The sequence below is a fragment of the Monodelphis domestica genome, chromosome 1, assembly GCF_027887165.1.
Source record: "Monodelphis domestica isolate mMonDom1 chromosome 1, mMonDom1.pri, whole genome shotgun sequence".
Taxonomy (NCBI): Eukaryota; Metazoa; Chordata; class Mammalia; order Didelphimorphia; family Didelphidae; genus Monodelphis; species Monodelphis domestica.
In genome coordinates this window covers 717,845,070-718,133,427 of record NC_077227.1, presented here as the reverse complement: position 1 = coordinate 718,133,427, position 288,358 = coordinate 717,845,070, and the positions used below count along the sequence as shown (strand labels likewise).

The 288,358-nt window shown below is 41.2% G+C and overlaps 5 protein-coding genes and 2 long non-coding RNA genes across 10 annotated transcripts; 3 read left to right on the top strand and 4 right to left on the bottom strand.

Annotated features, from left to right (window-relative positions):
* Positions 1-1,901: 1,901 nt before the first annotated feature.
* Positions 1,902-3,260, bottom strand: LOC103103210 (eppin). Its single transcript, XM_007477760.1, has 3 exons — positions 3,227-3,260; positions 2,573-2,713; positions 1,902-2,092 (listed from the first exon to the last, which is right to left on the bottom strand). The coding sequence occupies exons 1-3, from the start codon at positions 3,258-3,260 to the stop codon at positions 1,902-1,904; spliced, it is 366 nt and encodes a 121-aa protein (XP_007477822.1).
* A 7,896-nt stretch (positions 3,261-11,156) lies between these two features.
* Positions 11,157-14,375, bottom strand: LOC103103022 (WAP four-disulfide core domain protein 8). The gene is made up of 2 exons (XM_007477759.2): positions 13,055-14,375; positions 11,157-11,290 (listed from the first exon to the last, which is right to left on the bottom strand). Exons 1-2 carry the CDS (start codon positions 13,209-13,211, stop codon positions 11,157-11,159), a joined length of 291 nt encoding a protein of 96 aa, XP_007477821.2. The 5' UTR covers positions 13,212-14,375.
* A 79,336-nt stretch (positions 14,376-93,711) lies between these two features.
* Positions 93,712-118,691, top strand: ADGRG5 (adhesion G protein-coupled receptor G5). 2 transcript variants are annotated; one of them, XM_007477561.3, is made up of 14 exons: positions 93,712-94,078; positions 102,705-102,773; positions 105,754-105,898; positions 106,253-106,349; positions 109,298-109,445; positions 110,585-110,698; positions 111,282-111,398; positions 112,431-112,473; positions 113,836-113,945; positions 114,091-114,212; positions 114,826-115,085; positions 116,507-116,624; positions 116,742-117,016; positions 117,789-118,691. In XM_007477561.3, the coding sequence occupies exons 3-14, from the start codon at positions 105,778-105,780 to the stop codon at positions 118,013-118,015; spliced, it is 1,752 nt and encodes a 583-aa protein (XP_007477623.1). In that variant the 5' UTR covers positions 93,712-94,078; positions 102,705-102,773; positions 105,754-105,777; the 3' UTR covers positions 118,016-118,691. The 2 variants fall into 2 exon arrangements, with proteins under 2 accessions (XP_007477623.1, XP_016283571.2); XM_016428085.2 differs by lacking the exons at positions 93,712-94,078; positions 102,705-102,773 and having other exon boundaries at positions 105,582-105,898.
* A 40,703-nt stretch (positions 118,692-159,394) lies between these two features.
* Positions 159,395-251,973, top strand: ADGRG1 (adhesion G protein-coupled receptor G1). 3 transcript variants are annotated; one of them, XM_056811976.1, is made up of 15 exons: positions 180,051-180,331; positions 202,322-202,400; positions 229,920-230,015; positions 230,862-231,290; positions 232,100-232,235; positions 234,340-234,481; positions 236,013-236,144; positions 236,805-236,921; positions 237,503-237,548; positions 239,208-239,311; positions 239,418-239,536; positions 240,773-241,041; positions 242,752-242,860; positions 243,275-243,543; positions 245,180-251,973. In XM_056811976.1, exons 2-15 carry the CDS (start codon positions 202,337-202,339, stop codon positions 245,305-245,307), a joined length of 2,160 nt encoding a protein of 719 aa, XP_056667954.1. In that variant the 5' UTR covers positions 180,051-180,331; positions 202,322-202,336; the 3' UTR covers positions 245,308-251,973. The 3 variants fall into 3 exon arrangements, with proteins under 3 accessions (XP_007477622.2, XP_056667954.1, XP_007477621.2); XM_007477560.3 differs by lacking the exons at positions 180,051-180,331; positions 202,322-202,400 and adding an exon at positions 159,395-159,552; XM_007477559.3 differs by lacking the exon at positions 202,322-202,400.
* LOC130456417 (uncharacterized) lies at positions 183,965-186,864 on the bottom strand. Its single transcript, XR_008915238.1, has 2 exons — positions 186,632-186,864; positions 183,965-184,152 (listed from the first exon to the last, which is right to left on the bottom strand). It is a non-coding gene; the product is annotated as an uncharacterized LOC130456417 (long non-coding RNA).
* LOC103101704 (uncharacterized) lies at positions 196,181-209,047 on the bottom strand. The gene is made up of 3 exons (XR_001626341.2): positions 205,919-209,047; positions 196,899-197,439; positions 196,181-196,474 (listed from the first exon to the last, which is right to left on the bottom strand). It is a non-coding gene; the product is annotated as an uncharacterized LOC103101704 (long non-coding RNA).
* Positions 251,974-252,135: 162 nt separating the features above from the next.
* ADGRG3 (adhesion G protein-coupled receptor G3) lies at positions 252,136-280,239 on the top strand. The gene is made up of 12 exons (XM_001376500.5): positions 252,136-252,796; positions 256,710-256,863; positions 261,012-261,153; positions 262,328-262,474; positions 269,446-269,568; positions 271,049-271,082; positions 271,213-271,307; positions 271,489-271,598; positions 274,819-275,099; positions 275,241-275,334; positions 278,928-279,202; positions 279,656-280,239. The coding sequence occupies exons 1-12, from the start codon at positions 252,697-252,699 to the stop codon at positions 279,763-279,765; spliced, it is 1,665 nt and encodes a 554-aa protein (XP_001376537.4). The 5' UTR covers positions 252,136-252,696; the 3' UTR covers positions 279,766-280,239.
* Positions 280,240-288,358: the final 8,119 nt, after the last annotated feature.

Here is a 288,358-nt window from a genome sequence, read left to right as displayed (position 1 = left end):
TGACATATCTTGCTCCCGTTTTCCTTCCGAGTCCCTTGTTGGTTAGTTGTCACAAACTGTTTTCAGGTCCATCTTCTACCTCTCCATTACCTTTGGTATGACACTCATTTCCTTTTTAATTTATTCACTAAAAACTCTTTTTTGTCTTAAGATTAATATTGTGTATTGGCTCCGAGGCAGAAGAATGGTAAGGTCTAGGCAATGGAGGCAAAGTGACCCAGACAAAATTAGGAGCACCACTCCAGTGTCCAAGAGGAAAGAGCACTATATTGGGAATCAGAGGACTTGGGTTCAAATCTTGCCTCACAGCTTGTTACCTATATGACCTTGAGAAGGATAGACACCTGATAGAGGAATTTGTTTTGCTTGTCCCCAGAAGGCAAAACCAGAAGTAGTGAATGTTAGCCATGGAAAGACTGGATTTTAGGAAATGTTTCCCAACAATTAGAGCTGCCCAGATGGAGAATGGGCCACCTGGAGGAGAGGTGGCTTCCCCTTCTCATCCTTACTATAGGTCTTCAATGCTGATGTGGTCATCTGACTCCCTAAGTACTCTAAGAACTGTCATCTGCCCTTCTGTTACACTCTAAAGAACACGATAAAGACTTTTTTGTCTGCCTTGCATGTATGTTGCCTTCCTGTTAGAATGTGAACTCCTTAAGATAAGAAACTGTCTTGCTTTTGAATTTGTATGTCCAGCCCTTGATATATTATAAGTACTTAAATACCTTTCCATTCTTTTGAAGTAAAGGCCAAATGACCATTTCCCCAGTATGTTATAAAGCAAATTCTTCAACAGCGATGGATTAGACTAAGTGGCTTAGTCTAGGCTGTTAAGAGATTTTTTTGAAGCCTAATTTTTCTCAATATCATCTTCCCAGTGCTTGAAATCCATTCTGGAACATCTCCTCCCTTTGAGATAACATTACTTTTCTAATTCCAGTTCCCTGTCTGAGATCAAGGGAGTTTTTAACCTGAGGTCCACAGATATTCCATTTCTTCCAAGGAGCCCATGCATGGATTAGAAGACCGGTGGGATTTGATGGGAAAAAACTACATCATTATTTTCACTGATCTTTAACTAAAACTGAGAAATTCCTTGACTCATATATTCACTAAACCTTCCAAAGGATTATATTCTGCACTCTTTGTCTAGAAGGAAGCTAAGCAAGTAGAGTCAGACCCAGGAAACCTATCTTCCATGTATCCCATTACTTGATCCAGTTTGAATAAATGCTTATTGACTATCTGATGGATTGACCTGGACAAAGTTGGGAGAGCCATTTCATGACAGGTGATCTCAATATTTTAATGTACGGAAGAGAAAGACCAAATCTCAAAGGTCCCCACTGGGGTGAAGATGGGAGCAGGGATCAAGGGAAAAGTAGAATGGTTTGGGTTGGGGGTGTGTGGTTTTGAGGTGACTAGATGAAGAGCTCAAGCTTCTCAAAACTTCCTAATGTCCAAGGATAGATAACTGGTTCATTGCTTCTTTTCAATAACCTGGAAAATAGGTGGTGATGTGAGTTACAATGGAACAATCTAGCCCAGTCCAGACCTGAATCTGATTCCCTCTCCACCCTGCCCTCTACCAAGGAACAAGGGTCTCATATTCCTGGGATCTGGGAGTTGGATGCCTTAAATTGCACTTCATTATGAGAATTAGCAAGTGGGGATGGGGGACATCAAGGCCATAATATAAAGACAAGGGGATGGTTTCATGCTCTTATGAAGATAAAAGGGATAACCCAGCTGCCTCCTCCCCAGTTCCACAAGGATATAGGGAGTATGGGTATTTGAGTTGTGCCTAGACTTGAAATGAAATCAGTACCTACATTCCCATACTTTTGGACCTCTATCACCCCCCCCCCCCAGCATCAATGACAAGAATTGGGGTAGGGTTAGAAGGATCCCATGACCTCACGTGATGCTTTGCACAATGTCTTGCAAATTTTCTGGGACTGAAAGTTGTTGTTGTTTCCAAAACAGCCACCATAGGTGAATTTTTGGCAGGTCTTAGTCGTGGAATTGTACCACCAGCGGTACAAGGACATCTCACAGGAGCCTTTCTCCATAGGCAATTTACACATGGCTGAAGGGAAATTATACCCCCCCCCCAAGGAAATGACTAATGGAGTCCAGGTTCCAGTGGTCTACATTACTTCCCATCACTCATTGCTCTTCCTGGATATCCTACATGGGGAAAGAGACCTGGACCTAGGTGTTCAATGACCTAGCTACTAGTCTTGTCTCCCCCTTCACTTCCTGTACATCATTTATCAAGTCCTTCAGCCTCTATAACTGAGCCCAGAGAGTTGAAGTTACATGCTCGATATCACACAGCAAAGAATTGAGACTGGGACCCAAGTATGCCGTTTCTTAGTTCAGGGATCTTTCCATGATACCCAAAGCTTTGGAATGGATCAAATGTAACTGTTAAATTGAGATCCTAGATAAAAACTGGGCTAGCCCACCCCCTATGAAGGCCAGGTGGCCATAAATATGAGGGGACTGTTGGGACTGTAAGCAGAAAGCTAGGGAGTCTGGGTAGGCACTTGAATGAGCTCTGTACCTTTGGTACCTCCATAGGCGTTATAGCACTTCTTCCCACAGCCAAGCATGCAGCATTTCTCATTATCTTCACAGTCAGTATCTTCAGAGCATAAGTTATTCTCCTTGAAGATACATACAAACCTTTTGTCAGGGCACTTCTCTGGGGAAGAGATTGTGAAAATCAATTACTTTCCCTCCCATGGATAGTCATCGAGTGGGCATGGATATGTGTGTGTTGGGATCCAGTTCCATTGGCTTGGTATGAGTGGGGGAACCTGCTATTTGGGGAAATGAGCATATATGTATGTGCGTATGCATGCACACCTAGCTCTCTGTATGAGACAGAGAGCCATGCTGGCGTCCCATAGCCTCTGGCTGCCATATTCTTTAACTTCTGCAGTGGTTCTGCCAGAGATTAGGGGAGGGCTCAGGAACTGTTATGGATTCTGGGACACAGATTTATCCACATGCTCAAGGAATATTGATGAAGCTCTTATTTTGTGTTAAACACAATATTCTGCTCAATGGTGAGGGAGACACAAAGTTCAATTGGTCCACACCCTGTGACTTTGCCTGGGTCACCACTGGTCTCTCATTAAGACATAGGAGACATAGGCACATCAGTGGGGGCTTCTGAGCTATGGTTTTGAATGGATACAGTCTCGAAGAATACCATGATCATAAGATGGGTTCTCTGAGGACTCCATGTGTAAGAGTAGGGTGCCCCAGGGACTACAGTAAGAGTTACTCAGCTTGGGACCTCCCCCCCCCCCAGTTCTCTGGGTAAACTTTTACATACTTTTGAGTTCTTGTAGCTTTGTATGGCATTTGTGAATTGACTTTTATCCCTTTATAAATAAATCCTTTACAAATCATACCTGATATAGACGGGAAAGGATAGATTAAATGCTGGGGGCTTGGAGTCACTCAGGGTGACGAGATTTGGAGGCTCAAGGCTTGTAGGTGATGAGAAACTGATGGAATATTGAGCTTCAAAAGACTTAGAGGCAGGTGGGATCATAGATTAGAGAACAGAGTGACTGTAGGGATCATCTAGTTCAACCTTTTCATTTTAGATAAGATTAAAATGAGAACTTGAGAAATGAAGAGACTTGTCCAAGGTCACACAGACAAGTAAGCAGCAAAACTGGGATTCAAATCCCAATATTCTGGCTCCAAATCCACAATACCATCCTGTAGATGAGGCAGGTGGCTCAGTGGATAGTGTGCTGGCCAAGGAATTAGGAAGACTTGAGTTCAGATCCAGCTGTAGACACTTATTCGCTGTGTGACCCTGGGCAAGTCACTTAACCCTGCTTGCCTCAGTTTCCTCATCTATAAAATTAGTCGGAGAAGGAAATGGCAAAGCATTCTAGTATTTTTGCCAAGAAAACCCTAAATGGGGTTATGAAGAGTCAGATACAACTGAAAAGTAACTGAACAGCAAAGATCTGGTAGATCCCTCCTCAGCTCCCAAACTTTCATTATCTACCTATTACTTCCATAGCAGGAAGTGCAAGGTTGTTTGCCCAGAAGTCAAGGGTCCCCTATCCCTTTGAGCTAGTGTCACTCCACCATTCCATAGTGCTCTTCTATGTAAATGTCTGGCTCCTAGTAGGTGCTTAGTCATGGCTGGATGACTGACTTCACAATCCAATCAAAGTAGATTACTACTGGTCTTCATTTCCCCAAGTCAGAACATATCTTCTGTTCTCCTCCCTCTGTGCCTTTTCTCTGGCTGTTTCTTATGCCTAGAATGCCCTGCTTCATCTTATTCTCCTGTTGAATTATTATCCCTCCTTCTCTAGAGACCAGCTCAAATGCCACCTCCTTCAGGAAGTCTTCCTGGGACTTCACACAGCACTTTACCCCTTTCTACAGGGCCCGACTCATAGCAAGTACTTAATGTATATTTGTTGACTTGATTCCCTAGAATATCTATCATGTATTATTAAGATATATAATCATGTGCCATTGCAAAATGACGAACAAATTTTGCAGCTCAACCCCTTAAAGAGAGCTCCATAGGAGCAGAGACCATGCCTTATCTAAAGCTTGTATCTCACCCAGCACCTAGGACAGTGCTCTGTAAGCAGTTGGCAAATGACAAATACTTGCTAAATTAAAGTCAATTGGATCAAGAGGAAGTAAGGAGCTAGGTTTTCCTACCCACCCATTTTTGATTTATGCCTCAGGAGCCCTCAATGTAGTCAGGGACTAGAAATGGATACTCCTCAGCTTCTTGAATGCATAATGGACATTTAAATTCAAAGGAAAACTTTCTGAGTCTCCCTCCCCTCTTCCCTTTTGACTGTGGGCCCTGATAAATCATGGGAGGGCAGTTACATCAAATTCCCCAGTTCTGATTACCCTGGGGACCTACTCTTATGGCAGATGGAGACCTTAACAAGGCAGTATGGCTTATTAGATGGAAAGCTTGCCTACAAATCCAAGAAGATTTGAGTTCAAGTCCAATTTCTGACACATACTATATAACCCTGAATAAGTCACTTAACCTCTCAGTCAGTGGTCTAGACAGCTTTATAAAACCAAGTTGCAGAAAAAGGAGCTAATTTGCACTGATAGACAGTTTCCTACCATGGGAGTTCCCTATACTAACAAAGTCCTAGGTATCTATTTCTACAGAGAAGGTTAACTTGATCTCCTGATGGGAAAACATAGTAATCCACAGTCCTAGGGTTGCTAACTAACTCTGACCCCTCATTCCCATTCACTCAGGGAATGAGACAGAAGAGCTGAACTACTCTTAGAAATGGAATGGAGTCAAGGAAATACTACCCTTCACCACTTTACACTCCCCACCCTTGACCTCTCTCCCTCTCTCCCACTCCTGCTTCTTCTTGACCAGGACTAAGGACAGGTATCCCTGCAGCTCCTCTTACACTTACTTCTCTTGAAGGTGCCTTGGGTGATCAGTATCAGAAGAAAGAAAATACCGAGGAACCTCATGGAGCTGAGGGCTCAGAGGTCTGAGCTGTGGGTCTGCTCCTCAGGTGATGTGCCCTCTTTAAGTTGGATCTTCTGACTGCCTGCTTATTAAGGCAGATAGATGGTCCTAGAATCTGGAGCCTGGCCAGCACCATTCAAAGGCCTCTAATTTCTCTAAGTACACCAAGTACCCATGGGTGTCATGGGGCCCCCGTACTAGGCTGGAACCCACAGCACCTTTCTCATTTCACATTTCCCCTGGTTAAGGTTTTGTCCCCATTTAAAATGGGAGGGGGAATTTCATCTTGTCTTTTAAAAATATGTTTTATTGTTGCCTTTTGTCTTTAAAAAATTATTCCTTTTTTAATTCAAAGATATTTTATTTTCCCAATTACATGCAATAACAATTTTCCACATGCATTTTCCAAAATTATAAGATCCATATTGTCTTCCTCCTTCCCTTCCCTTCCCTTCCCTTCCCCTCTCTCAGAAATAGTAAATAGTTTTATCTGGATTATGCATGTATTATCATGCAAAACATACTTCAATATTGGTCATTGTTGTACCAAACTCCCAAAATAAGACTATAAATAAATTAATGTGAAAGATAGTATGCTTTGATCTGCATCTGAGTCCAACAGTTCTTTCTGTGGAGGTGGATAGCATTCTTTGTCAAAAGTCCTTCAGAATTATCTTGGATATTGTTGAGAGTAGCAAAGTCTGGCACAGTTGATTGTTGTACAATATTGCTGTTACTGTGTACAATGTTCTTCCGGTTCTGTTTATTTTGCTCTGCATCAGTTCATATAGGTCTTTTTCATATACCCATTTGTTTGTCTCTCCATTTATCTGTCTGTCCACCTGTCTCTTTCTATATCCATCTATTATCCATCTATCTGACTGTCCATCAGCTTATCTGTCTGTTTGTCGGTCTGTCTCTCCACCTGCCTGTCTGAGAAACAGAAATCTAATAGAACTCGTTCTTCCTGCAACTTTGCCCCACTCTTCCTAATTCTATGTTGAGGAACTGAGCAGAATTGGTCTAAATTCTCTTCTAATATCCAAAGTCTGTAATCACATATTCCCAAGTCTTTGCTCCAAACTAAACATTCTCAGTTCTTCTAAATTGCCCTGTCACATGGCATGATTGCCAGTCCTTTTACCAGCCTAGTTACTCTTCTCTGAATGTGACTATCATTGATTGTCATTCCCAAATATCACACCCTGAAATAAGTACCACACTCTAGGCTGGGGTATTCCCAACCCCTCCTTCAATCTGAGCATTAACCCTCTCACATATTGTCAGGGGTAGGGGTTGTTTGCTTTTTTGACTGTCATCTCCCACCATTACAGTTTTTATTCATCTATCTATCTATCTATCTATCTATCTATCTGTCTGTCTGTCTGTCTGTCTGTCTGTCTGTCTATCTATCCATCCATCCATCTATCTATCTATCTATCTATCTATCTATCTATCTATCTATCTATCTATCTATCTATCTATCTGTCTGTCTGTCTGTCTGTCTATCGATCTATCTATCTATCTATCTATCTATCTATCTATCTATCTATCTATCTATCTATCTGTCTGTCTGTCTGTCCGTCCATCCATCCATCCATCCATCCACTCATTTATCCATCTATCTACCAATTCATCTATGATCAGTTTTTAAATGCAGAAACCACTTACAAATCCATCTTTTTGCTAATCAACACTGAAGCTCTGACCTCTCCTAGTTCTTACCTGGGTCAGTTTGTCCCTCCTTATAGGTGTGTACTTCTCTTCCTTGCCTAGGAGCTCACCCTATTGATGTCAGACTTAAGCAGACATCTGACTGGCTTTAGTTCTGCAATCCAGCAACTGCAGGAGCAGAGATTATAAGTTATATGACACCACACCCAGTTTTAAAAGTATCTTACATTTTTTTAAGTTAGATTAAAAAAAAACCCAAGATGAGGTGAAATAAGGAAACATTACTAGGAATTTTAAAAAGGTCTAGGAAGAACTCCCCTTCTGATACCGGTCTTCTTTCTAGAGCCAGTAACTGCTTGTCCAAAGTTCTCTAATGAGATCTCCTTTCAACACTCTCTTTAGGCAGCTGATGGCACAGTGGATAGAGTGCTGGACCTGGAGTCAGGAAGACTAGAGTTCAAGTCCAACCTCAGACACTTTCTAGCTGTGTGACTCTGGGCAAGTTACTTTAAATTCTATTGGTCTGTTTCCTCAACTGCAAAATGGGGTTAATAATAGAACCTATCTTTGAGGATTATTGTGAGGATCAAAAGAGATAACATTTGTGAAAAAGCAGTCAGCACAGTGCCTGGCACACGGTAGAGGATTTTTATTGCTCAGTGGTTCATTCATATCTTCCTCTTCATGACCCCATGGACAATAGCTATCTAAGGGATTTTCTTGTTAAGGATATTGAAGGGATTTGCCATCTCCTTCTCCAGTGGATTCTTTAGTCAGGCAATCAGAGATTAAGTAATTTGCCCAGGAATACAGAGCTGGGAAGCATCTGAGGCCAGATCTGAATTGAAATTCTCCCAACTACAGGCCACTGTGCCACGTAGCTGCACTCCCAAGGTTCTTTCTAACTCCAAACTTAAGGCTGATAAAATATAGAGGATAATTCTCATACTGCCTTACTGAGAGGGCTCCTATGAGGGCAAACTTCGTAAAAACTGAAAAAACGAAATAAGTGTGAGTTATTATTATCATCTTTCTCTCTGCAAACTCCAAATTGATGTTCTCTTTCCCATCTTTTTTTCTCTCTCTCAATCATTTCATAGATATTACACAATTATTGTTCCAAAGGAATTTATAGTCCTCAGGGAGATAAGAAACCAACTCAGAAAGCTATAATGTCTAATATTAGGGATAAGGATTGGATTCATGATTTTAATAGTTTAGAGAACTCCTGGATGAAAAAGCTTCCTCTACCAATGCAAATTGTTAACTTCTCTGCAATTTACAATCTGAGAGAGTTAGCTAGAGCAGAGGAGTCAAGAGTCACAACTCTTCCAATTTCAACCTGTTTCAAATTAAAATAGAATTGGCAATTTTCTTTAAATTAATTAATTTTAAACATTAATTTATATTAACATTAAAACAAAAAATATATAAACATTAAAAAAGCCGTAATTTCTAAATGCTCTCCCTCCTGCCCCTCTTCCATTCATTGAGAAGGCAAACAATATGATGTCAATTATACATGTGACATGAGAAACATTTCCAAATTGGCCATGTTAAAAAAATAAACAAATAAGAAAAGCAAGAAACATAAAGAAAATTCTTTAGAAAAAGTATGCTTCAATCTGCACTCAGAATTCATCAGTTATTCCTCTGGAAATGGACAGTATTTTTCATCATGGGTCCTTTAGAATTATCTTGGATCAATGTCTTTATAAGAGTAGCTAAGTCTTTCACATTTGATCATCTTTACAATGTTGCTATTACTGTGTACCATGTTCTTCTGACTCTGCTCACTTCACTGTGGATCAATTCATACAACTCTTCTCAGGCTTTTCTGAAACCACCTTGCTCATTATTTCTTATAGCACAATAGTATTCTATCATAGTATATACCACAATAATCTGTTCCCCAATTGATGGACATCACCTCAATTTAATTGAAAAAATATTCAACAAAAATACAACAAAACATAATGTTTATTTGTGATTTTCTGAGTTAATATGTGGCCTGGAGGGACTCTTATGTATGGTTTAGTGGCCCCCATTTCTTTTTGGGTTTGGCATTACTGGCCCAGAGCAGTGAGACCTGCCTAGGCTCATAGAGCTAATATGTGCCAAAGACAGGACCCGAACCCATGTCTTACCAACACCAAAGTCAGGTTTTTGTTCACAATGCCATGGGGCCTGTCATCTAAATTTCATGGTGAATATGTGATGGAAGGCAAAGAAAGTGAGGAGCTAAGGAAAACCATTAGCCTCCAAGGGGAAGAGGGAAGACCTCATGAAGGAGAGAGCTTCTGAGTTGGAAGTTGGAGGAAAAATATAATTTTAACAGAGAAGAAAAGGGAAAACATTCCAGTTGAAGGGGAAATAGAATAAGGGAACTGAAGGAGAAGAACAGGGGACAGAGAAGATTCCATAATCTATGGAAGATAGCAGTAGGAGATATGCCTGGGAAGGAATGGTGTTATCTTGTAAGTTAGACCCTTCCCAGGAACTGACAAGGATTCCTTGTTCTTCATGACTGAAGGTTATTTCTTGTTTGGGTCTTTTTCGGTTAAAAGTTCATCCAACACAGGGCAGTAGTAAAATCCATCATGTCAGTTGGTTTCTAAGGACTTGCGTAAAGTCTCTGACTCTAAATTAAATTAATGAGACAACATATGCAAATGAGAATATGTAAAACCTTGGAAAACTTGAAAACATTATAGAAGAGTTAAATAACATCATCACCATAATTATTACTATGTACTTCCCATATGATCTTGGACAAGTTAATAAATAAATAAATTTTAATAAAATGTATTAATAAACACTTTCTTTCTGTCTTAGTTACAACTCTAAGACAGAAGGGCAAGGGCTAGGCAAATAAAGTTAAGTGACTTTCCCAGGGATCCCACAGCTAGGAAGTGTCTGAGGACAGATTTGAACCTAGGTCCTTCCAACTCCAGGTCTGGCTCTCTCTCCACTATGCCACATAGATGCTCCAGGCAAGTTATTTAAACTCTCCGGGCCTCAGTTTCCTTATTTGTAAAATATGGTGATTATCTCCAAAGACAGATTAATCTCTGGACAAGAGGTTCTTAACCTGGAGTCCGTGAATTATTTTTTAAAAAGATTTTGATAGAGAGTGAGGCCTAGAGACAAGGAGGCCATCAGTTTAAATCTGGCCTCAGACACCTCCTAGCTGTGTATGACCCTGGGCAAATAACTTAACCCCAAATGCCTAGCCCTTACCACCCTTCTATCTTGGAACCAATATCTAGAACTGATTCTGAGATGGAAGGTCAGGGTCTAAAATTTTTTTGACAATTACATTTCAATATGATTGGTTTCCTTTGTAATCTTATATGTTCTAACATGTAAAACCCAGGGGAATTGTGTGTTGGCTATGGGAAGGTTGGAGAAGGGGAAGAAAGAAAATGTATCATGTCACCATGGAAACATTTTCTTAATCAATAAAATAAAACTAATATTGAAAAAAATAAAATGAAAAAAAGAAACACTCAAAGGTAAGTCCCATTATATTGGACAAGATGATCAGGGGGTCCATAACACAAAATAGATGAAGAACCCCTGTCCCACATGCCAAGATTCAGGAACTACCTAGTAATGGGGCTCTCAGCAATATCTCGAGGTCCAGGGGTTTTCTGTGAGGAATTGATTCATTTCCCTGGACCCTTGGTGGAGAATGTGATTAATGAACAGCAGTTCTCCTAGCCCAACCTAGCTTATGATATGGATTCTGTTGACCATGAGATCTGGACTTTTTCATCTAGAAAAGAATTAGTCTCTTCTTTCTTTCCTCTGAGCTGGACTCTGTTCACCATCCCCAAGTCCTTTCCTTTGCTCCCCATCTGAGAGCTTATAGTTAGGTAAGCAGTTAGGAAGAGAACTTGGCATTATTCCCAGCACTCCTTCCTCTTCTTCCTCCCACCCTCCCCAACCCCACCCATTACTAACTTTTAGTGCAGAGCAAGCCACAATTAGAACAGCACTTTTCATCCTTTGGACAGTCTTCATCATTCTGACATTTTGGCAGGGTAATTGTCGGACAAGAGAGTGGCCGGGCTGGGCAGTTCCAGTGCTTAACTATAGAAACACAAGAAAGCAGCAACTCCATGACCTAGATCTGGTCTTAACTAGTGTTCAGGCACCCGTCTCACATGAATTGGGCTATTTGGACCAATAGCTGATGAACTAGTACAGAGTCAGATGGCCAAGTTTTTCCTCTTTTCTTTTTCCTTTCTTTTCACCCTCTTAGGGAATCACCAGGTAGAACAACTCTGGACCCAGAGCTGCCGTTGTTCAGTTGTTTCAATTATCTCTGACTCTTTGTGATCGCATTTGGAGTTTTCTTGAGTGATTAGTCATTTCCTTTTCTAGGTCATTTTACAAATGAGGAAACTGAGGGAAACAGGGTGAAGTAACTTGCCCGGGATTACATGGTTAGTAAGGGTCTGAGGCAAGATTGGAATTCAGCTTTTCCTGACTCCAGGCTTGGTGCTCTATCCACTGTGTCACCTATCTGCTCCCCTTTAGTAAGCTAAAATGTTCATAGACTATAGTGTCCTTTAGTACACTAAAGTGTCCTCTAATAAATCTGTCACAAGAACTTAATTTCCTCACATTATCAATCCTTTTGGGTAATGTATTTATAGAATATTGGAGTTATAGGAACCTTAGAGCACAGAACACAGAAGGTTAGGACTGGAAAGAAGCTGAGCCTAGAGAACAAGAATGTTAGAGCTGGAAAGGAGTTTAGCCTAGAGAACACAATGTGAGAGCTATAGGAGGCCATGAAATTGAGAATGGTAAATTGCACGTGTGTACACATTCCTTAAGTTTTAGTTCATGAGCCCACATTGAGTGAATTTACCTTTTTTTAAGCCCTTACCTTCCACTTAGAATCAATATTGTATATTGGTTCCAAGGCAGAAGAATGATAAAAACTAGTCAAAGCTTTTTTTTTTTTTGCCCAGGGTCACACAGCTAGGAAGTATTTAAGGTCAGATTTGAACCCAGGACCTGGGTTTTCTCTCAATCCAGTGAACTACCTAGCTGCCCCCTGAATTTACCTTTAATAGTCAGCCAATTGACATAATTATCTTCAAAGAAAGACATTTACTATAATGTATGTATATATAATACGTATATATATAATGTAAAGGCAATAACTATAATGACATCACAGAAATAATAACAATAAAATACTCCCCTCATAAATCTGGGGCATAGTCTCCCACAAATACACACAGTATCAGTGGGGAGGATGGGCACATGTGCACCAGTAAAAAAACCACACAGTTAGGGGATGCATGTAACAAGATGATTCAGGTCTCTGATGGGGCACGATCTTGATTTCAATCCTGCCTCTTCTTTTGTCCCCACTGGGTGTGGTGTCTCTGTTAAAAAAGTTTCCCTGCTCATCTGTATTGTCCTGCTCCCTTCTGCCACTCAATTTTTGATGGCCAAGATGAATTCTTTCTTGAATCCATGCTTGGCTCTCTTTTCTGCTGCCAGGGGTCACCCTGACTTTTCATTAATCCTGAAGGAATTAGAGGGTGGCCAGTCATTGTTTCCAAAAGTCTGGCTACTCCCCTGTTTTTGGCCTTTTAAAGCAAAGAGAGACAATTCTCTAAAAGTCAGAGATCCCAAGGAATCCTCAGTGTCCTCATTTGTAAAATGAGACAGTTGGACTATTTGTTTCCCTTTGGCTCTAAGATTAAATGCTGTTTCTAACTCCCTTGAATAGCTAGAGATCTTTGCTCAGGGCCATCCCAGGTGTCCAAAATCTTTTGTTCTGGCCATGGGTCTGGCCAGCTTTAAGGAACAAACCTCACCCTCTGACCTCACCTTTCCAGGGTGTGGTACACACAAAGCCACACTTAAAATCACAGCATTTGAGTTTCCCAGGACACTCCAGGTCATTATGACAGTTGTTTAAACAGTTTCTAAAGCCTTTGAATGGGAAGAATGGACAATATCCATCTTTGACTGAAAGAGAAGACATAGACAGCCTATTATATATGGTCACCTCTGTTTCCCACCAAAATTTATTCTGCCAAAATAATATCCCTCCTTCCTTCAAATTATGGCCCAAATCCTTCTCTAGGACACCCAAACCTTTTGATTTTTGATCTTGTAATCACTCTTTTATCCTTTTGCTAAACTGATAGGCATTATTTTATTGACTATAGAAGGCTGTATCTTCCATGTCCTTGGCACTCTGCTTCTCATTGTGACCAAAATTAGGCTCTGAATACAGTTAGCTAACTAAATGTACTGGACAGCTAAGTGGTATAGTGGATAGAGTGCTGGGCCTTTAGTCAGGATGACCTGAATTGAAAAATGGCCTCAGAAGACCATGGACAAGTTGCTTTACCTTGTTTGCCTCAGTTTCCTCATCTTAAAAAATTTTTAAACCCTTACCTTCCATCTTAGAATCAGTACTATGTATTGGTTCCAAGAAAAAAGAGTGGTAAGGTCTAGGCAAAGGGGGTTAAATGACTTGCCCAGGGTTACACTGCTAGGAAGTGTCTGAGACCAGATTTGAACCCAGGATCTCCCGTCTCTAGGCCTGGCTCTCAATTCACTGAGCCACCCAGCTGTCCCTATTTTCCTCATCTTTAAAATGATTTTGGGTTTTCTTTCCTGAAATGGCAAACCATTCCAGGAAAGAAAACCCAAAATGAGGTCATGAAGAGTAGGTCACAACTGAAATGATTCAACAACAACTTAAAGTCAGCAATAACCTGTCCTTCCTTCTCCCTCCCATTTATTGGCCCAATCTGGTCTCTTATCTCCTCTAATCCTATATTGCTGGTTGACTCTTCCTTCCTGGCCCTGCCTTTTCCACTGGAGGGAAGGAATGCTTTGAGATGGAGCAGTAATGACCTTCTCAGGGAGGAGGAATGGCCTGAGGACATCAGTGTCTGAAGAGGAGTCAAAACAGCACAGTGAGTCCCAGATTCTAGGCCACTTATAAACTGGATGACCTCAGTCAAATAATGTTTTTTGATTTGGTCCTCAGTTTTCCTCTTCCATAAAGGAATCCGATTAGATATATCTAGGTGTTAAATAGATTTCAGTAACTGCTAACCTAAATTTAGCATTTCCTTAAATAATGAATTGGTTGTTGTCCTTTGTCCTGAAGAGGACCAAAAAATGACATTGGTACATCAGGGACAATGCATAGTGTGTCTGACTATGAATTAAAACAACATTATTTCAAGAAGTTCATAGGCTTTTTCAGACCACCAAGGAGACCAGATTGGGCCAGTAGATGGGAGGGAGAAGGAAGGACAGGCTATTGCCTCTACCAAGTTGTTGTTACCTCATTTAGGGTTTTCTTGGCAAAGATCCTGGAGTGGCTTACCATTTCCTTGTCCAGCTCATTTTAAGAATCACTGAATCAGATGATCTCTATGGATCCTTCCTCCATTCCCATGCTTAGCCCATAATCCCCAAGTGTACCACAGTTAGCATCTTACCACTGTTTCCACAGACCTTCTCACAGGATTCCTTGCTGAGAAAATTGTTGGTATTCCCCTTACAACCCCCAAAGAAGAATGGGTTACAAGAACGTTTCTTCAGGCTGTAGTGCCAGCGTAAATCAAACTGTTCACAGGGGCCCACTTCTGGTAACAGCTGACATATATCTGGATGGAGAGTAGAAAAGGAAGGAGAAAAGGATGGGAACAGATTCTTTCCTTTGACATCCCTGCTGTAACTAGGAATCAGGATACTGAGCTCTGCTGCTCCCTACTCCTATGGTCTCACATAAGTCTCTTTCCCTTTCCAGGTCTCCCTCCATATGAACTAAAGTCTAATGTAAACTTGTAGGCTTATATTTGTTGTCTCCAGCGGACAGGGAGATTGGATGGAATAATAGAAGACCTTTGAAATGGAACTGAAAATATCCAGCAAATAGAAGAAGGTATTCCAATAATCCATTTAGAGTTGGAAGAGACTTTAAGAGTCAGCTAGTTAAATGCTCTCATTTTGGAGATGAAGTTGATAATTAGAAGCCAACATGATACAAAGGAATCTAGTACATTTTCAGAGGTGAATAGAACAATAATAAGAATAATGGCAACAGTAATAACTGCTTATGTTATTAAGACAGTATCCATATATATCACATTCATTTAAAGCAAACAACCCTGTGAGATGAGCAAAATGGTATTATTATTTTAATTTGATGGAAGAGGAAATTCAGAGAGGAAACAATCTCAGAAAGATTAAGAATCTTGCCTGAAGGTATAGTTGGTGGCCCACTGGATAGAGAGCCAGGCCTGGAGAAAGGACATTCTAGGTTGTGGTCTCGAGCACTTCCTAGCTGAGTGACTCTGGACAAATCACTTAACCCCAATTGTCTAGCTCTTCTGCCTTGGATCTGATAATTAGTATTGATTCTAAATTAGGAAGTAAGGATTTTTTTTTAAAAGGAGCAACATTAGTATCAGTTCCAAGTCAAAAAAGCAGTAAGGGCTAGGCAGCTGGGGTTAGTTGATTTTCCCAGGGTCACACAGTTAGAATGTATCTAAAGCCATCTTTGAACCCAGGACCTCCATCTTCAGACCTGGCTCTATATCCAGAGTCACCTAGTTGCCCCCTTTGCAGTCTTATTTTAAACAAAGTTAATTAAGAAAGATAGTAGGAAGGCAACCTTGCCATAGACTCTTCTGAGTGTTAGTTTTTGCATCAGAAGGATCAGAGCGTAGAAAAAGAAGATTTCAAATCTCTTTTCCATCTCTAGCAGGTAGATAATTTTTGGTTTTTGCTTTGATTCTAAATATTGATTTCCACTAGCCAGTTAATGTCCATTATTCATTGCAGAATATAGATACATACTTTATACTCATGTATAATAAATACATATGTGGGCAGCTAGGTGGTCCAGTGGTCCAGAGCTCTGGCCCTGGAGTCAAGAGGACCTGAACTCAAATTTGTCCTCAGACATTAACTAGCTATGGGACATTGGGCAAGTCACTTATCCTTGTTTGCCTCAACTTCCTCATCTGTAAAATGAGTTGGAGAAGGAAACGGCAAACCATTCTAGTATCTTTGCCAAGAAAAGTCCAAATGGGGTCATGAAGAGCCAGACATGTCTGAAATAATTAAACAGTAATAATAACATACATAAATGGATTTGTTAGTGTTACATCCATGCTGTAGATAATTTTATTGCTCTTGTCTCCCCTCATTAGAATGCAGGATCATTGTGAGGAGGATTCCTTTCACTCTTGGTATTCTCAGCACATAGCACAGTGCTTGACACATTGGTGCTGAATAATTGTTGATTGAGGAGTTACCTGCACCAGGAAACTGCAATTACTAATCGATAAGCCAATAGATAAGCACTTAATAATTATTTACTATGTGCCAGAGACTTAGAGATAATCTAGTAACAGACCCCCCTCATTTTCTGTATGGAGGACCTGAGACCTTGTCCAAGGTAGCCCAGCTAGTGAGCGGCAATCATTGCTCAAAGACAGATTGCCTCTCCATTTACCTTTTAGGAACAGGCATATACCAAGGTGTTGAAGGTTAGAAAAAGTACAAAGCATTCCCCGCACTAGGGGTCCACTCTCCTGCAAATGGAGAATTGAGCTTTATAGTATATATGGCAAAGGAAATGATAGATTTCTTTTTTTTTCCACTCCAAGTTACTATGGTAACATATATTATAGCCCTGACATCTCAGACATTTTGCTGACCCATATGGCCAGAAGGTTTGCCAACTATTCAGAATAAGGAGTCTGAAAAGGACAGTTGTTTTAACCCTCACTTACTCAGCACCATCAGACTTTCTCCCATCAGCTGTGTACAGAGCCTCCATGGATTGAAGGAAGGAGGAGGGAACATCTCTTACTCTGGAGGTAGGAAACCTAGAAACCTGGCTTGCCAACTGGACTTCCATGACTCCAGAAGAGAGTGAAGCTATTTTTTGCAGCTCTGCTTCACTTAAATCCAATTCACAAGAAAGTCAAGACATCACTTTATGACATCACTGGTCCACTTTGAAAACAAGGCAATAGGGAGCAGTGAGGTGGCCCAGTAGATTAAGAGCCAGGCCTAGAGATGAGAGGTCCTAGGATCAAATTTGGCCTCAGACACTTCTTGGTTTTGTGACCTTGGACAAGTCACTTAACCACCATTGCCTAGCCTTTACCACTTTTCTGCCTTGGAACCAGTATACAGTATTAGAACCAGTATACAGTATTGATTCTTTGTTAGAAGGTAAGGGTTTTTTAAAAAAGAAAAGAAAGGAAAGGAAAAGAAAAGAAAAGAAAGCAAAAGAAAAAAGAAAATCAAGCAACAACAACAATAGAAAACCTAGAATGGGCCCTGGTGAGGACTTTGTCTTTACCTTCAAATAGATCTATGCATTTCTTCCCACAGTTGTAAAAGCAGCACTTCATAGAATCCTTGCAGTTTAAATCGAAGTTGCATTGGTTGGCTTCCTTATACAGACATGTGATATTTTGTTGTGGACATGTTCCTAGCTTTTCTCTGGTTCCTTGAATTAACCAAGATTAGATTAGGTAGAGAAAATTAGATGATTAAGAAAATGGCCAGGATTAGAACTGGAAAAGATCTTTGAAAGGGCAGTGTGATATAGTGGAGTAATTGCTGAATTTGGGCTCAAAGGATCTGAGTTCCAATTCAGACTTTGCCATTTACTAGTTGTGTGATGTTGGGGGAAATCCGTTTATCTATCACTTATAAAATGAAAGGGTTGAATAATGACCTCTAAGGTACCTTCAAGTTATAAATTCATGGTCTTGTGAACACAGAATGTCAGAACTAGAAAGAATCTTAGAACATGAAATTGTTAGGACTAGAAGGAATCCCTAAATAGGAGATATAGGGAATGAATACTGGAATTGTAGGTGGGGAAGCACAATCTCCCTGCCCTACTCTGACATCTAATTGGATCCTGGGGTGTTTTGAGGAACTTTGTTTCTTTCATCGATATCAGTCCGTCACAAGTGGGATAGAGGAGTAAGCCTGGGTATAGGGAATGGGTGGAGAAAAAAAGAGCATTAGACAGTCAATTCCTTAGGTCAGGGACTCTTTTTGTACTCCTAGCATTTAGCAGACTTCCTAGGACCTAGTCAGCATTTAATAAATGTTGACTGATTGAGGTGCTTCAGCCCAAACTGGAATTCTTGCCCTTGTAAAAGGACCACTTGTATAAGGACCAACGAGTGCAACCAAGAACAATGATGTCAACCCTTCATAGTCCCAGACTCAGGCTGTCAGATCCCCCTGGTCTGGACTAAGCAGAATTGGAGGAAAGGTCCCTTGAAAACATAACAACAATAACAACCCATATTTCTATTGTAATAAGCATTCACAAAGCACTTTTCTTCTGATATCTTGGCAAAGTCAGTACAGGAAGTTCTATTCCCATTTTACAGATGAGAAAATTGAGATTCATAGAAATTAATTGTGTTAGCACACATTATAGTGTTAGTAAAAGTCAAAGCTGGCAAATAATCCATTTTTGCTGAACCCCAAATCAGTGTTTTCCTTATTGAGAGTAAGACCTCTCACCTCTGATGAAAAATATTCCCTTCTCTTCATGTTGCTTAGGGACTTCTGTTCCAGACTTCCTTGCCTCAAGCTGAATTAGCAACTTAATGCTAAGTTGGGAAAGTGGACTCCAAGCCAAGAAGCCAAAGCATAAGGTGGTAAATAGAACCTTGTTCTGGGAACCAGGACACCTGAGTTTTGGTCCCTGTTGGGCTCCTCACTGGCCAGTTTGAGTAAGTCATGATCTAGCTAAGAAAGTCAGTTTTCTTCTCTGTTAAAATGATTGAGCTGGGGGTAGTTGGATGGCTCAGCAGATTGAGAGCCAGGCCTAGAGATGGAAGGTCCTAAGCTCAAATCTGGCCTCAGACACTTCCCCCAGTGCAAATGCAAGGAGGTGAAAGATGGGATACCCATATGGTGGGAAAACCTGCTTTCATGTTTTAACCCCATAATGACCACCATCAGGGCTTCTTAGGCACTAAAGGGCAGCTCATTGGCAAATCAGATTGAGTACTGGGCCTGGAGTCAGGCAGAACTGAGTTCAAATATTGCCTCAGACACTAATTGCGTGACCCTTAGCCCCTGTTTGCCCCAGTTTCTAAAATGGGAATAATAACAGCACCTACCTCCCATGGTTTCTATGAGATATTTGTAAAGCACTCAATCTAGTGCCTGGTACATAATAGGAGCTATATAAATGTTTATTCTCTTCTCTTGCCATTCCCCCTTTAGAGGCATAGAATACAACTGTCCAAATCGTCTCTCTGGATGTTAGGTCACACCATATTGGCAGTAGGAAAGTACTATGTATTCTAACTCTCCCTGGCATGAGTAGTTTTTTTGTCTCAAATGTCTCACCATGCTGCCTCCTCTAATTTTCATCAGATGAAATTCCACCCAGCTCTGATTCTGATTCTAGGTGTCAAACTCAAGTCTTCTAGTTTCTTGATTAAGCAGTAACAACCATTCCTCTCAGAACTTAGTGCTTTTGTCCCTAATATACTTGTCATTTATATAGTTTACATTTCTCTTGGTTGGTGTCATCCCCTTCATGGGTTGTGACCATCTACCTGGGCTGTGGCCATTTACTTTGTCTACTAGCAAGCACTCATCCTACAGTCCTTACCCACAGGCCAGTTCTCAACTTACACCCAATGTGATTTGTTCCTGTGAAATGGCATCAGGGCAGAAATGGAGGTGAGTATTGTCTTCCATGCACTTACTTCCGTGTTTCAAAACGATAAAACCATGGGTCAATTCCAAGGAGAGACTGGAGATCAGGAAGATGGGGATGGCAGTCTTCCAAATCCATGTCCAGCAGGGGCTGAGGATAAAGCAGAGGGGTCAGAGTTAGGAAGAGGCTCAAGCATGCCCGAGACTGTGAAAATGTCCCAGTGGAGAGAATAGTATATGAATGTGACTTAATGAGGGCAGGTGGTGACTGTCTGTTAGGGGCAAACTGCTACAGTGGAAAGAGAAAAGAATCTAGAGTTAGAGGTGCTGGTTGCTACTTGCGACTTTTGTGACATTGGGAAAGTCACTTAACTAACTCTGGGACTTGCTTCTGACCTGTAAAATGAGCTGATCTTTAAGGTCCCTGACAGCTCTAATGTTCTCTGATCCTATGAAAAATCAGACTAATAGTTTTGAGGGACAGAAATCCTGGAAGCTTGGTGAGAGGGGCACCAGGTGTGACTAGAAAAGAATGAGTTCTAAGTGGTGACAGGGAGAGGAGGCATAAAGACTGAAGCATCTGGCCATGGTGCTGAACCAGGCTCTGTATTTTTTGTGGGGACAATAAGACTGGAAGATGTGGTGGTCTAACTCCATTACTTTCAGAATAAAATATCAGTGACTCAGCCTGACATTCAAAGCCCTTGATTGTGTGGCCTTCACCCACCTTTCTAGAATGATTCCCCATTAGTACCCATCACAAATCCAACATTTCAGCCATGCTATTGACCTAATTCTTCTGCCTTCCAACCTTATTCATTAGTGTAAGTCTTCTTCCTTGACCAAAATGCACTTCTTCCTCATCTCTTCCACAAGAAATTTATGTGCTGTCAGTGACTCCACCTGACAGTCAAAACCCTTGATCAAGTAGTCTTGTCTTACCTTTCTAACCTAATTTCCCATTAGTCCCCATAATGAATCTAATATTTCAGTGATTCTGCTAAACATATGTCCTGTCAGAAAGTAAGCTTTGGGGGAAGGTAGGTGACTCAGTAGATTGACAGTCAGGCCTAGACATAGGAGCACCTGGGTTCAAATCTGGCTTCAGACACTTCCTAGCTGTGTGACCCTGGGCAAGTCACTCAACCCCCACTGCCACTCTTCTGTCTTAGAACTCAATTTTAAGACACAAGTAAGGGTTTTTTTTAAAGGAAGTATGCTTCTTTTTTTTGTTTTTTTAAAATATATTTTATTTGATCATTTCCAAGCATTATTCGTTAAAGACATAGATCATTTTCTTTTCCTCCCCCCCACCCCCCATAGCCGACGCGTAAGTCCACTGGGCATTAGATGTTTTCTTGATTTGAACCCATTGCTTTGTTGATAGTATTTGCATTAGAGTGTTCATTTAGAGTCTATCCTCTGTCATGTCCCCTCAACCTCTGTATTCAGGCAGTTGCTTTTTCTCGGTGTTTCCACTCCCATAGTTTATCCTTTGCTTATGAATGGTGTTTTTTTCTCCTGGATCCCTGCAAGTTGTTCAGGGACATTACACCGCCACTAATGGAGAAGTCCATTATGTTCGATTATACCACAGTGTATTAGTCTCTGTGTACAATGTTCTCCTGGTTCTGCTCCTCTCGCTCTGCATCACTTCCTGGAGGTTGTTCCAGTCTCCATGGAACTTCTCCACTTTATTATTCCTTTTAGCACAATAGTACTCCATCACCAACATATACCACAATTTGCTCAGCCATTCCCCAATTGATGGGCATCCCCTCGTTTTCCAGTTTTGGGCCACCACAAAGAGCGCAGCTATGAATATTTTTGTACAAGTCTTTGTGTCCATTATCTCTTTGGGGTACAGACCCAGCAGTGCTATGGCTGGGTCAAAGGGTAGATATTCTTTTGTCGCCCTTTGGGCATAGTTCCAAATTGCCCTCCAGAATGGTTGGATCAGTTCACAACTCCACCAGCAATGAATTAATGTCCCTACTTTGCCACATCCCCTCCAGCATTCATTACTTTCCTTTGCTGTTATGTTAGCCAATCTGCTAGGTGTGAGGTGATACCTCAGAGTTGTTTTGATTTGCATCTCTCTGATTATAAGAGATGTAGAACACTTCTTCATGTGCTTGTTAATAGTTTTGATTTCTTTATCTGAGAACTGCCTATCCATTTCCCTTGCCCATTTATCAATTGGAGAATGGCTTGATTTTTTGTACAATTGATTTAGCTCATTATAAATATGAGTAATTAAACCTTTGTCAGAGGTTTCTATGAAGATTTTTTCCCAATTTGTTGTTTCCCTTCTGATTTTAGTTATATTGGTTTTGTTTGTACAAAAGCTTTTTAGTTTGATGTAGTCAAAATTATTTATTTTACATTTTGTGATTCTTTCTATATCTTGCTTGGTTTTAAAGCTTTTCCCCTCCCAAAGGTCTGACATGTATACTATTCTGTGTTTACCCAATTTACTTATGGTTTCCTTCTTTATGTTTAAGTCACTTTGAATTTTGAATTTATCTTGGTGTAGGGTGTGAGGTGTTGATCTATTCCTAGTCTCTCCCACACTGTCTTCCAATTTTCCCAGCAGTTTTTATCGAATAGTGGATTTTTGTCCCAAAAGCTGGGATCTTTGGGTTTATCGTATACTGTCTTGCTGAGGTCGCTTTCCCCCAGTCTATTCCACTGATCTTCCTTTCTGTTTCTTAGCCAGTACCAAATTGTTTTGATGACTGCTGCTTTGTAATATAGTTTAAGGTCAGGGACTGCAAGGCCCCCATCATATGTGTTTTTTTTCATTATTTCCCTGGATATCCTTGATCTTTTGTTCTTCCAAATGAACTTTGATATGGTTTTTTCTAAATCAGTGAAGAAGTATTTTGGTAGTTCAATGGGTATGGCACTAAATAGATAAATAAGTTTGGGTAGGATGGTCATTTTTATTATATTGGCTCGTCCTATCCATGAGCAGTTAATGTTTTTCCATTTGTTCAAGTCTAGTTTTAGTTGTGTGGCGAGTGTTTTGTAGTTGTGTTCATATAGTTCCTGTGTTTGTCTTGGGAGATAGATTCCTAGGTATTTTATTTTGTCTAAGGTGATTTTGAATGGGATTTCTCTTTCTAGTTCTTGCTGCTGAGCTGTGTTGGAGATATATAGAAAAGCTGATGATTTATGTGGGTTTATTTTGTATCCTGCAACTTTGCTAAAGTTGTTGATTATTTCAATTAGCTTTTTGGTTGAATCTCTAGGATTCTTTAAGTAGACCATCATGTCATCCGCAAAGAGTGATAACTTGGTCTCCTCCTTGCCTATTTTGATGCCTTCAATTTCTTTATCTTCTCTAATTGCTACTGCTAGTGTTTCTAGTACAATGTCAAATAGTAGAGGTGATAATGGGCATCCTTGTTTCACTCCTGATCTTATTGGGAATGCATCTAGTTTATCCCCATTGCAGATGATATTAGCTGTTGGTTTTAGATATATACTATTTATTATTTTTAGGAATGACCCTTCTATTCCTATGCTTTCTAGTGTTTTTAATAGGAATGGGTGTTGTATTTTATCAAAGGCTTTTTCTGCATCTATTGAGATAATCATGTGGTTCTTGCTAGTTTGCTTGTTGATGTGGTCAATTATGTGGATGGTTTTCCTAATGTTGAACCAGCCCTGCATCCCTGGTATAAATCCTACTTGATCATGGTGAATGATCCTTCTGATCACTTGCTGGAGTCTTTTTGCTAGTATCCTATTTAAGATTTTTGCATCTATATTCATTAGGGAGATTGGCCTATAGTTTTCTTTCTCTGTTTTTGACCTGCCTGGTTTTGGAATCAGTACCATGTTTGTGTCGTAAAAGGAGTTTGGTAGAACTCCCTCTTTGCTTATTATGTCAAATAGTTTGTATAGTATTGGGATTAACTGTTCTCTGAATGTTTGATAGAATTCACAGGTGAATCCATCAGGCCCTGGGGATTTTTTCTTAGGAAGTTCTTTGATGGCTTGATGGATTTCAATTTCTGATATGGGATTATTTAAGAATTCTATTTCCTCTTCTGTTAGTCTAGGCAGTTTGTATTTTTGTATATATTCATCCATTTCTCCTAAGTTGGTGTATTTATTGCCATATAATTGGGCAAAGTAATTTCTAATGATTGCCTTAATTTCCTCCTCATTGGAGGTGCTGTCCCCCTTTTCATCTTTAATGCTGTGAATTTGCTTTTCTTCCTTCCTTTTTTTAATTAGATTGACCAGTACTTTGTCTATTTTGTTTGTTTTTTCAAAGTACCAGCTTCTTGTCTTATTTATTAAATCAATAGTTCTATCACTTTCGATTTTATTAATTTCTCCCTTAATTTTTAGGATTTCTAATTTGGTTTTCTGCTGGGGGTTTTTAATTTGATCGCTTTCGAGTTTTTTCAATTGCATTTCTAATTGATTGATCTCTGTTCTCCCTTGTTTGTTAATATAAGCTTTCAGGGATATGACTTTGCCTCTGATTACCGCTTTGGCTGCATCCCAAAAGGTTTGAAAGGATGTTTCGCCATTGTCATTTTCCTTGATGAAATTATTAATTGTTTCTATGATTTCTTCTTTAACTAAATGGTTTTGGAGTATCATATTGTTTAATTTCCAATTGGTTTTAGATTTGGTTTTCCATGTACCATTACTAATCATTATTTTTATTGCCTTGTGATCTGAGAAGGCTGCATTCATTATTTCTGCTTTTTTGCATTTGTGTGCTATGTTTCTGTGACCTAATGTATGGTCAATTTTTGTGAATGTGCCATGTGGTGCTGAGAAGAAGGTGTATTCCTTTTTATCCCTATTTATTTTTCTCCATATGTCTATTAATTCTAATTTTTCTAAGATTTCATTCACTTCTTTTACCTCTTTCTTATTTATTTTTTGATTTGATTTATCTAAATTTGATAATGGTTGGTTTAAGTCTCCCACTAGTATGGTTTTATTGTCTATTTCTTCCTTCAATTCTCCTAGTTTCTCCATTAGAAATTTGGGTGCTATATTATTTGGTGCATACATGTTGATTAATGATATTTCCTCGTTGTCTAGAGTCCCTTTTAACAAAATATAATTACCTTCCCTATCCCTTTTGATCAGGTCTATTTTTGCATTGGCTTTATCAGATATCATGATTACCACTCCTGCCTTCTTTCTATCAGTTGAGGCCCAGAAGGTCTTACTCCATCCTTTAATTCTGACCTTGTGGGTGTCAACCCGCCTCATGTGTGTTTCTTGAAGACAACATATGGTAGGGTTTTGGATTCTAATCCATTCTGCTATTCGTCTACGTTTTATGGGTGAGTTCATCCCATTCACATTCAAAGTTATGATTGTCATTTGTGGACTCCCTGGCATTTTGATTGCCTTCCCTAATTCTAACCTTTTCTTCTTCAGCTCTACCTTTTAGTCCAGTGATTTACTTTGAATCAGTCCCCCTTGTCCCCTCCCTTGATGTTTCCCTTTTTAGTCCCTCCCTTTTTCTTCCCTCCCCCTCCCCCCTCTCTTTCCCTCCCTTTTTGTTCTCCCTCTCCCTTCTCCTTACCCTTGTTGGGTAAGATAGAATTCAAGATCCCAATGGATCTGGATGTTTTTCCCTCTCAGAGTTGATTTCCCTGAGATTGAGGTTTAAGTAACCCCCCCCTCTCTTCCTCTCCTTCTTATAGGAGTTTTCTTCCCCTCCCCTTCCCATGTGAATCTTTGTGTGAGATACATTATTCTATTTGGTCTTTCTTTACCCCCTATTTATACATTACATTTTCCCCACATGTTAGTATACATGGATTGATATAAATGTAGTCCTTATAGAAGAGAGTTTGAGTAAAAGAAGAAGATAACATTTTTCCCCTTTCCTTAATATTTACCTTTTCAGGTATTCCTTGCTCTTTGATTTTCGGTATCAAACTTTCCACAGAGCTCTGGTCTTTTCTTTGCAAAAAGTTGGAAGTCTTCTATTTTGCTGAATGCCCATACTTTCCCTTGGAAATATATAGTCAGTTTTGCTGGGTAGCTGATTCTTGGTTGGAGACCCAGCTCTCTTGCCTTTCTGAAGATCATGTTCCATGCCTTACGATCATTCAGAGTAGAACTTGCAAGGTCTTGTGTGACCCTGATTGGCATTCCTTTATATCTAAATTGTCTTTTTCTGGCTTCCTGTAGGATTTTTTCTTTTGTTTGATAGCTTTGGAATTTGGCAATTACATTCCTGGGAGTTGTCTTTTGGGGGTTTAGTGTAGAAGGTGTTCTGTGAGCTCTGTCAGTGGCTGTATTGCCCCCTTGTTCTAGAATCTCTGGGCAATTTTCTTTGATTATATCTTGTATCACCATGTCCAGTTTGGTGTTTATTTCTGGCTTTTCTGGGAGTCCAATTATTCTTAAATTTTCTCTTCTCCCTCTATTTTCCAGATCTATCACCTTGTCAGTGAGATATTTTATGTTCTCTTCTAATTTCTTGGTGTTTTGGCTTTGCTTTATTAGTTCTTGCTTTAAAGCCTGGTTTTCTTTTACAGTTTGGTCAAACTGGTTTTGTAGATGCGTGAATTTCTTTTGCATTATTTCCCACTTTTCCTCCCAGAGGGCTTCCATCTTTTTGGTCATTTCTGATTCAAATTCTTCATGGGTTTGTGGAGAGTTTCTATTTCCTTTGGAAGATTTTGGAGAATTTTCTTGTATATCTTCTTCTATCTGCTCTGTATTTTGTATTTTGGCTCCATAGAATGTGTCCAAAGTCGCCCCTTTCTTCTTATTTTTCTTGGTATTTTGGGGCTTCTGTGCTTCTGTGGAGTTTGTCATCTCTGAATGTGGAGGATTAGCTTTTCTTATCTCTGTCTGGTGTTCAGAGGCTTTAGTCCTGGGCAGATGTTGGTTCTATGAGCTTTCCCTGGGTTAAACTGAATATGCCTCACTGGAACTGGAATGGAAGGGTCGGACCACGAGGCCACACTCTCCCCCCCCCTCCCCGCTCGCTTTCCGGAAGTTGCCTTCGGAGTTGCTGGCCGTGAGGCTGTTTCGTCGGCCTGCGGGGGGGGATGGGCTGCAGCTTCCCCAAGCTCCGAGGGCAAGGACTTTCACTGAGACTTGGATAGCAGGATCCAGCCCGTGAGGCTGTCTTGCCTGCCCTGAGGGTTGCTGTTGTTTTGACCAGCTCTCTGCAGCGGAAGCCCCAGGCAGTAACTTTCACCCGGACTCGGGTAGAAGGCCCTGAGGGTTGTTGTTCCGAGGACCCTGCTCTCTGAGCCCGGCCGGGCTGCGGCTTCCGGGAGCCTTGGACTCTGCGCTCCTACCCCTGAGGTCCGAGTGATCTCGGGTTCTGGCTTTTGAGGGGAGCCGTACCTTTTGAACCGGGTCCAGGTCCAGGAGGAGGGTTCCCAAGGTCTGTGCTGTTGATCGTTTTGAATTTCGGTGCCTTAGGAGCTTATAGTTTGAGATCGGTCGGGAAGGGTTTTCCGGAGATCTGAACTTTAGCTTTCTCTAAGCCGCCATCTTAACCGGAAGTCCAAAGGAAGTATGCTTCTTAAGGGTAAGGACTGACTTTCTTTTTTGCTTGTGTCTCCAGTATTATCACTTAGGCCATACCTGGTACATAGTAGGTGCTTGGTAAATGATTGTTACTTGCCTGTGAACCCTCATTTTACAGAGGAGAAAACTAATTACCAGAGAATTTCAGTGATTTGCCTAGTATCAGGCAATTAGTAAAGGATCAGATCTGAATTTTAAACCCAGGTCCACCTGCTCCAGATATAGCATTCTAGGTACTGGTCCACATTCTTTCATCCCCAAGAGCCCCATTCCAACTGGTGGCAATGGGAGAAATTAATCTATTAATAAATAGGTATACATAGGTATATGCCTACTATGTGTCAGGCTCCCTGCCAGGTGCTGGGGATAAAAAGACAATGGAGAAATAGTCCCTGCCTTCAGGGAGCTTATAGTCAAGCCAGGGACATTAATGTACAAATACATACACATACATATGTAGACACAAACTAGATACAAGGTCAATTGTGTGTGTGGGAGGGGAATTGTCACTAACAACTGGGGAGATCAGGAAAGAATATATACAGAAGGTGGCACTTCAACTGAGTCTTGAAGAAAACTCTAAATTCTAAGAGGATGAGAAATACCTCGAAGCATCTGTGGGGATCATCCAGAAAAGGATGAGGAGCCCTAGATGTGGGGTCAAAGAACTTGCTGGCTCCTAGATCTAGGCAACCTCATTTTGACTTCTATGGTTTATAGTTCACTTTTATAAGATGAGGAGGTTATACAGAATGAACTCAAGGTCCCCTGAAGCATTCAAGGTCCCCTGAAGCATTAATTCCTAACGTCCTAATGGGAGGCAGAGGCAGGTGGAACTTGATCTGGCAAATTGCCCTCCTTTTTGGACTGCTTCCCTCTCTGAAATGCTCTTCCCACCTCCTTCACTCAACAGCCTACACTGAGCTCCAAGTCCAGACAGCTTGGCAGATCACAAACACTCACCAGGAACAGGCTGATCTTGAGGGTCTACCCACAGTATTCTTGGGAAGTGAGGGCCCCCAGAACCATGATGGCAAAGATATCATAGATAGCTTAGAGCAGAAAGGAATCTTAAGGACTTTCTAGTCCAACCCTAAGCTGAGAGAAAGGGGAAATAATTTGACTAAAGCTATGTAGCTGGCATCTTTCCTAGTTAACTTTGTTAATTAAGGAAAATTAAAGAAGCATTTATTAAACATCATCTATGTGCCAGGAACTGTGCTAGACACTTTATAAATATCACATTATTTGATTCTCACAATGACTCTGGGAAGTAGAATCTATTATTATCCCCATTTTCTAATTGAAGAAACTGAGGCAGATAAAGGTTACATGACTTGCCGAGGGTTATGCAGCTACTAAAGAGTCTCAGATCAGATTTGACCTCAGATCCTCATGATTTCAGACCTGATGCTCTATCCTATTTACTTTACTATAAAGGTTCTTAACTATTTTTTGTGTGTTCTGGACCCCTTTGGTAGGCTGATGAATATACACACTATGGGTAGCTTCATACTTTGCTGGGTAGGGTAGGGGGCTAAGGCAGATGTTCCTTAGAAGTCTAAAGCATATTCTGTGGCTAACAAACCTAATCTGAGATCTTCTTTCCTCTGCTGGCTCAGGTTGCCATTATGGTCCTACTCATACTTGGCTAGGTCTTCTTGGCAGCCCCAGAGCAGTGACCATTAATTTTCTTTTTCTGGAATATAGAATACCAGAAAGGATCTGGTATTGTCTTTATACCACAAAGCAAAGTGTTTGAGTTGAAATAAAATATAGGATATCATATAGTCCAACTCTCTCATTTTATGCCTGGGGAAACTGAGATCTAGGAAGGCAAAGAGATTTGTCAAAGGTCACACAAAGAGTATATATAAGAGGTAAGGTATGAACTCATGTCCTTTGACCCTTACCTTCCATCTTAGAATCAACACTATTTGTTGGTTCTAAGGCAGAAGAGCATAAGGGCTAGGCAATGGGGATTAAGTGACTTGTCCAGGGTCACACAACTAGGAAGTGTCTGAGGCTAGATTTGGACATAGGACTTCTCATCTCTGGATTTTGCTCTCTATCCCCTGAGCCACCCCACTGCCCCCTGAATCCATATCTTTTGACCCCAGAGTTATTTGACACAGTGGATAGAGCATCAGGTTTGAAGTCAGGAAATCTTGAGTTCACATCCATTCACTAGCTATGTGACCTTGGGCAAGTCACTTCACCTGTCAGTCTCAGTTTAATTAATTGATTAATTGCACTTCTCTTTCAGAGCTATAAAGATGAAATGAGATATTCGTGAAGCACTTGGCACAATGTCTGACACATAGTGGGTATTAATAAATGCTTAAAAAGAAGAATTCTGTGAGTGCCATGTGGCTCAGTGGCTAGAGTGCCAAGCTTGGAGATGGGAGGTCCTGGGCTCAAATCTGGTCTCAGATACTTTCTTAGCTGTGATCCTGGGCAAGTCACTTAATCCCCATTGCCTACTCATTACCACATCTCTACCTTGGAATCAATATTTCTAAGACAGAAGGTAAGTGTTTAAAAATAAAGACTTACTGGCACAGAAGATAGAGACTCAGATTTGGCATTAGGAAGACCTGCCTCTACCACCCTGGCTGTGGGGTGCAAGTCCCATGTGAACAAGTCAATCTCTCTCTTTCTCATTTTCTGCCTCTCTAAAATAAGGGAGGTTGAACTAGATAACCCATAAAGTCTCTTCCAGCTCTAAATCTATTTCTCCCAGCTCAGTTCAAGCACCACTAACTTCCCTTTAGTTCTTCAGATAATTCCTCAAGACTCCTAACTATTGACAGGTTGTCAATTTGCATTAGGAGAAGAAAACTCCACACTGGGAATTCCCTATTTCATTGAAATCACAGATCTAGACCTGTCACCCCCACACACAAATAATAAGAAAAATACCTCAAGATTCTTTATTTTCTTTGGCTTATATATATTCCCTCTATCAATACAGATGGTGTGTTCTCTATATCTTAGTTCAACCAGTATTTATTGGGCACCCACTATGTGGCAGGCACTGTGCTAGGACTGGTGCTACAAATCCAATGAGTGAAACCATCCCTAGGGGAAGATAATATGTTAGAGGATTTTTAAGAATTGCTGTTCCCTTCTCCTCCCCTTGTCCCCCAGTGAAGAGTTTGTGGAATATTTTCTGGCTAGTCATTTGGCAAGGAGTCTTCCTCTTAGCTAGGATGGTCCTTTGGAGAGTCTCTGAGCCCACCCTAGAACACCTTTCCAATTGAGTCTCACACTCCACAGCCTTCAAGAAGCAGAAGGATAACAGTGACAATAACCTTTATGTATGATTACAAAGTTTATTGCTTTATCATCCTAGGTTCTGGGTTCTAGGTCCTGATATCACAGAGACAGCTGACATTCTAGAATTATGAGATCCCATCTAGCTCTCAGTATTCTTTCTTCTCTGTTCTAAGGTCCCTTACAATGGTATGATTTGATGACTAGTTAATTGGTTCTATTCCTTACCTCTTTGCTCTGTTTTCCCAGATGCCGTCAGTCACTGTATGAAATAGCCAGAGAAACATTGGAGAGAAGAGTCAGGTCTGGAGGTGATCTGAGAGCTGAGGTCCAAATCACAATCCCTGGTCACTGAGTCTTGGGCTCTGCAGTACAAAGGAACTGACTTCCAGGTGACTTCACCAACTTTCCATTCCTCAAGCTGAACACTTTGCTTCTATGGCAGCAAACTCACTGTCTGTTCCTAATCAAACTGTGCCAACCCTTCTACCTGAGCCACTGGACAGGGCAACAGTGAAGGGGCCAGACTGCATTCAGCCCTGACTTCAATAACAAAAGTCTTAGCATTTTTCACACATTTTAGAAATGGTAACATTTTAGTATGAACTGGCTTATTCAAAACTCTTTGAATACAGCCTTTCCAGAGCAGGTCATCTTTTTTTTAAACCCTCGCCTTCTATTTTAGAATCAATACTATATATTGGTTCTAAAGCAGAAGAACAGTAAGGGGTAGGCAATGGGGTTAAATGACTTGCCCAGGATCACACAGTTAGGAAGTGTTTGAGGTCAGATTTGAACCCAGGACCTCCCATCTTTTGGCCTGGCTCTCAATTCATGGAGCCGACTAGCTGCCCTCAGCAGGTCTTTTAAAGCAAGGAAGTAAATGGTTGATTGAGGTCAATGCTGGGTTAATTTAATAAGAAATCATACTTTTATTTTTAAAAATTTAATTAATTAATTAATTTAGAATATTTTCCCATGGTTTTGTGATTCATGTTCTTTCCCTCCCTTCCTGCCACCCCCTCCTGTAGCTAACACACAATTCCACTGGGTTTTACATGTGTCATTGATCAAGCTTCATTTTCATACCATTGATATTTGCACCAGGGTGATCATTTAGAGTCTACATCCCTAATCATATCTCCATCAACCCATGTGATCAAGCAGCTGTTTTTCAAGAAGTCATGCTTTTAGAAAAAATCAAAATCAAAACCAAGAAGCAATGTGTACTCAGGCCAACTATCCATATGGGGGAACCTCCTTGTGATTTGTACCCTTAGGGAGAGTGTATAGAATAGGGGAGGTACAATGTTTAACCACGTTAGTCGCTTGCCCTCTCTCCCCCTCAGCTGGAAAAGGAAAGGGTCTCACTAAAGCCCCTATTCAGGCTTCCACTAAAATTAGCCATAGTCTTGGATATATCACTGCCTTTTTGGGGCCCCTTTTAAAGGGACACAATCATGTCCCTTCAAAGAAGTGTTATATGGTTCAGATGGGGCGTTACTGGTCAACTCAGTGGTAGGATAGGAAGATGAGGGTGAAGTGTGAGCACTTTTTATTAAGGGAGGAGTGTCGTAGATCAGGGAAAAAGAGGGGGAAATGATAGCAGTTCATATCTCCACTGCATTGTAAGAACCCATCCTGTGAAATAAATAGGACGATTGCAGGCAAGAAGAAGAAGAAACAAGCCCAGAGAGGGATTGGTCCAGAGTCACCCAGCTGGGTAGTGTTATAGCCAAGAGGAGGACATTCAAGATGGAGGAGAAACTTTTAAGTCAAGGTGATCCTGCCTCTCAGCCAACCTCCAAACTGTAAACCATGTGCTTAGGTCATAGCTCTTTGGCATGGTCCTCTGGGATGGTCACTGAACATGCTGCTGTTTAGAGATAAAGTTATTGATGCTGCCCCTGTAGCCACTACAGAAAAAGCACTGCTTAGGTTCAGGCAGAAACCCAGGCCCAAGAGTAGCAGGCACAGAATTGAAGAGAAAATGGGGTTCCGAAGGTGGACCCACAGTGGCAGAATAGAGGCTTGAACTTCTCTCAGAATCTTCTCCAACCAACCTTAAAATAACACTTTGAAATGAAAACCAGAGTGACACAACATCAGTTATAGTCTCATCAGATTTACTAACTAGTGGCAGGTTTCAATGTTCTAAACTTTGAGGTATGCAATGTTGTCAGGGCTGTTAGACATTGTAAATTGATTCAATAGCAAACATTAGATATATTTCCATAAACTCAAGTTTAAAAAATCATACCTAAAACTAACAAACAGAAAAAATTAAAAAGAAGATAATTTTTCAAACCCTATTAAACAATGTAATTGTTAAACATATTTATTTATTTTTAACCTTAAAAATTTTTTTATTTTTAATTTTTCCCCATGGTTACATGATTTTTGTTGCTTCCCTCTAAACATATGTATTAAAAAATAAAAAATTGATTACTTAAAGTTAAATCTATTATATGTCTAACATGTTCCTGATTCTCAATATGCATATACATAAATTTGTCCCTTCGTCAAAGCTTGGCATAGATTTTAATACCAACTATGGCAAAGTCTGAAAAGGACAAAAATTCTAAGAATTAAAAAGGTCTATTTTGGGACAATTGCTAACAAACCTGTGCCCTGTAGCCAAGAGAGATTCCACTCTGTATCATCAGCTGTCACATGGGTCTCTAATGCAATTTCCTGAGTGTCATTCAAAATTCCTTGAAGCTCATGGACATTGATAACAATTTCATCTGATCTATTTATGTAAAAAGAACAAGACTCAATAAAAGCACAGGCACCCCCAGAGGTGACCATAAGCATATCAAGGGCATGGCTGCCTTTGCCAAGGAATCAGTCACCTCCTGGAAGAAGGATATAACCTTAGAAGTTTGGGAGATGGCTTGAATTGTCTCCTGAACCAATTTTTGAACCTCAGCAGAAATTTTCCGAATAGAATCTATTACTGTCATCATCATAAAAGTATTCATAGCAGCCCAGAAAAATCTCAGGAAATGGCTACTGAATCAGGTCTAGATCTCTTACTCTGTATATACCGCCATGTTGCCAGAATCCTAGCTGTGGACTTGTATACCTGGCCAATAAAATGATTATGCACCAACACTGGTGCATAGGGATAACATAGGGATGACATAGGTCAAACCACAGGTGCCATATCACTCTTGGGGAAGGGTAAGCTGAAGAGTTACAAATATAGATTTTCCCAGGAATCACCAAACCCCATGGAAAATGTGTCTTCAACTTTGATGAGGTAGTATCACTTGCAAAGGATATTTATTTATGTAACCTCTCCTTTATGCTATTGAGTTTCTTCTTGGCACAGATAAATGTAGTTGGGAAAGGAAGAGTGAGGTTGCACTTCACATTATCTCCCATATATCTGCTACTTACTGGTCCATTACCTCTTTTAATACATAAGTCAAATGTGGGTAAAGGGTTCCCATATATGTGAAAATTACCTTAGAAGACATTTTAAAATCAACCAAGATTTATAAATCTATTATTTTTTCAATGATTACATATAGATTATTGCCAATACTGCTGATTTCCACCTATGCCTTACTGCCTAGCAGACATTGATGTTCAATATCCCTGTCTATAGAGAAAGACCTAATTTTAAGTATAGCCTCAGACATTGACTAACTTTGTGATCCCGGGAAAGTCACTTTACTCTCTTTGCCTCAGTTTCCTCATCTGTAAAATGAGATGGAGAAGGAAATGGCAAACCATCCTAGTATCTACCAAAAACAAACAAAAAACCCCAACCCAAATGGGGTCATAGTCAAACATGATTGAAACAACTGAGCAACAAGAAGAGTATATACTTATACAGAGAGTGTGTCCCCCCAGATATAACATGGGGGTGACTTGTGTGACTCAAGGGGAGGCAGACTAGACATCTCTAGCCTCTTCTTCTCCTAACCTTCTCAAGAGGAGACTTTATTTTCTCCCAGGAGGGAAAACAGAAGGGCAAAGGCAAGAGGCCACTCTTCTCTTCTCAGAGAAAGGAATTACCAGGCTAAAATTATATCTATCTGCTCCCTTAAATAGTATTTGGTCTAGGGGATTTGATCATGTGCAAACCAACTTCTGATTTATGTTCTTTATTGTGGAGAAATAGACCCCAAACTTTATATCCAAGGCTTGACCCCCTTTCCTCAAAATATCAGTTCCACAGTGCTACAAAGACACCTAGCACTGAGCCAAGAAAATCCCTCTCTCCAAATTGGTAGCAAAACTGAAATCACAGAGAATATATACCACAGGGGATATATACCAATCACAGAAGAATATATACTGAACAATATGGGGTGAAGGAGTTCTCCCACTGGGAGCAATATAACTCAGGTCAGTCAGGTCTCAGTATGGAACCCACCAGTCTCTTCTCTGAGCTCTTATTACCCAATCTCTCCTTAGAAGGGGTTCCCAGGTTGCATAGGCACCATCCATCAGATAGATCTGTAATCAGTTCAAGAAGATCCTTTCCCAATGTTCTAAATCACTATTGATTAGAAAAATAAAATGAAAATTAAAACAACTCTGAAGAGCCATCTCAGACCTAGCAGATTGGCTAATATGAAAGCAAAGGAAAGTGACAACTGTTGGAGGGAATGTGAGAAAATTGGGGCACTAATGCATTGTTGGTTGAGTTATAAACTGATCCAACCATTCTGGAGAGTAATTTGGATCTATGACCAAAGGACTATAAAAATCATGCATACCCTTTGCCCCAGCAATACCACTACTAGGTCTGTATCACAAAGAGATCTTTTTAAGGGAAAAGGACCTATTTGTACAAAAATGTTTGTAGCATCTCCTTTTGTGGTGGCAAAGAATTAGAAATTGAGGGTATGCCCATCAGTTGGGGAATCGCTAACCAAGTAGTGGTAGATGATTTTTACTGAAGTAATGATGAGAAGTACAATTTCAGAAAAACCTGGAAAGACTTACATGAACTGATGCAAAGTAAAGTGTGCAGAGCTAGGAGAGCACTGTACACTGTAATAGCAATATTGTATGATGAAGAATTGTGAATAACTTAGATATTCTCAGCAATACAATGATCCAAGACAATTCTAAAGGACTTTGAAGGTGTCTTGTGGTGATTGTCCACCTCCAGAGAAAGAACTGATGAGATCTTAATGCAAATCGAAGCAGATTGTTTTTTCTACTTTATTTTCTTCATTTTTAAAAATATGAATCTTTTCCCACAACATAACCAACATGGAAATATGTTTTGCTTGATTACTCATGTATAATATAGATTATAGATTATCTGCTACTATTATGTTCAGGCACTGAAAATTGCTAACTACTTCAGAGAGGGGAAGAAGAGGAAGAGAGGGAGAGAATTTGGGAACTCAAATTTTAGAAGACAAATGTTGAAAATTCTTTTTATGTGTAATTAAGAAAAAACTACACACACATATAAAAATATATGAAAAAAGTATGCACTTGGTATCTTCTATAAACATGTACAGGAGGGCTCTGTCATGTCCTGAAAACAATGTTGAGAGTTGTTGGGAAGGAAAATGGAGGGCATTGAAAGGATGGACAAAACCAGGAATATGGTTCCTCTCTTATGTTTCATGATCAAGATCTTAAAACACCAGCTTGCCTATGGGCTGATTTGACAAGGTAAGGGGAAGTCCTGTAGGAGTGGAGGAGAGTTACAGAGCCAGATCCTTCTCAAAGAGTCAAATTAAGGCTATGTTAGAAGGATCTGGGGTGGGGGTGGGGTAGCTAGGTGGTTCAGTGGATAGAGAGCCATGCCTGGAGTCAGAAGAATCTGGGTTCAAATATGACCCCCAACACTTCCCAGCTATGTGACCCTGGACAAGTCACTAAACCCTAACTGCCAAGCCTCTTTCTGCTTTGGAATTGATATTTAGTATCAATTTGAAATCAGAAGGTATTGGTTAAAAAAATAAAAAAGGACTTGGGGACAGAGTTTAGAGATGGAAGGGAATATAGAGGCATCTAGTCTAATCCCCAAATTTTGTAGAAAAGTAAGACGAAGCCCAGAAACTAGACTAATTCTCTTTGCCCTCCTATAGTTACCTCCCATCTTCTTCTTCCACCACTGTACCCTCAGCCCCTAGGGCTACTGGCTCCACCCAAATCCAAACTTCCAATTCCTCCTTCAAGTCACTCTTCTCCAGCATTTGGGAGTAGCTGGATCAAATCTGAGCAGTGTAGACCTCAGGCATCAGGAACCAAGAAATGTAGAAGAAAAAGATAAAGGATATATTGAAAAAATGTATAGGAGAGTAAAAAAAGATGCAGTTGTTACAGGGCCTGACATATAATAGTAGGCATTATGGAAGAACTTGTTCTTTCCCCTTTCCTTCCACATTCACCACCTCAGTGTCATTATATGCCCTCAAATTCTATTATCAGTCAGTTGTCCAGTTTTATAATTTTTATCCCTATAATATCTCTTTTTTTTTCTTTTTTAAACATTATTTTATTTGGTCATTTCCAAACATTATTCATTGGACACAAAGATCATTTTCTTTCCCTCCCCCCCCCACCTCTCCCATAGCCAACGCATGGTTCCACTGGGTATCACATGTGTTCTTGATTTGAACCCATTTCCATGTTGTTGGTATTTGCATTAGAGTGTTCATTTAGAGTCTCTCCTCAGTCATATCCTCTCTACCCCTGTAGTCAAGCAGCTGCTTTTCATCAGTGTTTTTACTCCCAGTTTATCCTCTGCTTGTGGATAGTATTTTTTAGATCCCTGCAGATTGTTCAGGGACATTGCATTGACCCTAATGGAGAAGTCCATCACCTTCGATTATACCACAGTGTATCAGTCTCTGTGTATAATGTTTTTGTGGTTCTGCTCCTCTCGCTCTGCATCACTTCCTGGAGGTTGTTCCAGTCTCCATGGAATTCCTCTACTTTATTATTCCTTTTAGCACAATAGTATTCCATCACCAACATATACCACAATTTGTTCAGCCATTCTCCAACTGATGGGCATCCCCTCGTTTTCCAATTTTTGGCCACCACAAAGAGTGCAGCTATGAATATTCTTGTACAAGTCTTTTTCCTTATTATCTCTTTGGGGTACAAGCCCAGCAGTGCTATGGCTGGGTCAAAGGGCAGACAGTCTTTTATCGCCCTTTGGGCATAGTTCCAAATTGCCCTCCAGAATGGTTGGATCAATTCACAACTCCACCAGCAATGAATTAATGTCCCTACTTTGCCACATCCCCTCCAGCATTCATTACTTTCCATAGCTGTTATGTTAGTCAATCTGTGAGGTGTGAGGTGGTCCTACCGAGTTGTTTTGATTTGCATCTCTCTGATTATAAGAGATGTAGAACACCCCTATAATATCTCTTATCCTGTTCTTTTTTCTATATACACAGTCACCCCCTCAGAGTTCAAATCCTCATCATTTCTTATAGTCTACTTTCTCTGCCTCCACTCTTTCTCCTTTCTGGTCCATTCTCCATAGTTGCCAAATTGATATTCATTAAACACGGATCATGGGGGCAGCTGGGTAGCTCAGTGGATTGACAGCCAGGCCTAAAGATGGGAGGTCCTAGGTTCAGATCTGGCCTCAGACACTTCCCAGATGTATGACCCTGGGCAAGTCATTTAACCCCCATTGCCTAGTCCTTACCAGTATTCTGCCTTGGAACTAATACACAGTATTGACTCCAAGGTGGAAGGTAAGGGTTTAAAAAAATCACTGATCATAGTAATCTCCTGACCAAGAAGGTCCCTACTGTCTCTAGAATAACATATGTAGGTATATAAAATGTTGGGCTTGAAGTTAGGAAGCCTCATCTTTTCTTTTTAATTGAAAAAATTAATTTAATTAATTAAAATATTTTTCCATGGTTACAAGATTCATGTTCTTTCCCTCCCCTCCTCTCACCCCTCTCCCATAGCCACTGGGTTTTACATGTATCTTTGATCAAGACCTATTTCCATATTATTGATAATTGCACTAGGTTGATTATTTAAAAGACTCATCTTCTTTTGTTCAAACTGGACCTCACACATTAGCAATGTTACCCTGGGCAAGTCATTTAACCCTTTTACCTCAGTTTCCCCATTTGTAAAATGGTCTAGAGAAGGAAATGGCAAACCAGTCTAGTACCTTTGCCAAGTGTGTGAATTTAACATTAATCTCTACCCCTCTGTCCTTTCTAAAAATGAAGTTTTGAAAATCCATTTTTGTCTCATGACCCCCAACCCTTTGATTGGACTGAGAACTTGAGGTTCAAGGCTTATCATGTAAGTCACTATTAGGTGACAGGGAAAAAAAAACTTAGAAAAAAAGGCAAGAGAAGGAGTTCAGACTCCTGCTTCATGTTGTCAAATTGTTTGGATTCAAATTCTTTAGAGATTATGTATTAATATATAATTATTTGTTAGATAGTTAGAGTAGGTTGGAGAGAGAGAAAAGGCATATAATCACAGGGCTGATAGCCATGTATTTGCTGCTTATCTTATGTTTCTATTAGATGGCCAAGAGCATGACCTGCTCTTGATCCCTAACTTATAAAATCCAGTGACATCACTCCTTCTGGTTGGACGTATCTGACCCTAGTTTGAGTCAGAGGCTGATCTTCCAGATGCCAGTCATGTGAGATAAGATGCAAGTGTTTTCTGGAATGCTGGGAAGTCAGAGGCTTCTCCTTATACATAAGTCTCCCTGTGGCATCTAGGGAGAGGTCTAAGGTGGAAACTCAAAACAGTTTCTAACCTAATTATTTTTCTTCTTTTGGGGGTTTCAGTTTGAAAATGGGAAATACTTGGAGTAAGAATACTGTCCTAACTGGAGTTCCTGTACATAAATGGATTATCTCTTGGTAAAATGATTTATTGCCAATAGAGGCAGGAATGACTAGAAAAGAATCCATTAGTCTTTTTAAGAAGTGGTTTAAGATCATAGCTACCTGAACCGGGGAACTCTTTTGGCCCATTTGGGATCTTTTTCCTTTAAGTTATTAAAGGAGTTAAAATTAGCTATTGTAAATAAAACCCCCCAAAGAATTAGATTGCTGGCACATTTGGGCCATGATCCTTGATGAATCTATCAAGTTTCAACCAAGGAGCCAAATTTTTAGCCAGTTTTCCACTGCTTTTTCATATCCTTCTCATCTGGCCTCTCTGCCATTGTTTGAGCCTGTTCTCTGTTCCCTCTTTTCGAGAACCCTCCCCAAAGTTTCCTTTGTCCCTCCCTCTCCTATACATTCTTTTTCTACTCCTGACTCCCCATTCTCTCCTCCATCCCTTCACTCTGCTCCTTCCTCAACTTCCCCACCCACTCTCTGCACTCCACCTCATCCAAAGCCTCCTTCTCATCATTTTCTCTACTCAGTCTCCACATGGACTTGATAGTGGAAAATGATGACTTCCCCAAGGGTATATTTCCTCTGTGGAAAGTTGCTGCACAAGATCGTAAAGGCAATGTGGTGACAGTAAGAAGTCATGTCTGTCCCATTTTCCCCTCATATCTCAAAATGTGGATAATAGACATGCCCAGCTTTGATTTCAAGCTCCTGATTGTTCTCAGAAGATTTGAGATCTTTAATCTAAACTGGGGTGATATAATGAATCTAATGCAAACCTTACTTACTAAGGGAAAAAGACAGTCAATTTTTGACGCCACTAATAATTCTCAAAATGAAGATGGAAAATAATAGCCACTATAGGACTCATAATGAAACCTCAATAATCCCAAGGATGATGTGAGATTACATGAAGCCTGGGAGGCACTGCTGAAGGGAATAAGGGACTCTTCTCCTCACCTAGAAAAATGGAAAAAATTTGAATATTTTACTCAGGAAGAACATGAGTACCCCAACCAGTTCTATGGTCAAGTATGTATAGTAGCTAAAAGATATGCATATTTAGATCCCCATAAGCCCACGGATGCCCATATCATATGGTGCCATTTTGTAAACACTCCTCCTCAAAAATAAAAGAACATTTTTCACAAGTATTGTCTGGACTGAGCTAATATGAATATAAAACAGTTGAAGGGGATAGCTGTATATGTTTTTGAAGGGTATGAGAGAGAGAAAAAGGGAAAAGCTAAAAAGGAAAATTTGGAAAAAATTTAACAGGACAGGGAAATAGAGACATCTATCTTGGGTCCTATTTTAATATCTGCAGTTGAGGAACTCATAGTTCTTAAAAAGAAGTTTCTAAGACTCTGACCCAAATAACAGATAAGGTCAATACATTGTTATTTTTGTGGCAGGTCAGGTCATGCAGTGATAAACTGTAGGAGAAAGAATCAGGAGCTTAGAAATAAAAACTGGAATAATAATAGAGATTCCAACAGGGTTCTTACTTCTCATGGTACCACCTGTCACTCAAGGGAACTGTAGTCAGTGAGGGGGACACTACAGGCATCGAGCCTCCCACAGGGGATGGGGTATTGGAGGTGGGACAATATTGGTGGAATAATGAATGGGGCACAACTTTCGTATTCAACCCACAGCACAGAGTTCCCAGGATAAAGTGTTCTGCCTTGTCTGAGGCTTGGGTTTATTTTATACCCTCATGGTCACATACAGTTTCATTCTCAACATACATGTTTCCATAGATCCTAACAACAGACGTGAAGTCTAAGGAGATAGTGAACAAAAACACTGTTGCTAAGTGCAGGTTCAGAGGGTAGGATCAACATGGCCCAGTTTTAGGTTGGGGAATTCTGAGCACAGATTTGCCAGAAGTGTCATGCCTAAAAAAGAGGGTCCTATCTAAGTGGGTACATAAGAATCTTTAGGTTTAATTTTGTAAGTGGAATCTCCTGGTGATATTCTGGGAGGACAGGGTGGGATATCTGTATTAACTCTGCAAGCATGTTGTTCTCATCTATTTTTCCTGGGGCTAAGAATAATAATCATAGAAATTCCAATAATAAGGGGATATTAATAAGAAAAGTCACTCAGGGAGGCTGAATCGATGTCTCATCTTTCCTGGGGGGGCTGCTTTTCAGGCCCCAGTTTCCACATATGACCATGTCAAACATAGTGATCTTTGATGGCTCCTGGCAGGACACCAAAGGAATAACCAGAGGAATCATGATTTATGATGGTGCAAGGGAGGAGAAGGTACCTTGGAGTTTGAGGGTGATGACTACTCCTTTCTAGACCCCAATGTTGTTGTTTTTTATTTTTAAATAGTTTTCCATGGTTACATGATTCATATTGTCTCTGACCCCTCTTTCCTTCCTTTCGAAAGTCCAACCGAGCAGTTTCTCGAAGCCAAGGGTTGTTTTACTGTCTAAGTGTGTTGGTTTAGACAAATAATGATGAAATGGGAGGCAACTCAGTGCTCAGACCTTTATGCTCAGGCATCACCAAGCTGTTCTGTCTGGTTCAGGGTTCCTGTTTATTATATAGTTCAGTGAGTACATGCTTTTCTGGCACACAGTCATTTTTCAACATACATCATCTTCTACAGATAATTGGATATGTCACACATTAACAAATTGCTTAATCATCATATACCATGTTGCTACAACAGAAAAATTACATGATAGAGATAAATGACATAGGCAGGGTAGCCAGGGGGTCAGTTCCCCCTGACTCATGGAATGACCAGCTAAGAGAATCATTGTTGTCTTTGATCAGCTTTCACAATCAATCACAATTGCTTAGGAGATGAGTAGCAGAACATTTCATATCTGGGTACAAGTTTAAAGGGTAACTTAAGGTAGACCAGAATCATGAATTTTCCTCAATTTCCAAGTTATATTTTTCTTGTGTTGCATCAAAGCATTTTAATGATATTGCCTGGTTATTGTCCACAAACAGATTCAGTGGACTGTGTCAGTAGCTTGTGCTTTAGAGGAGTGATTGATGTGATGCTTATGTATTTGGTTAACAATGGGTATGGGGCAACTAAGTGTACGTCTTCTGAGAGAGAGAAAGGAGAGGGTAGTGGGTAATGATCTTTAGGTTTAAATTCTGTGAATATGACCTTTGGGATATTATTCTAGGGGGATAAAAGTGGGCATATGTATAAATCCTGTGAATGTTTGCTCTCATATTACTTCTTCTGTAACTGGGTAGAGAACAACAATCTAGTCAATAGAAAGGGAAGTTAGTGGGAGAAGTCACACAGAGGGGGTTCAGTGTATGCCTCATCTTTCCAGAAGGTTGCCTTGCAACTCTGGCACTCACGTGTGACTTTGTCAGGCAGCATGGTCTTGATGACTCCTGGCACCTTCCTCCCTCCAAGAGCTGATAAGCAATTGCACTGGGTTATACATGCATTATCACTTGATACCTATTTCCATATTACTCATTTTTGTAATGGAGTCATCTATTAAAACCCAAACTTCAAATTATATACCCATATAAACAAGTGATAAATCATATGCTTTTCTTCTGCATTTCTACTCTCACAGTTCTTTCACTTGATGAGGATAGCATTCTTTCTCATAAATCCCTCAGGGTTGTCTTGGATCATTGCATTGCTATTAGTAGCAAAGTCCATTACATTGGATTGTTCTACAATGTTTCACTTTCTGTGTACAATGTTCTCTTGATTCTGCTAATTTCACTCTGCATCAGTTCATGGAGGTCTTTCCAGTTCACATATAAATCCTCCAGTTCATCATTCCTTACAGCACAATAGTATTCCAACACCATCATATACTACAATTTGTTTATCCATTCCCCAGACAAGGGCCATCCCCTCATTTTCCAATTTTTTTCCACCACAAAGAGTGTGGTTATGAATATTTTTGTACAACCCTTTTTAATTATCTCCTTGCAGTACAAACCTAGTAGTGGTATAGCTGGATCAAAGGGCATGCATTATTTTAAAGCCCTTTGGACATAAATCCAAATTGTCTTCCAGAATGGTTGGATGGATTTACAACTCCACCAGCAATGTATTAGTGTCCCAATTTTGCATCTTCCCTCCAACATTTTTAATTTTCCTTTGCTGTCATATTGGCCAATCTGTGAGGTGTGAGGTGGTCCTACAGAGTTGTTTTGATTTGCATTTCTCTAACCAGGAGGGATTTAAACCACTTTTTCATGTGATTATTGAAAGTTTGTCTGAAAACTGTTCATGTCCCTTAACCATTTTAGACCCCAATATTTTTATGCCAATTATTCCCATCTGCTCCCTTCCCCCTAGTAAAGAGCTTAAGGTTGTAGACATTTATTATGACTGTCTCCTGGATACTGGGGCTTCCAGTTTGGTATTAGTGAACAAACCTAATTCTGAATGTGCTTCCATTGGTTCTTCAAATGTGGTCAGTGTCAAGGAAGCCTCAAAATGTTTGTAAGCTACTATTTGCCTTGTGTCCATGGAGCCTCTTAGTAGAACCTTCATTCCTCCCAATGCCTGGCTTCTCTATGAATCTATTAGGGACATATCTCATATGTATACCTCCAGGGCCAGAATATTATGATCTTCAGTTGACTCTTTGTCCCTACAATTGCTTGAGGATTCTCTGACTTTATTCCCAGTCCTTCTCCTTCCTGACAGTCAGGAGATAGTAACCTTTCCCTTTGAAATTGCAGCAGATAGCCTTGAATCTCTCTGAGCCTCATCCTCTTGAGCTGCAGGTCTGCCAATAATGTCAGCTGTTCCTGTTCATATTAAGACAAAAGGTGGCTCTTCACTGTCTGTTTCTTGGTACTCTCTAAGCAAGGCATCTGTTGAAGGCATATCCCTAATAATTGATTCATTAACTAAGCAAGAGGTAATAATTTTATGTAACTCTGAATATGATTCACCAATTCTCCCAGAAAATCAGTTCTGGATGGGAAGTCTGTTTATTGGTTTCTACAAGATCTCTGTGCAGTTAATTCACATGTTATGCCTAGGTATCCAGTATTTCCAAATTCTGTGACCATCATCTCAATCTCTGGTGAAGTTACATATTTTACAGTCACAGATCTTTGTTATGCATTTTTTCCATTCCTATACATGTAAATTAGAGGAAAATATTCACTTTTACCTGGAAAGGTTTCTAGTGAACATGGATTCAATTTGTCTTTGGTTTTGCTTTTATTTTTTTCCCCTTATCTTTCTGTGATTAGAAATTTTATAGTTAAACCTAATTTAGCTTATTCTATTTTAAAAAAATTCTATCCTCATTTGGTACACAGAATTAAGCTATATCACATTTTATTCTTTTGTCATTTTAATGACTGAACTAAGGATAATTTTATTATTCAAATCCATAGCCAAATAGTATATATTATATATGTATATACTGTGCTAAGGTGTTCCCAGACCCAAGTTTAAATCATGGTCCTGTCACCAATTTGCTGTGACCCTGGGTAAACTGTGCACTATCTGCCTCACCAGGCTGTTGGAAGGATCAAGTAGAAAAATCACTAGGAAAGTGCCTTTCAGAAGCTTTTTTTGGGGTAGCAAAGAACAGGAAACACAGAAGATATTCATTGCCAGGGGAAAATGGTTAAATAAACTGTGCTTCATGAATATAATAGGATAATGCTGTTAGGAAGACCCAAGTTTAAATCCAGCCTCAGACACTTATTAGCTGTGTGATCCTGGGCAAGTCATTTCACCCAAGTTTCTTCATCTATAAAATGGGGATAATAATAGCAACTATCTCTCAGGGTTGTTGTGAGGATAAAATGAGTTAATATTCATAAAGTGCCTAGCACAGTGCCCCTGCCCTCCCTATCCCCTAATCTTTATGATGTCCCTGAATATCCCTGATGGCAGCCTCACCAGGTCTGCCCTCTAGATAGCAACTGCTCTGTTCCCCCTCTCACTAACTCCAAAGTCCAATCTGGTCTTAGATTAGGCACCTTGACTATAACTAGCTCATAACTTGGAAATGATAGATACTCAATAAATGGAGGAAGAAGGATAGAGGAGAAGGAGGAAGAGGAGAAAGAAGAGATGAAGTAGAAGAAATGAAGAGAAAAGGAGAAAGAGAAAGGAGAAGATGGTAGAAAGTAAGAAAAAGAAAAGGAGAAGAAATTAAGGAAGAAAGTGAAAGAATGAAAAGGGAGCAAGAGGAGATGGAGAAGGAAGAGGAGGAAAGGGAAGAGGGGAGAAAAAAGAATAGGAGATAAAGGAGAAGAAAGGGCAGGGAGATGGAGAAGGGAGAGAAGAAGAGAGAATAAAGAGAAGAGGAGATGGGAATAGGAGACAGAGAAAAGAAGTTTTGGGGGGGAGAGACTAGGAGGATGAGAAGAGCAAAGAAGCAATAAAAGGAGAAAGGAGAAGGGAGAAGGAGACAGTTTCCATAGTGGGCATAACCCTCCCCCTGCCCTCATAAAAAGAGGAGAAGAAGAAAAAGAGTAGGAAAAGGGGAGAGAGAAGAAAAGATGGAGCAGGAGGTGAAGGGATTATGATATTGATGATAATGATGATGACAATGATATGTTGATGATGATGTTGATGATGATACCATAGATATAATTAAACTGCCTAGATTTGGATTGGTACAACTGTCTCTGATGAAGTAAATTAGTTGCCCTTGGGGAAGATTGTACCTCTAATTCACCAGGCATAGATGGTGTAGTCTAGGCATTTGAGCAGCATTAGATCTGATATATACTTCAAAACAGAACATTAACCCTGGAAGGGATCTTTGAATTCTCCAGGACCAATCACTCCTTTTAAAGAGGAAAAAACGGGCCCTGGGCAGATGAGGTCATAAGTGAGGATGAGACTTCTTGTCTCCTGTGTCTTTTGTCTGCTTTATGCTCTGCTGAGCCAACCTGGGGCTAGGAAGGGTACATAAAATTAATTAGTAACACTGTCCAGTATCATCTTTTTAAGGACATGGTAGAGGTTGGGAGGCTGAGCAGTGACTATCCTACCTGTCCACAGGTAAGATGGGATACCTCCAGGCTTTTGCTCCTGCCTTCCCAGTATGGGTGACCTAGAGCAGAAGGTTGTTGGGTACACTCTATCTTCTCAAAGCAACTAGTCCCTTCCAGTATTTTGACTCTTGCCTTCCAGCCTCAGCATGGAGACCAGCAGTCTCTTTTCTGGCCACTTTGATCCTCAGCTTCATCCTGGAAGGGGCCTCTATGCTGAACAGACAAGTGAAAGGTAGGTCAACACAAGGAGCATTCAGGTGCTCCTTGAAAGAATCACCTTCTCTCTACTTTCCAGAGTCCCTTCTTCTCTTTCTGTTCTCCTGCCATTCCCCAGAAGCTCCCAGTTTTCCTGAACTAGAATCTTTTTGTGGCCAAAAGCTAGTTGCTTATGGAGACTGGGGCTGAGATGGGTAGGAAGAGGTAGGGAAGAAGTAGGGAGGGTGGGGCTTTGGGAACACAAGCACATCCCTGGTATGAGTTTTCCAATTCAATAAACATCCATTAAAATAACCACTATATGCATAGCACTGTGCTAGGCACATGGGGGGGGGGGGAGTTCAGTGACACAAAAGTGAAAATGTCAGCAGTAAAATGCAGATACTCAAAGCTGTGTCTGAAGAGGCTCTCCCTAGTACATACTGTGGAGCTCCTTCCCTCCATAAATATCCTACTCAGTTAACATTTCCCTGGGGCTGAATCACCCACCATAATTCCTTCATTGTAAATCATAAAGCCCCAATCAGGTGGCTTCATCATTGGGGGTCCTCTATCTACTGATGCCATTTTATAGTAGACAGTTGTGCCATGAGGCGCTATGACCAACAACATAAAAATAGAATCCTCTAGTTGCCAGCAGTTAGTGTGATGAGTCTCTTAGAGCTTATTTCCAGTGCTTAGCACAGTTCTTGGCAGGTGAGTGTTCACTGGCTAACTTATTTAGTTAGAAAGGCCTGCAGATAATGACAGGAAAGCAGCTTGTCACTGGTAGAATCCACCAAGGCTTGTCCTCCACTGGCATAAACATCCTTCATCTTGTTTAATTTTTGTCTTTTAAAGTCCAACTCCAGTGGCCCCTCTTACAGGATCCCACTAGTTCGTAGTGTCTTTTTTCCACTATGGATCTCATGTGGTACCTTGTACTTACTCAACATATAACTGTAACCCAAATCCCAAAGGCCATCATCAGTATGGGATTCAATGGCGGACAGCAATGCCCCCTGTCAGTATGAGGAGCAGGACTGATGAGAATGAGAGAGAAGAAAGATTCGGTCTCTTTATACTTCTCTTTGATCACACATGAGTTCCACCTTCAAGAGAGAAGATGAACAATATCATTCCACTTCAGGTTTCTGAAGGGTGAAAAAGACACTGGGAGGAAGAGGACACAACAGCAGTCTCCATGACGTCCTCATCCCAGTTTGCTGTGACTTCAGGGAATTTCCCTTTTGAATGAGATTTGGGACTGTCTCTTCTTGTCTGAGCTAAGTTAACTCACCTCCAAGGAGAGAGCTCCTTCCCTTTGTATTGTCTGGTTTATATTTTCAGACATACTCTCTGAATTTTGTTCTGCCATCAACTTGGATAAATAGGTTTCTTTCCTACTGTTTGCTGGTGTGTTGATTGTGGAACTGATATTTGATGGGACAGGATCAAGCTCTGGAAATTAAGATTAGGAAACATTCCTCATTAAGAAACAGGGACTGAAAGTTTAACTTGACTCTAAAAATTATATCTCCTAAGCTCATGATATTTAAGGAAGAAGGTAAAATTCTGGCCCAATATCTCTTCTCCCTGAAGAGAGCAACATCATGCTCTCCTTCCTTACCACCAACTGGGAAGATCAGTCCAAGAGTCCTTGGAATGACAGCACTCCCAAGATAACGAGTCTTGTTTCTAACTTGGCTCCTGCAAATACCATCTTGGAGAGAAACATTGTGGGGAGATAATGCCTGGCACCAGCTTCTGCTGGGGCTATTGTCACAACTACTGAAGGCCCAGAAAAGAAAACGTTGCCAACCAAGATCCTTGGTACTGTCAAACCTCAGAAAGTGGTGAGTTTATCAATGGAAAAGACTTAAAAACCACACATAACAATCTTCCTTGTTGCCATACTCTAACAATTATTTTGTTTTCCATCTGATTTGCAGCTGAAACCTGTATATGTAGTCTCCACCATTAAAATATAAGCTTCTCAAGGACAGAAACATTCTGCTGTTTCTATTTGTATTCCTAGAATGTCGGATAGTATTTTGTTCATAATAAGAACTCAATAGATTCATTTCATTCATTCATTCATCCATTCATTCTTTTCCTAGCTGCAATCTCATTCTGTCCTCTCAAGAACCCTGGAAAGCTTCCTGGGCAGTGACCATAATTCCCTGCTCTGGGGGTGAAGAGATGGTCAATTGGTACTTCAAAGTCATAGAACTAGTAAGAGGCTCCTTCATTTGACTTCCTTTGATTATGTGGCCCCTTCAGGACCTGCTATAGGGTTCTAGATGGAATTAATGCTAAATGTAAATTTATTGATTAAATGAAATGAGAGTAAATTTTATTGCTCTTATCTAAATTTTATCTACATTATAAATTTCTTATCTAAAATTTTTATCTCTAACCAGCTCAGAACTTAGAGTTTGGCAGATAGTATGCATTTAAGAAATATTAGTTGAATTGAATTAAGAATACAAAGTATTCCCTAGGTCTCCATGAAGGATTGTAACTAAGGTAGAATTATATTATTACTCTCACTAACATTTTCTCCAAGAACCTACCAAGGCCATCGCTAAGGCCACTCTTTTGGTGGGAAGGCTGCTACCTAGAAGGTTACTTCACTAGGTTAATAGATCAGTACTGAACACAATCACATGGGGCAGAGTATGATGCCCTGTTGGCATCTGGCTCAGAACAAATGCTTAATAAATATTTATTTATTCATTGGGAAGGGAAGGCTAATGTCCGTGGATGGCAATAAAGAGTCACCTCAAAAAGGAATAATTGATTACTCCATAAGGGATAACCTTCATTGGGTTAAGTTGGGTCAAACTTTCTAGCCTGGATGCCCTTAAGTGCTGAGGTGAAATTTACTTGAGGATATTTCTGGGCAGGAAAAATGAACTGGGAAGATTGCTGTCCTAGCAAATTGCTGGACTAGATTAATGTCTTGTATTGTCTATATTATCTGTCTGATCAATGATCACTTGTACCATCTTGGCTAGCCACCCTGCCTAAGTTCCTGAGCAGTCCTGGTTTTGTCTGATATAAAACTCCAGTAATCAGGATAGACATCTATCCCCAGTGATAGAAACATGACATAAATCTCAATGCTGCCTTGAATGATCAGCAATCATTTTGAAATCTTCAGGTTCTGATAAGTATGGTTCTTGGTCAAATCTACTTCCCATATGGGATCTGTTAGTCTACCCCTCCAAGAGATATCTCCTGGCCAACTGGAAGAAAAGTCATTAAAAAAAACCATAAACTGTTTAAAAGCTGGGTTTGACTTTGTGAAAATATCTAGACTAGATTAACTTTTGTTAGTTTGTTTTTAAATCCTTACTTTTCATCTGAGAAACAATACTAAATATTGGTCCCAAGGCAAAAGAAAAGTAAGGACTAGGCAATGGGGGTCAAGTGACTTGCCCAGGCTCAAATAACCAGAAAGTGTCTGAGGTCAGATTTGAACCCAAGACCTCCTATCTCCAGGCCTGGCTGTCTATATACTGAGTCAGCCATTGGCTTAAATTCTAACACTAGATATCCTTGACTATGGGGAGGATATTTTGAAAATGAAACAATCTCTTATCTTTAAGATTAAGCTTCATACCTAAATCAGCTCTCCCAAGTGTCTGTAATTACTGCAACTCTGATGATAAACTTACCTTCCCGAAAAATAAGAACTTATTCTCAAATTTTAATTGAACATCAATTGGGGAGTTTTAAATGGTAAGAAATAAGAAAAATTCGGAAACTTCTTGCTGCTTTCAAAAGGATGTGGTCTCATCTTTCTGGTCCTAGTTCCATCCAAGTTGGGAATAGTTGGGAGAGCAAAAATGAAACATCCGGAAAAGAACTTTTCCATTTGTAGAAATTAACTGAAATAAGCCTATTTATGAAACATTAAATATTGATGAAATGTGGTTTGAATGCTATTATTCATGCTAAAACATCCTAATGGGTTTGGGGAGGGCAAGGGGGACCTTTTCTTTTTTTTTCCCAGGTGAATGTGAGAAAATGTTCAGTTTTAAACAAAACAGATCCAATCTCTAATGAATCCAAGGAGAATTTAGGAGAAATTCTCATAGAGGATTCTCTGGAGGAAAGAGAGGAAAAATGGTTAATTTAATTTTAAAGACTTCAAAGTGTTATTTATTTTCTAACTGGAGACATTTCCCACCTTGTTGATTCTGAAGTTGGCTATGATGCCCTATGAATAAAGTGGGACTTTATTGCCTGATTGGCTATTCTACGAAGTAGCTATGACTTTTACCTGAAATTAAACAGTTCAGAGAGTTTTCCCTTGGTATATCTATTGTAGGTCAGTCTGTGACTTTAGGCTTAGACCTGAAGAATTTTGATTTTGTTGCAAGTGTCCTTTTTTTCATAGCACATTTCTCTGACCGTGGCAGGAGAACTGCAAATGTTTCATAATGGATCTTTTTCTTATAATAAGCAAGTACCTCTCACCTCCTATAATGGAGTAAAAGTACATAAGACCCCATTGCTTTGATTTTACTGTTCTGAACTTGTGACTTTTACTTGTCTCAACTTCTTAATCTAGGTAACCAGGATGAATCAGTTCTTAGATGTGCTATTTCCTTGCTCATTGGTTTAATAGTTATATATTCATGTATAAGATTAGATCCATATAGTATCACATCTTTTCTGAATTTTATATATATATATATATATATGTATATATATATATATATATATATATATATAAAACACATATCCTCCAAGGAGGGATAGGATAAAGATGCAATATTAAAAAGATGTAAAAGTTTTGCTTTTTAACGAAGTAGTAAATTTCACTTTGGAGAAAGGAGCAATATTTGACTGCTTCCACTTGAGAAATAGGATACAGGCAAATGATTGGCTTTCAAATATTTCATGGGTAAAGTATTATTCTTAAAGGACTTATGATAGCTGTAATTGTAGTAGTAGCCTTAGAACTTTTGTTGTTATGCCACTGAAAACAATGACAAAAGGCCAAAGAATGATGATAATGCTAAAATACATAATGGTATTTGTCTGGTTCCAAAATGAATAATAATGCTGAAGAAAGGAGAAAACTACTTAAGAGTACTTAAGAGATATGAAAGCTCAACTTATAACAGGGGAGAGGAGGAGGGATCAAGGGAAAGGGAGGAGAATGAAAGAAGTTGGTTAAAGGTAGGAAAAGGACAGGAACAAATGAGCAGGAAAAAGAAAGAAGGAATAGAGAAGGGATTCCTAATATTTTGGGGTCATGACCCATTCAGTGACAGTCTAGGGAAGTCTATGGTTGGACCTCTTCTGAGAATCGTATTTTAAATATCTTTTATTAAATATTTATTAAATTTTTTTACATTCTTTTCTTTTCAAAATTTGAAGGCCAGATTTTTCTCCCTCTCACTGCTCCCCCACCCACTGAAAAGGTAAGTAATATAGTATCAATTATTCATGCGAAAGTATACAAAATGTGTTTCCATATTCGCCATAGTTTTTTTTTTTTAATCAAGAAAAATAAAATGGACAAATTGTACTTCATTTAGGCTTAGGCCTGAAGAGTTTTGATTTTGTTTCACTCAATTCATTAATTCTCTGGAGGTGAATGGCATTTTTTTCATGATGAATTCTTTGCAATCATTTTGGATCATTGTATCAATCAGGGTAGCCAAGTTTTTCATAGTTGATTATCATTACAACATTATTATTACTGTGCACAATGATCAGAATTACATTTTTTTTAAACCCTTACCTTCCGTCTTGGAGTCAATATTGTGTATTGGCTCCAAGGCAGAAGAGTGGTAAGGGTAGGCAATAGGGGTCAAGTGACTTGCCCAGGGTCACATAGCTAGGAAGTGGCTGAGGCCGGATTTGAACCTAGGACCTCCCGTCTCTAGGCCTGGCTCTCAATCCACTGAGCTACTCAGCTGCCCCCCAGAATTACATTTTAAAAGCAAAAAAAAAAAACAATCCTAACACACAGGGTTATAAAAGACATCAAAGGTTAATTAAAATAAAGATGTATTTTTTTCTCATCCAAGATCATGGACCCCTTGAAATCAATTCGCTTGGGGGAGTAGTGGTGGCTCTCAAATTAAGAACTTATAGAGTAGATAGAGAGGAAAGAAAGAGAAAAGGAATGGGGGGTATGATAAACAGTGGGGGAAAACAGGAAGGGAGGAAGATAAATTAGGAGAAAAGGATGATAAAGATAAAGATAAAGATAAAAAAGGAGAAAGGATGGAATACAAGGACTTAGAAGAGGGAAGAATGGAAATAAAAGCAGAGGTGGAAGAGGTGGAACAGAAGATCTGTAGGAAGCTATAGGATAATCTTGGGTGGGTAAAGAGCTGGTTAACCAGAAATGATGAAAGCTAGGTTTCCTGGCTCAATTTAAGGACTAAGAGCTGCAGAGGTACAAATAGTAGTTGGAAAAACTAGTCAAGCCGGTGGAATAAAGGCACAGGTAAGGTCTCATAGAACTCTACATAAGAAGCAAAGAAGCCCAGATTGTTGGGTTCTGGAACAGAGGATAAATTTGGATTCAGGGTTAGAGTGCCCTAGGTTTGGACCAGTCAGGGACACTGGATATAGTAGAAGGGGAAGTTCTTGTATGGTGTGCTAAATTTTTATAAAGACTCTAACACAGAAGGCTACACAGCAAGTCATATATTAGTAGAATCGGTTTTTGGTCTTATATATCTGTTCTTCCATCCCTGGATAGTGGTGCTAAATTTAATTGTGGTTGGACTTGAAAATTGAAATTTGTGGTGGTCACCAGGGATTTAAAATTCTAAGTCCCAAAATAAATCACTAAAGTAAAATGTAAATTTATGGTAGTTTATTTACAATAGAGAGAAGATATTAAGGAATGAGAGAGAGAGAGAGAGGGAGAGAGAGAGAGAGAGAGAGAGAGAGAGAGAGAGAGAGAGAGAGAGAGAGAGAGAGAGAGAGAGAGAGAGAGAGAGAGAGAACTCCAACTTCCTCTGAGCCAGGTAGAAATTCTAAGTCCCTAAAGGGAAAAGAATCTCAAGACTCAGTTATTCACACCTCCAGAAAGGCGGGGTCACTAAGTCAGCCTTTCACTCACCAACAGTGACCATCTAAAAGGAAAGCAGTATGAGGTCTCCTGCACAAGCTCCTCCAGGGTCCAGTTCCACAGCCAAGTCCAAGTGTCTGTCTTCCAGTCTCTCCTCAAGTTGCGGTCTTCTAGTCTCTCCTCCAAGTGATTCTTCTTCACTTCAAACTTGAGAGACTGATCCTCCAGTCCAACTCCAAGTCAGAGTCTATCTCCTATATCTCTTGTGATCCTCTATTTAAAGATCTTTTTCTCTTGTGTCACCTCCCCTAAATTTCACATCTACCAGTCACAGAAGATGCTCCTCTCCAGGACTGTCCACTCATTCAAACGTGGGTCACAGACCTCCCACTCAATGCATGAAATCAGTGTTCACACCTTTTTGTGGTTAGTTATACCTTTTGTGGTTAGTTAACACCTTTTTTGGTTAGTTCACCTTTTGTAGTTAGTTAACACCTTTTTGTAGTTAAAATGGGTAGATCTACTTCAAATACTGAGTTGCCACCTTTTGGGGATTAAAATCTAAAAATAGAGTGTGGATTATAATTCAATCTTCCCAATAAAGGAAGAGCTAATTATCTTCATTGTTACAATCAGGAGATAGCTAAATCCAATCTTCACAGTGGGTATTTTCATGTAAGCCTATAGGCCTTCATACTCTATATTGAAACAGAGGAACACTGGGAGAACTTTAAGGTGTATGATTCTGGATCACTTGATATAACTGCTAGCCTCCCTCAGATTAAATGCATCCTCTGTCTCTCCTGCCTCCCTATTGATAGGAAGCCACTCACCCTTGGTGGTGTCCAAGCCAACTCTTCCCTATATCCATAGAATGCAGAAATGTGAACAGTATAGTCTTATTGAATCCTTTCTATTTCCTGCTCACCTTTTTATGTTTCTCTTGAATCTAGTATTTGAAAATCATATTTTATATTCAACTTTGGTCTTTTCATCAGGAATGCTTGAAAGTCCTCTCATTAAATATCTGTTTTTTCCTCTGAAGGATTATACTAAGTTTAGATGATTTTTTAAAATGTAATTCTAGTTCCTTTGCCTTCTGTAATATCATATTCTAACCCCCCAGTCCTTTAATGTGAAAGCTGCCAAATCTTGTGTAATCCTGGTTACAGATTCATGATATTCGAATAGTTTCTTTCTGGCTATTTTCAGTATTTCCTCCTTGGTCTTAGAGCTCTGGAATTTGGCTATAATATTCCTGGAAGTTTTCATTTTAGAATCTTTCAGAAGGTGATAGATTTTTTTAAATTTCTATTTTGCCCTTTTGTTCAAGAATATCAGGGCAGTTTTTCTTGAAAATTTCTTGCATCATGATATCTGGACTCTTTTTTTGAGCTTGGCTTTTAGGTAGTCCAATATTTCTTAAATTAGCTTCCTTCGATCTGTTTTCCAGGTCAGTTGTTTTTCCAATGAGACATTTCACCTTTTCTTCTTTTTTTGTTCTTTTAATTTTGTCTTATTGTTTCTCCATGTCTGATGAAGTCATTAATTTACACTTGTCCAATTCTAATTTTTGAGGAATTATTTTTGTTTTGTTGAGCTTTTGTACCTCCTTTTCCATTTGACTAACTCTACTATTTATTGTTATTTTCTTCAGTGAAGTTTTGCATATCTTTTTTATACATTTGTGCTTCCTTTACCAAGCTTTTGACTCTTTTTTTCATGATTTTCTTGCATTCCTCTCATTTTCCAATTTTTCTTCTGCCTCTTATTTGATTTCTAAAATCCTTTTTGAACCATCTGGGAGTTTTTTGGGACTGTAACCATTTTATATTTTCCTCTGAGATTTTACATGTAGCTGTCTTGACATTTTTGTCTTCTGATTTTGTGATTTGATCCCCCTTGTCCCTATAGTAATTTTATATAGTGAAATGGTTTTTTTTGGGGGGAGGTTGCACATTTTCTAGTCTATTTTGTGATTTTTTACTTTTATGCTAAATTTGGGTTCTGTCCTTGGGGCAGAAGGAGTGTTGTCCCAAGCTTCTTGGCCTGGAGACTTGGGATCTGGCAGTGTGCGGGGCTCTATTTGGGGCTCTGTGGGCATTGGTACCAGCAGGGCTGTGCTAGAGACCATGTTGGCCTTCTGACCTATGGGCCTGCACCAGGGGCCTGTGTGCAGGGCACAGAAGCTTTGCTACTATCTTGTTGGGATGAGGCCTGCTACTGACTTGTCTAAATGCTGCCTATACTGGACTGTACTCTCCTCTTTCCTCAGCAAAGCTAAGATATTTAATGAGAGGGACAGTTCTCTTTTATAGCTTTTGAGGGTATAGAACAAAGAATAGGACTTTGTAGATTAGGAGCAAATAACGATTGGTTAAGAGAACTCAATATAATGAATGGAAAAATCAATTGATTGGTCACAGATCTGAGCCATGGGGAACAAAATGATTGACTGGGATTTGGGAATGAAGGGCTAGCAACAACTCCCTTCATCCTTCCTGTGACTAAGCTATATTCACTGTTTGAGTCCACATACAAGGTTAGAAGGAACAGAACAAACTTCTTTGGATAAAAAATCAGACATCCTTGAAGCATAACTTCATGGTATAGATACTAGACCAGACTCTCTAGTGTCCATCTGTATCCTTCAAGAATAACAGATTTCCTTGAGGTGAGATTAGAACAGTGACTAGCAGGCGAACTAAATTTCTAAATTTAACTCATTTCAGGACAGCTGAATTTCTGAGCTAAGTTCAGAGACAGAGAGCCACAATTTAGGGCAGTTATAGGACAAAACCAATTAATTAAATAGGACAAACTCAAAAAAGATACAGAATCAATCTGTTTATTTCAGGAGTCCTTAATCCAGGATCCATGAAGTTTGTTTTTTAAACAATATTTTGAAAATTGTATTTCAATAGAATTTGTTTCCTTTTTAATCCAGTATATTTTATTTTATGCATTTAAAAATATGATTCTGAGAGCAACCCATAAACTTTACCTGACTATCACCAAAAGGATTCAGGACATAAAAAAAGGTTAGGAACCTCTGGACCAGAGAAGAGAGAACAGGATTTAGAGTCAGAGGACCTGGAATTTAATCTTAACTCAGTTATTTATTAGCTGTTTGTCTTAGGACAAGCCACTTGTCCTCTCTCAGCCCATTTGTTCTCAAATGCAAAATCAGTGAGGTTGAACTAGAGGGTCTCTAAGGTGTGCTCTACAATCCAGTACTTCCCCCACCCTGCTTCCATTCCATGCCCATCCCTTTGATTCTCCTCTTGAAGGGCTAATTGTTTTTTTTTTGACAAGGGAAGGACAGAAGATGTTTGTTCATAAAATATTGTTCCCCAGGTAGGAGGCTCAGTTCTCACAAGTCCCAAAGGCTTCATTGCCATTCGTCTAGAGACATCAAAAGGCTCTTGAGTCCTTAGGGGATATGACTCATGGATCAATAACAAGGAGTCCAGCCAGTGTGTCAATTGAAGGTTCCTCGTGGCTGGGTGCCCAGACACTGGTTGTCCTGCCAAGAACATTGTTTTGAAGGTTACTGAATGATCCATTGGGAAGCTTGAAGTTTAGGGGCTGGGAAGGGAGTAGTCCTAATCATTAGGTCTAACCATAATCCTGGATTGAACTCACTTTCAGTCTAATCTTTAATTTCTTGGAGAATCAAAGGATTGGAATTTAGGAGGGGGTCTTTGAGAGCATCTTGCTCAATCCCCTCATTTTGCAGATGAGAGAACAGTCATGGAGAAGGGAAATGACTTGCCTAGAGTTACACAGAGTTACAAGCTGAGCTGGGAACCAAACACAGGACTTATGCTTCCAGACTTAATGATCCTACCATGATCTTATACTACCTGAGGTCTACCCTCATCTTCTCTAGGCCCAGGGCTCTAGAAAGATAAAATGGAGGAAGAGAGGGGAAGAGGCATCATATAGTCCTCAGTTTGACACAAGTGGAAATCCTAGATTGCCTTTGGAAAGAACCATAGGGGAAAGAGGGCTGGAGGGAGACAGAGAGCCCAGGGTCTATTCATAGCTATACTACCAAGGCCTGGATGCCCTGCCCTCCAAGAAACTTTGTGCATAAACTCCTTTGGCTCCCTATTGCCTCCAGAAACACATATAAAATATTTTATTTGGTATTTAAGTACCTCCACAAACTTCCTTGATTTTGAGCATTCTACTTTCCTTCTCCTCCACATACCCAACAATCTAGTGACATTGGCCTTTTTTTGCTGTCACTTCTGGGACATTCTATTTCCCAAATAGGAGAACCCAACAGAATCCATTCTATGGTAACCCACCCAATTCAGAAGGAACTCAAAGAAACCATGAGACAGGAATAAAGAGGAAGAGCATTTCAGGCATGAGGGACAATCGTTGAAAATGCAGAGCTGGGATGCCACATTCAAGGAACCAAAAAAGGGATACAGTATTGCTAGATTATGCAGAATGGGGGGAAGTATAAGGAGATAGGAAATGGTCATGTTGTGGAAAATTTTAAAATACAAAATGGATTAATATTTGATTCTGAAGGTAATGAAGGGAACCATTGTAATTTATTGAATAAGGTGGTGAACTGGTCAAACACATTCTATAAGATCATTTTGGCAACTTGGTGGAGAATGGATTGGAGTGGGGAGAGATTTGCAGCAGGCAGACCAATCAGAATATAATCCAGGTTGAGGTGGCAGCAATGGCAGAAAAGACCCTTTCTGGGCCTTTTCCGCTATTTTTTTCTGTCCCTCACCCCCAATATGCATACTCCAGTCCACCCTTGGATGCCCAGGGAGATTATAAGCCATACTTTTAGGGCAAGTAGAGTTCCTCCTATTCTTTCAAGGTCTTAAAATTCTTCCCTAGAGAACTTTAAATGAATGAATTTAAGGTAATGGATTGATGTTCATCCTCATCTTCTCTTCACCCAGGATGAAACATACTACAGGCCCTCTTTCTCCCCAGATAGAACAGAGGCAGTGCCTTACAACCCAGCTAAACCCATGTGCCCCACCAATTCCATGCCTATGTTGTTCTATTCTTATACTTGTCTTCCTCCTCCAGGCAAGTCCCTTCTCTTCTCCAGTAAGCTTAAGCTTATCAATCAACACACTATGCACACCATTCTATATATTCCTCCATACCCTTCTTTTACAAAAAAAAAAACCAAGCTAACAAATATTTATTATGTGCTTACTGTAGGCATGAGAACCAGATGTTCTGGGGAGGGAGCAGGAACTAGAGAGTGGTGTCCTGAAAACCTAAAGAGAAGAAAATATCAGTAGCCTCAAAGATTGCCAAGAACTAGAGGTAGAGGAAGATGACAAATGAGAAAAGGTCATTCAATTTGGCAATTAAGAGATCATTGATAACTTTGGAGAGAATAGTTTTAGTGGAATGATAAGGTCTGAACCTTGATTGTAAAAGGTGAAGAAGAAAGTGAGAGGTGAAAAAGTGGAGACACATTATAGATGGCCTTTTTGAGTTTAGCTACAGAGGGTGGAAGAGATAGATATAGGATAATAGTGGGGATGATTGGATCATGTGAAGGTTTTTTGAGGATGTGAGAGACATGGGCATGTTTGTAGGCAGTAGGGAAGGAGCCAGTAGACAGGTAAAGGCTGAGAATAAGTGATGTAGTGGGAAATGACAGAGGGGGCAATCTGTTGGAGGAGACAAAATGAAATGGGATAACTTGAGCATGTAGAAAGGTTAGCTTTCAAGAGGAGTAAGGACACCTCTTCAAATAAGACACAGAGGAAGTAAGTAGAGAAAGAAGGCAGATGAAAGATATGAGATTAATGTAGACTGGCAGTGGGCAGTAAAGGGTAGTAATAGGAACAGGAACCTTATACTCTGAAATCTTGAATTTCTCACAAGTAAAACTAGTTAATCATCAACTGCAACATCTGGAGTTTCAGATTAATCAAAATGAATTGTAGATTGTTCAGTTCTTTAGTCTGTGTACCAGTTCAGTAATGTTCTATGCTAAGCATCAGCTTTGTACCCATTCTGTTTTATTAATTGCTTATATTGTTCTTAGAAATAATATATAATGGTCCTCCAATGTACCATATCCTTCCCCATGTTCACAGCCTGGAAGGGCATCAAGGCCTCTTCCTGACAAATAATGACAAGATGGACAATGGAAGAATGTGGATTAATAGATGTTGGAAAGCTAGAGGTAAGGGTGGCATCATGGTGAGGAGATGGCTAGAAGGGGAATGGAAACCTGCTTCAGGACAAGATGAGGCAAAAGCTCACCTATCAGAGCTTTGCTTGTTGGGGTAGATTCCAGGGTTCTGGACCTAAATTGTGGAGTGGAGGAATAAACATTAGGATCTAGAATATCACAGGTAATTACATTTTACAGCATAGAAATGACTTTCCAGATTGGAAGAGAAGTCAGAACAAAGAAAGGAGAATTTCAACGACAGAAGGGAATACATAGTGCAATTTGACCAAGTCAACAAGCACTTCTAATCTCTGGAATAAAAAAAAAAAATCCTTGACTTGATTAACCTCAAATGTGTGGTATATTTGCATTTAGAATACCCAGGGAATTGGAGAGACAGAGATTCTAGGGCCAGAATAGTGACAGCTATAGAGAGACCTATAGTGAACTTGATCCCAATGGGTTATGGGTATCAGGTTCTCATGACCTGATCTCATGGTGACTGCAAGGGTCATGCAACCTCTGACCCAAGGTTGCCTGAAACAATTGGGAAGAGATCATGAGATGTGATTGAGAAGGCTGTTACTGAGCTTATATCAGTCATCACCGCCCTGACCTTGGTGTTTTCTCTACCTAAAAAACCTCAGACAGCTTCTAGAACAACCCAATGCATGAAACTTCCCCAGACTGAGGCACGATACAATGGAACAGAAGTAAGCATGAGAGAAAGCCACTTGTGTAGCGACATGTCATGTTTCTTTACTAACAAAGTCAGTTCTTTTGCTCTTTCTCCTGTCAAGACAATCAATGCTATAGACTGAGGTAGGGGCTCAAGTCCTTCCAACTCTTGACTATTACTTACAGGCAGTCTAATAAACAAAAGATGATTACTTCATTAGGACAACTGACAAAACCTATTATCTTTTTTCCCTCCTCCCTCTCCCCCCATCTAGCTAACCATTTTCTGGCTATGCTAATACTGGGAATCTAAGAAAATTGAGTAGAAAGAAATACATAAGAGTTGTGGTAGACCAAAATCTCCAGGTGGGATATATAGCTGAAAAATTCAGTTTCTTACTTGGGGTCTCCTTCTTGTACAGATGGGGTGGGTGGGAAGGTCCACAGATAAAAGCATTATGGGAAGAGAGAACATCAATTATATCATTAGATTCTATTCTGTGACTTAATTACCTACATCTCTAGTCCTGCTCACTGAGCCATAAGGCCAGGGCATGGCTGGACAAATTGTTCCTGTACTTACTGCCCCAATCCTCTTCTGTTCTCTGGAGCTATCTCATTCCCTTCATTCCCCCTGGGCCAGGACAGGACCTTCATGAAGCAGAGTGATGATCTGTGTCTGTTCCCCCTGATGTACAAGGTGTCCATCTAGACAGTGCTGTACTTTCAGGAATTTGGTCTGAGCACAGGATCATTTTGTTCTGCTTACTTGAGTTAAGGAAACTGCTTTGGAAGAGAGAGGCCATTATGTTGATTTTTTTTCTTAACTATGCTTACTGGTTAGAAATAAGAAGTGAATTAATGGTAAATAATTCAGAGAAAGGAAGAAAGGAAGAAAGGAAGAAAGAAAGAAAGAAAGAAAGAAAGAAAGAAAGAAAGAAAGAAAGAAAGAAAGAAAGAAAGAAAGAAAGAAAGAAAGAAAGAAAGAAAGAAAGAAAGAAAGAAAGAAAGAAAGGAAGAAAGAAAGAAAGAAAGAAAGAAAGAAAGAAAGAAAGAAAGAAAGAAAGAAAGAAAGAAAGAAAGAAAGAAAGAAAAAAGGAGAAAGGATGGAAGGAAGGAAGGAAGGAAGAAAGAAAGGAGGGAAGGAAGGAAGGAGGGAAGAAAGAAAAAGAAAGGATGAAAGGAAGGAAGGAGGGAGAAAAGAAAGAAATAAAAAAGAAAGGATGGAAGGAAGGAAGGGGGAGGAAAGAAAGAAAGGATGGAAGGAAGGAAGGAGGGAAGAAAGGAAGAAAGAAAGAAGAAAGAAAGAAAAAAGAAAGGAGGGAAGGAAGGAAGAAAGGAAAAAGGAAGGAAGAGGGAGATCAGCAAAATAATTTCAGAAATGAACAAACAAGGAGATTTTGTTATTGCTTTGTTAAATTTAATGTACATTTTATTTTATTTAACATTATTGTATTTGGTCATTTTCAAGCATTATTCATTGGAGACAAAGATCATTTTCTCCCCCTTCTGATCACTTGCTGAAGTCTTTTTGCTAGTATCCTATTTAAGATTTTTGCATCTATATTCATTAGGGAGATTGGTCTATAATTTTCTTTTTCTGTTTTTGGCCTGCCTGGCTTTGGAATCAATACCATGTTTGTGTCATAAAAGGAATTTGTAGAACTCCCTCTTTGCTTATTATGTCAAATAGTTTGTATAGTATTGGGATTAGCTGTTCTTTGAATGTCTGATAGAATTCCCTTGTGAATCCATCTGGCCCTGGGGATTTTTTCATAGGAAGTTCTTTGATGGTCTGTTGGATTTTCTTTTCTGATAAGGGATTATTTAAGAAATCTATTTTTTCTTCTGTTAGTCTAGGTAATTTATATTTTTGTATATATTCATCCATATCACCTAGGTTGGTATATTTATTGCCATATAGTTGGGCAAAGTAGTTTTTAATGATTGCCTTAATTTCCTCTTCATTGGAGGTGAGGTCCCCCTTTTCATCCTTGATGCTGTTAATTTGCCTTTCTTCTTTCCTTTTTTAAATTAGATTGACCAGTACTTTGTCTATTTTGTCTGTTTTTTCAAAGTACCAGCTTCTAGTCTTGTTTATTAGGACAATAGTTCTATCACTTTTGATTTTATTAATTTCTCCCTTAATTTTTAGGATCTCTAGTTTGGTTTTCTTCTGGGGGGGTTTAATTTGTTTGCTTTCAAGTTTTTTGATTTGCATTTCCAATTCATTGACCTCTGCCCTCCCTAATTTGTTAATATATGCACTCAAGGATATGAATTTTCTTCTGAGTACTGCTTTGGCTGCATCCCAAAAGGTTTGAAAGGATGTCTCACCATTGTCATTTTCCTCGATGAAATTATTAATTGTTTCTATGATTTCTTCTCTAACTAACTGATTTTGGAGCATCATATTATTTAATTTCCAATTAATTTTTGATTTGGCTCTCCATGTACCCTTATTGATCAATATTATTATTGCCCTATGATCTGAAAAGGTTGCATTTTTTATTTCTGCTTTTCTGCATTTGAATGCCATGTTTCTGTGACCTAGTGTATGGTCAATCTTTGTGAATGTGCCATGTGGTGCTGAGAAGAAGGTGTATTCCTTTTTGTTCCTATTTATTTTTCTCCATATGTCTATTAACTCTAATTTTTCTAAGATTTCATTCACTTCTTTTACCTCTTTCTTATTTATTTTTTGGTTTGATTTATCTAAATTTGATAGTGGTTGGTTCAAGTCTCCCACTAATATGGTTTTACTGTCTATTTCCTCCTTCAATTCTCCTAGTTTCTCCATTAGAAATTTGGATGCTATACCATTTGGTGTATACATGTTGATTAGTGATAATTCTTCATTGTCTATACTCCCTTTAAACAGAATATATTTACCTTCCCTATCCATTTTGATCAGGTCTATTTGTGCTTTGGCTTTGTCAGATATCATGATTGCAACTCCTGCCTTCTTTCTATCAGTTGATGCCCTAAAGGTCTTACTCCATCCTTTAATTCTAACCTTGTGAGTATCAACCCACCTCATATGTGTTTCTCAAAGGTAACATATGGTAGGGTTTTGGGTTCTAATCCAATCTGCTATTTGTCTACATTTTAAGGGTGAGTTCATCCCATTCACGTTCAATGCTATGATTTTCACTTGTGGATTCCCTGGCATTTTGATATCTTCCCCTAATTCTGACCTTTCTTCTTTAGCTATATAACCTTTTGAACCAGTGATTTACTTTAGGTCAGTCCCCCAGTCCCCTCCCTTGTTATGCTTCCCTTTCTAGCCCCTCCCTTTTTATGTTCCCTTCCCCTCCCCCCTCTCCTCCCTCCCTTTTTATACTCCCTCCCTCCTCCCCCTCCTTAATTTTCCTTTCTCTCTTACCCTGTTGGATAAGATAGAATTCAGGATCCCAATGGATCTCAATGTTTTTCCCTCTCAGAGTTGATTTCACTGAGAGTAAGGTTTAAGTAATACCACTTCATACTCTCTTCCTCTCCTTCTCATATGAGAGTTCTTCCCCTCCCCTTCTCATGTATATCTTTGTGTGGGAAAGATTATTGTATTTAGTTCCCCCCCATTTCTTGAAGTAAATCTTAGTATCATCAATGATTCCCCCCTCCCTTTTTCTTTCTTTGCCCCCCCTTTCACCAAATCTTCTTGATGCCCCAATCTTTCCCAATACATGATTCTTCTAACTACTCTTATGATGCATACAATTTTTGAGACTTATACAATACATTTTCCCCACATATTAATATATATAATTTGATATAAATGTGGTCCTTATAGAAGAGAGTTTGGCTTAAAGAAAAAGATAAGATTTTTCTCCTTTTCCCTTTCTTTCATATTTACCTTTTCATGTTTCTCTTGCTTTCTGTGATTGGATATCAAAATTTCCACTAAGTTCTGGTCTTTTCTTAGCAAATACTTTGAAATCTTCTATTTTGTTGAATGCCCATACTTTCCCCTGGAAGTATATTGTCAGTTTTTATGGGTAGTTGATTCTTGGTTGGAGACCCAGCTCTCTTGCCTTCCTAAATATCATGTTCCATGCTTTGCAGTCTCTTAGTGTGTTAGCTGCTAAGTCATGTGTGATCCTTATGGGGGCCCCTCTATATCTGAAGCTCATCTTCTTGGCTTCTTGTAGGATTTTCTCCTTAGCTTGGAAGCTCTTGAATTTGGCAATTACATTCCTGGGGGTTGTCTTTTGGGGATTTAGTATGGAGGATGTTCTATGAACCCTTTCTATTTCTATTTTGCCCCCTTGCTCCAGAATATGTGGGCAATTTTCTTAATCTCCTGTAGTATAGCATAGAAGTTTTTGTTTATCTCTGGTTTTTCAGACAGACCAATGATTCTCAGGTTGTCTCTCCTTCCTCTGTTTTCCTGGTATGTCACCTTGTCAGTGAGATATTTTATGTTTTCTTCTAATTCATTAATTTTTTAGCTTTGATTTATTAATTCTTGCTGTTTTGTAAGCTCACTGACTTCCAGTTGCTTATTTCTGGTCTTTAGGGACTGGATTTGTTTTTCAGCTTGTTCTACCCTTTTGTTAGAGACTTCCAGCTCTTTCTCCAACTGTGAAGTCTTGTCTATCAGACTTCTGATCTCTTTCTCCCATTTTTCTTTCCAGAAGGTTTCCATCTTTTGGATAAGCTCCAATTTGAGTTCTTCCAGAGCTTGTGGATAATTTCCATTTCGGGGGACATGTTTGATTTTGTTTGGATTTCATCCTCTTTCTCTTCTTTTCCTTGGGTACTCCCACCATAAAAGTTTTCAGTAGTCACTTTTTTCCCTTTCTTCTTGGAGGCTTGATTTTGGGCCATGTGAGCCATCTTTTTGGTGGTTATTTTTCCCTTTCCTTTTTGGTCCGATGTCTGGGTGATATGAGTGGGTTTTCTGTGGATTTAGGTTGCCTCAGACTAGTTCTTCCCAGCCTCTGAAGTTTGTTAGCATGCCCAAACCTGTGCTCAGCGTGCTCACCCCCGTGCTCTGTGATCTCTTCTCACCTGTGCACAGGAATCTCCCTTAAAACCTCTCTGAGGGGTGGATCTCTGGTATTCCCTGTCAGCTTCCAGGGAGCCTGGCTTGCCCCCCCCCCACTACAGCGAGGGGCAATGCTTTGGCCTTAGGCAGTTTCTACAGACTCTTGAACTCCTCAGTATTCACAGTCCACAGGGGCCCCAACATCTATGCACAGGGTTCTCCCATGAAACCACCCTGAGAGGTCATTTCCTAGCAGTCTCTAGATCCCAAGGACCCTGGTGTGCCCCCCTCCCACCAGACAGAGATGCTCCTTACTCACTCGCTGTCCTGGTGAGTGCTCTGATCCCCTACTCTGGTTCAGTGAGGGAGGTGTGGGGGGGAAGGGTGGCTCAGTTCATGTTTTTGTGCAAGCTTTTCCTCCTTCTTATAGTGTGGCAATGTTCAAACCCCCATGTACCTTCATTTCTGTGGGGTACTGGAGATTCCCTTCGTTCTTCCAAAGATGATTTTTATGCTCTTTTGAGGTAGTCTATTTCGTTTGGTGCTGGGGAGAGGAAGCGATTCGCGTCTAGATTGCAGCCATGTTTACCCAGAAGTCCTTAATGTACAGTTTAAAAATAAAATTTTAAATTATGTTTTGGAGAGACTTCTGGGCAAGCATGGCGGCCAGCTAAATGTGGCTTACTCACTCTTCCTGACATACACCGACATATACCAATAAGGATCACCCCCAAAAGACCTTAAGAACCTTTATCAGAGGAGTGGAGGAGTTGTAGAGTGGGGCGCAGCGAAGGTGCATGGGATTGAGGCTTTACCAGCCTATAAGAGGGGAAAAGGGCTTGCACACAAATGAGTGCATCCACCTTCCCCCACCCCCACTCATAGGGCCAGAGCCAGGGCCAGCGCACGCTGAGACAAATGGGCAAGGGGCACCTCTGAAGCAAGGAGAGGGCACTTCTGTGCCCTTGAGTGCTAACTTGGACAGCAGGGGGACCCCCCCTGAAGGCAGCTAGTCAGAAAAACTCAAGATGTGAGAGTGCAGAACTCAGGTGCCCAGTGCCAGCATGCCCGCTGGAGCCAGGGACTGAGACAGGAGTCCCTCTGAATTGAACAGGGAATGTTTTTTGGGTCCTTGGGAACTGAATAGGTCTTCAGGGGACCCACCCCTAAAAGTAGCTAAACTGGAAAACCAGCTGGTCAAGAGAGAGCAGACACTGAGTGCCCCCTGGAGAAAGGTACAGAGAAAAGTTGCAAAGGACTGAGGAAAACTTAGAGCCTGCTCGTTAACTCAATACACAAAAAAACCTGCTCAGCAGACTCTGATTTCTGACTAAAGAGGGAACTGAAAACATCCAGAAAAAATGGCTAACTGTGCACAGGAGCCTCAAAATCCCACCAGGAGATCAAAAAAGAAAGTTGTCACCCTCGAAAATTTTTATGGAGGAAAAACTCAGGCTACAGAAGAAATACTGAACGAAACTCAAACAAAGGTAAAACCGAAAAAAATGAGAATTGTCTACAAGCCCTGGAAGAGTCTCAAATGGAGCTTATCATCAGAAAGATGAAAGCCATCTGGAAAGAGAAGTGGGAAATGATTCAAAAAGAAAACCGACAAATTATATTAGAGAACCAAAAAATTACAACTGAATGCTGTAAACCTTAAAATTTCTTAGACTTATGAATGTTGGAAATTTCACCATTGGGAAATTTCATACTTGGAAAAAATTTCCTACTGATAGTAAGAACTCTATTGGAATGTGAAACCCCTTGGCATGGGAGGATCCTCTCCTCCCTACTTAAGACTATTTTAGGACAGAAACCTTTTGCTGAACAATGGAAAGGGCTTTGACCTATGCTTAAGCATAGAACAGGAAGTTCTTTGAGTCATGATTGATTTTAGAATTGATACAATAGAGATACTTGGAATGACAGAACCAGGTCTTGGAAAATACAATCTCCACCCCACTTAGAGTAACAGGATTTAGGGAGGGCTGCAGCAAGATCAAGATTTAATTATTTGAGAATATGACCTTCAACAGACATGTGCAAAGCCACAGACCTCTGGGCGGTCCTGGGTTAAACTAGAGCCACCATTGGCACAGGGGAGACATGGACAGTGATTGGTAGATGTGAGAACTGAGGGGAGAGCTCCTGGAGAGGTCTTGAAGGAGGCTGTGGAAGGAGAACTCAGGAGAAGTCAGGAGGAGAATTCTCTGGGAAATTTCTTGAAAGGAGGCTCTCTTGAAGGTGGAGCCTGAGGTTGGCATGAGAAGCCTTACCTAGAGAGATCTTGGGTGAGTGATAAAACCAACTGACTGATTTATTCATTTTTATTCCTTTCTTACTTTCTCTCTTTTTCTATTGATTAATCAGTGTATTATAAATTAAATTTCTCTATAAAACCCAGTTGGCTTGGGCATATTCATAAATTGGGAATATATTCCCTGGTGACCATCTTATATTTATATAAAACCAAGACACAGTAGAAACATATTTCAGCGGTCATAATTGTTATATATTTCCCTTGCTCCCAAAACATTTTAATTATCACAATGCCAAAAGATTAAAGCAGAAAACCAAGCCTTAAGGACCAGAATTGAGCAACTGGAAACCAACGATCTTGCAAAACAGCAAGAATTAATAAAGCAAAGTTAAAAAAAATTAATGAATTAGAAGAAAACAAAATATCTCACTGACAAGGTGACAAACTGGGAAGACAGAGGAAGGAGAGGCAATTTGAGAATCATTGGTCTTCCTAGAAAACCAGAGATTAACAAAAATCTCAATGCCATACTACAAGAAATCATCGAAGAGAATTGCCCTGATATTCTCAAACAAGGGGGCAAAATAGAAATAGAAAGGGTTCATAGAACACCCTCCATACTAAATCCCCAAAAGACAACCCCCAGGAATGTAACCGCCAAATTCAAGAGCTCCTAAGCTAAGGAAAAAATCTTAGAAGAAGCTAAAAAGAGGAACTTTAGATACAGAGGAGCACCAGTAAGAATTACACAAGACCTAGCAGTGAACATGCAAAGAGACTACAAAGCCTGGAACACGATATTCAGAAAGACAAGAGAACTGGGTCTTCAACCAAGAATCAGCTACACATCAAAACTGACTATATACTTCCAGGGGGAAGCATGGGCATTCAACAAAATAGAAGATTTCCAAGTATTTGCAAAGACCAGAATTCAGTGGAAAGTTTGACATCCAAACACAAGGATCAAGAGAAACCTGAAAAGGTAAATATGAAAGAAAGGGAAAAGGAGAAAGTGTTAAAGTGTTTTTTTCTTCTTTTATTCAAACTCTCTTCTATAAGGGCTATAATTAGATCAAATTATATATACTAACATATGGGGGAAATGTTATGTGTAACTTTCAAAAATTGTATGCCATAATAGAGTAACCAGAAGAATCATTCATAGGGAAAGATCAGGGCATTAACATGATTAGGAGGGGGAAGAAAAGATAAAGGGAGGGGGGGAATCAATGAGGGTACTAAGATATACTTGAAGAAATAGAAATAAATTAAATAGAATAATCTTTGTCACACAAAGATACACATGGGAAGGAGAGGGGAAGAATTCTCTTATAAGAAGGAGAGTGCGAAGTGGTATTACCTAAACCTTACTCTCAGTGAAATCAACTCTCAGAGGGAAGAGCATCTAGATCCATTGGGATCCTGAATTCTATCTTATCCAACAGGGTAAGAGAGAAAGGAAAATTAAGGAGGGGGAGGAGGGAGGAAGTATGAAAAGGGAGGGAAGGAGAGGGGGAGGGGAAGGGAACATAAAAAGGGAGGGGCTAGAAAGGGAAGCATAACAAGGGAGGGGACTAGGGGGGCTGGCCTAAAGTAAATCACTGGTTTAAAAGGTTATAGTGAAAGGAGAAAGGTCAGAAGTAAGGGAGGATATCAAAAGGCCAGGGAATCCACAAGTGACAATCATAACATTGAACGTGAATGGGATCAACTCACCCATAAAACACAGACAAATAGCAGAATGGATTAGAATCAAAAACCTTACCATATGTTGTCTTCAAGAAACACACATGAGGCAGGTAGATACTCACAAGATCAGAATTAAAGGTTGGAGTAAGACCTATTGGGCCTCCACTGACAGAAAGAAGGCAGGAGCAGCAATCATGATATCTGATAAAGCCAAAGCAAAAATGGACCTGATTAAAAGGGATAGGGAAGGTAAATACATCCTGATAAAAGGGAGTGTAGACAATGAGGAAATTTCACTAATCAACAAGTATGCACCAAATGGTATAGCACCAAAATATCCAATGGAGAAACTATTAGAATTGAAGGAGGAAATAGATAATAAAACTATACTAGTGAGAGATCTGAACAAACCACTATCAAATTTAGATAAATCAAATAAAAATAAATAAAAAATGTAAAAGAATTCAATGAAATCTTAGAAAAATTAGAGTTAATAGATATATGGAGAAAAATAAATAGGGATAAAAAGGAATACTCCTTTTCAGCACCACATGGCACATTCACAAAAATTAACCATACACTAGGTCATAAAAACATGGCATACAAATGCAGAAAAGCAGAATTAATTAATGCAACCTTTTCAGATCATAAGGCAATAAAAATAATGATCAGTAAGGGTACATGGAGAGCCAAATCAAAAATTAATTGGAAACTAAACAATATGATACTCCAAAATTGTTTAGTTAGAGAAGAAATCATAGAAACAATTAATAATTTCATCGAGGAAAATGACAATGGTGAGACATCCTTTCAAACCTTTTGGGATGCAGCCAAAGCAGTACTCAGAGGAAAATTCATGTCCCTGAGTGCATATATTAACAAACTAGGGAGGGCATAGATCAATGAATTGGAAATGCAAATCAAAAAACTTGAAAGCAAAGAAATTAAAACCCCCCAGAAGAAAACCAAATTAGAAATCCTAAAAATTAAGGGAGAAATTAATAAAATTGAAAGTGATAGAACTATTGAACTAATAAATAAGACAAGAAGCTGGTACTTTGAAAAAACAAACAAAATAGACAAAGTACTGGTTAATCTAATTTAAAAAAGGAGAGAAGAAAAGCAAATTAACAGTATCATAGATGAAAAGGGGGACCATATCTCCAATGAAGAGGAAATTAAGGCAATCATTATAAACTTCTTTGCCCAATTATATGACAATAAATATGCCAATCTAGGCTATATGGACGAATACTTACAAAAATACAAATTGCCTAGACTAACAGAGGAAGAAATAGAATTCGTAAATAATCCCATATCAGAAAAAGAAATCCAACAGGCCATCAAAGAACTCCCTAAGAGAAAATCCCCAGGGCCAGATGGATTCACAAGTGAATTCTATCAAACATTCAAAGAACAGCTAATCCTAATACTATACAAACTATTTGACATAATAAGCAAAGAGGGAGTTCTACCAAATTCCTTTTATGACACAAACATGGTACTGATTCCAAAGCCAGGCAGGTCAAAAATGGAGAAATAAAACTATAGACCAATCTCCCTAATGAACATAGATGGAAAAATCTTGAACAGGATACTAGCAAAAAGACTTCAGCAAATGATCAGGAGGGTCATTCACTATGACCAAGTAGGATTTATACCAGGAATGCAGGGATGGTTCAATATTAGGAAAACCATTCACATAATTGACCATATCAACAAGGAAGCCAACAAAAATCACATGATTAACTCAATAGATGCAGAAAAAACCTTTGATAACATACAACACCCATTCCTATTAAAAACACTAGAAAGCATAGGAATAGAAGGGTCTTTCCTAAAAATAATAAACAGTATATATCTAAAACCATCAGCTAACATCATCTGCAATGGGGATAAACTAGATGCATTCCCAATAAGATCAGAAGTGAAACAAGGATGCCCATTATTACCTCTATTATCTAACATTGTACTAGAAACACTAGCAGTAGCAATTAGAGAAGAAAAAGAAATTGAAGGCATTAAAATTGGCAATGGGGAGACCAAGTTATCACTCTTTCCAGATGATATGATGGTCTAATTAAAGAATCCTAGAGAATCAACCAAAAAGCTAGTCGAAATAATCAACAACTTAAGCAAAGTTGCAGGATACAAAATAAACCCGCATAAGTCATCAGCATTTCTATATATTTCCAACACAGCTCAGTAGTAAGAATTAGAAAGAGAAATCCCATTCAAAATCACCTTAGACAAAATAAAATACTTAGGAATCTATCTCCTGAGACAAACACAGGAACTATATGAACACAACTACAAAACACTTTCCACACAATTAAAACTAGATCTAAACAATTGGAAAACATTGATTGCTCATGGGTGGGATGAGCTAACATAATAAAAATGACCATCCTACCCAAACTTATCTATCTATTTAGTGCCATACCCATTGAAATTCCAATTTTTTTGCTGAATTAGAAAAAACCATAACAAATTTCATTTGTAAGAACAAAGGATCAAGGATATCCAGGGAAATAATGAAAAAAAAAATACAAAGGAAGGTGGCCTTGCAGTCCCAGATCTCAAAGTATATTATAAAGCAGTGGTCATCAAAACAATTTGATACTGGCTAAGACACAGAAAGGATGATCAGTAGAATAGACTTGGGCTAAGTGACCTCAGCAAGACAGTCTATGACAAACCCGAAGACCCCAGCTTTTGGGACAAAAATCCACTAATTGACAAAAACTGCTGGGAAAACTGGAAGACAGTGTGGGAGAGATTAGGTTTGGATCAACATCTCACACCCTACACCAAGATAAACTCAGAATGGGTGAATGATTTGAACATAAAGAAGGAAACTATGAGTAAACTAGGTGAACATAGAATAGTATACTTGTCAGACTTGTGGGAAGGGAAAGATTTTAAAACCAAGAAAGACATAGAAAGAGTCACGAAATGTAAAATAAACAATTTTGGTTAGATCAAGTTAAAAAGTTTCTGTACAAACAAAACCAATGTAACGAAAATTAGAAGGGAACCAAAAAATTGGGTAATAGTCTTCATAACAAAAACCTCTGACAAAGGTGTAATTACTCAATTTTATAAAGAGCTAAATCAATTGTACAAAAAATCAAGCCATTCTCCAATTGATAAATGGGCAAGGGACATGGATAGGCAGTTTTCAGCCAAAGAAATCTAAACTATTAATAAGCACATGAAGAAGTGTTCTAAATCTCTTATAATCAGAGAGATGCAAATCAAAACAACTCTGAGGTATCACCTCACACCTAGCAGATTGGCTAACATGACAGCAAAGGAAAGTAATGAATGTTGGAGGGGATGTGGCAAAGTTGGTAGATTAATTCATTGCTGGTGGAGTTGTGAATTGATCCAGCCATTCTGGAGGGCTATTTGGAACTATGCCCAAAGGGCGATAAAAGATGGTCTGCTCTTTGATCCAGCCATAGCGCTGCTGGGTTTGTACCCCAAAGAGATAAGGAAAAAGACTTGTACAAGAATATTCATAGCTGCGCTCTTTGTGGTGGCACAAAGTTGGAAAATGAGGGGATGCCCTTCAATTGGGGAATGGCTGAACAAATTGTGGTATATGTTGGTGATGGAATACTATTGTGCTCAAAGGAATAATAAAGTGGAGGAATTCCATGGAGACTGGAACAACCTCCAGGAAGTGATGCAGAGTGAAAGGAGCAGAGCCAGGAGAACATTGTACACAGAGACTGATACACTGTGGTACAATCGAACGTAATGGACTTCTTCTTTAGGGAAAATGCAGTGTCCCTGAACAATCCACAGGGATCAAGGAGAAAAAAACACTACCCTCAAGCAGAGGACAAATAGTGGGAGTAAAAACACCAAGGAAAGGCAACAGCTTGACTACAGGGGTGGAGAGGATATAATTGAGGAGAGACTCTAAATGAACACCTTAATGAAAATACCAACAACATGGAAAAGAGTTCAAACCAAAGACACATGTGATACCCAGAGGAAGCACACTTTACCATTGGGAGGGGTGGGGGTGGGGAAAGAAAATGATCTTTGTTTCTAATGAATAATGTTTGAAAATGACCAAATAAAATAATGTTTAAAAGGAAAAAAATAAATTATGTTTTGGCAACAATTTTTGGTTATATATACAATTCTCTGTTTTATTCCTGAGCAACTAGATAGAGCAATGCTTAGAGTAAGACCTAAGTTCATATCCTGACTCAGTCATATATTAGTTGTGTAGCTTTGGACAGGTCTCTCAGCCTCAGTTTCCTCATCTATAAAATGGGGATCATAATAGCACCTATTTCACAGGGTCCTTGTAAGGATCAAATAACATGCTATCTAAAGTGCTTTGTAAACCTGAAAGTGCTCTATAAATGCTGAGGGTATACAAACACCTCTTTGTGTTTGTTAGTGATTCTTTAGTTCAGAATCAGATGTTAAGAAGTGGTTGCCATATCAGTTAAGGTAGGAAGAGACTTTCACTGGGAATCAGGTAGCTTCAATTCGGCTCTTGGCTTTGTCCCTTGATCTCTGACTAGCCACTTTCTTCTGTCTTGGTTTTAGTTTACCACCTACATAAGAGGAGAGTTTAGCCAGAAGTTCTCAGATCCCCTCCAGCTCTGTCCTTCTCTCTCTTTTTTTATACTAAGATCATTGGTCTTTGAAAACAAAGGACTGAAAACCAACAATTTTAAGGTTCTTCAAGATTTCCCATTCTGCCTGGCTCTACTAAGGCGAGTGACCTGGAACAAGTCACATACCCTCTCTTGGCTGTCTCCTCATCTGGAAAATGAGGAGGTTGGATTAGATGACTTCTACAATCCATTTAAGCTTGAAATCGAATGATTCTAGGACCATCTTCCTCCTACTTAGTTTCCTACACTACCAAATAAAGCCATTTTAAAATTATTCCAGAAAAAAATATTTTGCATTCAGTGATTCTATGATTAAGTTAACAGAAGAGTTTACCTCAAAGGGTCGTATATGCTAGATGGTAGAGTGGATAGAAATCTGGGCCTGGAGTTCAAATCAGATCTCACTTACTAGCTGGGTGACCTTGGGCAAGCCACTTCACCCTGTTTGCCTCAGTTTCCTCATCTGTAAAATGAATTGGAGAAGGAAATGGCAAACCACTCCAGTATCTTTGCCAAGAAAACTCCACATGGGGTCACAAAAAGTCAAACATGACTGAAAATGACTGAATAGCAATAAAAAATAATTGAGTAAAGAAAAATAACATTATATAGCAATCCTTGGCAAATACCATGCATAACCATATGTTTTCAGTCAATAGATAAAGTTCTTCTCTTTTAAAATTTTGAATATATTTTTCCCAGTTAAATGTAAATTTTAACATTCATTTTTTGAAGTTTTGAGTTCCAAATTCTTTCCCTTCTGACCTTCTCTCCCTTACTTCCTCCCTACCTTAACCACAATTGCTTAGCCCTTAACCACTCTTCTCCCTTGGAAGAGGCTCTGTAAACCTTAAAATTTCTTAGACTTATAAATGTTGGAAATTTCACCATTGGGAAATTTCATACTTGAAAATTTCCTATTGATAGTGGGAACTCTATTGGAATGTGAACCCCATTGGCATGGGAGGTTCCTCCTCCTCCCTTCTTAAGATTACTTTAGGACAGAAACCTTTTGCTGAACAATGGAAAGGGCTTTGACCTATGCTTAAGCATAGAACAGGAAGTTCTTTGAGTCATGATTGATTTTTAGAATTGATACAATAGAGATACTTGGAATGACAGAACCAGGTCTTGGAAAATATAATTTCCACCCCACTCAGTCCTAACAGGATTTAGGAAGGGCTGCAGCAAAGGATCAAGATTTAATTATTGAGAATATGACCTTCAACAGACATGTGCAAAGCCACAGACCTCTGGGTGGTCCTGGGTTAAACTAGAGCCACCATTGGCACAGGGAAGACATGGACAGTGATTGGTAGATGTGAGAACTGAGGGGAGGGAACTTGGATGGTTTCCTTAAAGATAGAGGGGTCTGAGGACTGAGGGGGTTGGTTGGAGAGGTTTTTGGTCTGAGAGGTGGTGCTTTGAAGGTTGGCTCTGAAGGAAGCTGGAGGTGGAGGCCCCTGAGACTGTTTCTCCATTTTGGTCACGCGAGTAATAGGGACTGATCTCTTTTCTTTGCCCCAGCTATCTAAGGGCTTGGGCCTTTTGGCCCAGCCTAAACAGAAGGGGTATTTGAGCCCTATTCCTGTCTCTCCCCTTTCTCTCTCCCTCTCTAATTCCTTTCTTCCTCCTGTTTGTAATTAAACTCTATAAAAGGTTGACGGCTGACTTGAGTTTTCATTTAGGAATTACATAGCTGAATTCCTTGGCGACCTTAAATTAATATATATCAGTCTTTTAAAGTGATTTCCTTGTCACAGTTCTTAGTATTGATTCTAAGAAAGAAGGTAAAGGTTAGGAAAAAAAGGCTAAGCACTGTATGAGATTTTCAAAAACGATCTCCTTTTATACTTACAATCCTGGGAGATAAATGCTGTTAGTATCTCCATTCTATAGATGAGAAAACTAAGGCTGACTCAGGTTAAGTGACTTGTCCAAGGTCCCAGTGCTTGTTAGATGCTTGTTAATTGATTGATTGATCCCAGAATCACTCTGATATCAAGGGAGATGCTGCTCCTATAAATGTGGGGTAGGATCATCTTGGAATCAAAATCAAGAAACCCTGAGGACCAATTCTCCCAGTAAGTAATCATTGTGCCCAGGGACAAGTCACTTTATACTTTGGGGTCTCAGTTTCCCTCAGGCAGTTATGTGATTGGATAGAGTAGTTGGCCCTGCAGTCAAGAAGAGCAGAGTTCAAATTCTGCCTCAGACACTTATGAGCAATATGACCTTTGGGAAGTCACTTTACCTCTGTCTGCCTCTGTTTTTTCATCTGTAGCATGGGGATCATTATAGATGGCATTTATCTCTCAGTATTATTGAGAAGAAAAAGTAGATACTTTTTGTAAATCTTGTAAAGGACTTGGTGAACTTTTAAGTGCCCGCGATGATCAGATACCCAAGGTCCCCCAGTGAGGTAATGACAAGATTGAAATTGTGGCATAATGGCATGTTGGAACTGGTACAAGTCTTAGGGACTATATAAGTTCAGAGGAGTATTAGACTGTGGGCTACTGAGGACAAGGACTGTCTTCCTTCTTTTATCCCTAGAAATAAGCAGAATACCTGACATATATATAGCAGGAGCTCAATAAATGCTTATGGACTAACTGACTGCTTTTTGAGTGGGAAAGGACTTCAGAAGTCTTCTAGTCTAACACCTTCATTTTAGAGAGGAGGAAACTGAGACCCCATCAAGTAACTTGAGCAAGGTCATGAAGTCATAGAGCTAGGATTCAAACCCAAGTTTCCGGATCCAAATCACAATAATCTTTCTATGGTGACCCATTGAGGCCAGCACTCTCCTCATAGGAAGCAGAAAACTAAACTGAGAAAAGTGGACTGAAGTCATTAGAGTAGTGATCTCAATTCCAGACTGACTTAAGGGGTCAGGTTCCCAGAACATATAGCCAGGAGCATCCATTTTCCTGCATTCTCTGCTGCTAGTTTTAATAGCCTTCTGGCCCAAGCTCCAGCTGGCTAAAGATTATCAGAAGTTTTGGCCACCAGGGAGCAGCACTCTCTTTGACTTTCTCCAGTTATTTTTTAAAATACTATTTCATTTTCTTCCAATTACATAGAAAGACAATTTTTAACATTCATTTTCTAAAATATCAAATCCCTAATTTTCTCCCTGCCTCCTCTCTCCTTTCCTGAGATGGTGGGCAATATGATATAGGTTATATGTGTGCAATCATGCAAAATATTAGTCTGTGGTAGAAGACACATCCAAAAAGGAAAAGAACCCCACCAAGAAAATAAAAATGAAAAACCGCATGCTTCTATCTACATTCAGACTCCATCAGTTCTTTCTCTGGGGGGTGGGGGGGTGGAGAGCATTTTTCCTATTTCTCCAATTTTCAGGCTGTGATGGCGGGGTATGGGTAAAAATGGGGTAGGAGTGGCAGAGAGGGCAAACGCTGGAGCTTTTGATTCTTGGAAGAGCTGGAATTGCTAGTCTGGGCAGGAGAAGGCTCCTACCTCTGTCCTACTCTGACTACTTCCTGAAATGGTTTTAGCATTCTTTTGACTAAGCCCATTGTGGATTCCCTACCTGGACCTGGCCTCATGCAAAATGGTCTTCCCAACTGCCTAGGCTGAGAGAGTTGTCAGAATCACAATTTTAGAAGGGATCTCAGAGGTAATCTAGATTGACCCTTTGTAGAAAATTAATATTGAATTGTAATGATTTTTAAGTGAATCCATTCTTAAACCTCAAGTTTTGAAGGTCAATCAGCTTCCAACAAAGAGTAATTTGCTCCCAAGCCTCAGGGCATCGCACTGGTATGGCTTTTGTTACAGGTAGGGTGGATACCTGCTCCTTATTTGTGGGTAAACAAGGTAGGTTAGAAAAATAGGTAAGCTCTTGCTGCCATGTTGGACTATAGTGACCCAGTCATGTGGTAGAGAGAAGGGGTCATGTTGGCATCCTTAAGACCAACCTCTTCCTATGATAAAGTAATGATGGAGGGGTTGGGGTTTCTAAGTCTACCATCTTTCTGGCTATTTACCAATCAGAGATATCTTGGGATGTGTGGTAGAGTCATGGAGAGAGAGAGAGGACTTGTAAGCCAATATGCAAGAACTAAGGCTGGGGACCTAGCTGTCAATCAAGAAGGAAGATTTCTTACAGATAAAAGAGTAGTTTTCTTAAACTGTTACAGATAAAAGAGTATTACCTTAAACTGTGACCACAGAAATATGGTTTCAAGACATTGTCTTGAGTTAAATCAAATATAAAGTGGTCACCAGGGAAAAATTCCCAAATATGAAATATACCCAAGTCAGCTGGGTTTTATAGAGATTTTAATACAAATTAAGGAATTAATGAAAGGGCGAGAGTAAGAAGAAATAATGAGAAAAGGCCTAGGTCAGCCTAGGCCAGCCCAGGCCAGCCTAGGCCAGCCTAGGCTTTTAAGCCTTAAGAGAGAGAGATCAGTCAGTCTTTTATCCACTCACCACAAGATTTGTCCCAAGCAAGATTCTAGTGTTCAGAGAGACCCACCAGTTCAGCTTATGAGCTCCACTTCAGCTTCCAAGGCTGAATTCTGCTTTGGCAAGCTGACCTCTTCAGAGAAAGTTCTCTCAGAGAGATTTTTCTCAGAGAGAGTTTTTTTTTTTCCTCTCAGCTTCTAACCTCCTTTTAAGGAGAATTTTCTCCTATGTCACCTCCCCTAAGTTCTCACATCTACCAATCACAGTAGACGTTTTCCAAAGGACAGACCATTCTTAATTCACACCTGAGTAGACTAAACTTTTGAGTAATTCACAACCGAGTAGACTAAAACCTCACACCTCTTTTGTTAAGGCTTGTCCCTTACAAGTTTGCAAGTTGCTTGACCTTCATAGGTACTTAGCACCTTCCTAAAAAAATAGACTTAGCTTAAGACTTTTGCTTCACTATAAGTATGAGTTAAGTACTTTTTCATTGTTCAGTAAAGAGTTTACAACTTTATCTTTCCCTAAAGTATGCTTAAGTATGGGTAGAGTAGAGTTCTCATATTCCTGACTAAGTCCCTTCATTGTTTAAAATGGGGAATGGTCTTAACCAAGTGTTCTGAAGTAGGGTCTGAGAATTTTTAAGATTAACCCCCCCATGATCAGTGGGAGACTAGTCTCCCCACTGATTATTTAACATAATCATCTTGTAGTCCTAAATGTACTTCTAACTACAGATATATACGATATTCAATTTTCTAAGAGGAAATTAGAGTAGTGAGGGAGGAATAGAAAAGAAAGAAAGCAAAACCAATGTTTTGCTAGGTGCATTGACAGAAAGTCAAATTAGGGGCAGTCCCTTTTGGCATAAATGTGTACGTTTACAATAAATGTTCAATCAAATTTCAGTTCAATCAACCATATCCAAAGTTCATTCTTGATCTTCTTGATGTAGTGTGGGTTTTCCAGCATCTTTCTGCAACAGTTCATTCTCTGGATGTAGAAGTTTGCAAGCTTCTTCCTTGAAGATTTTTTTTGAACAAAATCAAAATCTTGAATTTTCATAAAAATACAATCTCAAAAAAAAAATCTTGAATTTTAAATTAAAATACAATCTCCCCCTGAAGTAGGTGTTAAAAAACAACCAGTTCAGCTCAGAATGCAATTCTGAGTTATGGGGGTGTATGAGTCAATTATCAAAAGAAGAGAAAAACACAATAAAAAACATAAGGAAAAATTCAAAATAGGCCCTTGTATATGTCCAATTTAAAGTAATTTCTATCCCACTAGTCTGTAGGACAGAATGCAGCAATATTACACTTAGCCATTTGTAGCCAAGACTACAGGAAGTTGCCATAACATAAGAAGAAGAAAAACTAGAATTCTATTTTGATAGGGAAGTGTCATTCCCTCATCTGACTTTTTTGACATTCTCAGGGATATAGGGAGCCAGCATGATAGTCAAATTTTGTACTTATATGAGTACTTCACAAAGAGTGTAGATACAAGGAAGTCCTACGACTTAATGTATGTCAAGCGTCACAACCTTGAGTCCACATTAATTTCAATTCCTTCCATATTGATGTAGAAGTTCATCAATCCCACATGGATTGGTTTCATTTTGACCTGTGTGCTCTTTTTTTGCATTTTTCAGGTTAAGTCTGTGCTCCTTGTTTTTTATCCCATTTTCTAGAATCAGACACAATCATTAATAATAGTCCCCTAATATTTTATCAATAAATGGCAGGTTCCCATAGTTTAAAGCTTTTGGGTATGCATTGATATTATAGCAAGTATATATATATATGTATTAAACTTCTATTACTGCAGAAAAAATATATTAATTATGTGTACCTTTAGTATGAGTAATGAGAAATGAGAAAATGAGAAAAAATCAAATATTCTAATCAAAATAAAAGAAAAGCAATAATGAAAAATAAGGGGAAAAATCAGCAATTCAATATGTTCTCAAAAAACAGCATCCATTTGTCTATGGATTATTATCTCCAATATATATGATAGGATACAATCAATCAGTCCCAACAGAAGATGCTTTCTTCACATGTGAGCAATGAATCCAAGAGTCCTTTTCTCCAACCTTTATAGATGTTGGAGTAGTTAACAATATTTGGAATGGTCCGTCCCACAAAGGTTGAGTTGTTCCAGTACGCTTGAAATTCTTAATATACACTTTGTCTCCTGGGTTCAGGTCATGAAGAGAAAAGTCTAGTGGTCCGGCTTTTACTGTAGCTCCGGATTCATGAAGTTCATGTAGTTTGTGCTGTAATTCCTGTATAGAGGAAGCAATAGTAATATCTCCCCCTAATAGTGATGTATATGCAGGGGTAAAAGGTTTAGCCTGTATAGGCGGATGTCCAAAAAGCATCTCAAATGGTGAGATGTGTAAGTCTCCTCTAGGCCTCCTTCTAAGATAAAATAGGGCCAGAGGGAGAATTTCAAGCCATTTTAAATGTGTCTCAGTGCATAATTTTCCAATCATAGTTTTAAGTTCTTTGTTCATCCTCTCAACTTGGCCTGAGCTCTGGGGGTGATATGGAACATGGAATTTTGGAGTTATTCCCAAGCAAGAATATATCTGATTTAGGACAGAATCAGTAACATGACTTCCTCTATCTGAATCAATACATGCTGGCAGGCCAAAGTGAGGAATAATTTCTTTTAAAAGCACCTTAGCAACAAAATCTGCTGTGGCTCGGGTCACAGGAAATGCTTCTGGCCATCTGGTTAGTTGTTATACTATGACTAGACAAAATTTATAATGTCCAGCCTTTGGCATTGTTATGAAATCTATCTGTAGATGTTCAAAAGGTATGTAAGCCAGAGGACACCCACCAAAGGTTTTTCCACAAACTGCATGTTGATTATATGCTTGACAGTTAGAGCAGGCTGAACACACTTTAGAGGCTATAGTAGTTATACCAGGAGCTATCCATACTCTCTTAACAGAGTCTACAATGCCCTATGAAGGTCAGGCAACTTGCAAACTTGTAAGGGACAAGCCCTAACAAAAGAAATGTGAGATTTTAGTCTACTCAGGTGTGAATTACTCAAAAGTTTAGTCTACTCAGGTGTGAATTAAGAATGGTCTGTCCTTTGGAAAACGTCTACTGTGATTGGTAGATGTGAGAACTTAGGGGAGGTGACATAGGAGAAAATTCTCTTTAAAAGGAGGTCAGAAGCTGAGAGGAAAAAAAAAAACCTCTCTCTGAGAAAAATCTCTCTGAAGAGGTCAGCTTGCCAAAGCAGAATTCAGCCTTGGAAGCTGAAGTGGAGCTCATAAGCTGAACTGGTGGGTCTCTCTGAACACTAGAATCTTGCTTGGGACAAATCTTGTGGTGAGTGGATTAAAGACTGACTGATCTCTCTCTTAGGGCTTGGGCCTAGGCTGGCCTAGCCCTTTTCTCATTATTTCCTCTTACTCTCTCCCTTTCATTAATTCCTTAATTTGTATTAGTTAAAATCTCTAAAAAAACCCAGCTGACTTGGGTATATTTCATACTTGGGAATTTTTCCCTGGTGACCACTATATTTTTGATTTAAAACCATATTTCTGCGATCATAGTTTTAAGGCAACCACTCTTTTAACTGTTACAGGTTCCAAATGGAATGTTCCCAGGAGTGGCAGTTGGGGGGTTTCTGGTCACAGAGAAGAAGAAGCAAAAAACTTGGCTTTGACTTTGTCTCTGTCTCTCTGATTCTGGGCAGTTGAGGCTGGCTGAAAGACCCCTGTGGGACTGACTTGGTTTTGGGGGAGTTCTCTGATCAAGGGGAAACCTCTGTTCTTTCTGAGATTTGACTGATCAAGATTTGGAGGAAAGCCAGGCTGAAGGAGAGATTTTGGACTTTTGTTTCTCTCTTGAGGAGTTGTCTCAGACTGAAGGACCCTTGGGGGGGGGCTTCAGAAATTAAGCTGAGAGACCTTGCTGATTCTGTGAAGAAGAAATAAGAGCTTAAATAACTGTTGTCCTCTATCTCAGAGTCACAGTTGTGACTGGACTACTTTCTCAAATCTTCAAATTCTCCCTCATTTTAGATTAGGGACATCCTTATCCCTCTCACCTCAGTTTCCCATCCAGTTATCCCAATAAACCCCTTGACTTGAAAAAGGAAAGGAAAAGAATATCTTTATAGTTTACTCAAGGGGGGGGGGAGGGAAGAAACTAAAGGATTCAAGAAGAATTGGGAGGTGAGGGAGGCAAGGGAGGAGAGGATTGTATAAGAGAGGGAGTTAAGGTGGGAGGAGGTTAGAAAGATATACTGATCCATCAGCCATCAGTAGGGAGCAGTAGGCAAACCGCAGAGCAGTTCCCCTGTGTGGCAGCAAACCTGTATTGGCATCCCTCAGCATTTCTCATTCCTACCTACATTACAAATAAGTAGTTTCAGGGTTCCTATAGCAGCTCTCTCTAGTCACAAGCCAGAAGACAGCAGTCATTGCAAAAGAAACAGTTTCATTAATTTACCTTTTCTATTTCAGATGTCTAGGGGAGGGACTGAGTGATAAGATCAATAGGGTATATATTGGCTCTCAGTTTTTTTTCAGTTTCTTTCTCTCCTTCCCTCTCTCCCTATTTCCCTCTCTCTTCCTCCCTCCATCCTCTTTTCTCTCAACTTCTCTCTCTCTCGATCTCAACCTTTCTCTCAACCTCTCTCTTTCATCTTTTTTTTTATCAGACTTGTTCTCTTTAATGTCATTTGTGGTTTGGCCAGTTTAGATTATCTTGAATGGTCTATTAATAAAATAACTTAAAATTAAGACACATTCTCTTGAATATTTCAATTGTTACACCACCCACCAAAGAAATTCTGTCCTCTCAGACAAAGGGTTATCTAGCTTCTGCTTAAAGAAATCCAAGGAAGGGGAATTCACCACCTCTCCATGCAGGGATCATTGTTAGATAGCTCTATTTGCTGGGAAAATTTACTCCAAAACAGGCCTAAATTGACCTCTTTCTAAGTTCCACCCATTATTCTTGGGACCAAAGAGGACAAATCGAATCCCTCCTCCATACAACAGTTCTTTCACTATTTGAGGCAGATATCTTGTCACTCCTGAGATTTCTCTTCTTTCTTGAGTGTCTGAAGCTCAGACACTCAACTTCTCATCAGGATAAGGAACTCTTCCCCGACTCAGTTAGTTTACTTAATTTATGCTAGCTAGTTGCTTTAGAGCCTACAACCCACACTGGGTCCTGCTTGAGTCCATCCTCATCCTCCCCACCCCCCTTTCCCCTTTTACCCAGCTACATTTTCCACTCCATCCAGCTTCAGGTACCTTGCTGATCCTCCATAGGATATTCTTTCCCCCTTGTGCTTCTGTGTCCCCCGTCATCTGAGCCACCTCCTCATCAAGGCTTGCTCTGGTTCATCCTGTTTTCAAAGAAAAATCAGTGAAATCAGGAGGCAATGAATTCACTTGTATGTCAACTGGATTTAAATGTACAAAGCCATTTGCCTCAGTCTCTCTTACAGAATCATTGAACCCTAACCCTAACCCAATTTTATTTTGCTCATCTCTCATGGGGCCAGGAACAGGGCTGGTCACACAGTAGTAGAAGTAGAAGTAGGAGCAGGAATGCAGACAAAAGCATATGATCAAGCAGGTAAGAAGGAAGGAAGACAAATTGCATCATCTAACTTTGGAAAACCTATGTGGAAATTTGGTATTAAAATATAGAAGCAAAAGAAATAAGAAATGAGGGAGTTGACTAAGGCTCAATTAGGTAGGGCTGTGAATGTGAAACTGTTGAGTTGTAGTCTGTGAGTTCCCTGTGTCTTAGGGATATGCAGAGACCTGTGCACCTGTGCTTCAGTTTCCTCTATAAAACAAATGGGTTAGATTAGATGATCCTCGAAGTCCAATCATACTCCAAATGCCCTAATTCCATGATCTCATAAGCAATTAGGAGCTACGTTTGGTCCTTGAGCAGAGGAGAGATAGAGTTGCATATCATCTAAAAATGTAATTTTGTCTGTACCCATAATCATGGATTGACATACATTGACTGATATAACTATTGCAACCTAGAAATATTTCCTGACCCAGTCTTCTAGACTATTTCTTCATCATATATTCTCCCACTTGGTACCCTCTTCTTTGTTCCTTGCCTTCACTCTGTGCCAACTCCACCTCCAATCTGGAAGCTTCTTTTTGATCGTTAGGGCCAAGAAACCAACAAAAGGTGCCTGATCAGGGGCCTTCCTCTCCCTGTAAAACATTTGAGCCCATCCAATGTAGAATGGCTGGACAGAAATATGGTATATGAATGGTATGGAATAACCATCATTTTTCTGAAAGAAATGATGAGAAACCTATACAGTTGTATAAATTGACAGAGGATGAAGGAAATAAAACCAGGAGAACATCTATGCATTAACAACGTCACTATAATGACAAATAACTTTGGAAGCCATTAGAACTCTGATAACTTCAACAATCATTCATGATTCCAGAGAACCCACGAGGAAGCCTAATAGTCACCTCTTGCCAGAGGACTGAGGGGCAGAATAAGACATATTGTTTTAGACATGACCAATGTGGGAAATTTTTTAGTTTGACTATAATTAACTGTTTCAAGAGTTCTTTTCCTTTTTTTTCTTGTTTCCATTGAGGGGAGGTAGGAAAGGGGGAGGGAGGAAAGGGATCAAACATTTATTAGTCATCTGTTACATACCAGGTACTATGCAAAGTGCTTTACAAATATGTCATTTGATCCTCACAACTACCATGAAAAATAGGTGCTCTTATTTTCATTTTATAGTTAAGGAAACTGAGGCATATAGAAGTTAAATGACTTGCTTAGGGTCAAACAGCTAGTAAAGATCATATTTGAACTCAGATCTTCCTGACTTCAGGCCCGGGAAGGGATAGAATAATCAATTTTCATCCATTATAAAGATAAATAAAACCCTTGGAATTGCTGTACTCTCCACTGAATCAAGTTCCAAGACCTCTGTACTGAGCTTCCCCAAAGTACATTCCCCCCTCAGGAATGGATTCAACCATATGCTGAGTCCTAGTAATAGCCACTTTTGTGGATTTCTCCCATTATGCCATGTTCTGAACACCATTATGCCTAACACCATTGGACACATTCCTTGTTATATCCCTTTCTTCTTCCTGTTCTTTGGTGCTGTCATTTCCTGTCCAAGAGTGAGAGTCAGTGGACTGTCTTAATTTGAAAGTGTCAGCCCCTACCCCAGAAATGGGGGTCAGTAGGCTGCCTTAATGACCTTCTTGTATTGCTCTTGCCTCCCTCTATGTACTTCCCTTCCCTCTTAGGGTAAAATAATGCACATCAAATAAAGGGGATTTGTTGCTTTTGGCATGGACTGAATCATCTATTTCATCTATGAAGCCTGCGTTGGTTCTAGCAGTGGTTCTTAAACAGTACAGTATAGAATGAAAGAATTCTGCAAGTGTTCAGAACAACCTGTTATAACCCTGGTCAAGCAGAAGTCTAGTAGAAGTCTACTTAGCCCTGAGAATGCACTCAACACTTCCCATTTAAGGCAAAGAGACCTGGTCAGCATTTTTTGAAATGGTTTGGACGCTATAGAAGTAAAGCTCTCTCTGAGTAGGTCACTGTATGGGTCATGTAAACGAGGGAACTGAAATCCTTTAGTTAGCTATTGGTGGATCAGGATTTATCACCAAGACTTCAGACACCTGGATTCTTTGGCTATCCAATAGGGCCTACTGAAAGCTGGAGGTCACCAATGATATATGAAGTCAATAGTCAAGCAATAGTGGAGTATTAATCAAAGACCTACCATGTATTAAGTGCAGGGATAAAAAGAAAGACAAAAATGCAATCCCTGACAAACAACTATGTCCAAACAAGATATGTACAGGGCAAAGAGAAGGTCATTTCAGAGGGAAGATACTAGCAGTGGGAGGGGCCAGAAAAGTCTCCTTGTAGGAGGCAGAATTTGAGCTGATTCTTGAACATGGCCAAAGAAGTCAAAATAGGTGGAGATGAGGAGGGAGGCCATTTCAGGTATGGGAGACCATCAGGTAAAAGTCAGAGTGAGGAAATGAAATGTTTTGTGCAAGAACCAGCAAGAATGTCAGTGTTACTGGCCAAAGTGTGGCCATGGGATAATATATAGTGAGGAGTAAGATAAAATAAGACTAGACAGGTAACAAGAGGCTAGATTATGAAGGGCTTTTCTAGAGGTACCCCTAGACTTCCTGGAAGAAGATATTGGAGTGCCCCTTGCTTTCCCAGAGGCTAAAATAAAGCTGTTTGCTTGGGGAGTTTGTGTGCATCTGTGGCAATTTGATTAGATTCAAGAAAGGACTTACTCTTTTCTCTACTAAGCAGAAAAAACATCATTTGACCTATTTGATTTGTTTGGGTAAAGTGATTGGAAACCTAAGAGTCTGGCATCGAATAAAAACCACAGTATCATAGAATCACAAGATCTCAGAGTTGAAAAGGATGTCAGTGAACAGTTAGTACAACCCATACCTGAAAATAATCTTTCTCTGTCATTTACCTGAGAAATGACCCTCAAGCAGTTTCATGATGACTTCCAGTGAGAGAAAAATGAACTTCATCTTTAGGCAGCACATTCCAGTTTTGGACAGCTCCCATTGTTAGGAACTTATTCCTTAAATTTGCATCTCAGCAAGTACCAACCATGTTATTCATGAGTTTCTCTCTCTCTCTCTCTCTCTCTCTCTCTCTCTCTCTCTCTCTCTCTCTCTCTCTCTCTCTCTCTCTGTCTCTGCCTATCAATCTGTCTGTCTCTCCAGTGCCAAATTATCCTGGGGTATTCAGGGAAGACCAGCACCTCTGGTTGGAGAGCTTGTTGAACCCTTTTCAAGGCTACTTAACCATCTTTGATGTCCATCTGTCACCCAATTCTCATTTGTGGCTCCAAGAAGCTATAGCATGTCCAGTGCCACACTCTTGTAAAACTTTCTCTGCAGGTGAGCTAAATCAGGTTGAGAGTAACTGACAGGTCTCAAACCCATAGGTGAGTTTAGGGGAGGTGACTACTCCAACCATGTGAAGATTTCCTCAGGGGAATGGGGCACATGAGAACATTTTGTACCAATAGAAAGGCACTGTGATGCATTTAGAATTTGATCAGACATCAAATATTCAAAAGTCATACCTTGCATCCCAGACCATCACCAGATTTTTGTTTTGGCAGTGGACTTTAATGATTCTGGAAGAGAGAGTGAAGCTGATGACACTGTTAATTCTGCCTCACTGAAATCCAATTCATGAACAAGTCAAGACATCACTCCATGATGTCATTGGCCCTCTTCTAAACAAGGAAGAACAACCGAACTGTTTTATTTAATTCCTGCTTTATAGTACAGTTTGAAATATGATACTAATATACTTCCATTTCTTGTTTTTTTTATCATTATCCTTGAGATTCTTGACTTTTGTTACTCAAAATGAATTTTGTTACTTCTTTTCCTCTGTCTATAAAAAATATTCAGGTAGTTTAATTGGTAGAGTACTGAAGTGGGGTGTATGGGGTGCTCAGGGAGGGGTAGTATCTCTGGTATGGAGGGCTTGTCCTGCTCTCCAGCCTCTGACCCCCACCTGAGACCCAGCTCTCACTTGTGGCTCCTAGCAGTGGCCACACCCCGGGCAACGGGCCGGCTAAACCTTGTGAGGGTAGCCATCGGGTCGTTGCCGACCCCTGGTGAACCAGGGCTTTGCTCACCCAGCATGTGAAGACTGCTTCGGCTGAACAGATGGAAGAAACCAATAAGAAGGTTCAACGGCTGAGATGGTGATGCAGCAAGGCACTGTGGAGTGCTTAGGGCGTGTTGGAGCACAAAGGACAACCCGGCCATCCAATGCAGCTGAGGAAGTCTCCAGGTGTAACGACTTTTCATGACACTGGACCCAGGCTTCCAACGCCGAGAGAGTGGGACTGTCTCTGTGCATCGACTTTTCCACTTAAATCTCCTTCACGCACAAGTGTCTTTGTGCACACTCATCTATACACCAAAGATGAAAACGCACAAAGACAATCATCATCCGTGGTTACTGAGAGACTACTACTACTGAATAAGTAAATTAATTTAAGTAATATTTTCATTTTTATCTATTGGTTTGACTTACTCATGAGAAATTAATATTTCATGAGCAATTAATTATTTAGATTTGTCTTTATTTCTATAAAAGTTATAGTTAGATTGATAGTTATAGTTATATTCATACAGAATCTACACTTGAATATTTGATTACTTCTGCAAGTATTTTAATGGAATTTCTCTTTTTAGCTTCTTTGGTTGGACTTTGTAGTTATAGACAAAAATGCTGGTGATTTATGCTGGTGATTTATGTGGATTTATCACATATGGTAAAGCTTTACAGAAATTATTAATTATATCAATTAATTTTAGTTGACTCCCTAGGATTCTCTAAGTACATCATCTGTAAAAGTAATAATTTAACTGTTCTTTGCCAACTTCTTCAATATCTTTTTTCTTATTTTATGACTATCATTAATATTTATAATACTACGTTAAGTAGTATTGGTAATAATTGATATACTTCCTTTACTCCTGATATTTTCTACATGACATAAAATTTTTGTTCTTGGAGTTATAAAATCTAATTAATATATTGATGAAAGAGCCATTATTCCTATGATTTTTAGAGCTTTTAATAGAAATAAATATTGGATTTTATCAAAAGTTTTTTCAGAATCTATTGATATATTCAAATGATTTTAATATTTAAATTATTACTATGGCTTATTGTATGTATAGTCATCATTATTTTGAACCAACTTTGAATTCCTGGTATTAACTCAAACAGATAATAGTATATAACCTTTCTAATATGTTCTAGTGTAGCTTTTCTAATATATAGCCCGCTTGATATGAGTGTATACAGCTTGGTATTCATTTTTTAAAAAATCCTTACCTTCTGTCTTAGAATAAACACTTACTATTGGTTCCAAAGCAGAAGAAAAGTAAGGGCTAGGCAATTGAGGTTAAGTGACTTGCCCAGGGTCAAATGGCTAGGAAATGTCTGACTCCAGATTGGAATCCAAGGTCAACTGTCTCAAGCCCTGGTTCTCTATGCACTGAAACTTCTCCTGCATCAATATTAATTACAGACAATGGTCTGTAGTTTTCCTTTTCTGCTTTTTCTCTTCTTGGTTTAGGTATTGAGGCCATGTTTGTGCTATAGAAAGAGATTGGAAGAGTGCCTTATTATTATAAACATCTTACAGAGTATTGGAATGATTTGTTTTGATAGATTTAATTGCAAATCTACCTAGTTCTAGAGTAATTTTTTCCTTTGGAATTCATTTATGGATTGGTCAGTTACTTTTTCTTAATTAAAAAAACTTAAATAATTTTTTCTTTTATCAATATGGATATTTTATATTTTTTGTAAGTAGTCACCCATTTCCTTAAATTTATATGTTTCATTGGCATATATCTGAGCAGAATAGTTTCTGATAATTTCCTTCATTTCATCTTCAATTTTTATGTGTTATGATTTTATAATTTTGATATGAATAATTTGGTTTTTTCTTTTTCAAAAATCAGGTTAGTTGACTTTGTTTTGTGGAGAATTAGACTCTCTTAGTTTGTTTTTAATGTAATCAATCAGCAACCTTTAATGAAATCAATCAGGAATTTGAAGTGTCCTTACTTAGCACTTGGTAGGTCACTAGGTAGGAAACTTCACAAGTCACTTATTAGCTCATACCTCCCAAGACCGCAAACACTGCTCCACCCTCTCTGGGCAGTGCTAGGCAAATTGAAAAGCTGTGATTGGTTCCTATGAAGAGGGGGAGAGACAGGAACTGACATGGAAAAAAGGGTATAAAATGTGATACCGAACATGGTCTGGGATTCTTTTTTCCTGGATTCTACATTGGTGAGCCAGGTTGAAGGGAGACTCTTGGAGGCAGTCACTTTTTCCTGGACTCATTCTGGGATAAAGCATTCTATGCTGGAGGATTGCTGGGTGAGTGACTCAGGCTGAAGGAAGAGGCTTTCATTGGTGGATTTTTGGTTGAAGACACCACCAGGACTACCACGTGGAAATCGGGACTGGAGGGAGCCCTTGCAGGAGGCTGAGTCAGAATTCACTGGATCAGCACTTAGGCTGGTAGGCCAGACAATTCTCTACCTCCTTCCTATATTTCTCACTTACTATCTCTATCTTGTTGTAAATAAAAGCTTTTAACAGTCATTTTTTACTTAAGAGCTAATGTTTTATAAATGGCGACCACAATCCTACAGTTTTATTAGTTAAAAAAACCCTCCAATATTATTTATCAAGTTTAAGGTCTTTTCACTTTCAATTTTATCAATTTCTTATTTAGTGATTTTTACTTTTCTCAGTGACTCTTCACCTTTTATCTTGCCTACCATCTGCAGGACTATCTATCTCTCTGTGGATTCTTAGATGGGATAGGGGAGTTTAGAGGTAATTTCTTCTATCTCTTAGTAAAGGGGACTATCTCTAAGTTCCAATGAAGCATTTTGGGGACATCTTCCTGTCTTCTCATTTGATTCTCACAACAGCCTGAAAGGGAATTTAATTCAGATATTATCATTCCTGTTTTAGAGATAAAGTAACTAAGCCTCAGGGACAAGTGATTTGATTACTTAACTCTTAGGTTAAGTAAGCACATGCTCACATAGCTAAGGTCAAAGGCAGGATCTGAGACCAAATCTCTCCTGACTTGAAGTTGAGTACTCTTTTTTTTTTCAATTATATTGATGCTTTTGGTTTTTATAACACACTCATTTCCATATATATATTCCTATTAAACCTTCCCTAATAACCAAGATATTAAAAAAATAGCCATGTAAGCAAAGCCAGTGGATGCATTGACCTTGCTTGACAGCAAGTGAAATATTCCACACCCAAGGTTTCCTACCTCTAAAGGATGAAGATTCATTCTCTCAACTCTTCCCCAAGCTCACACTTGACCATTATACTAATGTGTTTTGTTTTGTTTCTCATTTCATTTATATTACTGCAGTCATTTCATACTTTGTTTTTCTGGTTCTGCTAACTTCATTCTGTATCTACCTATATGTCTTCATTTGCTTCTTGGAATTCCTCATATTCATCAATTCCTTATTGCCCAATAATAGTCTACTGAGTAATACGAGTATAATGGTATACTCATATACCACAATTTCTAGGCAATTTTAATTAAGGATATATAATCTTAAGGTCTCTAATGATCAATAATTATCCAATTTGTTTCCTGTTTTTTTGCAACCAATTTCTTTTCTTTCTCTCTAAAAATAATCTTTACCTTCTGTATGTTGGAAACTATTAAAGGTAGTATCTAGACTCAGTATCTGATTGTTGTTGTTTGTCAGATACTCTAGATAAAGGAACCAAGGCAACAGTATTGAGCCTTGCTTGAAGGTTGTGCAATGGATAACGTAGGAGACAGAATTTTTAAAAAATCTTACTTTAGTAAAAGTTAAATAAAGTTATAATGATTTAAGAAGGTGATAAATAACCAGAAAACCCTAACACTAAGGGATACTAAGCTTTTACCTGCTCCCAACTAGACCTCATGTTTTGCCTTCTCCTGGAAACCAGGCTACCCTATTTCTCCTTACCACTAAATAACCCCCAAATTTTCCTATCTAAATAACCTATTTCCAATAACTTATAAATAATATATTTATCTTCATCTCTGTCTCCAAATTATCAAAAGACCAGCTAGAACAAATTTGGTTGAGGCCTAGAAGAAGTTAAGCCTTGGCTCTGGGTTTCCCCAGAGCCCAGAGAAAACAAGATCTTCTGGTATCTTCTCCTTTAGTAACTTCACTTCAACCACAGCCAAATGATCAATGTCCTGATATTCCCAAACTGTCACAGGGAAAAATTCAAGAAGCTCAGAGAAAATGCTGCTTGTGGAACCAGCTAAGATCCCAGAGAGCCTCAGTCAGTCAGACCAACTGCCATTCATCTATTCCCACAGGGAAAAGCCAGGGAGCTCAGAAAGATGCTCCTTCTTGGACCAAAGTTCAGATCCCAGACCCAGTCAGTCAGAAACTGTTCAGAATCTCTGATTTCTCTGTGGCAGTTAAATTTATCAACCCCAACCTGGGAATTTCAACAGAGAGGCTTGGGCTCCAAACTCTAAAACTGGTCTTGAGGCAGCTTAGCAAAATTCTCTTCTGCCTCTCAACTTATCAGAATCAATATATTCCTAATATGTATTAGAATGGATAACACAGAAGGTAAGGATTTTAATTTAAATAATTTGTTTTATTTTATTCCATCCCGAGGCAGAAGAGCTAGACAATTGGGGTTAAGTGACTTGTATAGGGTCATACAGCTAAGAAGTATCTGAAGCCAAATTTGAACTCAAGACCTCCCCCTCTCTAGGCCTGGATCTCTGTCTACTGAACTGTCTAGCTTCCCCTACCACTATTGCCCAAGCACTCAAACATGAGAGAGAGAGAGAGAGAGACAGAGACAGAGACAGAGACAGAGACAGAGACAGAGACAGAGACAGAGAAGACAGACAGACAGACAGACAGAGGAGAGAGAAAAAAGAGAGAGGAGAGAAGAAGAAGGGGGACAGACAGACAGAGAGACAGACAGACTGAGACAGAGAGAGAGAAGAGAGAAAAAGAAAGAGAGATGAGAGAAGAAGAAGAAGAAGAAGAAGAAGAAGAAGAAGAAGAAGAAGAAGAAGAAGAAGAAGAAGAAGAAGAAGAAGAAGAAGAAGAAGAAGAAGAAGAAGAAGAAGAAGAAGAAGAAGAAGAAGAAGAAGAAGAAGAAGAAGAAGAAGAAGAAGAAGAAGAAGAAGAAGAAGAAGAAGAAGAAGAAGAAGAAGAAGAAGAAGAAGAAGAAGAAGAAGAAGAAGAAGGAGGAGGAGGAGGAGGAGGAGGAAGAGGAGGAGGAGGAGGAGGAGGAGGAGGAGAGAGGAAGAAGGAAAGAAGAAGAAGAAGAGAAGAAGAGAAGAAGAAGAAGAAGAGAAGAAGAAGAAGAAGAGAAGAAGAAAAGAAGAAGAGAAGAAGAGAAGAAGGAGGAGGAGGAGAGAGAAAGTGTCTTGCAGAGATGGTGTGAATCTATCAAGACACACAAGGGTTAAAGTAATGGGGAGGCCAATCTAAGGCACAAAAAAGAGAAGGAGGAACAGTTGCTCTAATTTTCTCCCTCCTCCACCCCTCTCAGGGGAAATTTTTTTGAGCTTTAAAGCAAAAAGGAGAAGTGGGTTCTAGGATCTATTTGATAGTAACTAGAACAGAGGGGTTATTTGATGAGGCATATTTGCAGCTGCAGCTGAAATACTGACTTCCTCTTGCCTTCTGAAAACTCACAGAGTTGGGTAGCAGAGTTCACAAGAGAAGCTGGCAAGGAAACTCAAAGTTCAGGTCAGTCTGACTCCATATGTCTCTCCCCATCTCTCTTGCTTCTACTATCTCAGCTCCCTTTCTGGTCCTGAAGCTTCTCTGATTGGGCTCCTGCTCTCTTTCTGGACTGGTGGGTTGGGGGGATCAGTGGGTCCCCTTGATGCTCTGTCCTTGGTGGGCCTCCTCCCTAGACACCAAAGCCATTCATTATCTCTCTTCAGTCTTAGTCACTGCCTAGGACTTCTTGATGCCTCTCTTTTTGATGCTAGGGTGTTGGTCTGGATCTAATGGGTAATCTTTTTTTTAACCTTACCTTCTGCCTTAGTATCAGTTCTAAGACAGAAGAACAGCAAGGACTTGGCAACTGGGATTAAGTCCCTTGTACAGGGTCACACAGTTAGGAAGTGTCAGGCAAGATTTGAATGGTATTGGTAATAACTTGTCTAGTAATATCCCTCATCTATTATTGTTTGTTGTTGTTGTTGTTCAGTTATAACCATGATGAACTCTTTGTGACTGATTGGAGTTTTCTTGGCAATGATAATGGAGTGATTTGACATTTTCTTCTCCAGCTTATTTTATAGATAAGGAAACTGAGGCAAAAATGGTTAAGTGATTTGTCAGGATCACACTGCATGATCCCATTTGGGATTTTCTTGGCAAAGATATTGGAGTGATTTGCCATTTCCCTCTCCAATTTGTTTTATAGATAAGGAAACTAAGGCAAATAGGGTTAAACGATTTGTACAGGGTCACACAACTAGTAAGTATTCAAAATCAAATTTGAACTCAAGACTTCCTGATTCCTGGCCAAATTTGAACTCAAGACTTCCTGATTCCTGGCCAAATTTGAACTCAAATCTTCCTGATTTCAGATCAAGTGTTCTATCAAATGTAATCATTTGGTTTCAAATGCTACTTACAACCTCTGCACCTGTAAAATAAGGGAATTGAATTTGAGGATCCCTGAAGTATGTTCCAGTTTAATATTTGGTGCATTGGGATCCTAACTAAGGCCTTGTTTAAATTTTACCTCTTATAGAAAGTCTTACCTATCTACGCTAGCCTGTTGCCATCTCCTTCAATTCTCAGAGTACTTCTCCAACCTACTCATTTGGGTAGATTTTGTTCCTTAATTTCCCTAACCCATCTATGCTAAAGTCTCCCAAGGACAGATGGACCACATCTTTTCCTCCTCTAACTCCCTTTTCAACCAGTCCCTCCTTACCCCAACTGCTCATACAGACTTGTCAAATGCCCAGATTCTAGTTGCAGAGAAGACTCCTTCGTGTCAAGATCATATTTCTCCCTCTAGGGCTCCCTTAGGTTGTTGGGTGGACCTCTCTCACTGTATGCTCTGAGTTTGGCAAAGTATTCTCATTTCCACAATGTGTTAGACCTGTGTGAAGAGTGGGATTGCAGTGCTACCCATTGTAAAGATGAAATCAAGGTCCAAAGAAAAGTGCTTTATCCATGTTCCACCCCTCACATTAGTGGAAGAATTAGGGGGAAAAACAGGTCCCCTAATTCAGGGTTGCTTCCTCCTTTGTCCAATAAGGGATTTGGAATAAATGGTCTCTGAGTCCCTTCCAGCTCTCACTCTGTATTCTAAGGTCACTCTTCTGTCTGAGTCTGTTTCCTTATCTATAAAAGGAAGGTGTTGGATTAGATGGTCTCAAAAATCTCCATTCACTCTCATGCTCTGTCACTCTAACCGATACCCACACAAAATTCTCATCTATTTTTGAATTATTATTTTTCCTCCATGCTCAGGGAGAAATAACAATGAATCAGATCAACAGCTGGGTGCTGTGTTACAACTTTGATTTATTTAACCATTCTGGACTTAAGTTATCCTCATCTATAAGAGGGGGGAAATATTCTTTCCTTGCTTGTCTCTTAGGGACATGGTGAGACAAAGAAAGCAAGAGTTATACATTGGGTGAGGTCTACAAGAGGAATCTTTCAGAGGTAGGGGTTGGACTTTTTAAAAAGAGGTTTGGTTACCAGAAAGAGTTTCTATCCTGGGGTGAGAAATAAATGCAAAATCAGTGGTTAGATTCTGGCTAGAGACATAGGAACCACAACTTCTATTCAGATATTTCACTTGATGAATCATTTCCTGTTTTGCCTCAATTTCTCCAGCTGCAAGGTAGTAGATGAAGTTTCCTTTCCCTTTTGCTCTTCCCTAGGAGGGGCACAGATAAAGGGAGGCAGCATAAAATTGTGAAAACGACATTAGCTTTAGAGTCAGGGGACATACATTTGAATTCTTGCCTAGATGTCCTTGGGCAAGTCCCATCCCCGTAGTCCTTCTCTGAACTACTAGAGTTTTAGACTAGAATAGCATTGTAGTATGGTAGATAGGGGTCTGGCCAGGGAGACAAGACAACCAAACTAATTGTATAACACTAAGCAATTCCTTTAATTTCTCTTTGCCTTGGTTGCCTCATCTGTAAAATGTTGGGGTTAGAATTGACTTGACCTTTGGTATTCCTACTAAATATATGGTCCTATGACCAGATTGCATCTAAAGTCCCTCACCATTCTAATAATAATGATTAATAAAGTTTAAATAGTGTTTTAAGATTTGCAAATGATCTGCCCAATAGCACAGTGAAATAAGTACTTTTATCATAGCCATTTACAAACAAGAAAACTGAGGCAGACAAGTTCAGTGACTTTATGTTTTTTCACTTGTTTATTTGGGTTTCGGTTTTATATGATTATTTACTTACAAAAGTGAACAATACATGTGTAACCCAGATTGAATTGCTTGCCAGCTCTGGGAGTAGAGAGGGAAGGGAAAGAGGGAGACAATTTGGATCACATAACTTCAGAAAACTTCTGTGGAAATTTGTTATTACATGTAATTGGTAGAATATTAAAATGAAAAAAAGTTCAGTGACTTGTCTTCTCAGGTCCCACAGCTTGTAAGCATCCAAGGCAATATTCAAACTCTGGTCCTCCAGTTACTTATTATCCCAATGATCTGGCTGCCAATAGAAATCCCAAGAATCCCCTCCCCATCAAGCTCCCCTGAGGGTTTCTATAACTAGACGCTACATCTTTGTGCTTCCTTGCTCATCTTCCTCTTAAGGTTCTTAACCATTTTTGTCCTGGATGCCCTGTGGCAGTCTGATTGAAGCCTCCAAAGATCTTCTCAGACTCATGGTTTGAAGTTATTAAAGAAAATGTTCAATTTTAGTTAGGGATTAGTGAAAAGAAAGAAAGATGTCATTTCCCCCATCTAAGTTCACAGAACCCCTGAATTCTATCTAAGCATCTCTTGGAGATTCATAGGATTCAAGTAAAGAACTCCTATAGTCTAGGCACTCATAGTTGGGGCTAGGGGTAGGATTGGCTCCCTGCCTCCCATTCCTCTCAGGCCATCACCATCTTGGGCAACACCATACAGCTCCTGGGACCTTGGTGGCTCTGGTCACTACAATCCATTCTCTCTCTCCCCTATAAGTTAGTGAATTTGTGTTTGAGGGAATGAAGTCACCAATCACCTTCAGGATTTTGAGCTTCCACTATTCAAGAGAAATGAAGTCAGGCCTGAGACCCCAAAAGGGATGGGGGTATCCCAGGCACCCTGATTTGGGAAACTTCAGTTTGTGTGATATGAACTCAGTGAGGAAACAGAACCAAGTTGGCAGAGTAGGGCATGAAAGCCCACATCTCTCTGAAAGTCCCATCAACCAATATTAAAATATGACTTCAAAACAAATTCTAGAGTGGCAAAACAAACAAGTGGACAGGGTGAAACAATTTTCCTTCAGAAGACAACTTGGAAGGTAGGAAGCAATGGTCTGTTTCACTGGGGTGAGTAGGAAGCCACAACAAGGCTGCCCCAGTGAGACTAATGGCCAACAGCAAGACTCCCCCACCCCCATTGCTCAAAGTTCTGAACCCAGGCTCAGGTCAACAGTGAAAATCCAAGACCCTACCTAAGCTCACAGCAGAACACCTCCACACTCATCTTTCAAAGTTCTGAGCCTCAGCACAAGGCAGCCCTCAGTGCACTGGCAGTGCAAACCAACACCAAGTCCTCAGGAAAACTAAATCAGTGATGGGAGGTGGTTTCCAGCCCAAAGGCTTGGAATACCACCTTGGAAGAACTGAAACTTGCAGACATCCAGAACTAAATCTGAGAGTAACTGCAAGAAAATACTGAAGTTTAAGAGAGTGTCGCCCTATGACTGAAAACAGAGTTTACCTTTAACATAAGCACAAAAGTCAAGTAAAAGAAATCTAACCATAGAAAATTATTATGGAGTCAAGGAAGAGCAAGACACAAACTGAAAAAAGGATAATGAAATCAAAGCAGCTACATGCAAAATTTTTAAAAGGGGAGGGAGAATTTTGTCTCAGACCCCAAAAAACCTCAAAAAGAATTTCAAAAATCAAATAAAAGAAGAATAGGGAAAATAGGGAAAGGAAATAAAAGTGATACAAAAAGAAAATAATACCTTAAAGAGAAGAATTGACAAAATATTAAGAGGCACAAAAATGCACTAAAGAGAATTTCTTATAAAGCAGAATTGGCCACATGGAAAAGGAAATAGAAAAATCCAAAGAATAAAAGAAGTTCTTCAAAAGTAGAATTAGCCAAATTGAGAAAGGTTTCAAAACTCACTGAATAAAATAATCCCTTAAAAATTAACATTGCACAAGGGGAAGCTAATGACTTCCTGAGACAGCAAAAAAGAATAAAACAAAATCAAAAGAATGAAAAAAGAGAAGAAAATATGAAATATCTCATTTGAAAAAAAATTGAACTGGAAAATAGATTCAGTAGAGATAACTTATGAATTATTGGACTATCTGAAAGCCATGATAAAAAAATTCAGTGTGTGAAGGTAGACTAACACCCATATACACAGAATGGGTCTATCATTTTAATTTAAAAAACATTTATGAAGTTCTTACTGTATACATAGTACTGTACTATGGGTTGGGAAAGTTCAGAGAAGATAGCCCATAGGAAGGTAATATTGATAGGCTGCTAGATAACACAGTGGACAGAATGTTGTACTTGGAGTCAAAAAGACCTGAATTAAAATCCTGCCCCAGAGACACTTAATTAGCTGTGTGACTCTGGTCAAGTCACAATGGGTCCAAGAATAGCATCTATCTCCCAGGGTTGTTATGAGGATAAAATAAAAGACTTTTATGTACATGCAGAGGGAGGGAGGGAGGGAGAGAGAGGGAAGAGAGAAAGTGTGTGTGTGTGTGTGTGTGTGTGTGTGTGTGTGTGTGAGAGAGAGAGAGAGAGAGAGAGAGAGATAGAGACAGAGACAGAGACAGAGAGAGTAGAGAGAGACAGAGACAGAGAGAGTAGAGAGAGACAGAGACAGAGACAGAGAGAGACAGAGAGACAGAGAGACAGAGAGAGTAGAGAGAGACAGAGACAGAGACAGAGAGAGTAGAGAGAGACAGAGAGACAGAGAGAGAGAGAGAGTAGAGAGAGACAGAGAGACAGAGAGAGACAGAGAGCTTTGCAAACCTTCCCCATTGCTCTACAAATACTCACTATCATGCTGTCATTATTACAGTTTATGGAAGGGGATGAGAACCAGAAAAATAATCCAAAATATTACATGCTAAGGTGTCAGAGAGGTACCAAAAGCAAAATGCTATTCAAGGCCAGTGATGAAAGGTCTTGCCTAAGAGGTCATCAGAGAAGACTTCTTGGAAGAGATGGCATTTCAATGATTCTTTAGGTAATGTGCAACAGGCGAAGTGGAGGGAGCTTCCTGCTCTCAAACCATATGCTTGCTAGTGCCTTGAGCCTTCCATCTCATGCTGAGTGCAGAATCCTCTGAAGAAAGGAGTTGGAATATTCTTTGCTCCCCATTGGCACTTCCAATTTCTTCTTCTTCCTTCATTCTTTAGTAATCTCTCTTCCATTGAAGTTCATCCTATTCATATCTGTCACCCAGTCACGATCCTGAAAGCAGATGGTTACAGGCCCTTAGATGACTCCCCTTCTTTCTTTGGTGAGTTTCATACCTGTCTCACAATTATTTCCTTCTCTCAACTCTTGCCTTCACACTATGGGATTTCAACATACATATTGGTCCCCCCAATATCCAACCACTCAGTTTCTTAACCTAATCACCTCCCAGGAGTTATTTTTCTACTCTACCTCAGCCCCACAGAAAGACAGTCACACACTTGATCTTGTCCTCATCCACAAGTGTACTGCCTCTATGTTAAAACATTCTGAAATCCCTCTACCCTACTATAATCTATTGACTTTAAATCGGTCCCTCTGCCTTCTCTTACCAAAACATACTCTTGTTTCACACCATGACCACCAATCTCTTGACCCCTTAATTTTCTCCCAGACTAATTCCCCTGAACTAGGTTCTCTCTCCTCTTCTCCCCATCTTGACTCCCTGGTGAACCGATTCAACTCTACATTGTCCTTGTGTCTTGAATCCCTAGATCCTTTATCATATCTCAGTTATGCCCAGTCAAACTTTATTTAGATCACCCCCACCATTCCTCACCTTCACTACCACACACATGCTGCTGAATGAAGGGGGAGAAAATCATGTAACCATTCTGAATGGGTCCACTAGAGATTTATGTTGCACAACCTCAATTGGATCCTTATTACTGTGAGACAATTTTATTCTACCTCTCTTTTTTTTATTTTTTAATTTATTTTTTAATTTTTAACCCTTACCTTCTGTCTTGGAGTCAATATTGTGTATTGGCTCCAAGGCAGAAAGAGTGGTAAGGGCTAGGCAATGGGGGTCAAGTGACTTGCCCAGGGTCACACAACTGGGAAGTGTCTAAGGCCAGATTTGAACCCAGGACCTCCCATCTCTAGGCCTGACTCTCAATCCACTGAGCTACCCAGCTGCACCCCTATTCTACATCTCTTATCAAAATCCCATTCTATTGTTCACAGCAGCCTATCAGAACTTTGTCATCCTTCTTCAAACATCCCATGATTACTCCCCACCCTCAGCTGGGAACCTTTCCTCATATTTTACTGAAAAAATTACTGTGAGCTCCCTCTTCTCCCCTCTTATTCATCTCCTATCACTTTCATGCCTTCTGCCCCTCTCTCAAGGTTCATCCCTCTTTTGCATGATGAAGTGACCTTACTTCTGACCAAATCTAATTCCTCTGCCTGTTCTGGTGATCCCATTCTATCCCATCTCCTCCAACAGATTGGCCCCCTATACTATCCACACTCTTTCACTTCTTTTCAGTTTCTCTCTATATATACTGACCTCTTCTCTACTACCTACAAACATGCCCGTGTTTCCTGCACTGAGAAGAACCCTAACTTGAAAATTCTGTCCCTACTAATTATCATTCCATATTTCTTCTCTCCTTTGTAGCTAAACTCAAAAAGATCATCTACAATGAGTACCTCCACTTTTTCTCTTCACTTCTGATACTGCCTCTGATACTATCTAGGTGTCCTTGGACAAGTCTTTTAAATTCTCTCATCTCTAAAATGGGGATCCAAATGGCCTTTGCAGTCTCTTCCAGCTCAGAATCTAGGACTCAAAGGTCTGGGTTTGAGTCCTGGTTTTGCCATTTACTACAGATGTAAATTTAGGGAATTCATTTAATTTCTCAAGGCCCCAGCTTAATTACCTATAAAATGAAGGAGTTGGGGACAGCATAGCGAAAAGAGTGTCATGCATGGAGTCAAGAGGACCATGTTTAAATCTGACCTCAAACACAACCTAACCATGTGAGCCTGGGCAAGTCACTTAGCCTCAATTGCTTAGCTCTTCTGCCTTAGAATTGATGATTCTATGGCAGAAGGTAAAAGTTTAAAAAAAAATGAAGGAGTTTTACTAGGTGGCCTTCAAGATCTCTACCATCTATGAATTTGTGGCATCATGATTAGCCGTTAGAGACATCTGGAGGAGTTCACTATCTATAGGGAGTCTCTCCATTTGAACTCGGTGAAAAAAATCCTCCCTGATTCTGTTGAACACTTTGGCGGGTGGGTATAAATCCCCCAGTGTTGTATCTTACCTGATCAATAAATAACTCTTTCCCTGCAGGTGACTCTATTTATCTTAACACAAGCATGGCAGACACCTTGTTGGAGGAGAGTTTTTCAGGAAATTGAGATCGATGAATTGTGTAATCAACAAATAATAAACATGGTGGCCGTTAAATGTTTTCTCCACCAACCAATTAACCATGTGACTAGGACAATGGAGCCTGCCACAGGAAATCATCTACAAAAGGCTGGCAACTTCCTTTTTATATAAAATAAATATTTTTATATTAATATTCCTTATTATATTATCACTGAGGATGCCCTTGGTACACACGTAGGCCTTTTCTAGGGGGATTTTTTTTGGTAGCTAGGAGACAGTGGAATATAGGCAAGTAGTTTATGGGAAACAAGGTTCAAATTCTGTTACCTGAGTGACCATGGATCTTAACCTCAATGGACTTCAGTGTCTTCATTTGTAAAATGAAGTGGTTAGACTACATGGGGCAGGAGGAGTCCTTTCCCATTGTCCTCATTTTATACAAGAGGAAACAGAGTGACAGAGTTAATGGCCGAGCAAGGACTGGGTTCTAGTCCAATTCTTCTGATTCCTAGTTGAGTTCATGTAACTAAGTTGTCAAAATCTGGTTTCTCTCACAGGGGACAAAGGTGCTAGACCTTCCAGAACAGAAATTGCTAGTGGATAATCTCAGGACTCAAAACAAATAGGTAAGTAAAGAAGGGGACCCTTTCTTCTTTTTTTTTCTTTCTTCTTTTCCTGGTGCACCTGGGGCCCTATCCACTTTGCTCCTCTTGGGGGAAAGTTCAAGCAATTGGGGATAGCAACATTTTCAAGGAAAGAAAAAGTTCCTGAGATGGGAGATTCAGAAGCTGATATTTTCCCTTTCTCGACCCTCCTGAAACGTGCCCATGAGCCACCAAATCCCTCCCAGGTAAGTTGGGCAAGAGAACTACAATACTTAGAGAAACATTATGTATTCCTAAGGGAGCCCAGCCCTTGTTCCAAAAGCCCAGCATCTGTGAGGGACTCTGCCTTCTTCTCTCCTAACAGAGTAGTCCATAGCACTTTCAACTTGACTCTTATTCCTATCTTTACTAATCCCACCCTCTCTCCTCCCCTGGGGACTCTTTTTTTTTTTTTTAAACCCTTACCTTCCATCTTAGGATCAATCCTGTGGATTGGATGCAAGGCAGAAGAGTGATAAGGGCTATGCAATGGGGGGTTAAATAACTTGCCCAGCTAAGAAGTATTTTAGGCTAGGTTTGAGTCCAAGACCTCCCATCTCTAGCCTTGACTCTCAATCCACTGAGCCATCCAGCTGCTCCCAAACTAAAAACACATTTAAACCCTTTCCTTCTGTCTTGGAATTGACACTGAGTATTGGTTCCCAGGCAGAAGAATAGTTCAGGTTAGGCATTTGGGGTTAAATGACTTATCTAGAGTCACATAACCAGTATGTCTGAGACTAGATTGGAACCTAGGACCTCCCATTACCAAACCCAGCTCTCTATCCACTGGGTCATCTAGCTGACTGGGGATACTTATCCTTGGGAAATTTTGAGAAAGCAAGGAACTTTCAGGGAAAGACTATCACTGGGATTAGGGAGTCATATGTATCTCCAGGAAGAGGCAGACATCCAGGAAGGGTAAAGGTGTTATCTTCCTCTCTACTTCCCACACCCATTCACTAAAGACTGCTTTCACTCTTTCTGAAGTTCAGTAGTGGGCAAAGGAATGGGGGCACTTTCCCACCATGCTGCTGGACACTAGGAAATTATATGAAGTCTTTCCAACATGGTAGAATCTTCCAGAACTTATATCCAACCACCATAGTCACCTCATACCACAGAGAGGCATCAGAAGACCCAATGAGAGGTATGATTAGACAGCTGTTGTTCTGGAAAAGATCTGGGAGAATATAGTATGACTCAAAATTGGAATATGGCAGCCAAAATAAACTAATACAGTCTTGAACTGCATTAAGAGAGGTAGAACTTCGAGGAATTGGAACATGATAGCCACTCAATAATCACTCTAGACATAGCACACATAGGAAGTTGTTATGTTCAGTTCTGGGCACCATGATTTAGGAAGAGCACTGATGAGATAGAGAGCATTAGGGGGAGGGCAACAAGGATGGTAAAAGGCCTTAAGTTCATGCCATGTGAAGAGTGGAAGAAGGAAATGGGATTGGTTAACCTGGAGAAGAGAAGCCTCAGGGGGAATATAATAGCTGTCTTCAAGCCTGTGATTTGGATGGGAGATTTGACTGATTCTGTTTGCCCTAGGGGAGTAGAACCATAACCAGTGTGTGAAAGCTTCAAAGAAGCATATTTGAGCTTGACATCAGGAAAACCTTCCTGGCAAATAGAGCTTTCCAAAGTGGGAATGATCTTCCTCTAGAAATAGTGTGTTCCCTCACATTCAGGATCTTCAAGCAAAGAGAAATTGTCCACTCATCAGATATATTGTAGGGGGCAACGAGGTAGCTTGGTGAATAGAAAGCCAGGCAAGGTCTTGGGTTCAAATCTAGTTTCAGATCCTGTTTAGCTGTGTGATCTTGGGCAAGTCATTTAACCCCAATTGCCTAACCTTTTCTACTCTTTGATCTTAGAACAGATACATAGTATTGATTCTAAGATGGAAGGTAAGAGTTTTTCTAAGACATATTGTAATGGAGATTCTTTTTTTTCTAACACCCTTACTAAAACCCAGCTGCCCCAACTCTTTTTTAAAAAATTAATTTGTTTGTTTGACAAAAAGATATATGTATATATAAAAGTATGTTTTGCTTGTTTCTGTTCATCAGCTCTTTCTCTATAGTGGGAATTCTTTGTCAGTGATGGACCAAATCCTTGAGTTCTTTTTTACTCTGAAACATTATGTTTCTCTGAGAAGGAAATTGGAGGACATAATAACTAGAACAAATAATTAGCACAAACTGTCCATAATTGGTGACAAGACTTCAGATTAATCATTTCCTTCTCAGCCAGTTTTCTTCTCTTTTTAAGAAGTTTGATCTATATGACATCTAATATACCGTTCAACTTTTTTTTAACTTTTAATAATTTTCCCCTCAATTACATGCAAAAACAATTCTTAACCTTGGTTTTTAAGAGAATTTGAGCCAAATTATCATTCTTCCTCCCTCTCTCCCTCCCTCCCTTTCTTCTCTCCCTTACTTCCTCCCTCCCTCTCTCCCCCTTCCATCTCTCCTTCCTCCCTCCCTCCCTTCCCTCCCTTTCCTCCTTCCTTCCTTCCTTCCTTCCTTCCTTCCTTCCTTCCTTCCTTCCTTCCTTCCTTCCTTCCTTCCTTCCTTCCTTCCTTCCTTCCTTCCTTCCTTCCTTCCTTCCTTCCTTCCTTCCTCCTTCCTTCCTTCCTTCTTCCTTCCTTCCTTCCTTCCTTCCTTCCTTCCTTCCTTCCTTCCTTCCTTCCTTCCTTCCTTCCTTCCTTCCTTCCTTCCTTCCTTCCTTCCTTCCTTCCTTCCTTCCTTCCTTCCTTCCTTCCTTCCTTCCTTCCTTCCTTCCTCCTCTCCCTTTTCCCTGGGATGGCAAAGAATCTGATATAGATTTTACAATTGCCATAACATAAGACATTTTTCCATTTGTGGAAGAGATCTCAGACAAAAAAAAGTTGGAAAAAATGAAGAAAGAAAGTGAAATATGGTATGTTTCCATCTGCATTCAGACTCCCCTTTCAGCTTTAAAGCTTATGAGTCAAACAGGGAGTCTACAGGTGTGGTGCCAGCACTGGGGCGGTGGGCCAATGATGCTTCCTAGGATGACCTTCTTGATCCTGTGTCTTCTGGCTGACTGGGGCTTGGCTGGTATAGGTAAGTCAGCTCACATACAAATGAACCGAGGTCACATAAATGAGCCGGGGTCAATGATTAAAATCAGATTTTTATCCTTGTGTGTGTGCTAGTCATACACATGTTTTTGGAGAGAGCCACAGAGCCTGGAGACATGGACGGTGGGTGGGAGGGCAGGCCTGGGCACCTCAGGGTGCCTAGATGGATGTAGGCAAAGATGGTGAAAACCAGGGAATGGGGCAAGAAAGATAAAAGGTTGAGTTTTTCCATCACAGTGTTTTGTCCAGCCTGTGCCCTGGGGAGATGGGGGAACACAGGGGAGAAGTCCCAGCTGGGGACTTAAGCCCCCTGCAACCTGCATGGCTATGACTTCAGATTCCCACAGGCCAATTGAAGATGTGAAACGTTACATGAATTATCTGGAAACCAATAGCTTCTCTCGGAAACTTGTGAACCTTCAAGATGAACAAAGGTGATAGGGGCTGCGTGTTAGCCTTCTTCCTTTCCACTATCTGTTCCCCTTCTTGAAGTCCAGTTTTAAGATAGGGGAGCCCGGGGGTGGGGGCTGATTCTAGCCTTGTGCCAGATCCCAACTGACTACGTGACTTCAGGCAGCAGCCATTCTAAGTGCTAGGGAGGTTTATGGCTTACACAATGTGGTCTTCACAATCACCCTGTTAGATAAGCAGAATGAATTGCATTATTGTTATTGTGCAGAATAACTGCGGATTCTGCAGGAAACTTAAACCCTGGGGATGAGAGGATGAGGAGCTGGCTTTCAATCCAGCTGGTGAAAGGGGGCAGACTGAGAATTCAAATTGTAGTCTCTAGACTCCACCAGAAAGACTCCCGGAGACCGGGATGTGGTGGAAAGAAGGAAGGCTATAGAGCCAAGATGAGTAGGTTTGGAACCCTGGCCCTGAAAGTTATTGTGCAAGTTGCTTAACCCCTTGGAGTCTAAATTTCCTCATCTGTAAAATGGGGCACTGTAAATAGATCTGAGCCTGGATTCAGGAAGTCTTACATTCAAAACTAACTTCAGATCCTTACTAGCTGGGTGGCCTTGGATAAGTCACTTAACCACTGTCTACTTCAGTTTCCACATCTGTAAAATATAAAGATAATAATAGCATCTCCCTCCCAGGGTCATTGTGAAGACTTGAATGAGATAATATTTGCGAAATGCTTAGCAAGGCAACCATAGAACATAGTAGGAGCTTAATCATTGTATGATCTTTTTCTTCCTTCCCACCATACTTTCGCTGCAAATGAGAAATGTGTTACATTATTACAACAATCTCATCATCTCCTTGAGTCTCATTTCTCCCATGTATCTGCCCTGGGATTCTAATGAGGTTATTTGAGGAATGAACAGGGTGGGAGGGAAAGACCTGAATAGGTTGAATGTAATAATTAGCAAATACAAAACTCTGATCTAGTGATACGACATTGGTTTTATCTTAGGGTTCACCTAGCCAGCTCCCCCAGTCCCCCACTTTCCATTTTCTTAATCCTTATTATGCTGTGTGGTTTCCAGTTCAGAAGAGCTGGTATTCTTCTTCGTTTTTTTTTTTTTAACTCAACTTCCATCTTAGAATCAATACTATAATTCTAAGGCAGAAGAGTAGAAAGGAATAGGCAATGAGGGTTAAGTGACTTGCCCAGGGTCACACAGATAGGAAGAAACTAAGGCCAGATTTGAACCTAGAACCTCCTGTCTCCAGGACAAACTCTCTATCCACTGAGCTACCTAGCTGGCCCGAGCTGATATTTTTCTTAAATTATTAAGTTAAATTATTCTTAAAGGTACAAGGGGAAGGGATACTTTTATTCTTTTACCAGCCTACCTTTTTTCTTAGAGGAGGGAGCTCCCATGGTCTGAGCCTTAAATATTCTGACATTCTGGTCTTATCAGCCTAGAGTACAGACAATAGTTCCAATGTCCCTCTCAAAATTATGGTTAATAAATTCTCTTCATCTTCTAAACAAGACACTGAATGGCCAACTTAGGGCTTAGAAGTGGACCACTGGTCCCATAGAAGTTGGTAGGGAAGGCTTTGCTTCTGATGCGGTGATTCTGGCACCAAACTCCCATCGACCTAGTCTCTAGCCTCCCCTCTCTGAATGAAATATTGGCTTGTTGGCACAGTGGATAGAGAAGGACTTGGAGTCAGGAAGACCTGACCAAACATGACTTCTGTCTCCTTCCCACTTTAGTTGGATGCTCACCAGTTCCTGTCCTCCTCTCTGTCCTTCTCCATTGTGTAATTATAATCTGTTACCCTAATGCTGTGGGGTGGGCCAGCCTGCCACAGGGCATGAGGTCTTGGAGGTAGGATGGTGTCAGTGAAATGATGGATGGGATACAGCTTTTGCATTCAACCTGCAACAAAGGTTTCACAGGATAAACTGCTCCACCTTGGCTGAGACCTGGCTTTATTTTATACCCTCATAATCACATATCTACTTGGCACACAGTTTCATTCTCAACATACATGTTTCCATGGAACCTAACAACAGACAGAAAGCCTAGGGAGATAGTCAATGAAACATTTGTTGCTAAGTGCAGCATCAGAGGGTAGACTCAACATTACCCAGATATAGGTTACAGAATTCAGAGTATAGATTTGCCAGAAGTTTTTATGCCTAGAAAAGAGGGTCTTATCTAAGTAGATATATAAGAATCCTTTGGTTTAATTTTGTAAGTGGTCTCTCCTGGTAATATCCTGGGGGGACAGAGTGGGACATCTGTATTAACCCTGCAAGCATGTTCCTCTCATCTATTTTTCCTGGTGCTAAGTAAGAATAATAATCATGGCAATTCCAATAATAAGGGGATGTTAATAATGAAAGTCACTCAGGGGGATTTCAGTGGGTGTTTCCATCCTTCCTGGGGGCTTCTTTGCAGTCCCTGGGAAATTGTAGTTTTTAGGGTAACAGAGTCTAATTACATAACCCCCTCTGTGATCTTAGGGAGACTAGTCTCCCCAATGGATTATTTAAACATATCTATCTTATACCTCTAAAGATCTTCTAACTAAAGGTGCATACAATATTGTACTTTTTAAGAGGAAACTACAATAGTTATAGATAAGAGGGAAATAGAAGAGAGAGCAAGCAAAAGCAATGTTTGCTAGGTGCATTAACTAAAAGCCAATTGGGGGCATTCCCCTTTGGTATAAAGTTTACATTCAAAATAACTGTGTTCAACCCCCTTTCAGTTCAATCAATTACATCCCAAAGTTCATTCTGGATCTTCTTGATGCAGGTTTCTTCAGCATCTTTATCAAAACAGTTCATTTTCTGGATTCAAGGAGTTAGCAAGCTCATTTCCCTGAAAATTTTCTCAAAAAAATTTAAATCATGGATTTTATGAAAAATATACACCATCATCTGATCATCCCTCCATCCCTTTCCCAGAGCTATCCACACATTGGAGATTAAGCTGAAGGAGATCGTCTTCCACACAAAGAATGTCACCATTGAAGTCGATAAGATCCAGGCTCTGGTCTACAAGCTCACCTGTAACTTCACCGGGTTGACAATCAACAGTTCATACTTGGAGAAGGTCAGCAGCATCTCTTCTCTTAGTTCTTTTCACACTGTATGAGCCTTCAGTCTTATTTCTCTAGATTCCCCTTCCCCAGGCAGTAGGTGAGGAGGAGTCAGGATTCCATAGACATCATTTTGACTTTGCTTCTAACTCAGTGTGATCCTGGCACCAAACTCCCTTAGATCTGGCTTCCTTTCTGTGGAAAATCATGTTGGCTAGGAGGGGCAGTGGATAAAGAGGGCGACTGGCAATCTGGAAGATGCACATTTGAATTATGCTTCAGACATTCACCAGCTGTGTAACCCATTGTCTACTTATTTCTCTTTGCCTCAGTTTTCTCCTGTGTAAAATAGATGTAATAATAGCACCTACTTCTCAGGGCTTTTGTAAAGATAAAATATGATTTGAGTTTCTAGTGTGCGATACATGTGATAATGGCATAAAGATGAAAAGTAATTTGTGTAGTGGAAAAAAACATTCTGTTTAGAGTGAGAAGACTTGAGCTCAAATCTCATTTGTTAATTTTCATGGTTATTTACCTCTCAGAACTTCAGTTTTATCATTGATCAAATGAGGATATTCCTCTGGAAGTCCCTGTAGGAATTCCTCCTATAGGAAGTCCCTGAGGAGCCTTGCAGCTGTTGACCCTATGAAACCATTGCCCAGACAGCAGGTTTCCCAAGAGCAGAGGACATGTCTCCCCAGTGAGAGTTTCCCAGTGGCCAGATTAATTTCTTCCTTGGGCCTGTCATTTTTTTTGATTAGAGCTCTGCCCACAGAAACAATTTGATTCACCCTATTGACTCCTTGAGCAATCAGTCAATGGGAGCATCGTTATCCCATTATTACCCGTTGTAATGAGTCCCAATGGGATAGGACTTGGGTTGGTTCAGAGGAATACAGGAAGACCTCCCCACAGTCCATCTTGCTGCCCTCTGGGGCTCCACATTTACTTAGTGCGTAACACACCAAATTCTGGAACAGTAGCCTGAATATTTCATCCTATGGGTACCATGTATCCTCTGAGGGGAATTCAATGTCTCCTTGCTCCCCTCAAGGGCCTGGACTTTTGGCTGGTCCCCTCAAGAAAATGGAAAGTAAATTCTTATTGCAATGACTTGGTCAATGCTCATAGCTCTTCTGCATCCCCTTAGGCTAAAACCAAGCACTCCATGCAGTTCCCTTCTGAGCTGACTCGGCACACCTGCAAAGCAAACCAGACAATGCAGTTAATCTGTATCTACTTCAACATGAACAGATTCTTTCAGGTCAGAGCCCTTGAGGGAGACAAGGTGGGAGGAAATGCCCCCGTCCCCCTCCCAGGGACTCCCATTGTCTGGGCTCCATCTTGCTACACCCCTCCAGTTTTGGTCCCAGGCCCTCTGACGCTGAGGGGAAGAAGGGTAATCAATCATATTAGGGGATCTTGACCCAATCTTCCCTTTCCCCTGTTGTCCCCAAACTTCCTCTTCTAAGGCAACCTTCCATCTCTGTGCCCTCTCCTATGCCAACTCTCACTTTCCCTGCCCCTTTTGAGGCCATTCTTCACTCCGTCCACTCCCATCTATACTAGTCCAAGCCTTTTTGATCTTTACTGTGCCAACCTTTGCTTCCTCTGTCCCTTCCTATGGGAACCTAACTTCTTCTTGCACTGAGTACACCATCAAAGAGAAAAGAAATATCAACCTATGCCCAAATTCAATCCCTGCCTGGCCTATCACCAGAGGAAGACAAGCGGCACTGGGGAGAGAAAACAGCCGGCAGCTGGGGAGCTCATGGCTTCTGTGTTGGGCTGGTGGCCTTTGGAATGCTTGTCCTGTCTCTTTCTTCATTCATTTTTCTTTATTCCAGGATGATGACAAAAGTCTTCTGCTCAACAATAACATCCTAGGAGCCAGCTTGGTGAACCATAGTGTGTCCAACTTGAAGCAGTATGTAAACATCAGCTTTTGGCACAATGAAAGCCTGGTGAGCAGAAGGGAACCACTCCAAAACACACACACACACACACACACACACACACACACACACACACACACACACACCACTTTAGAAGCTACTGGCACAAAAGCAGAACATTTGGAATCACTTCCAAACCACTGCATTTGGAAAAAAAAATGTGGTATTCTCCCCTCCAATAACTTAGCCAGTCAGGGCTCCATCACTGTTTGTTCAGTGCTTGGGATCAGTCAGGAGACTGGGGTTCAAGGACTGTAACTGACTGGAATGATCCACTGTGACACCCCTAAATAGAACTTCTAGAAAGTAAAGTAGCTTGATGTCAGACTCGGGAATCTCAAGTTCCAGTGGGTAGTGGAAACTCCCCTTGCAAGGCAATAAGGCATTTGTCCAGTTGGAACGAGGGGTTGAGGCTGCGCTGAAAGAGCCCTCTATGGGAGTCAGCAGACCTATATTCTAGTTCCAACTCTTCCACTAACTTACCATGTGACCTTGGGTAAGCATTTCCTCTCCTATGGGCCTCAGTTTCCTCATTTGTCTAATAAAGGAGACAACGTGTTTGATCCTTGAGAGCCCTTCTAGTTCTAAAATTCTGTGCCTTAAGAGAACTGAATTTGTAGTCAGACAACACAAGTTTGAATCTTGTTCCTTTTAACTTATTAGCTGTGAGGCCATGGGCAAGTTGTTTAATCTCCTGGGCTCCATTTCATCATTTATAAAATGAAGAAGTCAGATGAGATTATTTCTAAGAGATGTTTCCATATTTCCTCCCAACTCCAGTTTCCCACAACATTACACAGAATAGACCTCTGTTGTTTATGTTAATCCCAGAAAATTCCTTCTGGTGGCTTGGCAATGTGGGAATTTGCCCATCCCTGTAGGCAAAGGCAGCTCAAGATCAAGATGAGGCTCACATCAGACTAGGCTCAAAAAACAAGCAATGTAGGGAATAAATGAGGATGGAAACCCTTTCATCTCTGACACTGACTTTGACAACTGACCAGGGCTTTCTCACTTGGCCTTCTCTTTCCTCCCTCACAGGACAGATATGATTTGACATGTGTCTTCTGGAAAGAAGGAGCAGGTGAATTCCAACAGCGGGAACAATCCTGGGAGGGCTTATCAGAGGCTGAAGATGTCAGCAAAGGATGAACAACTGGGTGCCCAAGGCTACAGAGTATTGTGGGTCCAGGGGAAGCTATAGCTTCTGGAAATAGCCCTGTCATTCCCCAGACTTATGCAAAGGTGTTAGGAAGTCAACTCAGCCCTGGCACTGACTGTGGTGAAGGGGAGCTCATAGATGCTTTTTATCTTTCTCCACTCTTTCCTATCCCTAATCTCAGTTTGGGGTTTATTTTTTCAAATAGATGTTATTGGTGCCTTTTGAGGGCTTCTTCCAACACCTCAATTTCTCCCATATTCTTCCCTCTCCTTCAAGAAAACCATTTCTTATAACAAAGATTTTTTTGTAAGAAAGAAAAAAGGAAGAAGCGGGGGAAAATGTATAAAACCAATCAACATATGGGGAAGAAAAATATAGTGTTCTATGTAGCATCCATGGATTACACACCATCCTCCCCTCTCAACAGATACTTCTATTAAAAAAAAGCTGGGAACAGCATGACCTCATATCTATTCTTTGGGGCCAACCTTGTTCTTTGTCATTCAACAACATCAATTTTAAATGTTTTGGTCCTTGGTGTTGTTTACACTTAGATTGTTATTGTCATCATGTAAATTGTTTTCATGATTCTATTAACTTCATTTTGTATCAATTCATATAAATATTTCCATCCTTCTCTATATTTTCTGTCCTTGTTATATACCTGGTAACATTCTATTATATTCATATACACAATTCTTTTTAGTCATCACCCATTTGATTTTGTTTTATCTGTACCATCATGTTGGGAGTGGTGGTAGAGAATATGTCCATTTCTCAGAAGAGAAGACCAAGGTCTAAGTCATGAATTTATTTATACTTATCTTTTGTGTCTTTTCTTATTTCCACCCCTTCCTTCTCTCCTCTACCCACCACAACAATCCTTATTTCAGACATACTCAGGCCAGTATTAAACTACCTTGACTTCTTAAGTAGACATTAACTAATGGGAGGGGGGAAAGTCAGGTTAGGTAGAATGGAAAGATAATTGGATTGGGAGTCAGAAGACCTAGATTTGAATCTCAGTTCTGGCTTTGCTAGTTGTGTGACATTGAATTGCTGAACATCTCTGCGCACTGATATAGAAAGAAAGGGGTTGGATTAGATTATATCCAAGATCCTTCCTAACACTAAAATCAAGAATCTATGATGCCACATTTGTCCTGGATAAACCACTTTACCCCTACTCCCAATTAAATAATTGAGATGATTGGTACATATCTGTTGAATTGACAAATAAATGCTCTCTCATTCTTTGGCTACTTGTATCCCTTTCTTCCCCAGGAAAAACTAGTTGGGGGGCCTGGAGCAGTGAGGGATGCAAGACTGTCCTGGTGGGACCATATCAGGTCCTGTGCCACTGTGATCACCTCACTTACTTTGCTGTCCTCATGGTAAGTGACCAGTCCAAAGCTGGCCTTATCCATCTACTCTAGTCTTAGAGGAGAAAGGCTTTTTTGGGATAGTTGTTTGTTTTGCAAGTCCAGATCCCGTTCAATTCCCTCCCTCTTCCCCTACCTTTTGTCCCATGTCTTTCAGAAACTCTCATCAACCAAGATTAGCAAGGAGCTACTGGACCCACTCAACTACATTTCCATTGTGGGCTGTAGCCTGTCCACTGTGGCTTCTCTATTCACCATCCTATTCCAGCTCTATTCCAGGTATGCCTTGGCACCACTGGCAGGTTTTTCTAGGGGTCAGGTTCCCATGCCATTTTCCAAGTCATCAGATTTCCATCCATATCCATCCCTCTTCTCTCTCCACCAAGAAAAAGATTCTTACCTTGATCTCTTCATGATTTCCTTCTTGGTCTCTCAACCATTTTCCCTAAACAGATGAAAACACTTAGGCAAGAAACGAGAGATTCTCTCATTGACTTCCCAAGCCTGTTTCCTCTGTTTCCTGACTTTCCAATATGAGAGAAACCCCTGTATTTTCAAATATGGTTTGAATTGCAGACTCAGTGGTACCTCTTTGGGGTGGGGGTCTCCAGGAAGAGGAAAATCCCAAAGATTGATCTCAATAAGATTTACGCCTTCCTATTCCTGCTTTAATGGAAAATGATGTGGAGATGGGATAGAGAGTAGGAGAACTATGCTGAGGATAGATAAATTATAGTGATGAAAGACAGGTAACTAGAGTTTTTAGAGGCAAGATTGATGGGCCTGGAACTCCTGGTGATTCAGTGGGTATGGGGAAGGGTAGGAAATCTTTGGTGGGAATGAATTATTTGCCTACATTTATAGCAGAAAGGTCACCCACATCTCATTCCAGGAAGAAGAGTGATTCCACAACACATATCCACATGAATCTCCATGTGTCTGTCATCCTCTTGAATGTCACCTTCTTGCTAAGCCCTTTCCTGACCTCACTGTCAGTAGGGTGTGTAGCCATAGCTGCCCTGCTGCATTATTCCCTGCTAAGCTGCCTCACTTGGATGGCCATTGAGGGCTTCAACCTCTACATGCTCCTTGTCCGAGTTTATAACATCTACATCCGGAGATACATCCTCAAACTCTGTGTCCTAGGCTGGGGTAAGCACAAATCCCTTCCTACCTCTGCCATGCTTGGACCTCTATTACCCAGGCCTGCTATTACCTTGCTCCTCTTCCTCTATCACGATTACCTCTACCCACTTCCTCAATAGTAAAAAGTCAAGATTAGATAGATAGATGGATAGATGAATGGATGGATGGACAGATGGAGATAGATAGATAGATAGATAGATAGATAGATAGATATTTGGAGACATGGACAGATATATGGACAGGAGGGTTGATGAGTAGATAGGAGAATGGGTAGCTAGATGGATAGATAAGAAAATAGATGGTAGATAGGTACATAGATGGATAAATAGATAGGAAGATAGATAGATGAATGGATAGATAGGAATTTGGATAGATGAGTGGATGGATAGGTAATGGATATAGATGATAAATGGAGAGGTGTATTATAAATGGATACAAAGATGGAGAGGAGAATAGATAGACAGATAGGAGAATGGATAGCTGGATCGATGAATATTTGGATAGATAAATAAGAAAGACAGGGACAAAATTTCTATTAATAGTTCAGATTAGGGACACAAAAAAGGATATAGAAACAGAAAACATTTATTAAGAGCTTATTGTGTGTCAGGGTGTGTGCTTAACACTAAGGATGCAAGTATAGACAAATGAGAGAATCCTTACTTTTAAGTACCTTACATTCTAGTGGAGGAAGACAATGTATAAAGGAGAGTTGAAAGGGAGAAGGGCATCCATTCAGGGATATGGTGTCTGGTGAGAAGGGACCTAGAGAGTTGCAGTGAAGTGAAGCATGGCTGGGTCCCCTCCTGGAACAGTGGTCTAGTCAGCTAGTCACCAATTAGGAGAATGGAGTTATCTTGAAACTTCGGAGCATTTTGGGACTGTCTGGGAAGAGTATCAATTGATTACACTTATAGGAGGAAGGGTGATAGTAATTGGAGACTTTAAGAAATAGACAAAATGATTGTGTGTGCATGTGTTTTTGTCAAGGGATGGTTAGAAGACAGTATGGAATTGAATATTTATTAAGTTCCTACTATGTGCTAAACCCTTTCCATGTTATCTCATTTGACTCTAACAACAATCCTGAGAGATTTTATTATCCCAACTTTATAGTTGAGGAAATCAAGGCAGACAGGTTGAGTGAGTTCCCAAGTCCATGCAGCTAGTAAATGTGAGGTTGAATTTGAATTTGGGCTTTACTAACTCCAGGTCCATCACTTTACCCACTGCCTAACTGCCTATGGGTGGTTTAGTATAAAGTCGCATTATTGTCCTTTCTAGGAACAGTTGAGAGTCTGTCCTGGGGCATTCACAGAGCAGACAATAGATCCTCCCCACTGGCTCCATTGCTTTAACTTCTAAGGCTAAACCACAGGGCAACCTCTAGGTCAGTCCCCCCAACTGATATTGTCTTGTCCAAATAGGACTTCCTGCCATCATAGTGGTGCTCCTTCTCCTTGTGAAGAATTCTGCATATGGATACTATGAAATTCAAATACAGAACAGCCTGCAGAATGATACCAGCCCTCAGAATGCTTCCATGTGAGTGTTTGGGGAGCTCTAGGCTCCAGAGGGTTGGAGCTAAAGGGGGTGGCTGGGAGCCAGGGCTCCTGGCTTCCCTTCAGATTGGATTTATGGCAGCCTTTCCTTCTTTCCCAGGTGTTGGATCAAATCAAGGGAAATCCACTGGGTCTTTGTCATGGGCTATGCAGGTGTCACAACCCTCTTCAACCTGGTCGTCCTCATCTGGGCAGTAAAGATGCTCCGGGGCCTGCATTCTCGGGAGAAGTGGGAATCCCGACCCTGCCAGGACATCACCACGGTCCTGGGTGTGAGCGTGCTGCTGGGCATCACTTGGACCCTGGCCTTCTTCTCATTCCATCCCATCCTGCTGCCTCAGCTCTTCCTTTTCACAATCTTCAACTCTTTCTATGGTCAGTGATTCTCTTTCTTGAATGACTGAGGGAGAGACAGAAAGGCTATATGTGGTTGTAGGGAAGGAGAGGTAATGACCTCAGAACACCTCCTCATCTCTTTCTCAGGCCCTGTTGGGTGATCAGAGGGAGGGTTCAAAGGACTTCAGGGGATCTGTGGACATATGCCACCTGAAGAAGAGGTGGAGCAGACAGGAATTATTCCTATGACTTTGGCAGAGCACTTTTCTCATCTTGCTTGTCACTCTTACCTGTGGGACTTTGGACAAGTCCCTCTCCTCTAAAATGAAGGAGTTAGACTAGGAGGGTTCTCAGGTGCCTTCCAACACTAGCGTTAGGATCTTCTAAATTCTAGCCTTCCAGTTTTAGATCCCATGATTTAAAGGTGGGGCACAGGCCAGCAGCTCTCAAATTTGACCTTCATTGTGACTGCACTGATCTCCAGAAACTCAACTCTTGTCCCATGTGTCTTGGGCATTGTTCAGGGCAACTCAGCCTTAGATCTTTTAAATTTGCCCCGCTCTCCTAGTCAATGGTTGTCTAAATTGGCCAGAAACTTCATTTGCTTCCATGTTGAGAACACTGGATCCATTCCTTCTGGTCTTCTCAAAATGCTCCATCCACCAATCTCTAATCCCTTTTCCGAGATGGGGATTGTTCATGTCCTGGGATCCTGGGGAATGACTAGATCCTCCCAGAAGGGTATATGTGACTCTGGGGCCAAGATTTCTCATCTGCTTCTTCTGCTAACATGCCATCTTCCTACCCACAGGTTTCTTCCTCTTCCTGTGGTTCTGTGCCCAGAAGCGGCGCTCTAATTTGAAGGCTGAGACCTCCAGCTCTTCACAGATGACACGGACTGGGCCTCAGAACCACAATTCTCCTAACAGATCTCCCCAACCTTCCTCTCTCACCCGTTTTTTCAGTCGTTTCTGTCCACAAGGCACAAGGCACCAAGATGGTGAGGTGGAGAAAGATATGGAATGTCCAGGGACATAAGGAGGAACATCCCCCCAAGCCTAGGACTTGTGGCTTCCCTGGAAGCCAGAAAATGGTCAGAATCCTGAGCCCACACTCAGAGAGTTAATTCTTGTCCTTGATTTCCCTCTAAGCAAAGAGAGATACAGACCACTGCCAGAGGCTTTTCATTTTCCCCATAGGACATCTTTCTTCAGAGCAGGATGGAAAGACCTAGCCAGAGGGTGTCTGAGCATTGATGCAGTGGTCTTTGGGGGGAAATCATGGCAATGAAATGGGAAAGATCCCTGGCTTAGAGGGAAGAAGGCCTGAAGCCTAGCTTTGATGCTCCCACTGATTTACTATGTTACCTTGGCTAAGTCACAGAGATGCTATGAGCTTTGTATTTCTAATTTGCCAAATGAGGATAATACAACCTCTCATGAATGCTGGGAGGAGGAAAGAGGTAGTGTATTGCAGTAGGAAATGGGTTAGACCCTAGGAAAGTCAGGAATGTTGGGTTTTAATCTTAGCTTTATGTGATCCTGAGAAGTCACCTTCTTCAGGCCTCAGTTTATCCATATGTAAAAAAGATGACATTCAACTAGATCATTTCTAGGGTCCTTTCTGGCATTTGGGAATCTTCTAACCCAGTTTAATGACTTCTGTGTAAATAACCCGGAGAATATAAAGCTCTGTAGAGACTTTTTTTTTTAAACCTGTGATTTTGTCTCTGTGTGGAACTCTTACTGTGGGATCTTCTGCCACCAATACAGATCAGTTTCTCCTCTGTAACTGATGGTCTTAGATTTTTGCTTGTGGGCAGGTCTGAAGCTTCTTCCAACTAAGAGCTAAGATGTGCTTGAGCAGCCAGCTGGGTGGTGCAATGGATAGAGCACTGAGCTCTGAATCGGGAAGACTCTCCTTCCTGATTTCAAATGTGGCCTCAGACACTTACTAGTCTTTCAGCAATAGGCAAATCATTTCATTCTGTTTACCTCAGTTTCCTCATCTGCAAATTGAGCTGGAGAAAGAAATGGCAAACCACTCCATTATCTTAGTTAAGAAAACCCCAAATTGAGATCATGAAGAATCTGGCATGACTAAAATGATTGAACAACAGCAACTGAGAAGTTAAGTAATTTACTCAGGATCACACAGATAGTATATGTTAGAGGCAAGTTTTGGACCCAAACGTTACTTACTCTTTAATTGTCCCCTTTTCTACTACACCATACTTCCTCTCTATTGGACAAATAGAGAAAGAAACTATTATTAACTGGAAGGAGGGAGTGGCTGGCTTTTTCCTTAAAATCCCTCCCTCTCTCCCCTGTCCTGCCATCCACACCCCTCCCTCCCCCATGCTATTGGCCTAAGCTGAGCATTTTTCTGGTGTGTGGTGAAGTTTGTTCAGTCCTTTCTCTGCCTTGCCTCTCTCACCATTGTGCAAGGCTTACAGGCAGAATCCTTAGGAAGATGCCATTTAAATTAAAGTTTTTCCAGGTGTGAAAATTCAGTTTATTGACCAGGCTAGTAATAATCAACAAATTATCTTTACAGTTTTTGGCAATTAACAGTCTTGAAACCCACATTTTCATGGTCTCAGTTTATGGCAACCACTCTTTTATCTGTAACACCAGATAGGCAGGAGTCAAACCTGAGGCATGTTTAGCTCACCCCCTCTGGTCAGTCATCAAGTCCTACTATCATTTTTTTCCTGGAAATATCTCTTAGGAGTCCTATTTGCCCCTCTTATCTCCAGCCTCTGACTCCCCCCATCCCCTGTCATTATCTCATCACAAATGAAGTATCCACAGCAGAGTAGATCCCTAACCATGCACCCAGCCAACAAGCTCTATCATCTTTAAGGGAATTGCCTTCCCAGTCCACCAAGAGCAAAGGATTGCCTGCTCACTGGAAAAACACATCAAGGGACTTCCTCTCAGCAGGTCTGAAGCTGCTTCCAACTAAGAGCTAAGATGCCTTACTGGGAAACTATATTTTTAAAAGGAGACTTTGCCTCTCTCTCTCTCTCCCCCCTTTTCTCTATTCCTTAATATCTTCCCTCTATTGTAAAAAAAATTACTATAATTTCCATTTTATTTGAGTAATTCATTTTGGGATTTAGAAATTAAATCCCTGGTGACCACCAATTAAATATTTGGTCCAACCATAAATTTAACAGAGGGCATATCAATGTGTGTATAGTATCTTAGGTAAATCATATTACTTTTTTTCACCATAAATTTAACAGAGGACATATCAATGTGTGTATAATATCTTAGGTGAATCATATTACTTTTCCAAATCTCAACTTCCTCAATTGAAAAAAAAAGAATATATTAGCAACATACCCATGAACTAGAAAAAGAAATGGCTAACTACCCCAGTATCTTTGCTGAGAAAACCCCAAATAGAGTTATTAAGAGTCAGACATGGGTGAAAAATGACTGAGCAATACACACTTCATGGGGTTATTGTGGGAGGTCTACTGCTTAAATGGTCCTCTAATGTAAAGGATAATTTTAGCTTTGTGACTTGTAATCTAAATAATTGGTTGCCAGGGAAGATTCCCAAATAATAAAATACCCAAGTCAGCTGGGAATCATGGAGATTTTAATTAATATAGAGAGAAGGAATTAAGGAAGGGAGAGAGAGAATTAATTTAAACTGCTCTGGCTCAGGCTGAGTCAGGCAGTAGTTAAAGGCCTTGGCCAAAGTGGCCTTCCTGAGTCTAAAGGAAAGGGAGTCTGTCTTATCACTCACCACAAGACTGTCTTCAAGGAAGCTCCAGTCCTCCACTGAACTCAATCGCCTGAACTGAGTTCAGAAATGAATTCCACTCGGAACTGAATTTTAGCCTCCTTTTAAGGAGAATTTTCTCTTATGTGACCTCTCCTAAATTTTTACATCTACCAATCTACATCTACAGTAGATGCTTTTTCCAGGACCGCCCATTCTTTAGTTCTCACCACTCTTTAGTTCTCACCTTCTCTGGTTAGATTATATCTTTTGAGTACTTTACACTTCATTGTTAAGCTTGCCTTTTGTGAGTTACTTGACCTTTTTGTGATTAATTTAACCTTTATAGGTACTTAACACCCTTTTGTATTAGTTCTAAAAATAGACTTAGCTTATAGTTCTAGCTTCACTATAAGGTATGAGTTAAGTACCTTCATTGTTCAATCAGGAGTTTACAACTTTATCTTCCCCTAAAGTATGTCTAAGTATGGGTGGAGTAATGTAAAGTTCCCAAGACATTCCTGATTCTTATTAAATCAAGTATCTCCATTGTTACAATAAGGAAATAGCTAAATCAAATCGTCTAAAGTACAGTCTGAGTGGTTTTTAAGATTCACACTAAGAATGGAAGGAAGGAGCCCATGGTTTATACCTTGTAAACCTCAAAGAGCCAATAGATCTACAGTCATCATTATCATTGTGAAATTTAGAACTAAATAAGAAAGTATCATTATTAAATAAAATCAATGTGAAATGCAATTTAAATATAGGAACTTTTGCCCACATAAAAACATCTAGGGAATATACCTGTGTTATACTCACATCACTCAAGGAGGATTCCCAGGAGGAGGTGACTTGGATATGGAAACCAGAAAGTGAAATCATCCCTCTAGTGGTCTCTATAGACATGTTTCTTGGGCTAAGAGTCAGAGATAGAGCTGATGGGCCTGAGACTATGATTTCCTGGAAATGACAATCCCAATTATTAAGCTTAGGCCACCACACCTGTAAGATTTAAACTAATATCAATAACTCCATGTATTATATTTTATAAGATTTATTAGTGATTAGCTGAAGTAGAAGAAATAAAAATAGAAGTAAATAGAAGTACAAAGTTTAAGTATGACCACATAAGGAAACTTTCCTGCCAAGCTCTCCCCTCAGCCTCCACATCCGCATTTTAGGAAGAAGAGAGAGAGAGGGGGGTGGGGTAACCCCAAAATGTACCCTCCCCACATACACGTGCAGTGTTCGCACTGAGCCTGAGCACATAAATGAGATTCTGGGTAAGAGATTCCTGAGGAGCAAATTCTAATTACACACACCTTTTTGTAGTTTCCTGGACTTGTACACACTGGAGGGTGGGGAGTGAGAGGCAGGAGCTGACTTTCCCCTCTGTGAAGTCATGAGCATTTCCGGTGGGCAAAGTCTTATTCTAGGTACTTTGGAGAGTGGCACCCTACCTCAAGTAGACTACAGAATAAGTGAGGGGAGAGGCAACCCACAGGAAACCTCAAAACACTCACAAAGTGCATGAAACTAGAAGCATCTTTAGTATATACTAAATTGAGTCAGGCAAACAGCTTTCTTCTTTTTTTTTTTTAATTAAAAAAATTTACATGTCGATTTGGTTTTAAATAATTGTCTCCTGACATTTTGGGATCCCTGTTTTTTTCCTTCCCTCACACAACTCCACCCTTCCCAAGATAGCAGGTAACATAACATATGCTGTACATGTGTTCCATATAGTACATATTTCCATGTTCAGCATATTGTGAAAGAACATACCTAATGGCTTATACTAGAGAAAAAAATCATGGAGGAGATAAAGTGAATAATGGTTCATTTTGACCTGCATTCAGACTCCTTCAATTCCTTCTTTGGTGGTAGATAGCCATTAGTGTCATGAATCCTTTGGAACTGTCCTGGATCCTGGCAGTGCTGATAAGTAATTCATTCACAGTTGATCTTCATATATCATTGCTGTTACTGTGTATGACGTTTTCTGGATCTGCTCACTTCACTTTGCATCAGTTCAGAAAAGTCTCTCTAGGTTTTTCTGTGATTCTCTGGTTGATCATTTCTAATATAGCACCATAGTATTTCATTACAATCACATACTCCAACTTATTCAGTCATTTCCCCAGTGGTGGACAACCCTTCAATTTCCAAGTTCTTTGCTACCACAAACAAAGTTGCTATCAATATTTTTGTACAAGTAGGTTCTTTCCCCCTATCTTTGATCTCTTTGGGATATAAATCTAGTAGTGTTATTGCTAGATCAAAGGGTAAGCACAGTTTTATGACCCTTAGAAATGGCTCCATGCTGCTCTTCAGAATGGTTGTATCCCTTGGTAGCTCCACCAACAATGTATTAGTGTCCCAGTTTTCCTATATTCCCTCTAACATTTATTATTCTCCCTCTTTATCACATTAGACAGTCTGATAGGTGTGAGGTGGTACCTCAGACTTATTCTAATTTGCATTTCTCTAATTGATAGTAATGGACCATTTTTTCATATGGCTAAAGGTGGTTTTAAATTCTTCATCTGAGAATTATCTGTTATATCCTTTACTCATTTGCCAACTGGGGGCTACTTTTCATTTTTATAAATTTGAGGTTGTTCTCTACATATTTGAGAAATGAGGCCTTTGTCAGAGACACTTGCTACAAAAGCAAATAGCTTTCTGAAGGTGGTACCTTAAGCCCTAGGGAGAGGAAAGGACAGTGTCCTCCTAGATCTTTAATCCAGAACACAGCTACCCTGCTTTGCTCAAATGCCCTAGCCCAAGTTAAAACTGCTTTTCACAATCCCTTGTGCAGATGCAATCCTGGACTCCCTTCTATGGAGGGCTTAGTGAGAGAGGGGACCATTAAGATTGAACTGTTGGCCAAAGCTCTGTAGCAGCAAGCAGGAGTCTTGGATAGGGAGCTGAGAGATAAATGGGTGGCACTGACCAAGTCACTTGGTTTTTGTTAAGTGAAGAGGTGGGATCGATCAATCAATAAACATTAGACACCTACTATGTGCCAGACAGTGTGCTAAGTGTTGGGGATACATAAAGAGGCAAAAGACAGTCTCCATTCTCAAGGAACTTGCCCTCTGATGGACTTTAAATTCTATGGTTCTGTGAATCTGGTCTTTTATCTAGAGTCAACAAGGGGACCAGGAGTCAAAGAGTTGTGAAGTGTGCCCCATTAGAGCTGTACCTCGGTACAGAGAATACAGTGCTGAATCTGGAATCAGAAAGATGAGTTCAAATCCTACCTTAATATATATATATATCTTAATAATATCATAATATCTTTTTGAATCCTGGACAAATAATTTCCAATTTATTCCATTTGCTTGTCCCTGGGTGATGACTACCCTGAAGCCAGTTCAGTGATTTGTAAGTCCCTGCCTAAAACTTCCATATCCCACTGCTATTACTCCTTCTGGCCCACCCCTTGACTGCCTGTGCTAAAATTAAGTCTTGTTCTGGGTTCCCTTCCCTCCACCCCCACTCCCCCACTTCTAGTCAGTATAGTAAGTTTCTAAATAACTGATATAAAGGGGCAGTAGCAGGAAGTGAAATTGCAAAGATCTCATGCAAACTGTCCCAAAAAATCAAAGGAGCTTAATTTGCAAACTATCATATGTTAGCCATAATTCACATGCTGGTAATACATGCTGAATGAAAGGTAGCCAACTAGACTGCTGTTGGGGTCTTTTGGTCCTGTGATATGTCAGGCTCAGGTAAGTTCCAGACATCTACAGTAAAGGCCAGAAGAGCACCAAATGGTACTGATAACTTTGGAATGACACAGAGAGACCATCTTTAAAATTTTACTGAGATCTTTGAGATGATTTGGCAATATTAGTATACTAACCTCAACTAACTTTCTTTCTCTTTCTTTCTTTGTTTCTTTCTTTCTTCCTTCCTTCCTTCCTTCCTTCCTTCCTTCCTTCCTTCCTTCCTTCCTTCCTTCCTTCCTTCCTTCCTTCCTTCCTTCCTTCCTTCCTTCCTTCCTTCCTTCCTTCCTTCCTTCCTTCCTTCCTTCCTTCCTTCCTTCCTTCCTTCCTTCCTTCCTTCCTTCCTTCCTTCCTTCCTTCCTTCCTTCCTTCCTTCCTTCCTTCCTTCCTTCCTTCCTATAGGTCAGCATCTGTCCCCTTCCCCTAAGCCCTATAAAAATGAGACCTCAAACTACTGTCCTTTGAGCTCTCTTCCAATTCTGTTGGGTCTGTGTTGCTAAATGCTCCTCCTTAGCCCAACTGCTCCCTCCACCATTCTTTACACTGTCTGCCTTCCTTCACCACCTCATCCCTTGTCCCCATGTTGTCTGCCTATGTACCTCTTTCACTTCTTTGTGTTTTTTCTATTCCTGTTCTCCCCTGAACCTTCTGTCCCTTATTAAAGTAAGATCTAAACCTTACTCCCCATTGCCGTTGTGGTCTTTCCTAGTGAATACCCAAAAAAACTAGGCATGCTGACCTCCATTTCTTAATTTCGTAATTAATTAACAATTTATTGCTCCATCTCCATGCTGGCTACCTTGCTCCTGTGAGGGTGTCCTTCCCCTTTCCCCTTTAAGTTTTTTTTCTCCCCTTAATATGTAAGTTCCTTGAGAATAGGAACTGTATATTTTATTGTTTTTGTATCATTAGTGCTTAGTGTCATATATAGCAAGTCCTTAATAAATTATCTAATCTATCCTCCTTTCTCTATCCTTCTCTTCCTCTCTATCCATCCATCTATCTATCTACTTTCCTTTCTTTCTATCTTTTTCTTCCTTCTTTCATTCATTTTCTTTTCCTTCCTTCCTGCCTTCCTGCCTTCCTTCCTCCCTCCCTTTCTTTCCTTCTTCCTTCCTCCCTCCCTTTCTTTCTTTCTTTCTTTCTTTCTTTCTTTCTTTCTTTCTTTCTTTCTTTCTTTCTTTCTTTCTTTCTTTCTTTCTTTCTTTCTTTCTTTCTTTCTTTCTTTCTTTCTTTCTTTCTTCTTTCTTTCTTTTTCTTAACTACTTTTTCCTCACTTTCCCTACCTGTAAAATTGGGATTACAATAGTACCTGCCTCAAAATCAACTGGGGTAATACATGTAAATCATTTTGAAAACTTTAAATATATGTTTTATTTTATTTAAAAAAAAAACATTTTTCCATAGTTACATGATTCATGTTCTCTTCCCCCCCTTCCCTCCTCCTTCCCGGAGCTTACAACCAGTTCCACTGGGTTATACATGTACATTTTGAAAACTTTCTTTTCTTTTCTTTTCTTTTTTAACATGTTCTCTTTATTTTATTCCAATAAAAATGTTTACACATTAGTTTCCCAAAGTTACATGATTGATGTTGTCTTCCTCCCCTCTTTCCTGCCCCCTCCCAGAGGGACCAGCACTTCCACTGGTTTATACGCGTACATTTTGAAAACTTTAAAGAAACAGATATTAATTATCATCATTTATCATTATTGGAGATGGAAAGGGAAGGAGGAAGGGAAGTAGGCGTCACACTCGTTATTATACCCATATATGACCACTAGGTGTCGGTAATGCTCTGCTTTCTTCTCTGATCACTTTTGGTTCCATCTGCTGTTGCCATGACTCTAAACTCGGATGCTTGGCGTTCCTGGGGTACTTTCTAGGTAGTGCTTTCCTTCCCTCAAGGACTAGGACAGCTGGGAATCTTCGGTTCAGACAAGAAGGATCCCGGCACGTAAAGCCTTGGGGACGGATCTCCGTCCTCCACGGACACATAGGTGATTGGGGGTGAGGGGGGGGGGGTGGGAAAGAACAGGACAGCCTCTGCTCCAGTACTCGTCAGTGGATTCACCAATTACAAGAGTTCTCTGCGAAGGTTGGCTGAAAACTAATCGAGGTTTTCAGGAACATGGAGATCCCGTTGACCATCAGTGAAGTAAAGCAACCCAAACATGAAGATCGCAAGATTTAGAGGTGAAAGGGACCCTCCAGACCATCTAATCCAACTCCCTCATTTTACAAATGGAGAACATGAAGCCCAGTGTCTTGTCCCACCATCACAGGTAACTGCTGGCTCAATACACAAGAACACTGGAACTGGAATCTGGAAGATCTGGGTTCAAAGGCATGGCCTCAGATGCTTCCTACCTGTGTGACCCTGGAGAAGCCATTTAACCTTAGTTTTCTCAACTGTAAAAAAAAAGGGGGGGTGGCATTACAACAGCATCTACCTCATAGAATTGTTTTTAGGATCAAATGAGATAATATTTGTAAAGAAAAATTATAATGAGACAAAGACAGGATTTGAACCCGAGCCATTAGATTACAGATCTAGTGTTCTACTCAATGGGAGACTTCTCTAATGTTTTTTAGCTTTTAAAGAGAAATATTTACTTCAAAAGGCACAATCACAAATATATAGACTTATTGTGTAAGAGGCATAGTCATCCTTGACCCCTCACTATCTTAGTCTCTGGGAAGAGGATTACTGTCTTAGTTTAGCTCAATTCCCATAGAGAATAGTCCCAGTTCCAACTGGAAAACCCCTCTCAGACTCAAACCCCAGTCACCCTGGCTTGTCAGGGCTTCCATGCCAGCCTGGATAGTGGCCAGCCCACCTACAAAGCTGCTCCCAGGTGGCCATGGCTTGGAGTTTCTGGATCCATAGGTAATTGTCTCTAAGGAGGACAATCATCACAGAAGAGAACAGAAGGAAACACTCCCAGGCCCATTTCTCAGAGTCAAGGGTAAAAGAGGAAGTAGGGAAGGAAAGCCTTTTCCCTCTCACTGACTTAGTTCATGGTATCCAAATTGTGGGGAAGTTCTCTGGACAGAGTCAAAAAGAAGAGCAGAGAATAGGGGCATTGGGGATCAGGGGAGCAACTTCTCCAAATTTGAACATTATAGTAATAGCACTCATTCCATAGAACTTTAAGGTTTACAAACCTTCAGGTAAGGGTTTAGTACTCACATTTGACAGATGAGGAAACTGAGGTTCTGAGAAGTGGTGGATCATAATAGCATTTGTATCACATTTTAAGGTTTGCAAAGTGCTTTTTATAATCTCATCTTATCATTCCAACAATCCTGTGAAATAATACTATTATTACCTCCATTTTATAGCTGAGGAAATCGAGGCTAAGAGAGCTTAAATGTCTTGGTCAGAACCTCAGGGCCACTTTTCTGTGTCCTCAAATTGAGATCACAACACAAAAGTCAAATGTTTGCCTAGGCAAATGGGTGGGACAACATTTCTATAGATTTCAAGGCTGCCTCATCCCACAGTTTTTCCCCTGGGGATGGCTGAGTCCCATGTGGGAAAGGGGATTAAGCAATAAAGTGATTGGTCAATTAAAAAGAAAGTGAGGGTGGTGGAGAAGGGAGTTACTAAAACACTCTTCAAAATCAGCAGGCAAGAACTTAACTACTGGTTCTCTAAATGTGAGAACTCTCCAATAACCAGGGATTTGATTGCGATACAAGACGCCCCAAAAGACTAGGCACAGTTGAAAGCTTTAAAATGCTGGGCTAAAGCTTAAACTTAAGCATCAAACTGCATTAAGATTTTTGGGACGCCTTACATTTTTGTTAGGGGAAATGAGCCATATCCACACATGGCATTCTTACTACAGATGATATCAGAAGAGATCAAGAAAAGGAAATGAAATAGAAAGGTGGCTCAGTTTCTCCTTGTTGATCCAAACAAAGGAGTTACTTCATACACACTCACAGGCAATGGGGAAACATCTTGTGGGACACCTGGATTCTTTCTCACTTTTCAGTGTTCATTATGGGTGTAAAAAATAGATGATTGTGAAGATAATTATAGCTCCTGTGCACATCAGGCACAGAGGATGAAGAGAGAGGCTTTCTATGATGACTATACCTTCCAAATTAAATGAACAGCCCTTTGCTACTCAGTCAGATCACTGTGGCAGTTGGTCCATGATAGTAAAGGAAAAATAATTTGGAAGGTACAGAAGGATCAATAAAGTGGCCCAAGACTTGCAGGCTGACCAAAAGTTTAATACCTGCATAATCTGGAAGAATTTCTTTGAAAAGGGGCAGCTAGCCAGGTAGCACAGTGAATAAGAGCACTAGGCCTGAAGTTGGAAGAACCTGGGTTCAATTATGACCTCAGACACTTGCTATTTGTGTGACCCTGATCAAGTCATTTGACCCTGATTACCCAGCCCTTGACACTCTTCTGTCTTAGAATTGATACAAAGACAGAAGGTAAGGGTGTGGAAGAGAAAGAAAGAAAAGGAGGAGGGAGAGAGACAGAGACAGAAAGACAGACAGAGAGACAGAGACAGACAGACAGAGAGAGAGAGAATTGGAAGTTTGGAAGTTACACATTGTGGTAAGCACTTGCTAACATTCTCACACACATATACACAGAAACAAAACTATGTCCTAATAGACTGGAAACAACTTGTTATGGAGAGAGTGCTTGTTTCCATATCTCCCAATTGGTCTGTTGATTAAAGCAAAGACTAAAGTCAATACCAAATCTGAAGAAAGGAAGATGAGAAGACATTGTATCCCACGCCTTAACCAATCTACTTCAACAAGATGATGACTCTGGAAACTAGGGATCAGATACATGTAAAGATGTTGACTAACACTATTTCTTAGTTACATTTAATTAAAACAGTTGCCACAATGATGAGGCCAAAAGAGTGTAGGTCAATAGACATTTACTTTGCCAAGTAGAGCAACACGTCATCCAGGGAAGCACCAGTTTCAAAGACAAATTCATTTGTAGAAATCTGAGGAGGATGACAGAAAATTGTGACTAAGTAGAAAATAACTAAATTACAAAAAGTAATTGAGGTAAAAACAAAGTAATAGAGATTTTGGCAAGCTACCTTGCTGCATTAATTTGAGAACATTTCTAGATGGAGGACAACAAATAAATGTGAAACAACACAGTTCCAATAGTGTTTGGATAGTGATCTGTCCTCATTGGCAACAAAAGAACAACTTTGACATTTGGTTTCTATCAAGTCCATATACAATGTGCTATGCAAAAACAAAACAAAACAAACAAACAAACAAAAAACAGTGATGGTATTTGGGAAGATGAAGCCTCAAAGAATGCTTGGACCTGATCAAATACAGAAAGGAAATATATTCTGGAGATAACAACATTTTCAAGGTGTTCAGGAATTGATTTTCAAGCTATCCCCAGAGAAAATAACTCCAAAAGAATGGGGAGAAATCACAGGTAGCAATTTTATAAAAATAAAAGAGAAGGAAAAAGACATCATGAGTACTAAATCATGTTCTCATCTATATAAAATGGTTTTGAAAATGGTCTATGCAAGCATTGAAGGTGTTCTTGATGAAAACATAAGAAAGGAATAGGCAAGCTTTCACTGATGATTTTTCTGTAGTACACCCTAACTTCTCACTCATGCAACTGACTGAGAGGTATTGAGTATACAATATGTCATTGGGTCCATTATTTGTTTGCTTGATGGAACTAATGGAAGTAAGTAATCTGTTTTTGATGAAGTAGCACTGGCCCTTTGTAATCACTGTTTCCTTTTCTTGATGTTCACTGGCCATTTCTTTAATAATCTCTTCTAGCATTTTCCTAGGAATCTGGCAAGAAGACTGAAAGAGATACAAGGCTAAGGAGTTGTGGCTGAGGTAGAGTGGAAATAGAACTATACTTGGAGAAAGACAAATTGAGCTCTGGTGGTGAATCCTATGTCTGTTTAATTAAAACTCTTGGCATCCTCAGAGATGTGGAAGCTGGGGCTGAGGCTCCCTCATTAACCTTAATTCCTTTGCCCACCCCCAGCACCCAGTCCTAGATGCACTCCTAGAACAAGCACACAACCCCAAAACCTCAATAGCACAGACGCTGACTAATGGAAACTAGTTGCTGACATTTCCCTAAAACATCAAGAATGACCTTCAGTTCCAAAAATAGTCCTTTGTCTTAGCAACAGAGGGGCAAGGGTATGTTTTGTTTTGTACCTGAATATGTCTGATTTGCAATATTTCATCAATACCTTACTGGGTGATTCTGGGCAAAGTATTTCACATCCCTGGGCCTCAATTTCTTCTCAAAGTCACAAGATCATATATGTAGAGCCAAGAAGAACCTTAGAGACCACTGAATCCAATTCCTTTATTTTGCAGGTATGGAAACTGAGGCATAAAAAAGCTAAATGAGTTGACTGGAGTCATACAGTGGCTAATAAGAATCTGAGGCATGTTTGGACTCAGATCTTCCTGATTCTGGGTCCAGCAGTCTATTCCCTATACCTTCTTGATTGCCTTTAGTCTATAATAATAAATAGTCTACTCTCCATCCTCCCACTTGAGGTAGATCTTCACTGTAAATACTAGGGACTCTTATCTGGTCCCACCCATCCCCAACTATGCATGGGCTAGTTGCTGGTCACCTTTTCCTGGATCTCTCAGTTATGGCACGTTAATGGGGAGAGCTGAAAGAGATCCTTTTGTACAGCTGAAAAAATTTGTCCAAATAATGCAAAGCCCCAGTAAGCACCTCTTTCCAGGTACCACAGAGCGATTTTGGCAAACCTCCAGGGTTTGATTGAGCTAATTTGGGAAGCTCAAACCTCAGTTAAGGTGGCCTAGGGCTCAGAATATGACTGGTCTCTGAGACGTTGAGGGCAAAGGACCCACAGGAAAGGGTTCCTTGCTTCCCAGAATCCTCCTTTGCCCTCCAAGGGAGGAGAGGATTGTTAGGGGTCTTAATCTCTCATCCCCAAACTTCATCTTGGACCATGCCTGCCCCATTCCCTCTCACAGCTTCATCCTCTCTTAGCTCTGAAGGAAACCAGAAGTTTCCTATACTTGAACAATCTTTTGGGTCTGGCTGCATTTCTAGTAAGCTGCTGACACGAAACCCTTGACCAAGCATCCAGGAAGCGGCTAATGTCATTTGACTGAATGCTCCCAGCTCTTCCTTCCAGGCCTTTTACAAACCTGGGCCAAGGGATGGAATCCTACTCTTGTCCCTGTCTGAGGGGTCTGAGGAGACAAGAGCAAAGGCTTCTTTCTGGCTCTCGGTCAGAATACCTAAACAGATAAAGGGCCTGGCACATAGCTAGTACTAAATAAGTGTTTGTTGATTGACTAAGCAAACCAGCCCCACTTGGTTATTATTTAACCAAGAGTTAATTAAGCAAGTCTCACTAGCCTCAAGAGGCCTCATCCCTCCCTCCTATCCTCTTCCTCCAATTATCTGATTGCTTTTAATTTATTCTATTTATAGAATATTAGTCCATGGCTGTTGTCTCTCTCATTAGATTATAAACTCCTTGATAGTGAGGATTATCTTTTGCCTCTTTTGTATCCTTAGCATTTAGCACAGTGTCTGGCACATAGTAGGAGCTTAATAAATGTCTATTAACTAATTCACTACATACACACATTTTCCTTTGCTGTGGTCCAGACCTGGAACATTCCAGTTGTCCTGCTCTCTGGGGTGCTTAGAAGGCTCCTCTAAAGCTCAGGAATCACCATCTTCTGGGCAGGGCTTGGAGAGTGAATTCCAGACTGGATAGGGGGAGCCAACATCGGGGATATTGGTACGGTACTTGCCAAATACAACTTTCTCCTACGATTTCTATAAGGATATTTACTACTCATTGCCAGAGACCCTCCATGGCTCCATGGGGAATGCTACATTTACAGAAAAAGTCCATTTCAGCTAACCCTGGGCATGGCTCCAGCAGACATTGGATTTATAAAGAAAGTCCATTTCAGCTAATCTGGGACAAATCACGGAATGTCTCCCAGCCTCAGTTTCCCTACTTGCTAAATGATGGGGTTGGCCTATGAAGACCTCTAAAGTCCCTTCCAAAGCCATGGTCCTTTCTTCCTTCTAATTTGAACAAGCCAGCAATCTCAACAAGGTCCCTTTGCTTGCTGAAACCCGTGCATTCGCATGGTTTACTCCTCCTCAGTCTCTGATTTGAGGGGGAGACCACAAAAAGCAATGGGGAGAAAGAAGAGTCAGAGGCAGAGAGCTGGGGTGCTCCCTCCTATGTCCACAGAGGTGGGAGTGGCAGGTTATGGCCCATGTTATGGCCTCATAGATGGACTGAGGGTGGAAATGTATTTATTTTTCTCAGCCTCCCAGGGTTGTTGTGAGAATGAGCTGAGCTGAGATGCAGAAAGGCCTTTGCCCCCTTTAAATGCTTCTATAAATGTCTGCTATGGTTCATTTTCATTTCAGAGGGTGAGGCTGGGTGCTTCTGGAATGGATTTCTACCAGTCACGTAGGCAGATCCGCTACCATGAATGTAGGTCCTATGGAGCCCAACTTGCTTTGGAGATGATCAGTTCTCTCTGAGGCTTGTGGTTAGAGTGGGTGGTGGGAGTCATTTTGTTTCACCTCCGTTCTGTATGTGATAATTCTCCCCTCTGTTAAATGGGGTCACAGCTTCCTCTATGTCAGGGGGTGTTGGAAGGAGCCAACTCAATGCAATTTAATCAGACAAATTCTTCATTAGGGATTTACAGTGCGCCATGCACTGTGCCAGGGAGGAGGGTGTAAAGACAAAAACAAGACAGCTCTTGCCCTCAAGGAACTTAAATTCTACTGGGAGGAGGGAAGAAGAAGCAACCTATTGCATATAAGCAAACACAAAGGTTATATAAATATTGCAGTGAGTAATATAGAGACATCTCAAGAGAGACAACACTAATCTTTGGAGGGGAGGTGGGGTAATCATGGCAGACCAAGTAGGAGGTGTCAACCATGCTGGCTTTTGACAGATGCTTGGCATTTGGAGAGTTGAAAGAGGGGATGCTGTATAATGTAGAGGGAGGGACCTTTTATGCAAATCAATCCACAAACATTTATTAAGTGTTCACTTTGAATCAGACCTAGTTATATATGGGAAAAAAAAAACCAAAAGACCCAAAGAGATAATGGACAAAAAGACTTGTACAAAAATATTCATAGCTGCGCTCTTTGTGGTGGCCAAAAATTGGAAAATGAGGGGATGCCCATCAATCGGGGAATGGCTGAACAAATTGTGGTATATGTTGGTGATGGAATACTATTGTGCTCAAAGGAATAATAAAGTGGAGGATTTCCATGTGAACTGGAACAACCTCCAGGAAGTGATGCAGAGCGAGAGGAGCAGAACCAGGAGAACATTGTACACAGAGACTGATACATTGTGGTATCATCGAACGTAATGGACTTCTCCATTAGTGGTGGTGTAATGTCCCTGCACAATCTGCAGGGATCAAGGAGAAAAAAAACACTATCCAAAAGCAGAGGACAAACTGAGGGAGTAGAAACACCAAGGAAAAGCAACTGCCTGACTACAATGGCTGAGGGGACATGACAGAGGAAAGACTCTGAGCGAACACTCTGATGCAAATACTAACAACATGGCAATGGGTTCAAGTCAAGAACACATATGATACCAGTGGAATCACGCGTCGGCCCCGGGGGGTGGGAGGGAGGAAAAGAAAATGATCTTTGTCTTTAATGAAAAATGCATGGAAATGATCAAATAAAATACTATAAAATTAAAAAAAAACAAAACAAAAAAAATAAAATCTGGACAATTCGCAAAAAAAAAAAAAAAAAAAACCAAAAGAATTCCTGACTGCCCTTAATGAACTGATGTTCTAATGGTGGCAGCAACATGTACACAAATGGGAATCCATACCATACACACAGAGGTAGGTAGGATAAGGTTAGGATGGTTCCTAAACAAGGAATATCTAGCCACATTTCTTTCTCTAATACACAAATAGCTGATGGTGTTGTCAAAATAACATGGAAAGGTCCTACCCATGATGATTGTGTTGTGCTAGTTCTACTAAAGTTTTTTTTTATGTAAACTGAATCCCCAGGTTTTATCTAATGGACCCCCTTGAGTTAAAATTCTCATTTCTTGTAATCTTCTAACCCTGTTCTAGTTCTGTCTAAACTAAGTCTTATGGGCAGCAGGAAATTCTAAGAGTCAGTCTAAGTGAGGAGGGAGAGCATTTTAGGCAGAGGATATAGTCACTATAAAGAGAGGGAGATGGGAGAGAGCCTTGAGTTCTGAGGAATAGCAAACAGTTCAGAATTATGGATCTTGTTATTTGTCCTTTGTTTTCCAACAGGACCGATGACACCACAGGGTGATGTCTTGACTTATAGGTGAATTAGATTTGAATTAGAAGAATTGTGCAAAGTCATTGGCCTCACTCTCTTTTCCAGAGTCATTGAAGTCCAGTGGCAGGAAAAAAAGCAAAACAAGTGGCAATGGCCCAGGATGCAGTGGATGACTTTGGTGTCTTTAAAGTCTGACCAAGCTCTAAAGCGGAAAGAAGTTCTGGAAAGGGTTCAGCAAGCTCTCATACCAGGGGTACTAGTATTCCCTGAACACCCTGTATATCCCTTGAAGTTCCTTGAAGGCAGAGTGGACCAGAGAGAGCATAGAGTGGAGTAGTATATTAGAAGCCTAGAAACTCAGGAAGAGATCAGCTTGTAAAGAGTTTTCCATGCCAGATAGGGGAGTTTCTTGATTAGGGTATGGCATGATCAGTTTTGAGCTTTGTGAAAAATCTCTTTGGTAGGAGGTAGGGAGGATAGATTGGAGTAAGGAGAGACTTGAAGAAGCTAAGGAGGCTACCACTGTCTTAATCCAAGTAAGAGATGATGAGAGCCTAGACTTGAGAGGTTGAATAATGATTTGGCAATGGACAGGCTACTCAAGGTGAGGGAAAGACACCAGGGTTGCACATCAGGAACATTAGAAGGATGCTGGTGAACTCAACAAGAATATAGGAAAGTTTGGTACAGTGCGAGGAGATGGGGAAGAGAATGAGGTTATGGTGAGTTTGAGGTGCTAGTAGGACATTCATTTCAAAAATGGTGCTACTTCCTCTGTGAGGCCCCTCCTGATCCCCCAGTTATTCATACTCTCTCAGATTACTCTGAACTTAATTATGAGGGTGTTGGGGTTGGAATTAAAAGGACCTTGGTTCAAATCCCATTTTTGACACTTGTTAGGTATGTGGCACTAAGAAACTCCTTTCAACCCTCCCATCCCTTTGTCATCATCCTGCTATGTGGTACCATTAGAGCAGTAAGTCCTTTCTCCCCATGTGACCCTGGCATCTGGTCGCCCAGCATTCCTCTGATTCACCAATCTGTTTTAAGTAACTTCTACATGAACCATAGGATTGATAGACCAGGACTCTCCAAGTTTCTTGAGGCTAGATGGTCTGGCTAAGTCTCGGGGTTTTTCTCTGAACTTCACTTTCCCCTCTATAAAATGGGAATGAGAACACTTGTACTAATCTCACTGGGAGACTGAGAGGGAAAGGATACGGTAAACTTTAAGGGTCTGTTTAAATGTGAGTTGGAGGGGCTTGTTGTATGTATGAATGAATGCTCAGTAGGGCTAGCCTGTGAGTGGACTTTTTTTTTTAGTGGAAATAATCAACAACTTTATTTTTTCTTTTGTTGTTTTTTTAGTTGAAAATTTTTATTTAATTAATTTAGAATATTTTTCCATGGTTCCATGATTCATGTTCTTTCCCTCCCCCTGCCCCCCCCCCCCCCCCCGCTGAATTCCTGAGAGTGGACTCTTAAGAGAATAATAACCTGAGTTTCCTTTCCCCCAACTTTTCCCTCAAGGGGACAGAGAGGAAAATTTCAGGAAAGCAGGCCCTAAGGATTTATTCATTTTTGGAGCTTCAAGGAAACTGGGCCCCAGTGGAGGGAAATTTGATTTGTTTCCATTGGTAAAGAAAAGTAAAAGAGGAAATGATGGGAATATCTTACCCTATAGACTGGCAGGGGCCTGTTTCAGAGAAAGGCTGCCCAACCCTAACGAAAGGGAAATAGGAAGAAGCATCAGAGTTGGAATGAAGATCAGGTTGGTACCTAGTATATTGGCCAAGTTCTTGCCATCCACCCTGTTGCAGCAGGACCATTGCCCCTCCGTGCTCTTTTGGATTTGACCCAGCTCTCCCTCTGGAACCATAAGTAAATCAAGCCTCCCATTGCTACTAGCAAGGAAGAGAATGTATAGATCAGCAATTCTATGGTCCTACTTGCTATCTCAGTGATTCCCCCAAACAAAAGTACTCCTTCTGGCCACTACTTCCCTATATATGCCATCTGTCCTTATTAGGTAGGCAGGCAACAAACATTCCTTTTTTTGTAAACAAACATGTGTTTGCTATGTGCCAAACATTGTGCTGTGCTAAGTGCACCAATTTAGGCAAAAAGAAAAGTCCCTTTCCCTCAAGAGCTTCCATTCAGATGGGGAAATAACATAAAGGGGTGCTAAAAATTGGAAGTGAAGGTTCCTGTGTATCTGGGCAGTGGGAGAGAAGCATGTATTAAGTGCCTACTATGTGCCAGGAATTGTGCTAAGTGCTTTAAAAATATTATCTCATTTGATCCTGGGAAGTAGGTGTTCTTATTATCCCCATTTGATAGTTGAGGAAACTAAGGCAGAGAGAAGTTAAGTGACTTTCCCACAGTCACACAAGTAAGAAATGACCAAGAATAGATTTGAACTCAGATCTTCCTGATTAAGTGCTCTTCTGCATTTTGCTTCATTTTTTTATCCTTAGCACAGTCCCTGGCACATAGTAGGCACTTAATAAATGTTTATTAATTGATGTGACCTAGTTGCCTAGAGGAGTGAAGTATATCCCCCCCCCCCAAGTGGAGGCCCTGAAAGCTCACTAATGAGAGAAGGAAACCCAGGATGGAGGAAGAATATTCCAGGGTGAGAAGACCCTAAGTGTTGGGAGAAGCTCCAGGGTATGAAGGCAGCTGAGTCATGGTGGCCAAGGCCTCTAGAATTAGAAGAGTCAAAAAGGGAATTGTAGGCTCCTTGAGGGCAAAGACTGCCAATTTTGTATAGAAATGCCTAGGACTTAGCCTAATACTGGCACATAGTAAGTCCTTCAAGAATATCTTTTTATTCATTCTTTTTTTTCTTATAACTGACATAGAAAGGCAAAAGGTGAGACACAAGAGGAAGAAGAGACATCACTCTTCCTGTGCTCTAATCCTGGGTTTGTTTAGATGCCACTGCCTCATAAACCCAGGGGAAACCCCTTGGGTTCAAGGAATACCCTCTGCAAAGGAGAGCTAGGACTCCACCTTCCCCTGATGGAATCCCCAGATGCCTTTGGTGATTAGTCCAAGGGCCACCTCCTCCTACACAGAGCCTTCTCTGATTGCTAGCATCCTCCCAGAAATTATCTATTTATTTATTTATTTGTTTGTTCGTTTTTTTAAACCCTTACCTTCCATCTTGGAGTCAATACTGTGTATTGGCTCCAAGGCAGAAGAGTGGTAAGGGCTAGGCAATGGGGGTCAAGTGACTTGCCCAGGGTCACACAGCTGGGAAGTGTCTGAGGCCAGATTTGAACCTAGGACCTCCCGTCTCTAGGGCTAGCTCTCAATCCACTGAGCTACCGAGCTGCCCCCAGAAATGATCTATTTATTACCCATGTTTTTTATATTTACTTATATGTATACAGGTAGTTTCCCCCAAAAGAATGGGGGCAAAGACTTTTGGTTTTGTTCCTGTATCTCTGGCTCAGAGATAGAAACTTAGCAGGCCCCCAATAAAGGGTATTGAATGAGAGAATGAATGAATGAATCAACCCCCATGATGCCCATCCTATTCCTCTACCCAGATTAAGAGAGAGATATTTGGATTCCTCATATTACTCTCGAGGGTGCCTGGAACATAATGAAAAAAGCCGTAGAACTCAGAGGCAGAAAGAATTGATTTGAGATCATGTTGTTGTTCCTCAGTCATATCTTATTCTTTGTAACCCAATTGGGTGTTTTTCCCCTAACATTTTATTTTCCCAAATACATGTAATAACAATTTGCAACATACATTTTCTGAAATTATAAGATCCAAACTATCTTCCTTCTTCTCTTCCCTCCCCCTTCCATTTGTTGTTTTTCTCCCCTTTGGCAAAGATACTGGAATGCCATTTTATTCTCCTGTTCATTTTACCGAGGAGGATAATGAAACAAACAGGGTTAAGTAGCTTGCCCAGAGTTGCACAGCTAGGAAGTGCCTGAGTTCAGATTTGAACCTAGGTCTTCCTGAGTCTAGGTCAAGATCATAGTTCATAGAATTAGAAATGGAAGAAATTTTGGAAATCATCTAGTCTAATACTTACTCCACTTTATAAATGAGAAAAGTGAGGTTAAAAGAGGTTAAGGGAGGGGGTAGCTAAGTGGCTCAGTGGATTGAGAGCCCAACCTAGAGACTGGAGGTCCTAGGTTCTAGGTTCAAATCTGGCCTCAGACACTTCTTAGCTGTGTGACCCTGGGCAAGTCACTTAACCCCATTGTCTAGCCCCTACTGCTCTTCTGCCTTGGAACCAATACACAATTTCGATTTTAAGGTTGAAGGTAAGATTTTAAAAAGAGAGAGAGGTTAAGGGACTTACCAGGGTCATACAAGTTAAGTATCTGAAGGGAGCTTCGAATCTTCCTGACTTCGCTGGTCTCCCCATTACACCATGCTTCCTTAATCCAGCTCTAACATTTACTTAAAGAATGTGAGGATGCCAATTAATCTTTTTGTATCCCAATTTTCCCATCTATAAAATGAAAATGATAATCCTTGCACAAAACCTTTCTAGATCTCAGTTTCTTCCTCTATAAAATGGGTTTAGTAAAGTGATTCTTGGGATTTACCTCCCACTGTGTGAGGGAAACTTCTACAAACTATATAAACATGAACAGTAGACTGACTAGTTAGGAGTGGGACTGGGGAACACAGAGAGAGAAACTTGCATGTAAATGGCCCTTCATCCTGAAGGGTTTCCAAGAGAAGCTGGGCTTTGAAAGGGAGGGCAGGGCATGGATGGTCAAGGGGCAAATTACAGGTAGGAGAGACAGAACTGTGGGGCCAGAGACTAGAGATAGTAAAAGAAAATATGTCCTTCCTCTCTGAGTCATGAAAAGTTGATTCCCAGGCTTCCTTCCTCTCATCAGAGAGGGCAGAATCTACTCTATATTGTCAGGACATGGCCATTCTGTTGTGCTTAATGGTAGTTTTATAGTTAGCTGGTCTTTGTGACAAGAGGAGAGAGTTCTTTGGGGAGCAGGGAGAAGAGTCAGTGGGACACGACTGCCATATAAATAAGAGAAAATCAGCTGATCTTTTCTTTTTTTAAAGAAATGTGTCCTCTGCTTGCCCCAGAGGAGCTCCCCAAATCATCCCTCCTTCCGCAAGATCTTTTCTTAGAATAGCTCTAGAAGATAAGTAGAAGTATTTGCCTTCCTCTACAGATGAGGAAACTGAGGTTCAGAAACATAACTTGAGAGCTCTCACGCCAGCCCCAGCCAAGTAAAGTCTTCTTTCCCACTATATTATTCAGTGCTGAGATGCTGAGATCAGAAACAGGAAGAGCCATTGTGTTCTGGCCCCAGCTGCTGCTGCTGCTGTTGCTGCAGGACCTCAGTAAAAGCCATGGAGGAAGGGAGGGAGGGAGATAGGGCTTTTCTCTGAAGTGTGAAGACACTGAGGCTTCTTGGGTTTCCTCTGGTCCTTATGTCATCTCTTACCGGATGTTGTCACAGACCTTTGTCAATTTCCAAGTGTCAGTTTCAGGACTTCTTTTCTTCTGACCTACTGGAATTTCAAAGTCTTAGAATCATGGCAGCCAAGTGTAGTAGAAGAATTGTTGATTTGGGCATCCAAGGACCCTAGTTCAAATCCTGCTCATGCCATTTCCTGCCTGGGGGACCTTGGGAAAATCACCACCTCTCTGGGCCTTGGTTTCATCATGGATGAATGAAAAGAGTGGATTTGATTTCTCAGGCCCTTTCTAGCTCTAAATCCATGATTCTGTGATCAGGGACAAATTAAAGACTCTCTTCAGTGGATTTATGGTCTAGTGGAGGTCCCAAGACAGTCTGGCTAGGGGGTCCTAACTTTAACCCAATACAGGGTATAATGAAGGCTATTTAAGGGGTGCAAAGTGGTCCAGGACCTCTTTGGAAGTGACAATTTCCTCATCTGTAAAATGAAGGACTTTATAGAATTTTTTTTTCTTTTTGTACTGGAAGATATCAAAGGAAACCTCACAGAAGAGGTATTTTTTTTTAATCCTTACCTTCTATCTTCGAATTAATATTATGAATTGGGTGCAAGACAGAAGAGTGGTAAGGACTAGGCAATGGGGGTTAAGTGACTTGCCTAGGGTCACACAGCTAAGAAGTATCTGAGGCCACATTTGAACCCAGGACCTCCCATTTCTAGGCCTGGCTCCCAATTCACTGAGCTACCCAGCTGCCCCCAGAAGAGGTAGTTTTTAACTTGGGCCTTAAAGCACAGATAGAATTTCTACTGGAAGAGAGATGCCTGTCTGGGAATGAATTCATTGTTGTTATTTAATTTTTTTTTCATTTTTGTCCAACTTTTAATAACTCCATTTGGATATTTTCTTGGCAAAGATGAATGCATTTTTGTAATTCAGGTATTTGTAATTTCATTTTGGGCAGCTAGGTGGCACAGTGGATAGAGGGCCCTGCCTGGAGTCAGGAAGCCTCAAGTTCAAATCCAGCCTCAGACACTAGCTATGTGACTCTGGGCAAGACACTTAACACTGCTTGCCTCAGTTTCCTTATCTGGAAAATGAACTGGAGAAGGAAATGGCAAACCATTTCAGTAACCTGGCTAAGAAACTCCAAACAGGATCATGAGTCATTGGACACGATTGAAACGACTGAACAGCAACAATTTCATTTCATTCATGTGCTGCTTCTCTCTGCCAAGGCAGATCATAGACTTTCTCTGGAGCAGATGGTCTTTGAAGGTTGATATTGCCAAAAGATTTATCACATCGGGGACAACCTATAATGAGAGTCTCCAAATTAAAATAAATTTTGGTCCTGAAACTGTAACATATGTATGATCAAATGAGCTGTCTAAACGTATAGATGTGTCTCTCGGATGGCATGGACAGATATCTCTACAGTGTGGTTCATTCCTTTCCAAGGCAAGGGCAGCAGGAAAAGGGCTGTGACTGTGAGTCTGCTTCTCTCATCTGGCTCGAAGAAGAGTATCTGCATGAGTATACTGGTAAATGTTTAACAACCAGCTCTCCAAAAATGATGAACATCCCAGTGTAAACATCAACAACATGGAAATAGGTTCTGATCAAGGACACAAGTAATACCCAATGAAATTGTGCTTTGGCTTCGGGAAGGGGTGGTGGAAGGGAGGGAGGGAAAGAATATGATTCTTGTGACCAAGGAATAATGTTCTAAATTGACTAAATAATTAAAAAAATTTAAATGATGGACATACTTGTAAATTTAATGTCTTATTAGAATTTTCTCCATCACTTTCCTAAGTCTGGACAATCAACAGAACAATAGATCAAGTCCTGATTTGTAGTGCTGGCCAGTTTGCAAAGTGAAAATGTTCACTTTGAAAATTTAACAATTGTCTCTCCTTAGCCTGTACAAACTCATTCCAGCACACTTCTGGATATCAGGCTAGAATAATGGCTATCTGCCCCATAGAATATCAGCAGTTGGGGCAGAGGGTGGAGGGGGTCTGGCTCAGAAGGATAGTTGTTTTTCTGGTCTTCCTTAAAGGGAAGGGTACATTTACATTCACCAGCATAGCTCCTTATGGTCAGAAACCATTACAAATAGAGGATAGCAATCAAACCCATGTATCAAAGCAAACTAAAATTAGAGAAGTTAAAAAGACTAGAACATTCCAGTTTAGCCAGACCTGTCAGAGCTTCAAGTCAGTTCAATTCCATTTCTAATTCAACTAAATTCAATTGCCATTAATTAAGAGCTAATTACTAAGGCTTCAACATGGAAAATGGCACAGTTCCTGTTGTCAAAGCACTTACACTCCACTGGAGACATGATACGTTTAATAAATATGAAATAAATTGAAGAAAGGAAAAAACTAAGGAGTTATATTGTGGATGGGGGCAGAGAAAATGGAAAATTCTTTATTGCAGGGCAAGTAGGTAGCATAGTAGATAGAAAATCAGGAGAACCTGGGTTGCAATCCAGCCTCAGATACTTCCTAACTGTGTGACCCTGGACAAGGCACTTATCCCCAAGTTGCTTACCATTACCATTCTTCTGCCTTAGATAAAGTAAGGGAGTTTTGAGAGAGAGACAGAGACAAAGAGACAGAGAAACAGGGATGCAGAAAGAGAAAAAAACAGCGAGAGAGGGAGGGGGTATGGACAGATGGACAGACAGTGAGAAAGAGAGAAAAAACAGGGAGGCAGAAAGAGAGAGGGATGGAGGGACAGATGGATGGATGGATGGATGGACTGACTGACAGAGACAGAGACACAGGGAGGCAGAAAGAGGGAGGGAGGGAGAGACAGATGGACTGACTGACTGACAGAGACAGAGAGAGACAGAGAAATGGAGACAGAAAGAGAAAGAGAGGAAGCGAGAGAGGAGGAGGCAGACAGAAGAGAAAGAGAGAGAGAGAGAGAGAGAGAGAGAGAGAGAGAGAGAGAGAGAGAGAAAGAGAGAGAGAGAGAGAGAGAGAGAGAGAAAGAGAGAAAGAGAGAGAGAGAGAGAGAGAGAGAGAGAGAGAAAGAGAGAGAGAGAGAGAGAGAGAGAGAGAGAGAGAAAGAGAGAAAGAGAGAGAGAGAGAGAGAGAGAGAGAGAGAGAGAGAGAGAGAGAGAGAGAGAGAGAGAGAGAGAGAGAGAGATAACTTTATTGCACAATGAAGCAGCAGAGGAGGGCATTAGTGAAGGAAGAAACCTCTGTAAGTCAGATGCCAGGACAGATAGTACAAAATGACTCTGGGAGTGTGGAGGGGGACAGGAACTACAGGAGTGAAGGAAGAAACATTCACAGAAATACTTGCATAGGGGTACTGCTGGATAATAGATTTCCTCTCATCTTAAAAAAAACAACTTCAAAAAACCAGAGTTTCTTCAAATCCAATCTATTGTCAAGTCTTCTCAATCATGACCTTCACAGTCTCTCTTGTATCTGACTCCTCTCCATTCACATCCAAGGTGTTAAATTTACTGTGGTTGGATCTGAATACCAAATTTGGTGGTTATCAGGGATTTAATTTCTAAATCCCAAATTGAATTACTAAAGTAAATGGAATTTAGTGTAGTTTATTTTTACAATAGAGTGAAGATATTAAGGAAGAGAGAAAAGGGGAGAGAGAGAGAGAGAGAAAGAGAGAGAGAGAGAGAGAGAGAGAGAGAGAGAGAGAGAGAAAGCTCTGGCTTCCTCTGAGCCAGGTAGAAATTCTTAGGCCCCAGCCAAGGGAAAGAAGTCTCAAGATGATGGACCTTTTTTGGAGGTTCACACCTCCAGAAAGGGCAAGGAAACTAAGTCAGTCTTTCACTCACCATGGTGACCCTCTAAAAGGAAAGCAGTCTGAGGTCACCTGCACAAGATCCTCCAGGGGTTCAATTCCACAGTCACCTGTCTTCACTCCAAGTCTGAGTGTCTATCTTCCAGTCTCTCCTCAAGTTTCTGTCTTCCAGTCCAACTCCGAGTGACTCTTCTTCCAGTCTCTTCTCTGAGTGACTCTTCTTCACTCCAAGCCCAAGTGAGTCTCTTCCAGCCCAACTCCAAGTGACTGAATCTTGAATTCTATATCTCCTTGTATGTTTCTGTTTCCTCTATTTAAAGACCTTTTTCTCTTGTGTCACCTCCCCTAAATTTTACGTCTACCAATCACAGCAGACGCTCCTCTCCAGGACTGCCTACTCAATGTATGAAATGGGTGTCACACCTTTTATAGTTAGTTAACACCTTTTTTGGTTAGTTCACCTTTTGTAGTTAGTTAACACCTTTTTGTAGTTAAAATGGGTAGATCTACTTTAAATACTGAGTTAACACTTTGGGGCTTACAATCTAAAAATAGACAGGGGATTACAATTTAATCTTCACAATAAAGGAAGAGCTAAGTACTTTCATTGTTACAATCAGGGGAGAATCAAATCCAATCTTTACAAAGGCCACTGCCTTCATTCAATTCCTCATCTCTGGTCTGAACTATTGTTGTTAGCCTCCTAGCTGATCTCCTTACTCCAGCCTCCTGGATTATTCCACACAGCTACCCAGATAATCTTCCTAAAGCATCCATCAGACATGCTACCGATTAGTCATTCACTCTTGCTCTTCAGATGAGATTCAGACTTCTCAGCTTGGCTTTTAGAACCTTTCACGATCTGGTTCCAACCTATCTTTCAAATTTTATTTTTACCTCCATATTCTCTAACTTCCATTAATCTGAATGCCTGGGATTTTTTTTTAAAGCCCTTACCTTATGTCTTAGAATGGATACCAAAGTATCTGTTCCAAGGTAGAAGAGTGTTAAGGGCTAGGCACCTGAGGTTAAGTGACTTGTCTAGAGTCACAGAGCTAGGAACTCCAAGGTATTTTTGAACTTAGTGTCTAATCTCCCACCTCCAAGTCTTTGCACTTTTCCCTTCAATGTATTTCTTTCCTCTTCGCTTCTGGCTCCTAGAAAACTTTGGTTCCTTCAAGGTTCACCTCAGGTGCCATTGCCTTGGGAGAAGGTTTTCCTTATGCCCCTTCAGTTAGCTCACCCTTCCTCCTCAAAATATGGTGTCTATGCTTATCTGTTAACATGCTGCATCCCCCTAAGTAAAATGTATATACTCCGTGGAGGGACGGTTTCCCACTTTATCTTTTTTGTCTTGCACATAGTAGGTGCTTAATAAATGCTTGTCAGATTGAACTGAAGTTATCAAACTGCCAGAGTACTAGAAACAGATTGAGCTACCTCCTGAACATGTTCATGTTGCGGGAGAAGGGGGAAAGAATATGAGTCATTTCATTTCAACGACCTCTACCTCCAGAAGGCAGCATAATGGCTCCGGCTTTGCATTTCCTCTCTTTTATGGATCATAAATCTTTGACACTGCATTGGAGTTTGCAGCATTAGGTTCCTCTGCCAAAAATACCCAGAAAGGCATGACTCACCCTTTCTGGACTTGAGCCAAAAAACCCTTTGATTGGGATTGATAACATGGTAGCATCCCTTGAGAGAACAGTGGCTTCATGGGGAGGAACAGCAAAAACATTGTCATGTTTGCTAACTGGAAAGGCAGTCCTGGGAGGTGCAAAGAACCACAAGGCTGGAAGGGGAGAGATCTCCATCCTCTCCTGCCTCTGTCACTGACTCACTGCATGACCTCAGACAAGTCACAGCATCAGACTAGAAAGAGGGTGTGTGTGGGGAGGTGAATGACTCGGTGTGTGGGAACCTTGGATTTCATCAACATTTTCCAGATGAAGAAACTGTCACCACCCTCATTCAGTAAACTCCAGTGGCTCCCTATTATTTCTGAGAACAAATATAAAATTCTCAGGGGGCCAGCTCAGGGGCCAGAGATGGGAGGTCCTGGCCTCAGACACTTCTTAGCCATGTGACCCTGGGCAAGTCACTTAACCCCCATTGCCTGGCCCTCATGGCTCTTCTGCCCCAGAACCAATACACAGTCTTAAGATAAGGGTTTTAAATATATCCATTCTTTGGCATTTAAAGTCCTTCATAAGCCATCCCCTTCTTAGCTTTTTAATCTTCTTATATATCTCATCCTCCTCCACCTACTCTGCCATCCAGTAATACCAAGCCATTTGCTGCTCCTCCAGGACAACACTCCCTCTTGGGGTTCCTCAGTTTTTAATGGACTGCCTCCCATAACTGGAATTCTCCCTCTCCTCTTCTCTACCTCATGGCCTCCAAGACTCAGCTCAGATCTCACCTTCTTCCAGAGACCTTTCTTGGGATCTCTCTTTCCATTCTCTACCCCCCACCTTCTTTCTTAGATTACTTTCACTCTTACTCTAGAACAACGTGTCCCAAAAGTCTTAGTGCAGTTTAAAATTTTTAATAACTCTGAGGAGGAGAACTTTAATAGTTTAAAATCTTGCTAAGACTTATGGGATTCCTGGCATATCTCGGGCACATATCATTATTTGCAGATTGGCTCTCCCATTAGACAATAAGCTCCTTTAGGGTAGCAACAGGATTTTTGCCTTTCTTTATATCTTCAGCACATAGCCCAGCACCTAGAATGTGCTAAGTCTTTTAATCAATGTGTGTTGACCAGCTGACCATTTATTTGAGAGCTCTGAAAAGCATAAAGCTTTACTGATGATCATCAGGCTTTATTAAGCATCAATTGCAGGGGCAGCTAAGTGGCTAGAAGGTAGATAAGATGCCAGATCTGGAGTTGGGAGAAACCTGGGTTCCAATCTGGCCTCAGACATTTCTTAGCTGTGTTACCCTGGGCAAGTCATTTGACCCCATTTGCTTAGCCCTTGCCCTTCTGCCTTAGATTTACTAAGACAAGCAGTAAAGGTTTTTTTTAGTGTTAATTATATGCCAGGCACTGTATTAGGTCTCTGGGGGTCCAGAGCCCTCGATGTAATAATCCTTCACATTGGTGTCTCTGTAACATGTCTATGACAAATTGCTTTTCACAGACGTTATCTCTAGAGAGCCTCCAAATAGGCCTGTGAGAGGCAGAGGCAGGGATTTTTATCCTTTTTTTCTGCCCCACCATCTCCTTGAGGAAGGGGGCTGAGGGTCAGAGAAATTAAGTGAGTTAGTTGCCCTGAGTACAGAGCAAAAACAAAGGAAGGGGGCCAGGGAGCCCCAGAACTTGGGTCACAGTCCCTGCTTGGTCATTGTGTCACTTTGGGAAAATCTTTTCCTCTCTGTCCACCTCAGTTTTCACTTTTTTTTTTTTCATTTTGAAATGTTTATTTAATTAGTTAATTTAGAATATTTTTCCATGGTTACTCAGTTTTCACTTAAAATGAGAGCCAGACTCTTTCATCTCTACAGTCCATTTCAGGAGCAAGTGATGGGTTTGTAGTGAGAAGACTCGGGTACCAAACCATTTCTATAACCTTGGCTAGGTCCCTTGACTTCTGTGCCTCAGTTCTTGTTCTCTAAGAAATGACAAATACAGAAAAGCCTGGAAAGATCTAAATGAACTGATGCAGAGGGAAGGAGGCAGAGCCAAAAAACCCACCACACTCCATGTCAAAAATAATGCAAATGATGATCCAAAACAATTCTGAGGGACTGATGAGAAAGAACGCTCTCCACATCCAGAGGAAGAACCGTGGGAGTAGAAACACAGAAGAAAAACAACCGCTTGATCCACGTGGGTCGATGGGGATATGATTGGGGATGTAGATTCTAAACAATCACCCTAATAGCCAAATAATAATGTGGAAATAGGTCTTGATCAATGACACATGTAAAACCCAGAGGAATTGTGTTGGCTATGGGAGGGGGCAGAGAGGGGGAGGGAAAGAACATGAGTCATGTAACCATGGAAAAATATTCTAAATTAACTAATTAAATAAAATTACCCCCCAAATAATGCAAATGGAAAGAACAAACACATACTCAGATTTAAAAAAAATAAGCACTAGAAAATCATAAAGGACAAGCATGGCTGTAAAATGAATGGGCGGCACTAAAAGCCCTCCGAGGTCCCTTTTGGCTCCAAGTCTGCTTCTGTGGCTCCTTTTTTCAAAATTTATTTTTATTATGACCTTAACAGACAAACCTTTCAGTACCCCAATGGAGTGGAGCCAGGGCCAGCACCCAGTGCTCCAGACTCCCAAGCCAAGAATCAGCAGAAGCTTTTTAATAGATGTGTAATTAATAAGCGGAGTCTGGTCTGTGTAGCCTATCCGAAGCTCTGAGATGGGGCTGAGCTCACCGAAAGGAATGTGGGGGACGTTGCTGGCTCCTGCCTTTCTCCCCTGTGGCTCAGGATGTGCTCCAGCAGGTTGAAGGGAACCACTTAGCCGGCAAGCTGGTGCCTGTTGGCTGCAGGCTGGTGCATAACTCTGGAGCTTTCTACCCTTACAGGGGAGTTGGTGGGACAAGGAATGGGTACCATCAGTCAGAATAGGGGACGCTTTGGTCCCAAAGTCTTTCAGCTATGAGAAGGTTCACTGCTGGAGATGCCAAGACCCTGCAGGGGCTGGAGGAATTCTCTAGTGCTTGGTCACTTTCACGAATCTATACAAGCTCAGAGGCTGGAGGGTAGCCAGGCACCCAGATCTGGCCCAGAGTTCCTAGCCCGGCTGCCCATTGTTGGGACGCCTGGATTCGATTCAACAGAATTAAGGAGTTCCTCAGCCCACTCACTCTTCTATCTGACCTTCCAAAGGTCCAGGTGGGGACCCCTGGTCTGTTCAGGAAGGTACTTACTGCCTGGGTGAACCTGGATTCATTACTTCATGTCTCTGGATCTCTTTATCCTCATTGCGAAATGAAGGGGTTAGATGGAGGGCTGGTCCCATGAATTCGAGCTAGAAAGGTGCCCTTGTATCTTGGGATCGTAGATTCAGACCTTAGAAATCACTTAGTGTAGGGTTTTTTCACCCAGGATCTATGAACTCCTGGGTTTTTATGCTTATATAACTATTTCATTTTTTTAAAAAAATGTTTTTGCTGATGTATTTTTATATCATTCTAGAGTCCTCCAGTATTCCTTACCCTGTTCCTTCCAAAGAGCTAGAAATAGATTTTTTTAAACCCTTACCTTCTGTCTTAGAATCAAGTGTGTATTGCTTCCAAGGCAGAAGAGTGGTAAGGGTTAGGCAATGGGGATCAAGTGACTTGCCCAGGATCACACAGCTAGGAAGTGTCTGAGGCCAGATTTGAACCCAGGACCTCCCATCTCTAGGCTTGACTCTCAATCCACTGAGCCACCCAGCTGACCCCTACAAATAGATTTTTTAAGACAAAAAGAAGAAAAATCAGTATAATGTGCTGATACATTGAGAAAGTCTTACACTATGTGCAATGTACAACACTTGTAGAGCTCATACCATTCAGAGGAGTGGGGTGTGGATTGTCCTCTCAAGTTTTTTCTTTCTTTGCCTTTAATCATTTTCTAACAGTTATTTTAGATTTTTTTGTGTGTCTGTTTTTTCCAATTGCATTTTTTTTTTGACACCGTGTATAGTGGTTTCTTGGCTCTGCTTATTTCCCTTTGCATTAGTTGTTTTTTTTTTCAAACCCTTACCTTCCACCTTAGAATCAATACTATGTTTTAGTTTTAAGGCAGAAGACTGATTAGGATTAGGCAATGGGGGTTGTGACTTGCCCAGGGTCACACAGCTAGGAAGTGTCCGAGACCAAATTTGAACCCAGGACCTCCTATCTCTAGGCCTGATTCTCAATCCACTGAGCTACGCAGCTGCCCCCTGCATTAATTCGTTTTGATCTTTCTAGGCTTTTCTGTATTTATTGAGTTTGATCATTTCTTAGAGAACAGGAATTTTTATTAATAGACCACAATTTGTCAAGTGACATGGTTAGTTTCTAGTTCTTTTTGACCACAGAAAGTACAACTCTAAATATTTTGGTGAGTATAGGGATTTCTTTCTTATCAGTGACTTCCATGCAGTATAAGCCTAGTAATGGAATCTCTGGATCAAATTTTAGATACTTTATCTGTATAATTCCAAATAGCTTTCCAAAATGTCTGTAGCAATTCACATCTCCCCTAATAACACATTAGTGTTCCTATTTTCCCCAGCCCCTCTGATGCTGACTTTCTCCATCTTTTGCCAAATTTTCCAATTTGCAGGGTAGAAACCAAAAATGTCAGGGTTATTTTGATTTGCATTTTTCTTATTATTAGTTATTTAGAGAATTCTTTTGTGTGGTGGTTAATTTGTTTGTAATTTTTTGAGAACTGTTTATTCATATCCTAAACACTTATCTATTAGGGATTGGCTTTTATATATTTATTTGTTTATGTATATATGTATGTATGTGTATATGATGCCTAACCCTCACCAGAAAAATGATCACTGGATTTCGATAGAATTGATTTCCTTGACAATACTATGTATTTTATTTTAGACATTTAAAAATATGCTTCTGAGAAAGAAACACATGCCATGTTGGCAAATCCATGGCATGGGTGCCTCCACATGACAGAAGGGGTTGTTCCATTCCCTCTCTCCACCATGCCTGAGGACATTTTTCACATGCCCCATCCCTCTGCCCAGCAGCTCTTCCTCCTCTATCTGGGGTAATGTGGGGAGTTCATTAAAGATGCAGTTTGGGCACATCGTCTCTAAAAGGTTCACCATCACTGGTAGACTTCCTAGCTGTCAAAGGGATTTGTGACATACAAAAAGGTAACGAACCTGTGATTCCCAATTAACCCCCTCCTTTTACAACTAAAGAAATAGATCCAGAGACCTTAAGTGACTTGCCTATAGTTACACAGCTTCATCAACAACAAATCTGGGTTTTGGACCCAGATCCTTTGATACTAGATCCTAGATTCCTTTGACCACTCCATACTACAGTTGCTATTTTCCTGTTGCTATCTCTCTTCAGCTTTCCTCTTCATTTCCCTATCCTCCCTTTTTCCCCAATGATTTGCCTCCAACCTGTTCCCATCATACCAGATTTGTAGACCCAGAGAGTGACAACACCCCCCCCCATTTCTAATTGCCTTCCCCCTCCCAAGCTAGCCACCTTTTCCCATCTTGAGTATTGGTCTCCCACTGGTCTGGGACAGGAAGAGTCTAGAAAAAAAACATTAACATTCAAGCACCAAAAACAATGATTTAGGAGTATATTTTCTTCCAGCATTCAGTTCCATTCTCTGCTGCCACAGTGGGTGTGGAATGGGAAAATAATGATCTAAAATGATAGCCAAATGCTCCCTTCCCTACCCCAGTTTATAACGTCCTAGACCTTGAAAACTAGAAGCTACCTTACATACTATTTCGTTTTGGGGTCATTATTTATCTTCCCCCCTTTCCCTCCTTCCTTCCTCTCTTCCCCACTACACAATTTGATCTCCCTTAATCTGTTTGGTTCAGGTTAATATTAAACCAAGTTTACATTTCCTGTGCAAATATCAACTAGCTGAGGCGTTCATTGTTCTCTGTGGAGAGAAAGGGTTCTCTTGATGGCAGAGAATGGAAGTCCTCGCTGTTTGATGGTAAGCATCTTGAGGACAGGAGCTCTCTTTTGCCTCTTTATGTTGGCACAGTTGCCGGCACATAGTAGGCACTTAATAAATGTTCATTGATTGTTTGAGGCATTAATGAAGTCACATTTTCTCAAGGGCTGGGGGAGCTGAGGCCAACAGAAGTGGACTCTCCCTTATCAGGAGTGGGCAGTCCCTTTGATAACACCCAAGTACCCTTTCCTATAGCCCTGGCTCTCAGGGGACTCCAGAGAGGGAAAGCTAATGGGCAGAGTCAGAGAGACTTCCAGCCTTGAAGAGCAAAAGGGAAAAGGATTGAATAGATTGGGGGGAAACCAAGGAAAAACGCCTTCCTTCCCCCAAGTCAACATGCTGCTAGGTACAGTTGGAGGCCAAAGAAGGCTTCATATGGAAACGAGACTGTGTGCCAGAAAGCCCAGTTAGTCACTAGTAACTAGATTAGTGACAGCAGAAGAGGATGAAAGCACCAATAACTAGCATTTTGATGGCATTTGGCAGTTTACAAAGTTCTTTCTTCACAATGGCCCAGTGAGGTCAGTAGGATATGTTTTATTTTATTTTATTTAAACCTTTACCTTCCATCTTAGAATCACTAATGTGTATTGGTTCTAAGGCAGAAGTGGTAAGAACTAGGCAATGGGGGTGAAGTGACTTGCCCAGGGTCACACAGCTAGGAAGTGGCTGAGGTCACATCTGAACCCAGGACCTTCCATCTCTGGGTCTGACTCTCAATCCACTGAGCCACCCAGCTGCCTCCAAAGTATGTTTTATCATAACATTTCCTGCTCAGGGTATGAATTACTATTACTATTAAGCAGTGATGGTCTGGGAGATATTTAACAATGGGCTCTCTAGAAAGAAAAATAAAACCCAACTATATACTCCTTGCACACTTTTAAGTTTAATATGCATTAGGACATTTTTCTCTCACTTTCTTAATTCTACAGAACAATGAAATAAAACCTGACTTGTAGCATCCATGCTTTTCGAGGTACGAGTGCTCAATGCAGAAAATTTAATGATCAGTTTGAGCTGGATTCGAGACACATCTGCTAGTGAGTGTAAGAACCTCAACCTCTCTGGATGCCAAGTCCAGGACCCACACTACCTCCTGATAGGTGAAACCTTTGGTCTGACTAATCATTCCAGTCCCAACAGAATTCCATCAACATTTGACCCTAAATTTGAGATTACTAAGTGGCGGAGCATTGGGCACTGAGTTGGGATGATTTGAGTTCAGGTCCTGCTTTAGCCACTTACTAGCTATGTAGCCCTAAGCAAGTCATTCGACCTCTGCCTCAGTTTCCTCATTTGTAAAATGGGGGATCAGAATGGCATTTACCTCACTAGTGGTTGTATCAAGTAAGATAGGTTCAAAGTGCTTCATAAATGTCAGAGTACAATTATACTCATGTGTGTCTAAGTCGTCATGATCCTATTTCAGGTTTTCTTGGCAGAGATACTGGAGTGGTTTGCCATTTCCTTCTCCAGCTCATTTTCCAGATGAAGAAACTGAGGCCCAAAAGGTGCCCTGGGTGACAGAACTACTAAGTGTCTGAGACTAGATTTGAACTCGAGTCTTCCTGACTCTAGGCCAGGCACTCTATCCATTGTGCCACCTAGCTGCCCATGTAAATTCTAACTATTATTATTTGCTGTTAAAATGTTCCATGGTCATATTCATATTCATAATGAATCATCAATGAACCTCCACCAAGAACTTCAGATGTTAATGGTTCTGTTCTCAGTTGATCTTATACCTAATTTATCTTGGGAGGTAGCATGACTTAATGGATGGAGACTGGAGTTCAAGTCCTGCCTCTGACACATACTGACTGCGTGAGCTTGGGCAGGTAGCCCTAGGCAAGAGCTGAATAAATAGAGGGGACCCACAGAATAAAGAAAGCACAGGAAAGGTTCCTATTCCCTAAAACCATTTACCTTAATTTCTAGGCAGACCTTATTTCATAGGCTTTTTTAAAAACCCTTACTTTCTTTCAATTCTATAATTTCAATTCTAGAACAAAAGAGCAGAAAGGACTAAGCAATTGAGGTTAAGTGACTTGCCTAGGGTCACACAGCTAGGAAGTATCTGAGGTTAGATTTGAACCTAGGTCCTCCTGACTCACAGCCTAGCACTTGAGTGACCCAAGTGCTCCATCACAAATTCTTAACTAAGTTTATGTCCTGAACCTCTTGGGCAGTCTGATGAAGCCTATAAACCCCTTCTCAGAATCCTAGTTTTAAATGTACAAAATAAGATGCACAGGATTGCAAAGGAAATCAATTTTATCTAAATATATTTATCAAAATATTTGAAAAAAATAATCAAATGTAATGGGCTTCTCTACTAGCAGCAATGCAATGACCCAGGACAATTCTGAGGGACTTATGAGAAAGAGCACTATCCACATTCTGAGGAAGAACTGTGGGAGCGGAAACAAAGAACAAAAGCATTTGCTTGATCACGTGGGTCGATGGGGATCTGATTTGGGATGTAGACTCTAAACGATCACTCTAATAGCCAAATATTAATAATATGGAAATAGGTCTTGATCATGGAAAAACATTGGTGGGGGGGGGGAAGAACATGAATCATGTAACCATGGAAAATATTCTTAATTAATTAAATAAAAAATTTCAATTAAAAATAAAAAAATAAACCAATAGACATAAGTTTAAAAAGCCAGGGACTTCCTTGAAAACTTATCGTATGCATAGGATTAAAATCCAGGAAAACAGAGTTCAAATCCCAGTCCAACCACTTCCAATTTAAACTTGAGCGAATCATTCAACACTGAGAAACTCAGTTTTCTAATTTGTAAAATGGGAATAATGAGACTTTCAATTACTTATTTTTTTCATAGGGTTTGTTAGGTGGCTCCCAGTTCTCTATGGATGTCCTTCATGCCTGGAATGCTCTCCCTGTTCTTCTCAGATCACCAATCCCACTGGCTTTCTTTAAGTCCCAACTAAATTCCCATCTTCAACAGGGAGTCTTCCCCAACCCCTCATTTTCAGTGCCTTTTCTTTAAATTATTTCCCCTTTATTCTGTATATAGCCCACTTTGATTATATCTGTCTCCATGTTGTCTCCTCCATTAGATTATAAACTCCTGAGGACAGAGACTGTTCTTTGCCTCTTTTTCTATCTCTGGTGCTGGGTACAATGCCTGGCACATAGTAGGCTCTTAATACATGTTAATTGAATGAATGAATGAGAAGGCAGCTCAAATGAGATAATGTATAAAAACAGTTGCTTAGATAAATGGTAGCCAAATCATAGTTTATTTGGGATGATTGTATTTATAGCTGACTCTGATGGGAAATGTAGGAAGGGTAGAAACACATTCAAGAAAAGTGAACCCAAAGCTTGTGTCTAGAAGAAATCCAATGCCCAAGTAGAAGCCAGAAGTGGGACTAAGGGGGGTGATTGAGAGGCCCAGCTCACTCTTACAGGCAGTGATGGGAAAGATGTCAGGGACCAGTAGTAGAGACAGAGTAAGGCAGAAAAGGAGTCTCATCCAACCCCAGCCCAAGCAAGATCTAGACCCCATCCAACAGCAGTTCTTGGTCTCTGGCCTCACCAGCCCTGCAGGAAGGAACACTAAGGTTCTCTGGATGCCTAGTGTCTGCCAATAGTGGGGTCCAGAGGGTCGTACATGAAAAGGGAGTTGTGTGGGTTGGCATCTGGGGAATCATTGCTGTATCTGTCTGGTGGAGAGTTCAGAAATTCATTGGCAGAATTGATTACTTCTCACCCCTGGAATTGCCCTTCTTCATGTGACTGGCATCGTTGAGTTAATGGGTACTCAGAGACTTTGGGCTTGTGTCACACTCACTGGCTATGGTGGAAATCCCAGGGTATTTCAGATTGAGCCCTAAGTGGGTGGTTTGTAGATAGCCGGTGTGTCCACCAGTCACCTCTACTTCCCTGTATCTTTCAGGGTATCTCTGATACTTCCAGGGACTCGTATTTGCTTCCTCTCTCAACCTTTCCTTCCCCCCCAGTTACCTCCCCTCCAACAGTCCTCATGATACCATCAGCATCTCTCAAAACCACAACTACCCAACGGAAATAGATATTAACCAAGAAATTTAATCTTAGGGGCTGTTTAAAAAATAATGGGGCTGGGGCAGCTAGGTGACTCAGTGGATTTAGAGCCAGGCCTAGAGATAGTAGGTCCTGGGTTCAAATGTGAACTCGGACACTGGGCAAGTCACTTTACCTCAATTGCCTAGCCCGTACTGCTCTTCTGCCTTGGAACCAATACTTGGTATTGATCCCATGATGGAAGGTAATGGTTTAAAAAATAAAAATGGGGCTGCCTGATGTTGCTTTTTAACCCTTCCCCATAACCATCCTGGAATCTAGTTCTAACATAAAAGAGACATCAGCTTCATCTAAATGGGATTGCCCAGGGTGGTTGCTCCAGAAGGCAATGGCTCTAGAGTCAATAACTAGGTCCTGAGGCTCAACTCCCAACTCCCAATCCCCACCTCTTTCCAAGTTAAGCCTACCTTCTCAATAACAGGATGGAGTAGAAATGGCCCTGAATTTTGTCTTGGGTTTGAAACCTGATTCAGCTACTGAATCTGTGTGACCTTGAGCAAGTCATGGAACCACTTTGCATGTCCATTTCCTTCACATTCTAAAGACTGAGATTTGAGAGGCAATATGGTCTCTAGAACAGAGAGTACTGTACGTGGAGTTAAGAAGACTGAGGTTCTTATCCTGTTTCCTATACAGCCTTGGCTGTATGACCTTAGGCAAGTTAAATAATCCTAGATTTTAGAGTTGAAGGTCCCTCAAAGGCATCTAGTCCCCATTCACATCCTGAGCAAGTGGTCATCTGGTCCCCTTAAAGACCACCAAGCAGGTCCATAGGAATGTTGATTCAGATTTGGAAAGGACTTTGTTGTTGTTCAGATATTTCAGTCTTGTCCATCTCTTTGTGACCTCATTTGGAGTTTCCTTGGTGAAGATAATGGAATGGTTTGCCATTTCTTTCTCCAGCTTATTCTACAGATGAGGAAACGGAGGCCAAAGGATTAAGTGACTTGCCCAGGGTCAAACTGCTAGTAAGTGTCTGAGGACAGAGCTTCTTGACCTTAGTTCTGGCACTCTATCCATTGCACCACCTAGCTGCCCCAGGAAAGGACTTTAGGAGCCATTAAATCCAACACACCACATTTTGTAGTGAAGAAACTGAGGCAAATAAAATTTAAAGAACTTGCACAGTTACACAGCTAGTAAAAATCTGATGCAAGGATTTGAAATCAGATCTTGACTCCAAGGTCAGACTCCTATTCTTTCCATCTTGTTGCATCTACTTCCTACCTATAGAGGCCATTAAGTGGCATAATAGATAGAGCTCTGGGCCTAGAGGCAAGAAGAACTGAGTTCAAATCCATCCTCAGGTACTACTATGGAGCCCTGAGTAATTCACTTAAATTCCATATGCCTCAGTTTCTCCAACTGTAAAATAGAGATGAAAATAATAGCACTTACTTCCCAGGGTTGGCATGGAGATTAAATAGTGATGGAATACTATTATGCTTAAAGGAATGATGAACTGGAGGAATTCCATGTGAACTGGAACGATTTCCAGGAATTGATACAGAGTGAGAGAAGAAGAACCAGAAGAACCTTATAAACAGAGACAGATACACTGTTGTAAAATCAAATGTAATGAACTTCTCTATTAGTAGCAATGCAATGATCCAGGATAATTCTGAGGGACTTATGAGAAGGAACATTATCCACATCCAGAGAAAGAACTGTGGGAGGAGAAACACAGAAGAAAAACAACTGCTTGATCACATGGTTTGATGGGCATATGATTGGGAATGGAGACTCTAAACAATCGCCCTACTGCAAACATCAATAATATGGAAATGGGTCTTGATCAATGACATATGTAAAACCCAGTGGAATTGCTTGTTGGCTATGGGAGGGGGTGGGAGGAGGGGAGAACATGAATCTTGTATCCATGGGAAATTATTCTAAATTAACTAAACTAAAATTTAAAAAAAAAAAAAAACTTTGTTTCCTTTCTTCTGAAAGCAATTACTGAGCTAGCACAAATTGTTAAGAAGTTGTGTTTTCCCCCCTGACATCAAATCTACAGTTGTCCCTTCTCAACTTCTACCCCTCTCCTGACTCTGCCTTCTGGGGACAAAGAGCAAATCTCTTTCTTCTTCCAAGAAATGGCCTTTGCAGTGCTTGACAGCATTTATCCGGCTCCCCCTTAGTCTTTCCTTCTCCAAGCTAATCATCCCCAGGTCTTTGATTCTCTTTTGCCCTGGCTTCAAGGTCCTTCACTGCCCCGATTACCCTTCTGGTTACTCTGTCAATGACCTTAAACAGAGGCCCCTCCAACTCCAGAAGTAGGTATAATACCCAAGAGCTACTTTAGCCAGGGTGGGGTACAAGAGGCTTCCTGGAAGCCCCACCTTTCTTAATGCAGCCAAAAATGGCCACAAAACACCATTAACTAACATTGACTTTACTATCCACTAAAAACCCCAAATCATTTTCACTTAACCTCTGAACTTCGGTCTGCCCATCTGTAATATGGGAATAATAATATTGATGGTACCTACCTCCCAGAAGTGTCCTGGAAAGAAAATAAAATGATGGCTGTCAAAGGTTTTGTCGACCTTAAAGTAAAAACATCAATGATGAAGATGATGAGGATGATACATCCATCAATTAATAGTTGTGGATGGAGCTCTGGACCTGGAGTCCAGGAAGAAGAGTTCAAATCCTGCCTCTGACACCCATTTCTCTGTGTGCCACTGGCCAGGCTACTTAACTTCTCTTAGCCTCAGCTGTAAAATGGGGTGTCAGTAGCACCTCTCTCCCAGGACTGTTGTGAGGATCAAATGAGAGAAAAAAAATTTAAAACAGTATATAAATGCTAATTATTATTATTGCTAACAAGCATTTGCTACTAAATATTTAGCATTTGCTAATAATTTAAATGCTAGCAAATAATTTGCAAATTCTCAAATAAGTTTATTTAAATAAGATTTAAATAAAATTTAAATATTAGCAAATAATTTAAATTTTGAAATCAAATTAGTATTTTACTAAATACTTTAAATATTAGCATTTGCTAATAGTAATAATAATAGCTGCTAACAAACACCTTGCTAGGTGCCAGCCGTACAAGAATTTAAAAGATTCCTTCTTTCAAAGGGTTGACTTTCTAACTGGAGAGATTATAAATGCAAATCTGCAAAGACTACATAGAAAAGAATGAGTGAAAAAGCATTGGGAAGGGCTTACTCCCTTTGCAAGTTCTGTGTGCATTTGCTCTCCCCCATCTCACCCCCTTAGACTTCAAGTTCAAGGGCAGGGCGTCTTTCACCACACCCTGCTGGGCTCTGGACCTGCTGGGTACTGGCTGGACCATCCCTTGTTGATGTATTTCTCTGCCAGGCTCAGATTTCAGGTTAGGGCTTAACTCTCCTGCAGCATTGATTGGAGCCTACAAATCCATTGCCGTTTTCAGCATCTGCCCTGGCTGTGGGGACAGTCTGACCATTCCCTCCCACTGCAGCAGCTGGTGGACTGGGCGGGAGAGTTGGGTTTCCGGCTGGCACCTGCCCCACCCCCACCAATTAGAGCCTGCGGGCACAGGTGGGCAAGGGCATGCTGAGCTGGAATAGGGGCCAGAAAGGGTGGAGCCTCACCTAGGGCCCTCCTCCACCTGAGACAAGCCCACACTGGACGGTTGTGATCCAGACACAGCTGCTGGAGAAAGAGATCTTGGAAGAGGAGGAAAAGGAGGAAGAGGAGGAGGAGGAGGAGGCAGAGGAGGTGGTGCTAGGGGTGTCCTTTGGAGCAGCAGACCTTTGAGGTAAAATATGAAAACTGTTTGGTGTGGGGAAGCAGGGTAAAGGGTCATAATGGAGTGGAATGGTAATCTGGGCATTTTATTCTCCTCAATCCAGGGAGATTTCAGAAGCCTAAACTAGTTAGCACATATGGGAACCCAGGATTTAAATCTAGAAGGAAGCTTGGGAATGATCTGATCCAAGTTTCTCATTTTACAGATGAATAAACTGAGGCCCAGGAAGAAGGCTCATAAACTTATCATTGGAAGGGACCTTCGAGGTATAATCCCTTATAGAGAAGGGAATTGAGGCTCAGAGAGAGAGAGACAAATCGAAAGACAGAGAGAGAAGAGAGAGTAGAGACACAGAGGGAGGGAGAGAGGGGGAGAGAGGGGGAGAGAGAGAGAGAGAGAGAGAGAGAGAGAGAGAGAGAGAGAGAGAGAGAGAGAGAGAGAGAGAGAGAGAGAGAGGGAGAGAGGGAGAGAGAGAGGGAGAGAGAGACAGAGACAGGGAGACAGAGACAGAGAGACAGAGAGAGAGAGAAAGAGAGGGAGAGGGAGAGAGAGGGAGGGAGAGGGAGAGGGAGAGGGAGAGGGAGAGGGAGAGGGAGAGGGAGAGAGAGAGAGAGAGAGAGAGAGAGAGAGAGAGAGAGAGAGAGAGAGAGAGAGAGAGAGAGAGAGAGAGAGAGAGAGAGAGAGAGAGAGAGAGAGAGAGAGAGAGAGAGAGAGAGAGAGAGAGAGAGGGGAGACTTGTGTTTAGCCCCACAGGTAGTGAGCGTCAGGGAAGAATTTGAACCAAAGTCCTCTGCTTTCTGCTCCCTTACTCTGTCTATTCTGCTACCTTGTCAAGGTACACAGGCGGCTGATATGCAGGCTAAGATTTAACCCCAGGCTTCAAAGCTAAGGATGACTGGGAACCTGTTTAAGGCGGCAAGGGAGCCCTGACACTTACCCATGGTGCTTCAGGGAAGAGAGAAATGAATGAAGCTTCATTTCCAGAAGGCTGATCTCCCTTGATCTCCCTTCACCTAGACTAGAGGTCTCAGAAGGACCCTCACTCTGGGTATCAGGGTTGTCCCAGTCGTCTGCAGCAGCCCAGGTCGATGAAGAGAAAGTTGGGCAGCAGATTTTAGTTCTCCAAATGTCTGCTTAGAAGCCCAAATTGCTCTACAGAATCCGGCCGACAGTCTTCGAGGACAGGATTCATTTTTCCTCTTAGAGCAGTTAGGTCTGGAGAACCTCCCCCCACTCCCCCCAAAGACAGCATCTAGACTGGTTTGGCTTCTCCAAGAGAAGACACTTATTTCTGAGGCAGCCTCATGGAGGGCAAAGAAGGCTGGACTTTAAATCTTTGGATTTCAGTTTCTTCATCTGTAAAGTGGGGATAATTCATTCTTATCTCAGCCTAGAGAGACCAAGCTGTGAGACCTATGGACTTCAGAGGAACAGGGCAGGGGAAAGGCCTGTGGAAACCAAAAATGGCTCTAATTCTGAAGGCGCCTGTTTTTATTTTAACGGTGCCAAGTAAGGAAGACCATGGAGAACTGAGACTTTCCTAAAAAGCCCTGTTCTGGTCTTGGCAGTGAGCCTCAGTTCCCATTGCTTTCCTTCCCTATGCTGGTTGGGAATATAGTCTAAGGGCCTTTGGGAGGCACCCCTGGAGGAACCGGTTTGGTCAGGCCTGTTTGGCTGGGTTTGTTTATCTAGGGAGCAAGAGGTTGCCTCAGACAGACTGCTAGGAGCACATTAAGGCACATTACTGTCTCTGGGCTTCAGGAGCTACTTTAGGGGAGCTCAACGGACCCTTTGTGGCACCCCAGAGTCTAAAATTATCCTAGCATGGATGTTCCAAATTGAACAGAGCATCAAGAATGCCAGGGGGTGGGAAAGGGGATTGTGGACAATGGAGTCTCCATAGTCCTACCTGCCCAAGGTGTGTACATTTACAGTCTGATGGAAAGCATTCTGATGGAGCCAAAGGGCTTGGGTTTGAATTCCATTCACATCAACAAGCATTTATCAAACACATTTAAACCCAGAACCCCCCACCCCTCATCACTAGGGCTCCGTAAGGGAGAGGACTAGCTCACTTTTGTCCTGGAGCCCCAACTCTTAGCACAATGCTAGCACATTGTAAGCACACAGTGAAAGCATCTTTATTCATTCATTCATTTACTTGGTTTGGCACATAGTGATGGAAGGTCCTGGGTTTAAACCTTGCTCTGATCCTCTTTAGCTGTGTGACCCTGGACAAGTCACTTAACCCCAACTGTCCAATCCTTACCACTCTTCTACCTTGGAACCAATACTTAGTATTGATTCTAAGGCAGAAGGTAAGCATTTTAAACAAGTTAGGATATACCAGGTACTGTGCTGGGTAAAAGGGATACAGATGAAGATCAAGATATTCCCTCCCTCAAGTCTTCATGGGGAAGACAAAAGGTAATGAACTAATCACATGGCAGATCTAGGAAGAGCAGAAAGAAGGCTTACCGCATCCCCCCACCAAGAGGGGCAGGCAGAGGCCCCTTGGAGTAAAGAGTCTTAAGAAAGTCAGGCAAAATAAGAAGCAGAGTTGAGGAGACAGAACCCTCTGGGCAGTGCAAAGGGAAGGAGAGTAGGGATGGAGCTGTCCCACCTAAGGATGCTGCCTTAGCCAGTGGTGCTGAAATAGAATGAATTGAGAGTCACCGTTAAGAAGCCTGGAAAGTATATCTGCTGTGTATCACGTCAAACTGGTGAATTCATCTGCAGTGCAATCATTTTTTTAAATTAAAGCTCTTAAATCTAAAAAATAAAAATAGGAAAAGGAAATAGAAAGAAAAGGAGAAGGCCAAAGAAGAGCTGATGGAGTCTCATTTACGCACCAAACAAAGGGATTTCTAGTTGATCCTAGAGGTGATGGGAAGCCGATGGAACTCCCAAAGGAGGGAAGGAGACTTGGATGGATTCAGTCCTTCAAAAAATCACCTTGGCAGCTCAGTGAGAGATTAAAATAAGGAGAGAGATGGGGGAAGGAAGACCAGTTAGGAGGCAATTGTAATAGTCCAAGCAGGAAGTGGGTAGGAATTGAACTAGGGTTGTGGCTCTATAAGTAGAGAGAAGGTGATATAGTCAAGAGATGTTGTGGTGGCAGAAATGGCAAGTTATAGCAATGGATTTGATAGGTGGATTGAGAGTGGGGATTCAATGATGATACCAAGACTGGAAATTCAGGTGATTAGGAAGATGATCCATTATAAGGAAACTGGATATAAGGAAATGGACATCATGAGTTCTGTTTTGTACATGTTAAATTTGAGATGCTGATGGGTCATCCTATTGAAAAAGTCCAAAAGGCCACTGGTGATGTAGGACTTAAGCTGTGAAGAGAAGGACTGGATGTATATGCATCTTGGAGACATCCACATTGAGATGCCTTACCTCTGGGACTTTTGGCCTCCATTTTTTTAATCTATAAAAGAAGGAACAGAGGCTGGATGATTTCCCTGGTCCTTTCCAGCTCCTAGGTATTCCAATATTATGATGATTAAATCTCCACTTCCATCAATCTTCTAGGTTTTTCCATTGTCTTGAGAACCAACATAACCACTAGCTATTTAGACATTGAGGCAGCTAGATGGCTCAGAAGATAAAGGCCTGGGCCTGGAGTCAGAAAGATCTGAGTTGAAATCCAGCCCTGGGCAGTTACTGGCTATGTGACCCTGGGACAAATCACTTAAATTTTATTTACCTTAATTCACTGAACAAGGAAATAGTAAACCACGGCAGTAGTCTTGCTTGTGGCAGGTATGGTCCATAGGCTTAGAAAAAGTCAGATGCAGCTGAACAACAATTGAGACCTTAGGCAAGTTGCTTCACTTTCCCCATCTAGAAGATGGAAATATCATCCAATCAATAAACATTTAAGTGCCTACTATATGCCAAACCCAGTGAATGAATGAAGAAAAATGCTTTTACTATGCACTTACTATGTTCTAGAATTCTGCTAAGAGTTGGGGATACATGACAAAAAAGAAATAGTCTTTCCCTTGAGGAGTTTACCACTGTAACTGGGGAAATCACACATGTAGGAGTGTGTTGACCTGGGAAGGGTGTTTTCTTTGGGAAGTCACAGGGTGGTAAGTGAAGGAGCCATGGAGAAGATAATTAGCATACCCTTATTTCTGAGAGCAATGGCTATAGGAACCTAAGGGTTCAGGAAAGGGAGGGAACACATATTTTGGCAAGGCAAGATGGCTGTAGATGGCTGTGGTGGAATGGGAATTGCGGCTGCTCAGTTCACTATAGTCCACCATGTGAACCATTCACCAATCAGGTCAGTAGGGGCACCAGGGCTGGAGCTCCAAAGCTGAGAGGGTTACAACCCTTAGGATGTGATCTCTGGAGATCTGGTAATCCAGAAGGATTTTCCTTGGGGCAAGGTAGATGGCAAGAAGGAACACCAAGACAGAAATGAAATGGCCTCTATTTTCAAACAACATATATTAAATTCAGAGAAACAACACATACATACATAGGTAAATAAAAAATAAATACAAATACACGTAGGTGAAGGAGAGAATATATTAGCAACTGAGATCAGGAAAGCCTTGATTGTAGAAAGCAGTGCTTGGGCTGAACTTTGAGTGAAACTGGTGGCTTTAAGAGGGATGTAAAGAGGAAGGGAGGACATCCCAGGCATGGGAAAGAGCCAGTGCAACGGCATAGAGGTGGGGGATGTCCTGTGAAGAATGGCAAAAGGGCCAGTTTGGCTGCACCATAGAGTTGATGAAGAAGTATGATATATAAGAGTCCGGGAAAGGCAGATTGGTGTCAGGTTGGGAAGTGCCTTCACTGCCAAAGAGAAAAGTTTGTATTTGATCCTAGAGATAATAGAAGTCTAGTGGATAAGGCAAGGAAGTGATACAGTCAGATTCATGCTTTAGAACAGCAGTTCTTCATTGCACACATAACAGCAATATTGTCCAGTGACCAGCAGTGGATGACTTAGCTATTCTCTGCAATAAATAATCCAAGTCAATGCCAAAGGACTCATGATGGAAAATGCCATCCACCTCCAGGGAAAGAACTGATGGAGTCTGAATTCAGATCGAAACATGCTGCTCTTTACTTTGTTTTTTACATGAGCTTTCATTTTTTTTCTGATATGTGTCTTCTTCCATAATATGACCAATATGGAAATATGGTTTTCATACACCAAATTGCTTACTGTCTTAGGGAGAGAATTAGACCCTCAAAGTTTTGGGAAACTAATGTTAAAATTATTTTTATAAGTAATTGGGGAAAATAAAATATTGAAAGATAAAAATATAGAATAGCAGTTCTCAAACTCTCAGTCTCAGGATGCTTTTATACTGTCAAATAATGTTGTTGTTCTTGGTGTTGTTTAGTTACTTTTCAGTTATGTCTCATTCTTCTTGACTTCATTTGGGGTTTTCTTACCAAAAGTACTGGAGTGGCTTGCCATTTCCTTCTCCAGCTCATTTTATTGATGAGGAAACTGAGGAAAACTGGATTAAGTGATTTGCCCAGGGTCACACAGCTAAGACGTGTCTGAGTTCAGATTTCAATCAGAGAGATGAATCTTCCTGACTTTTAGTCTGTCACTCTATTCATGGTACCCCCTAAATATCATTGTGCATCCCCCAAAAAGCTTTTGTTTGTCTAAGGCCATGTTGGTGAACCTATGATACGTGTGCCAGAGTTTGCTAGAGAGGGCTGCTCCCCTTCCAATCTCTACACACTCCTAAAGACATTTGTCATATAATCCACCTCTCTGCCCAGCTATCCAATGGGAGCGCTTCCTCCCTCTCCTTTCTGGAGTAAGGCAGAGTGGGGCTCACATGTGGTGTGAGGGTTGCAGTTTAGGCACTTGGTCTCTAAAAGGTTCACCATCACTGGTTGAAGGTGTATACCAATATTGACAGACCCTATTTGCCTCATTTTCTTCATCTGTAAAATGGGCTAGAGAAGGAAATGGTAAACTACTCCAAGACCTTTGCCTAGAAAACCCCAAATGGGGTCATGAAGACTAGGACATAGTTGAAAAATTACTGAACAACTACTAATAATAATAATATCAAAATCATTTTTACCTCACAGACCCCTGAAAGGATCAAGGGTTCCCAGACCACACTTTAAGAACTGCTGACTTAGAACATTACTTTGAGGGGGTAGGTAGGTAGTTCAGTGGACTGAACAGGCCAGGAGCTGGGAGGTCCTGGGTTCAGATCTAGCATCAAATACTTCCTAGCTTTGTGACCCTTAACCTTCATTGCCTAACCTTTTTCACACTTCTGCCTTTGAACTCATACCTAGTATTGATTCTATAACAGAAGGTAAGGGTTTCACAGTCAAAAAGAAAAATCTCAGAAGGGTCAGAGGCAGGCCTTCTTTGTTCCAAGTCCAGCACACAATCTACCATGCCTAGTATATAGGGAAAAGAGCCCTTGTGCCTTAGTCAAAGGATTTTCCTCACCCGGAGCATCATAGGTTCAATTCCTCCCTGGATCTCATAGAACCTGTGAAATAGTGCAAAGACTTAGAGGTGGAGGATGGAGAACTGTAAATTATGGCAAGAGGACCAATTTGGCTGCACCATAGAGTTGATGTGTGATATATAAGAGTCCTGGAAAGGCAGATTGGAGTCAGGTTGGAAAGTGCCTCCAGTGCCAAGCCTTTGGGAGAAAAGAGCTCAGTACATTGTAATGTGTTATGTAAAGGTGAGTTATTATTATTATCATTTCATTCTTCTCAACGGAGTCTAGATAGAAATAGTCTTCAGACAAGTTACCACCTTGCTATTACTCTTTAAAAAAACAAATCCTTCCCTTCTATCTTAGAATCAATACTAATGGTTGGTTCCAAGGCAGAAGAGTGGTAAGGGCCAGGAAATGGGGGGTAAGTGACTTGCCCAGGGTCTAGAAAGGCTAAGTCCAGATCTGAACCCAGGACCTCCCTTCTCTAGACCTGGCTGCCCCTCTATTCATGGAGCCCCCAGCAACTCCCCCCTCCCATTATTCTTTTATGTTCAGTGTGTGAACGACGATTGTAGGGCTGGATAAACTGACTGGAGACGGAAGTTTACCTCGTGTGCTCGCTGCAAATGTCTGGTGCAGAGAGGATGCCAGGGATGGAAAGCGAGCCTGTCCTCAGGCGGCTTTGATTTCTTCTGCGGGGATTTTGAAAGCTTTTCATTCATGGGGACGTGAGTCATTGGCGAGGGAGGCCCCTCCCTTTCAGAGCATTGCTCTCCCATTTTACAGATCAGTGTCACAGCAGAACAATCGCGGGCGACGATGTGGTTGGTGCCATTCATTTGTTTCCCGATTTCTCAAGGACCTCACCAAGTCTCTGTAGTAGCCTGGGGCCTTCGGGGTTTGTTACTTTGCTGCCGTGGTCCCTTACATTTCTGGGAAGGTGCAGTGGGGACCGGAGCTAATAGGAACTGTCACATTCCTCCCAGCACGTCGCAGTGGCCCGCGTTCCCTTATTTGGCCGTCGTGCCCGTCCCCCTTCCCCCATGGTGGATTTCAGATGGTTGTTATCAGGTGGATGAGGATGAGGAATCCACCTCTTCCAATGAGCCTTCGGGGAAACCCATTAGTTGCCACTTACACGGATCTCATCCAATGGGCGCAGGGACATCAGCCCCAGAAGCGTGTTTCTGCCTCCCCGGGGGCCCTGGTTTACCCCTTTTATCTTTTCCTTCTCTGTCTCAAGGAAGGGGGTTGGGGTGCCCAAGAGGATAGACAAAGCCAGCACGGGCAGAGCCTCAGCTGTTGCTAATTGGGCTCCCCTCACTAATGAGGACCCAGGCACAACAGCTGGCAGCCGCAGCCCCTGCATATAATGGAATCATTAAGCTGCGGAGCGCCCTGGGCCACTGGGATAGAGAGAATAAATAAGGCGGGCACTGGTGCTTGTCAGAAGGGAGGGCATGGAAGGGGGGAGGGGTCTTGGGTCCGGGCTGCAGGTGCCTTCAGGGAGAGCTCATTATCCCTGACTAGGATGGGGTGGAGGAAGAGGGACAATATTTCGGTTTAAAGGCAAAGGAGTTTGGGAAAGACTACAAACCGATGGAGGTACTATCGGGTTATATTATAGTGGAAAGAGCACCCACTCACGTGGGATGAAGAAGGGTGGCTGGGTCACTGGCTCTTTTATCCAGAGCTGAACACAATCCCTTTGCCTTGGACCTTTTGGTTCCAGACTACACTCCTAGGGAATCTAGAATTAAATAAAAGATTTAATTTATTGGGTAATGGAAAGAGCCTGGGCTTTGAGCTTTGACTCAGTGGGCTCAAGTCTTGGCAGCTAGATGGCGGAGCCGTTAAAGCACTGGGATAGAGTCAGGAAGACCTGAGTTCAAATCCTACTCCTAGATACTTACTAGCTGTGTAACCCTGGGCAAGTAACTTCACCATGTGCCTCAGTTTCCTTCTCTGTTAAATGAGGGCAATAATAGCATCCAGCTTCCAGGGATGTTATGAGGATTAAATGAGATGACATATAAATAGAACTTTGCAAACCTTTGAGGATTATATAGATGCTGTTATTGTCTCTCTTGGCCATAATAGTTATTGATTAGAGTGCTAAGATTATGATGATTAATAATTAAGTGATTCTGGGTAAGTCACTTTTGACCCTTAATTTCTTCATTCTTTTGTTAATTTTTTTTGGACCATCCCTGTGATTTCATTGGTTTAGGAAACTCTCCAAATGGGAAAAACCTCCCTTTACTGATACAGATGAGTACTTACTCTGAAATTTATAAAGTGAGCCATCTAAAAAGGGATAAGTGACTTGTACAGGATCAACCAGCCAATAACTGTTAGAGAAAGACCTTGGACCCCAAGTCCTCCTTAGCCCAAGGCCACCTTTCTGTCTATCATACCATAATGTTTCCTCATATAGAAAATGGTTTAAAATAATAATTGTGGGGCAGCTACCTTGGACAGTGGATAGAAAACCAGAGTCCAGAGGATCTGAGTTCAGACCAGACCTCAGATACTTCCTAGCTATGTGACCCTGGGCAGGTCCCTTAACTTGGTATGTGTATTCCCTTGCCCTTCTGTTTTAAAGTAAGGCAGAAAGTAAGAGTTTTTCAGTAAATAAAAATAACACTTGTTCTATTTTCCCACACAGGGCTGTTGTGCCAAAAGGGTTTTATAAACCCTAATGGGTTTATGTGAGGTGGAATTAAGTAGACTTCAAGGAAGTGAAGTCATAAACACCCCTGGGTGAATGGGGTTCTGTCCCAGGATATACTTCCTCATGAGGGTGGGAGGGTACACTTCTTGCCCTAGGCAGTCACTGAGTCTGAAATTATGCCAAAGTTGCCACCTTAGGGGTCCTGTTGCCTGTGGCATCCCTCTCCCAAGGCTGTCTTCCTCTAATCTCAAGGAAACAAGGTCCAGAACATCCTTTCTCCCAACAAACCTTTTCCATCCCCACTTCCCAGTGACAGCTTTTCAGGACCAGCTTGTATCTTAGTTGGGGATATAGAGGGTGGTTTTGAATACCCTCCCTTCCATTCTACCACCTGTCACCAACCAACAATTGTTTGAGGTTGTGCTCCTTGCCAAAAAACAAGTACTAGAGTCTGATCCCATTTCTTCCACTGTGTGGCCTTGGGCAAAAGACTTGCACCTCTTCTGTCAAATAGAATTAATAACAGGGCAGCTCCGTGGCACAGTGGATAGAGCACCAGGGCTAGAGTTGGGAAGATCTGGTTTCAAATCTTGTCTCAGATATTTTCTAGCTGTATGACCCTGGTTAAGTCACTTAACCCCAGTTGCCTACCCCTTACCACTCTTTCTTAGAATTGAAACTAAGTCAGAAGGTAAGGGCTTAGGAAAAAAAAGAAATGATAGCAATACCCTTCCTTGTATGAAGGCAGGAGGCTAGACCAGAGTTCTCTCTCAGACACACAGTTCTAGAAACCAGGATGTGTCCTTGGGCCACATCATCAGGTCTGTTTTAGAGTTTTCTGTGTCTTTCTCTCTCTGGCCACCCTCAGTGCCCCTCACAGTATGCCTAGAGTCTAGCATCAAATTTGAATTCATGGGCTAATAGAGATGTTTGCATAACCACCGGGTCTAGAGCTGGGAGGGACCTGTGAACACCACCTACTTTAATGTTTCCTTTTATAGATGAAGAAATTGAGGCCCAGGGACTTGTCCATGCTCAGTGAGCAAGCAAGCAAGAAAGGATTTGAACCCAGGTTCTCTGACCCCAATTCCATAGCCCTTTCCATTGGCATTACAGGGACAGCTAGATGGCTCAGTGGATTGAAAGTCAGGCCTGTACAAAAGAGGTCTTGGGTTCAAGTTTGACCTCAGATACTTCCTAGCTGTGTGACCATGGGCAAACCATTTAACCCTAATTGCCTATCCATTAGAATCAATAGTATTGATATTTAGAATGACATAGGTTTTTAAAAAGAATCATACTTACACTCAGACTAGCTCTTTAAGGTTTACAGAGTTCTTTCCTTGTTCATTCAAAGTTTTAGAGTCCTAATATTTCCCTTCTTAGGGGAATTGAATTTTTAAAGTGAACCAAGGTGACCCTGGGTAAGTCACTTAACTTCAGTTGCCTAGCCCTTACTGCTTTTTGGGTTGAGAATTGATATTTAATAAGATAGTGGGTAAATATTTAAAAAAGAATAAGAAGACTAAGGGGGAGCCAGCAAGAGGGTAGGAGACAGAAGTTTGATCAAAATGGCGTCCCTTTGTTTCAGTCCTTAGATTTCCACTTTCCTTGTCTCCCACGACCATGACTCCTACACCATCTGTACCTTCTTCCAAGGTATTTACCACACGTGCCCCCCAACCCCAAATTCCAGGTAGTTTTCTCCCCAGATTCCCAATTCTTCTTTTGGGAGGCCCTGGTGGGAAGGGGGGAAACGGCTCTGGTTGAGATAGGTAGCACTTGGGAGTTATCTTCCAAAGACAAGTTTCTAGACATTACGTCATGGGCTTGTCCTCTAAGGGAGGGAAGAAGAAGGGTAGGAGGATGGGTGCCATAGATTTCAGGGAGGGCCCAAAGGCCTCTGAACAAACTCTGGCCTTGGGGAGAAGTGTGGGAGGGACAAAAGCAGGCTGTAGGGGAAAGCAATGGCCAGGAAGTTCCCGGTTCCTCCTAGCATCACAAGTGCCCAAGGCTTGCCCTTATCAGCAAGGCAATGATCAGAACAGCCAAAGAGAAGTCTGTCCATTTGCCTGTCAGTCCCTAGCAATAGATAAACACATAGCAGGTACCCAGGATGGAGTTGCTAACCCTGCAGAATGTAGGAAGGGAAGGTTGGACCTGGAATCAGGATAACTGAATTGGCATTCTGGCTCTGATGCTGATTGGCTGTCTGCCATGGGCAAACTTCTTAACCTCTCTTTTCCTCTGTTTTCTCATCTATAAAATGGGCACACCAATACTCATTAGTACCTACTTCATAGGACTGTGGTGAGGAAAGGGCATTGTGGTCCTGAAAGTGCCCTTTAAATAAGGGTTTTATTAGGTTAAAGAGAACACTTGTCCCTTTTGTTATCTTCAGCTCCCTTCAAGGCACATCAAGGACCAACTATACCATAGACCTCTCCTGATCTCCTCTGCCTCAGTTGCTCCATTTCTACTTTTTATATATTTTGTCTTTACCTATCTGTTATTTCTCTGAGGAGACTGTAAGCTTCTGGAGGGCAGGGGTTATTTTTATTGTTCTCTGTACATCTGTGCCCTTACTCATTTTCCTCTGCGTACTGGTTGGTACATGCTTTGGCCACAATTTGGCATCATGAGGAAGAAACTGGTGTCAGGTGGGTGGGAGGGGGGCATTGGTCATTGGAGGACAACCCCTGGAAGAATGCAGCTTAGGAGCAAGGACCAGCCAGAAAGAAGAGCTTGGAAGTCTCAGTGGTGGGAATGGCAGGCGCCAAGGTCTAGAGATAATGAATGTGGTCTACGCCAGGGAAGAACAGATGCCAGGGAGAAATGGTCTCTTGGAGGGCATCCTCTGTGGGTGTCTGAGGGCTCGGCATAATTAGGGTACGAGTTGTTGAAACTCTGGGAAGACTTTCCAGTCTTCCTAAACGCTCGTGGGCTCAACTGTACTTTTTGAAAAAAAAATTGCTTTTCAAACTAGATCCAGGTAGAGGCAGGTAGACGATTAGGGCTGGATCCCAAGCCCCTCCCTTGGAGGGAACCAACCAGAGGTAAGCCTTGCTGTAGAGGACCAAATAAGGTCGCTGGCAAATCAGATCTAACACTGGTCTTTCTGCCAGGCTGCCCTGGCTTCTTTCTTACTCATTAAACTAGTTCCAGTAAAGCTGCGTAAATCCCTCCCTCTCCCGTCCCCAAACTCAGATGGAACTCGGCTTCTGTCTGTGCCTTTCTGGCTCTCCCCAGGACATCTGCTACGGCTGACCAGCCCCCTATTGCCACATCTGGCTCCCAAGCTCAGGGCTGGCACCGCGCACACTGCGCCCTTTGTGAGGGAGGCTGAGTCACGAGGGCATACACACTAGCCGCTGAGCGTGCCTTGCTGGGTTCTGCACAGAGTCTGAGTCCCAGAGAAAGGACGAGGGCGAGGTGGGGGATTATGTCATTATCGAGAGCTTTAGCGGGAGCCGGGAGTGTTGGCAACTGCCTGCTCTCCCGAGGGGCGTGCGCTCGGAGCCATTGCGTTTCCCACGGGAATGGAGAGCGTCAGAGAACAAATTCAGGGCTCAGCAGCAGCCCAGGAGCTCAGAACTGGGCGGACCTTGGTGGCTGGTCAGGCCAACCTGGGACCCGTCAACTAGGCGCCTTCTAGCTTTTGGTGGAAGCCCCTCTGGTGAGGAGGAGGGAGGGAAACCCCGCTGCCTCCCGCAAGGCAGCCAACTCTGCTTGTGGACAGCTCTCATTGTCTGCTAATCCTTCTTTAAGTGAAGTCTGGGGCTCGTCTGCCCAGTTGCCTCTAGATCCACCTGCAGAGGCTACAACCAAACAAATCTAACCCCTCTGCCACCAGACTCCCCTTTAGATATCTGAAGGGAGCTATAGAACATTATCCCAAATCTCTACTCCTGAGAAGAGAAAAACTGAGACTCTTGGGTGGAGTGGTGGAGAGAGGTCAAATGCTGCCTCAGATGCACTTGTTAACTCTGTGGCCTTGGCAAGTCACTTAACCGCTCTCAGCCTCAGTTTCCTCATCTGTAAATTGGAGATAATAATACCTCTCTCTCATTGTTTGTTTGTTTTAACCTTTACCTTCTATCCTAGAATCAATACTGTATATTGGTTCCAAGATAGAAGAATGGTAAGAGCTAGGCAATGGGGATTAAGTGACTTGTCCAGGGTCACACAGCTAGGAAGTGTCTGAGGCTAGATTTAAACCTTTGACTTCCCATCTCCATCTCCAGGTTTGGCTCTCAATCCACTGAGCCACCTACCTACTTCCTTGTAAAGTGCTTTGTTTACCTTAAAGTGCTACATGAATGTTAGCTATTCTTCTTCTCCACTATAAATGCTTCCAATTCCTACAATTAATCCTCGTATGGCATGAGCTCAAGGACTATCCTCACCCTGGGGTTACCAACTTCTGAACACTTATCCAGCTTGTCAATTTTCTTCCTAAAATGTGGCAGCCAGGATGGAACATGATATTCTGGCATAGTCTGCTCAGGGCAATATTCAGAGGCATGAACACTTGCCTAGTCTTGAACCAACCAATTATCTCTCAATGACACCTAAAATGATTCGAGTTTTTGGCTGTCATATCACATTGTTTCCTCATATTAAACTTGTGGTCCTCTACAACTCCCAGATCTTTTTCAATGGATTTGTTGTAAAATCAAGCTTCCCACTTTATGTACTTGGGAAGTTGACTTTTTTAATCACAAGAGAAAAACTTTAGATTTATTACTAGTTAATTTTAACTCATTAGATTTAAACCTGTCTTCTAGTCAAAGGGTAGCCAAACTACAACCACTGGCCACATCTGGCCTATCACCTGTTTTTGTATATCAACAACCTAAGATTATTTGTTTGTTTTTTAAAAACCCTTACCTTCCAATTTAGAATCGAGACTATGTATTAGTCCCAAGACAGAAGAGTAGTAAGGGCTAGGCAATGGGGGCTAAGTGACTTGTGTTATGATTAAAATTTAGGGCCAAACTGAGGCAGGTAGAAATTTGTTTCTCTCTAGAAGTATTATATTTTTAGAGTTTTATTTAAGATTAAGAACTTAAGAAAATACAAGTAAGAAAAGCACATGTCTAGGCCCAGAGAGTCCATTCACAACCACTCACATCTTGCCTGCTAGGTAGAAAGACGCCTCTGCATGGAAGTGGAAACAGGAAGAGAGACCTCAGTAGGCTTTTACAACCAGTTAAATAGAACTTTTGATTCCCCCCCCCAGGATCTCAGTGAGATTACAAAGCATCCTGGGAAATGTCCAAGGACTTTTGGGGATTGGAGTCCTGGGTTCAAGTCTCCATTTTTACATTTCACCGTGAGATCATTTTTGGAAAAAAAAAATTTCCCCCAAAAGGATCATGAAAACATAATCAACTTAAAGATTACAATAATTTGAGGATAAGAGAATAAAAGAACAAAACCAATATTTGCTGGATGCATTGACAAAAAGCCAGATAGGGGGCAGTCCCCTTTGGCATAAGAGTGTACATTCAAAATAAATGTTCAATCAACTACACCCAAAGTTCATTCTTGATCTTCTTGTGCAGCTTGTGGTCTGGAGGCTTCTTCATGGTGTTTTCTCCAACAGTCCAGTTTCTGGATTCAGGGAAGTAGCATTTTTCTTTACCTAACATTCTTCTTAAAAGGAATTTAAACTTTGCAATATAAATAATAACATTTTTTTTACATTTCCCCATATTGTGGGTGATTGAAAAAAACACACTTGCCCAGGGTCACACAGCTAGGAAGTGTCTGAGGCCAAATTTGAATTTAGCCCCCCCCCATCTCTAGGCCTGGCTATCAATCAACTGAGCCACCCAGCTGGCCCCCTAAGAGTGGTTTTGACATTTTAAAAATACAAGGGAAACCCTATGAACCACACAAAAACAGGCTGCAGGCTGGCCCTCTAGCCATTTGACAACCACAATTTTAGTCAAGATGGTTTTAGATACTCTTGTCCAGTGTTTTAGCTATTCCCACTAGCTTTCTGTCATCTGTAAATCTGCTCATTTTGCTAACTTTCACACAAATAATTGATAAAAATTCCTGGAATCCTCCACTAGAAAATTTCCTTCCATACTGACATCAAATTCTTTGTGACTTCTCTTTGGGTCAATCCATTTAGCCAGTTCTGAATTCACTTAATTGTTTATTATCATCCAGCCCAAATTTCTCCCTCTTTTCCACCATTAACAGACACTGTGAAAAGCTAGCTCAACTTATCTATTGCATTTCCATTAGTAATCTTATCAAAGAGAAATGGAATAATCTAATACAACTTGTTTAAAATTCTACTGATTCCTCTTATTTTACCTTCACTTCTTTTTTTTTTAATTGCTTATCTCTTTCCTGGAACTTAGTTGCAGAGATGTTAACTTCAGCCTTAAAAGCACAGTGAGGTGAATTGGGAACAATACATCCTCCCTTCTAGCATTAAATATATATATATATATATATATATATATAACTGAAATGGGGGAACTATAACTGATGGTATAGACAATATTCTGTATCTGTAGTCCTCAGACTCTTCTCTACTGAAAGAAAGGAAATATTTTTCTTCATTTGTTCTCTGGCCATTAGAGTCAGTTGGTCTGCCTTCACTGTTGTTTTCATTTACATTATTGAAGTCATTGCACATATTCTTTTCCTCTTACTGCTTACTTCATACATGAAGTGTTATTAATGAAACTATACTGACTTTTTGTGATTACTACTTCCTTTTCTGAATGTCTACCAACCTTCTCTTTAATAATAGATTCTAGAATTTTGTCAAGACCAAAGAGCTTCCCCTTTTAAAATGTTTTTTTTAAATAATGATAATATTAGATTTTCTCCAGTTCTGCAGCTGCCTTCTGTTCCCTAAGACTGTTCCAAGATCACAGACAATGGTTCAGCAGTTATATCCATCAGTTTTTTTTCCATTGCTAGAGGATGCATTTCATCTGGGCTTAGTGCCTTGAACTCATCAACTTCTTTAGTTAGGAACACCCCTTTGCTTCCCCTCTCAGCCTCCTAAGGGAGTAAGAATGAGCCTCCAAGCTGGGATGAAAATGCCATTTGAGTAACTTCTAAGAGAGAAATGTGATCTTGTAGGAAGAATTAGAATAGGGCTTAAATGGGTCCAGATGGGAGACCATAAGGTATAGACTAAAGAAGACTAGAACTAGAGTTAGAAGACTTCAGTTTCCACTATTCATGGATTATGTGACTTTGGACAAGATGCTTAGCCTTGCTATAGGTACCCTCACTGTAAAATGAGGGTCCTACACTAGGGCTCTAAGATTCTTTTCAACTCTAAAATCCTATAACCTGCCAACAGGGATTCTTGAGTGATTCCGTCCCAGACTCTGTATCAGCACTCAACAAACATTAAAGGTCTTCCATAATTTGTACCTCATCTACCTCTCCAGACTTACCTTCTCCTATTTTCCTGTAGACTTTAGTCCTACCAGACTATTGATTATTCCACAATCACATCCAATTCTCTTCCCTTGCCTGGTCTTTGCTCACACCACTCCATTCTCCTAGAGCCATATTGGTGAATCTATGGCATGCATACCAGAAGGGTCTGTTCTTCTCCCTCTCCCCACTGCACCTGAGGACATTTTTTCACATCACCCATCCCTCTGTTCAGCAGCCAATGGGAGCACTTCCTCCCTCACCTACTGGAATAAAGTGAAAGCTCACATGAGTGTGAAGGTTGAAGTTTGGGCACTTGGTCTCTAAAAGGTTCACCAACACTGTCCTAGAGCACCTTCCTCCTCCTTCTCTTCCTCCTTTCTGACTCTCTTTTTCTCTCTGTGTGTATATATATATATATATATATATATATAATATACATATATATATGAATGAAATATATATAATGTATGTGTGTATGTATGTGTGATATATATATATATATATAATTCCATGTTTGTATATATTTAAAAATTGTGTGTCAATATAGATATAGATGTAGATATTGATAACCCTTCCACATCTTGGGGGTTAGGGGTATGGTACCTTCATGATCTGGAAAATATACATAAAATGTTTTGGCCCTCTTTTCATACCAGAGAAGAAATCTGAACTTTTTATTTTATGTGTTGTTTAAAGCATCCTATTGTAAAATATAGGTTAAGTATTTGGTCCTGGGCTACCTGTAGGCCAATGTTAAGATATCTCTACATTTTCAGCCTTTTTCAGTTCATCTGTTGGCTTTTGCATTCATTTGGAAAACTGTAACTTTTGACTAATTCTAACCTTAAAAAATAAGTCATGTATATTTATGGTACTAAAAACCAAAATATGTTGATATGATACAATACTATATTTATATTATGCTTTTTTAAATTTCTAAACATTTTTGTGACTGCTAGTCTTCACATATTATTTGCAGCTTCCATAAAACTTCTGAAATAATTCCCATTTAGATCACACACCAAGCCTACCAATAATTAGATAGAAAAATGAGAAAACAACAAAAAAGCACCTAACTCTAAAGAAATTTTGTGGAGACAAAGAACAAGGTACAGACCCAAAAGGAGACAGTGAAAGCAAAACACACACACACACACACACACACACACACACACACACACACACACACACAAACTCCAAAAGAAAATTATATATTGGACACAGATTCTGGAAGAACTCAAAAAGGATGCCAAAAACCAATTAAGGGACACAGAGGAAAAGTGGGAAAGAGAAATGAAAGTTATGTAAGAAGAAATGGGCCAATTGAAAAAAGGAGAACCAAAAACTGACAGAGGAAAATCAGGTCTTAAAAATCAGAATTGACCATCTAGAAACTAATGATTTCATGAGAAATCAAGAAATCATAAAGCAGAATCAAAGGAATGAAAAAAAAAAGAGGAAAACATGAAAAATCTTATTTTAAAAACTGACCTCGAAAATAAATCTAGGAGAGACAATCTGATAATTATTGGAGTACCTGAAAGCCATGATCAAAAAAAAAAGTAATTCCTATTTAGTTTCATCAGCTGACTTGCCATATATCGAAACTGTGATGGGGAAAGTATGGAAGAGATAACTATATGTATGTATATATTGAATACATATATATATGTGTATATATATATATTGAATTCTCAAAGATAATTCATTTTAGGATAGCATCTATAATTCCCACAACTATAAGGGACCTCAGGATCATAGATTGAGAGTTGAGAGAGAAATCACTCAGAAGCTATCTAGTCTAACCTACTACTGAGGCTCACAGCTTAAGTGACTTGCCCAAAGCCACACAGGTACTAAGTGGTCGAGCTGGGATTTAAGCCCCAAATGGCAAACCACTATAGTATCTTTATAAAGAAAACCCAAATGGGGTGATGAAGAGTCAGACATTGCTGAAACAAGTGAACAATAACAAAATCCCTTCTTCCAGAGAGAGGGTTCTTTCCACCACATTCAAAATTCCCTTCTGAACCCCCCAAACACTTGATGCCTCTCCCCATGGTCCTTCTCCCCCTCTGCTTCTCATTGCCTCTGTTTGTATGTTTTCACAGTTTTCACATTCTCCCAGTAAAATGTAGGCTCTTTGAGGGCAGAATCACCCAGGCATTCTCCACGGTGCCTAGGAGAAGTCAGGGCACCGTAAACTATTCGGAAATAATTGTTGAAGGGACAAATGAGTTTCCAGAAGGAGCAATGCCCTAAACTGTTCCTGCTCTCTTCATGGCACCTGCACCTTCCTGGAAGTTGGCAATGAGAATCAAAGATGGCTGGGGAAGATCTCATTTATTGTTACTCATTTCCAAGTCAGCTGATGTGCCACCATCTGCCAGACGAGACTTAATCTTATCACCCCCATCCCAAAGGGATTGTGGAATTCATTCTGCATCTGTGAAATTCAGGCAGCATTCTGGCAGAAAGGGTCAAGATTAAGGCTCAGTGTTTGATTCAATAGAGAGACTCCTTGAAGACCTTCTTCCTTCCTCAGGCCAAGGCCCATCTTGGGTTTAGGTAAGGAAGTTAGATGGTTGACACCTGGTATGTCTGAGGTTGCCAAAGATCTGGTCCGAACCCTGGGTTATATAGGGAATTTCCGTGGGGCATTCACTCTTCGGAAACTTGCATTCTGAGCTCTGTATGTAAAGATGGCATCCAGCCTATCATTGAAAATGTAATCCCACCCTTTGCCTACTCCCAAGGAGAGCATGTGACATTCAGCTTCTCATCCCTCAAGTATGAGATAAAGATCTAATGAATATTTAAAGCCAGATAGTTTCACCAGCCTGAGTTCCAGGTACAGTAGAAAGATGCTTGAAGTAACAAGATGTGAGTTCGAATTTCAGATCCACCATTTATTACAGGGGTGACCTTGAGAAATCATTCTACCTTTGTGAACCTCAGTTTTCACATCTGTAAAATGGAAATGTTGAACTCTAAGTTCCTCCTAGCTTTGGATCTATGATACTATGATCTACTAAGAGGGCCCAGTCCCTGGGTATTAGTGTACAGGGGCTAACATCAGAGCACTCCTTCTCCATGCCCTAGAGGGCCAACAGGGTAAGTCTCAGGGATGACTCACAGGAAAAGCCAGACTGGATAGGATGAGGAAAGAGCCCTTTCTGCCTGAGAAACCACATGGATTCCTCCTATAACCAAGGGGAGAGGTCACTTATGGAACAAGGACAAAGACCAGAGTAGGGGCACCGATAGACACTTTCTATATCCCCTTGGATTTAGGTCTTCCCTTGGACACGGAGGCCCCCTCAGGCACTGAAGACTTTCAGAAATGCTTTTCTGAGCTCCTCAGAAAGGAAGGGCTTGACCACCAAGACAAAAAAAGTGAAGCTGTGGGCTGTGATAAAAAGAAGAAAGCTGGTGCCAGGAGAGCTGGGTTTGAATTGAGGCTCTGGCAAGGTGTTTAAGCTTTCAAAGCTTTACTTTCCTCACCTGTAAAATGAAGGATTTGGACCAGATTGGTCCAGATTTGATTGCCTCTAGTCCTATGTCTGGTGATCAAGCAGCCTCAGCTTTTTCCTTCTTCTTATCCATCCTGGTCCCCACCAGTCCTCGTGCTCCTTAAGGCACTTGCTCCCTTATCCCTTTATCCACCCTGCCCACTCAGTGTGAGCCTGGGCACCATCCAGTAATGGGATGTAACCTCAGTCTCAGTCTCTCTTCTATCTCAAGGCTCCTTCTCAAGTCTCCGATTTGTTTGAGGACTGAAGGGATCACACTGATTGCCGGGCATCCTTTCTCAGCTTAATCAGTTCCCTGCCTCTCCTCTCCACCCTTGCCCAAGGAACCAGGCTTCTCTGCTCCAGTTCCTCCACTCCTCCCCTTTCCTCATTTGCATCGGAGCCAAGCTAAAACCCTTCTGTCTGACTCACTTCTCTCCATTCACTGGAGAACAAATGAGATCCTAGGGAAAGGAGCTACCTCCTCCCCACACTCACACACACAGATACACTCACACACAAATACTCCACCCTCCTCTTCTCACTGGCTGCCTGCCCTCCACTGCTGGGGAAGAGGGTGACTTACAGTGCCCGCTCACTCAACCACTCACTCACATACCCTGTGACTCAGATCAGCCGACAGCTCCCTCTTCGAAGTCGATACGAATTCTCTCCGTGCCTCAGTTGAGGTCTCTCCAGCCTACCAACAGGTACCAATTCAGGGCTGTTCAATCCCCTCCATTGCCTCTATTTCCTCCCAGAGTTTAGGAGCCTGGGAATGGGTGCTTTCCAGAGTCAGAGGGGGAGGGATGGGGATTCACCTGGACGCACCTGAAGCATGGCAGCCTTGCCTTTGGGGATGCCCAGAGAGTTGTCATTCCGGAGTAAGGTGTGCTCCGTCTTACTTGTCGGGGATCAAGTTTTTCCTCAATGTTGTTTTGGAGAACTCTGGCTTGGAGGTTGGGATGGGGAGGGATGAAGGGATCTGGGATTACTCAGCTTGGTGACTTTGGCCGCCTCCTTCCTAAATAACTAGTTTTGGCATGGGGTAGGGTGGATGGTATGGATGAAGGAAGGGAGGACCCATCACGGGAAGGGGGGTGGTTGATTCCCATCACTTGTAGGTTCCAAACTTCCTTGGAGTCTAGCCAGAATTCATGGTAGAGGAGAATATTATGGAGAGTCCTCAGGCTGGGTAAGAGGACAGAGTAGAAGAGCAAGTGAAGTATTGCTAAGGGCAATAGGGACTAAACTGAGAAACCAGGATAAATCAACCTGTCCTACCATCTCTTTCTCAAGGTAAGGGAGCGGAGGGTTGGTACCCAGCTGTGTGCGCACTATTGATGGAGACCAAGTAAGCATCTTATCACTCGCAGGGGACCTGTGTAGTGAGCGAGCTGTGGTTTTTCCCCCAAATGCACCAGGAAGGACAGTGGGGGCGGGCCTCCCCTGGGCAATAAAAATGAAAAAGTCCCAAAGAAGGACTCCAGATGGGGGACAGAAAGCTACTGTTTGTGGATGCCAAGTTCTGGCCGTGATAAGGGAATTCAGCAGCAAGCAAGGCGCGCCTCCCCCTTCTCGGTTTTTTCAGTTGTTATTATACGGTAGCTCACTGCGAAAGTTCAAGGATTTCCTCCCTCCCCTCCCCTCCCCTACCTACCACCCCTGCAGCTGCCCTAGAGAGAGGCAGGTGGAGGGGCCAGGGCTGGGGAACAGCAGGCTGGGAGGAGGGTGAATTCCCTAACTGCCAACAGTCAAACCTCAGACTAACCCAGGTCCTCGGTGTCTGCTCCCAGCTGATAAGCCTGGCCAGGGCTTGCCATAGCTGATTCCTCCATCACAGCCTCCCGTCTGGGGCAGAGCCAGCAGGTCGGGATCAGGGCAGGAAAAAGCAAAGGTTCCCCCTGGACCCCCTGAGCCCCCCAAGTCAAGCGTTAGGAGAAACTCTGCCCCTGAGGGAGTGAGGACAGTGCTTTCTGATTCTTTGGGGTCACTCTTAATGCCAGGCAAGCTCATTAAGATGCAAGTGGCGCCCCTCCATCAGTCACAGGCAACGCTGCAGGCTGAGCCAATTTCCTATCCCCCCTGGTGGTCCCTTTTTGCTCCAGTCTGGTCATTTCCCCAAAGAATTGGATAAGTGTGAGGCATGGGGGGAGGGCTATGGGGGGCAGGGGGAGAAGTCCCCTCAACCTTCCATCTCAGGAGAAAGGGATTGGGGTTTTTCAATATAAAACCCTGCCTTTAGTTTTATAACCAACAATTGAAATATCGATACTCATCAGTCTCAAGGCAGAAGAGCAGAAACAGCTAGACAAGGAGGGTTAAGTGACTTGCCCAGGGTCACCCAGGTAGGAAGTGTCTGAGGTCAAATTTGAACCCAGGACATCCTGTCTTCAGGCCTGGTACTCTATCCTTTGAGCCACCTAGGCTCTCGGGAGGAAGGATTTTACCTTTTTCTCTGAGACAAATTCTAGCCATGGTTAAGGTTCAAAATCCAGATCATTTTTCTTATATTCAGGGATGCAAAAGCTTACAAAAATAGAATAAAATAATCCTTTTAAAATAATAGGTTTATAACTATTGAGAATAAAGTTAAATTCTGAAGTTGGCTACTCACAGGACCAAAGAAAGGAGTCCTCCAGCCCTGACCCAGCTTACTGACTTTAAGCAAACCATTTCCCCATCAATTCCTGGAGTGGGAGGGTAGTTTTCAAGAAAATCAAATAACAAAGTAGTTTAGAAAAGTCAGTATAGGCAGCTAGAAGAGATGGAATAGAGTACTGGTTTTGGAGTTAAGATCTGAGTTCAAATCCTGCCTTATACACTTACTAAAGGGGTGGTCCCTAAGGAGTCACTTAACCTCTCTGCCTCAGTTTCCTCATCTGTAAAATACATATGATAATAAGAGAACTTATCTCAAAAGGCTATTGCAAGGACCAAATGAAATAACAAATTTCAAGTACTTTAAAAGTCTCAAAAGGGGGGAAGAACAAGCATTTACTCATTTACTAAGTACCTACTATGTGCCAGGTACTGTGCTAATCACTTTGACAAGTATCTCATTTAATAGGTATAAGTGATAACATTTGTATAACCCAGTGGAAATGCTTATTGGATCTGGGAGGGGGGGTGGGAAGAGAGGGAAAGAAAATTTAAAAAGCCAACTTTCTGTCTATAGGACTCATTCATTTTCCTTCTCTGTAAAATGGGAGACTTGGGCAGACAGTATCAAAGGGTCCCTTCCAGCTCCAAATCTTTTCATCTCATTCCATGCACAAGGCAAGTTGTACAAGCTTGGACACATGCACAATGGAAGGCATTATCGAGATGCCCATGTTGGTGATGTGGACTCTGTCCTGCCTAGGCACTTGGCCAAGGAGCCCCAGCTGACCAGACCATGCTCACAAATGTCACAGACTCCACCCTTCAATCTCAGTTGGCATAGAAGACAGGGAATCCTTTAGGGCTTGCTCAGAAACAGCCTTGCAAGCACCTGTGCCCCAGGACTGGACTCCAGCTGCCAGTGGGCAATTTCTGTGCCCAAGCTTGACTACTAGAGAAGCATCCTGCCTCTTCTGCCTTTGCCCAGTGCCAGGCACTGTCCTCAGTACCCTGAGTCCTGCCCAGGGTCCATAACTGAGATGCTTCAAAACTCATTGGGTAATCTGTAGCAGGATTTCCCAAATGAGCTGTGACTTTTTTATTCTCAAAGGAAAAACCTTTTCTTTCAATTCCCTTTTCCATGGTTGTGCTGCTGGATGACTGCTTGCTGTTGCCATGATAACTTGCTCCATAAGTAATTAATTAACTCCAAGATCTTAGAGATCTTGAAGGTAAGCAAGACATGGCAATATCATGGTAAGAAAAGTATACTGGTTTTGGAGTCAGAGAAGCTCCTATGGTAGAAAGAGCATTCCTTCTAAAGTCAGAGGACTTGAGTTCAAATCCACTACTAGCTGGGCAGCCTTAGGAAAGGCATTTAATCACCGTGAAGTCTCTGTTTCTACAGGGAATGGGTTGGATGAAATATCTCCCAAGGCCCCATCTACACTGATCCTAAAACATGAATTGGAAACTGACTTTCTTGAATCGACCTTTTCTTGGCCTCAGTTTCTTCCTTTCATACATTATGGACTTGGACTAAGGTTTTTTGCAGTTCTTAATCCTGTAATAATAACTTTCTTCTCCATAGTCGATCAAAGTTAACAATGATCTCTCCTCACAAGCAACCTGTGAAATAGACTCCCATTTTGCAGATGAATAAACCAAGGCACAGGGCACTGATGTGATTTGGCTAACATCATACAGGGTCAGAATTGGGACTCAGACTCAGGCTTTTTGGCTCCAAGATCCGCACTCTTTTTATTTTTTTAATACACTGCAGCTGTCTTTCTCCAGAGCATCTCCCACTCTCCCTCTCTTCTTCAGGCTAATATAAATTACTAAGTTGCTTTGTGACCTTCAGGAAGTCACTTTCTAGGCAAGATTCTCTTCTTTTATAAAAGGAAGGTGCCAGATCGAAGATCTCTTCCTGAAACAAAACAAATGTGTATGGAATCCCTTCTTCATACAGAGCTCAGTACTACACACTAGGTTGGGGCAAGATAGTTCAAGCCATTCATAAAGCAAACCATCTCTTGGTCTGAGCCCTTCTCTTCCCAGGGTTTTGAACTGAAATTTTCCTTTGCCCTAATTAGCCTTCTTGTCAGCCAATCTGATGCCTGGATTTCTTTGGTGCTCTTTTTTTTTTAACCCTTACCTTCTATCTAAGAATAGATAGAAAGTATTTATTCTAAAGCAGAAGAGAGGTAAAGGCTAGGTAATTGGGATAAAGTGACTGGCCAAGGGTGATACAATTAAGAAATGTCTAAGGCCAAATTTGAACCTGCGACCTTCCATCTCAAGGTCTGACTCTCTGCCCCTCTCCTTGGTACTATTCAGCAGGAGAACCACAGGCATTGTCACCATTGGGAGGGCCAGGAGCCATCATTGTTTTTCCAAATCATCATCATTACATTTGCAAAGCACTCTTTGTCTTATGTCTTCCCATCAATTATTCCTTTGCAGCACTATAATTTTGTGAGGCTGTGAAGAAGAAATCATTAACCTGTCTCTCTTTGGGCAAATAAGGCCTGAGAGCTTTCAGAAAGGCTAGATAATGTAGCTGGAAAGGCATCCGAGGATGTTGGAGTCTACTTCTGACTTCACTCCCTAGCTATGTGACCTTGGGCAAGTCCCTTCCTTTCCCTCAGGCCCCATCTAAAAATTATAATACTTTCATTACATAAATGTTGCTTTGTAAATTGTGTGGTACTGTAGAAACATGAGATTTCATTGTTTTATCAACAGGTAATGAGAATTAGAATCAGTGTTCCCTGGAATCTCCATAAATTGCTTAATGCTTTCTCTGGTCACCAAAACCTAAAAGTAGCTATAAAAGCCTTCAGGACAGAAGCTTCCAAAGCTGAGACCTGCATTCCCATCTCAGATTCTTACTACCGAAGTGATACTGAGCAAATCTCTTAACCTCTTAGGACTCAGTTTCCTTAACTGCAAGATAAGGAGACGAGACTAAACCAAAAGTTCTTTTAAAAATATATATTTTTCCTTATTTATGTGTAAAGAATAATTTTAAGTTTAAAAAAATTTTCAGCCAAATTCTCCCCTTTCTTCCCTCCCTCTCTTTCCTCCTCCCTGAAATTGCAAACAATTTGATATGGATTATATAGGTGCAGTAATGTAAAACATTTTCCCATATTAGTCATTTTTAAAAGAGAGAGAGAGAGAGAGAGAGAGAGAGAGAGAGAGAGAGAGAGAGAAAGAGAGAGAGGGAAGAAAGAAAGGGGAGAGAGAGAGAGAGAGAGAGAGAGAGAGAGAGAGAGAAGAAAGAAAGGGGAGAGAGAGAGGGAAGAAAGAAAGGGGAGAGAGAGAGAAAGAGAGAGAGAGAGAGAGAGAGAGAGAGAGAGAGAAGAAAGAAGAAAGAAAGGGGAGAGAGAGAGAGAGAGAGGGGGAAGAAAGAAAGGGGAGAGAGAGAGAGAGAGAGAGAGAGAGAGAGAGAGAGAAGAGAGAGAGAGAGAGAGAGAGAGAGAGGGAGGGAGGGAGGGAAGAAAGAAAGGGGAGAGAGAGAGAGAGAAGAAAGAAAGGGGAGAGAGAGAGAGAGAGAGAGGGAAGAAAGAAAGGGGAGAGAGAGAGAGAGAGAGAGAGAGAGAGAGGGAAGAAAGAAAGGGGAGAGAGAGAGAGAGAGAGGGGGAAGAAAGAAAGGGGAGAGAGAGAGAAGAAAGAAAGGGGGGGAGAGAGAGGGAAGAAAGAAAGGGGGGGAGAGAGAGGGAAGAAAGAAAGGGGAGAGAGAGAGAGAGAGAGAGAGAGAGAGAGAGAGAGAGAGAGAGAGAAGAAAGAAAGGGGAGAGAGAGAGAAGAAAGAAAGGGGGGGAGAGAGAGGGAAGAAAGAAAGGGGAGAGAGGGAAGAAAGAAAGGGGAGAGAGAGAAGAAAGAAAGGGGAGAGAGAGAGAAGAAAGAAAGGGGAGAGAGAGAGAGAGAGAGAGAGAGAGAGAGAGAGAGAGAGAGAGAGAGAGAGAGAGAGAGAGAGAGAGAGAGGAAGGAAGAAAGGGGAGAGAGAGAGAAAGAGAGAGAGAGAGAGAGGAAGGAAGGAAGAAAGGAAAGAAAGAAAAAGAAAGAAAGAAATGGAAAGAAAGAAACTAAGTGAAACTAAGCATATTTAGTCTGAATTCCGATTCCATTAGTTCTTTCTCTGGAGGTAAATGGCAATTTTCATCATGAGTCCTTTAGACCAGAAGTTCTTAATCTTGGGGATTGGTAAATATAGGGTCTATGAAATCTGGATAGAAAAACAATTCACTAGCCTCTCAATTTAGCTTTTCATCCCTTTACTGATTTGGCAACAAAATATTTCCCTGAGAAGAAGGCCATAAATTGTCTGTTGCCAAAGTCACAACAAATGTTAAGATCATATCGTGAAGGGTCTTTGAGGGAACGCAGCTCTAAATCTCTGACCTGGAGCCCACCATCCCTGGGCCTCCCGGACTCCTGATCTTGACAAAATCCTAGGAGAGCTGCTTAGTAGCTGGTTTGAAAATGGATTTCTCCAACAGCAGAAGGGGGGCCATGGCTCCAGGTTATCTGACTCATTGGGACAGATGGGTGGGAGGGAGGGGGATCATGTGGGCAAATTCCCAGCACCAAGGATTATGATGGTTTTTCCCACTGTGATCCAGCTAGCCCCAGCCAGGCTGTGAAGGAGTTTAGACAATGAGACTGGCATAAAGGGGCCCTCTCACAGGCTTCTGTGTGTGTGAAAGGGGACGTAGGGGGAGGGGGTGGAAAGAGGTTTGCCCAGTTCACACATAGAGCCACTTAGCATCATCCAGTTGTAACTAGAATAGCTCAGTTTTCCCAAGATCCAAGAAGTGAGTAGGACAGAGTTTTAGGCTGATAAGTGGAAACCTCTGTGTTGTCAATGGAAGGACAAAGGGATCACCCGGGGAAGCCACGTTCCCCATCCCTTTTTGTCTGTGTCTTTTTAGATTCTGAAGCTGTGTTTACACCCTCCACGTCCAGAGTAGAGACATGACCTGAGTCATTTATCATCGGCAGCCTCAGGCCTTAGAAAAGTGCTGGAGTTCTTGGTCAAGGCACTCTTCCACTCCAGTTGCTTTGGCAGCCTTTGAGGGAGAGATGATTTTATAGCTTTAGAATCACAAAATGTCAGTGCTGGAAGGAGCATTAGAAAATAGACTCTTAGAGCTAAGAGTATCCTTTAAGATAATCTAATATAGTATTTATTTTATAGATGAGAAAACCAAGGCTTAGCAAGTTTGAAATTTATTTAAGTTTATACATCTAGCAAGTGGTGGAGCTGGAATTTGAACCCAAGTCCTTTATCTCCAAACTGAATACTGTTTCCCCTTTGCCCTAGAATACAGAGATTTCTCAATATTGTTTTTTAATAATTATTTCACTATAATTAGTTTTCTTTCTCCTTCCACATATTTTACTTTCTGCACATAAAAATATGGTTCCAAAGAGAAGTCTTAGGTTGCATCAGATTGCTAAAAATGGTTACAAGCTCTTCCTTTAGTCATCTTTCATGGCCTTAGTACCAGACCCCCAAGAAGTGAGCTGAGGCCCTAGGAAATGAGCAAAAAAGGTAGAATGTTCTCCTTCTTCCCTCCCTCTCAATGTTTTTAAAAAGGAGTAATGTTGGGGTAGGCAGGTGACATAGTGACTTAAGAGCCAGGCCTCGAGATAGGAGATCAAAGCTGGCCTCAGTCCTGGATCTGGAGTCAGGAAGACCTGAGTTCAAATCTGTCTTCAGAGACTTCCTAGTTATGTGACCCTGGGCAAGTCATTTAACTTTGTTGACCTAAGTTTCCTCATCTGTAAAATGAGCTGGAGAAGGAAATGACAAAACCTTCCAGTATCTTTGCCAAAAAAATAAAAAACCCAAATGGGGTCATGAAGAGGTGGAAACCACTAAAAATGACTTAGCATGATGCTGGCATGATGCAGATCAAGAGAGAGAATCTAATGATTCAGCAAAGTTTTCCACCCCTACAGAAACAACAAGTCAAAGCAATACTGTATGAACTGGATTAAGTTCATATACATTGAACTAAATAGACTATACTTGCTTCCAGTTTTACCCTATGATCCTTTGAAACCCATTATTAACCCTTAAGAATGACGAAAATGTGATTTCATATAAATATTTTATTGTATTCTTGCCACTGTCCAGAGCAGAAATCAATGAAAATTGAGGAGGAAGTCTGATACCAGTAGAAATCTGCCATATTGTTTTGCATAGACCAAACTTCTGTCTCCATCCAAATTCTGTCTCCTTTGAAGAGTCACAGCTCACAACCTAGAACAACACATCCCAGATTCACTCACAAAAACCAGAATCAGAAATCTTCGAGGAAAAAAACTTGACCTAGGACAGCAATTACTCTTTAAAAAAAGTACATCCATGCAAGCAAGCACTCCTAGAACATGCCCAAGATATAGGATATTGCAAAGTATTTTGAACTGAGTTGAAAAACATGGATTCTAGTTCCCATGGCATCTTTTGTTATCCTGTGAACTTGTGACAAGACTGAACTGTATGATATGGGGCAAGTAGTTCTCAGGGTTGTAAGGATCAAATAACTTATGTGCGTACACATTATTCACGGCTTTCTGAATGGAGCTGGATTCTAACACAATGTTAAATGTAGAACATGCTACTCTGTAACTAGTAATGAAAAGAACCCCTTGTTTTAAAAATACTTTGTTTAAAAATATTTAAATGTATCCTGGTGCTATAGTAAGGAAGAAAGGAAGAAGGAAAAAAAGGAAGGAGGAAGGAAAGGAAGAAAGAAGGAAAGAAAGGAGAGAAAGAGAAAGAAAGGAGAGAAAGAGAAAGGAAGGAAGGAGGAGAGAGAGAAAGGAAAGAGAGAAAGAGAAAGGAAGGAAGGAAGAGGGAAGGAGAGAGAAGAGAAAGAGGAAGGAAGGAAGGAAGGAAGGAAGGAAGGAAGGAAGGAAGGAAGGAAGGAAGGAAGGTGGGAAGGAAGGAAGAAAGGAAGGAGGGAAGGAAGGAAGGAAGGTGGGAAGGAAGGAAGAAAGGAAGGAGGGAAGGAAGGAAGGAAGGTGGGAAGGAAGGAAGAAAGGAAGGAGGGAAGGAAGGAAGGAAGGTGGGAAGGAAAGAAAGGAGAAAAAGAGAAAGAAAGAAAGAAAGGAGGAGAGAGAGAAAGAAAGAAAGGAGGAGAGAGAGAAAGAGAAAGAAAGGAAGGAGAGAAAGAGAAAGAAAGGAAGGAGAGAAAGAGAAAGGAAGGAAGGAGAGAAAGAGAAAGAAAGGAAGGAGAGAAAGAGAAAGAAAGGAAGGAGAGAAAGAGAAAGAAAGGAAGGAGAGAGAGAGAAAGAAAGGAAGGAGAGAGAGAGAAAGAAAGGAAGGAGAGAGAGAGAAAGAAAGGAAGGAGAGAAAGAGAAAGAAAGGAAGGAGAGAGAGAGAAAGAAAGGAAGGAGAGAGAGAGAAAGAAAGGAAGGAGAGAAAGAGAAAGAAAGGAAGGAGAGAAAGAGAAAGAAAGGAAGAAGGAGACAAAAAGAGGAAGGAAGGAGAGAAGAAAGGAAGGAATAAGGGAAGAAAGAAAGGAGGGAATGAAGGAAGGAAAGTAAGTAACCCTTCCTAGCCCCGAATTTCTGTTTTAAGGGTCCTCCCAGCCCTGACTTTCCATGTTCTAAGGGTTCTTCCAGTCCTGGCATTCTGTATTCTGAGATCCCTCCTGGCACTTTGTATTCTAAGGTCTCTCCCAACCCTAAAATTCTGAGTTCCTGGATCCATCCCAGCTCTGACCCTCTCTATAGGAGCGCCCAGTATACACCCCCATTCAGAAAAGTAATCTAGCAAATGCAGGATATGGACATTTCTGCACCCGGCCAGTGTGGACATTTGTGTTGCAGGACCGTGCCTGTGTGGTATGAGAGTTTCTCTTTCCTTTTTTCTTTTGGGGAGGAGGCAGTGGGAAAGAGCAGCAAAAGGAGTGGGTAGCATCCATGCCGTTGGGGTCTGGGGACCAGCGATGGGCTGGAAGGGGAAGGGTTAGAAGGGTTAGTAGAGCGACTCTCTGTGCTTGGCTGCTCTGGTGCCAGCAGTGGACTTCTGGGGGTTTCTTCTGTAGAACTGTCTCCCAGAGGAGACCTCACCTTCTCAGGTTAGGATGGCCCACGCAAACCCAGAGGAAACGGGAATCTTCTGACTGAGGAAGGAACTGGGGCTGGAGAGCGTTCAGTGGGTTTGAATATTAAAGGAAGAACATTCACATCATGGGCAAATAGCGTGGAGAGCGGCAGCTGGGATGGGAGTCCCGAGCAGGCCAGTTTCCGGGAATAGGACGCGGCTGTTTGTGTGTGTTTCTGGAGGGCTCCCCAAGGACACCCAGGCACTTATTGTCCTAGAATCCACCCAGCAGCTCCATCCTTAGATTGTGTTCAGGTTAAAAGCTGTAAGAACGGTTTGTTTCCTGGCACAGAGTGAACCTGAAGGAGGGTTTGGACCTTTGGTTAAAAACAGCAACCAATCCAAAGAGGGTTATTAAGAGAGAAGCCCCCAGATCCCTGGACTAGCAGCAAGGAAACATGGGACTTAGGCTCTCCTTTGCCACTCTCTGTGTGACCTTGAGCAAGTCCCTTGACTTCCTTCAGTCTAAGGCTCCCTTCTTTAGGATGGGGATCAAGGGAGTGTTTTAAGAGAGGGTGCTTTAAGGTTTGCAAATCACTTTGTATTTATTAACTCATTTAATAATCCTCACAACAACGGGGCAGACAGAGTTACTATTTGTTAAGTGATTTAAAGATATTATCTCATTTTGTCCCAGCTACCTTGAGAGGCACGTGCTATTATCATTCCCATTTTACAGATGGGAGAACTGAGGCATGGTGAAGTGGCTTTCCCAGGGCCATACAACTAGTACCTAAAACAGGATTCAAACTCAGGTTTGAAGGCCAAGACCAATGTTCTATCTACCGGACTCTACCTAACTGCCCCCATACTCTGTGTGTGTTTATAAAGTTCTTTGTTATTCCCTGCTCTGCTCCTTATAAGCCACCTCACCTTAGGTAAATCTTCATCTATATTGACCACCATTTTCTTTTTAATTGAATTTTCTTTTTTCAATTACATGAAGAAACAATTTGGGGAAATAGTTTTCTGATGCTTTCTGATTCGGATTCTTTTCCTCCCGTCCCCCCGCTTCCCTGAGGCAGTAAATAGTCTGGTATAGGTCTGTAAATTGGGGGGATTGGAGGAGATGATTTACGATAAATCTTGTGTTGGCTTGTGTTCTGCCCCATTAGGCTCTGGGTTCTTTGAGAATGGCAGCTATTTCCTTTTTGTCTTTTTATCTTCCATGTTGTGTACAGTGCCTTGCACATAGTAGGTGTGTAATAAATAAGTTTAGTAAATAAATTTATGATCTATTATGTTCGTCCATTAGTAAATACAAAATCCATATAAGGCAGTTCTCATGGGCAAGGTTCCTGGGGGATCAGGAAAGGTTTCACACCCCGAAAATGGAGCATGAATTAAGTCTTGAAGTAGAGTGGAGATTCCTTGAGTCAGAGATAAGGAGGGAGTGTTTGCCACGCAGAGGGTTCAGCCAGTGCAAAGGCCTAGTGATGGTAACTTGAGTGTGGCCTGTGAGGAATAGTAAGAAGGCCAGTCTGATTGGATTGTGGAGTATGTAAAGGAGAGCAATGGGTAATAAGACTGGAAAGTCTCATTGGGAAGGACTTTAAATTCCCCAGTTTGTTTGTTGTTCATTTGTTTTCAGTCATCTCTAGCTCTTTATGATCCCATTCAGGGTTTTCTTGGCAAAGATACTGGAGTGGTTTGTCATTTCCTTCTCCAGTTCATTTGACAAAAGGGGAAACTGAGGTCAACCGAGTTAAGTGACTTGCCCAGGGTCACCCAGCTAGGAAGCATCTGAGGCCAGATCTGAATTCTTCCTGACTCCAGGTCAGGTATTCTATCCTCTGTGACACCTAACTGTCCATATGCCCCAAAGGCTAGTTTATAGTTGATCCTGGAGGTAATAGGGAGCCACTAGTGTTTATTGAGTAGGAGTAGGAGAGTCTCAGTCAGACCTGAACTTGATTAATATTTCTGGAGAGGAGAGAGGACCTGAGGCTGCTGCCATTATTCAGGTGGGAGGTGACAAGTGAGTGAGAAAATTCAAGAGATAATGTTACAGCAGAAATAGGAAACCATTTCAGAGTTTGGGGGGAGCACTATAAAGGCCTCACAAAGGAAGTGACAGATGAGCTGAGCCCTGAAGGGAGAGAGCAGCTTCCAGAGACCAAAGAAGGGAAGACTCGGTTCAGTGGCGGCACCAGACAAGTCCTCATACTAGTGCTTGGTGGTTGGGGTCATGGAGCTCCAAAGGCTGGTCTTTGGGAAGTCCAGAATTCTAGCTTCCACTTGAGCCACTCCACTCTCCACTCAGCAGATCTGGCTTCTTTGGGTCTTAGCATTGCCATCTGAGTAACAGGGAGAGTGCTATCCCATGCTAAGGCCAAAGAGAGGAACGTTGTTCTTGTAAAGCGGGGATGCTTAGTCACCCAAGGCTTTGGCCCTTGCCCAACTGCAGAGTGCCCTTCGCCATTGTCTTCCAAAGCTGTGTTGATGTCTGAGAATGTGCCCAGTAGCCTGGGGTCGCATATCCTGCACAATAGCTGATCGGAGGCGTGGGGGTCAATAATGGGTTGATTTCGGTGCCCCATGTCCAACCAAGTCAGCTTCCTGTGTGGTCTCCAGAACTTCCCAGTGACAAAGAACAGCAGACTCTCTGGGGCACGCAGCATCACCCACTATACTCCCAAGCTCAAACCAAGTAACTTCCCTTGAGCCACAATGGCAGCCCCTTCTGAAGATGAAGTATGTTGGACTTAGAGATGGAAAGGTTCTTAGATGTTATCTGGTCTAATCTCTTCATTTGATGGAGAAAGAATCTTGAGGTACAGAGAGAGGAAGTGACTTACCTAAGGTCACGTAGGTAAGTTAAAATAAGACTTTCCTGAACATGTATTCCAAGAAACTCCCCAGGAATGTAGCTTCCAGGGAACATGACCAAAGCATTCCATCATAAATCCTAGGATTCATCCTTCACTTTTGCCCAAGTCCCCATTTACAGTGTGATTTAACGGGTTCTGGGAAAGCTTCTTTCTTTCCTCTGACTGCCTCATACATTGAAATTCTACCCTTAGAGATCCATTCTTTGTCAAAGGCTCCTCTTGTCTCTAAGAGGGGTAATATCTTTAGCCCTTATTGGGTAGCACCCAAATAAGTCAATTAACTGAGCAGAATTGGTTCCTGGGAAGCTGGGAGATGAGTGAGATATACTGATGGAGACCCCTACGTGTGTGTGTGTGTGTGTGTGTGTGTGTGTGTGTGGTAGGGCTTGGAAAGAAGAAGAGAGGGCATGAAGGAAAGATGGTCTTTCTCTAGTACCTTTGCCCAAAGTCATCTCTGGGCATAGGCTCCGGCTCCTGGACCAGCATGGCATTCCCAAACTCCTTGGTCCTCGGGCACACTCCATACCTGACTCTGAGGCTTCACTAATCCCAAGAATTGGAGCTATTCACAACTGCTTCCAATAAAGAACTTCTGGGAGGGCTAGTGTGCAGGTGGAAAATGTGCCACATCTGAGCTACATTCCCAGCATCCTTTTAAGTTATGTTCTCATTTTACATAAGGATGCTTGGGAGAGAAATCTGGCTGAGACCCACGCTGCAGGGCTCTTCATTCGGAGGAGGTGTGAGTCTGGCTCTCTTTGCTCTGCTCACTTGACTGAAAGAATCTTTTGTTTCCTTTTCTCTCTTTTAATTTATTATTAGAAATTCCTATATATGTTTTCAATACTAGGAGTATTTATTTATTTTTACTCCTACAAAATTATGGGTTAGAAAAACTCATCCCACGGAGGAGCTGCAATGAACTGGAGGGAGGGACACCAGCTAGAGTGCCATATCTGGGAGCCTTTAGGGAGTTCCTAAGATCGGAGACTTGGCTTTAGAAGGAACTTCAGAATCCATCTTGCCCAACTTCCTCTTTCCTCCTCAGGAAAATGAGAAAGTTATTTGCCTGTGGTCACACAGGTAGTAAGCAAGCAGGAGAACCAGTATGCAAATTCAGAGCTTCTGACTTTTTCTCTGCATTTGTACAATTGGTAAATTCAACTGGATGATCTTCATGAAGGAGGGAAAAAGAACACTGATTCCACAGTCAGGGTATCTGGATTCAAATCCTACCACTGAAGCTTACTAAATTTATGACCTTACACAAGTCCCTTAAACTCCCTGAGCCTCAGTTTCCTTATTTATAAAATGACTAGGCAGATTCAAAGATTCCTTCCAGCTTTATATCTAAGATCCCATGGTTGTTAATAGCTGCTTCCAACTATATGTGAAGCTTTGTGAGATAGTAGATGGTCCAGACCCAGCATAAAAAGAGACCTGATTTAGAATCCAACCTGAGACATTTAGAAGTTGTGTGACCTTGAATAAATCACTTGAGGTCACAACTTTAGAATTAGAAGGCATCTCAGGGTCCATCTAGTCCAACCTCCTCATTTTACAGATAAGGAAACTGAGACCCAGAAAGTTCAAGTGACTTGTCTGTGAGCCTCAGTTTTCCTCATCTATAAAATGGGTAGAAAGATCCCTAAAGCACCCACTTCACAGATTTGCTGTAAGAATTAAAAGAGATGAAATTTATGTTGTCCCTTAAGGGCAAGGGGACTGATGAGAATGTTCTTCCAGCTGGAAGGAGGGACTGAAGGATCATAGGAAGTAGAGGGGAAGCTCAAGGACTTTGGGTCCCCAGGACCTCCTTGCCAAGAAGAGGCTACCTTTGTCAATTGCTCTGAAAATGCCCAAATATTATATAAATTATACAAATATAACATAAATTATACATATAGAGTATAAATTACATAATGATAATGTATGTTCCCTATTTATTCTGTAAATTATAGCTTTATTGCATAAATTATATGTTTATTGTATAAAGTATCTATTTATTATGTATTCTAGAAATAGAATTCTATAATAGAAATTATGTATTTCTTATATAAATATTATTTAAATATCAGCTCTCAGTATGACCCAGTGAAGATAATAAATATGGCCATGTGACCCCCTGCCCACAGTCTGGCCTCATCATCTGGTCCTCCTTTTATGTAGAGAGGCTTCAACTGCAACATCCCTCAGCCTTAGGCTAGACCTCCTCCCTCTTTCCCTCTTCAGGCATCTAATTGTTGTCATGGGACACTAACAGGTTCAGTGTTGTCAAGAGTAAAAATTAGCCTGAACTTTCATTAAGGGTTCAAGTTGTTAGGATGGACACGGTTCCCATAGGAGTGATTCTCTTAGAAAAAACACTTGAGGCAAGGAGATGTCACCTGCCTGCCATATGGAATGAGGCTGGGCAGCCTGGGGGGCCTCACCTTGGGCCTAGCTGACAACAGCCACTAAGCAGGTTGGGCAGAAGGCTCTATCAGACCTATCCCTCTGGGATTCCCAGTCTCTTCAGGCCTATAAACAGTAAAACAGATGTCTACTGGTAACTTGGGAGACACAGGATTTCTAGCCGATCTCCTAGTTCAACACTTATTGGATAGAGAGAGTTGAAGGACTTGTCCAAGGCCATTGTTGTTTAGTTGTTTTTCCATAGAGTCTGACTTTTCATGACCCCATTCAGGGTTTCCTAAACAAAAACACTGGTGTGGTTTGCCATTTCCTTTTTCCAGCTTATTTGACAGATGAAAAAACTGAGGCAAACAGGGTGAGGTGATTTGCCCAGAATTCCACAGTTGGTAAATCTGAGGCCAGATTTGAACTCATGAAGAAGAGTCTTCTTGATTCCAGGCCTGGCACTCTATCCACCAAACCACCTACTTGTCCTAAGTGTCCAAGGCCACACAGATAGTAATAATTACTCACATTTATAGGGTATTTTAAGGTTTGAAAAATACTTTTCCTTCAATAATCCAGCCAGGTAAATAGTATTCAACAAATATTTATTCAATACAAAGTATGAACAACAAAAAAAGATCCTGCCCTCAAGGAATTTACAATCTACTGAGGGCACCTATAAACATATAGGCAAGAAAGTAAGTACAAAGTATAAATACAAAGCAATTCAAAAGGAGAAAAGCCTTGCACATCTACATGTGGTAGTCAATGGTAGAGATACTGTGGTCGCCATTTTGATATCAAGGAAATGGAATCGCAAAGAGGTTGACTTGCCTGCCCAAGGGCACAGAGGTTGCATTCAAGGTTGACAATATTTTTTTCTTTCCGCCAATCCTGTGAGATGGGTAGGATAAGTATTATTTATTGCTGTTTTAAAGATGAGGAAACTGAGGTTCATAGAGATAAAATTCCTTGCCCAAGTCAAATAGATAATAAATGGCTAGGGGGAGCAGTTCAGTGTATTGAGAGCCAGGCCTTAGAGACAGAAGGTCCTGGGTTCAAATCTTGCCTCAGACATTTCCTAGCTGTGTGACCCTGGGTAAGTCACTTAACACTCCCCCCCCACCCATTGCCTAGCCCTTAGCACTCTTCTGCCTTGGAACCAATACACAGTATTGATTCCAAGATGGAAGGTAAGGGTTTAAAAAAAAATAAAAAAATAAATAAATGGTTAGGTCAAGATTTGAATCCAAGGATTCTGACCTTCAAATCCAATGCTTTTCCCATTAGACCTTAAGGTCTAGGTCTCATCTATTACCTTGCAGGTCCTGGTGTTTTTCTTTCCTGTTTAGAATAAGGTCTTTGAGGCCCAGAATTTTTTGCTTTTTCTTTGTATCCCCAGCACTTAGCCCATAGCCTGACATATAGTAGGCACTCAGTTAACCAGTGCTTGTCTGTTTACTAAATGATGGGGCATAAAGAAGGCATTGGCTCTCTTTCCAGAAGCTCTTGCCGCTGATGCTGCTTCCCCTTTCCAAGGAAGGGCAGGCTGTCTATCCGCCGGGAGGGCTCGCCTGATAGCCCAGGGTTCCCTGTGCTCCTTTGACCTAAATGTTGCAACAGGGATCACTGATCAAAATGGCCTGTTGGGGCCAAGCCAGCAGCAGAGAATGAGCATGTTAGCTGGCAATTTTGTGCTTATGAGGGTGGCGACTTGGCGAGTGGGTCTGTGACTTCACTAGTCAAAGGGACGTCCCTCTGTCATATGTGGATTATCATCTTCTCTTCCGTTGCCAGTCTAGAGAGCCTGAAAGGCTGAGTGACTTGCTTGAGGTCATATAGGCACACAGCTCAGAAATCTAAGAAAAAGGGACACAACCAGGGGAAGGCTGGTAAATGTTTAACAACAGGTCTCAAAAATCTAATCGGCATTATTATTAACTTTCCCCAGCACTTTCTTACACGATCCCTGATTGGTTAAACCCCAGGTTTGCTGATTTTTGCATTGTCCAGACCATGTTGGAAATTTAATAATAAACTATAAATATATATATATATATAAATATAAATAAATTTTAATAATCGACTTTAGGGAGCCAGAGCGAGCTGGCTGTAGGACTCTCTCCTCCCCACCCCTGGAAAGGACCCATGTGTACAGAAATATTTCAAATAGGGCATGCTGCCTCTCATAATCCAACTCGGTGACATCACTTGCTCCAAAGTTTTCCAAGCCTGGATCATTTCCTTAGAGCTGCAGATTATTTCCCCTATCATGGAAATAAGCATTTTTTAAAGGAAGGGGAAGCAGAGGAGGTAAGGGAGTTGTGACTGTGTTCAAATAAGAGGGATTAAAGGAAATTTTTAATGACTCATTGCTAAGTAGAACCCAGTATCCTGGATCTGAAGCCCAGAGACCGAGATTCAAATCCTGATCCCATCTAACAAAATTGTGTGACTTTGGACAAATGGCCTAACTTTTTCAAATCTCCCTTCCCTTGCTTTTCAAATGGGCATATTAATATTTTACACTATCTACTTCAAAAGGTTGTTGGGAAGATCTAGTGAAATATGAAAATATTGGGTTGTGGTAGAAAGAGCCCAAAAGATGTGAGTTTGAGTCCCGACTGGGCTGTTTCTCTGCTGTGTGACCGACCTTGGGCAAATTATTGCCCTTTAATCTCTCTGTTCCTGTTTTCTCATCTGCAAAGTCAGGGAGCTGGACTAGATTCTCTCTAGGTTCTCTTCCATGGCTGGAAACACCAACTAAGTCATGTTTCCCAGTGTCGTTGAGTATTTGCTCAAAGACAACGGCCTTTTCTTACATCATTCCTTGTTCCCAAATGTGATGAAAGGGAGTCTCCTATTCATCACCTATGAAGGATGTGAGGGGCCGCCCTTCAGTTTCTTGTGAGCTCTTTAATGAAGGATATCATAAGCATTTATAAAAACATGGTAAAACGCCCCATAAATACCTCCTAATAACCAGGCAAGTCATTGCATCCTGGCTCAATTTCCTTTAAAGGAAGACTGGGAGTTTAACAATGGGTGGATTCCTTTTCCCAGAATGGCTCTGGAATTTCTTGATGCTGAAGGTTCCCTAAAAGAAAGCTTTCTTTGCTTTCTCTTTTCCTCGTCCTTGATTGAGCCAAAAGTAGTGTTTAGAGGGCAGAACACACACAGGTCCCCTTGTCAGTCTTGGCAGGAAGGGATCTACCTTTAGCCATATAGTTTTCATAGCCAAATTGTGAGCTGTCCTTTTTGTATTTCCTTTCAGCTCAGAGCTATAACTAAGGTGAGATCACTGGGGCTTTGTCCAAAATTTAGAAAGCCAAATAATTAAAAATGATGACTTGTAAAGGTGATGCAGTTTTTTAAATGAGTTGAAAAAATAGTTCTTCAGCAGGGATAGTGGAGAGATAGATGGCCTTGGTCCCACCTATGGTACACATTAGATGGGTGACTCTGGACAAAATAACTTTTTCCCCTTAACTCTTATCTTCTGTCTTAGAATCAATATAAAGTAAACTTCCTGACTCCAGATACTAAGTATCAATTCTAAGACAAAAGAGTGGTAAAGACTTGGCAATTGGGGTTAAGTGACTAGATCAGGACCACACAGCTAGGAGGTATCTGATGTCAGATTTGAACCCGGTACTCCCTACTCCAGGCTTGGCACTCTATTTGCCCTGGTCTCTAGTGATCCCTGCGCAAAATAACTTAGCCTTTCAATTCTCTAGTCATTTCTCTAAAATCTAAGCCCAGAGACAATATGGACCTGAACTTGTTTCTTTCATTGGGGGAGATCCCTAGAATAACGAATCACAGATCCAATCGCTATTCCTATCCTTCAGCAGCATGGAAATGACTGAACTTAGTCCCTAGCGAGCTGACTTCCTCCTGCCCTGCTAGAACTCATCCCCAACCTGGTCTCACTCTGCCCCTTCTCAGCAGTGGTAGACTCTTTGGAGGGATCCTGGGTCTCTCCCCACAGTAGAAGGGGACGTATTCTTGATTGTCCCCTCAATTGACTTGGATTTGATTACTGCTCCTATTAAGGGAGCTAGGTGGCCAGTAGACAGAATGCTGAATCTGGAATCAGGAAGACTCATCTTTCCGAGTTCAAATCTGGCCTCAGACTTCCTAGCTCTGTGACCCTGGGCAGATCACTTAACCCTGTTGGCCTCAGTTTCCTCATCTGTCAAATGAACTAAAGAAGGAAATGGCAAACCACTCCAATATCCTTGCCAAGAAAACCTCAAATAGGGTCCCAAAGAGTTGGATGTGACTGAACAACAAAACTCCTATTATTTTCATAGGATCGATTTGAGGGATCACTTCATGCTACTTGTCCCCATTATCATCTCCCAGCTGTAGGTCTTTGGAAAGTAATGTCAAAAAGTTGGGGAGACTCTGAGATTATGATGTAGTGGCACGTTGGCTTGGTCTGAGAGTGCTGCAAGACTGCTGTTGACTCCCATTGACCTCCAAGTCCACTGGTCGCCTCCAATGAACTTTTCTTTCGACCTGCTGTCCAGCCTCCTCTGTACATCTTGTTATCATGCAGTCAATGTTTGGTTGTTAATATAAGACCTGAGCTCCATCCTCATTCCATTTCATCTTCTTAAGACCTCACCCTTGTTCTATAAGCTGTCAAGAGCTTGCCAAATCCTGACTCAACCATCCAACTGAGCCAAGCTTTTCCTTGTCAGCTGAGAGAGGTGAACCCAGTCCCCACCATCTCCTTTATCACTGCTAAAAATATGGAACATGACAAATGCCCAAAAGAACTTTAAGAAAGAAACGATAAAGACATTGACCTTTTTTCATTGACAGAACCCTCCATTTACGTGGATATCCATCCAGGAATCAGCAATTCTTGAGTCTGGTGGTTCAGCCAACCAATCCAGGCTACCATCTAACCCTGTTGGGTCAAACTCAGAGAGAAATGGGGCCACTAGACCACCCCATCTTAGAAAACCACATGTTAACATTATCCAGTTTCTAGCATATTTTTATTTATTTTATCAAATTTCCCCACATGTATTTTAAGCTGGTTCTAGTTGCATTGGGAAGTGTGGGCAGCATGCCTGACATCTCTGATCTAATCTATATCTTTCCATCTTGCTCACATGCATATTAAAATAAGGATGATGATGATAACTAGACATTTAAAGCACTTTACTCATGTTATCTCATCTGATCCTCATAATAACCACGGGAGGTAGGTGCTATTATTATTTTCATTTTACAAATGAGGAAACTGAGGCATACAGGGAGATTTGGCAAGGGTCATTCAGCTAGTAATTCTCTGAAGTTGGATTTCAACTCGTGTCTTCTTAACCTGACATTCAGGGTGTTATCTGTTGAACCAATTGCACTCATGAGGACTCTGCCAAAGGCTTCCAAATGATTCTCAGATCAATACCTCCAGCCCTGACCTCTCTTCTGAGTTCCAGACCCACATTTCCAGCTGATGACCAGACAGACATCTTCACCTGGATGTCCTACCATCCCCTCATGTTCAAGAAGTCTAGAAGTGCTGGAGGTCCTAGGTTCAAATCTGGCCTCAGCACTTCCCAGCTGTGTGACCCTGGGCAAGTCATTTGACCCCCATTGCCTAGCCCTTACCACTCTTCTGCCTTGGAGCCAACATACAGTATTGATTCCAAGATGGAAGGTAAGGGTTAAAAAAAAAAAAGAAGTCTAGAAGTGAACTCATCCCCGTTCATTGATTTACTCCTTCATCAGACATTTATGAAGCCACATGTCAGGCATTGTGCTGGGTGATAGGAAGACAGAGACAAAAATGACATTGTTCCTCCCCTCAAGGAGATTACATTCTACAGAGGATACATATCCATATTCACATGAATCAATACAAAAAAATTAAGCTTTCTCCTCAAATGTCCTTCTATTCTTTCCTGTCTGTGGCACTGACATTTATCAGGTCTCTTCTGTTTGGTCCTTGGTTGTTATTTACTCGCTGCCTCGGTTTCCTTTTTTTGTAAAATGAGGAGACATGACTGTAAAGTCCCTTTTTGAAGGTGTCTTGTAGCTCTGGTAACCCATGATCTAACCTCTCTAAGTTCATGTTGACCTTGAATGAATAAATGAAGCATTTATTAAGTATTTCCTATATGCAAAATATTGTCCTTAGCCCTGGGGATACAAAATGGAGAACAGTCAGACAGCCCCTGCTCTCCAGGAGCTCACATTCTACTGGGGGAGGCAACATCTGTGGAAGATTTTAGGTGTAAGTCAAATGGAAAAGTTCCACAGTCCTCCAGGTCCAGTAGCAAACCAGATGGCAATTTTTGTTGTTGCTATTCAGTTGTTTCAATTGTGTCCAACTCCTTGTGACCCTGTTTGGGGTTTTCTTGGCAAAGATAATGGTTTGCCATTTCCTTCTCTAGATCATTTGACAGATGGGGAAACTGAGGTTACAGAATGAACTTGTGACTTGCCCAGGGTCACACAGCTAGTAAGTGTCTGAGGCCAGATTTGAACTCAGGAAGATGAGTGCTCTAGCCATTGCATCACTTCCACAGACAAAATCCTGTCTGTTTCTGGTGTTGACATTGGTTCTGAGATGGCCTGAGGTTCTAGTCCCAGAGGCCCTTGGCTTCTCTTCTTGCTTCAAGCACCGTGGATGAGTTCTCCAGTCTTTCCCAATCTACAACACCGATATCCTGAGGTTGCTGGGTTCTATCGTAATATGGCTCTTGTTTATGTTTAACACAGAGTATTTTCCTCACAATGAAAGTCACTACACAGGATCAAAGAACAGTGTTGGGGATGGAAGGGATCTACTACGTGCCAGGTACTGTGCCAAGCAAAAGAGAAGAGTCACACAGGGTGTCGTGGATTGTGAGTTACACCCTTAGAGGGGACGTCCACATTGATAAGATTGCCAATCAGCAGGGCAGTGGGGAAAGTGCTTGATTTGGAGGCAGAGATGTGGGTTCAAATCATGCTTTGTTTTTCTTTTTTTTTAATCATGCCATTTATTACCCATTTGACTTTGGGCAATGACTTAGCCTTCCCTAGCTGTGTGATCCTGGTCAAGTCAACCATTGCCTAGCTCTTACCACTCTTCTTCCTTAGAATCAATACACAAGTATTAATTCTAATCAATACTCCCTGAGCCTTCCTTATCTCCAAGATGAAGGGGTTGGATTGACCCTAGCCTAAGACACTATCATCTCATGGTTAATTACTGAACACCAAAGCTCTAACTTTCCCATGTTGGAGAAGCCCTTCACAGAATAAGACAAGGGAAAATTGGGGTCTTAGCTGCTTATCTTCAGGTGCCTTCCCTTGTGTTCCTCCAGAGTTATTTGGGGTTTTTCTGAAAATTCAGCTGTGAAATTTTGGAGATCTTGGGGAGTTGGAAGCTCCCTAGCTTGTGTTCAGGCTGATGGTGGTAAGGGGGAAACACACATGAGAGTGTCTGTCCATCCTACCGATTCTTTTGATTCGCTGTCTGTGCGATGTGAACTTAGAATTATACCATAGTAACAATGGTGGTTATGGTACCATTACTTACTAATGGTACCATTAGTAAGATGGCGGGCTAGTGTTAGAGGCTGAGTCTATGATTAGAGGCAGAGAACAGAGCAAAACCTAAATGGTGATTAGCCTCATGACTCAGCATCAGGCTCTAACCACTAAGCTTCTTGGCCTATGTCTACCTAACTGGCTGATGTTGACCTGCGCTTGCTGTACTCTTTCACTCCATCCTGAGAGTCAGCTGGGCCAGTTTCTAGGAGGCCAACCTATGGAGCAGAGAGACTCAAATCATCCTGTTTGGTCTTCCCCCAACACAATATTCAATCGCCTATCTCAGTGACTTTGCTCTGGCAATATGCTATGTCTGGAATGCCTTCTCTCCTCAACTCAACTGTCGAAGCTTCCTTCCGGACTCAGATGAGGTGACTCAGAAGATGGAGAGATAGGATGGGAGGTCCTGAGTTGAAATCCGGGCTCAGACACTTCATCACTGTGTGACCCTGGGCAAGTCACTTGACCCCCCACCCATTGCCTAGCCCTTACCACTCTTCTGCCTTGAAACCAACACAGAGTATTGATTCTAAGACAGAAGGTAAGGGTTGAAAAAGAAAGACTCAGATGAAATCTGACTTTCTCCAGGAAAGGCACCCCTTTCTTCTGTTCCTCACTGCTAATGAAGTTACCTTCACATACTTTATGTCTCCATTGGAATGGGAGCTCGTTGAGGGCAGAAACCATGTTTCTGCATTTATTCTATCCCTGGCATATAGCACAGTGCTTGGCACGGAGCAAGGGCTTGGCATTTCTGAAGCTTGTTACCTGGCTGCTCAATGCCAGGCTTCTGCCCATCCAGGTCACCTTCCCCAGACTCAGCCTGGCCTGCTGAGGGAGGTTGATGGCTCCTCTCCAAGGGCTGCCTTGTAATAATGTCATGCCCTCCCTGGCCCTCCTCAGAGTGGCCTGAGGCCTCCTTGACCTCATCTCACCAGCCTTGGGCAACATCGGAAGCAGACAGGGAAGGGGAACTCAGAAGGGCCTCGGAGTTTGTGGCTTGGAGGGAGAGGGGGCTGTCTGGCAAGGTAGGGCAGTTAAGAGAGGGGGCCTGGATGCAGAGACCTCCACAGGTAATGAAGGTGATGGCTGACTGCCCAGAACAGCTATTCCCACTCTCCTTTCCCAGCAATCCCACAAGTAAATCCTGCCCTCAGCTTCTGGGCCAATACTGGATGGGCCATCCACTTTGCAAGTGTTTCCTGGAAGGGACGAGTGTGCCAGACAGGGCTATGCTGCAGGCATGGACAGGATGATCTTCCCTGCAAGGGCTGCCATCTTGGTCCTCTGGGCTTGATCTTCTGTCCATCTGTGGGCAGGGTCTTGGCCTTGCAGATCAGACACATTTGCAAATAAATATGTGTGAATTCTTTTAGTAGGGAATGAGGTTTCTGACACCAGCTCCTTTACTAACTTAACTACCTGTGGGTGAGAGATTTCTTCTCACATGCTGAAAGCCTCATCCTCCCTTGTGGGTACTTCAGGATACTGAGAAACACCTCCATTCAGAGAGCTGAAGAAACTGCTTGGCTGGGGCCTCTACCTCCCCTACGCTAAAACCTGATTCAAGTCTTACCTTCCCCAGGAAGGAGATAGCTGCTAGTGAAGAATCTCATCTGGCCCAGTCACTTAGCCATTTCAGGATCCCTAGGCTCTGCTTCTCCCAAATACCCAGCCTTTTTATTTGTTTAACCTCACTAGAAAATGTAAAAATATGTTCACTGTTAAATGAGGCTTTTGGTAGAGCAGTATGGGGCAGTGGAGAAAGAACTGGCTCAGAAATCTGAGGACATGGATCAGTGGATAGAGAGAGAGCCAGGCCTGGAGACCGGAGGTCCTGGGTTCAGATCTAGCCTCAGAAACTTCCTAGCTGTGTGACCCTGGGCAAGTCACTTGACCCCCATTGCCTAGCCCTTAGCACTCTTCTGCCTTGGAACCAATACACAGTATTTATTCCAAGATGGCAGGTAAGAGCTTAAAAAAAAAGCTTTTATGTGATTGTGTGACCCTGGGCAAGTCAATTCACCCCATTGTCTAACCCATACCAATCTTCCACCTTGGAACAATACACACAGTATTGATTCTAAGATGAAAGACAAGGTTGGTTGTTGTTTTTTTAATGGCCATCATTTTGAGTGGCAATCTTTCTAAAAATGTATCCCATAGTTCCCTGACCTTTTACGCCATGGATACCTAAATAAATCCAAAGCTCCTCAGTTACATCTATACAACTCCTCCTTCCAATCTGGAACACAACCCATCATGCCTTAGTCAATAATTTCAAGAAATACTATAACACCAGAACACTATTTTCTGTTTGCTAACTTTGGGTGATGAGTCTCTCTGCACTTGTTGAGGTGAGGCCAGGTTTGGAAAATCAATAAGTGTTTAATAATTTATTATGTGCCAGGCATTGGGCTAAGGGCCAAAGATACAAAGAGAGGCAGAAAATGATCCTTACTTTCAAGTCTAGTCGGAGACATAACATGCAAACACTATGTACAAACAACATATAGACAAGATGAACTGGGAGATGTTTTAGAAGGAAGTCATGAAGATGAAGGAAGACCAAGGAAGACATCTTTCAGAAGATGAAATCTTTAGTTAAGACTTGAGGGAAATCAGGAGGCAGAGAGGAGAAGGAAGAGAGTTCTAGACACAAGATATAACCAGTGAAAATGGCCAGGGTCAGGAGATGGAGTATTTTGTGTGTGGAACAGCAAGGAGGCCAGTATCACTGGATTGTGAAATAAGGTGTTGACATTAGGTTCTACTTACATGATCTTGGAGAAGGACCACTTCCACATCTCAATATAGGGCAGGGGTTCTTAACCTTGTTTGTGTCCTGGCCACCTTTGGCACTTTGGTGAAGTCCATGCACCCATTCTCAAGATAATATTTTTAAATACATAAAATAGATATAATTACAAAACATACCCATTCTAGTGAGATAAAGCTGTATTTTTCCCACCCAAGTTCATTGATCCTCTGAAATCTATACACAGACCCCCAAAACTCTTAGTATAAGGAATTTAGCTCAACCTTGTCTTGAAGAGTCAGGGTCACCATGATGGTCACCAATTACCCAATTTAGTATATAGTGACAAATCCTTCAGGGACCACTGAAGTGTGAGGGATGGTTTTCCCTACATTAAATGAATAGCCTAAGTTTCTGGGCTTTTAAAAATTCTCATATCTGCTTTTTTCCCCATAACATTTCTGTCTCTTCCCCTCTGTCACTTTCTGCTGATTGTCAATGGGTCAACCTCTTCTCCTACTATGAATGTGCTACTTCTATTCTGGAAAAGGCTTGGATACAAGATGATGAAATAGATAGAGGGATAACCAGCTAAATGAATTGATAGATGGATGGAGAGATGGAGAGATGGACACCCAGCTAGATGGATGATAAATGGATGGATGAATAGATGGATAGATGGTTATATGGATACATAGCTAGATGAATGATATCTAGCTAGGTAGGTAGGTAGATGGATAGATAGTTGGATGGATGGATGGATGGATGGATGGTTATATGGATACATAGCTAGATGAATGATATCTAGCTAGGTAGGTAGGTAGATAGATAGATAGTTGGATGGATAGGTAGGTAAGTAGATAGATAGATAGATAGATAGATAGATAGATAGATAGATAGGCAGATAGAACATTTATTAAGCATTTACTATAAGCACTACTATACTGGGGTAAATTCTATGGACATAAATACAAGCAATCAATACAGCTCATGTTCCAAGGAAAGAAGACAACATAAAGGGGAATCCGAAAGTTGAAGATGAGGCTAGTGAGGGAGTATGGGGAGGACATATCTGGGAACTGATGGAAAAGCCTGGACCATAGTAAGATAAGGTAAGATCTCACCTATCAAAGTCATGGAGACTCAAGGAAAGATTCCAAATTTCCATTGGAGGGGACATGAGGATGATAACCGGAGAGTAGATGACATGGTATAGAAGTGGTCAGACATGGAATTGGCAAGGTTAATACTGTAAAGTTGTTAATGACAATCAAGTAAGAGTAAGGTACCAGTTGAAGCCCAGAGTGATTCTCCTGGGAATAATGGGAACACAATTTGTACAGGGTCTTGGAGGAGGGTCTGTTCTAGTTGTTTATAGATCCTTCTTACTTCCTTCTTTCAGGCTGAGCTTCAGGCTGAGTAGGTGGGGTTGCCAGGTCCCCAACGTCTCAAAGATTGAAAAGCATCCCAATCTAGTGGTACATTCATCAGGGATTCTCTGGAAACTCATTTAAGTTTTATTCCTCATTTGTACCTCTCTCACTAGACAGGAATCTTTCCATGTTTGTAATTTCTTCTGCCCCCATCGCCAGGGCATTCAGGCCAGGGCTGTGCATACAGTGCAGGTGTTATGCCAACGGGTGGAATTCCTTTGATATCCTTGAAGTATTTGGCAGATCACTCCTCCCTGGGGGATTTCCGCCCCTTGATTCATCCAGGCAGAGTCCAGAGTCCAGGGTGCAGGTCTAGGAATGTGATTTTGGCCCTGGGTAGAGACTTTCTGGTGTCTCAGTGGTCTTAGAAGAAAAGACTTGTCCTCATTTTTATTCTCATTTAATTGAAAAAATACCTGAAAACTGAAGCCGCTCTCACTGCCAGCACTCCCTACCCTATCACTAACTACAGTTGCCAGTTTTCAACTATTTTCCCCCAGAGCTTCCTCCCTTACGAAAACCTCTGTCTGGGCCTATTTTTAGTGTCTAGAGCTAGAAGGTCCTTGGAGATTATCTAGCCCTAACTCCTTATTTCACAGTTAAAGATACCAAAGCCGACATCAAGGCTTGGTCAAGGTCAAGCTCAGTAAGTAAACAATAGAGCAAAGATTCTAACAGGAATCTTCAGATTCGAAATTCTAGTGTTTGTTATTCTACTCCATTGGCTGCCTCCTTGACACCCCCCTTGTGGGGATCAGATAACAAAGGTTCATTGAGGGAGAGGGACCTTACAGGTCCAACTCCCCCCACTTTTTGTTGTTTTTGTTGTTGTTTCAGTCATGTACGATTCTTTGTGTCCCTATTTGGGGCTTTCTTGGCAAAGATACTAGTGGTTTGCTGTTTCCTCATCCAGCTCATTTTACAGATGAAGAAACTGAGGCAAACAGGGTTAAATGACTTGCCCCAAGTCACACAGCTAGTAAGTGTTTGAGGACTGATTTGAACTCAGGAAGAGAAGCCTTCCTGACTCCAGGGTCCATTCTCTAGGGAGCTTTCCCATTTCTAGGGAAGGAGGAAATTCCATCAGGAACTTCAATCTCACAGGTTGGTGGCCCATTGGCTCTCTCTTTTGAGATTCCCTAACTGGACTACTCTAAAGTCATCCCATTCCAAGGCCAGACACCAGTATTTCCTCTGGTTAGACCCATATCAAGGAGGTAGGAGGAAGAAGAATGAGAACACCAAAGAATGTCAGAGTGGGGAAGAGATCTTAGAGACCAGCTAGTTCCAATCCCTCATGTTCTAAAAGGAAAAAGCTAAAGGTCATTTAGTAGCAGAAGCAGGCCTATTACCAGTCTAGAATTCTATCCTCATCTATACCACACTGACTCTTCAGCAAGAAACATCCTAGAGATTCATGCCTCCAAAGCATAGCCAATGGATAAGTTGATGTCTTGACTTCTTAGATGTTGAATCTACACCTGTCTCCTAGAGTATGCCAAGCTTAGGAGGGAGTGGGACTAGGAGAGCCACCTCTTGAAGCCCCTCCAGGATGGAGTGGATTAAGTGGCAAATTCATTGTCAAGGGCAGGGGGCCCTGTTGCCCTCCTTTGTTTGTGAATCTCTCCCCTTCTTCCACCCTTCACCAATCTCCTTGAAGCTAAAGTGAGATCAGCCTGTCCCAGTGTCAGAGAGCCCAGTAAAGCCTACTTTACCCACCCTAGTCCTCCAGCAAATGCTGGAGAAAACATTAAAAATAGGAAGAACGGAAGACTGAAGGCTGGGGAGGAAACAGTACACAGAGCTACAGGGAAGGGAAAGGAGTCATGGTTCTGGTAGGGTCAGGGGGCCCCCACCTCTCATTCCCCCTGGAGAGGAAATGACTCACATTCCTGAGATGCAGAAAGTAATCTTTCTCCCTGCCCGGAAGAAGAGGTTGAAGGGGAAGGGGATAGAAGGGGATGTAAAGTTGTGGGAACATCAAAGGTGGACTCCCTCTCCTGGCAAGGACATTGTTAGTTTCCAGGCTGCCCCTAAAGTGGGGAGGGAAGATCTTTATTGAGGATATGAAATATCTATCCCTTAATCCCTACCTGCCTCTTTCCCCTCTCTCCCTTCTACCCCCCCCCCACTCTTCATAGTAGTTGTTTAACCCAATTGGCTGAGTTTTGTACCATTGTGCATTCCCTGTTCTTTTATTTGTATTTACGGAAGGGCAATCCAAGGTCTAGGGCGTTGCTGTGTTCTTGAAATTGGAGGCCGAAGGGTACAGGCAGTGTGTGTGTGTGTGTGTGTGTGTGTGTGTGTGTGTGTGTGTGTGTGTGTTTGGGGAAGGGTCAGTTCTGTGAAGGGTGGTGTTCTCCCTATGAGGAATTCTCTGGGGTCTGAGCTCAACCCTCAGGGTCTTTCTAGAGGTATAACCAGCTCTGTTGGAGGAATAAAAATTCTGCCTTCTCAAGGGGAGACACCTGGCACTAATAACCTGAAAGAATAATTCTATGGTGAATAGACTCATCTGGCCCAGGTATTGGTGGGAGGTGGTTTTTTTTTTGGGGGGGGGGAGGAACAAAGGCAGTTGAGTCTCTTTCCTCCTCTGAGTGGCAGCTTAGAATTGTGTTAAAAGCAAATTCTCAAGGGACAGCTGGATGGCATGGTGGATAGAGAGCCAAACCTAGAGACAAGAGGTCCTAAGTTCAAATCTGACCTCAGATGCTTTCTCACTGTGTGACTCTGGGCAAGTCATTTAACTCCCATTGCCCAGCCCTCCCCACTGGAACCAATACACAGTATTGATTCTAAGACAGAAAAAGGACTCGTGTTGTTGTCGTTGTCGTCGTTGTCGTCGTTGTTGTCGTCGTCGTCCCTTGTTTTTTAAGAGGGATTGCAACAAAGGAAAGACTTGAATTTAGGTCTTCCTGACTTTGAATCCAGCTCTTTCTTGACTATGTCAAGATGCTGACCAGTAAGATGCTTGATAAATGTTTGACTGACTAACTAAATCATCCTCAAAATCCTTTTTGTTCCTAAATGCTAAGACATATGATCCTATGCTTAACCATGTTGTTGAATTACTATTACTGATTTTGAGTTCCAGGCCAACTTTCCCCCTTGCTTAGTAATGAAAACACAGATTCATTTTCACAGTCCATTAAGCCAAGCATGATTGGGAAGGTGACCTTCCGTAGACACCAGTGACGTGATACATTCCAAAGTCCAGCAGCAACAAGTCTTAGACTGTCTGGTACATGGAACCATCCAACTCATGGCCACTCTTCCCTGACGGAAAGGCCTGGGCACTGAGTGTGCTTTTGGGATCTCTCAGCAATAACACTAGGGGATGAGATGAGTAAGAAAGGTGGAGACTGATCCAAGACACAGGACAGGGGGTTTCCAAATGCTTTTGGTGGTTATTCTTTGTCCTTCCAAAAACTTCTTTCTCCATAAGCTCAGTCATTGGTGGGAGGGAAAGGAGCCTGGAAGATAATGGTGAGATTTGCTGGAGCACTGGATTTGTAATTCTGTCTGCTTAACACACATGTATGTGACCTTGAGCGTCTCTTCTCTTTGCTAGGTCTCAGTTTCCTTATTTGCAAAATCAGGGAGTAGGGCTAGATGATCTCCATGTTTCTTCTATTTTATGATTCAAATCCTATTCGAAGAAGAGAAGAATACTTAGAATCAGGTGTTGGTCCTTTACCACAAAACTGTGAAGATAAATGGAAACTAATCAAGAGGAGAAAAAATGGCAAATTAGACATCAGGAGACTTGGTTTCCCATTCCAGTTCCAACACTCATTAGCTATGGAAATTAGGCAAGTCAATTTTCCAAGCTGTAAAATGGGAGGAATTATTCTATCCATCGCTGTCTCAGTTAGGACAAATAATGAATGTCCCTGAAGTGGTTGTCAATTTACATCGTATATTTCCATTGGGCTGGAACCAATCATATTTTCCACAATCATAACTTCTAATAATTGGAATTCAGATATATGAAGTCACTTCAGGGGATTCCTTATTTGCGTTATCAGGACCTACCTATACATTCTAGAGTTGTTGTGAGGACTAAATGAGATGTTTGTAAAGCTCGTGTGAGCTAGTATCATTTTCCTTTTGTTTTTTTCATCATTTTTATTTCTGAATATATCTCTCCCCTTCCTCCTACTCATTACGACAGCCTTGTTAACAAAGGTGTAAAAATTAATATAACTTAAATTTTACTCTGCTTCTCTTGGATAAGCATATTTGTTATAATTATTATATACCTTTAATAAATCATATTTTACATTATGTTACATATTATATTGTTTTATATATATATATATAAATTCTATGCTTTAAAAGGAACATTTAATAAGAAAGAAGGATAGATATTCACAAAAACCCAACAATATATTAAACATACCTGGCAAAATATTCATATTCATATTCATCATATTCAATAACCACTCTTTTTCTGCAAAGAAGAAAGAGAAGTGAATTTTCTCAACACTTTTCTAGGAGCAATTTTGATCACTATAATTACACATTATACAGGGGGGTTGTTCTTTTCTTTTGTTTTTCTATTTTTTTAAGCTTTTTGTTTATATTATTGTAATTATCATGCTTATTGTTTGACTGGTTTAGTCTTAATCAGTTCATATGAATCTTCTCTGAATTTTTCGCATTCACTGTTTCTCAAAGTACAATAATATTAGCCATTCTCACAATTAATGGGCCTCTGCTTTGTTTCTAGTTCTCACAACCACAAAATGTTTTGTTATGACTAATTTGGTATAGATGAGATCTTTCTTTCTGTCTTTAACTTCCTTCAGATATGTGTCTATCAGTGAAATCTCTGGGTCAAAGAATGTATACTTTCTAGGCATTTTCTCAGCATAATTCCAAATTGCTTTCCAGAATGGTTGGGTAAATTCTCAGCTCCATCAGTAGTATATTTATATGTATGTCTCTCTACAATCCCTTCAACATAGATTATTTCCATATTTTTTCATTTTTTTTGCCATTGATCTTGGTGGTGGAACAAGGTAAAATCTAAAATTTGTTTTGATTTTTATTCCTCTTACTATTAGTAATTTGGAAAAATCTTTCAAATAATTTGCAATTCTCCTTTAACAAAGTGTTTGTATCCTTTAACTATCTCTTGTGACTTCTGGGAGAGGAAAAGGTAGAGAACAGAAAGAGGGAGAGAGAGAAGAAGAAGAAGAGAAAGGGGGAGAGAGAAAGGGAGGGAGAGAGAGAGAGAGAGAGAGAGAGAGAGAGAGAGAGAGAGAGAGAGAGAGAGAGAGAGAGAGAGAGAGAGAGAGATTAGTTGGTTCCATGTATATCTTGAACAGGAGAACCTTATCAGAAATACAGGATACTTGGATACAAAGGCTTTCCCAATCAACAGCTTCTCTTTTTATCTTAGCTGCATTGATTTTATTTATGCTAAAGCTTTTCAATTTCATGTAACCAGTGCTATCTACTCCACTTTTTATATACCCTATAACTTTTGCCTGGTCATAACTATAAAGGTGCCTTATCTCTTATTCTTCTGAGGTTTTTTTATGCTGTGACCTTTTATTAGTCAGATCATACATCTATTTTGACCTTATTGTGGTAAATAATGAACTACAATTATTAATAACTGTGGTTGGACTATTTCCTCATCTATAAAATTGAGAGGGTTGAAAAAATTGGCTTGTAAGGGCCTTTATAACTCTAAACCTCTAGGATTCAATACTAGTCAAGAGCACTGTGGACTAGAGCTTCCACCCAGAAGAGATTTGAATTCTCAACCCTCCTACCAGAGTAGTGAAGGCAGAGGGATGAGGGCTATATCCTTGAGACATTTAGCACCTACTGCTGTGGTGTTTTTATCAAGGAACATCCAGAAAAAGACTTGGTCATAGGACCATAGATTCAGAGCTAGAGGGAAATCTCAAAGTCACCTAGGCCAATTCCCTTATTTTACAGATGAAGAAACTGAGACCAAAAGAGAGGTCTTAGATGGAAAATGAGAGAACACTTTGAGCGCACCAGCCTTAGTCTGGAGAATAGGTCATGTTGTGAGTCTTGGTTCAGGAAAGACAAGAGGGCCAGGCACCACAGATACCTGGAAGGCAATATAGGAGAAAGAACGATGAATTTGGAACCTTGATACCTAGCTTCAGATTCCATCTCAGCCACTTTGCCATCTTGTGACTTTAGACCTTAGTTCCTGCAATCAATAAATGAGGGGGTTGGACCAGATGTTCTCTGTGGTCCCTTTCCTCTCTAAAGTCCTATGATCCTCTGAGAGCCTGATGCTCCAAGGAAAGCCTGAAGTGATTCAACTAGGAAGACTTGGCATTTCTCATCCCGGATCTGACTCAGTCTATAGAGCCATGCAGGAAGCCACCTAAAAGGGAAAGAGGAAGCTGTGGCCTGAGGAATTTCTCTGTCACTTTCCTTAGCTAGCTGCTGACTTCCTAGGGTAGATGCAGTACTAACCCCCATGCCCATCCTGCCCCCAGTGGGGCATACACTACTCCTAGGCAAACTGTGTGAGAAGGGCAAGTCCTAGGCCATCTCCATTTTCTCTGCCTCCCCCTCTTCTCTTCCCCACCTCCTCCCACTCCTGCTAAACAAAATTAGGGGTGTTAATCCACTTAGAAAAGAATATTTTAATACATCTCTATGATAGACAGATATGGCCTTTAAGATTATATACTAATTTGGTGGGGCAGGTAGGTGGCACAGTAGATAGAGTACCAGGCCTGGGGTTGAAAGGATCTGGGTTCAAATCTGGCCTTAGACACTTAACTAGCTGTGTGATCTTGGGTACGTCACTTAATCTCATTTGCCTAGCCCTGGCCATTCTTTGGTCTTATAATTTTAAGTAAGACTTTTTAAAAAATTATATACTGATTTGGTCTATGTATGTTATTAATTCATTTGGGGGAATCTTTATCAATCATCTTTCTGGACCAAGCTCTGATGTATAGACATCTAAGAGTGATTGATTTGAAGTTCCCATTCATTTGGAAAGAAAAAAAAAAGAGAGAGAGAGGAAGAAAGGAAGGAAGGAAGGAACTTAATAAATGGCTACTATGCAATAAACACTTTACAAATATATCATTTGATCCTCAAAACAACCCTGGGATTTGGTGCTATTATTTCCCTCCCCCCATTTTATAGATGAGAAAATTAAGGCAACCAGGGGTGAAATGACCACAATCACATAGCTAATAAACATCTGAGTCAGGATTTGAACTCAGGTCTTCCTTATTCCAGACCCAGAATTCTATTCATGATACCATCAATATATATATAGAATATAGAGCTGCCTCTATAACATTCTGTTTGGTAACAATACTTCTCTGGGGGCTCATGGAGATATGAAGGCACTATGGCCCAGACCCCCATCCTACCAATGGTCAGAACCTTAGGTGTCCTGGTTCTATAATAATAATAATAATGATAATAATAATCACTAGCATTTATATAGTGCTTTAAGATTTACAAAAAAAAATGTTCATATGTTATTTCATTTCATTTTCACAACAAACCTGCCAGTAGGGGCTATTATTACCTCCATTTTATAGATGAGGGAACTGAGACTGGAAGGGTGCATTCGATTCAAAGTTGGGTCACATAGCTAATAAGTGTCTGAAGCAGCTTTTGAACTCAGGTCTTCCTGACCTTAAGTCCAGCTCACTATCCATTAGCCCACGTAGATGCCTTGGGGGTACCATCAGTCCCCCAAGTTATTTGATAGTGATCCCTCTAAATGGATCCCTTCATTAAAAGAAAGGGTTAACTGCTCCCTGAACCCTTAGATCTGATTTGCTGAATTATGACTAGGTCCCCAGCTTTTTGGTGGTGGTTGTGTTCAGTATCTGGGTTTAAAGTGAAGGGACCCAGGTAGATTTCTAGCTCTGTGGTGTAGTTTTAAAATTAAATTTCCAGCAACAACCTCCACACATGCGTTGACTCTTTTCTTGTAATCTAGGTCATATGCATGATCTTATTGACTCCATTAATTAGTCACAATCTTGGGTGACAAACTGAGCTGAGCACAATAAAGGAAGACACAGAAGGAGACATGGTTCCTGACCTCAAGGAGCTCACTGTCTGAAAAGGAAGGAGCCCTTCTGGAGAGGTTCAGGAGGGCTGCCTCTAATCCCTTTCTCCTCAATCACCACCGATCTTCCTAATGCAGAGTTCTCTCCATCTACTAACCCTCATTGGCTTCCCACTGGCCATAGGATAAAGACCAAACTCTTTAGACAGGGAGGGAAGAAGGAAGGGAGAGATGGAGATAGAAAATATGCAAAGAAATATATACCATGCAAGATGGATGGATGGATGGATGGATAGACAGATAGACAGATAGGCATATGGACAAATAGATTGATGGATAGATAGATTCATGGGGAGAATTTATTAAGAACCTGTGGGAAGTATTGGTAGTACAAATACAATAAAAGAGAAAGGCATCTATGTTCTCAAAGAGCTTACATTCTAACATTATATTCTAACAACTCATTAAAGGGTGGGAGGTAGAGAAGTAACCCCAAGAGTTAGGAGCTAAGCCTGGTTTGAAACCTTCAGACTAATGTGTGAGGCTCCTATATGATGTACCACCAGAATTATTTCTTACTGCTTCCCCACATTGGTCATATGTTCCCTGAACATATTGTCATTCCAGCCTCTGCACCTTTGCTCATGCTGTTCTCTCTTCCTGGAATGTTCTCTCTCTTCTCCATTTACCCAAATTCTACATAGCTTTCAAGTCTCCTCCAAGAAGTTTTTGTTGACCACCCAGCCCATTGTGACCATTCCCTTCCCTAGATCACTTTCTGTTTATTACATGTACCATGGAATTCCCACCTCGTCCTAGCCTTTCTTCAGTTACCAATTGTATGGGAGTCTTGTTTTCCTGACCAGATTGGAGTAGGGACATTACCTTCTCCTTCTGCATAATCCAATGCCTAGGGTCAGTCATGAAATAGCTAGCTATTCGATCAATGCTTTGGGGTTGCCTCATTTGATTTATTAGTTAGCAGTTCCCCCCTGGGGGTTCATTAGTAGTGGGGTATGGGAGATTATTGCTTTGATGGTGTAGTGGAGGCTCTGGAGAACTTCTCATTCTCCCTGAATGTCCCCTTCTGAATACTCTGAAGTTTACATAAGCAGTGGGGGCAAGGCAGCAAAGACCCTCTTGTTTTTGTTGTTTGGTCATTCCGTAACGTCCAACTCTTCATGACCCCATGGACTTGTCAATGGGGTTTTCTTGGCAAAGATACTGGAGTGGTTTGCCATTTGTTTCTCCAAAAGTCCCTTTTCACCAGTGGCTTTTTCAAGTATGGGTGAAGTCCTTCTCTATTATAGAATATAGAATATTGTTGATGAATCAGTCTTTCAAGATTGAACCTTAACTTCCCCGTCAGTAAAATGGATAAGGCCAAGGATTCTCTAACCCAGTGACTCTGTGGGTACATTTCAAGAAATTAATGAACTTGGGATTTTTAATATTTTGATAATAGTTTTGATATAATTGGTTTCCATTATAGTCCACAAATTTTATATTATGCATTTAAAAAATAGGGTAGCTAAGTGGTGCAGTGGATAGAGCACCAGACCTGGAGTCAAGAAGACTCATCGTTCCTGAGTGCAAGTGCAGCCTCCAACCCTGACTATCTAGGTGACTGTGGGCAAGTCATTTCATCCTGTTTCTTATCTTTCAAATATGCTAGAGAAGGAAATGGCAAACCACTCCAGGATCTTTGCCAAGAAAACCCCAAATAGAGTCACAGAGTCGAACACGACCGAGAAACAACTGAGCAACAACAATGTAAAAACATTGATCTAAGGAGTATCCTCTTTTACCAGACTGCCGTGATACAAAGAGGTTAAGAACCGTGGACTGAAAAAGCCATCTTGGAAAGCAACTTGTAACTGTGCCCAGAAAGTTACCAGACTGTGTATTTCCTTTGACCCAGACCACTACCCGGCCTGTACCCAAGTGCAATTTTAAAAGAGAAGTAAAGGATCGATATGTACAAAATATTTATAGCAGCTCCTTTCCTGGTAACCCCAAATTAGAAACTAAGGGGCCTTCCTCCTAATGGGAAATGGTGCCACATTACGGTATGTGATTAGAATAGAATGCTACTGTACCATAAGAAATGATAAAATGGACAATTTCAGAGGAAATTGGGAAAACTTCTAGGACCCAATGCAGATCGAGGGACAGGACTAAGTGATAACCTGAGTGGAAAAGCAACTATGAAGGATGCTAAAGCTCTTATCAAAGAAAGGATGAATCATGAGTCCAAAAGAAGCAAGATGAACTACACCACTCATCTCCAGCCAGAAGGATGATGAAGTTAACATGCAGAAAGACATGTATGCTTTTATATGTGGCTCATGGAGGAATTTGTTTCACCAGGCTGTGGCCATGCATCAAGGGATTTGTTTTTATTTCCTTCTTTTAAAAAAAATTGCTAATGATTAGAGATGGGTAAAAGATCAGTTACTTAAAAATAAAAATATTAATATTAAAAAAAATTTTGAATTAAAAAAAAATAATAGGGACAGCTAGATTGCTCAGTGGATGGAGAGCCAGGTCTGGAGATGGGAGGACCTGGATTCAAACTGGCTTCAGACACTTCCTAGCTGTGTGACTCTGGGCAAGTCACTTAACCCCACTTTCCTAGCCGTTACTACTTTTCTGTCTTGGAACCAATATTTAGTAATCAATTCTAAAACAGAAGGTAAAGGGTTTAAAAAACTTTTTTTTTAAATAATAAAAATAGGAAATTATTTTAAAAGCAAGCCTTCTTTTGGAAAAGCTTTTTAATATTTTGTTTAAAAAAAGTTTAAAAGCTTTTGTAAAAGGTTTTTTTTAATGACCCCTAGATTAGATGATCTCCAAAGGGCCCCTCACTCTCCCATTCCATGATTCTGCTAGGTGAATAAGCAGAGCCCCTGACCCTAAGGAACTCACACTACTTAAGCCTTCAAAAGTTGGAGGAAGTGTTGGAGTCAGATGGCTCCAGATCAAAGCATACTGTCTTTCACATCAGTGTATCTATGGTTTTATTTTGAGGTTCTGGTTATGTATGAGTGTGCCCTGACAACAGCGCCCAATATGGAAGTACATTTTGCATGATAACAAAACTAAATGGTTTGTTTGCTTTTTTAAGTTGGAGGAAGCAAAAAGAGGAGCCACTAATCTAGACCTGATTCTCACCATGTAGGGAAACAACCGGTTGCTACCAGTTGAAATGATGGGACTTTTAGAAGACCATCTTAGATTTTGTGATTGAGGGAAAGTAAGCCAGGTATTGTCTGATGTATACACTAGATCTGGGGGGAGGTAGATCTCCAAGGGCTCACAGGAAGGATAGACAAGATGCTCTGACCTAAAATTCTAAAGGGAAATAATTCCCAGGAGGAATGGTTGGTTTGAAATAATGAAATTCCAAAGATCTAAAATGAAAGAATTCCAATGAAAAGGAAAACAGGAGAGAAAATAGTAGCTAGCTGTCTTCAGTGAGCTCAGGGCCAAATGAATTCTAAACTTTATCTTTTGGTTTTTTCTCCCTAATTAACAAGCATTTGACTTCTCTCCTTCCCACCTCTTCCCCTAATGAAAACAAAACAAAAGTTTTGTACCAGATATACATTGTTAAGCAAAACAAATCTCCATATTAGCCATGTAAACATGGATGCCTTACTGTGGGTTTAGAGTCCATCATCTCCTCTCCATCAGGAGGTGGATGATAAGCTTGAGCATCTGTCCTCTGGAATCAGTTGAGCATTGCACTGATCAGCAATCTTAAGTCTTGAAATTGTCTTTGTTCTGTTGCTATCATTGTATAACTAGTTTTCTTGGTTCTACTCACTTCCCTCTCTATGGATTCATACAAGTCTTCTCAGATTTTTCTGAAACTCTCCCTTCCATCATTTCTTATGACACAATTGCCTGATGTGAGGGGAAATGTCTTGCCATTCAGAGCTTTCCAGAAATGGGATGGGGCACTCTCAGGGAGCAGTAGCTTCCCCCTTACTTCATGGAAAAGCTGAATGTCCACTTGTCAGGTATGATGTAGAGGGGACTCTTATCTAAGTATGGTTTGAACTAGATGACCATTGAGGTCCCTTCCATCTCTTCAGTTTCTTTGGCCCTACCCAGACCACCAAGGGAACCAGGCTTGAGAAGTCAGTTCTTAGCCACCATACTCCCAAAATTGCCCTCACACTTAATAAGGAGCATGATCCCTCTGGTGGATTTCTTTCCTTCTCTCAGAACAGTTCTGGGGTCCACAGACTGCTTGGGAATAGACTTCACTGATTCCATGAAACTGGTGCATCTTTATTTGTCGCTGGCTTCTGACTGAAATCTAACATTTCCTTCCATTATGAATGTAGGCAGGAAACACGATCCTGAGATGCATTCCATAGGCTTCACTAGAATTCCAATAAAAATGGTGGAGCATTTCTGTTTGGGGGCACTCACGTCTATAAAAGGGAGGGTGACTGAAGTTAGAGAATAGAAAGAAAAGGCAACAGCAGTCACAATGCCAGGATCTCAGATCCCTCCCCAAATAAGTTTTCCTACCAGAGCAAGAAGGTGTTGTCAAGATCATAGTGTGTGAAGTAGAAATTGAGGGGATCTGGGAAATTTCAAAGTACACCCTCTTTACCCACTATTAAAACATATGACCGGGGAAACCAGCACTTAAAATGTAATGCTTTATTGAGAGAGAGAGAGAGAGAGAGAGAGAGAGAGAGAGAGAGAGAGAGAGAGAGAAATGAGGTCACTTTCTCAAGCTATTGACCTAAGACAAATGCCCGAAAATGTACAGAAAAATCCCTTATTTATAGAAGAATCCTGATACCATGAAGCCTCCCTATAGGGATTATAACATTTTTACCAGGGTTCGAGACAGAATGTTGACTAGCTTTTACAATGGGCAAATTCAAGCTAATTAACATCTTCAAAAAATTGGAAAATAACTCTACATTTTAACATTTTAAAGAAATGATCTGGAAGTTGGACACAGATACAAAGAGAGGAGTTTGGGATTGAATTATCTGGGAGGGCTGATGTGAGGATTTGTCCAGCCATTGGGCTTGACCTCCTGGAAGAAGCTTCAGATACAATAGGAGAGACTTCTAAGGCAAAAGGGTAGTCCAGGTTGGCACTCAAGATTTGATCCTGGACACTTCAGGATCTAAGACCATCAGCCTGGGACCCGTGCCCCAGGCAAATTCCCAGACAAACTCAAGACTCATTCAAAACACTTTGTCCTATAGGGAGAAAGGTGGAGTATGGGGTAATGCTGTCTTAAGGGAGCTTGAAGAGAAACTCATCACTGGGGAATCAGCTTAATTTACTATTACCTTGAGATTTTGATAATTAATAACTTGAGGATAACACACCAATTTCTCAATTCACACAATAGTGACTGCTGCCTTGGTGAGTCGTCTCCTCCAATCCCTTCCATGTTCTCCAAATCCATGGCTTTGGGCAGCTTTTGGGGTGGTCTAGAACACAAGTCTTTTATGTAGATCAGCACTTTCATTTTATAAGTGAGGAAACTGGAGCCAAAGAAGAGAAAGTAACTTGTTCAGTCTTACAGTTAGTAAGCAAGACAAGGACAGGATTAGAACTCCCATTTCCTGACTCTCGGTATGGTACCACACATTGCCGTTTCCAAGAAATCACAAGCTTCCTTCCTTAAGAACAGGCAGCCGTGTGATGCAGTGGATTGAGTGTTTGGATTCGATCCAGAAATGACCCGAGTTTGAATCTTGTCTCATCCACTCATTAAATCTAGGCAAATCAATTAATCTTACTTGGCTTCAGTTTCCTCATCTTGAAAATCCAGAAGAAAAGTATTGACTTCACATATTGTGAGGATTCAACAAGAGGATATATGTAAAGCATTTTGCAAATCTGAAAAGGAATATCAATGCTACCTATTATTCATAAGAATCCAACCCTGGGGAGAGCAGAGAAGTGCAAAGAAAGCTACCCAGGGAACCCATAAACCCCAGGGACTGCCTCAAAGAAGTCTGCTGTGGCTGCATAGCTCTCCTTCCTCCAATAGAGAGCTATAGGAGAATGAGCCAGCAAATGAAGGTCAGTCCCATACATTAGGGTATCTCAGCTCTTATCTGCTGGCTGCAGACAGCCCTCCATGGAGGGAGTCCCTGCTGTGGTCCTCTGGGCTCTGGGCTGTTATTATAGCTGCCTTTCTGCTCCCACAGTTCAGCTGTCCTGGCTTCTTCAATGAGATAGCATCTAGGGTGTGTCCAGTTGTAGTGATTGCCCTGTACTTTGGGCTGGGCTCTGACCCAGGGAGGCAGCTGATGGAGAAGAAGGCACTAAAATAGTCCCAAAGCCTTATATACATATAATCAGCTCATAATTCTACCCCCAACCCTCACCCAACTGTCATCACCAAGCCAAAGGGGTATGAGATCACAGCCCTCCCCACACACTCCTCTTTTTGTCACCTAGAAAATGTGTCAGGAACATTGTAGAGAGAATTCGCAGAAGTACAGAATTTGAGAGCAGGAAAAACACTTAGTAAAATGTTTGGCACAAAGTAAACACTTAATAGAATGCCTTTGGTTCATTTATTTGCTCCAGTGGTTGTCTAGTCCATCCAATAGACAAAAGGAATCCCCACTGATTGTCATGTCTGAGAAGTGGTCTGCTTAGAGACCTCCAAAGAGCAGGAAATGACCACCTCTCAGAGCAGCTGTTTCTATTTTGGGACAGCTCTAATTGCTAGGAAGGTTTTCCTGACATTAAACCTAAATTTATCTTGCTTCGGCTTTCCTCGGGGCTCATGGTTCTGCCCTATGGTGCCAAGCAGAATAAGTCCAGTCCCTCTTCCTCATGGCAGCCAGTCCCTCAAGCACCTGAAGGCAGCTATTGTGCCTACCCCTTCCCAGTCTTCTTCCTCCTGATATCTTCTTGAATACCCTGAGATCCAATGACACTGGCATCCTTGCTATTCCTTGCACAAGAGTCTTCATCTCCCAAATCTGGGCATTATCTGGGCATGTCCCCCAGGCCCAGAAGGCTTGCCCTCCTCATCTCCTTCTGATTTGTCTGGCTTCCTTCAAGACCCAGCAAAAATCTCACCTTCTCCAGGAAGCTTTTCCCAACCTTTTGTCAACATGGAATCTAGAAACCCCCAACTTGTAGTCTAGTAAGATCTGATGAACCCCAAGTTTTAGAACTAGCTTATCAATTGGAGACCCCAAAGCTTGTCCTTGTTCCTGTGAGAATCCACCCTGAAGGGAATCTCAGGTTAGCAGTTTCAGACTGAATAATGGACCCTAAGGTAAATGACAATCCCAGTTAGGTGGAGCTAAGCATAAACAAGTGACTTTTTAGCACAGTAGGCAGCTGTCAGTCTCATAAGCTGAAGGTCCTGAGTTCAATCCCTGAGAGGGGGATGCAGTACAAGGGGGAAACTTCTAAGGCAAAAAGAGTCACTTAGGGACCATCTTTCATCTTTATTAATACCAGTGCCTGATATATAGTAGGTGCTTATTGTCATTCAATCCTTTTGATCCTATCAGACTATTCTTGACCCCATTTGGGGTTTCCTTGGCAGAGATATTGGAATGGTTTGCCATTTCCTTCTCTAGCTTTTTGACAGATGAGGAACTAAGGCAAACAGGGTTAAATTACTTGCCCAAGGCCACACAGCTACGAAGTATATGAAGATGAATTTGAACTCATGAAGATGAATCATCCTGATTCCAAGTCCAGTGCTCTATCCACTATAGTGCCCAAGTTGTCCACCATAGGTGCTTTGTAAATTTACTGAGTATTATTGACTATAAACCTTGCTTTGAGTCTTCTCTTTGGGCTAACCATCCCTTCTGTCATGGACTCAGAGACCTTCATTATTCGGGTTGCCATCCTTCAGTTTATCGATGATCTTAAACCAAGCTGCCCAGATAAGCACAACCTGGGGAGGGAGATGGACCAGAGGAGATCGATGCTCTATCTCTGGAGTCATTCCTTGGTTTATTGTCTCACTGCCCTTTGATTCCTGAATGGGCATGACCCGTATCTCCTTACTTGTCCCTAACTCAACACATAGGGAGAGATCAGTAGATACAGACTGAGCCCAATTCCCTACCCAGCCTGCCAGTAGCTTTGCTGAGTGCCCCACTCCGTTGAGGAGTGAACTGGGAGTAGACAGAAGACTTGGGGCTAAGGGAAACAAGTGGTTTTCTGTTCAGCTCTACTTTCGTTTACTATTTCTGAATTGGGGAAAAACATTCTGAAAACTGCTTAACCCACCCTCACACACACACACACACACACACACACACACACACACACACACACACTCCTTCTCCATCTAGAACAGGAAGGGGAACCAGGAACGTTATGGTCATTGTGAGGGCCAGCCGAAGAGTTGGGGAGTCTAAGATAAAAGAGGAAAGAAATAGAATTCCTATTCATTTGACATTTTCCATGAAATTTATATAATTTTGACGTTTGGTTTCTTCTGGCTCCATTCTCCAAAGCTAGTCAGATGCTCAAATGGGAAGCAGAAAAAGCAACAGATGAAACTTAGACTGACAAAATCCTGGATATTAATCCTGGCTCTGCTGTTAGCAGGCAGTGTAATACTGGGTAAAGCTCTCTCCCTATCTGGGGCCTCAGTTTTGCTTTCTGTAAGGTGAGAAGTTTGAACCACATGGTGATAATTTGCTGTGTGGAGGTATTATACGTTATTATTGCTTTGTAGATGAAGAAATTGCAATTAAGTGGAGTTTAAGTGGTTTGCTCAGGCTTACACAGCTAATCATTAAAGGAGGTAGGATTCTAACCTGGGACTTCTCAGCTCCAGGTTCTGCACTATTTCCACTGGACCAAATTGCTTCTCGGTTGATCCATAAGTCCCTCCTGGTTCTGACATCTTGTGTTCTAAGATCCGTCCATCTCTGGAATTCTCTGATCTAAGACTTCTCCCAGTTCTGACACTAGGATCTCTTCAAAAAAGAAGCAGAAGAGCCATTCTCTATCTGCCATTTTCTTCAGGAATTTGTGCCCGCCATGCTCCAAATCTAGAACGTGTTCCCTCACAGCTCTGACACTGTATTCTAAGGTCTCTTCTAGTTAACCTTGAATGTGCGGAGATCTCTACTGCTGGTTATGAGTCCAAATTTAAATGGAAAGACGTCACCCCTTTAACAATGAGATGGTGATTTCCCCCTTTCCTGGTGCATTCCAGGCATGGGTAGCAGGGCAGCCAGTGCAAAGACGTGGCTAGGAGAGATGGGAGAACGTTGGCCAATTTTGCTGGACTGTGGTGTAGGGAAAAGTCAGAAGGTTAAAAAGGCAGGTTGGGGAAGGTCAGAGAAGGGGCTTGGGAAAAGCTCTACATGGCTGGCTCAGTAGTATCTGGGAGTGGCGGATGCCACCTAACCTGAGTTGAGTGGGGATGCCCAGACATGGGGTATGGCTTGCACAAATTTCTGAAGGTGGAAGTTAAGGAAACAGCTGGTCATCCCTTTGGCTGGAGCAAAGAGTAACTAATGAGACTGGACAAGAAGATTAGGGACACCTAGTGGAGGGTGTTAAAAGTCAGAGTTTATATTTAATCCTAGAGGCAATGGGAGAGTTTTGAGTGGTCATTTTGTAGAAAGAAGATTTGACAGTTGTGTGAAGAATGGCAGCTAGGTGGCGAAGTGGACAGATTGGTGGCCCTAGGGTTCAGATCTAGCCTCAGATACTTACTATACCTGTGTGACCCTGGCCTAGTCACTTAACCCTGTTTGCCTCATTTTCTTCATCAGGAAAATGAGCTGGAAAGAGTGAGAAACCACTCTAGTATCTTTGCCTACAAAACCCCCACAGGGGTCCCAAGACCAAAACAACTGAATCCATGGAGAATGGATTAGAGAGCCGTTACCTATAAAATGCCCCCTGAGTGACTTCCCTTCCTTTATCTCATTTGATTTTCACCACTGTCCTGATATAGTCACTGCAGAGCTTCTGTTTCCTCATCTATTGAATGTAGGGATCCCTTCTAATGCTCATTCTCCCCTGACATTCCATGTCTTAAGATCTTTTCCAGCTCTGACATTTGGGAATTAAAAAAAAATTCTTTCCCAAGCCAGGACTGGAGATAGACAAGGTAGGTAGTCACCTAGAGTACAGCTTGAAAGGAAATAAAGGAAACCAGACTCTTCATAAAGGCAAATTGTTTATTGCCAAAAAATTCTTCTTTCCATGGAAGTCAATGTACCAGTGAGCATTTTATCATGGGCATACTATATGGCAGGCACTGTGCTAAATGCTGGGGATACAAATACAAGAAAAAAGACAGTCCCTGACCTCAAAGAGCTTATATTCCAAAGGGAGAAGATAATGCATAAAAGGGAGCTAAAATAGGAAAGAAGAAGCAGAGAGAGAGAGAGAGAGAGAGAGAGAGAGAGAGAGAGAGAGAGAGAGAGAGAGAGACAGAGACAGAGACAGAGACAGAGACAGAGACAGAGACAGAGACAGAGACAGACAGACAGACAGACAGACAAAGAGAGACAGAGACACAGAGAGAGAGAGAGAGAGAGAGAGAGAGAGAGACAGAGACAGAGACAGAGACAGAGACAGAGACAGAGACAGAGACAGAGACAGACAGACAGACAGACAGACAGACAGACAAAGAGAGACAGAGACACAGAGAGAGAGAGAGAGAGAGAGAGAGAGCGAGCCAGAGAGCCAGAGACACACAGAGAGCCAGAGAGAGAGCCAGAGAGAGCCAGAGAGAGAGAGAAGAGAGAGAGAGAGAGACAGAGACAGAGAGATAGAGAGAGAGCCAGAGAGAGCCAGACAGACAGACAGACAGACATAGAGAGACAGAGACACAGAGAGAGAGAGAGAGAGAGCCAGAGAGAGAGAGAGAGAGAGAGAGAGAGAGAGAGAGAGAGAGCCAGAGAGCCAGAGACACACAGAGAGCCAGAGACACACAGAGAGCCAGAGCCAGAGACAGAGCCAGAGCCAGAGACAGAGACAGAGACAGAGACAGACAGAGAGAGCCAGAGAGCCAGAGACACACAGAGAGCCAGAGACACACAGAGAGCCAGAGACAGAGCCAGAGCCAGAGCCAGAGCCAGAGACAGAGACAGACAGAGAGAGCCAGAGAGCCAGAGAGAGAGAGAGAGAGAGAGAGAGAGAGAGAGAGAGAGAGAGAGAGAGAGAGAGAGAAGGAGGGAGGAAAGGAAGGGAAGGAGGGAGGAAGGGGGGCGAAAGAAATGTGGAAGTAAGAGATGAAGCTAGGTAGTGGGCATTGTAGTCCTGTCTAGTGGGAAGTACAGCCTGGAATAAAATAAAGCGTTGAGCCTCTTTAAAATGGAGGTTCTGGGAGAAGTCAGCCAATCAGAAATAGAGGCCACAGGGGTGGAAGATTCTTTGTGAATAATGTGAAGTCTCATGGTGGAGTGATAGTCTAGGGTAAAGAGGTTATGAGGCATTCTAAATCAAGAGTGAAGCCCAGAGAGAAATGAAGACTCCGAAACAGCCAGCATCTAATTCAGTGTTCCCTGATAGGAATCCCCCAAATGACATACCTAACAACTGACTGGCCAGCATCTGTTTAAAGACCTCCAAAGAGGAGGACCCCAGCACCCTTCAAAGGAGCTTATTCTACTTTGGGGAGCTCTAATTGTTTGGACATTTTGCCTTACATCAAGCTCCACTTCATCCATTTCCTACTTCCATACATGGCTACTAGTTCTACCTTCTGCTACTAGATAGGACCAGTCTGATCTCTCTGGACACTCTCTAATTTATTCAGGTCCTTCTTAAATGTTGGTGCCTGGCATACAGTACTCCCCCCATGAGGTCTTATAGAAGCAATATAGAGTGGGATTTTTGTTGTTTAGTCGTTGCAGTCATGTCCCCATGGCCCCATTTGGGGGTTTTCTTGGCAAAAATACTAGAGTGGTTTACCATTTCCTACTTCAGCTCATTTTATAGATGAGAAAAATAAGATAAACAAGCCAAAAATGACTTGCCCAGGGTCACGCAACTAGTAAATGTCAGAGGCCAGATTTGAATTTGAATCGTCCTGCCTCCAAGCTGTGTGCTCTATCCACTGTGCCACCTAGTTCCCCAAATGGACATTATCAAGTTCCAATTCCTGGAAGCCACACCTTTATTAATGCAATCCAGGAAAGCATCACCCAAATGGCTCCCATTTAGCTCAGCGAATCTTTCTCAGAATGATTGCTGTGTAGCCCATGCCTCTTCCACCTTACACTTAAGAAAATGATTTTTTTTCTTTTGGACCCAAGTTCAAAACTGCATTTATCCCTATTGAATTCTGGTCTTCTTAAACTCTCCCCTTCCTCTAGCTTGACAAAATCCTTTTGGATTTTGACCTACATTCTCTGGGTTAGCTCTCTCCACTAGCTTTGCACCATCTACAAATCTGATGAGCCTAACCTCTTCTTATCTAAGTCATCGATAAAAATGTTTAACAACATGAATATTGATTTTATGATAACTTAGTTAAAGTTTAAAGCCTGCCACATAGAGGGACATGGTATTGTGCAGTTGTTTTGGTTGTGTATAATACATTTTTTACCCCATTTGGGGTTTTCTTGGCAAAGATCCCAAAGTAGTTAATCATTTTCTTCTCCAGTTCATTTTATAGATGAGGAAACTGAGGCAAACAAGGTTAAGTGACTGGCCTAGGTTCCCATAGCTAGTAAGTGTCTGAGTCTGGATTTGAACTCGGGTCTTCCTAATTCGAATCCCAGTACTCTAATCCTCTGTGTCACCTACCTGTACTTAAAAGTGTATAGGAGACAGTTTTCAAATCTTGCCCAGAGTGTGCCATCCTGACTCTGCTTCTTTCTGATTTGACATGGGTTAGCAACAGATCCAGGCCAAGAGCCTGGGTCTGAAATTTCATTAAATTGGAACTGCCTGAGAAATCCCCCTGAGTTTGTTTTGGATAGCTGATGCCCCCAGCAATATAACCAGGACTTAACCTTTGGACTATTAGAATTGACCAGAGGACTAGAAGCCACAAGTTCTAATCTTCCCTCAGATACTTCCTCATGTGTGATCCTGAGCAAGTCATTTATCCCTTCTCAGCCTTATTTCCTAATCTATAAAATGGGAACAATCATAGCACCTACTTTACAGGGTTGTTGTATGGATCAAATGAGGTATGTAAAGTGCTTTGTAAATAGTATTATTGTTATTGTCATCATAATAATTTCAAACCCCTTTGAATGATAACTGCGGTCCCTTCCAGTTCTATGATCTCAAGATGGTGGGTCTCCTGAATTCCCTTCCACTGCCCTAGTCCAAGATCTCCCACTGCCTTCCTAACCATCAGAAGCATTTTCATGTGCTCCCAGCCACAGGAAAGAGAGGAAAATAATGGAAAGAACAGTGGAATTAGACTCAAGGGGTCTGAGTTCTAATTATGTGTAATATTTAGTAGTTTGTGATCTTGAGTTAAGTCCACTAACCTCTCTGGGTTTCCATTTGCTTCTTTGTTCATTAAAGAGGTGAGTTAGGATGGAGGATTTCTAAAATGTCCTGAATCTCTAGAGCTCTGGATTCTTACTAAGGGCTCCAGGACAAACAATTCTCTGAGTTAATGTGACCATTTAAAGAGGTGGAGCACCTTAGTCATATCCCAAATTATAATAGACAAGAAGCAAGGTAGTTGGCATTTCCACCAGAAGAAAGGACAATGAGTAGACCATTGTTCCCCTCTTGTGGCAGAAGGCAGACGAGCGGTCCAGGTGATATCCCCTCTCATCAGGATACCTGCCTTGGAGACTCGGCATTCTCCTTTGTTTTCCTCCTGCCCTGGGAGTTTGGGGGCTTTGTAGTTGTCCCCAGCCTTAAACACCCCTCTAGTAATGTTTAGCCTCTCCTCCCTGTGGCTGGGAACTCATGAAAATGCTTCTGATGGTCAGGAAGGCATTAGGGCATCTTGGACCAGGGCAGTAGAAGGGAATTCAAGAGACCTCCCATCTTGGGATCATAGAACTGGAAGAGACCACAGGTGTCATCCAAGACCACCCTCTCATCTTACAGATGGAGGAATAGCTCACCCAAGGTTGCCCAGGTAATGAGTAGCAGAACCAGGACTAGAAACATCCTAAATGCGCCACACTGGGTTGTAGTGCTGGTTTTGCCACTGACTATTCCTTTCTCTGTGCTTTGGTTCCACCTTATCTGTGAAATGGGGAAATTAGACTTGGCCATATCAAAGGCCATCTCCTGATACAAGGTTTTGTGACTTCTTTTTGACAGCTCAGAGAAATTCCTCATCTCTGATATTTTTTTAAATCTTTCATACTCTTCTTGTACTCAATCCATAACCATGCTATTTTACATATATTATCTCTCTTTTGGTCCTCACAACAACCCTGTAAAGATTTTACAGATGAGAGAATTGAGGCCAACAGAGGTTAAATGACTTGTCCAGGGTCACCCACTAATAATTTTGTGAGGCAGGATTAGAACATGAGGCTTCCTAACTCAATGACCCCAGGGAAAAAAAAAAACCAGGATGAAGGTTGATGTTAATATTGGCTTTTTTTTTAGGTGGTGACTTCTCCATGACCCTAACAAGGAAAATGGCAGCCTGGGCATTTCCGAAGGCATTGGTTGTCCATATGAGTCTGTTCTTTTTCCTCCAAGGTATTGTGTCCTTCCTCTTCTCTGAGTACCCCTTCTCCAGATGGACCCTCCCCAAGTGCCCCTCTTCTTTCCATTTGTATTACCAACTCTATCCAGTAGAGAAAATATGGCACAGGGAAAGCATCTAGACTAGAGTTGGTTAGGAAAACAGGCTCTTCCACCAATTCCCAGTGTGACCTTAAGAAAATTAACTCCCCTCTCTGGACCTCAATTTCCCCATCTGTAAAATGGAAGAGAGGGTCTTTATAACCCTTTCTGATGTTTCTGTCTTCTTAGTGGGTGGAAGGATGAGCAAAAGGGAGGGAGAGAATTCAGAAGTAAAAAAAATGAATGAATGTATAAAAGAGAATAAATAAATGCAACAAAATGAGAGGATTTGACTTGATGAACTCTAAAGTTCCTTTCAGGTCCAGATCTTATTTCCTTTGAGTCTTGCCATCTTGACTCCCTAAGGCTTTCCCTCTCATCCCACCCATTCACTATTCCATGACCTCTATTGAATAGGTATGACTGTCAGTCTTATAGACTTTTTCGAGCCTTAATGGCCTTCAAGTACCTGGCAAATAAGGTCCTAGAGCTAGAAAGGACTTCAGGACTTCTAGTCCAACCCTCTCATTTTACAGTGGAAGAAACTGAGGCCCAGAAAGTAATTTATCCAGGGTCTTCTTACATAGTTTAGAAAATCTTTAAGGAAGTGAATTATAGGAAGACAACAGCAGATGGAGGGCCTGGGTCTGCCACTGCCCACTTATTTGGAAAGAGGAGAATTACAATTGTACTGAGTTTTCCCCCAGCCATGACTATTCTGAGCTTCATGATTTATCTATCTTTCTTTCTCTGCTACAGGGATCCATGGCAGTAACCACAAAGATGAGTTCATATTCTGTGGGGAAAGGAATCAGACCCATCTGAGCAACCTGACCTATATCCAGAGCCATTCCTACCACATTGTCATCGAGAACACAGAAGAGGCCCTAACAATCAAGGCCCCATTCCCCCCCAAAACGTCCCCTGCATTCTGGGCCTTCCCTTCTCCCCGGGGCCCATATCATTTCTGCCTCTACTGGCTTCCAAATGCCGAGAAGCTCCAGCTCACTTATGGCAAGACTACCTATGAGCTGAGTGACCAGGCCCGGCAATTCCTCTGCTTCAGCCATCTAGACACAGCAGTCCCAGTGCAGAGCCCCTCACTGCTCAACCCTTCCTACAGCTCCTGGAGAAAACCACAGAACACCAGCCTTCTCAGCAGCCATCGATACACCTTCTACTTCCATGGTAACGATGGGAGGTGGGAGCAGGATCTGGAGAGGATTTGCCCTCGGGACTGGGACTGGGGAGGTTTTCATTCTTCATCCTTCTCCATCCTTTGGGTCTCTCTTCTTCTGCCCAGTCTTGTACTGATATGGCTAGAATTGTCTAAGTAGAGACAGGAGGAAACAGGGTCCTTCAGGGCTCCACCCTGGGTTCTCCCTATCTCAGGATGTGTCCTTGACCAGGAGGTGTATGAGACTCTGTGTTGGGTTGATGATGCAAAGATAGATGACCCAGGCTTTAAGGATCTTCAAACTAATGGAGAAGGGGGAGGGAATAAGGAAGGCATCTACACAAATAACTGCCTTATGAGGGAGAAGAAGACAAGCACAAATGAGAAGTCCAGGTCAAGTATTATGAGAAATTTGAGAAGGGAGAGGACACTTTAAACCAGGGGATCAGAGAATATTTCATGGAGGAGATGAACCCCAAGTTGGGTCTGTTTGCGATGGGGCAAGGCCAAAAGATGCCCAAATTACAACTTAATCCATTAAATTGAAGCTCCTTGAAGGCACAGACTGTCAATTTGCCTCTTTTAGTGTCTCCAGGGCTTAGCAAAGTGCCTGGCACATAGTAGGCACTTAATAAATAGTAAATGATTGAGATATGAGCCTCTTGGGTTGAGGGTGGAGGGGCAGGAGTTTAGTTTAGTCTTCAACATCTTTGCTACTTTGGCCAAGCTGGAGGTGGCCCTGCCCTGCTTGGGTAGAGGGGAGCAGGTTGAAAGTGAACAATGGAGCCTATGTTAACTGGGACCCCCTTGCCTTCCCCAGATCCTCCTGGTGCCATCTCTTCCCACAGTGGGTCAGTTGACATGTGTGAACTGAAATGGGAACTCCAGTCCCTCAGCGTGTTCTTGAGCAACCCTGGAAAGGCCGGCAGGAAGCTATCACCATCCTCTGCCAGCCAGTGAGTATTCCAGGACCTTCCTGCTGCTTCTAACAGTGTCGTGGTATGGGGGCACTGAGCCAGAGGGGTTAGGCAGAGAGAACCATGGGGGCTTGGAAAGGTCTCCAACCACAGTCTCCCAAAGGAGAGGGGTGGACAAAGGGGAAGGAAGGCGATGAGAGGAAAAAGTGAGGAAGCTTTGAGTCAGATCTTAGAATCGGATTTGGAAGAGGTCCAACTCATACATGACAAGGTATCCCCACCTGGCAAGTGGTCATGTGGCCTCTGCTTACAGACCTCTAAGGTGGGGAACTCACCACTTCCTGAGGCCTCCCAGCTCTTTTTCCTCTTTGTCAGAAAGTTCTGTGGCCATGTGATAAGAGCCAGGAACCCAGAGTCAGGACACCTGGGTTCTAATCCCAGGGCTTCCCTCTTTGTTGAGTAAGACTCTTGGCAAGTTACTTCTCTACCATAGACCTCAACTTCTCATTCTACCTATATTGGACAACCACTAAGGTTGTTTCTAACACTCCCTTGGTTTTTTTCCTTTGTGAAATTAAGCCTCCTGGCTGGAGTCAGAGTCAAAGAGTAGAATGGAGCGAACATCTGATCTCTTCTTTTAGAACTGGGACTCTTTTCCTTCCATGCATGTCCTGGACTTCTGGGGCAAACTAGAGATGCCTTTGGAGTCTTTCTCAAAAGCACGTTTTTAAATACATAAAACAAAATACACAAGGTAATAAAAGAAGTCAATTGTATTGATATTTTGATATTGATATTGATAATTACCAATTGTCTTTTCAAAGGCTACAAACTTTTTTTTGGAAGGAAGTAACTGAGGCTCACTGAGTGACTTATTCAAGATCACACAGAGTTGGAGATAGAGGGGGATTTGAAACCCACATTTTCTCCTTCTCTCCCAGAGTACCTTTATTTCTCCTCAACTCAGCCTCCTGACCTTTTTGGCTTCTTTTAAGTTCCAACTAAATCCAACTTTCCACAGGAAATCTTCCCCCCCAATCTCTCTTAATTCTAGTACCTTCCCTCCATTGATTATTTCCTATTTAACTTGGATATGGGGTGTATGAGTGTCCAAGGAAGATTAATAAATCTGTTGTGAAGGCTTATCAAGAACTTTTCAGGGCTGCTCGTCCACCTTTGGTGTCTACTTTTCACTCAACTCTCAACTGTGGCTTCAAGAAGCTGTAGCCTGCCCAGTGGCCACACCCTGGCGAATCATCTTGGCAGCTGAGCTAAATGAGGTTGAGGGTAACCAATGGGCCACAAGCCCATCAGTTGTTAGGTGGTTGTCTACCCCAAACATGAAGACTTCCCCAAGTGAAATGGGTGGATGAGAACAATTTGTTCCAACAGCCACCAAGGCAGCTGAAGCAGGTGCTGTGGAGCACTATAGGGCTTGGTCAGACATCAAAGATGCCAAGGCAATCCACTACATCGTGGGCCATCTGCAGTCACCCTGACTTTTTTTCTGCCCCTGGCCTTTGATGTCTCTGGAAGACAAAGTGAGGCCAATGGCTTTGTGTGACTCTGCTTCACTTCCATGTAATTCACACACAAGTCAAGATTGTTGTCATTGGTCCTCTGAAAATGGACTATGAGCTCCTAGAGGTCAAGGACTGCCATTAGCCCCTTTTGATATTCCCAGCCATACTATGTGCCTAATAAATGTTGATTGATTGATTGATTAACCTGCCCTTTCCCACCTCTATTCTTCTATCATTTCTCTTTCCTATCTCCCCTCAGATTTTCCCTTCCTTTTTCCCCTTCTCTTTCCATCACCTCTTTCTTCTTCTCTTCCCTCCTGTATCTCTCTCTTTTCCCTGCTCTATACCCCATCCCTTTCCCTCTTCAATAGAAAAAAACCACAATTGATATTTCTAGGGTGCTTGAAGCTTCACAAAGCTCTTTCCTCACAACATCTTGGTCAGATAGGTATGGAAACAGAGTTGCTAGGTGACTTTCTCAGGGTCACACAGCTAGCTATTTTCAGAAACAAGACTTGACCGAAGGTCATCTGATTACAAAATTCCATGCTCTTTCCATGACACCATGTCTTCAGTGACTGAGGAGGCGGGTGCCTCTGTTCTCTCCTCTTACTCTCTAGGCATCTTCAGAACTTAGAGTCAAAATTGGTGGGTGTCCACTTCAAAGGGGATAAGGCTTCCTTCGAGGAGGAGAAGATCAATGCCACTGTGTGGAAACTGAGACCAGGAGTTAAGGATCTACATATCCATTCCAAAGAAAAGGTTAGTATCTGGACATTCAGAGAAGGAAAGGAGAAGGAATGGGCAAGGGGAGGAGAAGAGGAAAACTGAGAGCCAGGCACTGGGTCCCAGTGCAGCTCAGGAAAGGAACCTGGGCTCAGCAAAAGCCAGATGGTTCTCATGGCCCCAGTGCTAAACTCAGAAAGGATTCTGTGGTGGACCAGGCACAAAGATGTGACTCATGGAGGGTGGGATAGGTGTGGACATAGAGGCTCGGCTCAGACAGAAACTGCCATCTTTGTTAACTGTCTTTCTGGCCAGTCACCACTGTGGACTGACATCTGTTTGCCAGATGCCAGGGTGGAAGGGAAGGAATAGAAACTGAAGCTTAAGAATCCCTACAAAGCAGTATCAACAAGTACTCATTAAGGATCACAGAGACCCAGCATTGCATTAAAAGCCTGCCTTGGACACACCCCGGCTGTGCAATCCTGGGCAAGTGACTTAATCTCTTCGCTCTCTAGGTAGCTTTCTAAGTCTCAAAGTTATAGGAAAAAAGGGCAGCAAGGTGGGTTAGTGGTTTGAAAGCCATGCTTTGAGACAGGAGGTCCTGGATTCAAATCTAACCTCAGATACTTCCTGGCTCTGTGACCCTGGGCAAGACACTTAACCACTATTGCCTAGCCTTTAACACCCTTTAATATATTGAACAATCAATACATAGTATTGATTCTAAGATAGAAGGTAAAGAAAGAAGGTAAAGTTATAGAAAAGGTGATAACCGGAAAAAAAAACCAAACCCTCCTCAACTGCTTGGAACCTTGACCCAGTAGGCTCAAGAGATTCTAAGTCCTGCCAATCATTTGCAATTGCTTTCTTTCCTTGATACACCTGGGAGTTCACTATACCAGTGAAATTACAGTCCCAATCCCTCTCCTTATTTTTTTTATATATATAATATATATAAGGATATGTATTATATATATCCATATATAGATCTATATCTATATCTATGTATAGATATAGATATATAAATATCTCCTTATTATCCCTGATGGATGTCCTGGAGACCTGATTGACAACTGTAATATGTACACTTTGAGATGAATTGTTTTTCTGATTGCAAAAATTGAGTTTGCCTTGAGCCACTCACACTGACTTCCCTTCCCCTTTGGGAGTAGAGGCACAGGGGGACAAGGTGGCTATCTGGAGCTGGGAGGACAAAGTTCCTTGGCAGTGTTGGTGGGAAGGGGAGAGGATGAAGCAATGACATCACCAGGGTCCTAAACTCATTGAACTTCAAGCCACAAACCAAGAGAACAAGGAATAAAAGATTCATCAGAGCTCCGAGGAGTTATTCGTCTTCCCTATTTCTAGCATGATGCTCCCAAGGTTGTGGTTCTTAGGTAGTCTTTCCTCCTGGGATTGAGGTCTTGGTTTCTTGGTTCCAATGCACATGAAGCCCATTGCATGGTGGGGTGGGGGTGGGGGGGTCTAGATCCTTTGTATCTGCCATGACTACTGTTTCAGGTAGGCCTGAATTCCTCTAATGGCTGTCCCTTGGATTTTACAGATGGACCAGAGTACAGTGCAAGAGTACTCAGTGAAGCTGCCCAGAGCCCTGTTTGAAAAGGCCAAAGGCAGGAGAGGGGAGGCTGACAAGAGGCTCCTGTTAGTGGATTTTAGCAGCCAGGCCCTATTCCAGGTACCCCAGCTGGGAAACCATCCTGCTTCTCCTTTTCTAAGGGGAGAAGACTTCTTATAAGTATGCTAGGAAGGAGAACAGGGGAATCAGAGGTCTAAAATTGGGTGAATCATAATAATAACTCATATTTCTGCAGCATTTATCTCAAAACATCCCTGACTCTCAGTAAAGCCAGTTTTGTCCATAGGCAGAGTAGGTAGCCACAGGTGTGAGCCTCAAGTGACTTGGGGCACCAAAAAAGCTTTTGACCCTTAAGAGCACCCCACCCCAGCACCACTTCTACTTGTTCTCTGATGCCAATGATTACTTTATGGGAATGCCATCTTTCATTCCACAGCAAGAGGTAGAGCTTCAAATGTAACTCACCCTGAAAAGGGGCTCATGGCACCTTGGCTCTCCCCCATTCACATGAAAGTGAGCAGAAATAGTGGGAGTGGGGAGAGAGCAGGATGGCATGAAGACTCTGAAAGTAGGGTGGGGAGGAGAAGAAAGGGAGACTACAGAGGTGGAATAGGGCAAAGGGGAGGCAAATTTGGCAGGAGACACTTCAGACAATAAATCTACCCAAGGTCACACAGATCGAGCTAGTCAGTAAGAGATGCAAGAGAAGACACCATCAGTAGACACAGGTATCAAGTTTCACCTTCTCCATGTATTCAGGACAAAAACTCCAGCCAAGTTCTCGGGGAAAAAGTCCTGGGTATTGTTGTAGAGAACACCAAGGTGTCCAACCTCCAGGAACCTGTGGTCCTTACCTTCTGGCACCAGCCACAGCCGGTGAGTGGAAGAAACCACCTGGAGGGAGTAAGGTGGTCCTAGAAATTGGGGTCCAGCTGATTTCCCTCCCTTAAGGTAGATCCTTTCTCTTCTTTATAGACCAGGAAGTCAATGGGGTTTGAGTTATCTTGTCATAAATTCAGATGAATGAATGAATGAATGAATGAATGAATGAATGAATGAAAGGGTGAATGAATGAAATAGGATTTGGAGTGAGAAAGGATTTCAGAGATTATCTAATCCAAGCCCCTCATTCTAAAAAGGCAAACACTGAGGCCCAGAGAAAGAACATGACTTATTCAGTCACCCAATTAGTGAGTGATGGTACCAGGAAGGACCCACTGGTCATTGCTTTCCTTGGCACTATCCGTCCTCCGGCCTCAATTTCTTTCTTCCCCCAGTTTATCTATGCATCCAGTGCTTTCCCATAAAATTGGTGCCCATTATGATTGAATGAACCAGTCTGCATATTTAGGCTTAGAATTAAATTTTCCAAACTAATATCCACTTCCTCTCCCCTAATTCCCTAAGTGACAATGAATGCTGAGATTAACAAACACATACCTTTTTGGTTTTTACAGAAGAATGTGACCCTACAATGCGTGTTCTGGGAAGAGAACCCTGCCTGTAAGTATGGAAAGAGTGATCAGGGGACTTCTCAGTATTAGGTGAATCTCTGGTATGAAATCTTGAATTGAATTATTTAAGAGACAGAAGAAACCAGGGTGAGCAGAGACCTGGGATGTTTTGAGCTGGATTTGAAGGAAAGAGATGGGTAGGATTTGGCCAAGAGGAAACAGAGATCTAGAGATGGAAGAGATCTCAGGGGTTATCTAGTTCAACATCTTTTATACAAATGAGGAAACTGAGGCTTAGAGAGATTGTTTCTATTGACAACTATTATAACTATCCAGAAAATAAACTTGTCCGTTTTCAGTCTTCCTGTAAAACCTCCCCGACTCATTCACCAGGGCAATGAGCAAAAGCATGGATGAAAGAGTGGGCTTATAAAATCAGTGAGACCAGCTAGATCAACCACCTGCTTCATTTTACAATGAGGAAACTGAGGACCAAGAAGGTCAAATGACAGCTAGTCAGCACCAGAGGCAAGGGAAAGCACCAGCTAGAGAAGTATCAAGTTTTCCCTTCTTTATGTCTTTGGGACAAAAATTATACTCTAGTTAGTGGTAGAATTAGGATCTGAACCCAAGCCTTGTGGCTCCTGATCCAGCTTTTTTTCTGCTGAGCCACACTGCTAGTTTATGAGACATGTGGAATAAAGGGCTAAATTGAGAGTGAGAACAGCTGGTGAATGGGACCTGTTGAACCTGGAGAGATTGAAGCCAAGCAGAGTTGAGACTTAGGAAAGGGGATGGAGAGGCTTCAGAAGGCACAGGTGCTAGAACTACGACAGTCTCTTAAAACTGGAAATCAGAAATTTTAGGTCAAAATGGAAACTGATGAATGAAATTAGGGAAATTATTTTGTGTTGAGGGGGCCCAGGCTGGGACTACAGGGAGTTGCTGGAAGAGTTGGAACAAATTTCAGGAAAACAGAGCCACACTGGTTTATTTAGGGATATGCACCTGACCTTTGAAGGTAGTAGGAGGTATAGGTCTAGCCTATCCCAAACTACCTAATATTGACTAAGGATGCTTTGTGGATTGTCCCCAAAACTAATCCAAATAGGAAAACCCTTTGGCTGTTCCCAAACTGATTTTCTTGACTGGAGAAGAGATTTAGAACCAAGAATTAAACATTGAATAATTAATCAGAAGTTTATCTTCCTCTGTGCTCCTCTGAGCCAAGGGGAACGCAGGAGAAGGAGAGAACGTGGGATTAGGACCATATGATTAGGATTAATTTATGATTAGGACCATAGACAGAGCTAGAAAGGACCCTAGAGACTGTCTAGTCTAAGGGTTCTTAATCTGGGGTCTATGACCTTTTTTCTTAATTTCAATAATGGCATTTCAATAAAATTGAATTCCTGTGTACTTTATGCATTTCAAAACCTTATTCTGAAGAAGTTCATGGGCTTCACCAGACTGCCAATGGAGTCCATGAAAAAAAACTTAAGAATCCAGGCTAGTCCAACTCTCCCACTTTGGAGATGAGGATGGAGGGCTGGTAAGTTAACTGCAGAGAGGTTGAGGGAAGTGATCCACAGAGGAGTCGCAAAACTACTCTGAGTAGTGGGAGACTACATTGAGAAGTCTTTCTGCCCAAGGTCCCCCATGAAGGGATTGGAACTAATGTGGTTGGGGCCCTATGATCTCTCCTCAGCTGGAAGCCCCGGGAGCTGGAGTGATTCTGGGTGCCAGACAAAGGTGGGGGACACAAACACATCCTGCCTCTGCAACCATCTGACTTACTTTGCTGTTCTGATGGTGAGTAATGGCGCATCCCCTTAGCCCCCCACTTCTCCCCCAGCTAATTCCTTCCTCATCTTTTTCTCCAGCTGGGCTCATTGTGACACTTCTTTTCTGGTCCCAGGTCTCTTCTGTAGAGATTGATGCCATCCACAAACACTATCTGACTCTTCTTTCCTACATCGGCTGCATCATCTCCGCATTGGCTTGTATCCTGACGATTGCCATCTACCTCTTCTCTAGGTATAGATCAGCCTGACCCAAGAGGAGGGGGTGGGACTATGGGAGAAAAGGGGAAGGCAGCATTTGTGGTTGGCACTCTTCTACAGTTGAGGAATAGCTCTATCATCTATCTTCCAATTTTGTAATTAAACTTGATCTCAGACCCTGGAGCAACCAACACTGTGAAGCTGGTTATTTCCATGTTCTTAGGAAGTTCCATGTATATTGGGTGTTTGTAAATAGAATCCATTTTCTTTTTTTAGAAACCCTCACCTTCCATCTTATTATCAATACTATGTATTGGTTCCAAGGCAGAAGAGTAGTAAGGGCTAGGCAGTGAGGGTTAATTGACTTGCCCAAGGTCACATAGCTAGGACATGTCTGGGGCCAGATTTGAACCTCGGATCTCTCATCTCTAGGTCTGACTCTCAGTCCACTGAGCCACCCAGCTGCCCCCTGAACCCTATTTTCAAAGCCCTGGGAAAACTAGTTCCTTAAAGGAGCCAAGTAGCTATCTCCTCTTGCTTCCTCTTGCTTCCATATCAATTCATTAGTTGAAGTCACAAAATTGCAAGGGTAAATAAGGGGACTTTAAAGGTCATCTGGCCCAACTCCTTCCTTTTACAGATGAAGAAATGAAGGCATAGTTAAATGAGTTACCCAAAGTCACCATAGGTAGTTGAGCCAGGATCTGAGCTCAGTTCAGCACTCAGATGTGAGCTGTTTCCACATGTCCTGATATCTCAAACATGAGTTCTTGGAGAAGGCTGCCCAGAGGTCCCATCCTCACAACCCCAGAAGCTTTACAGATATCCTGAACCTCAGACCTAGGGCTGACCCAAGGCAGATCATAGGATCTTAGAGCTGTAAAAGATCTCAGAGATGATTACATCTGACCCCCTTAGTTTGCAAGTGGAGAAATGAAGCCCAGAGACTTGCCTAAGGTCCCCCAGCAAGGACACAGCAGAGTTGGGATACAAACCTAGCTCTCTGGCTTGAAATCCATCATTCTCACTGCCAAATTACATTTGGGGCAAAGCAGCTCTCTGTCTGCTGCAGTGGCAAGCCTGCCAGCTTTGGAGCTAGAGGCCATGGGTTTGAATCCTAGCTCTGCTCCTTGGTACCTGTGTAACATGAATGAAGGACTTCTCTTCTCTGGGCCTCAGCCTACTGCTCCACAAAGTCTGAGGGTTAGAGCAGCTGACCTCTTAGCCCTCTTTCAACCAATGAAATGCTATGGTTTTGTGCTTCCTTCAGGAGAAAGAAGAGAGACTACACCATCAAAGTCCACATGAACCTCCTACTCTCCGTCTTCTTCTTGGACCTGAGCTTTCTGCTCAGTGAACCTGTGGCTCTCCTGGAGAATGAGATGGGCTGCCGGACCAGTGCCATCTTCCTGCATTTCTCTCTGCTGGCCTGCCTCACTTGGATGGGCATTGAAGGCTATAACCTCTATCGGCTGGTTGTGGAGGTCTTCAGCACCTATGTCCATGGCTACCTGGTCAAGCTGTGCCTTGTGGGCTGGGGTGAGCAAGCAGGTTGGGCCTGGGGAGAGGAGATCAGGTTGGGGATACTAGAACAAATGTAAGTGGATGAGGAAGGAGGTGGGGTCCTTGAGCAGACAAGTAGAAGTGGAGGAAGTTGAATGGGGGATCCTGGGGCTGGTGGATCTCAACTTGACACTGGAAAGAAGGTTTATACTTAATATTGTGGAATACCACTTCCATTCTGAAATGCTTCCCTCCCTTAGCTCTCATGACTATATTACTGTACTTCATCTATCCATTCATTCTTCTATCCACCCAACCATTCATTTTGAAATATTGAATGTAAAGCACTTAGTAAGTTGAGTGTTATGTAGATGTCAACTATATTATTCACTCAACAAATAATAAATGCCTTCTGTAGTCAGAGTACTGAGCTAGGTCCTAGGGGAGATCTAATCTCTCTGATGCCTCCTTTTTGCTGTTTGGTCTCTAAACCAAGAGTACCACCCAAGTCATTGCCTTTATTCCTCTTCTTTGCCCTTTGTTTCTCCCTGGATGAACTCCCCCCTTCTTCCCTTTGTATCAATAATTCCCAATGCCGTATCTCCAGGCCAACTCAATCCCTCCAACTGCCTGCTTCACACTTGTTATCTCACCATTCCCTCAAATGCAAGTTATCTAGACTGAATCTACTTTAACTTCCCCAACGTGTTTCCCCTACTGACTTCCCTAACTCTTTCTATGATACTACTATTTTTTAAACCCTTTCATCTTAGAAGCAATACTGTGTTTTGGTTCCAAGGCAGGAGAGTGTTAAGGGCTAGGTAATGGGGGTTAAGTGACTTCCTCAGGATCACCCAGCTAGGAAGTATCTGAGGCCAGTCTTGAACCCAGGATCTACCATCTCTAGGACTGGCTATCAATTCATTGAGCCACCCAGCTGCTCCTGATACCTCTATTCTTATAGTTAACCCTACATGGTTGGTATATCTGATGATACTTGGGTTCAAATCCCTCTTCTTCCTCTTGCTACTTGCATGACCTTGGGCAAGTCATGTAAGTTCCCTGGGTCTTGATTTTCTAATTGATAAAAGTTAATGGGTTGAATTTTGAGATAACCGAAGTCTCTCCTCCCTCTACATCTATGATCTTTGACATTTCCCTTCATAATCAGTGATCAAGTCTCTTCTCTAAGTCCCTTTTATTCTATTTCACCTGACAGCTTCTGTTATTAGGATGGATGGAGTTCAGAGAAATGGCAGAGTATCTTTCTTTTGTTTTAAACTCTTACCTTCCATCTTAGAATCAATGCTGTATATTGCTTTCAGAAGAGCAGTAAGGATGAGGCAATTCTAGTTAAGTGACTCACCCATGGTTACACACCTAAGAAGTGTATGAAGCTAGATTTGAACCCAGTACCTCCTGTCTCTAGACTTGGCTCTCTATCCACTGAGCCACCCAGCTATCTCCAGGGGTCATCCTAAAATTTCAGTCCTAAAGATGTTTTATTCTGTGTTCTTTCTTAGTCTTACTACCATTGTTTTTAAGAAACCCAATAATCAGATCAAAATATTTGTACAAGTGGCTTATGACTCACTGGGATTCCAGGCAAATCCCTCTGCCCTCCCTTCCTCAGGAACAGCATACATTGCTCTCAGCGGTTGCCATGGAGTAAGCGTGAGGGTGGTGGGAAATAAAAGGGTTGAACCTGGCCAGGAAGGATGTAATTCTGGGATTTTCTCTCTCCAGGACTCCCTCTCTTTTTGGTGACGGTGACAGCATTGGTGGATGGGGAGAACTATGGTTCTATCATACTCACTGTCCAGAAGTCATCAGAAAATGTCATCTACCCTTCCATGTAGGTGTCCAGAGTGGATGGGGAGGGAGAAAGCAGAGAACCGAGGGGACCATCTAGTTCCAACCCTCTCCCGACCCCACTGGCTGTTTCACCCTATCCCCCCATCCACAGCTAATTAAGTAGGTCTCTGTCTCCCTGCCCAACCTGCCAGTTAGTTGCCCTGGTCTCCCATTTCCCATTACAGCATCCTTTTCCCACTCCTTAAAGTGCCCAGACCCTCCTGATGACCTCTTCTGAGAAGGATAGAGGCTCCTGGTCTAACCCTTCCCCCTCACATAAGTAGCTGGTCTAGGATTTGAATTCAGGTCTCCTAAGTCCTAGTTCTAAGCCTCCCCCCCCCCCCAAGCAAGGCTCCCAGTCTTACTTTTCTTGTCTTTCTTGTCCCTCCCCTCTTGGTCCTGGGACTTCCTGCAGGTGCTGGATCAGGGACCCCATCGTCAGCTACATCATGAACCTGGGCTACTTCTGCCTGGTGTTTCTATTTAATGCTGTGATGCTGGTGACCATGACGGTGCAGATCCTGCGGCTGAACCAGCGTGGCCAGAAGTGGCAGCATGCTCTCACCCTGTTGGGCCTCAGCCTGGTCCTGGGTGTCCCCTGGGCGCTGGTCTTTTTTGCCTTCACCTCAGGCATCTTCCAGTTGGTTGTGCTTTATCTCTTCAGCATCATCACTTCCTTCCAAGGTTGGTATGGGCCCTCTCCTGTCCCTTCTTCCCAGAGCTAACTAGACCTGAGGGTAGAATAAAGAGAGGTTCCAGTCCCCTTGCCATTGCCTTCCCTCTGACTCCTTAGCATTGACCTCTAGGGTGCCCCCCACTTCTTGTTTGTGGTCTCCAATTCCTCTGTCCCATACCAGGGGAGAATAATTAGATAAGATACTGGACTAGATGACTTCCAAGATCCTTTAAAGTACTCTAAGTTTTCTACTCCTTCTTCCTTCCTTCCCTTTCACATTCCTAGTTGCACAGCACAATGGGAAAAAAAAACATGAGAATTGGAGTCTGAAAGATCTGGGTGCAAATCCTGACTATGACCTTGGCCAAGTGACAACTTCTCTTAGCTTCAGTTTCCTCATCTGTAAAATGAGGGGGAGTTAGTTAGATTCAATGACCTCTAAGATTCCTTCTAGTTCAAAATATATAAGTATTTTTTTTAGTTTTGACATTATTTACTTTTAATATTCATTAAAATTTTTTTGAGTCCCAAATTCTCTCCTTCCTTCCAGTCCCACCCATTGAGAAGGCAAGCAATATGATATCGATTGTACATACAAAGTCACGAAAAACAGATTTCCATATTAGCTATTATTCAACACGTTTCTAAAGCTACAACTATGTTCCAGGCCCTAGGGATACCAAAAAACAAACAAACAAAAAGAAAGCAGTCCTTAACTCTAAAGAGCTTCTAATCTCCTTGGGGTTAAGGTAGGGGTGGGGGTTCCGTGTGCATGCAGATGAACGTAAAACATGTAACAACTAACTTTTACATAACTCTCTAAGATTGGCAAAATCCTTGACTTATGTTAGCCACTCAAACCTCACTACAGCCCTTGAAAGTAGCAGCTATCATTATTCCCATTTTACAGATGAGAAAGAAAGAAAAGAAAACATACAGCGACAGTACTCTCTCCATTCATTCTTCTACCTAGCTGTCAAACAGACAAGTGGGCTGTCATTTTGTTTTATAATTGTTATTTTTAATTTTGGCTGTCATTTTTAAGGGGAAAAAAAACACCAAACATTGAAGGGATCTAGAAAAGTCTCTGGTAGCTAGTTTATAACTAACATCTACTCTGGGCCTGCCCTGGGGACATTATGGGATATGGAAGAAAATGCAGTCCCAGGATTTTGAGCCAGAAGATATTTTAGAGGTCATCTAGTCATTCCATTTCATTTAGTAGATGAAGAAACTGAGGTCCAGATAGAGGACATAATTTTGCCAAGGGTCACACAGGTAGAAATTATTGAGTCAGGATTCAAACCCATGTCTCCTGAGTCTCAATTCAAGGTTCTTTCCTCTACCCCAGTCTTTGCCATTGAGGAACTACCAGGGTAGTAAGAGGCATAGGACCCATATACAAAAGTATTAAATGGCCGCATGATTCAACAAACTACTAAATGGGGAATGGTGGAATTCAGATGGCCAACAGCAGTTCTGAAGAAGGGAAAGACAGGTTTGAGGTAGAGCTGCCAGAGATTGGTCTTTAGAGAGGCATTAGGACCCATAGGTAAGTGGCATTAGGTTTGGTCCTTGGAGAGAAGGATAGATTTGGACAGGTGGCCCCTCACTCACTCTCTCTGTCTCCCCCCTACTTCCCAGGCTTCCTGATCTTCCTCTGGTATTGGTCAATGAAGCTCCAGGCCAAGGGCCCTTCCCCTCTGAAGAGCACCTCGGACAGCGTCAAGTTACCAATCAGCTCTGGGAGCACCTCTGGCGGCCGCATCTAGGCACCCAAGGGAACCTGCTTGCCCACTCTGTAGAGATGAGGAGAAAAGGAGAAAGCCAGTTTGCCCTTGCCCTTCCTTCCTCCTCCTCACACCCCTCACTGTCCTTGGCTCCTGTGTGGACTCTTATCAGACTGTCTCAATGGATTTCTCCTACACAGTCCTGATGACTGGTCTGGACTCTTGGCCTCCAGAATCTAGCAGAACAGAGGAGTGAGGGGGCTTTCTCCAGCCTCAGAAGTGATGCCTACGTTGATGGCTGTAATCAGGAGGAAAGGGATGTGAGGTGTCACATCACACGGAATGAAAACCATCTTTGATGCTGGGTTGGGAAAAGGGAGATACTAAGCTTGAATGAAGTGATGGGAGGAAAGAAATGAGACACCGTTTTTTGGTTCTGATCCTTGTTCTGTCATCCCACAATGAGGCTAAACCTTGAAACTGAGCTTCAGAAATTCTGACTTGATCTCTGGTCAGCTTTAGCCTGGGGACCACACAAAGAACAGCCCCTGACCCATTCTTGAGAACTGAAAGGCTGGTTCCATGTAAAATCTTTTTTTTCTGATTTCAGTTCAACATGAGGGGGGAAACATTCTAACAATTAAAGTTATCCCCAAAATAGAATAGGTTACTTCATGAGGTATTGAGTTCCCTCTCAATGGAAGCATTCAAATAATCAAATGTTTGTCAGGGATACAGTAAATGGGATTTCTCCCAAAGCAGAATCCTATCAAACTCAGAGCAGCTACAGAATGTTCTGGATTTCTCTACACTAACTATGACCTAGGACTGGAGGGATATCTCAGATGCCAACTAATTCCTATTTCCCCTTGTTTGAAGAGCGAGACCAGCCACTCCTGGCCTGGGCAAGTCATCAGGGTTTAGGGCAGAAATGTCAGGGCCGTTAGTCCTCAGATATTGGTGGTCTAGAAAGCTCATACCATCTTCTGCCTCCTACCCCAATAGCATGGCATAATGGCCACCTTTCCCTGGCCTCTTCCCCAAATTTTGACATCACTTTTCTCATTTTCATCAATTGTTCCAATATTAGGGAAAACTAAAATGTTTCATGGGAAGTAATGAAGAGAGAGAAGAGCCTGGGGAATCAGAAATGAATAATTTAGAAAGAAAAAGCCCAAATGGATCACTTACCCTACTGAGTAGGATTTGAAATAAAAGCCGCCCCCCCCACATACACACACACACACACACACACACACACACACACACACACACACACACACATATCCAGCTATCTATACTGCCCTAATTTGGAGACCAAATAACATTAGAGCTGGAAAGGACCCTTGGAAATCATGTAGTCCAATCCTCTCATTTCACAGATGGGGAAATTGAAGTCCAGAGACAGGCTGTGATATATCCAAGGTCACAAAGTCAAGCCTCCATCATTACTGTCCTCTGCCATACTGCCTTTTCACAAGAACAAATCTCTCTTTTGAGCCCACAAGAACAGACAGAATTGGGGAGTTGTGGTCTCCAGATTCAACTCCCCTAGAGGCATCGTTCTGCTCCTCTCCTCTCCTCTCCAGTCAATTCACCTTTTTGGGATAGTCTTTTTTTTTTAAGTAGATGTCATACACTGTGCTTGTATATATTTTTATATTGTACATAGTCTGTGGTTTTGATCAGTGTATTCCTTCCTTTGACTTTGGCTTATTAAAGGGTATATGTGCTGTCAATCTTCTCAGCTTCTTCTGAAACTACCCTCTCACCCCTCCAAACGGGGTGGATGCCATGATGAAAACCATAGTCAGTACAGTCAAATAGGATACTGGGGTTAGCACTTCAGTAGTCGATCTGCAGAAGAAGCAATGGAAGGAGTCCTAACATTGAATTGGATTAAAAAAATTGGGATGGGATTCCCAAGGCAGAGAGGCAGAGAGTAGGGCAGCAGATTTATGAAATAGCTTGTCAATTTTGAAATATATTTGTCTCCTGACAAAAGGTGAAGGGAACACTAAAGTATCACAGCTTTAGTGAAGAATCTTTAGTAAATTGGCTAGAGTCTGAGGGCCTGGGGTTGGCATCCTATTTCAGATACTTCCTGTGTGACCTTGGTCAAGTCAATCTCTCTGGGTCTGCTTCCTCATCTGTAAGAAGTTGTCAGCAAAATGACTAATACAGAAAAATATATTCTTGCACATGTAAAATCTATATCAGCTTCTTTTCCATCTCAGGGAGGAGAGGGGGAAATTCAGTGCAAAAATTTTTTAAGTTTGAAATTGTTTTTACATGTAATCAAGGAAAAAAAGAAAATATTTTTTAACAAAAAAGAAAACCTGATCATTTTGCAGATGAGGAAACAGATCTACAAGAGGGAAATTGTCCAAAGTGACATAAATTGCAACAGTGGGATTTGAACCCAGGTTCTCTGCCTTCAGACTCTTTGCCTCTTAGTGAAAGGAGGCAAGAAGGCTCAGCAGATGAGGGAGACTAACTGATATCCTATCACCATCAAAAATTAACCATTCTGACTCCCATCTTTCGAGGGCCTGCTAAGTGAGAGGTGGCTAATATGATAAGCCAATTTGGGCTTAGCTATTGGTAGGTACTAAAAGATAACAAGTTGGCCATCTGACAGAACAAGGGCCTTCTGGTGACAAAATGCCTTATCCTAAATCCCCTCTGATAGAGGAAATCTCAGCCATCAAAGTCAGGTTGATGGCTAGAATATTTTGAAATAATTTATCATAGAATATAGAACTGGGAGAAGGGGACTTTTTTTTTTTTGAGAAGGGGACTTTTGAAACAGATCATCCTATGATTAGATTATAGAATTTTGAGATGCAATCATTAGAGATCACCTAGTTCTTCCTCCTTTTACAGATGAGAAAATGGAGACCTAGAGATGTCAGATGACCTGTCCAATGAAACACAGCTTTTAAGGGCAAGAATTAGGATTGAATGTAGGTTCTCTTACTTCAAATTTCAGGTTAATTCTAATATACACTAATACTTTCATTTTATACTAGGAAACTGTGAGCCATATAGGGAATGAAAGTGGTCTTGAGTTTGATGAGCTGATGAAGAACAAAGATCAGAAACCAAGTCTTCAGTCTTCTGGTCCAGGGCTCTCGCAGGATAAAAAGGCAGTCTCCTATTTTGTCTATGTGTTATCTTGTCCTTCTATCTACCCCTGCCTAGATGACTCCCTTATTTAAGAAGTAAGGGCCATAGCTAAGAATTTTTTTGAACCCAGGGCAAAGACAGAAGGGGAACCAGCTGTGGCTGTGGTCTAGGCATTTTGGTCTAAAATGTAGTCTCAATGAGTAGAGGGGATGTTCTAGGTCTTGCCCTTCACCCCAGGAGAATCCTAGAGGAGGGACGTGTGGGTCCAGGAGACAGAAAGCATGGCAGGACCCTGGGTGTGACAACTAGACCACTAGAAGATCTCAAGGAGAGACAGGAGGAGGGAGTGTGGCTTCACCTAGATCATTCCTGGGCAATACTACATTCCCCTTAGTTAGTTACAGCTCTGGCCTCCATCACTGAGAGTCTGATTCACTCTCCATCCATGAATCTGAGATATCAGCCTCTCTATAGAGTACTGACCTGCTTTTCACTCTCCTCTATTAAGGGAACGATTATTCCCCTCAGGGGGTTTCTGAGAAGGGCTTGGAAGGGTGTGTTTGAAAACCATGGGCTCATTTAGGCTATATTTTGAACGTTTCACAGCTGCTCCAGGACCTCTGGGGGAAGAGGTGGCCTGGGGATGGAATAATGGTGGTGCTGGAGGCCACAGCTGTTCCTTCCTGATTCCATTAGCTCTGGACTTTTTAATTCATCCCCCACTGCTGCCAAGCTCCATGTTATTCACAGCTGGGAGCTCTCGATGCATGAATTAGTCTATAGCTGTGACTGCAGCCCTCTCAGACCTGCTTTCCCCTTGCTCTGTTGATCCTGTATTTTCCGGGAAAGCTCAATCATCCCAGGTATTGAGCTCTTCTTCCCCAAGACTCCCCACCCTCTTCTCCAAGAATCTCAAAACCCTTTGTACACAGGCTCCCATCTAAGCTTCCATGTGTGCTATTCAGGGCTGATCTGTCTCTTTTTGGGGGGGAGATATAATGCAGGGTATTATTTTATCTGAAATTCATGCACCATCTCAGCAGAAAGGCAGCTCCATCCTCTTGCCTCCAGCTATCCATTGGGGTGTCTAGGAATTAAAAATAGTGGACATGAGTCAGGGCAGCTTTGCCTGACTTCCTGACTTAGTATCTCCTCCTCACTCCCTACATCCTTCAGGTGACACTGGATAGACCCAAGTCTAAGCCTCAGTCATGTATTGGGGGATTAGGAACATTGATCTATTCTATGTAGACAGAGGGTCTGTGTTTTGGGAGGAGAGAAGAGGTAAGTCAGAAGGAAGGTATCCGGAGAATGGTGAAAGAAGTTATAGAGGAAATAGAAATTTGAGTTCTTGAGTTCTTGGGCAGTTTCCAGTTTGATAGATGAGACTGAACATGTGAAAGGAGAAGAAGTAGTAATACACCAAGAGTTGGTGGTGGAAAATGAGTGTTTTCTTGTGCATATTCCCTACAGACTGATGGGAGAAATTGGAGGGCAGCTAAGTGGTATAATGGATAGAACACTGAGACAGGAAAATATCTAATTGAATTCAAATCTGGTCTCAGACACTTACTCTCTGGGTGACTCTGGGGAAGTCATTTAACACTGTTTGCCTCAGTTTCCTCAGCTATAAAATAAGTTGGAGAAGGAAATGGCAAATCACTCCAGTATCTTTGTCAAGGAAACCCCAAATAGAGTCATGAAAAGCCAAATACAACTGAACAACTATTAGTCTGGTGCCCAGGATGGTGGAGCACAGAGAGAGCTGGCTTTAGAGTCAGAAGACCTGAGTTTAAGTCAATTTTAATACTTACTATTGATTACTATTGATTGAGAGCCAGTCTTAAAGATAGGTTCAAATCTGGCCTCAAACAATTCCCAGCTACATAACCCTGGGCAAGTCACTTAACCCTCATTGCCTATCCCTTTTCTGCCTTGGAATCAACACACAGTATTGCTTCTAAGACAGAAAGTAAGGGTTTAAAAAATACTATAATATATGACCTTGGGCAAGTCACTTAATGAACAAGCATTTATTAAATGCCTTCTCTGTGCTAGATTTGGGCCATAAATGAAATAGTTCTTATAGCTGAAGAGTTTGCATTCATTTTAAAAATAGATTTCATGATTTCTTTTGCTTTACATCACCAAGATCAGTGAACCTTTTAGAGACTGAGTGCCTGAACTGCAAACCTCATGCCGCATTGAGCCTCTCTACCCCTCTGCCTTACCCCAGACAGGGGAGGGAGGAAGTGCTCCCATTAGGCTACTGGGCAGAGGGGCAGTGATGTGAGAAATGTACTCAGGAGCAGATGGAGAGGGGGAGGGAAGCAGCTCCCTTCAACACACATGCCATAGGTTTGCCAACATGGATCTAGATTTTCCCTTGAATTCCTCCTCTTGTCCTTTCTCAGAGAGTCATTCCTTATAATCATGAATTTTTTAATAGAGAAAGAAGAAAAAAAATCAGCAATACTGTTTGATACATCAAAAAAATTATCATATAAATGGTCCATACTTGTAGACCCCCACTTGGTCTGCAGAGAAAGGGAGGGAGAGGACAGCTCTTCTTTGCAGCCAAGTCTACTCTTTATAGGTTTACAATATTGATTCTAACTTGTTTTGTGGTGGTTGTTCTTTCCATTTCCATTGGTCTAGTCAATGTACATATTATTCTCCTGGCTCCACTTTTCTTCACTTTGTATCAGTTCATGTAGGTCTTTACATGCTGTTGTTTATTCATTACATTCACTGTTTCTTATAGCACAGTAATATTCCATTCCATCCATGTACTACAATTTCTGTAGCTATTCCCAGTTTATGAGAATCTACTTGGTTTCCAGTTTTTTGCTCACACACACACACACACACACACACACACACACAAATGCTGCTATAAACATATTGATGTAGAGGGACTTTTTTTTCATCAATCACCTTGGGTACATGCTTAGTAGAATACCTAATTAAAGGGTAGGATGTTTTAGTCACTTTGTTTGCATAATTATAAATTATTTTCCAGAATAATTGTACTAATAATAATTATACTAATTCTCAGCTCCAGTAAAAATTCAGTAGTGTGCCTGTCTTTCCACAGACCTCCAGCATTGACTATTCCCATCCTTAGTCATCTTTGCCAATTTGATGGGTATGAGGAGAAATTTCAGTACCATTTGGATTTGGATTTTTCTTATTATTAGTGATTTAGATTATTCTTTCACAGGGCTGTTAATAGTAAATCTTATTCTAAGAATTGTTGTTTATATCTTTTGGCTACTTGTCCATTGGGGAATAAATATTGATCTTATGTATTTTTGTTAGTTGTCTATATATATATATATCGGATTCCAAAACTTTTTAGATATTTTGATACTCAGATGCTTTCTCTGTTGGTTGATTTTTTCTTATTCTAGATGTATTAATTTTGTTTGTACAAATGATCTTCAATGTCACATAATCAAAATGATCTATTTTGCCTTTTTTAATTGCTTTTATTCCTTCATTGGTTGAGATTTCATCAGGGATGCTATGTTTTACCAGGAGGGACATCATGTACATATAAAACAATATATAAAAGTTTCCCTGAGCCTCAGTTTCTTCATTTGTAAAATTAAGCGATTGGTAGGTGGTCTCCAAGGTCCTTTCCCCCTGGCATCGACTTCTTACTGGGTCTCAATTTCTTCCTCTAGAAAATGAAGCTAACCTCAAAGGTCTCTTCCATATCTAAATGTAATGCTCTAATTCCATCCTGAATTTACAGGAAAGGCCACCACCTGCAATTCTGGAAAGTGCTCTTGTAAGAGGACTAGAAGCCAGAGCTCCAGGCTAGCATCAACTGACTTCCTCTTTGGACATCCTGTCTCATGCATTGTCATAAATCCTCTCCAGCATGAGGTGGGAGGGAAAGAGGCAAGCCAGAGGACCCTTGTTAGCAGAGGTGTTCCTGCAGGGACATTTTGGTATCCAGGAAATTGGGAAGTTCAAAGCCCTTCCCCACCTTCCAGGAAGGACTAACCATGACCTGAGTGCTTCAGGATCCATGCATCCACCCCCAATCACCATTTATTCTCAAGGCAGTTGCTATGGATACGGAGATCTCAGGATATGACTTTAATCTCTTGGCCCTATCTCTCATCTACCTGTGACAGTTGCCATCTTTCATAATAGTATTACGAAGGCCCCAGGAAGAATGGACAAACAGGAAATGTAGTGGACAGTGAAAAGTGTCAGAGTGATTGCAATACCTTGCACAATTTAGATCGCTATTGGGAGAGACCTAGCTAGGTCTTCAGTGGGAAGATAATGAGGCTGAGACCAGTAATGAGGAAGTCACTAAGTCAATGTTCACCATCAGATCTGGGGGCCATGCTTCTTCTTGGCTTTCTCCTCTTGCTTCAGCTGGGTGAGTAGAGCTAATGCTCCCTCTTTCTTCCCAAGATCTGTCTTCCCTTCAGGGACTGAATTTACAACTCTAGTAAAACCAGTGGGCTTTGCTAGCTAGGAAATATAACTACATTCTCTCTTATTTCCAGGGAACTAGGGGGCTGAGTGCTAGACTCAAGGGAGGAGAGGAGAGAGCTGGAGCTGGGATGTCACCTGTCAGGCAGAGTGGGCATCTACCAGGGAGGATGATTGCCCTACCAATGGAGGTTTCCCTGAATGTTTAGAATCTTTGTCAAGGATATGGATTTGGGGCATGTCCTTCAAGGCTGGCTCAACTCCTACCACCTCCATAACACTTTCCTTGACCCAATTTTGCAGTTAGTGACAGAAGGAGCCAACACTTGAATGGCCATTATAACATATGGCATAAGTGAAAGGAAGTATGGCAGGCTTTTCATCTTCTCTGTCTTCGTGTTCTATCTTCATCCTCAGCAGTTTGTAGATTGAGCTGCTAAGCAGTCAATCAGTCAGCATCAATTTATTAAGTATATTCCATAGTCTGGGCACTCAGCTAGGCACTAGGATTCCAAAGAAAGCCAAAACATAATCCTTTCTCTCAAGAAATTCACACCCTATAAGGGGGGCAGGGTAGAGAGGAGTTCCTCCCTACTGTCTCTAGACTGCATACTTGTTAGACCCCACAATGAGAAGAAATAGGAGACCCCTTGTGTACCCCTAAGAGCTCATCTCCTGCCTGGGGTGAGAGGACATACTCACGCAGGGGCACACATTAGTAAGGTAGCCAGTACAAACCACAAGAGGACAAACAGGAACTTGAAGGAGATGCAGATCCCATACAAGAGTCATATGGGCTTTATCAGTGACACTGAGTCTTTGCTTTGGGCCTTTTTCACTAGTACTCTAAAGGGGAAAGATCAAGGTCCTCTGGGTTTAGTATAAAAAGCTCCAAAGGCAGAGAATGAGGGTCTGACTCCCAGCTGGACACCTCACTGACCCTGTGTGTGTAAATCACCTCTCTGGGTTTCATTTTGCTCCATTGTGGCACAATGGATTGAGCTTGGAATCAGAAAGCATCATCTTCATGAGTTCAAATCTGGTCTCAAACATTGACTAGTTGTGTGACCCTGGACAAGCCACTTAATGCTATTTGCTTTGGTTTCTTCAACTGCAAAATGGGCAGGAGAAGGAAATAGCAAGTTATTCCAGTATCTTTGCTAAGAAAAGCCCAAATGGGATCACAAAGCATTGGGCACAATCAAAATGACTGAACAATAGCAAAACAGTTATTGACCCAGTAAATCTCTAAGGTCTTTTCCAACTCTCACGATAGAGTTATATTTCCTTAGCCTTCAAATTAAAAATAATACCAATGCCTAATACTCATATATGCTTATATAAAAATACCAATGCCTAATACTCATATATGTATGCATAAAAATGCTCATGCTTAGTGTTCACACATTTGTAAAAATGCTAATGCCTAATACTAATGCATACTAATATCTAATACTCATATATACATACGTTAACATGCTAATGCTCACACATATATAAATGGTATCTCACAGCTTCCCTGTGGATCAGAAAGGTAATTTCATATCTCTTCTTCTAATTGCACCTCACAACACCAATGTGAGGGAGGCTGGGAGAAGAGTATTATTCCAACTGATACCACCCCCTTCCCTCCATTTTAAACAGATCTCTGGTTTTTGGTTTTTGGTTTTTGTTTGTTTTTTTTTTGGCGTAGGGAGCTCCAAATGAGAAGCATCTTCTACCAATGGTACCTCCTCTGAGAAAGAACCTAGATTTCACTAAAAGACTAAGTGATTTCTCAGGGGTCAAACATTAAGTATATGTCAAGGGTAGGACTTATCCTCAGGTCTTCCTGCTTCTGAGACCAGTTCTCTATCCACTATGAGCTATGGCATGACATCTCATACATGATAATATGTAACAAAGGACTAATTCAGTTAAATGTACTCAGGGATGATTTCACAGAAGTAGGAAGAATTACTGATAGTATTGGTCAGCTCCCCATAACACCCTCCATCTCTACTTTCTCTTTCTCATGAAGCCAAGGGCAGTTCCATTTCTATCTCTGGGACAATATATTTTATTTATTTTTCATTTAAGAAATATTTTATTTCCTCTTATGTCCCCACCATGGAAAAAAGGCAAGAAAGAAAACCTTCATAACAAATAGGCATAGTCAAACAGAAGAAAATCTCATATTGGTTATATCCAAAAATGTGTGTCTCATTCTATACTTTGAGTCCATCAGCTCTGTTAGGAAGTGAACTGAAGGTCCATCATAGCCTTCTGGAATCTTGGTTGCTGTAATAAATGAAATTTTTTCAGGTTCACTATCAGATTTAGTGTCCTTGTCACTGTCCTTTCCCTGTGCATTGACCTTTGATTTATTTACCTTTCTTTCTTTTTCTTTGGGTGCACTATCTGCCTGGCCATTGTTTTTGTCCTTAATCTGATCTAACCCTTTTTCCTTCATAAATTCCTCAAATAAGTTCTTAATAACATTTTCCAAGTTAGTATCACCACCATTATCTATGCTGCCTTTTGGGGGATTACAAATCTATAGATATTCTTTATATAGGTCAGAGTCTGTAAAACTGCCATAGAAATGATGTAAACTTGAGTCAAAATCTGCCATAGTATAGTTTCAGTTTGATATGGCAACTGGAGTATGAACATGGTGGTGTTGCCAAGATAATCCAGAGAATCAAAAATCATGCTAGTCATCTTGCTATAGAGAATGTTATATACCCCAAAATCCAGTAATGGCTGCAACAGCTCCACAGAGCTGTTTTGCTTAAACGTTTCTCTGCTGTTTCTTAGGGATTGTAAAGTTCAATCTTTTTAGGGGTGCCAATCTGTATTAGATTGTATCTGAGGGTGTATATTTGATGGTTACTAGATAACTAATGGATAAGATAGTTATCTTCTTTTTGCCTAACCTCCTCCCTTTGTACCTTCCTCTTCAGAAGCCTTTCAGCTTCCTGCCCCACCTCTTCAGTCTCCCTCAAGTCACTTAGTGTGAGCTGTGAGGTTTCAATGAAATAGCTCTTAATCTTCTTTGTCAAACAAGGGGTTTATTTGGGGAAGACAGGACAAGGGTGGAGGATAAGGTAAGAGGGATGGGGTAAACCTATTCTCTACAGTGAGTGTTGGATTGGAGGATATTGAGAAAAATGGCAATTCAGTCACTAGCATTAGCAGTTAGAGAGATATATGAGAACTAAACTACTGTCTTTCTTCTTCTTCCTTCAAATCAGCCAGGTCACCTCCAATTTGATTATCTCAAGTCCCAGAGATAAACAACTAGCTTCCTCCTTCAGGTCAGCCAGAAAGCCTAAGACCTTCAGCTTCAGTCAAGCAGTTGACTCTTGTCTCCAACTGTTTCCCAGTCACATTCCAAATGGAATCTTCAATTGACTGACAGATGATCCATTTCCAGCTTCTGTCCTTTGCATGCATGCCTCTACCACATTGCCTGTCACATTGATCAGAGTTTACAAACCTTTCAAGGTTGCTTTCTTTTATAATGTTTAATTTTTATATGATGTCATTATTTAAATTGTTCTCCTGTTTCTGCCCACCTTACCATATATCAATTCATACAGGACTTCCTAAGATCCTCTGAAATCATCTTTCTGGTCACTTCCTAGAGTAACAAAAAAGTCCATTACTTTCATATATAATATTATTCATATAAATTATTAGTGCATATATTATATATATATATATACATATATATGCCCTAATCTGATCAGCCATTCCCCATTTGACAGGTACCCTCCTTAGTTCCCAATTCTTTTCCACCACAAAATAACTGCTATAAATAGCTTTTGTACATGTGGGTCCTTTTCTCTTTCTTTGGGGGCCATATCTTTTAGATTCTATGAAGGCCATGAATGAGTCTTCATTTCAAGAGAAGGAAAACATTTTTTGCTCTGAAGAAAATCCACCTCAGTCTACATATGGAGCTAATCGCTGCTTTACTTTGTGTAACAGAAGTTCTCCAGAGTGTAATTCCAAGGTGATTGAGAGGTGAGAATCGTTATTTAATCCTCCCAAAATATGAAGAAATCAATGAAGGGAACCACTATTCTGGATCTAATTCTGTCTTGTAAAGAGATGTTGGTTTCTCCTTAGATTCTTAAGATATATTTAACATAAGTTGTTAGTGTACTTGAATTGTCTCATTCTTATCAATTTGCATATTGTGTCCCCCAGTAGACTATAATCTTCTTTAAAATGGGTCTCTTTTTCATGTCTCTGTATCCCCATGATCTAATATAAAAACTTGCTCATACAAGGCTCTTGAAAAAATGTTAAAATGAATTGAAGATGGGGCAAGAGAAAGGAATAGAAGAGAATGTTCTAAAATGTGGTGGACCACTGATTCAAGGTACATTGAGGTTAATGATGAGTGCAAATAACAATAAAGTGTGTGTTTTTCAAAAAGTTGTAATAAGGGGAAGAGGAAGATCAAAGGAAAATACAGGATCCTAGTTCAGAGTGAGTGAATAAGAAGAGTAAATGACAATGAGAAGGCTAGACTATTCAATGAACAAAAATGGTTTATAGGGATCCCAAACCCAAGATGAGTAGGAGTGTACTTAGCAACCCTCTAGGGATTCAAATGATCAGTCCTAAATTAAACACCACCCAGATTATTGAAAGAATCAGTAGACATGACTGCTAATTTACTGTTAGTCATCTTTTTAAAACTATGGAGAATAAATCAGTGATATATGATAAATGGCACAGGAACAACTGGGTGGCACAATGGATAAAGAACCAGCCCTGGAGTCAAGAAGATTCATCTTTCTGAGTTCAAATCTGGCCTTAGACACTTACTATGTGACACTTAACCCTATTTGTCTCAGTTTCCTCATCTGTAAAATGAGCTGGAGAAGGAAATGGTAAACTATTCCAGTATCTTGGCCAAGAAAACTCCAAATGGGTTCATGAAGAGTCATGAAGACATGCCTGAACAGCAGTAACAACATGATTTGAAAAGGACAACCCTTGTTCCAATTTTCCTAACAATTACAAAACAAAAACACAGACAGGAATAGAGTTTACAAATAATAGGCCACTGATAAATGGTAAAAATGAATACTAAAAGAATAGTTCATGAGTGTTTAGAAAAGGAATTAGTGATTGTAGAAAGTTAGCATGCTTCCCCCAAAAGAAATCATGACAGTCTAACCTCATTTCCTTTTTTGATAGTATTATTAGGCCGGTAGCTCAAGGAAATTCTAGACTTAGACAACACATTTAATAACGTAACCTTTAGTATTCTTGTGGACAAGATGAAAAGATGATCAAATTCATTCAGAACTGGTTGAGTGACCAGATCTAAAGAATACCCACAAATGGATCAATTTCACTCGAGGTCTTCAGTAGAACTAGTTCTCTAAGGATCTGTTCTCATCCTAGTGCTACTTAGTACTTTTCTCAGTAACTTGGTTGAATGTGTAGGTGCTTTAATGGTGAAATGTGCAGAGGATACAAAGTCAGGGGAAATGGCTAAAACTGAATGACAGTCAGGATCCAAAAGGATCTTGACAAGTTAAAATGATAGTGACCCTAGCATGTGGTGACATTTCATAGTAATCAATATAAAGAGCCAGACTTGAGTTAAAAAACCACTTCTCAGGTTCGAAATGTAGAATATAATTCTTATAAATATATCAGAAGATTTTTGGTAGATCAAAAATATTGGTCAAAAACAAAAAAAAAAGTATTGGGGGATTTTGGCAGTCCAACATGATGGTCAAAAACAAGCAGACAAAAACAAATAATCTTAGACTGCATCGAAAAGAGCATGGTGTCCACAATGAAGATGGCAATGGTCTCGTTGTACTCTGTCCTAGCAAGACAATATCTAAAGTAAAGGTATCAAGCCTGTGGCCCACAATACTCCCAAGAGTAAGCTGGACCAAAGTAAAATGTATTTGGGGAACATTTAACAAAACAAGTAAAAGTACAGTAAAGCATAGATAATTTTAATATGTGGTTTTCTAAGTCAATATGGGGATCACGTGAATCTTTATGTATTTCTTAGTGGTTCCTGTTTCTATGAGAGTTTGGCACCATTCATCTAGAATATCATATGCCATTTCAGAAAATATGTTGATAAGTTAAGGAGCATTGAGAGAAGTAAGGGTGACAGGGACAATAAGGGGAATGGAGACCATGCCATGTAGGAGTCGGTTAAAGAACCTAGATTAAAGAGAGACATGATAGCTTTATTCAAGTCTCTATTGATCATCATGGCAAAGAGGGATTAGATTTATCCTTGTTGCCTCAGAAAGAAGAAATGGGAACAATGGGCAGAAGTGACAGATTTGGGTTTTATGATAATCATTGTAGAGCTAGAAGAGATTATGAAGGTCATCTTGTCTAAACTCTTCATTTTACAAATAATGAAACCAAGACCCAGAGATTAACTAATTTACTCCATATCAAACATGGTACAGAACTGGGATCTGAAGTAAGGACTTTGGACTCCAAAGTCAATGCTTGGTCTGCTGCACCCTGATGTAAAGACAGAAATCCCCTAATGATGGAGATTTTCAAAAGTAGATTTTTTGTTCCCCTCACTTAAGATCTTCTGACCTAAGCTGGAGGCTAAACTGTTGGAGAAGTTGTAGAATTCAAGATCAATTTAGATAAGCTGCTTTCCAGAGTCCTTTCCAACCCTGAATTAATTTCTCTGTCTGTTTCTGTCTTTACCTGTCTATTTCTATCTGTCTCACTCTCTCCCTTTATCTCTTCCTCTATCACTTCCTCCCTCTGTCTCTGTTTATCTGTCTCACTTCCTCTCTTCCTTTCATTCTTCCTCTTCCCCTCTCTCTCTCTGGCTTTGTCTCTCTGGCTTTGTTTCTATTGGTCTATCTCTCCCTTTCTGTCAAAAGCATTTAAGCATCTATAAAGTACAAGATTCTGTGCTAAGTACTTGGGATACAAAGAAAGGTTAAAATGACCGTTGGTCTCCAGGAGCTTATATTCTATTGGGGAAACAACATGGAAAAACTAAACATAAACAAGATATTTATAGAATAGAGTGGAAGAGATCTCAGTGGGGAAGGTGCTAGCAACTAGGGAGACCGAGAAAGGAATTTTGCAGAAAATGGGATTGCAGTGAAATTCTGTGACTTTGTCTGAGCTGGATAAAAAAAGGAGAGACCCACTGCCAGTTTGGATTAGAATAATGATGATTCTAGTTTGCATTTAGGATTAACAAACCCTGTCTTTCCCCCCATTCCTATAATAGAAGAGGCTTGGTGGATTTATGTATTGTCTCTCTCCACTTGTACCTGACTTCCCAGGGTAGGAGGTTGTGCGGTAGGGTGGGGTAATTTGGGTTAGCAAGGTGGGTTTCAGAAACCCACAGTTAGGAATACTGATTAGAGCATTTGGTGGAGGGAAGGAAGATTCTAACAAGTGCCCCAAACTCCCAAGGTAATATAATTCCCACCCACTATGCTCATCATACACTCATGCTGTGCCTGAGTTAAGGATGCTCTATGGAAGTCCCAAATTATCCCAAACATCTATGACTTGGACTCAGGGACAGAATGAGATTTAGTCATTTATTCCCAAGTATCTATGTCCATACAGAAGCATAAGAAGGGGCCTGAATGAATTGAGGGTTAGGCTTGAAGCCTAGTCCATGATGGCAAACCTATGGCAGGGGTACCAAAGATGGCACATAGAGTACTCTCCGTGGGCATATTCTGCCTCCCTCCTACACACCCCCAAGTTTGTTACTAGAAAGGCAGATGGACTTGGACAGAGCTTCCCCCTCTCCACTGTGCCTGACAACATTTTTTCACATCAACTGACCCTTGCCCATTGGGAGTATATAGTGGTAAGGTAGGCAGCTCACAGGCAGCAGAGCTGGAGGGGAGCAGAGAGCCCACTCCCCTCCCCTTATCCATGCACCTGAGGACATTCCTCACTTTACCTGCCCAGCTGCCCAGCAGCATTTCCTCCCTTCCCTGTGTAGGGACAAGGTGCACCAGGCACTCCATCTCGAGGTGTGGGGGGCAGGAATGGCACTTGGTTTGGGGGTGGGGTGCTGGAGGGGCCTGGCACTCTGTCTCTAAAAGGTTCACCATCACTGGCCTAGTCAAACTGCAGGACCTCCCAGTCCCTAACCCAATGTCCATTCCCTTCTGCAGCTACTGGATCAAGATAGAAGAAGAATTGGCTAAAAAAGAAACAATACAGCCTTTACTGGTTGAGTCCATGGTGTCGGCCACTGTCCACATTGTCCATACCAGTGTTTTTCAAGATGTCTCCTTCTCCTTTTCACCATCTCAGGTGACTCCCCAGTCCCCTACTCCCTTCACCCATTTTCCTTTGGATTACCAAAACCCTCATGAATCATATAATCTCTCCAGCTAAGATTCCCTCATCCCCACATTGATCTTCCTTTCCAGTACCTTCAACTGAACTGTTCCACCTAGGTTTTCCTTTCCCAAATCCCACATACTCCATGAAGGGCCATATCTGTCCCAGAGAAGGCCAGTATCTCCCCTCTTCCCTCATGAAGATTTCTAGAACATAAAACACAGAGATATAGAATCTGAGCATTTAGAGGACAGGACCTCAGAGACCATCTAAGCCAGAGATTCTTAACCTGGGGTCCACAGAGAACTTTCTGGAGATTTGTAAAATGAAATGGGGGATAAGATGATGTCATATTCTCACTAACATCTAACTGAAGTTTAGCATTTCTTTCAGTTATTTAAAAACCTGATTCTGGGAAGAACTACATAGGCTTCACCAGGCTGCCAAGGGGTCTAATCAAGTCCACTTTACAGATGAAAAAGCAAACTAGATAAGCTGATTTGCCCAAAGTCACCTAGTGACTGACAAAGGTCACCTAGTGATCTGTTCCTCTCCAGAGAAAGAACTGATGGATTCCGGTGCAGATCAAAGCATACTATCTTTGACATTAGTTTATTTACAGTTTTATTTGGGGGTTTGGGCTTTATATGAGTTTTCTCTTATAACAATCAACAATATGAAGGTATATTTTGCATGTTAATATATATATAATATATAACCCAGATCATATTGCTTTCCATCTCTGAGAGAAGGAAGGGAAACAATTTGGATCTTATAATTTCAGAAAGCACATGTTGAAAGTTGTTATTACATGTAATTGGGAAAATGTATCTTTGAATAAAAAAAAACCCTGTTCCCCTGACTCCAAACCCCATGATCTTCCCAGTATGCCATATTGCTCCTAGACCAAGATGTGATTTGTTCAAGAAAACATAATGAATTTAGACACAGTACTAGGACTAGGATTTCTAGATCTCATCATATGCTCTTGAGGTTAAAGGAGCTCTAAAAGAGTCCTTCTCCTTCACTTCCTCATAACTGGTCTCTTCTTCACAAGATGCTCCAGTCTATTCCCCTGACTGATGAGATAAATGGGTCCCAGAGTCCTATGGTGAAGGGGAGGATGACTGAATTGTAATTGCAGATGACAGTCCTACCAAGTGAAAATGAGAAGAAAGCACCTGATAGAGTCCGGCTCCCCAGAAGCCTATTTGAAAGACTGAGGCCAGTAATGAGTTCCGTCCGAGTTGTCTTGATGGTCATCAACATTGGAGAGGGGGACATATTCAAGGTGAGGGGTTACCTAAGCACCCCATTATGTATGGGGGGATACAGGGCTTAGAGAGCCAGCTTCCCTCTCATTCTTTCTTCCTTCTTCTAACCCCCTCATCTGTGGTGCTAATCCGGGAATCAAATGGTAACTGCAAAATCAGCAAGCATTTATCAGACACCTACTATGTGCCATGCACTGTCCTAAGCTCTGAGGATGCAAAGAAAGACCAAAAACCCAATATTTTGTTCTCCAGGAGGCATGAAACAACTACCTACAAACAAAATATAAACAGGATAAATTGGAGATACTCTCAGAGGGAAGGAACTAGCATAAGTAAAGACTGGGAAAGCCTTCTTGCAGAAGATTTTTTAGCTGGGGCTTGAAGGAAGCTGGGAAAGCCAAGAGGGGGAGATGAGGAAGGAAATAATTCTGGACATGAAGGAGGACCAGCCAGTGAAAATGCCCAGAGGCAGGAGATGGAGTCCCAGGTGGAAAGGAACAAGCAGGTCCATAACTGGAGAGCAGAAGAGGTGGAGGAGAGTAAGATGTAAAAAGACTGAAAAGGTAGGAAATAAATAAATAAAACCATAAATTTCATGGCTAGGGCTTCCTCATCAGTCAACCAATAAGTATTTATTAAGTAACTACTATGTGACCAGTTGCTATATTGAGCAGTGGGGAAACAAAACAATAGGGGGCAGTGGATGGAGAGCCAGGCTCACAGATGAGAGGTCCTGGGTTCAAAGCTGATCTCGGATACTTCCTAGCTATATGGCCCTGGACAAGTCACTTAACCCCCATTGCCATTACCACTCTTCTGCTTTGGAATCAATGATTCCAAGATGGAAGGTGTGGATTTTAAAAGTAATAATCAATAACTAAATATTATGTTTTATAAAGTTTTGTTAATAATAACTAATGCAAAAGAACTTCCTGAATTCAGCCCAGTTGCAGATCAAAGAAAAAGCATGGGAGGAGCATACATCTACTTAAATATCAAGAGATTATAGGGAATTTTGGAAAATACTAAGGACTTCAGGGGAATGAAGTCAAAGGTTCAAAATCTCCATTTATACATATGAAAGGGTTAAAACAACAACAATAGCAAAGCAAGAGAGACAAAAATCAGTCCCTGCCCTCAAGAAGCTCACAATCTAATGGGGGAGACAAAAAGCAAAAAGCTGTGTATGAAGGAGCTATAGACAGGATAAACTGGAAATAATCAATTGAGAGATGGCATAGAATAATGGGAGAAAGGGAAAGGCTTTATGTAGAATATTTTAATTGAGATTTAAATGAAACCAGGAGGAAGAGATGAGGAGGGAAAAGATTCCAAGCAGGGTAGACAGTCAGAGAAAAATGCCTGGCATCAGCAAATGGAGCATCTTCTAGAGGAAATAGGAAGGATGCCAGTATCTCTGGATCTCAGAGTACATGATGAGAGGGGGAGCTTATAAGGTACAAGAAGACTGGAAGGGTATGGGATGGGTGGCAGGATACGAAGGACTTTGAATGAATTTTCTATTTAATCCTGGAGGAGAAAGGGAGCCACTGGAGTTTATTGAGTTGGAAAATGACCTTGTCATACCTGTTCTTTGAACTTTGACAACTGAGTGGAGGCTATACTGGAATGGGATGATATCTGTAGCAGGCAGATCCACCAGCAGACTATTGCAGTATTCCAGGTGTGAGGTAATAGGGGCTTGCACCAGGGTGACAGTAGTGGCGGAAGAGAGGAGGGATCATATGTAAGAGATATTATTATGAAAGTAAAATTGAAACTTGGGCAATAGAAAGATAGGGGAGGGAGGCAGTGTGTGGGGATGAAATTCTATGAAATTTTGAGCCTGGAAAACTGGGAGGATGATGGTATCCTTTAATAGTCAAAGAGAAAGGGGACAGATAGGTGGCAAAGTGGATTGAGGGCCAGGCCCAGAGACCAGAGGTCCTGGGTTCAAATTTAGCCTCAGACACTTCCTAGCTGTCTGACCCTGGGCAAGTTACTTAACTTCCTTTGTCTTGCCTGGACTACTCCTGTCTTGGAACCAATACATAGTATTGATTCTCAGACAGAAGGTAAAGGTTTAAATAAAAAAATTTTAATAGTCAAAGGGAAAAGAAGAGGTTTTGAGGAGAAAGATGAGTCCATTTTGGACATATTGAGTTTAAGAGATCTACAAGATATTTAGTTCAAATGTCCAGTGAGCTTCCTGTGCCAATGAAATTACAAGAGAACAATCACTTCCATTGTATTGTTGGCAGACTGATTGTTTTCTAATATATTCACATCAGTGATGGTGTCTGATTCAAGTGCTCCCCCCAAGCACCATCAATGTTAAAATTTTTTTTCTTTTCTTTGCCATTCTAGTAGGTAGAACATCATCACTTAAGGTTCTCATGATTTCTATTTTTCTGATTTTAAGGCATTTGTGCATCTATTCATGGGGTTAGAACTTGTCATTTTTCCTAGGAAAATTGTATTTTTGTGGTTCCATTGGGGGAGTATGTATTAATAATATAAGATATTTTAATATACACATATAAATATATACCATATACCCATATGAACATATGTATACACATACACAAATATATACACATATACATATATTCAAATGTAAATATACATACACACAAGTTTACAGATACATTCATAGATACAGACACAATATAAATGTGTATTTATGTACATATACAGGCATCACATGAATAGATTTTTATATATACATATTTATACATGGATACAACATAAATATATTTATATAAATATATATACATTATATAAGTATAAGATGTATTTATAAATATATACATATTATGCAAGTATAAGATGTATTTACAAACATATGCATATTACATAAGTATAATATGTATATAAATATATCCATAAATAAATATATAAATATACACAGACACATAATATAAGTATATTTATATATACCCACACATATATCAGTTCCTTACTGATTGTTCATTAATCCTTTATTTACTGTCAATGTATGCTTTCCTCCCCCAATCTTTTTTCTTTTCCTTTTAATGCTAATGTTTTTCTGCTGTGCAAAATCCTTTTATATTTGCGTGATCAAACCCACCAATTTAGTCTCCAATCACTCCATTTGAGGCGAATATAATATTACTGTTTCTTCAAACTTGTAATGATTTCTTTATACTTAGAGTCATTATCCAGGGAGAGTCTATATTGAGATGGGAACCTGAACCCTTTTTTTGGCCAACCATCTTCCCAGCAGTTTTTCATTGAATAACAAACAATTCAGCATTCCTGGGTTTCTTCCACGCCGTCCTTTTTACCTGCATTAGAGTCGATTTGTGGTTTCTCTCTTCTGCTCCATCGATCTCGCTCTTTATTTTTTTTCCCAGTACCAGAAAACTTTTCGGATTATTGCTTTGAAAGTACATTTTGAAATCTGAGCATTCAAATTCCCTTTGCTGGTTTTCTTTCTTATGGTTCTTCAGAGTTTTGCTTATTTACCCATTTAAATATTTAATTCTATGAAATAGCCTCCTGAGATCACAACTGGCATGATTGCATTAGATCCAAAGGTCAGTTGGAGCAGCATTGGCATCTGCAGTCCCCCAGGACTATGGCTCCCTAATTGAAGTTCTTCTCTGATTTCCATCAACAATCATTTTGAAGCTGTCGTCATACATCTTCTATTTTGATGTTATGATAACAATGTTTGATGCATCTCATTGTTATCACAAAGAATATTTGTCTATAGGTTTGCTGTGATTTGGGGCAGTGAAATAGAGAACTTTTTGTGTTCATCTAGTCATCTCGCTCGCTACCTTTCTAAAGTTGTTTTACTTTTTACATTTTACATTTACATTTCCCAACTCTATTTGTTGTTGTTTAGTCATTTTGAGTCATATTTGACTCTTGGTGACCCCATCTGGGGTTTTCTTGGCAAAGACACTGGAGTGGTTTGCCATTTCCTTTTGTTAAGATTAAAATTTAGGGAAACTGAGGCAAGGTAGAAATTAGTTACTGTCTGCAAGGAGTATTATATTTTTAGAGGTTTATTAAAAGTTAAGGATTAAAGAAATTTACAGAATAAGAAAACCCATGTCTAGGCCTCTGGCCTAGACAACCTCACCTACATTATGAAAAGAGCCGCATCTGCTTGCAAGCGGAAACAGGAAAAGAGCACCAAAAGCCTTTCCAATTACGTTAAATACCCCATCTGATCTTGGCCCAGGTGAGAATTCAGTGATATTACAAAGCATTCTGGGGAAGTAGAGCAAGGACCTCTGGGGATTGAAGTCCTGGATTCAAGTCTCCATTTTTACACTTCTCCAGCTCATTTTACAGGTGAGGAAACTGAGGAAAATAGGGTGAAGTGACTTGCTCAAGTTCACACAACAAGGAAGTGTCTAAAGCTGGATTTGAACTCATAAAGATAACTGAGTCTTCCTTACTTCCAGCACTTTATCCACTGTATGGCAGAGCTGCCTCTGGTCATGTGTTCTCTAAATATACAATCTCTTTTCTTTTTAATTACTCCATTGATTTCATTCATGTAAGGAATTTCTGGAACATTTCCTCTACCAGTATAGGTCAGCACCTTCTAACTTAGAGTCTTAGAGAATTGCCTACACTAAGAGGATTAGTGACTTACCCAGGGTCACCTAGCTATTACATGTCAGGTAGAATTGGGTCATGATTCTTCCTGATTCTACCAGTTCTCTATCTACCATACTTGCCTATCCAAAGATGTCACCTTAAATGAGACTATAGTAACTTCTTAGATACCACCTCTTAGTCCTCTAATTGCTTTTTCAGGTCTTACTGATATTTCTAAGATTTCTCACTGCTTTACATATTTTTTAAGTGAGGATTCTGCTAAGGCTCTTTTTCAGTATTTCAGTATTAAGGGAAAATTCTCTAATTTTCAAATTTTTAATGTGTTAAGCATTATCTGTATCTTCCTTATTTTTCACAACCAAACCCTAGAAGAATCCATCAACAACTTGGAGTCCAGCCTCCAGTCCTACCGCTGCTCCTCTAAGTCTCAACTAAAGTCTTAACCTTCTACAGGAAGTCTTTCCTAACTTCTCTAAATTTCTAGTGCCTTCCCTTTCTTAATGATTTCCTATTTAGTTCGTATATAGCATGTTTGTACATAGTTGTTTATTTCTTGTCTCCCCCATTCATTCATTCCATGTATAATCATCCATTGTCCTTGACATGATGAATTCTACCTCTTCACCATCTCTTGCATCTCTCCTCTTTTCTTCATGCCTACCTTAGTTCAGGTCCTTACCGCCTCTCACCAAAACAATAACACCTCAATCCTGCAACCAGTCTCTCCCCCCACTTAATATAGTTGCCAAATTGATATTCTATAGGTTTAACTGCTATGTTGATGAACCTATGGAACCCCTGCCAGGGGGATTGCTACCTTTCCCCTCTCTACCATGCCTGAGGACATAATTTTTTGTTTTATTTTATTTTATTTTTAAATTTTTTACATGGCTACATGATTCATGTTTTCTCTCTTCCTTCATCCCCTTCCCTTCCCAGAGTTGACAAGCAATTCCACTGGGTTATACATACATACATACATACATACATATATATATGTACATATATATATTATCACTCCAACCCATTTCCATATTATTAATTTTTGTTAAAGAGTAATCCTTTAAAGCCAAAATCCCAAATCACATACCCATATAAACAAGTGATAAATCATATGTTTTCTACTGGATTTCTACTCCCACGGTTCTTTCTCATGTGGATAGCATTCTGACTATAGTTATCATGCACAGTCTTATCTTTATTGGATCAGACATCAAAACCACATTTTCCTCCTGGCAGAAATTAGATAGCTACTATCTCTCGTTAAGTTTTCAGTTAGTTATATCGTATCAGAGTTGCTTATACTTTAGAAATTTGATACAATGTGCTTCTAAGGGTATGATAGAGCTAGAGCTAGTTGGTATTGGCTTTAAGTACTTTAAGGTCTTTTGTTCAGTCTGAAAAGGGTGAGTCTGGGACATCCTTCAGGAGCAAGTTCTCAGGGGACAGGAGCAAACTTGGGGGTCCCAAAAACCCAGTTGACACATGTGAGATAATCTTTGATAATTTTCTTAATTTCTTTTGCCCTCATGATCTATCCTTCTTTCTCAAATTGGTGATTTGAGTTTGTTGTCTTCTCTTTAGAATTACCTTTGTCTTTAAAAAAAGTTCTTGGATTTATTTTGGGTTTTAATTATTTTCTTATTTTAAAGTGTTCTGTGCCTTGATTTTTGTTATTTCTTTTTTTACCTCTTTTCCTATTGTTTTGTGTCTAGAGCAAGATTTTTATTTTTTAAAATAACTTTTTAATAGAGATCTCTTGTTTTTTATTTCATCAAAAATTCTCCCTGTTCTACCTTCCCTCACAAATAGTCATCCCTTTTAACACACACGCACACACACACACACACACATAAAGAGGAATAAGGGGGGGGGGATGACAGAGTATCACCACACACAAAAAGTGTGAAAATGTATACAGCATAGCATGCCTATGGACCTCTTACTTCTTACAAAGGAGAGGGATAGGATAGGATGTCTTCTCAGACCTTTTCTTTGGGAATCTTTACAATTTTGCAGCATTCACCCTTGGTTGTTTTCTGATTGTTCTTTGCATTTATATTGCTGTGGTTGGTATAAGATTTTTAAATTCAGGCTGAATTCATGGATTTCCCTTCTTTCTGATACAGGCATCCAAAGCTATTCTCTGGGTACCACTTCGGTTACTTCCAACAAAATACAATGTTTGGAAAATTGAATACTTTAGCCTTGCTTGCTATGATCTCTACTTACTCCTGGTTTTGAACACTCAGATGGCAGAGAGCCAGCTCAGCACTCTGCTCCCCATGTCAGTGTGTCAGGGACCTGTTTGACAGGTGGGAGGAGGAGAGAGTTATTGGGAAATGATCCCTCCTGAAGCCTGAGATGGTTTCTTTTCTTCCTTCAGGGCCAGCAGCGTGGCAGCTCTGTGCTAGACAATCGTATAGTAGGCATTCGGGTTGGAAGTGAGCCTGTCAGAGATCTGGCAGAACGCGTGGAGATCACCTTCTCCCATGAGCCGCAGGTCCAGGTAATCCATCTCTCAGCCCTGGTGAGTCAGGGAGTGGGACAAACACATCCACTTACAGATATGTAGTCCCCCATGCACGTAAGCCCATGGTTGTTACACACACAAATACAAGCACACATGTAGACTTAAATACATATATGCATACCATTGTGCAGTTCACATGACAAACATACACATGGATACAAACACATATATGTATGAACATGTAACAAGCATCCATGATGGCCACACACATAAGTGCAAACACATACCCATGTGCAAAAGGCAGATCATTGTGTCACACATATGTATGTGTAATCATTTTGAGAATTGATTGGCCTCTGGGATGTGCAGTTTAGAAAGATGCTAGGATTAAAATTATTTGAGAAACTGGTTTATGGGAAAAAATATCAATTGATTAATAAATTAATAAAATAATGATCAGAAACACCCAAAGGTCTTTCAGGAAATCTATAAATACAGTTTGGGAGCTCTTGATTCAGCCCTTCCTTAGGGCACCCCAAGACATCTCTGATGGGTGAATGGTCAGTGAAGAGGTTGTTCATTATGATTCAACCCCTCCCACCCCATAGGGAATTGGGTCATGTAGATAGGAAGAGCCTTTATCAGTTAACAGGGTTTTTAGGAGAAGTGTTCCTAAGAATAAAGGAAATGCAAAAATCAATGAACTGCTTGGAAGTCTCTCTAAGTCAGGATCCTGCCATAGGAATAAAGCAGTATATTAAAGATAAATTCTCACAAAGACAAGCTTCCCCTTCCAACTTTGAAAGGTTCTGGAGTATCGGGATCTTTGAGCAAGAAGGGAGACTTGAGATTGGAATTTTTGAAGAGACAAAACAAATCTGCAAGAGAGAAGGAAGGGAAGGGGGAAAGCATTCATGAATACACACTGTGTGCTGGGCACCTTGATAAGCAGACATGATCTCACTGGATTTGAGAAGTAGCTTCCATTGTAATCCCTATTTTATGGTTGAGAGCACTGAGGCAGACAGAGGTCACCCAGTCAATAAGGTAAGATTTGAACTTCCAGCCTTCTTGATTCCATTCAGCTAAGAGGGATTAGAATGGGTTACACACATTTCTGTAGCACTAAGAGCAGTGAGGGAAACTGCATTCCCAGCCATGCATGGGAGTCTCAGCAAGCCACACTGGACACAGATTCCTGAACAGGACAAAGGAGAAAGAAAAAGATGAGCAAAGCTACCAGAAAAGAAAGGGGGAGACAAAGCCAATGATTGAACTCTGCAAGTATCTTGGAAACAGAAAATTCACCCTGAAACTGTCAGCTGTGATCACTTCTTCAAAGGACCCAGGAAAGTTTCCCAAAGTATATTATTTTACTAGTGCTGAACCCAGGATCAAGCACCACAATACTTCCTGTTCATCCCCATTTTTATATTCATACGCACACAACACCAAAAAAATGTACAACTTTGTCCAACCCACACTCAGAAATAAATCCCTTTTTCTGTGGTTTCAGAATCTCCAGTGTGCTTTCTGGGATGCCAATAAAGGTAGGTGCTTCCCTGCCACTTCACACCACTTCCTCCTGATATCCAGGAATGGATGCCCAGGACCTAGACGGGGTGGAGAGAATGGGTCCCTGACTTCTCTTTCTGGAATCCTAATCTTTTGCATATACAGGTGGAGACTGGAAATCCACAGGTTGTTCCACAGAGCAAAAGATCAACCAGACCATCTGTCTCTGTGACCACCTGACCTTCTTTGCCCTATTGCTGGTGACATGTCTGGGCCCCTAGGGAGGGGAGTGGGGTATCACTGTCCCCGAGTGACTCAAGCTCCCTGGTACACCTGGTCAATGCACCCAATATGAATTGAGTCTCTCTAATATGGGGAGGACTGAAAGGTTTCATGCTATTCTTATCTAATTAATTGGGGAATGGGGGGCATGTCTCACAGAATCCCATTGATGCCTCCACAGAGAAGACTCTGATCCAAATCTCTCTTGCCGGGTGTAGCACCTCCCTGTGCTTCCTAATCCTCACCATAATCCTCTATTTTGCCCTGAGGTAGGTCAGCTTCCTATCTTCACTTCTATACCTACTCAAGTATGACCTCTCTCCTTCACCTCAGCTTCTGAGTGAGCCCCCTTGGTCCAGGGAGGTACACTCTTCTACACCCAGCTTTCTACTGTTGGATGATTTTCAGCACAGAGCTTCTCTTCCAAGGCCCAAGATTCGAGTCCATCCCCTCTTACCTACCAGGCGTTCAGATTTGTAGAACAGAAAAATCACCTCCCGAATCTTGAAATTCTGTTTCCTTCTAAACTTCCTGTTCCCTCCTAGCTTCTAGAGTTTCCTCCTCCCCAGAAAAAATCTTTGTTGTGGTTCAGTCATGTCCAATTCTTCATCACCCCATTTGGGGGTTTCTTGGCAAAGATACTGGAGTGGTTTTGCATTTCCTTCTCTACCTCATTTGACAGATAAGGAAACTGAGGCCAACAGAGTTAAGTGACTTGCCCAGGGTCACAGCTAGTAAATATCTGATGTGATATTTGAACTCAGGTCTTCCTGACTCCCACTGTCCCACAATATGTACATGCCTCCTCTCTGATAGAATGGAAGCTCTTTTAGGGCAAAGACTGTTTCATTTTCTGTCTTTGTATCCCTAGAACCTAGCACAGTGCCTGGTACAAGGTAGGTGTGATAACTATTGATCAATGGATTGATGGCTTCAGTTAGACATAAGATTTATTCATGATAGGATCAGAGACTCCAGAACCAGAAGGAACCAGAGATGTAACCTAATTCAAATGCCTCAGTTTATAGATAAGGAAACAGGAGTTCAAATAGGTGTGATGACTTGCCTAAGATCATGCAAGGTCACAGGGGAGGTAGGGGGAGGGTGCCAGAAATGGGCTGAACAAAAGTATCATTAGGAAAACAAAAAAGTATTTTTCAGAAGACAGTAAGGATGGTACTGTAGCTAGTCCCTGAACACTCAACCATAGGGACTAACTAACATATTGGGGTCCAGATATCAGGTAATCACTTTTAAAGATGGTTGAAGAATAGAAAAACTGAATGGGGGAAAAAGGAGGGCACAGCTAGGTGACTTAGTGGATTGAGAGTCAGGTACAGAGACTGGAGGTCCTGGGTTCAAATCTAATCTCAGACACTTCCTAACTGTGTGGCCCTGAGCAAATTACTTAACCCCCATTGCCTATTCCTGGGTTGAGGAACTGGTTTGTGTCAGAGGAGGCTGCTCCCTTTCCTCTGCCTAGCAGCCCAATGGGAGCACTTCCTCCACCCCCACCCCCCAATGCGGGGTAAGAGGGTGGCTCACATGCAGCATGAAGGTTCATTTTGGGCCCTCAATGTCTAAACCGTTTACCATACTGGCCTTAGCCCATACCTTTCTGGCTTAGAATTAATACAAAGTGTTGATTCTATGATGAAAGGTAAGAGTTTTTTGGTTTGGGGTTTTTTAATTTGAATGGGAGTGGAGGCAGCTGAAGCCACATCTCAGGATCTGTCCCTGGTGCTGACATCCCTGAAGTTCCTTTTTTCTCCATTGGTCTACTTATGGCCATGACTTCTCTTTCCCTCCAAATCCTTCGTTTTTGAAACTTAAATCATCTCATTGGACTTCCCCCCAGTTTTATAGAAGTTGAGTTGTAGTGATGGGCTAAGATTTGCACATGATTACATTGCTAGATACTGGCAAAGACAGGACTTTCATAAAAGTCTTCTGACATCCTGGCCAATTCTTTTCCTACTAAACTAGGAATCTCTCCTTCCTCTTCCAATCTAAAAGGAAAATGTGTATTAGAACGTGCGATACCTCACATCTGCCAGGCTATGGAGACAAAATGGTTAGCCAAGGAGTTTCTGGATGATCATAGGACTCAAAAAGCTTCCTAAGGATATAGTGCATGGAAGTTATCTGGAAATATTGAGGCATTCCCTTTTCCCTTCCTCAAGTTAGGGTATTTGAGGCAAGGAGTAAAAGGGAGGGGGAAAATAAAAACGTAGAAATGAATACATTTAATGAGTGTCTAGGCCAAACTTTTATAACTAAATCTTTTCTTTATCCTCCCCTAGAAAATTTGCTGTTTTGGCATGATCAGGCTACAATTAGCAGGTCAGCATAGTAGAAAGTCCCCTGGGTTTAGAATCAGAAGGTCTAGGTTCAAATGCCTTATTACCTGTTTCACTTTGGACAAAAGTCCCTCCGAAGCCTCCGTTTCCTTAACTGCCAAATGAGAGGAGATGAACTTGATAACTAGAGGGTAACAGTGTCCTACTCTTTATGACCTTATTTGGGGTTTTCTTGGCAGAGTTACTGGAGTGGTTTGTCATTTCCTTCTCCAGATCATTTGACAGATGAGGGAATTGAGGCAAACAGAGTTAAATGACTTGCCTAGGGTCACACAGCTAGTAAGTGTCTTAGGTCAAATTTAAATTTAGGAAGATGAGTCTTCTTGACTCCAGTCCCTGTGTTCTATCCACTGAACCACCTAGTTATTAGTGTATACTAAGAGGCAACAAAATATTAAGATATTAATTTAGATATCAGATATTAAGCACCTATTGTGTGCCAGGCTCTGGAAATAGAACTACAAAGAATGAACTTTCCAACTTAGTGGTCCTCAGGGGTAGCACCAGCAGCTACAGGCACTACACCATCCAGGATGGGGCTAACCATACTACTTTGAGTTACCTCAGCTTTCCACTGCTTATAACAAGTCCTGTGTACAATAATCTTGCATTTTAATGGAGAAATCACATACATAATGCATGTATGCATATGTAAACATACATGTATACAAGTATGTGGTAGGTAAATACAAGGTGGTTTTGGAGGAATGTTTCTAGTGATTGGGGGTAGGGCAGCATTCAAGAACAGAAAGTGATTATCTGGGGAAATAGTCAGAGAAGGATCAGAGGTCCTGTGTTCTAATTCCATCTCTGCCACTAATTAACTGTGTGTGACCCTGGATACTTTATGTCTCTTAATTTTCTCATCTGTAAAATGGGGGTAAAAAGAGCTCTTCTGCCTACTTTCCAAGGCTATTGGAGGAAATGTGTTGAAGGCATAATATACTTTGGTAAGGATTGCTATCATTTCTCTTCCCTGCCTTAAATAAAGTATTTCTTCTTTTCTCTGAAGGAATTCAATAGTTTCCTTTCAGATCAGTCTCCTGTTTTTCTCCCTCTCCCCTTTAATCCCCTGTCCCTGCCTCCAAGCTCCATTTCTCTGGCTCCTGTCCTCACATCCTCCTTTTAGGTTCACAAGGCAGAAATTCAAGTCAGAAGATGCTCCCAAAATCCATGTGGCCCTCAGCATCAGCTTGGTCCTTCTGAATCTTACCTTCATCATCAGCATCAGACATCAGTCCACGGAACAAGGAACCTCCTGCCAAGCACAGGGAGGTGTTTTGCATTTCTTCCTGCTCTGTTGTTTCACCTGGATGGGCATCGAGGCCTTTCACCTGTACCTGCTGGCAATCAAAATTTTCAACATATATATAAGCTACTACTTCCAAAAGCTGTGCCTGGTGGGCTGGGGTAGGTGACTGTCCTAAGTGTGTCCATTAGAGGTGAAGTTTGGCTCTGGTGCCAGATCTGGGAACCAAATGAGAAGAACCCAAGAGAAATGCCATGATTCCTTTTTCCTCTTTTTCTTCCTCCTCTCCCTCTGGGATCTAGGATTTCCCATATTAGTGGTCCTCATCACAGAAAGCACTGGCAGCTACGGGCAATACACCAATGAGGAAAAGTCTAACAGTACCCACTTGAAGCTGTGAGTTATTTCAGCTTTCTACTTGCCTCTAAATTTGGAGAGGAGGGAGGAGAGGGGAGACTTCTAAAGCAAAGGGTTACTTTCCCTTCCTTAAGACAAGAGCCAATAGACAAGTCATGAGACAATTTATCATAGGAATCTGAGCTAAATGGAGACCTCAGAGGTAATCTCATCAAACCCCAAACCTCTCATTTTATAGATGAAGAAGCTGAGGCTCCCTGAATGGAAATAACTTGACCCAAGTCATATAGATAGTAAGGAGTAGGTCTGGACTTGAACCCAAATCTATGAGATAAGGGAATCTTTCCACTATGAAAAATGAGAACATTTATAAAGTGTTTTATGTAAAAATATGTAAAATGCTTTACAAAATTTAAAGCATTATTATACAATGCTTCCATCTTTTCTAAATCCCATATCACTTTTTCACAGGGTATTAGAAGACCTAGTCTTTCTTATTAGTTATTCCAAAGCCCAGTTGCCCTTCATGAACTTCAGTTTCTTCATCTGCAAAATAGAAATAATTCTTTGTCTTGCCCATGGTGGGCAGACAGTAGACAAGACCAGTTCTCAAAATTTTAGACTCACATACTAGAAAAAAAATTCCGGGGGGCAGCTGGGTAGCTCAGTGGTTTGAGAGCCAGGCCTAGAGATGGGAGGTCCTGGGTTCAAATCTGACCTCAGATACTTCCCAGCTGTGTGACCCTGGGCAAGTCACTTGACCCCCATTGCCTAGCCCTTACCACTCTTCTACCTTGGAGCCAATACACAGTATTGACTCCAGGACGGAAGGTAAGGGTTTAAAAAAAAATTCTGGAGATTCAAGTACTGAGGGCCACCATACAGAGACCTCTTCCCAAAACCTTGGCCGTTGTTCTTGAGGAACTTGTTACCTAAAAAATCTTCCCTGGTATAGACTGAGTAAATTGTATTGGTTTCCTTTTGGGAGAAACAGAAGCAGGAAATAGGGAAAGCCCTGGTCTTGGAGTCAGGAGTCTTGCCTTGAAATATCTAATTAATGCAATGGATAGGGTGTTGTTCAGGAGGTCAGGAAGGTCTGAGTTTGAGTCTAGCCACAGACACTTCCTAGCTAGATTATCCTGGGCCAGTCATTTAATCTATATGCCTGCCTCAGTTTCCTGAATTGTAAAATGGAGATAATAATAACATCTACCTTACAGGGTTGTTATGAGGTTTAAAGGATATATTTGTGTAGCACTTAGCACAGTGCCTGACACAGCAGGTGCCATAACAATGCTTTATTCCTTTCCTTTCTTCCTGGGTTAATATCCCAGCTCTTCCAACATATCAGCTATGTGTGATGTGACCTTGTATATATCACTTCTCTACTGTGATCCTCAGTTTCTCCATCTGTTAAATAAAGGGTAATAAGAATTATATTACCCCTTTCAAAGAGAAGTCTTTATAAATCTTGAACCCTATAGAAATGTACTCTACAGGTATTCCCCTCAAAGGCCAGTTGGAGAGAGGCTATAGACATGACCCTGGGAAGCCACTGTGCCCTTCACAAACCTAAGTTTTCCTCTTCTGTGAAGTGGAAAGTATTTTTTCTCCTGCCCATGTTGCAGCAAAACTAGAGAAGTAAGGGCCAATTGTCAAAGTTGGTGCTAGACAAAAAAAAAAAGTTAGTCAAGATTGGTTTCAGAAAGTCATCTCAGCTTAAAGGGAGAAAGTGATCACTACATCCCTAGAGACCAGACAACCACTTTTGGAAGGATATTGTATTTATTTGATTTTATTAAAAAAACTTTATCCCACATGCTTACAAATCCAAACAAAACAAGCATTTCCACATATAAATAAAAAGAAGATATCACACAAATGAAATCACAAAACTCCTTTATGTTTAACTTACTTTTTTCTTCATATCTATATGATAGATCCCATCCACTACTGTCCCAATCCCTTCCCAATCTCCCCTCATTATATAAGAAATCATCATGGAAGCCAACAAGTTCATATAACTGAAGTCTTTCCTGTTTTCTCTTTCTGTTCATTTTCTGGAGGTAACATTCTCAGTTTATTCTTCTAGTATTAGTTCTGTGACTGTGTATAATGTTCTCCTAATTCTACTCATTTCACTGTTCATTATTTCATATAGTTCTTAGCAGGTTTAAAACAAATCAGTTTGTTTATAATTTCTAGTATTCCATCACCATCATACACCACAATTTGTTTAGCCATTCCCCAATTGATGGGCATCTCCTCAGTTTCCAATTCTTTGCTACCACAAAGAGAGCTGCTATAAATATTTTAGAACATATGGGTTCTTTTGTGCTTTCCCAAATCTCTTTGGAAAACAGACCCAACAATGGTATTGCTGAGTCTGAGGGGATACACAGTTTTATAACTAACTCTCTGGATGTAATTCCAAATTTCTCTCCAATGACTGGTTGGATTGGTTCACAACTCCACCAACATTGTAGTAGTTTTCTCACATCCCCTCCAACATTTGTCACTTTGCCCTGTTGTCATTTTAGTCAGTTTGGTGGGTGTGAGGTGATATCTCAGAGTTGTTTTGGTTTGCATTTCTCTAATCAGTAGTGAGTTGGAGCATTTCTTCATATACCTATATATACCTTGATATCTTCATCCAAAAATTGTTCATGTCTTTTGCCCATTTATCAGTTGGGATATGGCTCTCATTCTCATAAATTTGATAAAATTCACTACAGTGATCCCTTATCTATCATGGGAATTAGGTTCCAGAGACCCCCATGATAGGTGAAAATCTACAAAGTAGCAGTGTTATATTTATTTTATTATTTATATCTATTTTAAGGCTTTATAAACCCTTCCTACTCGCCTATAAACCTTTTCCACACTCTTATTAACCTTTCCCACACTCTTATAAACACTTTAGAGGCTCTTAAACACTTTCTGAATATATGGGTACAGGGTAGGAGAGCAAACAGTCTGATGCTACAGTCACTGAGTCAATCAGTGCCCAGGATACAGAACACAGCTTTTCATTCCATCAGCCAATAGTGTATGTATACAATCTCAGGTTGGCAAACTTGTGAAAGAGGTAGTAGCATACTGCATTCCCATTGTTATAGTACAGTTTTCATCCACAAAATCCTGCAAAGAGCAAAAACCCTGCGATATAGAATTAGATTTTTTTAAAAACCCACGATACAGTGAAGTCATGATAAGTGAACAACAATATAGCAAAGAATGACTATATATTTTAGATATGAGACCTCTCTCTGAGGGGCTGTCTTTAAAAATTTTTTCCCCAAATTTTCTGTTTTCTTTCTAATCTTGACAGCATTCATTTTATTTATTTAAAAAAAAAAACTTTCAATTTAATTTAAAATTCATTTAGTTTACAATTTGATTCCAATTCAAAATTATCCATTCCATATTTTGCAATGCTCTCCATCTCCTGTTGACTCATAAATTTGGAAGGACATTGTAGAAGACGTCCCCGGGATCTCCATCAGCTTTGAGGTTCAGAGATTCTTAGACCTCTAAGATGAACTTTGTGGAATGATCAGAAGGAAAACCATTAGGGTAGGGCAAGAGAAAGAGGCTTACCACTTGCATTGATCATCTTGAATGCTGACCAGGTGCTGGATAGAGAACAGAACAGCCTTGTACATCACAGTCCATGGCTACTTTGCTGTTACATTCCTCTTTGGTGCTGTGGTCTTGAGCTTGGTAGCCTGGAAGATTTTCCACCTCCGTGGCTCTAGGGCAGGCAAGGAACAGAACCAGACCTGGAAGGGCATTCTCACAGTACTTGGCCTCTCTTGTTTGGTGGGAGGAACATGGGGGCTGGTCCTCCTCACCCCGATTGGTCTGACCACTGTCTACATCTTCACTCTGCTCAACTCTCTCCAAGGTAAGAACATTCTCTCTATTTAATAGATGAGTTACAAAAAAATGAAATTATTTCCTTAAGGTCACAAAAAAGATAGTGGCAAAGGAGGGACTGGGGTGGAGGTGTTTTTTCTCATATCCTGTCATTTTTTTCCAAATAATCATATAAGATCAACTTGTGGGTCAAAGAGGGAGGCAGGAGACCAGGTATCCTGTATTCCATCTGTATAATGGCTGGAGAAAGGAAAAAGGCTGAAGTCAACACTGAGAAATGCCAACATATATATATATATATATATATATATATATATATATATATGTATGTATGTATGTATGTGTATATATATGTGTGTGTGTGTGTGTATATATATATATATATATATATATATATATATCCCAACACATACTCATCCACTTCCCTAGCCCCACATTGGTTTCTACCTTTAGGTTCACGGAGAACTCTGCTCATTTTCAGGTGTTTTCATCTTCATCTGGTTTGCCATCCTTTACTACCCAAGCCTTATAGAGGAGTCTTCTTCCAGTACTGTGAAAACAAACCACAGCAACTCTGCATCCCGGGAGTAGGCAGATTCATGTCTCTTTCTACGCTGATGTCAAGAAGAACTGATACTAACTGGTGGATGTGGTAGCTGAGGGGTGATCCAGGACTCAGTAATAAATACTAGCCCCACCTTAGACTTCCTAACCCTAGCTCAGTCAAGTTCAGTTTGATTCTCCTCCAAATGAGAAAGGGACCCTGGCAATGGTGGAGTGGCCAACTCCAAAAATGGTGAAATTAATGAGGTTTTGAAGACTGGGCCTGGCATTCTCATCCTATCTCCTTATTATTCCTTTCCACCACCCCAAGACCCACCAATTTTGACTACTATCCAGAGATCTCCCTCAAAGAATCTTGGATCTTGGAGGAGTCTTACTGATCATCAATACTCTAAAGGTTCTTGGACTTCTTCGTGTCATGGATCTTTCTGGTTTTTTTCTGGTAGAACCTATGGACTCTTTCACAGAATAACATTATTAAATGTATAAATAAAATATGTTATAAAGGAATTATAATGAAATATACACTATAAATACAATTACATTGAAACATAGGAAAAACATAGGAAGTTCATAAACCCCAAAGAACTCCTGTTCTAGTCTAATAGCCCACCCCTACCCTGTTATTGTACCAATGAGAAAATGGAGGTCATATGGTTAGTCATGGGTACAACAAGGACTAAAATTGCTTGTCCAGTGGTCTTCCTACCACTACATGGGACTGTCCCACATCTTTGAAACTTAACTGTCCTGAGCTTAGGTAGCTGATAAAGCTATAAAAACCATCTCAACCATCAATCCTTGCTCATGCGATCTCTCTCTCTCTCTCTCTCTCTCTCTCTCTCTCTCTCTCTCTCTCTCTCTCTCTTTATCTCTCTCTCTCTCTCTTTATCTCTCTCTTTTTCTCCTTCACTCTCCCCCCCTTTCTCTCTCTCCTTCCCTCTCTCTCCCCCCTCTCTCTCAAAGGCATTTACTTTTTAAGAGGAGGTTCTTGAAGACCAGAAAACCCTTAACCCAAAGGAAACTAATGCCAAAGCCTTAATCAGAGAGCAGCTAGGTAGCTCAGCATATTAAGAGCCAGGCCCAAAGGTGGGAGATCTTGGGTTCAAATGTGGCCTCAGACACTCCCTAGCTGTGTGACCCTGGGCAAGTCACTTCACCCCCCATGGCTTAGCCTTTACCACTCTTCTGCCTTGGAACCAATATAAAGTATTAATTCTAAGATGAAAGGGAAGAGAGTTTTTCAGAAAACCTTAATCAGTGGGGCTAGTAGATGAGTGAGATATTTGAGGAGAGGGAATAAAATATCCTTCAAATCCCACCCTCTAATCAACCTCCTATTTTGTCAAGTTTTAAGATTCACTTAAACATCATATCAATGCTAATAGTCTGACCAGGCCACTCCTGGAGTAAGGAGTTCCCCAATTCCCTCTTCCTCATGTTGGATCCACCTTGACTTTGGGGAAGCTTACACTGCAGTGGGGAGAAGGTTAGAGGGAAAGTGACAAGCCACAGAGCCCTGAGGGCTTGGCTTTTGGGTAAGTCACTTTCCCAGGGTATCTGTCTTGTCATCCAAAGCTCCAGGAAGGGCTTCAGATCTTGGCTGCTTTGCCTGCAAGAAAGCTGAACTTAGCAGACTTTTTCCTACTCCCAGACGCTCAAATGAAGAAAGGGGACTATTGCTATACCCAGAAGAGTAGGACCAAAGAAATACAAGTCAACAAATACTGTGCTTCTGTGTCTAGAGCCTTGGGTAGGAAAGAGAGGATGATCCCAAGCTCAGATGAGAAAAGTTTCTGCCTTAAGGGGCTTACTCAGAGCACAACTGGAGCTCAGCACAATAGCTATTTGTACAAATTAAATCTTATTTCCTCCTCATTTTAGATTAATCTGCAAATGGTTCCTAGTTTAATTCCCTCCATAGTCAAATAGTTAATAATCTTTCATCATAATAATTGCTAATATTTATATAGCCCTTAACATATATTATCTCATTTAAGCATCACAATGACTCTGAGAGATAGGTATTATTATCTCCATTTTACAGATGAGGAAACTGAGACTGGCAGAGGTTAAATGTGCCCAGGCTCATATAGCTAATAAGTGTGAAAAGCAGAATTTGAACTCAAGTCCTGATTCCAAGTCTGGGGTTCTTTCACACTGTACCATTCCTTGGCTATAAGCAAACTCTTAATTGGGTCCCTTATTTCCAAGCTCTTCTCCTTCACAACTGACAAAATAATCTTCTTATAGCCTAGGTCTGGCTATGTTACTCCCTTGCTCAAGAATATAAATGACTCCCCAACAAAACCTTCTTGGCTTGACATCTAAAACCTTTTGTAATGTCTTTGGTTGGTTTATCCAAATTTAATTCCTTTTATGCTTTCTATATTCCAGGAAAATACAGTTCCCTGTATTTGGTACCTTACATCTGACCCCCATGCCTTAGTCTGTCCCTCATCCCTAGAATGTCCTCCTAACTCACTTCACCTCTATACGGTATCTCAGAATTCTTCGCTTTCTTCAAGGTTCCAATCTGATCCCTCAGTTGTTACTCTTCTCTACCATGAAAACATAGGTTGTTCCAATGGAACTGCTCATTGGCCATGGGAGTGGGGTTGGAGGAGGGGAGGGAAAGAACAAGAATCATGGAACCATGGAAGAATATTCTAAATTAATTAAACTTAAAAAAAAATTTAAATAGGTTGTTTTTATGTATTGCTTTAAAATTTGCATCCATATTCCCAATAATCCCAACTCCTTAAGGGCAAAAACTAATTTTTTAAAGGATTTTGCTTTTCAGAGCTCAAAAGAGTGCCTGAGGGCCAAATAGGTGACTCATTAAATTGAGAACCAGTCCTAGAGATGGGTAGATCTGGGTTTGAATCTGATCTCAGACACTTCCTAGTTGTGTGATCCCAGCACTTAACTCCCATTGCCTAGCCCTTCCTGCTCTTCTTCCTTGGAGCCAAAATACAGTCTTGATTCTAAAAACAAAGGTTGGAAAAAATAGTTTTGGCACATTTTGTTGTTAAATCAATTTGTCATGTCTAATTCTTTGTGATCCCATTTGGAGTTTTTGTGGCAAAGTTAATGGAGTGGTCAGCCATTTCCTTCTCTAGTTTTTTTTTTTTGACAAATGAGGAAACTGAGGCAAACAGGGTTTTAAGTGACTTGACCTGGATCACATAGTGAATAAGTATCTGAGGTTGGAGCTGAACTCAGGTCTACCTGACTCCAGGACCCACATCTTATCCACTGTGCCACCTATCTGCCCTGCCTAGCACATAGTAGACACTTAAATGCTTGAATTGAATTGAAAAGATCTCTTGAGAGTAAAACACTGGTTTGAATAATTTTTAATCATAGAGAATATGAACAATGACAAAATAGTCTGTGTTTGTCAAATTATCTCCTCTAATTGTCACCACTGCTCCTGGAAATAGAGAATTCATGGATCACACACATGATTTATTTGTGATCATAGAACTTGTTGGCACCAGAACCCAGACCTCCAAACTTCTAATACACTGTTTTCTCTACTACTTTGGTAATCAACAATTCTCAGTGAACTGGATGATAGAATATAGAGCTATAAGGAAACATAGAAATCATCTAGGCAGTGGTTCTTAAACTTTTCAGTCTCAAGATCTCTTTATAGTCCTAAAAATAATTGAAGACCTGTTTATATGGGTTATAGCAATCTATATTTACCATATTTAAAATTAAAATCAATACATCATAAGACATTAATTCATAAAAATAATAAGCCCAGTGATTATTAAAATAAATAATTTCTTTAAAAGTAACTAAATTTTTAAAAGTCAAGAAAATTTAGCAAGAAGAGTGGCATTGTTTTACTTTTTTTTTCAACGCTTCTTAAGACTTACTTAAGAGAAGACAGCTTAGGGGCAGTTAAGTGGCTAAGAGGAGAGCCAGGCCTAGAAACAGGAGGTCCTGGGCTCAAATCTAGTCTCAGATACTTCTTAGCTGTGTGACCCTGGGCAAGTCACTTAACCCTCATTTCCTAGCCCTTACCTGTCTTTCTGTATTAGAACCAATATATAGTATTGAGTCAGAGATGAAAGGTAAATGTTTTTTTTTTTAATTTAAAAAAAGAAGATAGCTAGAATCTCATATCTATTCTTATATTCAGTCTAGTGTGATATGTTGGTTTGGTTGAAGAAGATGAAGAAAATCTGGCCTCACACAGGTATGTGTTTAGAAAAGGAGTTAGGTAAATACCTTAATTTTATTATGAAATTTTTTTTTAATTTACTTAGTCAATTTAGAACATTATTCCTTGGTTACAAGAATCATATTCTTTCCTTCCCTCCCCTCGCCCCACCCTTTCCGTAGCCAATGTGCAATTTCATTGGGTATTACATGTGTCCTTGATCAAAACCTATTTCCATGTTGTTGATGTTTGCACTAGGATGTTCATTTAGAGTCTTCATCCCCAACCTTATCCCCTTGATTCATGTAATCCAGCAGTTGGTTTTATTTTGTGTTTCTTCTCCCACAGTTCTTTCTGTGGAGGTGATAGCATTCTTTCTCATAGTTCCTTCCAAGTTGTTCAGGATCACTGCATTGTCACTAATGGAGAAGTCCATTACATTTTATTGTACCACAGTGTATCAGTCTCAGTGTACAATGTTCTTCTGGTTCTGCTCCTTTCGCTCTGCATCACTTCCTGGAGGTTGTTCCAGTTCACATGGAATTCCACCAGTTTATTATCCCTTTGAGCACAATAGTATTCCATCATCAACAGATACCACAATTTGTTCAGCCATTCCCCAATTGAAGGGCATCCCCTCATTTCCATTTTCCTCATTTTCCAATTTTTTGCCACCACAAGGAGCACAGCTATGAATATTCTTGTACAAGTCTTTTTCCTTATGATCTCTTTGGGGTACAAACCCAGCAGTGCTATGGCTGGATCAAAGGGCAGACAGTCTTTTAGCACCCTTTGGGAATAGTTCCAAATTTCCCTCCAGAACTGTTGGATCAATTCACAACTCCACCAGCAATGCATTAATGTCCCAACTTTGCCACATCCCCTCCAGCATCCATTACTTTCCTTTGCTGTCATATTAGCCAATCTACTAGGTGTGAGGTGATACATCAGAGTTGTTTTGATTTGCATCTCTCTGATGATAAGAGATTTAGAACACTTTTTCATGTGCTTATTAATGGTTTTGATTTCTTTGACTGAAAATTGCCTATTCATGTCCCTTGCCCATTTATCAATTGGAGAATGGTTTGATTTTTTGTACAAATGATTTAGCTCTTTATAAATTTGAGTAATTAGACCTTTGTCAGAGGTTTTTGCTGTGAAGGTTGTTTCACAATTTGTTGCTTCTCTTCTAATTTTGGTTGCATTGGTTTTGTTTGTACAATAACTTTTTAATTTGATTTATTCAAAATTATTGATTTTACATCTTGTGATTTTTTTCTAGCTCTTGCTTGGTTTTAAAATCTTTACTTTCCCAAAGATCTGACATGTATACTATTCTGTGTTCACCTAATTTACTTATTGTTTCCTTCTTTATTTTCAAGTCATTCAACTATTCTGAGTTTATCTTGGTATAGGGTGTGAGATGTTGATCCAAACCTAATCTCTCCCATACTGTCTTCCAATTTTCCCAGCAGTTTTTATCAAATAGTGATTTTGGTTCCAATTGCTGGAATCTTTGGGTTTATCATAGACCATCTTGCTGAGGTTCCTTACCCCAAGTCTCTTCCTCCTCTCTGTCTCTTAGCCAATATCAAATTGTTTTGAGGGCCACTGCTTTATAGTATAGTTTGAGATCTGGGACTGCAAAGTCTCCTTCCTTCACATTTTTTTTCATGATTTCCCTGGATATTCTTGATCTTTTGTTTTTTCAAAAGAACTTTGTTATGGTTTTTTCTAATTCAGTAAAAAAGTTTTTTGGGAAGTTCAATGGGTATGGCACTAAATAAGTAAATAAGTTTGGGTAGGATTGTAATTTTTATTATGTTAGCTCATCCTACCCATGAGCAGTTGATGTTTTTTCAATTATTTAGATCGTGTTTTAATTGTGTGGGAAGTGTTTTGTAGTTATGTTCATCTAGTTCCTGTTTTGTCTCAGCAGATAGATTCCCAAGTATTTTATATTGTCTAGGGTGATTTTAAATGGAATTTCTCTTTCCAATTCTTGCTGCTGAGATGTGTTGGAAATATATAGAAATGCTGATGACTTTTGTGGCTTTATTTTGTATCCTGCAACTTTGCTAAAGTTGTTGATTATTTCAACTAGCTTTTTTGTTGATTCTCTAGGATTCTTTAAGTAGACCATCATATCATCTGAAAAGAGTGATAGCTTGGTCTCCTTGTTGACTATTGTAATACCTTCAAATTCTTTTTCTTCTCTAATTGCTACTGTTACTCTTTCTAGTACAATGTTGAATAATCGAGGTGATAATGGGCATCCTTGTTTCACTCCTGATCTTATTGGGAAGGCTTCTAGTTTATCCCCATTGTAGATGATGTTTGCTGATGGTTTAAAATGTATATTTAGTATATATTTACATATATGTTTATTATTTTTAGGAAAAGCCCTTCTATTCCTTTGCTTTCTAGTGTTTTCAATAGGAATGAGTGTTGTATTTTGTCAAATGCTTTTTCTGCATCTATTGAGATTAATCATGTGATATTTGTCAGTTTGCTTGTTAATATGGTCAATTATGGGGATGGTTTTCCTAATACTGAGCCATCCTTGCATTCCTTGTATGAATCCTACCTGGTCATAGTGAATAACCCTTGTGTTCACTTGCTGGAGTCTTTTTGCTAGCATCCTATTTAAGATTTTTGCATCTGTATTCATTAAGGAGATTGGTCTATAGTTTTCTTTCTCTGTTTTTGACCTGCCTGGTGGCTTTGGGATTAGTACCATATTTCTGTTGTAAAAGGAATTTGGTAGAACTCCTTTGCTTATTCTGTCAACAAGTATGTATAATATTGAGATTAGTGGTCCTTTGAATGTTTGATAGAATTCATTTGTTAATCCATCTGGTCCTGGGGATTTTTTCTTAGGGAGTTCTTTGATGGCTTGTTCAATTTCTTTTTCTGATATGGGGTTGTTTAGGTAATTTATTTCTTCCTCTGTTAGTCTAGGCAATTTATATTTTTGTAAATATTCATCCATATAACCTAGATTGTCATATTTATTGTCATATAATCAGGCATAATACTTTTTAATGATTGCCTTAATTTCCTCGTCATTAGAGGTGAGGTCTCCCTTTTCATCTTGGATACTGTCAATTTGGTTTTCTTCTTTCCTTTTTTAAATTAGATTGACCAGTACTTTGTCTATTTTATTTGTTTTTTCAAAGTACCAGCTTCTAGTCTTATTTATTAAATCAATAGTTCTTTGACTTTCAATTTTATTAATTTCTCCTTTGATTTTTAGGATCTCTAATTTAGTCTTCATCTGAGGGTTTTTAATTTGTTCACTTTCTAGTTGTTTAATTTGCATGCCCAATTCACTGACCTCTGCCTTCTCTAGTTTGTTAATATATGAACTCAGGGATATAAATTTCCCCCTGAGTACTGCTTTGGCTGCCTCCCATAGATTTTGAAGGGATGTCTCATCATTGTCATTTTCTTCAATGAAATTATTAATTGTTTCAATGATTTGTTCTTTAACTAACTGATTTTGGAGAATTGTATTGTTTAATTTCCAATTAATTTTTGATATGCCTCTCCATGTACCCTTACTAATTATTATTTTCATTGCATTGTGATCTGAGAAGGTTGTATTTATTATTTCCGTTCTTTTGAACTTGTTTGCAATGTTTTTATGCCTTAGTACATAGTCAATCTTTGTGAATGTGCCATGTGCTTCTGAAAAGAAGGTGTATTCCTTTTTGTCCCTATTTATTTTTCTCCATATATCAATTAATTAATTTTTCTAAGATTTCATTCACAGCTCTTACCTCTTTCTTATTTATTGTTTTGATTTATCTAGTTCTGATAGAAGAACTTTCAGGTCTCCCATTAGTATAGTTTTTCTATCTATTTCCCTCCTTAAACTCCACTAGTTTCTCCTTTAGAAAATTGGATGCTATGCCACTTGGTGCATACATGTTGAGTACTGATATTTCCTCATTGTCTATATTGCCTTTTATCAGGATGTAATTACCTTCCCTATCTCTTTTGACTAGATCTGTTTTTACTTTGGCATTGTCAGATATCATGATTGCTACTCCTACCTTCTTTTTATCAGTTGATGCCCACTAGATTTGACTCCATCCTCTTACTTTTACCCTATGTGTGTCTACCTTCCTCGTGTATGTTTCTTGTAGACAGTATATGGTAGGGTTTTGGTTTCTAATCCACTCTGCTATTCCCTTGCATTTTATTGGTGAATTTATTCCATTCACATTCAGAGTTATGATTACCAGCTCTGTATTTCCCAGCATTTTGATTTCCATTCCTAGTCCTGCCTTTTCTTCTTTCATTATTTCCTTCTACACCAATGTTTTGTTTTTATTCAGTCCCCCTAATTCCCACCCTTATTTTACTTCCCTTTCTACCCCCCCTCCCTTCTTATTCCCCTCTTATTTTCCTTACAGTATTTTTAAACTACCCCTCCAC

What these genes read in the sequence shown, in the direction of transcription:
- ADGRG1 (XM_056811976.1), top strand. Translation starts at nt 202,337, where the DNA reads ATGAAAGTCACTACACAGGATCAAAGAACAGTGTTGGGGATGGAAGGG. An exon ending in TCTGTTCTTTTTCCTCCAAG is followed by an intron (nt 230,016 to 230,861) that starts GTATTGTGTCCT and finishes TCTCTGCTACAG; the next exon opens with GGATCCATGGCAGTAACCAC. An exon ending in ATACACCTTCTACTTCCATG is followed by an intron (nt 231,291 to 232,099) that starts GTAACGATGGGA and finishes TGCCTTCCCCAG; the next exon opens with ATCCTCCTGGTGCCATCTCT.
- ADGRG3 (XM_001376500.5), top strand. Translation starts at nt 252,697, where the DNA reads ATGAGGCTGAGACCAGTAATGAGGAAGTCACTAAGTCAATGTTCACCA. An exon ending in CCTTCTTTGCCCTATTGCTG is followed by an intron (nt 271,308 to 271,488) that starts GTGACATGTCTG and finishes CATGTCTCACAG; the next exon opens with AATCCCATTGATGCCTCCAC. An exon ending in TCTGCTCAACTCTCTCCAAG is followed by an intron (nt 279,203 to 279,655) that starts GTAAGAACATTC and finishes GCTCATTTTCAG; the next exon opens with GTGTTTTCATCTTCATCTGG.
- ADGRG5 (XM_016428085.2), top strand. Translation starts at nt 105,709, where the DNA reads ATGAAGAAAGAAAGTGAAATATGGTATGTTTCCATCTGCATTCAGACT. An exon ending in AACCTTCAAGATGAACAAAG is followed by an intron (nt 106,350 to 109,297) that starts GTGATAGGGGCT and finishes TCCCTTTCCCAG; the next exon opens with AGCTATCCACACATTGGAGA. An exon ending in ACATGAACAGATTCTTTCAG is followed by an intron (nt 110,699 to 111,281) that starts GTCAGAGCCCTT and finishes TCTTTATTCCAG; the next exon opens with GATGATGACAAAAGTCTTCT.
- LOC103103022 (XM_007477759.2), bottom strand. Translation starts at nt 13,211, where the DNA reads ATGTCTTCTCTTTCAGTCAAAGATGGATATTGTCCATTCTTCCCATTC. An exon ending in GTGTACCACACCCTGGAAAG is followed by an intron (nt 11,291 to 13,054) that starts GTGAGGTCAGAG and finishes GTGTTTCTATAG; the next exon opens with TTAAGCACTGGAACTGCCCA.
- LOC103103210 (XM_007477760.1), bottom strand. Translation starts at nt 3,260, where the DNA reads ATGGAGTCCTCAGAGAACCCATCTTATGATCATG. An exon ending in GAACCCATCTTATGATCATG is followed by an intron (nt 2,714 to 3,226) that starts GTATTCTTCGAG and finishes TCTCTTCCCCAG; the next exon opens with AGAAGTGCCCTGACAAAAGG. An exon ending in CGCCTATGGAGGTACCAAAG is followed by an intron (nt 2,093 to 2,572) that starts GTACAGAGCTCA and finishes ATTTCCCTTCAG; the next exon opens with CCATGTGTAAATTGCCTATG.